At 36.9% G+C, this 265,095-nt stretch overlaps 3 protein-coding genes, 1 long non-coding RNA gene and 1 pseudogene across 10 annotated transcripts in view; 2 read left to right on the top strand and 3 right to left on the bottom strand.

Moving 5' to 3' along the window:
- Positions 1-3,706, bottom strand: part of MYH15 (myosin heavy chain 15) — a 169,846-nt gene extending 166,140 nt beyond the window's left edge. Inside the window, 1 exon segment of the mRNA XM_027118388.1 lies at positions 3,595-3,706. Within this exon segment, the coding sequence (XP_026974189.1) occupies positions 3,595-3,706 (112 nt within the window).
- Positions 3,707-24,313: 20,607 nt separating this feature from the next.
- LOC113619433 (uncharacterized) lies at positions 24,314-38,087 on the bottom strand. Its single transcript, XR_003432381.1, has 3 exons — positions 34,305-38,087; positions 30,551-30,649; positions 24,314-24,358 (listed from the first exon to the last, which is right to left on the bottom strand). It is a non-coding gene; the product is annotated as an uncharacterized LOC113619433 (long non-coding RNA).
- An 8,143-nt stretch (positions 38,088-46,230) lies between these two features.
- On the bottom strand, positions 46,231-73,961 carry CIP2A (cellular inhibitor of PP2A). Of its 2 annotated transcripts, XM_027104215.1 has the most exons (21): positions 73,712-73,960; positions 68,779-68,926; positions 67,861-67,973; positions 66,921-67,015; positions 66,299-66,395; positions 64,956-65,078; positions 64,654-64,799; positions 64,196-64,271; positions 61,691-61,909; positions 60,018-60,177; positions 58,575-58,716; positions 57,399-57,498; positions 55,776-55,894; positions 53,184-53,379; positions 52,647-52,721; positions 52,442-52,552; positions 50,913-51,109; positions 48,785-48,898; positions 48,451-48,533; positions 47,571-47,710; positions 46,231-46,510 (listed from the first exon to the last, which is right to left on the bottom strand). In XM_027104215.1, exons 1-21 carry the CDS (start codon positions 73,811-73,813, stop codon positions 46,340-46,342), a joined length of 2,727 nt encoding a protein of 908 aa, XP_026960016.1. In that variant the 5' UTR covers positions 73,814-73,960; the 3' UTR covers positions 46,231-46,339. The 2 variants fall into 2 exon arrangements, with proteins under 2 accessions (XP_026960016.1, XP_026960026.1); XM_027104225.1 differs by lacking the exon at positions 52,647-52,721 and having other exon boundaries at positions 73,712-73,961.
- Positions 73,962-74,068: 107 nt separating this feature from the next.
- Positions 74,069-195,235, top strand: DZIP3 (DAZ interacting zinc finger protein 3). 5 transcript variants are annotated; one of them, XM_027104169.1, is made up of 32 exons: positions 74,069-74,333; positions 87,029-87,130; positions 90,377-90,446; positions 93,833-93,988; positions 99,877-99,993; positions 110,863-110,943; positions 112,172-112,296; positions 114,938-115,052; positions 120,866-120,985; positions 122,361-122,462; positions 124,030-124,122; positions 124,910-124,962; positions 133,210-133,286; positions 134,950-135,567; positions 137,436-137,468; positions 138,544-138,713; positions 139,492-139,536; positions 155,296-155,321; positions 163,121-163,286; positions 164,784-164,879; positions 165,029-165,156; positions 171,256-171,324; positions 173,766-173,862; positions 175,747-175,850; positions 177,304-177,391; positions 178,957-179,058; positions 185,666-185,791; positions 187,838-187,977; positions 190,996-191,116; positions 191,604-191,750; positions 191,835-191,930; positions 193,494-195,235. In XM_027104169.1, exons 2-32 carry the CDS (start codon positions 87,099-87,101, stop codon positions 193,602-193,604), a joined length of 3,624 nt encoding a protein of 1,207 aa, XP_026959970.1. In that variant the 5' UTR covers positions 74,069-74,333; positions 87,029-87,098; the 3' UTR covers positions 193,605-195,235. The 5 variants fall into 5 exon arrangements, 4 of the variants coding, with proteins under 4 accessions (XP_026959970.1, XP_026960003.1, XP_026959979.1 ...); XM_027104202.1 differs by having other exon boundaries at positions 74,071-74,333; positions 135,406-135,567; XM_027104178.1 differs by lacking the exon at positions 74,069-74,333 and adding an exon at positions 74,351-74,595.
- A 60,925-nt stretch (positions 195,236-256,160) lies between these two features.
- On the top strand, positions 256,161-258,085 carry LOC113619464 (KIF1-binding protein pseudogene; annotated as a pseudogene). The gene has a single exon (XR_003432386.1). The product of XR_003432386.1 is annotated as a KIF1-binding protein pseudogene (transcript).
- The last annotated feature ends 7,010 nt before the right edge of the window (positions 258,086-265,095 follow it).

Genomic DNA, 265,095 nt, shown 5'->3' on the forward strand with positions numbered 1-265,095 from the left:
AAAACTTCCCTCAGAAAGGTCTGGTTACAACTAAGTGAAAATTTAGGTTAGTGGCCATGTCTGTCCGTCAGGGTTTCTTTAGACCTTATTTTTAATTTTGGAATGAAAGTCTGCTAAGAGAATTATACGGTAGACTTGGAGGGGGGAGAATTGAGGAGAGAGAATATGGATGATTGCTGTCATACAGCATAACTGATTCATATTATTTTTCCCCATATATTGTTTTTCTCTCCCCCTGCCTCCTCAACCCCATGTCTCACGCCTTAGCAAAGCAGCCCTCTACAAAGCAATGAACCAATAAGAGGCTTTGGGTGACACGAGCCAGAATTCTTATGAACGTCTGAGGCAGCTTCTCTTGGCCTCGCTGGGATGCTTCTCAACTCCTCTCCCACCTGAGGCAGATCTCTAGGGAAGATGAATAAGAAAGAGTCTCTTAAAGGAAAGTGAGTCTTACCAGAAGCTCACAGAAATCCCCGTTCACAGCTCCTCAGGTAGATAGCGGGGAGGGGGAAGGAGAGCATTTGGCTGGAAGAGGGAAAATCTGTGCCTAGGGCTGTGGGATGCACAGGGGAGACCCTACTGCAGCCACAGCACTGGTGGGTAGTGCCAACTCCATCCCACCTCCCCAACACATGAATCACAAAAGCTAGCAAGCCTCACTGCTGCAGGATGGGCAGCCTCGCCAGACGCTCTCCCCAGAGGTGGACGATAGGACTTGAGGACTGAGTGTGGAAGAAGGAGGTGAAGCTGGGCAGCACGCACCCCTCTTCCATCACACTTGTCTCTGAAAAGAATTTCACTGCTCACTACTTTCCTGCCATCACCACCTACACTGTGCTCTCTTTCCCTTTCCCTGGTTGCAACCAATTCACCACTCAAACTGCTGGGCAAGAGGATTTTTGTATTCCTATCTGATTGATTTTGCATTTGCTTCTACTTGTTGTTTGCATTTTAAATACTGGTTTTAATTGTATTGATCATTTTGGGGTTTTTTTGCAAAAGCTAATTTGGCTTTGTGTTATGTCTATGAAAATAAGCTTGTTTTTGAAAAGCGCCCATTTGCATACATTGTGTGTGCTTAAGGTACTGCATTTTAAACCAAGCGTTATTACTTGAAAGAAACATGGGTACCACCTGGCACAGATTTCCCTTTTGTCATTTTTATTTTTTTTAGAAAAAGAACCTGGGAAGAGAGATTAACAGACTTGTCCACAGTCACATAGCTAATTAGTGACAGTCATTAGAATAATGACACTAGAAATTAGATCATTTACCTCCTAAATCAGAGCTTTTCCACTAAAGCATTCTTCCTCTATATTATATGCTGAGCTTTTTTCCCTCCAGTTTTTCTCTCAGAAATTATGTTCATCACCTGCCTCATGATTAGCTCTTTCTTTTATCACCTCTGGAAGCAGTGGGAGAGAAGAATTTTTGGAAGCACTTACCTACTTGAGACCGAGTCCCAGAGAAGGATCGTTCTGAAGATGAAGTAAATAAACTCAGTCAACTTTTAATTCCTTGAATTCTCATGAATAATTGCAAGGATGGAAACATAGACAGCAATGGCTTTGATTCAGGCCACCTGGATTTTAGGCCTGGCTTTGCTAGTAACAAGATACAAGGCAATGCCTCAACTCTTTGGGCCTTAGTTTTCTCATCTGCAAGCTCAGGAGGTTCATCTCTATGATTTCATAGTTTTAGATGACTAAATATATTTTCCAAAATAAAGGTAACATGTGTTTATTGCAAAAAAGCTTTACAAGTAGAGAAATGTGTGAAGAAAAACATTTTAAAATAATCTCCCATAATGGAACAACTCAGAGATAACCACTGTTATCTATCTGAAGCATTTTTTTCAAGTCTTTTTTTCTATGATATTAATCAAAATTGAAGGAATATTGTATCCAGTTTTGTAGTTATTTTAACTAGATGGTTTACTTGTTCTATAAAAATCACTTACATTTGCCTTGAAATGGTGTTTTGTTTCTATTTCTGAAAGCACACTTCCTCCCTGACACCCAGCAATTCTAGTTTTCTAGGTAGCATAGTAATGCATTGTGTTTATTTTTCACATTTATTGTCTTCTTTGATCCTCATGAAGGAAGGTAGGCAGAGAAAGCATATGTTCCCATTTGAAAGATAAGGAAACTGAGGCTCAGTAAGGTAAAGTGATGTGCTCTAATTAGCCAGAAAGCATCAAGAACAGGGAATTTGAACCCAAAACTACTTGCCAAATACTCTTATCACACAGCTTCCATTTGGCCTGAGTTCCAAAAAGCAGACTCCATTGTCTACTAGCCCAGGGGGATGAAAAACTTCTGCTGACTCTCCTCTTTGTGCTGTCAGTGCATTTCTATGAGGAAGGATTGTTTGACCAAAAAAAAAAAAAAAAAAAAAAAAATTAGAAATTATGTGGATTGTTATAGTTTAAGGAATTGTTTACAGTGCTGACTCTACTAAATGTATCATCCAATTATCTCGAATGCTTTGGCATTTTGATTTTCTCTCTGGTACCACTAGGATCTTGTCCCTCATTATCTAACTATTTGCGATAAGCTTCTGCATGACCAGTTCTGACCTCAGGGATAGTTCTGTTATTGTATTTGATTTGACGGATTATAATTAGCTACTCTAAAATCCAATCACAGTAATGACATCCAATGACTGGAAACTGGGAACTGATCCAGGACTGGTCTATGATGGAAATAGAATGTACTACCTAACTGGCTTGAATTATAATTGGTCATATTAAAGTCTAATGTTGACTAATTCGGAGTACTGGAACAACTCTCAGTCGGGGTTTATGCTGTGCTGTTGAATACTTTTTGGAATTGAGATATATAGGTGGCTTGATGCTGGATCACACTGTGAAACTGACTGTAAGTCTCCAATTAACCAAAATTCAGAAGATGGCCATGCAGCCCAGACAAGTAAAGAAAGAGGGGGGAAATGTAACATTTATTTAGAGATTTTAATGTAGTACTCAGCCTTTATCTTACAGGTAAATCCTCATTAACCTTTGTCCTTGCCTATAACTGCTAAGAAATTACTCAGCAGGGTGAGAAAATCCCCCAATTATCTTCTGTTTAGTGTTGGCTGAGTGACCCTCCTGACCTAGGAGACAGCCAGGGGGCAAAGTTCCAGCATCAGCAAATCCTGAAGAGGGCCCAGGACAACTTCTGTTTCTCCCACCTTCCTGGAGCCTTTTCCTTCATTCTTCCTACCAGTGCACCAACCCCCCTGCAGTCTCAGCCCCCTCGCTCTCCTCTGCTATTTACCCACATGAAGAGGCTTCTGAGAAAGACTTTATCTGGGGCCATACCGGGGTGCTCCTTGAAAAGAAAACCTCTTGTAGGGCCCAGTAAGCAGGGCTTGGGCCTGGGTTGCCTCCCAGGCCTCCTGATCTTCCTTGCAAACTTCCATCTTTACCCTCCACACCCTGAGCTCCTCAACTGCTCAGTGGTTCATGGAGACAGATTGCACCCCAAGCAAATAAGTTAGTCTCCAGAACTGATGGCTTCTCTCCACTGTTCAGACAGTTGCCGCCTGGAAGCAGTAAAATAAAGTGAAGCCAGCAGGCGCCACAAGTCTGGCCATCGAAGGCCGTGGCCTGGAGCAGAAGCAGCTCAGCCTCACTTCTTCTGAGATAGGCCGCGGCCTCGCCAAGCTCTGACAGGTCCATCCTCCTTAAAGGGATCCACCACATCAGGCTGAGGCCTAAACGTGAGCCGAAAGGATTCACTCTGCAGAAGACGTGTAGGAAGGAACCAGGGGAAAGGAGACCTCAGGCACTGAAGTGAGAAACTAGTCACCACAGATGGACCAACGAGGGTTAAGTCTTCTTTTTCACTACCTCTCTGCTGTGTCTCAAGTATATGACAAAACTGTACACAAGGAATCTTACTCTAGCAGGATCAACTTATCCACTAGTCACAGAAGGCCCAGTGCCTAGAGTCCATGATGCTTTTAAGGGCCCACAAAACTATTTTAATTTCTTTTAAAAGCAGAAGAAAAATGTGAATATAATCTTAATGATATACAATAATGAAACCAGCCTGGATTCTGTTAATTGGTCTTTATACCAACACAGTTGTAAAATGCAATTTTTAATACTTTTTGTGAAGGAAGGGGCCCAGAAAGACAAAAGTGCCTACAGCCCATGAAAGTCATAATGCAACCTTAAAGAACAGAGCTCTGACCTGGGTGGGTGGTGGAATGGGGCAGACTGAGAAATGTCGAGCTGTGGACACCAGGGCCCTTGTAGGAGTGGAGGAAGGGCTTGCAGGTATCTAGGTGCATCCAGGTGGATGGAACATCGTAGGCAGATCATGGTGGCAAAGAGGGGAATGTTCAGCATTAGAAAGTAAAGGAATAAAAAGGTGAGTACTGCAGCAGAGATGAGTGTCTAGAGCAGATGGTATATGAAACTGCTGGCAGACAGATCTTTAGGAAGCTGTCCTGGGGCAGCACATGCTGAAGGAGGGAAGCAGGCTGTGTGGTGAACGGAGTGAGTGGGTGTAAGGAGTTCATCAGCTCAAGCAAGGCAAGTTCCAGTCTTGGAGGGACTGAGTTCCTGGGCAAATTATCAGGGCTAAATTCATTGAGCATTCAGTCTGTACCAAACACTTTACTTATTTTATCTTTAATCTGCACACTTTACATTTGAAAATGAGAAGAAGAAATGAAATCTGGGCTATCACGATCCCAAATGAGAGGTCATTCTCTCCAATTGGACAGAAAAGGTCTTAGGCTTTTTCCTCTCCACTCAAGCTTGCACAGCAAGTCTTCTTAGCCCCATTTTATAGATGAGAAGGTAGAGAAGGACTTTCCAAGGTGGCTTAGCTCTGGGACCTCATGACCGAACAGCCCATTGTCTACCCTGTCCGGAATGAACTGCAATCGCTTTGTATTTCATACGTGGGTGGAAATTAACAAGGCTAATCATGTATTTTACTGCACTTAATCTATTCTTTGCTTCGTGGTGACTTGGGTGCATCCATGACAGCACCTCTGAGATCTAAGGAGTACGGTTTAAAGCAAAGACTGATGGTCCACGACAAGAGCTAATTTTATCTCTGCCAGAAAATAAGCACGTGACTTGTAGGAAATCACTTAATCTCTCTAGGTTCAGTTTCCCTCCCTACACAATGCAAGTCCCTGTAATCTATAGGGACATTTTTCAAGATCGAGAGAAGAAAAGTACTCATGAGAAGCACGTGAGCCAAAGCCCAGAGATGGGAAACGGAGTGACATTGCCCAGGAGAAAAAGATAAAATTGACCTATCTGCAGGTGAGCAGTCAGATTTAGGATTTGTAATAATAATACTTCATAAGTATTTGAATAGTTAACATGGAGCTCGATGAAGAAAAGCTCTGAAAGTTAGGCAGAGAAACTTTGGAACAGACTATAGGAAACATCATAGACTCTGGGCAAGGACACGAGGGGAAGCAGTATTTTAGGAAAATGGCTCTGGCAGCATATTCAGGGTGAATTGGAACGGGGAGAAACCATAGTCAGGGAGACAAGTTGTGAGTCTGTATTTGTGAGAGAATTAAACCTTCTCCTCCTCTCACTACGTGTGACTTCCTGGTGACTTGTTCAATAGACAGTAGAGCTCAGGAAGTGTACTTTGATATGGAAGATATCCATAAGTTTGTGTGTGGGTGTGTGTGTGCGTGTGTACACATTTCCTGGAAAGATACCTAAGAAACGGGTATGTCTCTGGGGAACAGGATATGGGTGGGAGAAGGAGACAGTTATCCTACACTCTGTACAATTCTGGTCTGTTTCAATTTGTGGCATGTGCATGTACTTTCATATATAACAGATTTTTTAAAGTAGTTCTTATTATAACATCCAAGGATAAAGAGCTCACATCAAAATACAGAGCACACAGCTGTGTAAATCTCTTTCCTAGTCTGCACCAATTAGCATAATTAAAGGTGTAGAAAGCAGCCCTGGATAGGAGGAAACTGCATTGCCAGGAGTATAACTGTTTGGAGGTAGGTAACTGAGGCCAAGAGGATGACCTACATTAGTACCTTTGAAGTAACTACAAAGTGCAGATTACATGTATCCATTATTCACAGGGTACTTAGGCAACATTGCTCTCAGAAAGTTAGCCTCAGACAGAGGCCTTAGTTACTTATGCATGTTCGTGGTACAGCCAAACAACTATTACAGTTCTGTTCTAGCACTCACTTTTTCACTTTCTCAGGGACTGAGTAAATAAGTATATAAACCACCATGCTTCCATTTACATTGACATGATAACAATTTCCAGAGTTAAATGTGTCTTGGTTACCTAGTAAAGACAAGGAGTGGGAAAGCCTTATGTGAAAGGGAGAATTGACATGTGAACTTTTCACCTTGGCCTGGAAAGGCTCATACTGGTCAGAACTTAGCTGCCCTTGATAGGCGATAAGTTAACTGTCATGTGAGAAGTGACGCCAGTGTGGGCGACTGGCCATTCCAGGTGTCTGGGGACTGAAGCATTTCCCAGGACTTGGGACTTTCAGTGCTCAAATCAGGAAAGTCCCACACAAGCTGGAACAATTTGGTTACCCTCCTTTTAAGTCTAGAGCATTTAGTTATTTTTAAGAATAAAATCTCTAGTTTGGAAATTAGCTATTTTTATGCTGGTTGTATTTTCTGTGGTTCTCTCTCTCTCTCTCCAGGTATTTCGTCAATAGCTTTTTGAAAATGTCCATTTATTCTCTCATCCAACATGTACAAATTGCCCACCTACAACTGCCCACACTAGGCTTGGGGGCTACAGTAATGGGCAGGATAAATATGCTCTTTTCTCTCTTAGAGTAATAGACTGGGACTGGGTTGGACAGGGTCGGGAGAGGGAGTTCCTTCTGTCATGAATTACAGCTACACTTTAGGCAAATTTGAAGAGAAAAATCTTCATGCCCCCCCCCCACCCGGGGAGGAATGGTGCTGGTCATGCAGCAGAGGTCAGAATGAGGGAGCCCAGGGGACGGTGGAAGCCAGGGGAAGAGGTGAGTTTGTACAGCTGTGACGCCCAGCTCACCACTCAGCTGAAACCTTAGGAGGGGTGATGATTTTCTTGACACGAGAGGCCTTTTCCTCACACTGTTCTTTCACAGGCTCCTTCTCTCCCCCAGCATCCTCTGCCTGCCTCTTCAATGGAAGGGTTCCCATCTTTGGAAATGAACGCTGCGAGTCATTTCCAATTTCTCCTTTTCTCTCATGCCCACATTCAATTGATCACCAAGTTCTCTTGATTCTATAATTCTCAGGTTCTTAGCCACCTTTAGCAGACACGGTTTGGAGTGTCCACTGAGCCCACACACTTCTCTGAGAAGTGCCTGCCTTCATACACAGAAAAGGAACCACAAACTGTCATGTCTGTAAGGTGACACTGGTCACTGGCCCAGCTGATTACACCAAGTCTGAGTACCCAATCCAATCAGGGACAATCACGGTGTCTTTTCCTGGAAGACAGATTTGAGACTTAGATGCCACTCTCATTCTGGGTCTTTTGCTTGAACTGAGTGGTGCAGGCTTGGGGGTTGAGGTGGGCATTGTGGTGTGGTCACGTGGTGCCACGTGCATGGTAATCAGCAGAAGCATCAACAGAGAGGGAATCATAAGAATGAGGAGAAGCAGCCATAAAGAGATGAGGAAAGAGAGAGAAAAAGAGATTGCTTGCCTGTGTTCCAAATAGCTTTCCCGGTTACAGACCTCTTGAGACCTAGATTCAATTCCTGCCTTTGGCTTTCAAAAAATCTTTCAATAACCTTCCAATAAATCCCTATTCCTTTCCCCTAAACTCAGCTTTAAATGGTCTTAAGTGAGTTTCTGGTTTTGCCATCAACATATCCTTAACGAAGACGTTATGTCCCAGTCTCTGTACTAATACAGGTTCTTATTTGATCTCCTAAGATGTTGTGAAGATTATATATAAATAAAAGTCAGCACAGTGTCTGGTGCATTGTAAAACTTCAATCAATGTTAACTACTCTTATTACTATTCACAAGCATTTGTTCAGGCTTTGAATGCTAACTTGATTAGTGAATCTGAAATGTGTAAAACTGTAATAGAGGACAATACCTTGGGGAAGTAGGGAGGGGAGATGGAAATTCACAAAGTGGCAGTTGTAGTTGGGTGGATGCAGGTGAAACAACGGGATCATTTACTTGGGCAGTGCTCTATCCTGGGAGGTCACGTTGACTCTAGTCCTCTCACTGATGACCACACTGAATCCATCACAGGGCAATCTTACCTTTTTCAATCAGGGCCAGACAATACATTTCTGGAGGGAGGAGACACAGAGAGTGTCTCCTTTGAAATCCTCACCACCTTGGCATTTTAGTGCTTTTACTGTAAGCAGAAATTCAATCGAAGCCTATTAAGTAAATTGTTAAAAGAGTTAAAGTCTTTTCACGTTAGCAACCTCAACAGTTTTCAAGTTGGTTTCCTCATAATTGATTAGATTCAATTGAGTTCTTCATCAAGTTAGGTTATTATGCATGTTTACTTTCAAGGGCTTCCACTGCTCGGAAACCGTGATGCAAGTAATAAGAAGAAATAGTAATATTCCTCTGAGTAAACAAACACTAAGAATCTCTTGACAAAGCCTCTTCCATTATTAAAATTGGAGACAAAGTGCCTGAAAACGAGAATGGATTTATCCAGATGTCAACAGAGGAAGGGGAGAATTATCAAGCACTTAAATGATTCCCTAAAAGCTGGAACGTGTGTCTCAAGGCAGAAGTGAAATACTTTTACTTACAAGGCCCAGTGAATGCCACAGACCTGGGGAAATGCTGCAAGATGCTCTTAATTAGTGGCATGACTGGGGAGACAAGCGATGCCGAGATCTAATATTCATGCTGCTGGGATAATCTGTTACGTGCTTCAACTCAGCAAGATTTACTCAGTAGAAAATTGCTAATCGCTTCATCTTTTTGCATAAATCCACCCCCCCTTAACCAGCTATAATACCTACATTTTATTTATTTATATGCTGATTAGCTTTCTAAAAAAATCAGGGACTTTAAGCAAGTTTATCTCCTTAGGAGAGAAATGTTAAAATATCGAGTTGAATTGAATTACAAATCAAGCAGATCGCAGAAATCATTGATTCTTTGGAGCACTCGTTTCAAAGGGTGATGATGATTATGACCCCACGTCTCCAGGCAATCCAGTGCACACTCGCCACTCTGCCCCCCTCCTCCTGGTCTCTCCCCAGCCCACCACCTCCATCACGCCACAGAAACTCTTCTTTCTAATGATCTAAAGACAAATCCTAATGGTGCTTTTTGGTCTCTAATCCTACTCCCTGGTTCAGGGATACCTTCCTCTTTCTGTTCTCTTCCCCTGTGTCCATTGACTAATCAAAGACCCATCCCCAACCAACATAGTGCTTATCAGTGACATTCCCCTTGAGCTCCCTCCTTCCACTGGTGCCCCTCTCCCAGCTTCTGGGGCCCCTTCTATCCTGTCCAACACCACCTTGCCACCTTGTCCTACTCCTTCCTGTCTCCCCACCTTGGATCAAAACTCTGATTCTCTGTACTCAGCTATTTGCTATTTACCCAAAGAAAAAATTCTGATTAAATTCTGTCATGCATTCATTTTTGAGTACGCCCTCTTAGGCTCTGTGGGTTAAAGGAGCAATAAGACCTCAAGAAGTTCCCATCCTATCTGGGGCTGGGCTACAGAGATGTGTATCAGCTCTTAGAAGCTCAAATGAGAACTGCTAGGATAGAGCTGTACACAGGGTGATACAGGTCACGGAGGCATGACTCTCTCACTTATAATTGTATTTTAAAAATAAAAGTTTGCACTCAAAGGAAAGAATCTCATATGCCCCTGAAATGATACCTGTGGATTCAGTAGCAACGCTATTTTATAAGTGCAAATAGTAGTTACCATTTCTGAGGATTTATTGTACACCAGGCACTGGGTTACGTGCTTTACATATATTAACTCTTTTAAATCTCACAGCAGTTCTATGAGGGACATATAAATAACCCACATTTTATAAAGATGCACACTTGGAGAGGTAGCAAGTGATGTCTCTGGTTTGGAAACGGGATACATGAGAATCATCCTTGATTCCTATTTCTCCCTTCACCTTCATATCCAATCATTTGCCAGGCTCTGCTGACTCATTATCTAAATATTGATCAGAACCATCTGTATTTTTCTATTTCCCCTCCAGCACCTTGATCAAGGCCATTATCATTTCTCTCTTGGCTGATGACTTTACTCTCTGAATTGGTCTCTTGACAGTAGCCAATCCAGAGTGAAGCTGCATATACAGAAACACAATCATATTACTATCTTATTTAAAATCTTTCCATGTTTGTTACTAGAGATAAAGTCCAAAATGTTAACAGGTCCTGCAGAGCCCTCCACCCGCTGGCCCGCCCATCGTCCCCATCCTGTCTCCCTTACTCTCATTGCAGACTTGACCTGGCTGGTGCATTCCTGGTGAGCACCAAGAGTGTCTCTGACCTCTGGGCATTCACACATGAGGTGAATTCTGGCTGGAACCTTCAGTCTTGCCCCTCTCCCTCTGGCTAGTTCCTCTTTACACTTTGGGTCTCCATTAAGCAACCTTTCTACAGGAACATGTTCTCTAGGCTGTGTCCCTCTTAGATATGTTCTTAGATCCCTTTACTACGTGTATCATGGTAATCTTCATTCTATATTGTTACTATTATTTAATTGTCTAGCTTCTTAACTAAATGTAAGCTATCTTAGGGCAGGGACTAGGTCTGCTCCATTCAGAGCAGACTCCAGTCATTTGCACGGAGTAGGGCCTTAATAAACGCTTAGGGAATGAACCAACAGGCAAATTAGACCCATCAGTCTGACTCCTCAGTTCACGCTCCTAAGTGTGATGCTGTACAGCATCCTGGCTGAACTCCAGCTTAAGGAGGGATCATGTTAGTGGTTAGAAAAGCATCACTACCCCATTCTCTACTTTGGATGAGAAATGAAAATCTAGGTCTATGGTTAAAAGGAGTATGATGAAGATAAAAGTCAACTGGTTGATTATATCAAGAAAACTGAACTTGCAGGGAAAGGTTTAAATAAGTAGCTTATTTTTTAAAGAAAAGTATTTGTTAAGAAATCTGTATTTTATTATTCCAAAATTTTTGAATCCATGGACTTCTAGAACTAAAAGTTATTTATTATTAGCTATCTTAATGCTCCATAATTTATAGGTGAGCATAAAAGGTACCAGCAAAGGGCTTCCCTGGTGGTGCAGTGGTTGAGAGTCCGCCTGCCGATGCAGGGGACACGGGTTCGTGTCCCGGTCTGGGAAGATCCCACATGCCGCGGAGCGGCTGGGCCCATGAGCCATGGCCACTGAGCCTGCGCGTCCGGAGCCTGTGCTCCGCAACGGGAGAGGCCACAACAGTGAGAGGCCCACGTACCGCAAAAAAAAAAAAAAAAAGAAAAGGTACCAGCAAATAAACAATTGTCCCAAGTTTAACAGGCAATGACAGTGGAGCCAGGCTGAAAGTATGGACAGTTTTGAGCAGAGTTTAGAAAAAACTACTCATGATAGATCTATGAAGAGGAGCTGAAAAAAACTAAGATTAGGGGCTGTATCTTTGTGCTTCAGAGTTGAAGGCAAATATATTCTCCCATAATACACTAGTTATAACCACACTCAGAGAGTAAATATTAGATAGAATAGAACATTGTCACGATCTAGTAAAATATTCCTTATGGTCAGTGACCCATAATCGGCATAACAGCTTAACACCGAGTTTAGAATTGCTGGTGCTATTATTCAGCCCAAATGATATGCATTAAATATTTTAGTAATTCTAAAAGGTGATGTATAATATAAATCAAAGGTATTATTTGTATTATTCTCATTGATTTTGTATTTTTCTAAATGATATGTTCTTAATCCAGGATAATTAGATGAGTTTCGACTAAGTACAGTTATAATCAACATCTTCACATGATTGATATTCAAAGATATACTCCTTTAAAATAAAACTGGAGTATTATGTATTCTAGTTCAATTAAATTAAACAAATACTTTTTGAACACCCAATAAGTGCCAAAAATTGGCAAAATACTAGGGATACCTGAATAATTAATACATGCCTTCTGCGCTCAAGCTTTAAATCTAGTAGGAGATAAGACTTGTCAACAAATTGTTTCCAGCGTAAGTGCAATAAGGGACATACATTTGCTAAGAGATTATAATGAAAATAAAACAAATTGTTAAAATTCTTACCTCAGAAGGATTCCATTCAATAAACACATTGAGTTTTTTGTTTTTTCCTTAAAATATTTCATTTCATGTAATGAATAACCCCCAAGGTAAAAATATCAGTAAAAATAGCAAATTGTCTTTCGTGCCTGTCATTCAATGTACTGGTGGAAAACAGAGAGATAAAAACCTACCTTGAAGAGAGCAAAGGAAATGAGTAGACCAGTGCTGAATCAAGACTTTATACACTTTTGTAAAGGTCAATAGTGACAACTTCAGACAATTTTGCCACTGTTTCCAAATTTGTCTACTGGTTTTTGAGAAGTTGACCCCATGGATCTGGATTTGGCACCCAAAATGTCTCTGAAGCAAGGGTGTAGGATGCCAGAAAACTATTCCATTTCTATAACCAAAATCCGCAGACTAATTTAACTCATTCTTTAAATGCTTGCTGCATAGTAGGATTAGACAATATTAATAAGAGAAGCAGCAACACCCTCTGGTGACATCAATTTTGGAGTCTTGGGGTCTAATGCTACCTCTCCCAGTGATTTTGAACAATCAAGTTAAGGGTCTCAACATTTTCCACGTTGGCAAGTTAACAGTTAACAATAGTTGTCTACTATTTATTTAGACCATTCTACCAATACTAAGAAAGAACACATATTAATGATTTACTATGTTCCAAGCACTGTTCTAAGTACTTTGCATATATGAATGCATATAACAACACTAAAAAGTAGGACTTTTATTATTCCCACTTTACAAATGAGAAAATAGAGGCAGAGGTGATGTTAGTAATTTTTGGAGACAAGATTTGAGCCTAGAATTTGGGGCTTCAAAATCTATTCTTGTAACTATTATGATATACAAATATTCACTCATAATTCTGACAATGTTCTTTAATATCTTCCCCCAAAAATGTAATTCTAGAAAGTGTCCTTTCTATCCAAGGAAATATATTGCTATCTTCTTCCAATTGCCAGAACATTTTCTTTTGCTGCGGTTGCTAGGTAAAGCAAACAGCTGATTGCTATAAAGCTAAAAACAGCTAGACAAAGCCTTGGCTTTGAATCACTTTTCCAGGACTTGAAAGCCTTTTGCGAAACCTGAAAATGTCTCCCCGGAGCAAAGGAGTTTCTGAACTATGTTTAAAATAACTTGGGAAGTGATGTAAAAATGTGGAATTCTCTGAGGTTATAGGAAACAGCTCATGCAATCAGTTCTCAGCACTGTTGGGCCAGTTCTGCATAACTTTTCACCCAAACCAATTAATTCACCACTTTCCGTTGAGGAAAAAAGAAGAGAGTCGAGAGATACCTATGCTGAAGCCTGTGACAGCAGTGTTACGGGCAGAAATGGGCTAGTAATAAATGCTGAAGCAAGTACTGCATAATTATAGCTAATCAGTTATGCTAAAGTGAGCCAATATGGCAGCCTAATTGAGATGATCCTTGTTGCTTCTTACAGGAATGCAATTTAATTAGAATGAGTACACTGACATCAGTAACCTCACAGAATCCCAGGCAATATGAGATAAGCAAGAGAAGTATCACCTTGGCTGGCTTTCAGTCTGTAGGAAATGGACATTGAAGCTGTCTACTTGGCCTATGGGATACTGGAAGTCATTTTTTCTGTGTGTTTAGGGCTTGAGAAAACGGGTGTGTTATTGTGTTTGGACATTTAAAGAAGAATCAATCCAGATAAAGCAGACAAAAGAGTTTAACGTGCATTTCAAGGAGCTCTGAGTTTTCAAAATTCCAAAAGCAGAAGAAACTAACCAGATTGGATTTTCAGAGGGGTCTAATTTGGAATAAATAAGAGGCAGCTATTAAGAGTCATAAACCTGTTTCCATTGTGAATAGTCAGGAGGAGAGACGGGTTCCTGTGGACTCTGAGGGCAGGTGGTGGGGAGGAAGAGGAGGGGTACATGCTGAGCGACAGGGAGTGTTTTGGTTCAGTCTATTGAAAAAAAAAATCTCAAGAAAAGGCAGGATCAAGGAGTAGCTGATGTGGCCTAGCTGGCATTTGGTAGCTGACCAACCTACAGGGTAGATAGGCAAGATAGCTCTGGATATTAAAATGTGGCCTCTGATATCTTCTGATAATTCCAGGAGAGTGAGGCAGGGTTACTCATTCTCTGGCTTAAATAGAGAATGGGGATCAAAACAAAAGCCTTCTTGTAAAGTTGTGTCTTAAAAAAATAAAACAGGTGAGAGCTAAATTTTGTCAACAGTTGCTATATTCAAATAATCAAATCCCGCACATAATTGACTGGACAATAATATTAAAGTCATTATGTATTCCTAACAGAGAAGCACCTTTGAAGATTTGCTGTATATTGATGACCAGAAGTCATTCTAGTTAAAATGTAGTTGATCAAGCACTCTAATACACAGACCCAAAAGTCAAATCTCAAATCTTAGTATAATAATTGTGAAGACAAAATGTTTTGCAACATTGACTGCACAGATGTTACTACCATTTGAGAGCCAAATAATTCACATGATGTTGCTTTGAATCACAATTTATTACAAGTAATTCTTTCTGTTTTTAACTTAGATGGAAGGGTCAATATCATAAAAGATGTTACAGTATGTTAGTGAATGGAGGAAGGGAGAGAGGAGTTTGCTGCAGGTTTAAAAGAAGGAAAAAAACATCAAATCCCCTCCCTTCCAGGGTGCCCATCTTTTTCCCCTCCCAACTCTATCGGTGCGATTTGAGGATGAGCACATTTGTCAAAGGACTTGATGTGTGGATGTAAAGTGATGCTTTCATGTTTGTTAGAAAATAAGATCATAGGTTTATGAGGAGGATAATTGTTAAAGAAGTGTGTGGTATTTAAATGAGAATAAGTTACAAAAGTATCATAGTGTATTTAAAAATTACTTGATGTGGGCTTCTCTGGTGGTGCAGTGGTTGAGAGTCCGCCTGCGGATGCAGGGTACGCCAGTTCGTGCCCCAGTCCGGGAGGATCCCACATGCCGTGGAGCGGCTGGGCCCGTGAGCCATGGCCTCTGAGCCTGAACGTCCGGAGCCTGTGCTCCGCAATGGGAGAGGCCACAACAGTGAGAGGCCCGCGGGAATAGTGGCTATCTCTGTGTAGTCGGATTATGGATTCTTTAAAAAATTATTTTGCAGCTCCATATTTTCTTTTTTTAAAAATTTATTTATTTAATTTATTTATTTTTGGCTGCATTGGGTCTTCATTGTGGTGCGCTGGCTTCTCGTTGCGGTGGCTTCTTTGGTTGCAGAGCCCTGGCTCTAGGTACCCGGGCTTCAGGAGTTGTGGCCTGCGGGCTCTGGAGTGCAGGCTCAGTAGTTGTGGCACATGGGCTTAGTTGCTCCGTGGCATGTGGGATCTTCCCGGACCAGGGCTCAAACCCGTGTCCCCTGCATCGGCAGGTGGATTCTTAACCACTGTGCTACCAGGGAAGCCCTATATTTTCTAATCTATAATAAACATGCACTTTTTTTATATCGTTATTGGAGTATAATTGCTTTACAATGGTGTGTTAGTTTCTGTTGTACAACAAAGTGAATCAGCTATAAGTATATACATATATCCCCATATCCCCTCCCTCTTGAGACTCCCTCCCATCTTCCCTATCCCACCCCTCTAGGTCGTCACAAAGCATCGAGTTGATCTCCCTGTGCTATGTAGCTACTTCCCACTAGCCGTCCATTTTACATTTGGTAGTGTATATATGTCAATGCCACTCTGTCACTTCGTCCCAACTTCCCCTCCCCCACCCGTGTCCTCAAGTCCGTTCTCTACATCTGCATCTTTATTCCTGCCCTGCCACTAGGTTCATCAGTATAAACATGCATTTTTGTGTAATAAAAAATTATCTTAAAATAAGATGCTGGTCAGTATTTCTGGATGTAAATTAGGGTCATAATTGAGTGTATGTCTTTATATATTCACATATATAATATATACTATATGCTTATACATATATAATTAACATATAAATAAGTCAAACGTATTATACACCTATCTCTTTTTTTTGTTTTTTTGGTTTGCCTTTGGCCTCTTGCCATAATCTGTATTAGAGTTTACAGTTTCTTATACTTCCACTCACATCTTTCTTGCTTTCCCCCCTACCCCACACATGACCCAGGTTAACAATTTAGAATTCATCCTTTGATACTGTCCTCCATGCTGAAATGCTCACATAGGTATGCAAACACATCATACATTGCTCTTGGTTGTTTAACAAAATGAGATCAATTATATATAGGTCTCTAGGTCTTACTTTCCTCACTCAATAATGTCATTGAAAACCTGTCAAACCAACCACAGGAACTCTAATTCATTTTAATGGCTGTATGATATTCCATGGTGTAGATGTACCATAATTTATTCAGCAATTCCCCAATTGAAGTTTCTAGATTTTTTTTGCCACCATGAAAAATATTGTGATTGGCATCTTTGTATGTGTGTCATTACTCAAAGTTTTATTACTTTGGGAAAGTGTCTCAGTAGTGGGAATATTAAGTCAGAGAAAATGCATTTAAAATTTTAATAGATATTGTCAGATTGCTTTCCAAAAAGGCAGTAACACTTAACAATTTCACCTGCCATGTATGAAAGTACACTTTTTCCTGCATTACTGACAGTAATTGCATTCTCATTCTTTTTAATTTTTGACAATCCAATAATTGTAAAGTAATATCTTATCTTAACTTTAATTTCATTTCCTAGCCTATTAAAGAAATTGAGCATCTTTTCAAAAGCTTATCAGTCATTTGAATTGATTTTTGTCTGAGTTGTTTATTCTGCCTATTTATTTTGCCTATTTTCCTATGGGGGTGTTTCGTTTTTCTTTTCAATTTGCAGCTGTTCTTTGTACATTTTGTATGCCAGTCCTTTGCCATCTGTATTATCTGTTTAATTTACCAAATAATTTGTCTCCTGAATTTGTTTGTGGTAAGAGTTGTATTATATTTTGATACAGTTAAATATACCTATCTTTTCTTTTTATAACTAAGAATATTTATTTGTCTAGCTTTGGAGGATTATAAATGGTTATATTTAGCCAGTATTTCTTGGTAGTCCCAGTATTAGGTGCCAAGGCGAACGGCAACAATAACAAAATTGCCTTTTACAAATGGACAATTTGGGAACAGAAAACTCCAAAATAACAACTTAAATAAGACAGAAGTTTATTTCTGTCATAAAGTGAAGTTAAGAAGGACTTAATCCAGAGCTTGGATGTATACCCCACTGTAAGGGATCAAGTTTCTTCTTTCTTGATGATCTATTGCGCATGGCTTCTATTCCCCATGTCAGCTCATGACTCAAAATTCTGTTGGCGATCCAGCCATTTCGTCCATTTCCAGTCCAGAAGAAAGAAGAAGGAAAAAAGCGCCAAGCCCTTTAAAGATTTTTCTCAGAAATTGTCCACCATTTCCATTTACACCACATTAACATCACATTAAGAACTTAATGACACTTAATTGCAAAGGATGCTTACATTTCCCTGGTCATTAGTGAAGAGAGACTACGAAACAGTCTTTACTTCAGGTGGCTTCTTGCTCAGCTAAAAACCGGGGGTTTCAATATTTTGGAAGATGACTAAAGCTTACCACAAGAGACCTTCAAAACAATAATTAGTCAAGAGACTTTGAGACTAATGATTTTGGGGAAAATATATCTTTTATGAAGGCTTTATACTACTCTAAATAGATAAATAAATGATGAGTAAATACATTAATGAATAGACTTCTAATATTTTTCCAGAGCTCACTTTCCCTAACCTCTCTCTTCCAACACAATCATTCTCCAGTCATCTTCTTCTCTAGCCAAGTGGCAACAGACATTTTATAGCAGATGATGCCCACTTATTTGGAAAACTGTTATCAACCAAAAGTGACCGGACACCACTGAATAAAAAAGTGACTTTTTTTTTCCCTATCCATTGCTCTGGTTCATCAATTGCCTAATGCTCTCAAGAATCTGGAAACTTCCTTCATGAGTCTGGTAAAAAGGATCGAAGAAAGAATTCACTGGAGAAAAAACATTTTCCAGTTAGAAGGTTAATGCTGCTGGGTGTTTTTTAATGAGTGGCTAGTGGCTAGACTCAAAAGAGTAACTGCTGTTTAGATGCTCTCATGTCTAGCTTATTTTTTAATAAGATTGCACATTGCAAAAGAATGTAATAAATTTTATCTTTAAGAAGTAAAGACAGAGGCAATGCAGATGCCATAGTTTATAATGTGGGTCTGTTATCTGGCTGCCTTTTGAACCCAAGAGATAAATTTCAAATTATATTTCCCTACCGTTTGCCATGTATTGAAAATAATGCAAACTTTTTAAGCAAATCAGGTCTCTAATTTTGAAATAAGATATCTGAATTATTAAAGAAATGGTCAGGAATTACAATTAGGGCCACATGACAGGCAGACATACGTCTTTTTATTTTATTCTTTGATCATGTCTAATAGAAATAAATGAAAAAAAGAAGAAATAAATATCCGGTGCTGAGCTGCTCATTTACAATTCCACTATCTCTGAAAACTCCTGGATCTGTCATTCAGCAGGATGACTTTTTCCCTCATGATTGAAACTGAATTCAAATACATGAAATAGGCCAATAAAGTTAGACTCTTAAGGCAGTGATGCTTCAATAAACAAACTTTCCATGCAGCACTTTATTAATCAATTCATGCCACCAACAAGCATGTTAAAATTATAAATCATGCAAATCAGAGCTACCTGATTTTGCAGCTGTGAGGCATATACTTCTTTAGTCCTCACAGTAAACTGAAGATGGCAAAGTCGTGAAGTCTGAAATTTATTTTCCCTGTTCTGCTTCCTTTTCCTATCTCTGTTCTCTCACTTGTGAGGTTAATGTTCTCTGATTTTTTTACGCACTTCCAGTCAGTTCAGCTCATGATCTGATTATTGGGCAGCTGCGCATGGGGCTGTGTGCCAGTCATGAGGTGAACACTGGTAAATAGGCAGATCCCTGCCCTCCAGGTGCCCAGGCCCTAGAGCAGAACTGCACAGCCCTATGGTGAGACCCATTACAAATTATTTTAAACGGAATAGTACTTGTAATACTTATGTTTTCCAGTGATTTTTTTTTGATCAATTGTATATTTCTTTTTTTTTTTAGAGAATATAATATTTATTTATTCATTTTTGGCTGTGTTGGGTCTTCGTTGCTGCGCGCAGGTTTTCTCTAGTTGCAGTGAGCAAGGGCTACTCTTCTTTGCAGTGTACGGGCTTCTCATTATGATGGCTTCTCTTGTTGCGGAGCACGGGCTCTTGGTGCCCGGGCTTCAGTAGTTGCAGCACGTAGGCTCAGTAGTTGTGGCTTGCGGGCTCTAGAGCGCAGGTTTAGTAGTTGTGGCGCAAGGGCTTAGTTGCTCCGCGGCATGTGGGATCTTCCCGGACCAGGGCTTGAACCCGTGTCCCCTGCATTGGCAGGTGGATTCTTAACCACTGTGCCACCAGGGAAGCCCCTCCAGTGATTTTTATTTAAAAAATTAGAATATGCAGAGAATCAGTGATATATATAATAAATGTTTGATATGACATTAAAAAATATATAAATTAGAACAGATTTGAAAATATCCATACATTAATACATATTACTTGCAATCACTCACACATGTTTTCTCCAATGGACGCATCTAGCTGACACCTGGTCATAAACTCCAGCCCATCTGGTCTACACCACAAACCCTAAGCCTTGATTTTATGAAAACTTGTCATGTATGTGACTGAGGAAAGAGATGAGGACTAGACTTATCTGATGCACTTGTCTCAGAAAAAAAAGAATTTGAAAACAGATCACATGCAGTGGGTTAAAATTCATTTACATTATCTGTAACTAATTCATCTTGAAGAGCTCTCAACTATGTTCTCACACCTTAATACTTAATATTAAGTATTAATATAATACTAGAATATATTACTATGCTATACTATAATAAATTAATATATAAAGTATTAATATAATACTTAATATTTCTAATTGGGGAGTCCAAAAGGTATCCTGCTAGAAGTGGCTCTTAAAATTTAGCGTCTAGGGCTTCCCTGGTGGCGCAGTGGTTGAGAGTCCGCCTGCCGATGCAGGGGACACGGGTTTGTGCGCCGGTCCGGGAAGATCCCGCGTGCCGCGGAGTGGCTGGGCGCGTGAGCCGTGGCCGGTGAGCCTGCGCGTCCGGAGCCTGTGCTCCGCAACGGGAGAGGCCACAGCAGTGAGAGGCCCGCGGACCGCAAAAAAAAAAAAAAAAAAAAAAAAGACCAGGCTCACTTAACCTTGCTCTGGTGACTTAGACACTGGCACACATAGTACGCCTCCAGACTCCAAGAGAGGAATGTCTTCCCCCCAGGGCTCCCCGTCCCAGCACAGATCTACATGGAAATATCCTTTACTACCTCCCACTGCAAAGGACTCTCAGCTGTAGAGGCTATGTTTTATGAGACAATTTACGTTATTCTAGGTAGCTTCTCATTTTTAAAAAAATCATCACCCGTCCCACCCCCAAATAATGTCTAGAATGAACTTCCACCATTCCTATTTTGTGTTGACCATGTCTCAGAACTTCTCAGTATCTACACTAGTCAGGCCAATTTGGGGTTTGACAAATATGTCACCATAGACAAAATCTTGTTTTGGTTTATCAGAAGAGCCTAGAGGTTAAGCAGTAGCCTCCGAAGTCAGGCTGCTTGAGTGTGAATTCCAACTCCACTCGTACCTAACAAGGTGACACTGAGCAAGTTCCTGAGTTTTCTCATCCATATTATGCCTACATCTTAAGGTTTTTATTTTAAATAAAATTATATCTATAAAGTCCTCAGAACAGTACATGGAAGAGAGAAGGTATTCAGTGGGTGGCAATAATTATTATAAAAGAACTGTAACTACATTGGGGCATATAGGAGTAGAATTTATTCAGTTTCTCACTAATTAAGAATGGCCATATCCTGGCAAGACTAATAGGCAGGTATATAATGCATTTCTTTGGATCTTCAACTTCTTGCAATAGTCTTCATGGTGAAACAGGTTGAGCTCACAGACACATTAAAATCAGGGATAATGGCTGTGACTTTCTACACTCAAACAACATAGTTAGGAATTTTGTCCTTAAAGAGCAATGACCCAATTTAGGAGGTTGAGCATACGTCTCAATTCATTTCAAAAGCACTAAACTCACACTGAGTGTGGCAGGAAGATCTAAGCTCCTATAAGACTCTGTGCTCTGGGTACTGTTATCATCTCCTGTTTATAGGGAAGGAATCGAGTCTTGGGGAGGGAGTGACTGCACAAGGTCACAGTGTTAATATCCAGTAGGACCAGTACTCAAAGTCAGGCAGGCTGACACCAGAGGCCACAATCTTCACCCTTTTGGCCCTTTGTCTCTGGGTTGGTCCCAGAGACAACTATTTTCAGTAAATAATTAGATTCATGCAGCTTTGGTATCAGTGGAAAGAGAGAAGGTGACATGACATACTCCGTCCTACCAGGTACAGAGAACAGACCTGGAGTGCTGGAAAATTTCAGCACCACGACCCTTGGTGTCTGAGAAAAGGAAAGTGAGAAGTTGTGTGTTGCTGGATTGGACACAGAGCACACAGAATAAAATCACATGGAATGTTTTACCATCTGTCTGGATTTTTTAAAAGTAGGCTGATTACACTTATAATGTCATCTCATGATTACTCAGAAGTTACATCATAGCCTATTTTTATTCTGTCATATAGTAATTTGTGTGCTGCAAATTAAGACTAGCAAGAATAAAACTCCAGGCTCCTGCTGTCAGGCTATTCAACATTTTCTTAGACAGATTACAAACATATGTTGAATATCCACTCACTGCCCAGTCTTGGTGTTAAGCTTTTGGGAAAAATATAAAAATATCAGACACAGTTCCCATCTTAAAAGAGCACATGATCATATTGGTAAGATGAGGTAAATGCAACTAAAATTATTAGACCAAAATAGAGGATCAGATAAGAGGAAGGTAGCCAGGAAGATGGTGTTGCAGTGACAGCATGGGAAGACCTGTGGATAAAGAGGTGGAGACATACAAGCTGTATTTAGTCATTCTGCCTGCAACTTGACAATACACTTGAAATTCATACTGAGGGCAGATTGTGGAGGGCTTTGGCTATCTGGCTAAGGAGTTTAGATTTTACTCTAGATTTAAAAAATATTCTTTTAAAGGCCAAATACATTTTTCAAACTAACTACAATGTAAGCATCTTGACTGAAACTTCTGTATTTAGCAAGATGGGGAGATGGAGTAGATTTACCCTCTTACCTAAAACAGCTAAAAATATTCACAGGAGATGTGATACAACGGTTTACTAGTCATTATTCAACAAGCAAGGAAGGGCAATGATCCTTTAGAGATGAAACAGACAAGGTGAACCCCATGACAGCCCCAGGTGACTGCTTGGAGAGTTGCCAGGCCAGGGCATAGGGAGTTTTCAGCCATCTTCCTGAGTTAAGGAGATGGACCTGGGAGTCTGAAGTGACCAGGGTGGCTAGGGTTCATAGAACGGAGCATTGGAAAGGAGAGAGCTGCTCAGAGAGAGAGTTCTGGGTACCTTCAGAGGATCTTCCCCAAGTCCTCAGCTGAGTAGTGATCAGTACATTCCTATGAAGAAAGAACCACCCTAAAGGACCAGAGGAGAATTGTCAGAGTCCACCAGAAATAGTTCCTGTTTCCCCAACTCAGAGTGGAAAATCTCATACTTCATGGGAAATCAGGAAGAATATTCAAAAAAGTTTTGCCTCAATAGCGGGGAAAATTTGCCCAAGACTAAGCACTGTGCTAGTACTTCCTATAAAGCTTCAAAATCTGAATTGAAAGGGTCAGTTTCCAAGTAACTCAACTGCATACCAGAAAAAAAGCTCAAAAATATTTAGAGGAATACAGATATGTCCAACACCCAATAAACTAAAATTCTGGCATCCAGTTAAAAAATTACCAGGCATTCAAAGAAGCAGGAAAATACAGCTTAAAATGAGAACAAAAAAATCAATCAAAACTGACCTAGAAATGACATGGATGATAGAATTAGTAGATAAGAACATTGAAACAGTTACCAAACTGTATTCCATATATTCAAGAAACTAGTAGAAATATTGAACATGATATGTAGAGCAAGAAATCATTGCTCTGGTCAAGAAATGTTAATGCTAATGAGCTAAATCATGTGTTTCAGTGAAGCCCAGTTTGAGAATTATTGCTCTGGGCTATCGGAAGCCATTGAAGACTTTTCAGCAAAGTTTGACATGAAAATAATGAAATGAAAATATTTTAGGAAGATTGAATTGACAGTGAGATTCAGGATGGAATTGACGGGGAAACTAGGAGCAAAGAATTTAGGCAGGAGATAACTGTAATAATATAGCAGGGAAATGATATTTTGGCCTAAAAGAATAGAGGTGAAAAAAGAGGTAGGGAATGGTTTGTTATTTTATTTATTTATTTTTAGTTTACATTTTGTTATTAAGGCCACCTAGTGTGCCTGGCAGTTTGTCCATTTGAAGGGAAGGATCAGTGGGGCTGTCTCTTAGGTTGATGACTTCAGAAGTCTGCAGGATAGCATTCAAGCCCATTTTGATACACTTAGAGCTACACTAGGTATCCTGGAACAATGTCAAAAAAAAAAGGCATTATCTTTGAAATTTCATGAAAACTGGGTCTTCTTTTTAGAAATAAGAAACAGAATAATTCATATGGTGTATGAAGGTTAATATTGTAATGGTACTTGGTTTTAAGTATAGGCTGGTTAATTGACTGGGGTCAAACTTTGTGACAAGCCAAGTTATGAAGGAAGAGACATGGATTTGAGCAGAAGTTTTATGCACAAAAGACACTGAGAAGGAAAGAAGCAACTTAGGAAATGGAAGGTGGTGAATTAATGACTAAAAGCAGTGCTGTCTAATAGCAATGGAACTCAAGCCACGTGAATAATTTTAAATTTTCTAGTAGTCACATTAAAAAAGGTGAAGATAGGGCTTGCCTGGTGGCACAGTGGTTGAGAGTCCGCCTGCCGATGCAGGGTACACGGGTTCGTGCCCCAGTCCGGGAGGATCCCACGTGCCGCGGAGCGGCTGGGCCAGTGAGCCATGGCCGCTGAGCCTGTGCGTCCGGAGCCTGTGCTCTGCAACGGGAGAGGCCACAACTGTGAGAGGCCCGTGAACCGCACAACAAAACAAAACAAACAAAAAAACACAAAAAGCAAACAAACAAACACGTGAAGATAAACAGGTGAATTTAATTTTATTAATTAAACAGGTAATGTTTTATTTAAATCCATATATCCAAAATATGTGGACAATCTAAAAATGATTGAGAAATTTTACATTGTTTTAATATGAAGATACACACATTAATCTAGTGTGTATTTCACCCTTATAACACAACTCAGTTTAGACGAGTCACATTTCAAGTGCTTAGTAGCTGCATGTGCCTAGTAGCTCTTATATTCAGCAGCGGAGCCCATGATCATCAGGCAGCCAGCATTTCTCTCTTCTCCAGTTCTTTTTTTCCACCTCTAATTCTTTCAAGCATTTATTAAGTGCAAAAGACTTCCCTTACTCAGGTAGATTTTGGTATCTCAAAGCACTATGCACAGTCAGACACACTGCATAGAATAGAGACCCATAACAAGTATTTTTGTGGAAGTGGTCTCTAGTTACTGCTTGTAGAAATAAAGGAGGGAATGAATAGAGCAAAGCTCCACGTGATTGTAATCCAGGGTCAAGGTAATAATAACCGTGTGTGTAGAGGAAAGTGAGGATAAGAATACAGGCAATTTGGTTCCGCTTTCTGCTCTAATTTTGCACCCTTGGAATAATTACTTAACGTCTCTAAGTTTCAAGTTTATAAGTGTAAAGAAACATGCAAAAACACTTGGAAAATATAAAATGATGTAAAAACAAAGTAGTAATATTAATTTTCTCAATTACAGGGCATTTTATTTACAAAAAAAGTTAAGTGAGTCTCAGTTGGAAGGAATGTAAGGGAAGCAAATATTACCTCCATTTTACTGAGAGGAAGGTGTGGTGGGACACTGCACAGGGCCTGATCTGCCTTAGGCTGATAGCGAGTCTCTCTCCATATGCCAGCACCCTTGGCCATTCCCACCCTGCCCAGAGAAGTTAGGCAATTCACCTAAATCAACAAGCTGGTGTCAGGAATTGCATTTAGATATTCTGCTTCCCAGTCCTCAACCCCCTTCTCCCGACTCTTCTACACTCCTTCCCCAAGAATGTGGACTTGAGATGTGACCAAAGAAATAAAAAGACTGTATCACAGAGAAGGAATTCCTGATGCCATAGAGGCGAAGACATGAAAACTGAAAAATAACTCAGATTTGATAGGGAGCTCCTCCCTCACCTTAGAATAAGCAATTTCAAGGGAGCAATCAAAAGGAAGGGAAACTTATATATGAGACAGAATTTTGTTTTGGCTGATTTGTTCTTCCTAGTCTCTATGTATCTTTTGTGACTGTGCTTTAATTCAACTCAGGTGTAGCAAAACAATAAAACATTTCAGAGTCCTTTTTTTTTTTTTTTTTCCTTCTCATGAGTTTTGAGCAGGACAGGCAAAATGGGCAAGACTGTTTCATCTGGAGAACAGGATACCCTAGAGAAGGTCCCAACGGCAGGCATGAGAAAGAAGTTCAGGCAGAAGTAACGGCCAGAATTTCAGAGAAGTCTGGTACATGAGGAGGGTTAAGAAAAACTGATAGGGACAGAATAAAGGCCAAAGTAGGAGATTAAATAGTTAATCCCACTAGGGGATTGTAAGTATAAAAAAGTTTGGGAAACCCCTGTAAGTTAATGATCACTCAAGAAAGCAGGTTTGCTTAACCACAAAACCTAGCAAGCTTGCTTAGCAACAAAACCGTGCAACAGAAGCATGAGACATGTCTCAAAACAATAAAACAATGGTGAAATGAGATCCACATCCTGCCCAGTGAGGTCAGTAACTTAATGATTCCTAGGACATGCTTCTCTGTGTGCACTAAAAACAAAAATCTAAGGAAAAGGTGACATTATACTGAAACCTGAGATGATTTACCATATTTTAGTATATGTTACAACCTTTTTGCTCATTTCCACTGTGCCATGACAGTCCCAGTTTGACCATGTAGGGACAAGAAAACTCCCCTGCCCGACATGGAGGGGGAGGAGAAGCTGATGAAGGAAGCTTGATGTCTACTCAAGAATGAGGAAGAAGGTGGTCTTCTACCCCCTCCACTTTTCCTTTGATTAGAAAACTGTAGCCCACTAAGTTCTGGGGGTGGCACTCCCTTGCCCTCCCGCTTGTATGTCTCACAAGTGTCTTATACTAATAAATTCTTTCCTACCTGTCACTCTGCCTCTCGCTGAATTCTTTCTGTGCCAAGACAGAAGAACCTACACTCTACCAAGTCCTGAGATGCATTCTGCTGGTTTCAAAACAGTACTGAGTTTATGTTCAGAGAACCCAACTGCATATCATTGTTGATTACTTACTAGCTCAGGAACCCAGGGCAATTTATTTAATCCTTCTGAGCCTTAGATTCTCTGTAATTAAATTAAACTGAAGTACTATCACCAGGCTCACCTGAACATTTCTGATGATCAAAGAAGAGAATGTGTAAAAAATAAGAGTGGTTTGTCAAAGGTAAGGCCCTACACAGGTGTTGGTTATGATGATCTGATCGTCCAGTGGCAGATACACTTGATTCCTTACAGCATAGGGCAGGGAGTCAGATTATGGGAGAGAGTCAGGTTGTACTTCTTGGAAGACCTGGACAGTAGACAAGGCCCCAGTCATGAAGGAGTTAGGGTTCTGTATAGGAAACCAGAACACAGGTGGCAGATTAGGAATCCATTTATTAGAACTTCATTTTAACGTAGGATTTAATTAAAAGATTAAAGACTGCGTAGTGGAATCTAGACACCTGATTAGAGCTAGACCTTCATCCTGCAGGGTTTTTAAAATGGTTCTCGATCAAAGCCAGAACTGACCTCAAATTGCTGGGTGGGGCTGAAACTATAGATGGAGAGAGACCATGCCTTCCTAGATTTGGTGGTAGAGAAATACTAGATAGAGAGCCAAGTAGATCTTTATTATAAGCATTAAAAAAAAAATCACTTACTCTGAAAAAGATAAGCTCATTAATATGAGAAGCTTTTTGAAAGGTTCCTGTTTTTTTTTTTTTTTTTTTTGCAGTACGTGGGCCTCTCACTGTTGTGGCCTCTCCCGTTGCGGAGCACGGGCTCCGGACGCGCAGGCTCAGAGGCCATGGCTCATGGACCCAGCCTCTCCGCGGCATGTGGGATCTTCCCGGACCGGGGTGCGAACCCGTGTCCCCTGCATCGGCAGGCGGACTCTCAACCACTGCGCCACCAGGGAAGCCCCAGGTTCCTGTTTTTTATTCATGGGTTACTACCAGAGCATTTCTTGCCATTAATCCAAGGAGTCCAGTGAAATATATGATCCTTCTCCAGCTGCTGCACAAATGATCACACTGCTCAGTAAGAGAATACTAATGAGATGCCTAGGTTCTTTAAGAAAGCTGAATGATAGTAATCATCAAAGCATACATCAGAAAATTCCAGTTGCATATGAAGATAAAGCAAATGTCAGGTGTATTAATTCATTTAACTTGCAAATAGAAAATTAGACCAGTCTATTTGATAATACATTATCTTCCAATAGGTTTATCCTTAGAAGGATGCTTGATAAAAATGCTATTAAACCAATGACATCCAAAACTAAATTAAAATCATGTGGTCTTCCATTAGTTCCCCCCCACTCAAAAAAAGTAAAGTATTCAATTATTATCAAACCAGAAAGTGGTTTAACTTTCTCACTTAATTTTTGTTAAAAATTCATGTGTTAAGAAATACTGATTATTAATTATTCTTTTTACATATTGTTCCTAAAATTTAAAGAGATTTGTACAAGAAATCATTAAAGAGATGTGAGAAGAAAACTATTTTCTTTTTGAGAAGGCAACTTTTGATAATGTGTTTTTTGCATTTGAGTCACTTCAGCACTTCTACTTTATCAAAATTTAACATAATACGCCTGCTCACAGAATCTGACATCATCTGGGGTCTATTAGCCCAAAATAAGTGTGGAAAAAGACAACACAGCATTGATACTGTAAAAGAGCAAATTTCAAAGCGTGGTCCCCAGATCAGTACCATTACCATCACCTGGGAACATATTAGAAATGCAAATTCTTAGACCCATTCCAGACCTACTGAATCAGAAACTGGGGATGGGTTTCATGGGTCCCAGAACTCTGTATTTTTTTTTTTCTTTGCGGTACGCGGGCCTCTCACTGTTGTGGCCTCTCCTGTTGCGGAGCACAGGCTCCGGACGCGCAGGCTCAGAGGCCATGGCTCACGGGCCCAGCCGCTGCGTGGCATGTGGGATCTTCCCGGACCGGGGCACGAACCCGTATCCCCTGCATCGGCAGGCGGACTCTCAACCACTGCGCCACCAGAGAAGCCCAGAAATCTGTATTTTAACAAACCATCCAGGTGTTCTTGATGTACACTCACATTTGAGAACCGCTAAGGTACTAACAACGTGAGAGCCCAGGAAAAAGGTACTAAATTTTTTTTTTTGTAACTAAGGTAACCATGTTGAGAAAAAAATATTAATGATCAGACTTATTATTTGATAGCCTTATAATTAATGACAGACAGGCAGAAAGCATCCAAATCTGACATAAGTATCCTCTAGCCAAGACCCTCCCCTTCCCAGTTCAGAATAATTGGTGAGGGTTATTTATATGCATAATGACGTTTCCTTTGTTGTTTTTGTTGTCTCAACAAATAGCATTAGAAGATACTTGCATGTGCAAGACAGGAAGAAGGAGAGAGGGTTGGTGATACCTGTGTCTATCACCTTTTATTAGGAAAACAGAAGGTTTTCAAGAACAACACTCCACTTTGCAGATTTCTATGGCTCACTGGCCAGAACAGCGATTCAGGATAATCCCTAGCATCACGGGATAATGGGAAAGCAAGTATAGAATTATGTTTTCCCATATGGTAGAATTTATGGTTCTTTAAGAAAGAACTCATACAGGCAAGAAGGGGTTGACATGAGTAATAAGTCAGTCAGTCTATAGAATTATAAATAGGAAATGTTAGTCCAGGTAGCCATAACTAAAGTAAATATTTACAAGAAGGATCTTCAAGCTGCAGTGACAGAAGGGCAAGTGAAATGTGTCAAGGTGGAACCCCAAGTCTCAGGTCCCCAAGTTTCCAGTGAGGTGCTGTCCCCTACACCCAAAGACTGGACTACATTAGAATCTACACTTGTGGGGTTCCTCAGAGATCATCACTTGCTCTTCCTGGGAGGAGTAACTTATCTGCCTGGTGAAACTTGGGAGAGCATGACATCCATGACTACATCATTCTGGAGAAACACAGACAATGCAGGTCCACCTCTCTTTCTCTTGGGACTTTCTGTCCATAAGTGAAGTGTATTCTCCTCTTCAGTGACTTCTCTGTTGTGGTACACACTGGACAGCCCTCCTCAGAGTGGGGAGAGGGTTACTGCTTTGTCCCTGGTGACTGAATGGGAAAATTTCAATTGGGATAGGAGGGAGGCTGGCTTGCTTAGCTCTGAAACCTACAACCTATGAGGAATACATTAATAATATCGAATAAAATCAAATGTAAATGTTGGAAGGATCAGAGATAGTAATTTCTGAAGGTAGAAAGGAATATGAGTGTGATAGTCAGGGTTCCATCAGGAGAGCAGAACTACTATGGGTATTATGGAATAAAGGGTTATTGTAGGAATAAGAAGAACAATTGTGGAAGAAGATGGCCCTCCTCCAAAGGGAAGCTGGTGGATCAGAGACAATCTCCTAGCCAGCCTCCTGAAGCACTGAAGCAAGTTGGGAGCTTGAAAGAGAATCTAGGCAGCTGCCAGGGGAGACTGTGAAGGAAAGCTGGTGACATCTACAGAAAGCTGCTGCCCCCATGGACGGTGGTCAGCCTGGGGTGCTGTGGCTCAGTAGGACTGGCAGGTGGGAGGAAGAGTCGCATCCAGAGGAGAGAGTGTGAAGGTAACCTGGATCTCTTGCTGTCTCTGCGTCTTTCACTCACCACACCTAACCATGGAAACCTTCAGAAAGTAATGGCAGCTGCTTTGTCTCTGACTTCCAAATCTTATGCAGTTTCTCTGTTGACTCACTCTAATCATAAACCTTAAAAATGGGTTCTGATATATTTACTTCCAGCCATACTTAACTTACAAATAAAGACAGTAGAAAAATTATGCTTCCACTTAAAATGATTCATCTATCCCTGTACAAATCAAAACTTACCCTCTCCCCAGAGGACATAGAGTTCCACATCACCTCAGTCACTGGAGATGTCCATTCCTCATTGGGTTGCATCACACTACCCCTCTGATATCCTGTAACCTAAATACCAGGCCATAAGGTTAACCATTATTAACACATCTTAGGTTAGATAACAGGGGAAGAGAAGGTGGGGAGAGAGCAAAGAAAAAGAACTGAAATGGAAAGAAAAGAATACACACATTCACTTCAAAGTTGGGATGAAATACTCATAACTACTACAGGCCCTGTTTTTATAACTGAACATGTGGTTACTGCTGGTATTTCTATCTTCCTTCTAGCACTATCCATTCCATATCTCTTTGCTCTTAGCAAACACTTCAGGTTTTAGGCTGTTGCCTACTGGGGTGATGCAAACTGTCATTCCTAAAAGTCTGGAATCATTAGCAATTGATGAAGTTTTCTATTAATTTTCTCACAGACATAGGAGTACTAAGAGGCCCCTCAGAGACTCTCCTGTGTTCCAGACCTTGTCCTCCATTGTGTATTGTGCAGGATCATTCATCTCAGCAAGTACAGTAACCCCTTCTTTTCCTGGTGGTTCACTGGCATTAGAAACTCAAAGAGCCAGGTGTTGGTCTCAAAGTCCAGTTTAATAGAACATTTGTTGTTCCCCCTCCCCAAGGTCAGGCATCTTCCCCAATGGGCAGTCAAGAGTTGTGAGATGGATCACTGAACTCCAAAGAATCTATATCATACCGATTCACATTTCAGGTAGGGTCTTAATTTCAACAAAACGACATCAAGTGTCACATCAAATATTGTTCAAGTGAAGCTTATTTGACTTTATTTATATTGAATTTGTTTATATGTTTTGGTTTTATAGCTATATAAGCATAAGGCATTTATACCAAGATTATATTGATATATTTTTACCAAACATTATAATAAAAATAATTTACATAAGCAAAAAAAAAAAAAAAGAACATTTGTTGTACCCCTTGATGAAAGAATTTTACCCTGGGAAACAAAAACTCAAATCTAGCAGAGCCTCAGCTTGATGGAGCAGGAAGCTCCAATTCTGCTGCATCAATGGGAATAGAGGAGCCCATCCTACTTACATCCTTTGCAGAGAAAGCATTTGTTAAAAATTTTAAATTCTTTTAAACTAAAAATAGAAAGCTTTAAAATCCCATAAAGCATTTCTTAAAAAAGAAATCAATCATACTTAATGGTGAAATGTTAACATCATACTGTAGGTGGTTCTCTTGGATTCTTTCAGGTAAATTCAGTAATAGTTTGGGTACAAAATATGAAACTGCTTATAGAAACCAATAGCTTTCATGTATATATGTGTACACATATATATTAAATCAGAAAATATAGTAGATAAAAAGATGGTGAAAAGATTAAATTTAACAACCTATAAAACTATATACATATAAAATATTATTGAAGGTCATAAAAGACTTGAATCCATGGAAAGGCATATCATGTTAAGAAAAGTTGATTTAACATTATAGAGATGTTAATTCTAAATAATCTATGAATCTAACATTATTCAAATACAAATGTCAAACTTTTTTTAACTAGACAAGATGATTCTAAAATAATGCGGAAAAAATAAATGAACAAGTATATTCAGAATTCTTAAATAAAAAATGAGGAGAGATTAGTTCTATAAAATATTAAAACATTATCAAGCTGCAATAGAAAAATTAGACAAGATTAAAAATTTTAAAAAATCTTCATAGAAAAATACACCATAAACAAAGTCAAAAGTCAGCTAACTAACTGGGGAAAATATTTGCAACTTTTATCATAGGTAATTAGAAAATTTACTTACTAAAGACTGTCTGCAATCCAATAAGAAAATAATGGATGACCCAAGAGAAAAAACTGGAAAGGGGTTAAGCAATTTACAGAAAAGGAAACAGAAGAAAAGTAATTTTTACATGTACAAGAGCCATGAAAAGTTTAACACCATAATAAGTGATACTGTTTGCTTACAATAAAATGATGAGGATGTGGGGAAACAAACATTGCTGGTGGGATATTCTGAAATGCACATATATTTAGACTAAGTAATCCTACTTCAAATGACATTCATATAAAGATATTAATTGCAGAGTCTTCATTATAGCAAATTTGTAATGAATACAAATTATGAAAAATAATTTGTATTCATTAATATGAGTTGAATAATGATGGCATATCTATCAGTGGAATATTATGAAATTGTCAAAAATGATCAAGAAGTTCTACGCATGCTGATACCCTGGAACATTTTCCTACATATTGTGTGTTGAGAAAGGGAAGGTATAGAACAATATGTATAGAATGTTTTCATTTCTGTAACCCACCAAAAACATGTATATGCATATACATGTTCATATGTATTATACCTCTATTTAAGACTATATAAAGAAACCAGTAACTAGTGAGTGATTCTGTGGAGAACTACATGGCTAAGAGAGAGGAGTGAAAGGGAATAATTATCATGTATCTTTTCTTAACATTTAAAAATAATACACTTTTATTACTTACCCACTTCTTGGGACCCCTATTATTTACACCTTGCATTAGTCTGATATATTTATTACAACTGATGCACCAATACTGATATATTAACCATTGTTTACAGTTTACATTAAAGTTCACTCTTTGTGTTGCAGAGTTCCATGGATTTTGACAAATGAACGTCATGTACCCACTATTACAGTATCATACAAAATAGTTTCATTTCCCTAAAAAAACCCTAAGCTCCACCTACTTAGCCATGCTTCCTGCTATTCTCACCCCCACCTCTGGCAACCCGTTTTTACTGTTGCTAGGTTTTACTTTTCCAGAATGTCATGTGGTTAGAATTGTTGATCTAAAACAAACTGCTAGTTGTTTCTCCAGCAAAAATTGGTTTATTCGGATCAACAAAGAATTGCAATTTAGGGTTTGCAACATTAGTGAGCCAAGCGCCAATTCCTCACACAGTAAGGGAAGAGCTCTTTTATAGAGGGGAAAAGGGACTTGGGAGGGCTATAGTAAACAAAGAGTCCATGGCTTTTCATTGGTTGAGTCGTTGCCAGGAAACAAGAGGAAGTCTTTCTTTTTCCTGTTGGCTCTGCTATTGTTGTAGGGTGTAGGAGCTCCCCCTTCTGGCCTCCTGACTTTATTTTAATTGAGATTCCTGTTTATTAATTTTTAGAGAATGATACAGTATGTAGCCTTTTCAGACTGACTCCTTTCACTTAGCAATATGCATTTAAGTTTCCTCCATGTCTTTTCATGGCATGATAGCTCCTTTCTTTCTATTGCTGAATAATACTCCATTGTATGGATGTAACAATTTACTTATTAAATCATCTTGGTTGTGGCTTATAATTCTTTTCAAACGTTGGATTCAATTTGCTAATTTTTGTTGAGGATTTTTGTACAGGCATACCTCATTTTCTTGTGTTTCACTTTACTGCGCTTCCCACATGCTGCATGTTTTACAAATTGAAGGTTTGCGGCAACTCTGCGTTGAGCAAGTGTATCAGTGTTATTTTCCAACAGCATTTGTTCACTTTGTGTATCACATCTTGATAATTCTCACAATATTTCAAACTTTTCCATCATTATGTTTGTTTTGGTGATGTTTGATGTTACTATTGTAATTGTTTTCGGTTTGGATTTTTAAATGATGTACATTTTTTAAGACATATGCCATTGCATGCATAATAGACTACAGTATAAACATAACTTTTACATGTACTGGGAAGCCAAAAAATTTGTGACTCACTTTATTGAGATCTTTTCTTTATTAGCAGTGGTCTGGAACTCAATCTGCAATATTTCCAAGGTATGACTATATCTTTGGTTCATGATATTGGTCTTCTTGTAATGTTTGTCTGGTTTTGGTATTAGGGTAATGATGGCCTCACAGAATGATATGCTTCTATTTTCTGGAAGAGATTGTAGAAAAATTGTATCATTTCTCTCAAATATTTGGTAGAATTCACCAGTGAAACCACCTTGGCCTGATGCCGTTTTGGAAGGTTAGTAATTATTGATTTAATAGATACAGTCCTATTCAGAGTATCCATTTCTTCTTGTGTGAATTTTAGCTTGTCTCTCTCACAAAATTGGTCCATTTCATCTAGGTCATTAAATTTGTAGACAGATAGATGCTCATAATATTCCTTTACTATCCTTTTCATATTAATGAGATCAGTAGCGATGACCACTCTCATTGAGTGGTCCTGTGTCCCTGGGCTGTAACCTTTACAAGTGCTTCTCAGCATTTTTTCTCCCTTAGGTGAGACTTGAAGTTCTAAAAGGGACTGGAGTTAGGTAATTACCCTTCCTCCAAGCCTGATAAGGCTTCAGTTTTTTCCTTGTCTGATAGGACTTTGTTATGGAGAATGTTCTGGGCTTATTTCGAAAGGGTTACTTTCCCTCTCCTCCAGGCCAAACATGGGGAAGTTTCCTCTGTGAGAACGTGGTGGGGCTCCCAGAGGTAAAACTCAGGAAAGTGTAAAAGCATGATGGTTCCCAGAAGTTTATAACTCTCAAGCTAGTTCACACAGCCTCTCGCAATTACCAAAGTTATTATTTAAGGGTTCCCATCATGCTTTTGCTGCAGGTAGGTTGATCTATATTCTCTGCATTCATTTATCTCTCCTGTTTTTGAGGTGGTGGTTAGTCCTGTGACCCCAATTCTCCAAAGGATCTAAAAAAGCCATTGATTTTTCAGTTTGTTCAGTTTTTTCTTGTTGTGACGGTAGAAGAGACAGCTTCCAAGCTTTACATGTCGAAGCTGAAACTGAAAAGCTCATGTATCTTTTCTTAAATTTTGAATTTTGCACCATGTGTTTATATAATCTATTCCTATCACCCACCCCTTCCCCAAATAGAGAATATCACAGTTGTTAAAATTAAGGTGCTACTATTGTCCACAGAATGGAAGAGATCCAAAAAGAACATAAATACATTTGATTAATATGTAATCATCGCTGAACTAACCTTACAAAGAAACACAGCCCCTGGAAATATTAGCAGAATGATCAGAAGTTAAGTACCCACGCAGGCGTCATAGCAAATGAGACATTTTACTACTTGGATCCATCCACAACATCAATACCTCAAGTCTCTGAGATCAGCAGCTCAAAGACAGCAGCAATTCAAGTCATGGCTTCAATCAGTCTAACCTCAAGCTCAAGGGTATTTGCATGAAATGCCACTCAGACTAAATGGTTCAGGGTGACCTTGCTTATTCTCTTGGTATTTTTACACAGCCAGTTTCAAACATCTCTGACCACGTTACAGTATCTCTCCTCTTGATTCTATATAGATTTCCAATATTCTTTAACCCTTCCTTGATATTACAACTAAACTTTTATATTTTCATTATCTCTGTAAACACAAATGTATAAACCTTTACTTTGGAATACATGGCCCTAAACATTTTTGGACTTTTTAAAAGAGGATAACATGAAATTGACACTTCTAAATAGAAATATTAACAGAGAATAAGCAAATTCTATATTAAGTGGAAAATCAATTAGGCTGTTACAAATATGTGGCTTAAGTAGCCAAGTATCTTTTTAAAGCTTGTTTGCTTTTAGCGTCCATAAATCTACCAAAAGAGCTAGGAATATAACAGGATCCAAATCCTAGACATATTGTTTTGTTATTAAAGTTTGGCAAACTTTTCTCAACTGTGTCTTTCCCTCGTACTCTCTTCCAGGAAATAAAATAACAATGTGCTTCATAATAAATTTTGTAAATATGTTCATCAGTTGGAGAAGGCTATGACACCCAAGAGAAGGTTGATTTAAAGTATGAAGGATAATTCTTTCTAAGAGAAAAATGTTTACTTAACACTGCTCATAGAAGTAAATTAAGTAGGAAAGCAAGTAGACTAACTTTAGTCAATAAAATGTTACCCCTAGGTGTAGACAAGAATACTTTGAATTGATTTAACTCCTAGTACTAACCTCACCACCCTGCACTACTTTTGAAAATGCAGAATCTCTACCATTAATTTTACTTTCTATAATTGGCTATAGGTTTGCAGAGAAATAAGAAACCATGGACAAAGGAAATAAAGGTTTCTATTCCATTCTTCCAAAAGGGTTTAGATAAACACTTATTGAGAAACTACTAAAAGCCATGCCCTTTATGTTTTTTAAAAAATATAACAATACTATGAAGTATGTATTATCCTAATTTTATTGATGAAACTTTCTTTACGTAGAGCCAAAAGTTAAATTTAGATGTGGTTATAAAACTCGTGTTGAAACGTGGTTTTAAAAAGTTAAATTTATTTTAAAATTTTAGAATGTAAATAAACAATTTCATTACTCAGAGGCAACCACTTCATCATTTATAATATGTATATGTACACATACATATTTATATGCACCTACAAGATATATATATTTATATCCTAAAGATAGGCAGAGAAATGAATCCTTGTTTACAAATAGTCTGGTTTCCTGCTTTTTGCACTTAACACAACAGGAATCTCTTTCCATGTACTTATACATTTCAATATCTTTGTTTTTGAAAGGCAACACATTATTCTATTGAATGAATGTACTTTACTCCTCTAACTGTATACATGGATTGCTTCCAATTTTGTGCCACAATAAACAGTGCTGTAATGAATATTACTGTACCTAAATCTTAGTGCACATCCTTATTTCCTTATGATAAATTCCCAGAAGTGAAACTGCCCATAATACATGTTTTTTTAATCACATATCAGTTTGTTTGAATCATCGGGTCTTTTTTCAGAAAATGCAATATAAAGTTTAAATATCTTTGTGAAACGCATGAGGCCTGGGCTCACTGTTCTTTAAGAATCCAGAGCTCTAACATGCTGATTAACTGTGAGCTTTATAGAAATTAGTTTGTAGTAGTTAATACTAGTCTTTACTTTTGGGTAAAGAAAAACCCTGCTTAACTGAACATGAACAGTGTTGTCTTTTCTAAGGGCTAATCATAAGCCTTTTTATTTGAAGTTTGCAAAAAGAATAAGGCTACTCTAATACGTTGTTATCTTTTGGCTCTTTGAGATAAGTGAGGTGAAATATAACTCTTGGAATAAGTGTGTACATAATGTTAACAGAGAGGCAGAATCATGTTCACTACTAAATCCCTGCCAAATGCTCAGCTACTTAGTGAAAAATTAGTTTCTAATAACATAATGAAACTGTAACTCAACCTACTCTATTGACTTTGAAAATGTCATTCTCTTATTCAGCACTGGCTAGACTTCATATAAAAAACCCTCTGTGGTATCCAAATTAGAAGGGAAGAGATAAAACTGTCATTATATGCAGATGACATGATAGTATATACAGAAAACCCTAAAGACTCCACACAAAAACTAGAACTGATAAACATATTCATCAAGGTAACAGGATACAAGATTAACATACATAAATCTGTTGCGTTTCTTTACACTAAAGAAGTCTGGCCAAGGAGGTGAAAGACTTATATGCTGAGAACTATACATTGATAAAGGAAACTGAAGATGATTTAAAAAATTGGAAAGATATCCCATGCTCTTGGATTGGAAGAATTAGTATCTTTAAAATGGCCATACTACCCAAAGCAATCTACAAATTTAATGCAATCCCTATCAAACTACCTATAACGTTTTTCACAGAACTAGAACAAATAACCCTAAAATTTATATGGAATCACAAAAGACCCAGAATTGCCAACGCAAACCTGAGGAAAAAGAATAAAGCTGAAGGCATAACCCTCCCAGACTTCAAACAATACTACAAAGTTACAATAATCACAAGTGTGGTATTGGCACAAACACAGACATGGATCAATGCAACAGAATAGAAAGTCCAGAAATAAACCCACACAACCTATGGTCAATTAATCTTTTGACAAAGGAGGCAAGAATATACAATGGGGAAAAGACAAAATCTCTTCAGTAAGTGGTGTTGGGAAAATTGGACGGCTGCATGTAAATCAATAAAGTTAGAACACACCCTCACACCATACACAAAAATAAACTCATAATGGCTTAAAGGCTTAAATACAAGATAGGACACCACAAAACTCGTAGAAGAGAACATAGGCAAAACATTCTCTGACATAAACTGTAGCCAATGTTTTCTTAGCTCAGTCTTGTAAGGCAAAAGAAATAAAACCGAAAATAAACAAATGGGACCTAGTCAAACTTACAAGCTTTTGCACAGCAAAGGAAACCATGAACAAAACAAAAAAACAACTCACAGAATGGGAGAAAAATATTTGCAAATGATGTGACCAAACAAGGGCTTAATTTCCAAACTAAACAAACAACTCATACAACTCAATAACAAAAAAACAAACAATCCAATCAAAAAATAGGCAGAAGAGCTAAATGGGCATTTCTCTATAAAGTAGACATAAAGATAGCTAACAGGCACAAGAAAAGATGCTCAACATCACTAATTATCAGAGAAATGCAACTCAAAACTACGAGCCATCACCTCACACTGGTCAGAATGGCCATCATTAAAAAGTCCACAAATAACAAATGCTGGAGAGGGTGTGAAGAAAAAGGAACCCTCCTACACTGTTGGTGGGAATGTAAATTGGTGCAGCCACTATGGAGAACAGTATGGAGGTTCCTTAAAGAACTAAACAGTTATCCTATGATCTAGCAATCTCCCCCTGGACATATATCCAGAGAAAACTCTAATTTGAAAAGATACATGCATCCCAATGTTTTACAATAGCCAAGCAACCTAAATGTCCTTTGACAGATGAATGGATAAAGAAAATGTGGTATACACACACACACACACAATGGAATACTACTCAGCCATAAAAAGTAAATAAATAATGTCATTTGCAGCAACATAGATGGCTTAGAGATTATCATACTAAGTGAAGTCAGTAAGAGAAAGACAAATATCATATGATATCATATGTGGAATCTAAAATATGATACAAATGGACTTATTTACAAAACAGTAACAGACTTACATAGAAAAACTTACGGTTACCAAAGGGGAAGGTGGGAAGGGATAAATTAGGAGTTTGGGATTAACAGGTACAAACCACTATATATAAACTAGATAAACAAGGTCCTACTGTATAACACAGGGAACTATATTCAGTATCTTGTAATAACCTATAATGCAAAAGAATCTGAAAAATATACATAACTAAATCACTTTGCTGTACACCAGAAACTAATACAACATTGTAAATCAACTATACTTCAAGAAAATAAATTTTTTAAAAAACCAAAAAAAAAAAAGCATATGAATGCTGGGTCCTTGGGGAATTAGATAACAAAAAAAGTGCATTTAGTTGGGATGAAAGATACTTCTTTTCACATTTAGTTTCTTTATGAAGGGCTATTTGTGGCTCAATGTGCAAAAAAGCTGGGTTCTGAGAATTAAGGTACTTCTTCATTCATGATGATAATTATGTTTTCTCTAGGGTATTTTTGAAATGCTTAGATAAACACAAGCATAAACAAAATAGGCCTCTTTGTACGACAGGAAGAAAGTCAATTAGCTACAAAATGCTAAGCAGAGTAAGACTGCATAAAACTTCAAAGTAAATTGCAGATTCAAAGGAACCCTTTTTTTTTTTTAGTTAAGAAGTGGATTTATTTAGAAACACACTCCAGAGTGTGGGCCCTCTCAGGTGAGAAAGGCACCAGGGTATGGGGTTGTCAGTTTTTATAGGAGTGGGTAATTTCATAGGCTAATGAGTGGGAGGAGTATTCTATTTTAGGAAGGGGCAGGGATTTCCAGGAATTGGGCCACCGCCTACTTTTTGATCCTTATGGTCAGTCTTGGAACTGTCACGGTGCTTGTGGGTGTGTCATTTAGCTTGCTGATGTGAGTGTATACTGAGGCTCAAGGTCTAGTGGAAGTCTACTTGTCTGCCATCTTGGATCCATTTGGTTCTAATCAGTTTATGTTGTGTCCTTGGGCTGTATCATTCTTTCAAAGGTTCTGCCCTGCCTCCTCCTGTTTCATTCCCCCCTCAGAGATTTTACTCCCATATTCTTATGGGAAGCAGAAGGGTGATGGTCTGTCTTCTGTAACTGCTTCAAGGCTGAGTAGGAGCGTCGACCCTACCTGTCAGGGAGTAAAAATCTCTGGATGCCTGATCTAGGGGCCCCAGGGGCAGGAAACCTTGTTTTAAGTTGGTATAGGCTGGAATCCTCGCATAGCCATCATCTTGGTGTGGAAAAACTGTTTCCATAGCCCTTCTATGAATCTCCTTGATGATGAAGCAATTTTTGTAACAGCTTCAGAGTACAAAAATATCTATAAATGACAAAAGACTTAAAAGGCATGGTAAAACGTCTGATTACAGTGTAATCGATAAAGAAACTTGGTTATAAAAAACAGAATTACGACTGATTACATTTAACTTAACATACCAAATAATCCTAGTTAAATATTTCTCTTTAACATACCTCAGGGGCCCTCTAAAGTACCCCAAAGTTAGCTGGAAATCAAAAGAAACAATTAAAATTTGGTATTTGGGAAGTTTTTCAAACAGTTTTAAAACACTTGGTCAAATAGGATCATAGGTCACTGTGAGACAATACTTATTTCTTAGCCAAAGTTACAAAAGAGCTCAAAAGCAAACACAAGTCACTTAAAGTCAAAGAAACTCACATAAATCTGTTGTCAAAAGAAGCATTTCAAGAATACTTCGGAGGGAGAAACCAAATCCAGTCTTGTTCTAGCCCATTCCTAACAAAATCCATTTACCAACTAAATTCAATCCAACCTTACAAAATCCTAATCATGCATAACTCTTTTCAGTATTTTTCATCCTCACTTCTTTTACTAAAAACACGTATCTTACTTTTCTTAAAAGTTTTTTCACATTGAGTTATCTTTCTTGTTGACAAATTTGTAACAGATAGAATAAGGTCTTATTTGACCTCTAATAAACCAAGGTACAACAGAAGTATTATGTTTAACGTTGATGACTCTAGAAACATGTCTATATTAATCAAACCAACAAGCTTAATACACCTTCAATGCCAGATATCAGTTTCCAGATGACATGAACCTGAAAATTCATTCTGGCTAGATTGTTTTTTATTTGAGTATTTATATAAGCACCTAATTTTTTTTTAATGCCAATTAAGTAGAGCTCTCTTATGAATTCATTTTTGGCAATATCATACACCTACAACACACATATAGATACATATGAACACACAACAAACACAGAGGCCTCATAGTTCCCATTCAAGATTTCAGCCCTCAGTCAGGTACAACATAAAAGCCATCAGTTACAAGGGGTTGGATTCAAATTGGGCTTCTAGCAGATGGAACAAATCAAGGTCACCTACCTGGATGGCTAAACCCTTTTCACTAGTGTTTACAGAAAAGACACTTAAGATTTCTATTTATCCTTGACAAGTCAAGTTCTAAATTACCATCTTTTTAAAATTTGCCTTTAAAAAGATGGCAGAGATAAGGGTTCCTGAGAAGACCAGATAGGACATGTGCATCTCAAAGAACCCATGCTTTTTTAATTTTTCAATGCTTCCTCTCAACTTATGGATTACAGAGGCATGCGATTTCAAGTACTTATCAGGCTCATTATCGGTATTATAAAAATAAAATAAACCATCTACCTTTTAAAGGCATAGGTCATATTTTTTTGTTCATCTTAATTATTTCTTTAAAATTTATTATCTTGAGTGTAAACTCAGTGAATGCTAAAAATATACAATCAGTTTCTTAACTCAAAATATTTATCATTACAGGTAACATGCATTTAATATTTATTGGAGATCACTGAGAGAGCCAAGGCCAAGTGACTGAAACAAACAGAATCTTATAATCCAAATGAGCAATTGTCAAATTAGGGAGCTTGGGAAGGAAGATAATATCAAAAGGGCTCTATGGTTTGAAAAAATATTCAATATGCTTAACATACATATTATTTATTTTCTCAAATTACAGAAAGCAAACCTCAAAATTCTTGGCTTATGGGAATATGCAAACAAAAAAGTACATACTCTATTAATTGTAAAACTGTAAGCACTGTATTTTGTCAATGATGTAACAGATAATGCAATTTAGACTGTTATGCCCAGTATATCATAGTATTAACAAAATGTTCAATAGTCTCCTATTAAAAAAGTAAAAGCAAATAACCACTTGGCAACCATCTGAGTAATAACTGATTCAAGTGAGAATCATCAATGGACACGAAAACTAGTAGGCAAAAGTTGGAAGAAACAGGATATTTGTGGTATCTTCCCACAAGTTATTTATTATTTCCAGAAGGAAAAATAGTAATGCTACACTGAAGGCACTACTTTGTGTGTCTTATTGTGTGAAGATAGGTAAATATATTATGATATTGAAAGCCACGGTATTTCTATATACTTGTTTAAAGCAAAAACCACAACATTGTTTTGGGGGTCAATAATGTACATACTTATACATGTCAACCACAGCATAAAGGATGAGGATAAGAGAATCCACATAGTGGTCAGGTTTCTACATTTTATGTTAAGTAGTACAATATTAACTCCAAGTGGAATGTGAAAGTTAAGGACTTACTTGTCAAAACAGGTAAAAAAGCAAGACCCAACTGTATACTGTCTACAAGTCATGCATTTTATAAGACACAGGTTAAAAGTTGATTAAAAAAAAGGATATACCTGGCCAACAGAAAACATAAAAAGGCTATTAATATCAAATAAAATAGATGTGAAGACAAAGATTACCAAAGATAAAGTGATACATTTCTTAATGATAAAAGGGTCAAATTAATCAGTAAGATATAACATTTAATAGCAAAGTTTCCACTGCTTTTGTAAATAGAATTTTATCAGAACACAACCATGCCCATTTATTTACGTACTGTGGACAGCTACTTTCATGCTACAATTGCAGAGTTAAGTAGTTGTAAGAGAGACTGTATGTCTCACAAAACCTAAAATATTTACTACCTGGCCCTTTACAGAAAATGTGTGCTGATTTCTGCAAAGGAATTAAGTCACACACAGGACATGTGTTTTATCCAACAGTAGGCAAGTCAAAAGCAAAGTAGTAAATACGATTCATAACTATTTGAAAAGAGGAAAAGAAAAATATCAAAGTAAAATAGGGTTATGTATTTCAGTGACTATACCTTGATTAGAGGTATCTATAACATATAAGAATGAGCCTCAAGTAGAAGCTGAAATTCAGTTACATTTTCATTTAACTAACAGTCCTAACTCAAGATAGAACCTCACTATATCCTTAACATAAATAACTAGTTTTTGCAACATATAATAAAGAAAACTAAAAGGGCACTAATCTGACAATTTTCCCCCAAAACACAGCATTAAGTTTTAATGAGCATTTTTTTCCTGCCCTGACATTAAACAGATGACAGTTTAGTATAACTCCAATCAGCCATGGAAACTCTATTTGTTCAAGTAGCAAGTTTAAACAGTATAAGGAAGTGTGTTAATGTACACTTGGATTCAAACTCTTTATAGCAAAATTCTTAGAGAATATGAAAAATTCTAATATAATGATGCATTTACTTAGTTTTGTATTCCCCATTAAGAAATGGGAATACACACATGGAAATCATTTGTAAAACTCTGACAATGGTAGTGACTCAAACTTGCTTAAAATAAAATTTTTTACAAAAGAAGAAAAAATACATTTACACATGCACACTTGTTTTTCTGATCTGAGGTACACAGAACGAAAAAGTAAAAAAAAAAAAAAAAAAAAAAGGTAGCCAACATACTAAGGTTAAGAAAAACAACACAACAGGAACAATATGAAAGATGCTACGAGAGACAGAAAGACTATGAAAAGAAGTGAAGGTGGACGACAATTAGTACTCACCTTTGAAATATGGCTTTTCTTCTTCAGGGAGAAGAGATTAACAGGTTAAAACTACTGTATTAAAGAAAGGCTTAAAAACATATGGAGTCTCTACCTATATAGGTCATTAAGAATAGGCAAACTGAGTGGCTTAAACAAATGCATACTTGCAAGAATGGCTAGATCTGCACTGTCCAGTAGGACGGCAATTAAAGTTAAAATTAAATAAAATTAAAAATTCAATTATTCCACTGCACTAGACACATTTTAAGTGCTCAGCAGCCTCATGTGGCTAAAGGCTATGGTACTGGACAGTGTAGATACAGAACATTTCCATCACCACAAAAAGTTCAACTGGGTAGCCCTTGGCTAGGCTCAGTGTCTTGAGATGTCTAAACTGTAAAGTTAGCTTGATTTTCCCTAGAACTCTTTGTTTCATTTATGTATTTATTTTATAGAATTTTTTTGGTTTTTATCTTACAGGGCCTTTTGTTCTTCAGTCATATCTATCCATTTCAACATTATTTTTCATATTAAATTGAAAATGCATGCAGTTTCAAAAAGGAACAGAATGTACCCCTTATGGAAAGAGTAGCAATTTAAAATGTGTTACACAACACAATGCTTTTTTAAAAAATTTGCAGAACTGTACAAAATGTATACAAATATATAGAACTATCAGTTTGATATTATTTAATGTAATTAGTGAATTATAAAAATATATTCTCTAAATATAAATTCAGATATACTATGGCTGAAAAATAGAAGTAAATCTAAGTTACCTAAGTCAAACAGAGATACAAATAGTGAAGAAAATACCAAGTAAAATCAATGGTTGTAATAGCATAGCAATAAAATCAACCAAAATTTTTAATATAAAAACTCTTCTTAAACACTACTCAGAACATTTGATTCAAATGAAGAGTACTGAAAAATTCCCTTGTATTAAAGAAATACATAAATAAGGACATTTAAGTCATGCTTTAAAATTTAACAGCCTAATTAAAAACTATGTAAATGAAAGACAATATATCAAATGAAATTCACATCAGAATTAACAACAAATAAATTTCTGAATATGTGGCAAAGGTAGAATCCACATTACCTGTATGTAAATTGTAAGAAATTCATAAATATTGATAATTCTGTAAGTTACTACAGTTTTTTATGTGACGAACAATATAGTCACGATGTATCACCTATTTTCTAACTTTTATACATTATTTCTGCAAATATTCACTGCGTGTTTAAAGATTTAGAACTTATACCATATATCTTACTACATTTTCAATGCAGTAATAAAGTTATTTTAGATTCACTGAGTGGGGATGAAGGGGGAATCAGGTGAAAGTGATCAAAAGGTACACATTTCCAGTTATAAGACAAAGTACTAGAGATGTACAACATGATAAAGATAATTAACACTGCTTTCTTTACCTCCTATATGAAAGTTGTTAAGGGAATAAATCCTAAGAGTTCTCATCACAAGGGAAAAAAACTTTTTTTCTATTTCTTTGATGTTGTTTCTATGAGATGATGGATGTTCACTAAACCTACTGTGGTCACCATTCTATAATGTATGTAAGTCAAATTATTATGTTGTATACCTTAAACTCATACAGTAATGTGTGTCAATCATATCTCAATAAAAGTAGAAGGAAAAATAAATTCACTGACAACTGATTTTAAAAATCTAATCACAAATGAGAATAAATTAAACAAGCAGAAGAGAGTGGAAAGCAACTAAGGAAAAAGAAAACACCTTAGAAAAAACAATAATGGAGGCTAAGAAGAATATTCTGAAGTAAAAACCAAAGAAAGCTTTAAGCAATAAAATCCAGAAACAAGAAGTAAAACTTTAAGACCAAATAAAAACATGTATCAGATCAGGTTCTTTACTAAATTAGTAATTAGATAATAATTTGCTCTTGTTTTGGAGTCACAAATTACCTTTCCTACCCCACCTTCCCAGTAGAAAAATACATAATATCTATATACTGAGATTCACAGTTTCTGGATTTGTTTTCCCACCACTTAAACTGTGGATCATTGCTATCATATGAGAGTGTTTGTTCAACTCCTCTTGCTGAAGTTTCACCAGGGACTCTTTCTCTTCCAAACGACCTTCTAACTGAGCCTTCTGAACTTCTAGGGAGGAAGCCTAAAAAAGGGGCATGGGGGAGAGAAATTGAAGAAAACAAACTTAGCATGTTTTCTCTTCACAGAAACATGCTTTAAGATGTCCTTAGTTTTTATTTGTAAGACAACCATATCAAAAGATACATTACGATATGTATTATATTTTAATTAACAATTATATGGTAAGTTTAAGATCAATAGTTGATAAACAATATAATACAAATTGGGGAGACACATTCAATTTGTCTTTTTAAGTCAATGCTAGCAGTTGGACTTTTGCAGAAAATACTACATATTATCATTTAGAATTACTATTAAGATAAACACATTAAGGCACAACCAGGATATCTGTAAATGTGGCATTAAATTTTATGCCTCTTCTGTCACTTATGCTCTGTAGTTGTTCAGTCTTTTTAAAATCTTGGTCTGTTCTCATCTTCCTGGTGGTAGATGGTCCAGAAAGCACTATTCATGGCTACCGCACTCAAGCAATCATGATAATGTAGAAAGAGCAATGACCTTAGAATATATAAGTCTACTGTTTCACTTAGCTATGTGACTAACCCTGAGCAAGTAACTTAACCCAAGATTCCGTTTCATTTGTAGGATGAAAATATTTATTAATACTTATATATTAATATATTTGTTAAAGGGAGGAAGATTAAGAAAAACATTTCAAAAGTCCTTTGTAAACTATAAAGTTCTAAACAAATACGAACTACGATTATTATTATCACCATCCCTATAAGTAGAGAGATGCAGCTATATACATATATACAGGTAGCTACCTGTATGTGACATTAAGAACTGGGAACCCCCTTCTGTATCCTTTGCCCCTTTTAAAGCAGCAAGTGCTGTAACACAGTATACATTTAATTAATGTGTAATAATTTTAGGAAGTACAAGTTTTCACACTGTGAGAGCCCTCATAACAAACCTATTGTCAAATCACTTTGAGATTCTAATATTATCTTCTAAGCAAAATTACTAAAGAAACAGAATATTAACTTATCCAAATTTACCTTTTTCACAAAATAAGACTTTTTCATTTTACTGCAAATGAGAATGCAACAGATTCTTACCTTAATGCTCAATTCTTTTCTTATTTGATCTGTTCTATTTAACTCTTTTCTAAGGACACCAATGGCTTCTTCTTTATCTTCCGTTTCTCTTTGTAAGACTTCAATCTTTTCTTCTTGTACTTTTATTTTTTGTGCCAGGTCTTAAAACAAACAAACAGTCAGCTTTGTACTCTAAGGTCCTATACTGACATTACCCTGAAAAAGTTTAGAAGCTACTATGTTATATAAAAGCAAAAAAGAGACAACTAGAGAGAAGAAGAACATCTTGCTAGAAATAAAAGTTATACAGTACTTGATGAATAAAAAAACACCATGAAACTCTTCTCCTATGCCAGTATTCTACAGAAAATGCCAAATCTCCATGTCTTTCCCTCTTCCTCTGTTCTAAACACAATATACAGTAATGAGAGGAAGGACAATCCTCAGAGTTAAGGGTTAGAAAAGAAAAGGCAAGAGAAAACAATGAAAAATTATATAGGTAGATGTCTGTGCTCTAAGTCAAGTGAGTTAGAACAAAAATGTTTTTGTGGATCATTTCAGAACTACTACCATTAAGAAGCTAGTAACTAAAAGTTACCTAGCACTGCCACCTGCTGTTACATTCTTTAAAAAATCTTTATTTTTAAAAAGGGCAATCATTTCCTATAACTCCTAGATTTCAAAAAAATGTATTGCTTTTTCAATTTGATCAATCTAACTAAACTACTTTGTAAAATGTTATGGCAAGAAAAGGAGAGTTGTTTAAGATGTGATTTAAGGTTTAAAAAAATGAGAGAAGTAGAAAATAATGAAACAGCAAACTAAAAACCACTCATGCTTTGATTTTCTTCCAACACAAGATAGGTTAAAATATAGACAATTTGTTAAATAAGCTACTTACTTGCTAGCTTACATTCTCTGTCTACCAGTTGGTTCTGTACTTCTTTTCTCTGTTCTTCTTTCTCTATTAGATGGGCAATAGTTCTGAATTTATAAAACAATACAGAAGAAAACATCAGTGAATCATATCATTTCTTTTTCTCCCCAACAAGTATTTTAAGAGGAAATTCCGAAGAATGGTAATCACCCTTAACTTCTGCCAAATGTTCACTTTATATCTGCAATAAGTAATAATTCCATTAATTTTATCTATAAAAATCAATGTTCTATATACAGGGAATCATTTTGTTTTTGAAAAATCCAAAATAATTAGAATAAAGAACTAGAGATTTTACTTTTCATTTTGTTGCTTGAGTGACTCATTCAACTTTTTCACACTCTCAATTTGTTTATTTAGAGAATCACACGTGACCTGTAAATCTTTGTTCTTCTTCTCAGCAGTTTCATTCCTGAAAAGACAAGGAGATGAGGTGATATTTTTATGGAGGAACACATATGATGGAGAAAAGAAACTCAGGGTCTTCCTTACCATTTCTTCTGATCAAATTGCATATACTGCAGGGAAGAGGAGGAATGTTGCATGAACAAGTGGGACATAAACAGAGTTAGTTTAACTCTAAAAGATAATAAAGATATGTTTTGGCTGACTGAGGAGGTAAAAATTACTATGAAGTGGAAACGTGGGGCTTTAACTTCATATTTATGGATAAAGAGCTTCATTTACAGATAATGTTGCATTACATAATTTGCTATAAAATACATGCCTCTATCTTTATAGTTAAGTCCAGAAACTGAAACAACTTCTAAAAAGGATGACATCTTCAAAAAAAATTAAACTTGCACCTCTCATCACTGGCCTCTTGGGCATAATATATGTTTAAGTAAAAATGTCAAATTAATGAATTAAGTAGTTGAGGGCTCTAAATTTCTCTTGCCTCTATAGCTCTGCATCTTATAGTCCTGCTTATTTTTACCTGCAAGGTAACCACATAAAAGAATTCCTTTCCAAAGTAATACTTTGACATCTAACTATCTTAAGCATAAAATGTTTTCATGCCTCTAACTACAAAGACAAACTGGTGGCACTGGCCAGTAAAGTGTTTTACTTGTCCCACACAGAGTTTTTAAAATTCTGAATTTGAATGTCTTTAGATATTCCTACCATTACAAATGATCTTCCCCAGCCAGCTTCATTTATTTGTTACTCACCTGGCCTCTCAAAGCTGGAGTTTTACTTCTGGGCCCACCCCTCAATCACCGTCTGGAACATAAGCAGGTCCTAGAAAGCCCATTTTCTCTTGGACCACTGCCTACTTTCTCTTATACCCTGACTTAACACAAATAGTCCACTTTATCGGGCCTGCCTCTAACAATCAGACTTCAGAAAAAGCTGTTGGGGGAAAATATCCTGTTTAAAAATCACCTTGTCCTCACAAATTTTCTAGATGCTGTACATTTTCCACCCTTCATTTTTATTGATGGGCAAATAAAATAAGCACACGGACCTTGCAAAGATAAAAATTTCTACATCTCTACATTAATGCCACAGAAAGAAGAACATTTTTTCAAATCTTAACCAGTCTTAAAGTATAAAGAAAAACAAGAAACAAGTTAACTAGAGTGTTTTTATTTTTATTGTTTGGTAGAAAGTATATAACTGTTCCTGGTCTTCCTTATAATTCTTAAGTTTTAAAACTGGCTTAAAAGATAAAAAGTGTCAAGGGAGGGAAAAACGATCAATCTCATACTTTTTTAGTGGGTGGGCATATAAATTGGCATAGCCTTTTTGGAGGGAAATTTGGCAATCAATCAAAAATTTAAAAGCACTCACCCTTTAAACCAGCAGTTCACCTATAAGAATTTATTCTGCAGATACAGTCATACATATAAGTAAACTACATTCAAGGACATCAAAGAGAAATACTGACTACAAATTAAGAGGTGAATTAAACATGAACACCCAAATTTCTATGCTATTAGGCTGAATTATATGACAACTGTTAATATTCAACCACTTTTGATCTTCAGAAATGGCCAATTCATATGGTTCAACCTGATATGAATTGTGACAACTAAGGTCATTCGACAATTATTTATGGAGTGTCTAACCATGTATCAAGCACTGTTCTAGGCCCTAGGGATTTCTCAGTGAACAAAACGGACAAAACTTATCCTTGAGGTGCTAACATCCCAGATGACTGATGACTCTATGAATAAAGGAAAGAAGTAGCGTCAACTGGAAAGAAATAGAGACACCTGTATTCTGTTTCCTGCCATGACACTGAGTTTGAGTAAGCAATACTTCATTGCACTATGACATAAGTTTCTTGCTAACTACTTACCTTATAGTATCATCAGAATATATGAATCCTCAGAATTGGATTTTAGGGACACAGAAGAGAAATGCCGTGTGTTCATTCTAGATTCTAACCTTACACAGAAACTTTTACTTTATTAATTTACCTTTGAAGAAGTTCCATGTAGGATTTTGTCAGTACTTCGTGTTCTTCAGCCACAGACTCTAACTTCCTATTATGTTGAAAGAGATGCTCAATATCACTCTGGGCTCTTTCTGATTCAACCTCCTGTGACTTCAGCAACACACCAAGCTCTTCATTTTTTCTCTCAACTTCTCTCAACATATTAGCAAGTGTCCGTGCCTAAAAGAAAATGGAATAGAGACTCTTCCACTATCATTTACATAATATGCTCAGTTTCTACAATTTAAAAGATTTGCCAAATAAATCTGTCTTATTGTCAATTTAATCATTAGGCCAGTCTAGAGGGGTAGAGGACAAGTTCTGCTCCCCAACATCAAGGGTGAAAGTGGGGTCATACAATTTTCACATAGTGTAACAAGTACTATAAACAGGGCAGCCAGCACAGGGAGGGAGGACCACCGGAAGTGCGGGAAGGAGAAGACCAGAGAAAGCTTCCTGGGAAAAGAAGGTATTAAAACTAACATCTGAAGGATTATTAAAAGTTAGAGAAAGAGAGGAAAAGGTATTCCAGACACAGAAGAGCAAGTGCAGGGACAGAAAACAGAAGAGTACGTCAAGTTTCAGAAACTGCAAAGCAATCTAATATGTCTGACTGCAGAGAATGCAGTAAGTTCTAAGGAATTTAAACTCTCTTCAGAGCTAAACGGTGAGACACTGAAGGATATTCAGCACAGGGGCAATGGAACCAGAGTACTGCCTCAGGGATGACTGTGGAGGAAGAAGGGAAGGTAGATCTAAATACAGAAGAAAGATGCCTTTGTATGTTGAGGGTGGCTGAGAGGAAGGAAAGGTAGGAAGACCAATCAGAGGCTCTGCTGAGATTCATGTGAAAAATGAAAAGAATCTGACCTGCAGCAAACAGTGGTAAGAATAGAGACAATGCAAAAAAAAGTAGCTATTCAGAAGGTAGAATTCAACTGAACTTGGTGAATGACTAATTGTAGAAGGTAAACTGTGTGATTTCCAGGTTTCCTGTCTGGAAAACTCTTAAGAACAGTACAGGGAATACATAAGAAACAATACATTTTTAAAAAGGGAGGGTGATGAGTTCAGTATTGGTTCTGCTGAGTTTGAAGTATTTGATGTATATTTAAATGGAGCTACACAGGAGACATTTAGTGCCTGAGAAAAAGGATCTGGGCTCAGCATATAAAATTGGGGGCATTAACATTCTGGTAATGACTGGAAACCATGAATCACCTAAATAAGGGAAAAGGGATTAGAACATAATCCTGGAAAACTCAACATTTAAGGGGTGAGTAGAAAAAAAGGATATAGGAAAGAGTATACATTAGGGTAGGAAAAAAAAATCAGAAGATAATTGTGTAACCAAAATTAAAGGGGAGACAGTTTCAAGACAGAGGTATACTAGTTAAATGCTAAGGACAATTTACTTCAATCAGAGTCATGAAAATAAAACTAATATTTTGTACGTTTTATTTACTACATTTATTTTTCTACTCATCAGATGTGTCTTTATATTGTACGCACTTCTGTCTCAGCTTGAGTTCTTTGACAGCGATATTGAGCAATCAGTCTATCAGCTTGTGCAAGGGCCAGAGCTTTTGCTTCCAAGAGATCTTGTAGCCTGCTTTCTTTGGACTGTAAGAAAACATATCATTAATCTTCATCATTTACTGGAAAACATCTCTTAAAGCTTAACTGTTACACATAATTAAAATAAGCTTGTACTCACAGCTAATGTGGATAGTTTCATCTCATATACATCCATTATGTCAGATATTCTCACATCATTAATCTCATCCTTTACCTGGGTTTTAATAGTTAAAAAATCAGAAATTGTTAACGCTCAACAAAATAAAAATACAAATGCCTAATGTGAGACTAAATCACTGAAACTTAATGTCATACCAGGCAGGTCGCAACCATTTCACTAACCTGGCTATTGCAAAAGAATATCTGGGTAAGATCTGATACTTTCATGGAAATTTAAAGTACATTCAAGTCGGGGGTGGTGCGGGGCGGCGGGAGGCTGAGCTGGTTAGGGGGGACTAAGGGAAGATGACAGCCATGTTAAAATGTAGGAATTTTATGACTGATTTTTTCCTCTTTCCAAACTTTCCAGAATACTGCCACTTTTTATAGTAAAAGATAAAGTTTCAATGATCAAATCTGCATCTAAAGTTGTTTAGATAAATGTTATAAGAAGGGCTGATATTTAGTTGGTATGTTCCAGGCAGAATCCTACTTATAATGGCTATTTATCACTCACCACAACTCCAGACTGAAGCTTCTCTATTAATTCCTCAATGTTCAATCCAGGAACTCTATCTTTCAAAAGTGGAGGAGTTAAACATTTTACTGATGTTGGAAAACTGTGATTCAATGATTGCAAAGGCATTCTTCTGGGCATATGTTCTGTTTCCTGTTGTCTATAGGTGTTGTTTGCTGCTATACTTTCTCCAAGCCTGAATGGGAATCAAAAAAAGAGAAATAATTATATGAAAATATAGCAAAAGGCAGAGTTGGTACAGAATTAGGGACTCAATGAGAATGGGTCTTTTGGGGAGTGTAAGTCTTCAAATATTCCTGAAATAATCTTGGAATCTATGATGAAGCAGGATTTGGGTAAATATCCTAAATTTGCCAGAGGAAACTCTTTTCTACTCATAACCCTTTATAATGACAACTCCACCTCTGGTTTGGAGGCGTCAGAACTAGTTTCTGAGTGTGGATTATTTGTAAAACTTAAATACAAAGTTACTGGTATTGGTAAGAACATCCTTCTAACCATGGGCAACATCACCTAGCCTTTACTTTTTCCTTTGCCCTTCCCCTTTCTCAGTCAGTATGTTCTCACCAACCTGACTTCCATTCTGCCCCTGCCATTTATCCCATCTTGTTCTTGCCTCGGGGCCTTTGTACGAGTTGTTCCTTTACCTAGAACACTCTTCCCCCTAGATCTGCATAGCACCGGCTCCTTCTTATCATCAGATCTCAGTTCAGACTCACTTCCTCGGGCCCTCCACCCATAATGACATGCTTATTATGAAACATTTTGTAAACCTCATGACAGAAGGTCCCCTAATTTACTGCAATATTCAAAATGCCTAGAAGAAGGCCTGGCACAAGCTGGCCCTCACCTTATTTAAACATTTGTTAAATGTTTAAATAAAACAAACACACTCCAAAAAACCAACCTACACACCTACCTACCTACCCATCGAGTATATAAATGCACCTTATTAAACTAAGATAATGTAAATATAGGCATAAATGGACATAAATAAAACAGCATAAGTGGACATCTGAGATAGTGTCCAAAGAGAAAATTATACAACACAAGACAGGGAGGGACGGCAAAGACATAGTGAAATGATAGGAAGGCTGCACATACAGAGACACAGGGTGAAACTCCACCTTTCAGTCAAGCTGAAGCTTTCTACCCTGAAGCGTGGGGGATTTTGCTTCATGTCAGATTACTACAGTTGAAGACGCAAGCTACCACAAAATAAAGCAGCCTCATACACGTCTACCTTGTAACTTGAGAAGCTCTCTATTTATCCATTTAGTTGTTAAAAAATATGATAAAATGAAAGGAATTTCAATTATATGGTCTCTAGGTCATGTTTTCCACAGTTTTTCATCTCTTAATTTATGACTACTTAAATTATTAATTCTGAAAAATGAGTTTGCTCAGTCAATTAACAGAAATAGCAGAGGTTGGCAAACTTTTTGTTAAAGCACAAGGTAGTTAAGTATTTTAGGTTTGAGGATCCACAGTCTCTGTTACAACTACCCAACCCTAACGTCGTAGCATAAATGTAGATGTAGACAATACAGACAGTATGAAAATGAATGGGTGTGGCTTTGTTCCAATAAAATTTTATTTATAAAAATAAGCTCCTGCCTGCTGTCTAGAGTTTGCTGACCCCTGGCATACAGGAATGTCTTACCACTTAACAACTGTCTCAGTTCATTCAAACCACTTTTGCAAATTCATTCATATAAACTACCTAAACTTATTAAAATTAAAGTAGAACCCTACTAGACATTTTGTCAACCATTTAGTTTACACACAGCACCGAAAATCTGAATTTTTTTCAAACCTAATTGCAAATATTCTCTTAATGTTTAAAATAGATGAACATAGTAGATAATTCTGCCCGGCCATTATCCCACCTTCTGATAATAACAGATTTTTTTCTTTAGGAATCCCTTCCTTGGTAAACGACCCAGATCTGGTCAATGAAAGCGATGCTTAGACTTATCACTCAAACGGTTGGGAAAGAAAAACTCTTTATATGGAGAAACTAAACTCGTAGGATGTAAGCTTAGTACAGAAGCTACTATGTTAAAAAGAGGTGTTGAGACAGAGAGGCGTAGTATCTGGATAATACATTTAATCACCTGGATGGATCTAGCTATTCCCTAAGTGAGTATACATCTGGCCTTTTTAATTGTGGGAATCAAATTTTTTTTTTTTTTTTTTTTTTTTTTTTTTTTTTGCGTTATGTGGGCCTCTCACTGTCGTGGCCTCTCTCGTTGCGGAGCACAGGCTCCGGACGTGCTGGCCCAGCGGCCATGGCTCACGGGCCCAGCCGCTCCGCGGCATGTGGGATCTTCCCGGACCGGGGCACGAACCCGTGTCCCCTGCATCGGCAGGTGGACTCTCAACCACTGCGCCACCAGGGAAGCCCCAAATTTTTTTTAATTGAAAAACTTTTTTCACTTGAAAAATTACTATTACAATGAAGTCTTCAATTCACGAATTTTCCAATCTATCTATATTCAGGACTACTAAAGAAACATGGCAGGGTATTCCAGCACCACAAGAGACACACTGCAAATGATTATAACTCACACTAATGCAGGAAAATCTGGCAGTGGAGCAGCTTCCAATAATATTCCCAATCCAGACTGTACTTGTTCTCTACGGTCTGATGTTAAAGCAAAAGCCAAGGGAGTAATCAGGCGAGGATCCTAAGTAAATCAGAAACCAGAAAATAAAAGGCAGAAAGAATAAATAATGTCAGGTCTTTAAGAGTAAGGTGAATAAATAGACCTAAATCATAAAATAATTCTAGGCAAATTCGAAAGTGTTTCTACCTGATGTTTGAATGTATTTAATTAGTCTTTACCTTGTTATAACTGTCTATACAATCAATAGTAAGGTTGGCTTAAAAAACTCTGGCAAAGGTTTTGAATGCTTTATTGTGCCTATGAAAATCATGTCTTAAATACTTTGAGTAATTTAAATATCACCTACAATTGAATGATGTTTTGAGTTACTGTTTTATTTTTCTAGCTACTATTTAAAAGAAAAACTGGCTAGAAGAACAAATGGCTAATCATTTCCAAATTAAAGTAAAAAATAAAAGTAAAATTCAAATTAACTCAATAAAAAATTTTAATTTAGTGAATGTAACAATTATACTTTAAAGTGTAAGTCCGTCATGTCAGTAAATTTTACATTAGTACTAAGCCTCAAATCATCTATTCTGAAAAAAATTTTTATTGACATAAAATCAGAGAAAAATATTAAAATATAAATCTTTATAATTATCAACATTTTAGAATGTTAAGTGTTTTATAGGTACTCAAGTATAATCTTATGCCACAGAACTATTAAGAGATGGATTTTATCTCCAAAACCCTCATGGTAACCCTTTATAACTCCTCCCATCAACAGGGATCATTATTTCTACTTTGTAGTCAAGAAAACTGGAGCTCAGAGAGGTGAAGTAACTTGCTCAAGTCTGCACTGACTAAGAAATGGTGGAGTAAGCATCTGAACCCCCATCTCCTAAGCACTGTGCTCTCAAAGTGTATAAGTAGACCCTGCCTAAGGATCCAGTTTTGGCTTCTACCCTGTCTATACAGGCACTGGAGACATCTGTTATTATAGTAACTTAATTCACACGTTTGTTAAATATCTGTTAAAAGCCAAGTTTTGTGGATATCAAGGTAAACACCTAGAGCTCTTATTCAGCTACTATTATTATTGAAATCTGTAAGTTAACTATTTTCTGCACACCTCTCTAATTTTATTATCACTCACAATCAAGTCCGTTTCTTCCAGGAGTCTCCCTCTTGTCTTAAAACCCTACCTCATCAACCCCAAACAAAAACAAACACCCCAGAACAAATACCACTCCCCCCTACCACAATGCCAATAGAAACAAATGAAGAAACCGGAAACATGACACAAAAAAGGAAAAGGCTGTGGAAGCACCACTATCGTGAACATCCCATACATTAGAGTCAGGAGCACTTAATGTTCAATTGCTGTGGAACTACGTAAAATAACTGTGTAGTGAGAATATTATAATTATGTAAGACAATTAACAATTTTTAAACTTCCTTCCAATGGTCAGTTCTAAGAAAAACATTAATCTTCTAAAGACTAAGAATATTACAACAGAAACATATAATAGGAAACATTTATATATAAATCAACTTCAATATTTGAAGAGTTTAAACTCACCTGAAGGATTTTGTAGAAGCTTACTTCCATACCAGGAACCAACTGTTTAAGTTTGTTCATCAAGTCAAGAGTTTTCAAAATTACATCAGCAGCAAGTTTGCTTTAAAAATAAGTCATATTTAACTTAAATAACTCAAAAATTGCTTAGCTTATTTCTGTCCATACATCTAAAGAAAATAAAAACCCAAAACCTTTGTTCTTATACCTCAAGAAGATTAAGCATTGTTTAAGAGAAGAAGAAATATCAGAGACCAACATCCTTATAACCCAAGATCCAAAGAGAACAAACTGGCATTAATAGTTTAAGTTTAGACAGTGTTTCTTTTTCTAATCTCAAATACCAATACGCTTCAACTGTCTGCTTGAAATTACTAGCAGCATTGGCAACATGACTCATTTAATTCTTAGCCTTGTCACTAAAATATTAACAATAGAGGGCAACCTTAGGCAATAAAGAATATCTAATATTTACTGAATAAATTATACTAAGCCGTTTTTCTCAGCCTTGTAACTGAAAAGGAGTACAAAAAAGTAAAAAGAGATAATTCTTGTTCTTGAGGAATGTAATTATTGACAGTTTTGACATTCATGGAAATTGGAACAAATCACTGTTCAGCATTTAGCAGGTCCTCAACAAAGACTTGTTAGATGGACTTAATTTATGGGGGAGAAATGGGATAAAATAATCTCATTACTATCAGTGAAAATCCACATTTAACCATAAGCCTTTACATGCTAAAGAAGAGTTGTCTTTGTTATTAGAAACCTTCAGCAGTGATGGATTTCTTTGAAATAAAAACAATCCCTGTGTTCTCATGCTTTTTCACTTCAAAATATAAAGTTAAATGAATATAAAAATACTCAGGCAATGTCAAAAAGGAACTCTAGAAAAAAAATGTTCAGAAGTATAAAAGACCCTTAGAGAATCACAACAAATTAAAATAAGACAAACCTAAACAATGAAAAATAAATCACAGATATTAATACCTCTGTTCAGAAGCATGTTATCTATGAATTAAACGAATTAAAAAAAATTCATCATGAAAATATTTTTCTTAATTCTCTGTTATACCTTGGCTTAACAGAACATACCCAAGGATGACCCTCCAAAAGGAATGAGAATCATTACATCTTTTGATTTATTACCATTTTGCCATTTGTATTTCATATACTTACCACAATTCAGAATCTGCTACCTTTGTTCCAAACCCCAGATCAATCTTGCCATATGTAAATTGTTGCTCTATCAGAGTGGTACATTTGATAGTTGTCAGAATTTTTGCAATATGCATTTTTAGAGCATCATCTCCACACAGAGGTAAGTTTTGTTAAGGAGCACAAACAAAAAATTCTCAAAAACAAAACCCTTATATTTTTATAGCTGTTTACAGCTTTTAGGATGATTTCATACAAATTATTCTTGTTCCTGCAATTTGGTGTAATTATTGTTACATTAGCTCAATGACAGATTAGGAAACTAGAGCTCAGAGCATTTAAGTGACTGACAAGTGGCAAGAGATGGGACTGACATCAAAAGTTTCTGACTCAAAGGTACAACAGAGGAAGGATCTGCTTTTCTACTGGATGTTAGCTTTTTATTAACAGGTGTCACAACGGTTCAATAAATACTTGTTGAAATAAGGGAAGTTATTTTCTCATTTGTTATTCCTCAATTTCTCTTCCTGTACTGTAGTTAATTTGAATATCTATCATTTAAAAAGGGTTAAGTTTGGTACCACTCAATGAGAGAAAGCCTGAATATTTTACAGATAGTATCTCTAAGGTCAAGCAAAATAATCATGTGTTTTTACAGCAGTGGCTTTCAACTTTGGCTGTATGTTAGAATCACCTGGGTAGTTTAAACAGTCAATCACAAACACTCCTCCATCCCAGGGTTTCACATTACTTTAATTAAATCAGAATCGCTGGAAGTAATGTTCAAGAGTATTTTTAAATGTTCTCCACATTATTCTAATACATAGCCAGAGTTGAGAATCACTGCCATCAAGAAAGAGAAAAATTAAGAAGCAGCAGCTCAGAGAAGAGATTAAAGAGATGCAGAGTTTGCTCTAGGGCAGGAAAAAGTTGAGCAAATTCTTGTTGCTCTGAAATACAAGGTTATCTTTTTTATAACCAAGTGTTAATGTCATCTTTATTGAAACATTTATAGAGGTGTTAATTTTTAAAACACAAGCTAAAAAACTAAGCTAAAATAATAACTACCAATCTTTCTTTCTTCTCTGCTACACTCCATCAAAGAATGGCACCACACATCATCCAGGGGCAACAATTTGCATCAAAAGAGAGTATCAGGGTAGTTATTTTAGAATATATCTCCTAATCACAAATTATGATAAAAACGTACAGATCAAGTTTAAAGAGCATTTCTGGAAATATTCTTTAGCTTAAAAGTTTTACACAGAAAAACAAGGGGAAAAAAGTCTAGATAACTTTTTAAGAGACTCATCCTTGAATATCAGGTCTGTAAGTTTAAACTTGAGTTCAGTAATTCTGAACAGATTCAAGCATGAGAAATGACAAAATTATAAAGACAAAAATGCAGTAAATACAATTCTAAAAAAATAAGTAGTTAGTTTCCATGTTTATACTGAAGGATATTTAACAAAACTTCAATGGCCTTGACCATCCTTTCACATTTTTTCCTTATTAAGGCCTCATCTAGATTTTGTTCTGTGAACTGAAGCTGATCAAGGAATGTAGGCAGCAGAAGGGTCACAAAACGGTCAGCTGAGGAACAGTTAGCAGTATCTATGACATCCTGGAGAATTAACCACCACCAATGATTAAAAATAAAAACAGAGATGGAATACAGAATGCATAAACGGTCATCACTGAACTGCAACACTCTTTAAATTTCTTATACAGGTGATCCTTGAACAACGTAAGGGTTAGGGACGCTGACCCCACCATGCAGTTGAAAGTCTCAGTACAACTTAGTTGGCCCTGGCCTTCTGTATCTGTGGTTCTGCATCCACGGATTCAACCAACCTCCTGAATTGTGTAGTACTGTAGTACTTACTATTGAAAAAAAATCCACATGTAAGTGGACCCAAGGAGTTCAAACCTATGTTGTTCAAAGGTCAACTGTAATTACTTCAAAAATTCTTTGACCTGTGTCTCCGATTTAAAATCTACCCTTTTATCCAGTTTTGAGGGCTATGATGACTTTTTTCTCAAATGGAACAGTAAGGTTTTGGGTTAATCGAATGCAAACAAGACTTATTAAAGTGGACTGTATCTGTGATTTAAAAATTATTCTAAATTAAAAGTATGTACTGAAAACAAATATCCCGAATTTGCTAAATGTAATTACAGTAACAATAACAGACAATGGTCTTAATACTTTACAACCACAAATAATTCCCATCAAGAATCTCAAAGCAGTTTTTAAATGCAAAAACTGTTAACAGTCAAGATCAACATGAAACAATAATTTGTGCATAATCCTTAACAAATATATTTAATCACTCATAAACATTTTGGTTTGTGCACAGGATCCAGTCATGAGAGGGTAAACATTCTACTAAGACACTGGGGTAGACAGAATGAGTATAAAAACAGGGAGAGGGCTTCCCTGGTGGCGCAGTGGTTGAGAGTCCGCCTGCCGATGCAGGGGACGCGGGTTCGTGCCCTGGTCCAGGAAGATCCCACATGCCGCGGAGCGGCTGGGCCCGTGAGCCATGGCCGCTGAGCCTGCGCATCCGGAGCCTGTGCTCCGCAACGGGAGAGGCCACAACGGTGAGAGGCCCGCGTACCACAAAAAAAACAGGGAGAATAGTACAGAATACTAAATGACCTAGAGAGTAGAATCTACCAGAATGTAAAGGCCTCTATGGAAAGGATTTCTGTCTATATCCTAAGTACCTGGCATGCTCCACTCTATTTGACTGACTTAATCCAATGTTCTATATATCCATTCCATAAAGACAGTAGACAGTATCTACTGAGATGGAGAGACAGAATGTGACTACTGAAAGAAGCACAGTCATTCACCAACAACCCATACAAATCTTAGTCAATACCTTTACTTATTATACTGAAAGGAGTATATATGCTATTTAGTGAGAAAACAAACCAACAAAATTCTCGCTAATATTTGTGACCTTGCCAGAAAAAAGGAATTCAGTAGCTGAATGGTAGGGAGTTTAGTAATTGAGAAGTTTTCCTGAAGTGTATGAACAACTGGAAGTATATTATGAACATTTTACAAAACAAACTGTTCACTGAGAATCATAAAAGTGGAAAAGTCAATTTGTTAATCACTCTAGTACCTCAAATATTTCCTTGAACAACTCCAGTGCTAAAATAGAACAGTTTTCTGATCCATCCAAAGGTTGGCTTGACCAACGAAGTAGAGCTACAGGAGGTTCTAAACACTTAGAGCGGCTTCCCAGAATGGTGCTGCCAGATGGAGGTTGTTCAAATATCATCTGCGTAAGCACATGGCGCAGCTGAGTCACTGAACAGAACGCAAGAAGTAATTCTAAAACCTGTGCAATATAAAGCCTTCATTAAATGTCAATTTCATTAGACTTGAATGCACAAAGCAACCGAAAAATGAAGCTGGAAATGAAATACATTTTTAAAGAAAATAAAATAAAAATTGCTTCCAATTTTTCCGAGTATTATTTTTCAAAATGTGTCACTAGGTTCCAGAAGGTTACAAATAAATTTGTTAATGGTAGTTACTTCTAATAACAGGATTGTGAGAGCCAAAGAAGAAAGGGCAACTTCAACTAATCTTATATACCTTCTACAGTACTTAATTTTTTTTCAGCACAAACATGTTGCTTCAAAAATGAAAAAATAAAATTAGTAATTAAGAATACCTGCTATCATGCTAAGATTTAAGAACTGCTATAAAGCATACTTTAGGATAATATTTAAAAGTGGCATCCCATAGCTTTAAAAGCTTAAGGATGGCTACTTCCATATTGTTTACACAGTGTGGCAATCAGCCCCTTAGCCTGCCTCCCTATTCTACTTCATTTCTTCCTTGCTTCATAACTGAACCTTATTCCATTACATAGCATCCCACATCAACTTGTTTACTAGCTGTTAAGTTAAATTCTACTGTATTTCATTTACTACCAACTTATCATTAAAAAAAATTATTGGTACCTCTTTGCCTACTCACTTATTTTCTACCTTTCTTCATCTGTTTCTTATAAATGGCATACAACTGGGATTTGTGTTTTAATCAACCTGATAGTGTCTGCTTTTAACAGAATGCAGCCCATTAGCATTTACTATGTTACATATGATAAACTCTTTGACTTATTCTCTTTTAAATATAAATTGTAGTACTTGTTTTTGAATAAATAATACATTCTTTTGGTTCCAAAGTCAAAGGTACTAGCCTGACCTTTAACTACACTCTCTGGAAGCAACAGACAATATTACCAGTTTCTTATTTATCTTACCAGAGATACGTTCTGCACATACAAGCAAATACTTTCTCATTTACACTTTCTCTGTAAGTATAACATACAGGGAAGTAAACATATCAATTGCTACTGCAAAGCTAGATGTTTTCCTCAAAGTGAATACACCTGTATAACTAGCAACTAGGTCAAGAAAGAGAATTCCACTAAAACTCCAGAGTCCCCTTGTGTCCCCTCCCAGACAATGCTCCAACCACTACTCCACATCAGATTTCTGACACCACAGATTAATTTTACCTTAGCTATTCTTGGATCTTTGCATTTCTGTATAAATTTTTCAAGTGGCTTGCCAGCTTATATTAAAAACTCACATGGAACTTTATATATAAATAGAATCTTATAGTGTATACTCTTACATCTGGCTTCTTTAGCTTAGCATTATCTTAGTGAGATTCATTCATATTTTCGCATGCAGCTGCATTTCACACATTCTCATTGCTTATAGTATTCCAATGTATAAATATACTACAGTTTATTTCCACTGTTGATGGCATTTAGGTTGTTTACAATTCTTGGCTATTGGTAACAGTACTGCTATGTTTTGTACATGTCTTTTGGTGAACACAAGTATTCAATTCTTTGGGGTAAATATTTAAGAGTGGAATTGCTGGGTCATAGTTGCATATGTCCGATGTTAGTAGATAATACGTTTTCATAAATGGCTGTACCAATTTTTGGCCCATGAGTACAGCGACACTCTCTTTATATTTTTTACATTCTCTCTATGCTTGATATTATCCACATTTTTAATTTTAACCATCTGGTGGGTACGTACTGGTATTGTATTACCATTTAAATTTGCATTTCCCTGAAGATTAATAAAGTTGAGCAACCATTTCATATTTATTGATCAATTCAAGAGTTTTTTTTTTGCTCAGGTTATCTTTTGGGTTCAGTGTTTTTTCTCCTTTATAGGTGCAAATTTTTAAATGATACACTTTAGATAAGAGTCCTTTGCTCAATATATGTATTGTAGATATCTTTTCCTGCTCTGTAAATAGTACCAGTTTTAAACTTTCATTTTCTATTTAACATTTTCTACATGTCTTTTGGTGAAATGTCTCTACAGGCTATATAGCTAGGAGTGGAATATCTGTGTCATAGGTTGTACATGTGTTTAACAGGCACCGTGAAAGTTTTCCAAAGGGATTATGCCAGTTTATGAAGATACAAGGAGGGTTCCAAAGTATCGGTAATGTTCTGTTTCTTGCTCTAGATACCGGTTATACGGCTGTGTTCATTTTGTAAAGGTTCAGAGATCTATGCACTTAGGTTTTTCTGCACATTATAGTTTTTAAAAACTTTAAAACGAAAAGCTGTGCTTTTATATACCTTTGAAGAAGAATCAGGATCCTTTCCATTAAGAAGACCTAATACTTGATTAAGACATGAAGAAAAGTGTTCATACCTAAGTTCAAAATAAAAATACACATCAAGTGATAATTATGAAACTGATACATTAAAAATGACTTTTATATAAAATAAATAATACTGTTCAGATGTAAAACTGGTTTTGAAACAGATTAATCAAGATATGTATATTTTGGAGAATGACACAACCTTATATACCTAAGACAAAGACTGAAACATACACACACACCCTTGTTATACTTTTACATTTCAAGTCAGGAGAGCAAAAAGAATGGGAATAAAGCACATGAAAACATTTTGATTTTAGTCCATTGCGAATCAGTAGAGTCCAAGTTTACTAAATCTAAAAAGGCAGTTTTGTTTACTACAAATACATCTTGGTTTAAAAAAAAGTCCTAAAATTTGTCAGAGAACCATACCTGATAAGATGATCGGCAATTTTAGGATTCTTAAGAAGATCCATCAGTAGATCAACTGAATACTTTCTAGTTAGTGTACCATCACCATTTATGAGAATATTAAATATTAGTTGAAAAGTCTGATGAATGTTTCGAGCATGGAACAGCTTAAAAACAAATCAGGAAAAGTATATTATACAAAAAAATTTAAGTTGACCATCCTAAAACTCAACAAAGAGTCTCAATGACTTTTAAAGTATCAGAGAATATAAACTTCAGAATTATTTTCGTAAATTGCAAAAAAGAAAAAAAAAAAAACTTACCTTTTCCCCAACCTCTTCGTTTAATGTCAAACTGGATAATATTGAAAGTGCAAACACAACCACAGTTAAACTACTATGGGCCAGGAAGCTTATAAGAGTTCGATAAAAAGATTTCACATTATTCTGAGGAAGAAAAAAATTTTTAAATAAATTAGACTAAAAAAAATTATAAGTCTTACATTTTGTTTTAGAAAGTATCTTACACAGAGTAGGTAAACTTTTATTAAACATTATCAACTTAAGAGATCATTCAAGGAGTGAGTAAGATGATACTTTTACATATTGCTTACAGTAGTATAGACAGGTACAATCTAAGTGAAGAGCAGTGTGTAGTCATGGGTTTATGAGCAAATGTTTACCTTCCTCAAACAGTTCCATGGCTCAAAATAACCTCCACCAACAAAATAAGACCAGGTCAGAAAAATCCAGCACATGAACAAATGAGATATTATTTAATTTAAAACAAGTAATACTGAATATTGCATAGCAAGGGAACTGTTCACATAGCACCTTAAAGAATCAATGAACTTTCCTGATTTAATATATTTCTAACAGTAGTTCAGTTAACCTCACTTGAGTGCCTTCACTTATCTCGAGTACTGGTAGTGATGTTAGGCATTTACTCATAAATATTTCTGGGAGAGCTGTAATTGATTTTGTGGAAATACAAGAGTGAGGTAAATGCAACTGTCAACGGCATATCTCCCCTTTTTAAAAAATAAATTTATTTATCTATCTATTTATTTATTTATTTATTTTTGGCTGTGCTGGGTCTTCGTTGCCATGCGTGGGCTTTTTCTCTAGTTGCCGTGAGCAGGGGCCACTCTTTGTTGCGGTGCACAGGCTCTACGCATGTGGGCTTCAGTAGTTGTGGCTCACGGGCTCTAGAGTGCAGGCTCAGTAGTTGTGGCGCACAAGCTTAGTTGCTCTGCAGCATGTAGGATCTTCCCAGACCAGGGCTCGAACCCATGTCCCCTGAATTGGCAGGCGGAGTCTCAACACTGTGCCAACAGGGAAGCCCCGTGTCTCCCTTCTATCAGCACAAAATAATTTAGCATTTCTTGTATTATTTAATATGACAAATAATGGGATGCTACGGAGAAGAAAAACTTTTAGTATTTAACATTTTTATTAACTCTTAACTTGTCTTAATTAAACATATATGAAGGTTGGAATACGTCAAGTTATTTATATGTCAATGATTCTTTGTTAACTTTGATGGGTCAGCTGGATAACACAGGAGAATTCTTGTAAAATTTTTTTTAAGAAAAAGGTGAAAAAAATTTTCTTTAAGCATAGAGCCCACCACAAAACTAGAGAGAAACATTTCATAAACTTCTTACCAAAGTCTTTATGTGTGTTTGAACAGAAAGATTGTGCCGACAAAGATTTGCCAATAATCCTAGACAAGGCATTGTCAACTCATCTTCAGAAGACTGACTGTTGTTTTAAGAAAAATAATAAAAGATAAAAACATTAGGTTCCTTCTAAATTAGTCAAAATTATATAGTCATTTACACATTTAAATTCCTTCCTTTTTCTAAGAAAAGAAAAATCTGATTAACATGTGAAGACTGCCAAGCTTTGAATAGTACTGATCATTTATTTCATGTTTTGAAACTAAATGATCCTACTCAATTGCAGCATACAAATATAGAAATAATTGTCAGAGTAACCATGTGCTATCTTATCAGTATATTCTTTGGTCAATAAAATTAAATATAAACATAATTTTCAGTTTCAATAAGTTTTTCTGTCTCAATCAATTCATTTCATAAATTTTTGTTATAAAAATTAAAGCTGCTTTACACCACTTGATCCTTGAAATCATCTAAGAGGAATAAATAAGAATTAGCCTCATTCAGTTTAAAAAGTTGGAAAAACTTATTTAAGAAAAATAGAACTATTACACGGTTTTAGTTAAACCAGTAGATTATCTGCTTACATGTTTGGTTGCATACTCACATATGATCAATCAGGAATGTAATTAATTCATCTATATTGGCACCAGAATGCAAAATTTTGACGTTATATGTTAACCTCTGCAGAAGCTGAATGCACTGAGAATAAGAAAATAGCAGTGAATATAAACATATAAAAACACATTTGTGTGCTCAAAAGAATGAACTCCTGTGCATATTCTGAGCATGTAACCATTTTAGGAGGCATTTAGAGCAAGAACTTTTCCATATCTTAAAAAGGTTCTATCTTCACATACAAGTAATGAGATCTTAAACACACACAAGTAATTAGACCTTAGAGTTCATCTCCTGATTCACACATTTCTATATATTCTATCTCAAACAGCATCTTGTCATTAACCTGGCTCACTTAATCATCTTAAACTTATATGCAAGTTGAAACACATATTCTATCAATTCTAAGATAGATATTTTTCTTATTTTACCATTTTTAAAATTGCATGTCAGTTTAACTTGCAATGTTTTTCTTTCTTACAACTGATGGCATATTAGGTTGAGAAATATTATGGGTATAAGAGCTTTGAGTCTATGCTAAATAATACCAAATCTGTAGCTTCAGTTTTTGTAGAATGTTTCCTCAATAGATTGAGACTAGGTGCCAACTCAAATTACAATTTTAACATGAATAGCTGACATCTGTATTTATAAGCCTGTCAAAATAGTCATAATCTGGATTTTTCTTAAATTATAGTGCTAGATGTGAATAAAATTCTCTTCTTTAGAAACTCTTAAATAGTAGTACATGTGTGACCAACCAGCTTTTAAATTTATTAATGGTGAGAACTGTGCCTAATCATGCGGTATTATACCAGCATATAGTCCACTGTAAGCCAGCAGTTTACGATAGATACTATCAATTTTGATCTGAAAATAAGGAAGGAAGAATGAGCATTAAGTGGAAAGTACTGTGTGGGTGTACATACCTGCAAAAACACTGAATCACTGTGGCAAGTACTGCTCCGACAAACCACTCCTGCCAGCACACTATTCAGGCTGTACGTATTCTGAAGACAGTCTCTGGTTTCATTGTCTACAGCTGTAAGTTAAAATAAAATGACACAAGATAGATCATTTTTATAAACAATAATTTAAAATTTATTTCATATTAAATTTACCATTATATAAAAATATCAAATATGATATGGCTATTTTGTTTACAAACACCTTCCAATTCAGAAATTTAACCAGGGTGGCTATTATATTGGACAACACAAATATAGAACATTTTCATCATCTACTGGACATGCTGCTCTATGTTATCACTTCTGTATCACTGGGTTTTCTTTTTTTTAAATAAGCATGTATTAATTTTATAATCACACAGAGAAATATCTCCCCTCCACCCCCAAACACAAATCAAGAATAAAGTAACCACTGAATGAAAATTTTAAAACTAAAGGTAAGGTAGGGAAAAATAGAAAAAGTAACACTTGCATTTTTAGCCTTAGCTCTAAGTTCAGTGTAGTCTATCAAAAAAGGATGATGTTTTGATCACTAGCTATGACTTTCCAGAGCGCTGTAGCTCACACAGACATTATGTACATGCATATTTTTTTAATTCAAAAATAGGCCTGCATTTCCCAAGGTACATTCTTTTCTGTAGACCACTGAACCCTTGATATGCTTCAGATTCTTTGTTCTAATAATCTTAAGAAAGCCTGCATATAATTTTCCCTTTTCAAGAGATCCACAATACAAAATAGTTCTGAGAGGTCCTGCAATGAAGAAATCTTTTGAATGTGAATCATTCTCCAAAAGATTCTATAACTAAATCTGCCCTTTAAAAAAATACTAAATTCATACATCTTCTAAAAAATAAAAAAGAGAAACTAATACATTACCTAGTTGAGATAGCAAACTGACGATACTTAAGATCAGTGAAGCACTTATGTTTGGGTCTTCAAGTAGCTCTACAAGGCAACTTAAGCATTCACTTGGTAGTATGTGATTTGATGTAAACAATCGGGTGAGCTTCTGTCCAGAAATTACCTAGAAAAGAGTCATTAAAATGTGTTAGTTAGGGCTTCCCTGGTGGTGCAGTGGTTAAGAATCTGCCTGCCAAGGCAGGGGACACGGGTTCGAGCCCTGGTCTGGGAAGACCCCACATGCCGCGGAGCAACTAAGCCCGTGTGCCACAACTACTGAGCCTGCACTCTAGAGCCCGTGAGGCACAACTACTGAGGCCATGTGTCACAACTACTGAAGCCTGTGCGCCTAGAGCCCATGCTCCACAACAAGAGAAGCCACTGCAATGAGAAGCCCACGCACTGCAACCAAGAGTAGCCCCTGCTGACCGCAACTAGAGAAAGCCCGCACGCAGCAACGAAGACCCAACACAGCCAAAAATAAATTAACAAAACAAAACAAAAAAGAGCCCTCTTTAAAAGTCATGAGGGACAAAAAATAATTTTTTAAAAAAAGAAAATATTAAAAAAAGTGTTAGTTAAGAATTGGCAATTTTCACTTCTCCATTTCAAATAAAAATCCAGTTCTTCCAAAGTGCCATTGCCACACTCTTTCCCAATTTAGAAAATTCATACATGTTGTTCCCTCTGCATGGAAGATCACCTATCCCTTCACTCACTAACTAATGTAATCATTCCAGTCTCAATTTTGTTTCTTCCACTAAGCTTTCGCTAATCCTCTCCCACTAACTAGGTTAGGTTTGCCTGTTATACTATCCTATAGTACATTACACTTTTATTTGCTAAGTCAGCAAGCTTTTGCCAACTTAGCAATACTTATTATCCTCCCCACTACATTGATGACTCCATGAAGGCACAGACTACAAATCAGCATTCTACTATCAATATATTTACCGCATAAATGAATTCCATCTTCTTTGAGGGAGGCAAATGGAAAGTGGAAAGCAGCTAAATCCAAAGGATTATTCATGGGATTAACTATGTGAGTATTCCTTCTGCTCCCTACCAGACAGTACCTAAGCCCAGAAGTTAGAGATCACAAAGAAGAAGTTAAAAAAAATTTTTTTGAGTAGGCAGGTCAGGAATTAAAAAATTTTATTATTTGTTATTTCACTATTTACTCCTCTCATAACACTATAAACGTACTACCTACCGCCTACTAGCACCACCTCCCGAAAGGGTAAGCTGGGATGAGGGCTGGGAACAGTTGTCAGACAGCCACTTACTTTCAAAATGCTTTATGAATATTATTCATTATTAAGAAAATCTTTTCTATAAATATAAAAAAACAATCATTTACTTTAAGATTAGATTAAATCTGTTCTAAACGTTTTTATTCTTTTTTTGCGGTACGCGGGCCTCTCACTGTTGTGGCCTCTCCCGTTGCGGAGCACAGGCTCCGGACGCGCAGGCTCTGCGGCCATGGCTCACGGGCCCAGCCGCTCCTCGGCATGTGGTATCCTCCCAGTCCGGGTCACGAACCGGCGTCCCCTGTATCGGCAGGCGGACTCTCAACCACTGCACCACCAGGGAAGCCCTAAACGTTTTTATTCTTAAAAGACTTTTTTTAAAAAAGACTATAATCAGAATTGTTTCTTTCTTTTCTATATCCCTTTTATACCCTCGCCCAGATGTCAGTTTTTCTTGTAAAGCTTTGCCGATAAGAGATCTTCAGAATATCTGTTCCCACAGAGTATGTATTTTAACATTAAAGTAAAAGTCTATCAGACTGAAAAAACAGGTCCAAAGGTGAAATTAGATAATGATAGTAAATATTTTGAGGTAAGGAACCTTCTGAGCATTGCCCTTTTGCCTGCTTATACAGTTAGCCCTCTAAAATATTAAGACATCTTCTGCTTTAAATACAATTTCCCTAAGGATTGGACCTGTATTTCAACAACATAAGTATTCTAAGATATAATAATTATTTATTATAAGGTAAAATAAAAAAAATCACTTTGCATATTTTCCTCTTTACTCATACACACTGAATGTTTTAATGCAAATAGGACTTATTTCAGTAATAACTAATACTCTAGCACTTACTCTGGCCTAGCTATTGTTCTAGGTACATTATGTATGTTAATTCCTTTCAGCTCCATAATAAACCTGTACTAATTGTTTTACAGATGAGTAAACTGAGGCACACATAATAGACAGCGGTACAACTGGGATTCACTGTTCCTGCATCCCTGCTCCATAATCATTACATAAGATTAGTGCTGTGAAACACCATCAAGAATGAGACCAGGGCTTTCCTGGTGGCACAGTGGTTGGGAATCCGCCTGCCAACGCAGGGGACACAGGTTCGAGCCCTGGTCTGGGAAGATCCCACATGCCGCAGAGCAACTAAGCCCGTGAGCCACAACTACTGAACCTGCGCTCTAGAGCCCGCAAGCCACAACTACTGAGTTCACATGCCACAACTACTGAAGCCCGCGCGCCTAGAGCCCGTGCTCCGCAACAAGAGAAGCCACCGCCAATGAGAAGCCCACACACTGCAATGAAGAGTAGCCCAAGCCCGCATGCAGCAACGAAGACCCAACACAGCCATAAATAAATAAATAAATTTATATTAAAAAAAATGATACCAGCTCAGCTCTGCTGATCATAAAAAAAATCCAAAGCTAAGGTTCTGCAAGAAGACAAAAATAGTGCAGCAGAAGCGCAGCAGGATAGCAGAGTGAATAATCGTTCACATGATAACCATCTATCACCCTTTGTATCCTCAGATGTTGCTCTCATGAGGTCTCATGAAAAACATTCACCATTAATACTGTCAACCAAAAGAGTTAAAATTTAAAAATCTGAGACCACCAAGGAGTGGTGTGGATGAATGACAGCAAAATTCACATATTGCTGGTGGGAGGATACATCAGTATAACTTGTGGAAAACTGGTGTTTTAACCAGAACTGAACATAAACTTACCCTAAGACCCAACAATTACACTATGAGGTATATAAGAGAAATGAATACATACATCCACAAAAAAATGTGTAAAAATGTTTATAACAGAGTTACTCATAATTCCACCCAGAACTGGAAACAACCCAGATGCTCATGAACAGGATATATATAAACTGTGGTACCTCTGTACAGTGGAATTCTAAATAGCAATAAAAAAGAATGAAATACTGGCACGTGGGCCACATGAATAAATTTTACAGATTATATTGAGAGGAAGAAGCCAGACACAAACGTACATATTAATCCACCTATCTGAAACTTCAGGGATAGTTGAAAAACTTATAGGTTGTTGGAAATGTTCTGTCTCATACGACAGGTGGTAGCTACTTGAGTGTACACTTACGTTTAAAAAAAACTATCAAGCTCTTCACTTAAGATTAATGCACTTTATGTAATGTATGTATGTTCTCTCTCAATTAAATGGCCGAAGAATTTTTGGTAAACCTCTTGAAAACTTTGGGAACACAGTACCAAGAAGCCAATCTCCAAGCCTCAAATTTCTTTGAAGTCTCTTTCAATTCATGATAACACCCTGTTCAGATTCACAACACAACTGTTTACTCTCAAAGAGAGGTAATGTTTCAGATTAGAATCTAAATTTCTTAACTACAAATTCTTAAATAAAACTGACAGCTCTGATTATTCTGTGGCTTCTGGAGTCCACTACTGCACTGTTCTATCCTCATTGAGAAGCAAAGCCCTAGCATTCATTTAACAGCTAACACCTTCATTGTTAGGTTTGTAGGGATTTGTTGAGGTAATGAATGAAAAAAGAAAAGTGTTAAGAGGTAAGCTCCTGAAGTGGTAAGAAGAGGAGCACCAGTGAAGCTTGAAAAAATTCACACAGTTAGTGCACTACAGTCACAACAAAGCCTGATGTTGCTGTGCCATTCACTGTTGCCTTCTCTGTAGTATTTTGCAAACCTTTGGTAATTTAGCCTTTTATCATAAGGTTAATAAAACAAATAATATATCTAAAAATTATGTTCAATTTTATGTTAACAGAAGCTGCGACAGAGAGAACTTTAATTCTATGTTAACAGAAGCTGAGACAGAGAATTAAAATAAGCTTTGATTGAGCTTAATTACTTTTTATTAAACTGAGGTCATTATTAGTTGGAATTCCCTGAATGCATAACTAATGACAGCAGGAGTTTAAGAGCCTAAAAACAAATAGGATCACAGAAAGCTGTGATTATAACTTTTAGCATAAGTACACTCTAGATGCAAATCACTAGGAACTAACAGAAAAAGTGACAATTCAGCATTTTAGGACTGAAAAACTGAGCAATAAATTTTGGTAAAGAAAAACTGTGATTACTAGTAAGGGAGATTGCTTCCTAATCCAGAGAAAGATTAAATAATAATTTTCAAGCCCGAGTTCAACATGAGTTCAAATAAAAGCAGTAAGCAACAGGTTCAGATTGCAAACTGCCTAGTGACAGGGGTAAATCAAGTTTTAATCGTTACTCCCCATGACCTCCACCTCTGAGAATTGTTGTACATTTTGAGAAGGCTCTGTTACAATGGAAAAACCAACATAAGAAGCAAAGGAAAAGATAACAGCTCTAGCTCTTTCCTCTACCAACTCCAAATACGGCCTAAATCCCCAAACTTTTTGTCTGAACCTCCCTCTTTCTAGGGCTATCAGTAGTTACTCATCCCTTGCTGCAGTCAGCTGAACGCGGAGGGGCTTAGGGCGGGATAGAGGGGGGTGGGAATTCAAAGCTGACAATCTTTAGCCTTCTTTACCAATACAAAAAGGCAGCGGAGGGAGCGAGCTGTCCTTTCTTTTCTAGGCTGAGACCACTACATCCCGGCCACCAAGTGACCGAAGGCTACGAGAAAGCCCGTCTCGTCCGCCACCCCGAAAGCCCTCACCTCCAAGTGCCGCAAAAGCTGGGTGGCGTTCGCTTCCGACTTAACTGCTTTATACTGACTAATGGTCAGAAGCAAGGACTTCAAGCAGGCGGTGTTGTCCATCAGGACCCGCCACAGTCCCGCTTCGGAGTTACCACCACCGTGCCAGCTCGGTTCTCTAGCTTGACCCGCGCTTTTTAAAAAATTTTCCGCCCCCACCCACTCGCTCCCAGAAACTTCCGGTTCCGGTCGGGCTGCGGAAGTCCCTGGGCAACCTGGGGAAGTGACCCTTCTAGGAAGGGAGGGGAGGGGAGGGGCGTGGTGGTGGAGGGAGGGTGAGGTGGGGATCGAGGCCCTTTGTGAGTCCGGGAGGCGGGCTGGGAGTTGTCCTTTTAGACCCCCTGATCCGAAAAGCCGCGAGGTTTCAGTTCGAGATCCCGTGAAGACGAAACATCTCGCGAGAAGTGCAATTGCGGCTCCACCTGTGAAGGGGCGGTGGGCCGGTGGGACGCCCGGGGGGTCCCTGTTAATCAGTGCGGTGTGTTTGCGTTTGGTTCCTCGGCCTTCACGCTGGATGGCCAGTTTTTCCTTTGTTCATCATCCTCTACCTGAGAAATGGTCGCTTCCCCCTAGTCTAGACACGGTGAGGTGCTCTGAGGAGGAGAATCTTGGGCTCTAGATTTTGAGGCGGCCTGGGAGGGGCCTCTTTTTAAAACCGCTCATTTGTCCACCCCTTCTACTCAGGAATGTTTGTTTCTTAGAGTAAACCTATGGCCATTCGGATTCGGTGGCAAGTTAGTCATGCCCTTATGATAGTGGTTGTCAAATTTGTTTGAGAAAACTGGTCCAGGTGACTCCTGAGCCAAGTGTTGCTCCGGAGGGTATTCTGATTAGCGTCAGTTTTTGTAAGTGAAGGTGCTGTTTTTATCTGGCATAGTTGATTGTTTTATAAATCTTGGTGTCTAAGGAAATGGCACTGTTCGCGGTTTTTCATTAGAGAAAATATTATGCATGTATATATAATGAAATGGGTCAGGCTGGTTCTGGAGCTTTTTGCTTAATGTATGCTAATGTTGAATGAAGCTTTAAAAGCCAGTTTGGATAAAATTTTAAGAATATGGTACACGTCCTTTTAATTAAACCATTTGTCAGAAATCATGTTTTGTCAATTCAAAGAAAGTATTCTACGTCACTGTATTTTTAAAGGCAGGAATTATTTTTATATTAAGTTAAAAATTAAGTCTGAAAGCTTAAAATAATAATTGAGGCGTAAATCATTGGGTAATTAATGTATTTATGCATTTATTCATTCTGTAAACAATTGACTGTATAAAGTGCTCTAAACCTGCCAGTCAGGGAACCGGCTGGGAAGGAACTGTCTAATCAAGGAAATGTACTAAGTAGATCGTGCATATGGAATTCACCGCACAAATTAGAGGCACCATGCAGTTGTGGTAAAGAGTGAAGCCAGGCTGTCTGCTTACAAATCCTAGCTCTGCCTTTTACTATGGGATCACAGGCAAATTCTCACTGCTTCAGTCTCTTCATAAAGTAAAATTTGACTAACAGTAGTATCTGTTTCATAAAGTTGTTCCTTCAGTAAATAATTAGAGCCTAGAATGTGCTAGGCAGTGGTCTAGGCACTAGATTCAGTGAATAACGTAAAAATCCTATTGTCATAGAACAAAAATCCTACCATTACCTTCTGATAGGGGAAAGAAAAACAAATAACAAGCACAGTAAAGAAAGCGAGATGGAGAAAAAAGATAGAGAATTATTCTTCTAGAGTTATGGTTAAAAGGAAGGGAAATGGGAGGTCAGGATAGAGAAAACAACATTGGAGGAAATATCAGTACTACAAGGAGTTGAAAAAGAGACCTATGCTCTCTAAGGGGAAAGATTTCTAGATAGAATAGCAAGGGCAAAGGCCTTGAAATGGGAGCCTGAGAATGTGTGTAAGGAACAGCAAGGACACCACTATGGCTGGAGTAGAGAGCAAGTGTGAGAGTAGTAGAGATGAAATCATGTCAAGTTATTATAAAATGAGTTAACCAACGAAGAATTTAGAACAGTTACCTGGCATAGTTATGTTCTCAGCAAGTATTAGTTACATCTTAGTTCCTTGGCAAATACAGTGATAGTAGTTTGGCAGTGTCAGATTTTTCACTAATAATGACAAATGTATCATGATTATCCCCATTTTGACCTGAGGGAAAGGGTCAAAGCTGTTTGCTGTAAGTGCCATCTTTCTTCGAAATCTTGCGTTTTAACTTGAGCAGTCACAAATTTTGCATCTCTTCCGTATTTATTTTAATGTAAAATAAGGTCTTTCTCAAAAAATCTTCACCAAAAATTGATGTAAATTTAGTAGAATATACCACTTGTGGTAGCTGTGAGAAGTATCTTTTGTCGGAGATACTTGTGTATCCTAATATGAGAAACAGAGCCATGTTTTAAGACACAAAAAGATGGGAAAGGAGGAGAAGGAGACGAAGCTGGGTCCAAATGACTGAAGGCTTTATTAACCTTGAGCTTGGACTCCATCCTGAATTCAGTGGTGATCTCTGGTTTTAAACTGGGGCCTAATCTAGTTAGGTTTGTGTTTTAGATTGATTACCCTGGTAGCTAGACAGGCTATGATTCTGAGGAGGATAAGACCAGAAGTAGGGAGAATATTTAATATACTGGAATCTTTCCAAAGGATAGCCGAGATAATTGAAGTGGAGAGCAAAAAGATGACAAATTTGAGAAATATATATGAGGTGGAATAGGCAGGACTTAGTGACTGATTTCAAATGTGAAGAGTGAGGAGAGGGATGAAACTAGAAGGGATTCCAAGTTTCTAGGTTGGGTGATAGAGAAGATATAGAAACTGCTGAGGTAGTCAATATTAAGTATTCAGGTTGTATTTTATGTTCAATGAAATTTAATAGAGCTTATCATATAGTCTTGTACCATTTTCATTAAATTTATTCCTGGGTATTATATAATTTTTGTTACTGTGAGTGGGTTCTCTTTTTCTCCTATAAATTTTTTATTTGTTATTGCTACTGTTAAAAGAGAAACTGATTTTTGGTATATCTTTTATCCAGCCTACTGACTAAAATTCCTCATTGATTCAGTTTTGCTTCCTCTCTTAGATTTTCTAGCTATATATCATCTGCAAATAATAATTTCATCCCTTCCAATATTTGTTCTTATACTTTATTTCATTAGTGTAATCTTTAAAGTATGGAATAATCATAATGATATTGAACATCGTAGTCTTATTACTTAATTGAATGGGAATGACCAGTATTTTAACACTTAGTATAATTTGTGCTATTGGCGTGAGATAAATATTCTTTAAAATGTTTTGGCGATTGCCCTTTATACCAGTTTTATTTAAAGATTTGCTGAAATGTCTGCTAAAAAAATTATTAAATGTTTATATATCTTATTTTTCCCTTTAAAATGATAATGCAGTGGATTATATTGATTTTATTTTTAGGATAATAATAGCTAACACATATTGAGCATTTGCCATGTGCCAAGCACCGTTCTAAGAACTTAACTGTTTAATCTTTATAATGTCATGCTTTAGGTACTATTATGATCTTCATTTTACAGACGGAAAAAAATGAGAGCGAGGTGAAGTAATTTACCCAAGGTCACACAAGAAGTAGTAGCAAACCTTATATTTGCTATGCTGCAGATATTTTATTCAGGATTTTATATTTATGTTTGGGAGAATTTAAAATAAATTTTCTTTTCTCACTCTTTTGGAATTTGGATTGTATGTTACTTTTGAAAAATGAATTGGAAATTTTCCATCTTTTTTTCTATGCTGTAGAATAATGAGAATCAAATAGAATCATTTGATCCTTGTAGATTACATACAACTGGCCTATAAAATCAAGCTTGATAGCTTATTTCGTGGTAGATCTTTAGAAAATATTTGAATTTGTAATATGGTTATTGATCTGATAGTTTTTTCTATCTTCTTGTGTTAGCTTTGGAAATAAAAATTTTTAACATACCAACTATTTCTCTAAATTTGAAAATTTATTGATGTAAAGTTACATCAGTATACAATAATTCTCTTAATCTCTTCTTTGTAGATTTGAATTTCCATTTTCATTATAATGTTATCTGTTTTCTTAGTGGGGCTTTCCAGGGGTTTGTCTATTTTATTCAGCTTTTCAAGAAGCAACTTTGGTTTTATTAAATTTTTTTTTCTTCAGAATCACTAATTTTACTTTTATCTTGAAAAATTTCATCCATATAAATATATTTTTCTTTTATTTGTTCCTTTTATAATTTTTTAAAAGTTGAAGACTTAGTATATTTCCATACTATATTTTTTATTAAAGATTGTTCATGCCAGAAAAATTTAAAAAGACAGTAGCTAAAGTGAGCATCCACATTGTAGTTAAAAAAAGTTTAATTATTTTAATCATTCTGGTAAATATTTTTTAAATGCTAATATTCATTCATTTATCAAATATTCACTGAATGCTAGTTATTTTTCAAAGGTCTTAGAGTCTGTTGGGAAAGTAGCAAACCAGAATAAGTGCTTTTCAAGAGAAATAGAATGCTGTAGGAACACATTTTTTTAAGGCAAAATATTAAGTATCCAATTCCTTCATCAAGGAGTGGCATGAAATCTCTCTTCTTTGTACATTTTTATTCCTGTCTGTTCTTTGTATTTGATGTAGGTATTTTTCCTAATTTATAGTTCAGGAAACACATTTAAGGGAGTTAAGCAAAATTTGCTTAGGAGCTTACAACTCAAGGGCTGGGAAGCTCCTTTATTTCTTCTGGAAAAACTTTAAAAGAGCATATCTTCAATGCTGAATAGTAAAATGGAATTTTTTAATGTCTCATTACCAGGTTTTAAGTCATATTAGATAAATCATACTGTATGATTCATGAACTGTATGTATCATGAACTGTATGTGTTATGAACTGTATTTTTGATGAATGTGCAGAGTTTGTAGAATACTGAATATTGTACTAAGGGAATTGTATCAGAGGTGTGAACACAGAGCTGACTGTTAATTCATTTACCCACCATATATTTAATGCTAGCTTGAGTGGCATGTACCTTTCTAGGTTCTGGGGGTACAGCAGTGAATCAAATAGACAAAAAATGTCTATCCAAGTAGAGCTTTTATTTTAATGGGAGATATAGCAAAAAAAAAAAAGAGAGATATAAGTAAAATATATTAACGTTAGTAATAAGTGCAGTATAGGAAAAAACAGGGAAGGGGGATAGGAAATATCAGAGTCAGGATGGAGAATTGCAATTTTAGTTAGGGTGGAGTATTGATCAGTATTTGCTGCATAACAAATCACCTCAAAACTCAGTGGTTAAAACCATGAACATTTATTTCTTGATCTGTGGGTTGAGTGCAGTTAGTCTGATCAAGGCATGACTTGGCTGGGTAGCTCTGCTTTAGCTGTTTTGTGGGGTAGGGGAGATATCTTGAGCTCAATTTCAGTTATGACAAGGTGTTTACTAGACATCTGGGAGCTATTGATTGGGCTGTTGAATATATTATTTGTAGTTAAGGGAGAGGTCAAGGCCAGAGATAAAAATTTAAAGCCTGGAGACTAAATGATATAGGGTGAGTAGGATAGAAAAGACTGAACCCCAAAGTACTTAAGTATTTAGAGGTTGGAGAGATGTGAAGAACCAATAAAAAATACTGAGAAGTAGTTGCCGGAGGACAGGCGACCTATCTTGACCCCATGGTTGTCTATAGGGATCCATCTTAGCTGCAGTATCTGGGCTGCTTTGACTTCTAAAAAAAAGACTCTAGGTCAACAAAGAGGGAAGTCTTAATCTACATACAGGTTCACTCTTCTGCCTTCAGAGGCCTTGAACTATGCAGAAGGATGGGTGGCTTCATTCTTTAAATTAATATTGCATGCTTAAAGTACGCCAGGTACTAGGCACTGGGGATGTAGCAAGGGATTTAGAAAAAGAAAAAAAATTTTCCTGACTTTGGGAATTCCATGCTAGTGAGAGCATGAGGCCAAATCTAAAACTAAGAGCTTATTCAATAGGCATAAACAGCAGAACGGAAATTCCATTGGCCCAGGTTCCAAAGATTCAAGGCAAAGAAATCAGTGGTAGAAAATTGGCAGAGGTCTAGGCATGGGGTCATTTGGATACTGTGTCCCCACTATGGTTAAAACAATTCAAATATGTACTAATATTAAATTGATTTTACCCTTTATACAGAGCCAGGAAACAGTCTGCACAGTTAATGTCAACTCTGAATTTTCAGAAATGTTAACCTTCATCACAAAGCCAGAAAACCTAAATAAACCAAAATTATTCTCCCTTTGTAATTATTCTTCTTCCTGTTTTCTCTCCCAACTATCAAGTATTATGATTAAGCTAATTTGCCAAACCATGAAATTAACTTTCTTACTTTTCAGACAGTTCATGATTTTTTAATGTACATTTCACAGACTTCAACTCTAGATTAAGAATACAAGGTTTGGATAATTTGGGTAAATGTTTTATCCCGCATTTTCACATCTAATTTCATAGCCCCAAATCAGAAGTTTTCCTTTTAAAAAAAAAAAGGTACTATCCATTGTTTCTGAATCTAATTTTACAGATAAGTAAAGATGAAAATGACATACTTTTGTTTTAAGTTAAGGTATGGTAATCATTTTTAATTATAACTAGTATTTGTTGAAAGCCTCCTTTGTGCAGAGCAGGGCCCTTTGCATATCTCATTTAAAAATTTCTAGTCTTTTAGGAAATAGATATTATCAAGTTCATGAAATGGGTATATATCTGTTTCCTGAATTAAAATGTGAAGTCATTTTCTGACACAGGGCTGTCCAAAGTAGAATATGCACACCTGAGATATGTGAAACTGACTGTTAGGGTGTGGGAACAAATATTAGAACTTTACTTTTTGCTTTTTTTTTTTTTTTTGCAGTACACTGGCCCTTCACTGCTGTGGCCTCTCCCGTTGTGGAGCATAGGCTCCGGACTCGCAGGCTCAGCGGCCATGGTTCACAGGCCCAGCTGCTCCGCGGCATGTGGGATCTTCCCAGACCCGGGCACGAATGCGTGTCCCCTACATCGGCAGGTGGACTCTAAACCACTGTGCCACCAGGGAAGACCCTTTTTGCTTATTTTAATCTCATTTTTTAAATTTTATATTATAGTAGTACCTACAATAGCATGAATAGCATAAATGAATTGCTAGTCATATATTTTCAGTGTATTCATATATCTTCAGAATTTACTGCTTTAGAAGTATGTGATCAAAATAATTGGGGACTTCTCCAAAATCTTTAACCTTAACAGAGAATCATGTTGGATTTGGGTAGGGTCGTTGGTGGTGGGAGAGTCAAGTATATATTGTATTCTCCATTCCATTCTTGATTATCATCTCCACGTGTCATGTCTTTACATTCTGTCTTGTTTCCTTTCTTTCCCATTATTGTCTAACAACTGTTATGACAACATAATATTTTTAAATTGCTGAAAATATTCCACTTTTGGAGAATTTGCTTAGGGGTAACATACGGTCCTTCTAACAGTCCAAGCTACATTTTTGAACAGCATGGTTTTGGCAGTGCTATCTGTAAATAACCTGAAACTGATGGGTAGTTTAATATTTGGAATTTTTTTTCAGGTAAATTCTAACCTGTGCATATTTTTGTAGGTACAATACATTCCATATATTTTTAACAAATTAATGTATATATTCTGTAGGTTTGCTTGTGTAAGTCCAGGAATAGTGACTGAATAGATCTGAAGAGAATCAAATACCTGCTTCAGACAAGATGCTAATTTTGGCAAGGATGTTCCCTATATTGGCAGATTTATAAATATGGGGCATTGGGTATGCATTGCAAGTTTCTTGCTTCGTGGTATAAACTGCCAGATAATGCTAACAATGATCTTTGCTAAATGGCAAGAGCTGAGATGGACAGTGAGTACCCTGATATTTTGGGGCAGAAAATATGTTTGGTTTCTGATAACTTTTGCAAAGATTTTCCAACCATTGTCTCTCAGTCCTGGAGTTTGCTTAAGCAAACTATGTATTTTTTCCTTGCGGGAAAATAGTGTTTTGGCCTCCCTTGCCTAGGTATGTTCATTTTGAGGCCTTGCCAAGAACCTAAACAAATACAAAATGGAAGAAATTAATGGAAAATTAGAAAATGAAATAATCAGTATATTTCGCCTATTCTTCACACAGCTGATAAACTAATGGTACAACCTCAACCTGTTATTCTTTGAGTTTAACCTGATGGCCCTAGCCCTTCTTGTTTACCTGCATCTATCTAACATGTGAGAAATAGACTTTGAGAGTGCTAGAGCCATAGAACACCTGCTTTACTCCTTTCAAAGCCACCGAGAATGGCTGTTGCTGCTTGGCTAGCAGATATAGTCAGATCAGTAATGGTTAAAAGTTTGGTTTTAAGGAACTCCCATCAAAATGTCTTGAGTTATTCCTAGAAAATGTCCTCTTCATATTTTTTTCAGCCTTGAACTGGTTACTGTACTTCTCATATGTAGCTAAAACATCTCACATCTCAACTTTAAGGAGTGTTTTGGAATTCTTTTGGTAAAATCTAGCAGAAGCGATAACTAGCATTATCAGGGTTTTCTTTGTTAACAGACCCATGAACTTCTGGAGTACATTTAATTCAGTGCTGAAATAGTAAATTCAGCTTTTAAAATAGATTTTAAAATTTTACCAAGTTGCATGTGCAAGATTGTTTATTGCAACTTTGTTTATCATAGCAAAAAAAAAGCAAACCCACAAACACACACAAACTGGATACAATGTATTTATCAATAGTGGTCTGGTAAAATGATAAATTTTTAACAACGGCATATTATGCAGTTTAAAGAATGTGGCAGATGAATATGTGCTGATGTGAAAAATGCAAAGTGCTGAACATATGCAAACTAAGCTGCCATTTGTACCATATGGGATATATTTGAAAAAATTTTTTGTCCCAATTCTTAAAGTCTCATTATTACCATTCCTTTTCATACAATAGCTTTTCTCTAAGGTAGAGAATTGTAAGAAAAGTGAACTAATTTCGCCACAAATTTAAACAAAATTAAATCAAGATGATGATAGGAACACTTACATAGTCCTTACTATGTGCCAGGTACTGTTCAATTACATGTTTTAAACATTTACTCTTCACAACAACCCTGTGAAGCATGGATAATCTTTATCCACATTTTTCAGATGAGGAAACTGAGATGTTAATTCCACACAAGGTTGCATGGCAAGTATGTGTCGAAGCTGACTTACATACCCTTGCAGACTGGCTCCAATGTCTCTGTGCTCTTAACTACCAATTCTATATGCATCCTCTCAACTTACTTTTGACATTGATGGAAACTAAATGAGATACTTTGTCATTTTTCTTTCTTGTAGACAAATGATTTGTTGTGTTTATATAATACATGATACCTAATAACAGGATGGTCCTATTTTTATTGCTGAAAACAATCTATTATATGTTCTTTTAATTAACCTTTCATTTTAACTCGTTCATTTAGGTAGGTAGTTCTCAACTGTGGAGAATTTTGTGCCCTAGAGGACATTTGGCAGCGTTTGGAGACATTTTTGCTTGTCACAGTGGGGCTGAGAGATGGGAGATAGTTGCTACTGTCATCTACTGGATAGCTAGGGATGTTGCTAAACATCCTAAAAATGCATAGGATAACTTTGCGTAACCAAGATTTATCCAGCCCAAATGTCAATAGTGCCAAGAAACCCTGATTTAGTTGGCATAAGGAAAGTTCTCTATAATTGGACTCCTGTCCTGAAAAATACCAAGTATATTATTTTGTTTTCAAGCTAGTAGCACTGAGAAGAGCAAACTTTATTTTTACTGTTTTTTACACTGATACTTTTCACTTTTCCCACCTGGCATTGTGTGATATGTAAGTGCCAGAGCTGACAAGGGTAGCAAATTCATGGGACCATGGAACATCACCCACACATTGAAATGTAACCTTGTTGGCCAATTAGAGCCTCTAACTTGGTCAGGTGACTTAAGATGATCATTTGAGTGGATTTAAAGGCAATGTACTTATATAATATACAGTTTAGGGAGGTGACAGGAGTGCTACAAGGTAAATGTTTAAATGAATGATTGAAAAATTATAAACAAGAGCTGTGCCTACTTTGATGTGAATATGCACAGCTTTAAAAGTAGGGAAAGAAAAGCCTTTACAATTTAAAAAAAGCTTGTTATAATTTCATTAGGTAAGAGGAAAAGTGGTAACTGGAAGCTCAGAGGGAGCAGTAAGAAAGGTATTTTACTGTTTCAAGAAATGGATGGCAGTACCTTATTTTTCAACCAGTAAAACAGCCTGCAGATAAAATCATTTTGGTTGGTGGATAAAGGTGTGCTGTAAATTGACACTGAACTTTAACTTGCCCTGTGATCAACCAGCCAGAACCTGAATAGCTCCTGCGGAAGAGCTGTTTCTCAATTCCAGGAAGGCAGAGTAAATGTTAAGTTCCCTGCTGACAGGGAAAGTCTATTGAAATGAATACACCAGGGGAAACTGGATTCACCATTTCTCCCATGTTAACACTGATTTTAAAGGTTTCCTTCAGCCTCTTCTAGAATTGTAAGGGCTTCGGATTATTTCAGAAATACAGTGGTAACGTTTCAGTCTGGCTACTTCCTTCCTGTTGCTAGGCACTTACACCTTCATTCCCAGCAGAGGCTGTAAAGTGCTACTGCTGCCACTGTTGCCGGTAGGGCTTGCCACACATATCAGCTCAGCTTCTGGGAAATGATGGGATTGATGATCCTCCTCTGGAAAACCTTTCATCACAGAGATTCACATCAGGTTATATTTTAAAGCAGGCTGAAAAAGAAAGCCATTAGCCTTTCTTAACTCTTAATTCAGGATCCAAATAGCTTCTGATTTATTGATTAATTTTATATCTTTTTCTTTTTCAAGCTGAACACTGAATAGCTTAGCATAGGCCTTCCATCCTCTCTGCCTTGTTGCCAGAGGATTTTCCTCCTTTCTCTTCAGCCTCACTGTGATCTGTGCAAACAGCTACTAACTGAAGGAGAGCTTATTAGAAGGGGAATTATCCATGTCTGAGCTTTTAAATTCTGAAAATGAGAGGATTGTTTTGTCTGGAAAAGGCACACGTTTGTATGCTCTGGCTATGAAATAATGCCTGTTACTTTTTATTAAAATAACCAGGGAGGTTAAGGAAACCATAAAAGAAAAAGTTTGATCACAGTCCTATAATTCTCAAAGCCATGCCCTTTTCTATACAGCTTTATTAAAGAAATGAAGCAGATCTGATTTAGTGTGAAAGAATAACAAGGTTTGTCCAACCTCTCTCTGCTTCATTATGGGCTCTAGGTTGTATATTTCAACAGTATTTGAATAGAGAATGCAAATTTTAATAGGCATATGACTTTGTATACTGAGTTTTTAAAATAAGACTAAAAGTACAAAATAATGTACAGAACTAGATTCTGAATAGGTGAATTATATTCATACTGACAGCAAGAAGTGTTTTATTAGGGATGGGCAAGAAACTAAGAGGTGTTAGAAAGCTCCATTTTAAATGAGGGAATTTAGTGTGAGTCTGTGTGTGTGAATCTTTGCACTTGTGTTTTGATTAAGAAGTATCAGCTAACATTGAATTGTTGGAGAATTACCCTTGTTTCTCCAGCCTTTCTGTGTAACTGAGAGCTGATGTGAGTCAAATACAGAAAATAGCTAGTATCATGATTAGGAATACTTGTTTTTCAGATGATCCCCTCAGAACTTCTTTTAGCCCTTACACCAGGAACTGAGTTGTCCCCTCCCCATAAGTTTGTTAATGATAGGATACTCAACCCTAAAGGCTTAGGATGGTTCAGGTCCTACAGTTCTTTCTTCCCCTCTATGTGTTTTTGGCTTTTTCTGACTTTTTTGGGAGACTCGGCCTCATTTAAAACAATGTTCCTTTGAGTAAATACAATCTGAATTCTTAACAGGTGACTTACAGATGATCTTGTGGAATATATTTTCTTGATTTAAGAATTACCTCTGCTGCATTGCCTTTTAGTAATGGGCCTCCAAAAGCTCTATCAATCTAATTTATGGGTGTATATTAATATGCTGTTAGAGAAACTGGCTACCCAGTTACTGAAATAAATAAGCAGTCTAGAGGCAACAAATGAGAAACTTTATCCAGTCTTGTGCTTGGCAGCAAGGCACTCTAGGTCTGTTTTATTTATGCTGTTGCTGCCACTTTCTTTTCTTTTTTCTCATCATTTCTTTCTTTGCCCCAGAGCACCAAGCAATAGTTTTACCTGCTTTCACTCTAACACTCCCTGGGCTTATGTACAGTGGGATCAGAAAGGGAAGTCAGTCTATCAGAGGGCAATGGAGTTTGGAGGCTTGAACTCTCAGCAAAAGAGATCAAATGGAACTAATTTTAGAAGAATTGGTCTTGGGGTAGTTAAATAGAGAACAATATAAATAAATAGATATGCTAATAATACACTATTCCTCTTTGTTTTCATTTATTTTGCCTCAGTATTTTTTTTTTTCCTTCAGGAAATATCCACAACATCCATTGATATCTGAACTAGAAAATATGCAAGAGTTCTTTACATCCCACCTCTCTTATTAATGGAGATAGATAGATAATCATACAATTTTTGGGAAAAGTAGCTAAATGTTATTTTTAGACTAAAAGAAAATAAAACAATGAGTGCTATCAAGATTGTGTTAAAGAGAAACTTCTTATACCTCTGGGAAATACATTATTACAAACCATTTGGGAAGCCATTTAGCAATATGCACCTAGAGGCCTAAAATATTTGTGTCTTTTGACCTAGGAATTCTATTTCTGATAATTTACTGTAAGGAATTAATCATAAATATAGAAAAGCCTTCATAGGCAGTGTAGTTTATCACAATACTAATTTATAATGAAAAAAAAGTGAAACAATCTTAATGTCCAACTGTAAGGAAATGGGCAAGGAAACCCCAGTCAACCAATTGTTATGTAGCCATTGAGAATGTTTACTAGGAGTATAAAATAACATGAAAGATGCTTTTGATATAGTGTTCAGTGGTGAAAAATGTAACGTTGAGTATTCCCTATTCAATATGATTACAAATTGGTAAGATATATCTATGCTTGGAAAATATTAAGTATATTAAAATATAGGTAGTGATTTATGTTTAGATGATGAAACTGTGATTTTTGTTTTATAGCAGTTTCAAAATTTTCTTTAATGATTATGTACTATTTAGATAGTGGGAAGAAAGAATGAAATCCTTCTACCTTCCCACTAAAAGTATTACTTTCCTTACAGCTTTAAACAGCAGTTGTAAAAGTCAGTCTGCAAGCTTTGGAATAAAACTTGCAAGAGAATATTGTGCAGCATGGATTCTCTACCAGAAGAATTTTTTGTGAGGTAAGGGATGAGTTGACAAAAAACCAACTGCAGTTGTTGCATTTTGAAGACACGACATTGGTCTTTTTCACATAACTTTGGGAAGCTAGTGTGAATGAGATACCCTTATGTTTCAAGACAATTTAGCAATTTTGATTAGTGGGGGATGTAAACTGGGTAAAATCTAATTTTAGAAAATTTCTCTAAGGACCACACCCTGGTAAATAGCTAAGAATTGAAAGATGTACCATAGCTTGCCACACCTGGGCCATTCTCAACAAAGTAATGTTTTATTTATCATTTAACAAGCACTTACATAGACTTACCAACATTAACTTATATAAACTTCATAACAACTCAGTGAGGTGGATACTATTATTATTCCCATTTTATAGAAGGTAACCTAAGCGTAACATAGAAGACTACTGAGTGGTTCAACTGGGCGTAGGCTAAATGTCAATCTGTCCCCTCAAATTAGGGAAAGTTCAGCTTGCTTGTACCTCTCCCATATAATACTAAAGAGCAGGTTAGTATTGGAGATCTCCTTGCCACCTTTCAGTGTCTCATATAATAAGCAATGTGTTGTTTTACAAGTATTTACTTACCTCCATTGTACTTAGGGAATAAAGACTAAGACAAAATGTATGTACTGAGAGAGAATTATAACATAGTAGGAAGATATATAAAAAGTTATTTTATCTTTAGGCAAAATGCATGCTTAAGTGTTATAGTAGAAATGCTGTGGCTATATATAGAAAGGAACAATAATTATTGAGTGGGGTTCAGTGGGTTTCCACAAGGTGACATTCGAACTGAACTTTAAAGGATAAAGGTGGCTTTTGATGGGTGTAGAAACAGAGCAGATGGGAGGTCATTTGGCTGAGGAAACAGCAAGAAAAAGTATTTAAGATAAATTCTTGGGGAGGATTTTGACTCCTGGTAAGGAGTTTAGCTTTATTTTGTACAGAGCCATTGACATTTGAAGAAGAGAAATGAAATTTTACACCGTATTTTGGGAAGACTACCTCTGTTGATAGTGGGAAGGATGACAAGATATGACAATTGTAATAGCTCAGGAAGTAGTTAATGAAGGCTTGTATGATAGGAATAGTAAATAGTAAGAGAGGAAGGATTTACAGAACTAGAATCAACAGAATTCTTTGACTACTTAAATGTGAGAAAAGGGGCAAAAGAGTAGTAGAGTTGGTTTGAAAGTTTCTAATGACCAGAAGGAAATATGTAACATTAGCTAATATGAGGATCACAAAAGGAGACAGGTTTAATGTGTGTTGACAAAGTAAGAGAGGACAGATAATGAGTTCAGCTTTGGACATGAGCCAGACTGAGGTGTCGCTAAGATATTCTTATGGAGATTGTCGAGTAGGTGGAAGGAAATGTGTAGCTGTAGCATCAAAGAATGATTAAGTCTGCAGAAATAGATTTGTGAATCATTAGAATGGGGTGCTATTTGAGTTCATGGAAGTTTGCTCATTTATTTGTTTTTATATTTATTCATTCAATAACTATTTGAGTGCCTACTTTATGTCAAATATTGGGCTAGGTAAGGTAGTTCAATAAGAAGGACCTGAATTCTATCCAGGAGTGTTTACTCATGGGCATAAGTGAGATTAATTTAAGTAGAAAATGTACTAAGAAAAAAGAGGGCTAAAAATGGAACATTACTGTATACTATATATATTCAGCTGGAGGGGCTAGGAGAAGAACCAATAGCAACGAAGGATACGGAGGTTTTCAAGGAGGGGTGGAGTATATGATGGATAATGTTAAATAATGCAGAAAAGCTAGGTAGATTGAAGAGCTAAGACAAAGCTATTGTAGTAGCAGATACGATTTCATTAGCAACTTTTACTAGAGCAATTTCAGTGTTGGGGAGGCAGTACAGATGAATTAAGTTTTTATATCAAAATTTGTTATGGAACCTATGGAAAATATAGAAGCTCATGTTCTACACATTTGATTAAGAAGCTCTGAAGTAGAGTTTGGACATCTGGATATTTCCAAAGCTTCACAGGTGATTTTAATATGCATCTGGGACTGAGAACTACTGGGTTAAGGAGTGAATTATCATGAAATGGAGTTAGCAAGTAGAGTATCCATTTTGAGTACCTTTTGTACTCTTAAACATGGAGAGGCTTCAGAATACTGCTGCAGTATTTTTCATTCTTTGATAACACAGTTCCTTGTGTTCCTTTTTGTAGTGGGGCTTAGAAGTGTAGGAGAAAACAGTTAACAGGTTTCTCTTTACCATGACATTTTAAAGAGCACTGAGACTCATACTGTGAAATATTCTTTGTTTGAAACTTTCACTGTGTGGACAATACTGCATTGTTTATGTCTCTGTTTCCCCTGACAAAATCAGCACATAGTAAATGATAAATGATTGTCTGTCAAATGAGTACATAAATATGAAGTAAAATAGGATAATATTTACAAAGTACAATTCTGAATAAGTCAATCAATTGACATAAGTTTCTCACATCAGTTTTATCTCTGCTAGTGTATAGGATTAAGAAAATTATATAAATCATATATGACCCTATGTTATGGTTCTTCTATTATGAATCCTGTGTCATGGTGCTGTATATAGGCAAAAGCAATTTTATAAATGAATTTTTCCATATAGTAAATAATACTGCATATGTTCACATTTCAAGCCCATGTCAAAAGCAAAACTTGTTATTCCTTTTTATAAAAATAGTTAATAATTTCTAAATATGATATTCTGCCTCAATTTAAAAAGCCATTTTGAAAAACTGGACAATTGCAATGCCTGGAAACTGAAAAAAAAAAGATGTCTGTAAGATAGATCCTTTCCAGACCTCAATTATTTTCATAAACACACACACACACACACACACACACACACACACACACACACGTATACACACAAATCAAAACATCAACCTTTGCAACCTTTTTTTTCTTTACATTGAGAAACAGTGCTATAAAGTTATTTTTTCCCATTATTTTGGTCTATTGTGTGTTTGTTAAAGATGAAAAATTTTTTACATCAGCTTTGTATTCTCTCTGCCACTATCCAGTAAGGACATGGCATAATTTCTTTTCTTTAACTTGAGTTCCTAAAGAGATATGGCATCTACCACTATTACCAGTCTTTGGTACATATTGTTTACACTTCTGAAACTTTCGGGCAAAAATTCACATGTCAGATTCTTTACTATTACAGTTTAATTGTGTTCTTTGTAAGGAGATGCTCTGAATATAATGCTTTTTCGTTTAAAATAGGGATCTTCCTGTGGAGGAGCAGGCTAAGGAGGAAACCAAGAATAAGGTAGAAAAATCAACGGATCAACTGGTAAGAGACAATGTAGTCAGTTAACTAATGCTTTATGAGAATAGAATGCTAAATCTAATCAATTTAATTATCTGCTAAAAATTTTCCTACCTTAGTGGTCATCACTAAATCTTTCTTTGATAATTGATATTTGTGTCTCAAAGTTATCATTCTAAACACCAATCCTAACTGTCGGTTAAAATTAGTAGATAATTGAATTGACTTGCCCAGAAACATCCCACAATCAATTGTAAGAAATCTCTTATTTGTCTTTTGAAAGCAAAATTCAAACAAAGTGAACACTATACACATAGAAATAAAACATACACAGAGAATTTTATTTATAAAGACATTTCATTGAGTTCTTTCTGAAGTTAATTCTCTTCTTGTTTTTGTCATCTTTACTGTCAGAACCTCCAGTTCTAAATGAATAACTGAATTATACACTAATATAAAGCTTTTATTGCCAGTGACAATATACTTTATGGTAGATTAAAAAATACAGAGGGCTTCCCTGGTGGCGCAGTGGTTGAGAGTCCACCTGCCGTTGCAGGGGACACGGGTTCGTGACCCGGTCTGGGAGGATCTCACATGCCGTGGAGCGGCTGGGCCCATGAGCCATGGCCGCTGAGCCTGCGCGTCCGGACGGGAGAGGCCGCAGCAGTGAGAGGCCCGCGTACCGAAAAAAATACAGACACATGTTTGTGAATATCACATGTATTTATGTTTAGTGAAGGATGGATGGGAGGTATTTGTTAGGTTCTTGTTAGTGTAATTTTTACTTTCCACATAGTTTTATATAATGATTGATGTCCATTTGTTAATAAAGGTTATCCAGTAACTTAGGAGGAGAAAAAATATATAAACGTAAAATAACCATAGTATTCACCTGCATGAGGTTATCACTGTAAAAAATTTTGCAGATGAAATACAATATGTTCAATATGTATACTTGGACCGGGGGATTGGATCCAGAAAAGCCATTTCTAGATACAGATTTCGGAATACAGAGGGAAAGGGGGTGGAAACTTTAACGTTAATTTGGCTTAGATGCTAAATCTATTTTGCAAAAATGGATTGAGCATCAAATATTTTGACAACTAACTTAAAAATTAAAATTGTATTTATAATAAGATTATTTAACAAACATGAAGCTTATAGTAGTTCCTGTTGAAAAAATTTTATTCATGCCATAATCTTACTTGTGTATCAATTTGGTAATTAGTTTTAGATGATTCTGCAATGACTTTTGATTACAGAATTGGCCTTTAGTTTGAAATATATGCACTATTGACAATGGTCATTCTTTTTTTTTTAAACGTCTTTATTGGAGCATAATTACTTTACTATGGTGTGTTAGTTTCTGCTTTATAACAAAGTGAACTAGCTATACATATACATATATCCCCATATCTCTTCCCTCTTGTGTCTCCCTCCCATCCTCCCTATCCCACCCCTCTAGGTGGTCAGAAAGCACCAAGCTGATCTCCCTGTGCTATGCAGCTGCTTCCCACTAGCTATCTATTTTACATTTGGTAGTGTATATGTGTCCATGTCACTCTCTCACTTTGTCACAGCTTACCCTTCCCCCTCCCTGTGTCCTCAAGTCCATTCTCTACGTCTGCATTTTATACCTGTCCTGCCCCTAAGGCCTTCAGAACCTTTTTTTTTTTTCTTTTAGATTCCATGTATATGTGTTAGCATACGGTATTTGTTTTTTTCTTTCTGACTTACTTCACTCTGTATGACAGTCTCTAGGTCCATCCACCTCACTACAAATAACTCAGTTTCATTTATTTTTATGGCTGAGTAATATTCCATTGTATGTATGTGCCACATCTTCTTTATCCATTCATCTGTTGATGGACACTTAGGTTGTTTCCATGTCCTGGCTATTGTAAGTAGAGCTACAATGAACATTTTGGTACATGACTCTTTTTGTATTATGGTTTTCTCAGGGTATATACCCAGTAGTGGGATTGCTGGGTTGTATGGTAGTTCTATTTTTAGTTTTCTAAGGAAACTCCATACTGTTCTCCATAGTGGCTGTATCAATTTACATTCCCACCAACAGTGTGACAATGGTCATTCTTTATAAAGGTTTGTTTGGTTATTTTTTAGAAGCTTTTTTTTTTTTTAACTTTTTGAAAAATTTCAAACCTACAGAAAAGTTGCAAAACTACTACAATGAACACTTATATACTCTTTACTGAGATTTAGCAAACTGTTAACATTTCCTACATTTTTGGATGTAAATATAATGAAGTACCGTAAAATGTAAGATGTGTTTGTTGGGTGTTGTTGGGAATGAAGGAATCTCAATTTAAGACTCAAAACCAGAAGTGGAGAGGAGGAGGAAGAGGAAGAGTAGTAGTCCTGCTGTGGACATTATTGGTTCCTAGTTACTTTCCTGGGTAGTTCCAGGTCTGTTAGAAACCAGGCAGTCACAGTTACCACACACCAGTGACTATTTTGCGTTTTCAGTGACTCTACATGGCCTCTGCGGTAATAACCTGTCTGTTCTCATATACAGAGGTCAGTGGCTACATATTCATATTCCCAAAGTTTCAGCAGGGTGTAAGGACTGTGGTATCTTGTTAAGGTTTGAAGGAAGGCCATCATCCATCTGTTCCAGGATCTTTATTCATTTCTATTGCCCATTCGTTCCTCACAATTAATGTTAATAGAAAATCCAGCAAGACTTGTCTATATAGCTATCAGTTAACCATTAACTACAGCTTTATTAAGTCTGTAGGATCAGTTCCTGAAGTCCCAAGATTATTACTATTTATTTGGCTCTGATTGAATTGAGATTATATGTAGAATCATTATATTATACTAATTTATTTATAATTTAAAGTATTATAACTATTCATTTTCAAATTGCTGTGTTTAGTAGCTGAAACATTAGTCACGTAACGTAAAAAGCACTGTTGGATATAGTTTTCATATTATTTTGTAGAATAATCTATTTAATATTTTAAACTTAGCATTTTTTATGCCTTAAATGGACCAATTCAGTACATGTTGTGTTTTTCTCGAGGGCAACCATTTTTTAAGGCTTCACTCACATTTAAGCCTAAAATCATTCATGTTTCCCATACCACCACCATAAAAAAAAGACATAATTATTCCCATCTTAGAATCTATGCTTTGTTTATAACTTTTAAATTCATGTATGATGGCCTTCCTTAGATTAAAGCTTCTTGAGTTTTAGTCTTAAACTTTCAGCTATGTTGTAAGTTCCTTGAGAACAGAGAGAATGTCTTATTCTTATTGTAGTCTGTCAGAGTGATCTACATATAGCATGTAAAGGAACTTTTTTTAAAAAAATACTTTAGCTGGTTTTAATATTAGAGTAAATTAGAACATGTATAATTGTGTAAATTTTTAATAATGTCTTCTAGGACAAACAGGAAAAGAACATACCTACTGATCTTGTCCCTGTTAACCTGCTATTAGAAGTGAAGAAGTTATTGAATGCAATTAATACTCTACCAAAAGGTGTGGTTCCTCACATCAAGAAGTTCTTACAAGAAGATTTTTCCTTCCAAACTATGCAGGTAAGATCATAATTTGATATTTGGAGCAGAAGTGTAGGTCTGTGTATATGATACACTCTGTTCCTTTACTCTCACACTACTGCCATACTCACAGCACTTCTGACACTAGATGTGTGGGTTTAGTCCCACAACAGTCAATTCTCCAACGTTACCTGGGTGTCCTACAAATCAATTCAATTCTGACACTGTCTACCTGGAGTTAGCAACTGATTCCACAAGTTAAGGGCCCAGTCCAAGACTGCTCCCACTTCAGATGCCAATCAACAGTACTAGGTTGCCCCAGTACTTCTGACTGACTGGCTATACATTGGGGTTCCCATGACCCCTCATGAGTGTAGTAATTTGCCAGAACAGCTCACAGAACTCAGGGAAACACATTGACCAGTTTATTACATGATAAATGATATGATTGATAAAGGATACAGCTGAACAATCACAGGATGATATACATAGGGCAAGGAAGGGTCTCAAGTGCAGGAGCTTCTCTTCTTTTGGAGTTGGGGTACACCACTCTCCTGGCATGTGCATATGCAAACTGGAAGTTTTCCAAAGCCCATACTTTTAGAATTTTTATGGAGATTTCATCATGTAGGCATGATTAATTATTAATTCAGTTTCCAGCCTCTCTTCCCTCTTTGGGGTATGGTGCTGAAATTTCCAAGCTTCTGATCATGGCTTGGTCTTTCTGGTGACCAAGCCTCCATCCAGAAGCCCACTGAGAGTCACCTCATTAGAACAAAAGACACTCCTATCATCCAGGAAATTCCAAGGGTTTTAGGAGCTCTGTGTCTGGAACCAGAGTCAAAGACCAAATATTGGCAGGAACTGGGGACAGATCAATATATGTATTTCTTATTATATATGCATTTCCTATTACTTTACAATGACTCTTTTCTTTTCTTTCCTTTTCTTTTCTTTCTTTCATTCATTCTTTCTTTTTTGCCTCCCTCCCTCCTTTCCTTCCTTCTTTTTCCTTCCTTTTCCTTCCTTCCTTCCTTCTTTTTTTCCTTTCTTTCCTTTCTTTCTTTACCATAACAGTGCCACTAAGGTCTTGACATCTCCATCTTATATCTTGTGAAGGACTTTGGTTTCAGCTTTGACTCTAGACTTTTATTAATTAAATAAAGCTGATGCTAGCCTTTCAAGGATAATGATAGGAATGTGGGTTAGTAGCTTATAAGCTGTTGACTATAAGGTCTAGTGTTTATTCTAATAACTCACAACATGCCACTCTGGGAGAGGAAACTGCTTTCAGTTTTCCTAATTTGTAAAATACTGACAGATTTTTCAAAAATGTAAAATATAAAGAAAAATAATAAGACCTGGATTTTTTAATGAGATAAATATTTTAGAGAATATATTGTTAATTTGCATCTTAGAAATAGTTTTTCTAGATAATAAGTTGTGAAACTTTCAACACAAGATGGGTATCAGTTTGTAAATTAATGGAATTTCCCAAAGTTAAAGAAAATGATCTTCTCTTCTTTGTGACAATTAATTGGGGGGGCGGAGACAGAACACCATAGGTGTCCTGAAAAGGCCACATTTACCTTTTCTGTGAAAGAATATATCATTAATTATTTCCATGGAACAAATTAATACTATTATGATTAAAAATATAAAAAACTCTAAAAATATCCAAAGACTTTATATACAGTTATAATCTTAAGTGAGGTAATTTACCACAAGTATGAATTCTGGTTTGAAATTGATGGAATAATGCCACTATTTCCCTTTTATCTTTTGGAAATCACCCAGAAACCACAATAAGAAACAGAAATCAGTAGGCTTTATATATATAAACAATACCAGTTAGAAGGTAAAAATGAAAGAAAAATATTTTTAATAGTAACAGAAAAGATAAAATACCCAGGAAAACACTTAAGAAATATACAAGATATAAACTAGTGTTTCTCACAGTTTTTCCTAAGCCACTTACGTGAGCCTATCTGACCCCCATACTAGTCCTAAAGAATCAAAATCTCTGGGGGGAGGTCTGGGAATGTGCATTTTAGTAAGTACCCCCACACACTGATTTTTTTACACTAAGTTTAGAAATCAATACTTTATATTAAAACAATAAATAAAAATTTCTAAAACTCTATTAAAGGTAAGATACGAAGACCAGAATGGGAAGCAATACATGTAGGAAGACACAATGTGATAGAGAAGTCAATTTTCCTGAAATTAAAATTTACAAATATCATATAATTCCAATAAAAATAACAAAAGGGTTTTTTTTTTGTTGTTTCTTTTTGTTTGTTTGTTTTTGTTTTTGTTACTAAAAGCTAGTTCTAAAGGGAAATTAAGGGAAGAATAGCCAGGAAAATTACGAAAGAGAAGTGTGGGAGAGAAGGGCTGGGAATTTGCCCACTTTGATATTAAAACTTACTATGGGGACTTCCCTGGTGGAGCAGTGGTTAAGAATCCACCTGCCAATGCAGGGGACACAGGTTTGAGCCCTGGTCTGGGAAGATCCCACGTGCTGCGGAGCAACTAAGCCCGTGCACCACAACTACTGAGCCTGTGCTCTAGAGCCCATGAGCCATGACTACTGAGCCCGCGTGCTGCAACTACTGAAGCCTGCATGCCTAGAGCCCATGCTCCTCAACAAGAGAAGCCACCGCAATGAGAAGCCCATGAACCGCAACGAAGAGTAGCCCCTGCTCACCACAACTAGAGAAAGCCCTTGTGCAGCAACGAAGACCCAACGCAGCCAAAAATAAATAAATTAAATAAATAAATTAAAAAAAAAACTTACTATGATGCTCTAATAATTAAAAGATTGTGTAACTTGCTCTTGGCTCTACAGACAAGTGTAGAAAATACAAGAGAAATTCCAGTAGTAGACCCAAATACATTCAGAAATGTTATGTGTAATAACAAAAGTTGGTAATACTAAAGGGGAAGTGGACCAATCAGCAATCCCAGTGGAAGATTTTAACATAGCTCTCTTAATAAGTAATAGAACATGAACACAAAATTAGTAGAGCTGTAGCAAACTTGATGTAATTGACTTATATATGTGTAACAGTGACAAAATGTATATTCTTTTTAAATGCATATAACATTTACAAAAATTGACCGTATACTAGTTCACAAAGCAAATCTCATCAAATTTAAAAACATCAGAACATGCAGAGCATGTTCTTTAACAACTGTACAATTAATTTAGAAATTAGTTACAGATAGATAAACTAGAAAACCATTGTTCCTAAGTTAAGATATATACGTCTAATCTAGTTAAACCAGAGATCAAAGAAGAAAGCACACTGGACATTAGATAAATTTTGGAACTGAATGAAAAACATATATCAGAATTTGTGTTATTAGATAAAAGTTGTGTTGCAAGGATTATTTATAGCTTGAAATGCATATAATAGAAAAAGAAGCAAGGTTGAATATCAGTCATCTAAACATAAAATTCAAGAGGCTAAGGAAAGAACAGCAAATTAAAAAACAGGCGAAAAAAAGAATAAAGATAGCTAAAACTAATGAAATAGAATAAAACAAACTAGAAAAGGTCAGTTAAACCAAAACTTGATTTTTTGAAAAGACCAATAAAATTGATAAATGCCTGGTAAGAATGTTCAAAAAAAAAGAAGGCAAAAAGAACCAAAATCATGAATGAACGTAAAAACATCAGTACAAATTCCATAGTTATCTATTTTGTCTGAAGGGGATTAAGAGGTGCAGACCTACAGCTATAAGATAAATAAGTCAAGGGGATATAATATATACCTAGGGAACATAGTCAATAATATTATAAAAAGTTCATATAATGATGGATGTTAACTGGTCTTATTGCAACGATCATTTCATGATGATGTCATAAGAAAAATGTCAAATCACTATGTTGTACACCTTGAAATATGTTAATTATAACTCAATAAAATTATTTTTAAATTCCATAGTCATCTAAAGGATAATACAGAATTCTGCTACTTGCAGTGGCTGCCTGGGTTGGTTTAGAGCAACCTTCTTTTGAGAAGAACTAGGAAAACAGGACAGAATCTTGCTTATTTGTGCTTTTCTTGCAGATCACTTAATTCAACTAGGGACTGAGATGACTCCAAGCTTTACTTCTGTTCTGTGAAGAAGAGTCTATTTGTGGTTTACCCTTTGTAGCAGATACTGTCAGTGCCCTGCCCATACCCCTTGGCCCCTTGAACTCTATCATTTCAGTATACTCTGGACAGTTTCCAGTTTTCATATCTACATCTCTATACTTCAGGCCTGCCTTTTTTTTTTTTTTCTGGAACTGCAGAAGGCTGTAATTCTCATGGCAGTTTAGAGATCCCAAGGAATTAATACTCCCCCCTTACCTCAAAAAGCACTCAGTCAATAAACCTTGGGAATCATTATATAAATATCCCAGTTCTCTCTCCCCTTAAGTTGGATAATACTGAGGCTTGAATTTTTCAATGTTTTTCTGTTGTATTAACCCTAGTCATCCACTGTGGGTAACTAGCTTAATAACACACCTGTTAATTTAAAGCTTGCTTTCTCTTCCCTGATGCCCTTCTCCACTCCACTACCATTGCTCTCTGCACCTCTCAAATAAACTACTTGCATACAAATCCTTGTGTTAGGGTCTGCTTCCAACTGGAACCAAAACAGACACTTTGACTCTAAGGGTAAATTTCTTCAGGGTCCCAACCAAAAGAATAAGGTGTTTACCAGAGCCCCTCTTCCTTGATAGGTCATACACTCCAATTTTCCCTCTAGCTCTGCAGCTTTGTGGAAAGCTCTGTCTAGCATTTCAGCCTCTCAGCCATAACTGAATACAGCAATTGCCTTAAGGAGATAAGTGGCTCCAAAAGTCAGTCTGCTGTCTCTGGGCCTTCCTCCTCTATTGCATGTTGGCCCCAGAGATTTTCAGTGCCTTGGTAGCTTTCCAAACAAAAAAAGGTTTTTTTTGTATTTTATCCAGCTTTTTTAGTTCTTGTTGAGAATATTGCTCTGAAACTACCTAAACTGTTTGGCAAAGGTGGAACTTCAGTGTTATGTTTTATATACCTATTCAAATTCAAGAGATATTGTTGAGTATATGGTTGGATACATGAGTCTGGAATTCAGGTGATAGTTCTGAGCTCTAAATATAAATTTGGAAAACTGTTAGTGTGTAGATGCTATTTAAAAAGACGACAGTGGATTACTTTATCTAGGGAATGTGTGTTGATAGAGAAGAGGTTCATTAAATAGAGTGTTACGGAGACTGAAGTAAAGTATCTAGTTAGGCTAGGAGAAAAACAGGGAAGTATTGTATACTGGAAACCAAGTTAAGAAAGTGTAGATTAAATTTCCCACATAGATAATACATCATTAAACAAATAATGTAATTTAAGCCAAGCATTTGTGGGTACAAGGCATTGGGGAATGGACACAAAGATAAGACATAGTTAATTCCTTTCATTTCATCTATGTAAATAAACTATGGTACATAATAAATCATATATTAACTTGGTTCAAATTAGATGACAGCAAAAGATGGTTTGCCTTGGTGTTGGTATTTTTAAAGCCAGCATTCCTATTTACCAGAGATTCAGGGCTGGAATGAAGATTTTTAGCTATGTTAGAGAATAGAAGGTATGAGAATGAAGTGGGATTATGACTTTCTTCTGAAGTAGGAGTGGACATTGCCAACCCTTCAGCAGGCATAGGAGTGCTTTTTAGTATCTTGAGGAAGTAGTTACAAAGATGATTTTTTGAACTACTTAAAAACAAACAAATATGAGAACAATTTTATCTAGGTCATGTGGATTTTTTAAAAAATCATCTTTATTCTCCAAATTTTCTACAATGAGCATGTATTATTTGTATAATAAAAATAAATGTTGATATTTGCTCTAACTTAAGGAAATTTTCAACCAAATTATTTTCCACAGAGAGAAGTTGCAGCCAACAGCCAAAATGGGGAGGAAATTGTTCCTGCTTTGACTTTACGTTTCTTAATAACACAACTGGAAGCAGCACTTAGGAACATTCAAGCTACTAATTATACTGTAAGTGTTTTCTTTTTGAAAGTTTGAAATAATGGACTTGGACAACATTTTTTCAATGAGAGAACTGTCAATGTATGCTTATTTTAAGGTGTAGGCCAATTTGTATTTTCCTCATTTACCTCTAGAGAAAGGTATACATAGATTGATTTCTTTCACATGTCTTGTACTTTCTCATGACTGCTTCTCTTTAATGAGCCGATTCTAGTTTCCTTTCCTACCATAACATTGTTCATCTTAAATAGAGAAACTTGAACTTTCTAGAGTAAACTTGAACTTTCTGAAAGCCCTAAAAATGGGCTTTCCCAATTAGAAATGGAGAATCATGAACTTTAAAAACTACTCCTTCCTTTCCCCCTAATTGATAATCAACTCCTCTTTTTACTGATATTTCTGTTTTTTAAGTTGAAGTATAGTTGATTTACAATTTTGTGTTAATTTCTGCTGTACAGCAAAGTGATTCAGGTATACATATATATATGTTCTTTTTTATATTCTTTTCCATTACGGTTTATCTCAGGATATTGAATATGGTTCTTTGTGCTATACAGTAGGACCTTGTTGTTTATCCATTCTATATGTAATTCTACTGATATTTCTGTATGTGTAAAAACTGGAACTTCTGTCATCTATTATTGAGTAATCATGTGAGATAAAATTGACAAGACATACTTATATGTTCAAGGTCAAATGATACTTCAGAAATAGAGAAAAATCTGAGGAAAAGTAAACATTGCATCAAAAATAAGAACCAATAGTAAGGACATAAAAGGAAAAATCAGTCCTTTGAATAATTTGGATCAGTAAAATACGCTAAGTTTTGCACACATGTAGAAGATGGATTAGAGCTGTCTTCAAGAATGGACTACCCAGGCATCAAACAAAGTAGCCTAAGACACCACATCCCATATTATAATAGTATACAAAGAGATAGAAAAATCATCTTTTTTTAGGATTCTCAGGTCAGGTTCTAAGAGGTCTATATACCACCCTAAAGGAATTCTAGATGGAGTCAAAAGAGGGAACAAAGAAAAGTAGTTTGCATCAACATGTAATCCCAAGAACTTCTGGGATGCTGCAGACCTGCTATTTCTCCCAGTGACCAGGCTGCTAAGCAGTGAAATAAATCACTATAAACTCAGCATTAACAAATGCTGATTGCTTAGCCTTCTCTACTTAGGCATTACTTCAAAGATGAGTCTTACACTAAGAATGGAAAAGTTTCCTCTGTTGTTGGCACTTGTGAGCAGAATCAGAATTGTCACAATCAGAGCAGCCTACTGCTATATCCAGATGTCTCTCTCTGTTCCTCAAGGCCACCGGGAGAGGCGAGGCAACCTTTTAGGAAGTGGCAGTAGGGTGGGGGTGGGGGACAGCTGCCAGTAACATCTCTATATACATTTAGTTCCAGTACCTGGGATACTCTCTGTTAATGGGGGGAAGGTAGGAAGGAAAGGGCAGGGCCTTTAGGTTAGAAATGTACCACTTGCATCTTTAAATTCTTTACATTCTACATCTAATGATAGCATTACCACAATTCTGCATCTTGTTCTCAAATGCTCTTTTTGTTTAGAATTGTATGAGACAAGGACTTTGTTGTAGTTTTAATGAAGCTAGTTTTTTTAAAGTTACAAACTAATAGTTCACACCTATTAGTGCTTGCTATAAAGCAGACACTGTTCTAAGCACTTTGTAAGGATTAGCTTATTTAGTCTTCACAAGCAACCCATCTCATTATTCCCATTTTACAGATTAGAAACTAGGGCACGGAGGTTAACTAATTTGCTTAATTCATCAAGTAGTAAGTAGTGGAGTCAAGATACAAACCCATGTAGTGTTGGCTTCAGAGCCTCTGCAGAGATAGGAAGTTTAAGATGGAAACCAATTAGATGTTACAGGGGAGTTTGTGTTTATAAACTCACTTGGCCCATTGATAATAAACATACATGTGTATTTCCACTGAAATTAGTTTGAAGCTAAACTCCTAACCCCAACCAGTTATAAATACATACTGTTGGCCATTATACTTTTAGTCAGTATAGGGCTTATGAAAAGAATGAACAATATTTTTCTCCATAGAAATTTAACTTTTTTTTTTTAACACCTTTATTGGGGTATAATTGCTTTACAATGCTGTGTTTCTGCTTTATAACAAAGTGAATCAGTTATACATATACATATGTTCCCATATCTCTTCCCTCTTGCATCTTCCTCCCTCCCACCATCCCTATCCCACCCCTCCAGGCAGTCACAAAGCACCGAGCTGATCTCCCTGTGCTATGCGGCTGCTTCCCACTAGCTATCTACCTTACGTTTGGTAGTGTATATATGTCCATGGCTCTCTCTCGCTTTGTCATAGCTCACCCTTCCCCCTCCCCATATCCTCAAGTCCTGCTCCAGTAGGTCTGTGTCTCTATTCCTGTCTTAACCCTAGGTTCTTCATAACATTTTTTTTTCTTAAATTCCATATATATGTGTTAGCATACAGTATTTGTCTTTTTCTTTCTGACTTACTTCACTCTGTATGACAGACTCTAGGTCTATCCACCTCATTACGAATAGCTCAATTTCGTTCCTTTTTATGGCTGAGTAATATTCCATTGTGTATATGAGCCACATCTTCTTTATCCATTCATCCGATGATGGGCACTTAGGTTGTTTCCATCTCCTGGCTATTGTAAATAGAGCTGCAATGAACATTTTGGTATATGACTCTTTTTGAATTATGGTTTTCTCAGGGTATATGCCCAGTAGTGGGATTGCTGGGTCATATGTTAGTTCTCTTTGTAGTTTTTTAAGGAACCTCCATACTGTTCTCCATAGTGGCTGTACCAATTCACATTCCCGTCAGCAGTGCAGGAGTGTTCCCTTTTCTCCACACCCTCTCCAGCATTTATTGTTTCTAGATATTTTGATGATGGCCATTCTGATGGGTGTGAGATGATATCTCATTGTAGTTTTGATTTGCATTTCCCTAATGATTAATGATGTTGAGCATTCTTTCATGTGTTTGTTGGCAGTCTGTATATCTTCTTTGGAGAAATGTCTATTTAGGTCTTCTGCTCATTTTTGGATTGGGTTGTTTGTTTTGTTGTTATTGAGCTGCATGAGCTGCTTGTAAATTTTGGAAATTAATCCTTTGTCAGTTGCTTCATTTGCAAATATTTTCTCCCATTCTGAGGGTTGTCTTTTGGTCTTGTTTATGATTTTCTTTGCTGTGCAAAAGCTTTGCAGTTTCATTAGGTCCCATTTGTTTATTTTTGTTTTTATTTCCATTTCTCTAGGAGGTGGGTCAAAAAGGATCTTGCTGTGATTTATGTCATAGAGTGTATAGCCTATGTTTTCCTCTAAGAGTTTGATAGTTTCTGGCCTTACATTTAGGTCTTTAATCCATTTTGAGCTTGTTTTTGTGTATGGTGTTAGGGAGTGATCTAATCTCATACTTTTACAGGTAGCTCTCCAGTTTTCCCAGCACCACTTATTGAAGAGGCTGTCCTTTCTCCACTGTCCATTCCTGCCTCCTTTATCAAAGATAAGGTGACCATATGTGTGTGGGTTTATCTCTGGGCTTTCTATCCTGTTCCATTGATCTATCTTTCTGTTTTTGTGCCAGTACCATACTGTCTTGATTACTGTAGCTTTATAGTATAGTCTGAAGTCAGGGAGCCTGATTCCTCCAGCTCCGTTTTTCGTTCTCAATATTGCTTTGGATATTCGGGGTCTTTTGTGTTTCCATACAAATTGTGAAATTTTTTGTTCTAGTTCTGTGAAAAATGCCAGTGGTAGTTTGATAGGGATTGCATTGAATCTGTAGATTGCTTCGGGGAGTAGAGTCATTTTTACAATGTTGATTCTTCGAATCCAAGAACATGGTATATCTCTTCATCTATTTGTATCATCTTTAATTTCTTTCATCAGTGTCTTATAATTTTCTGCATACAGGTCTTTTGTCTCCTTAGATAGGTTTATTCCTAGATATTTTATTCTTTTGGTTGCAATGGTAAATGGGAGTGTTTTCTTGATTTCACTTTTAGATTTTTCATCATTAGTGTATAGGAATGCAAGAGATTTCTGTGCATTACTTTTGTATCCTGCAGCTTTACCAAATTCATTGATTAGCTCTAGTAGTTTTCTGGTAGCATCTTTAGAATTCTCTATGTATACTATCATGTCATCTGCAAACAGTGACAGCTTTACTTCTTCTTTTCCGATTTGGATTCCTTTTATTTCCTTTTCTTTTCTGATTGCTGTGGTTAAAACTTCCAAAACTGTATTGAATAAGAGTGGTGAGAGTGGGCAACCTTGTCTTGTTCCTGATCTTAGTGGAAATGCTTTCTGTTTTTCACCATTGAGGATGATGTTGGCTGTGGGTTTGTCATATATGGTGGCCTTTATTATGTTGAGGAAAGTTCCCTCTATACCTACTTTCTGCAGGGTTTTTATCATAAATGGGTGTTGAATTTTGTCAAAAGCTTTCTCTGCATCTATTGAGATGATCATATGGTTTTTCTCCTTCACTTTGTTAATATGGTTTATCACATTGATTGATTTGCGTATATTGAAGAATCCTTGCATTCCTGAAATAAACCCCACTTGATCATGGTGTATGATCCTTTTAATGTGCTGTTGGATTCTGTTTGCTAGTATTTTGTTGAGGATTTTTGCATCTATGTTCATCAGTGATATCGGCCTGTACTTTTCTTTCTTTGTGACATCCTTGTCTGGTTTTGGTATCAAGGTGATGGTGGCCTTGTAGAATGAATTTGGGAGTGTTCCTCCCTCTGCTATATTTTGGAAGAGTTTGAGAAGGATAGGTATTAGCTCTTCTCTAAATGTTTGATAGAATTCGCCTGTGAAGCCATCTGGTCCTGGGCTTTTGTTTGTTGGAAGATTTTTAATCACAGTTTCAATTTCAGTGCTTGTGAATGGTCTGTTCATATTTTGTATTTCTTCCTGATTCAGTCTTGGCAGGTTGTGCATTTCTAAGAATTTGTCCATTTCTTCCAGGTTGTCCATTTTATTGGCATAGAGTTCCTTGTAGTAATCTCTCATGATCTTTTGTATTTCTGCACTGTCAGTTGTTACTTCTTTTTCATTTCTAATTCTATTGATTTGAGTCTTCTCCCTTTTTTTCTTGATGAGTCTGGCTAATGGCTTATCTATTTTGTTTATCTTCTCAAAGAACCAGCTTTTGGTTTTATTGATCTTTGCTATCATTTCCTTCATTTCTTTTTCATTTATTTCTGATCTGATTTTTATTTCTTTGCTTCTGCTAACTTTGGGTTTTTTTTGTTCTTCTTTCTCTAATTGCTTTAGGTGCAAGGTTAGGTTGTTTATTCGAGATGTTTCCTGTTTCTTAAGGTGGGCTTGTATTGCTATAAACTTCCCTCTTAGAACTGCTTTTGCTGCATCCCACAGGTTTTGGGTCATCGTGTCTCCATTGTCATTTGTTTGTAGGTATTGTCTGATTTCCTCTTTGATTTCTTCAGTGATCACTTCGTTAGTAAGTAGTGTATTGTTTAACCTCCATGTGTTTGTATTTTTTACAAATCTTTTCCTGTAATTGATATCTAGTCTTATGGCGTTGTGGTCGGAAAAGATACTTGATACAATTTCAGTTTTCTTAAATTTGCCAGGGCTTGATTTGTGACCCAAGATATGATCTATCCTAGAGAATGTTCCATGAGCACTTGAGAAAAATGTGTATTCTGTTGTTTTTAGATGGAGTGTCCTATAAATATTAATTAAGTCCATCTTGTTTAATGTATCATTTAAAGCTTGTGTTTCCTTATTTATTTTCATTTTGGATGATCTGTCCATGGGTGAAAGTGGGGTGTTTAAGTCCCCTACTATGACTGTGTTACTGTCAATTTCCCCTTTTATGACTGTTAGTATTTGCCTTGTGTATTGAGGTGCTTCTATGTTGGGTGCATAAATATTTACTGTTGTTATATCTTCTTCTTGGATCGATCCCTTGATCATTATGTCCTTCTTTGTCTCTTGTAATAGTCTTTATGTTAAAGTCTATTTTGTCTGATATGAGCATTGCGACTCCAGCTTTCTTTTGGTTTCCATTTGCATAGAATATCTTTTTCCATCCACTTACTTTCAGTCTGTATGTGTCTCTAGGTCTGAAGCGGATCTGTGGTAGGCTGCATATATATGGGTATTGTTTTTGTATCCATTCAGCCAGTCTGTGTCTTTTGGTGGGAGCATTAGTCCATTTACATTTAAGGTAATTATCGATATGTATGTTTCTATTCCCATTTTCTAAATTGTTTTGAGTTCGTTATTGTAGGTCTTTTCTTTCTCTTGTGTTTCTTGCCTAGAGAAGTTCCTTTAGCATTTGTTGTAAAGCTGGTTTGGTGGTGCTGAAGTCTCTCAGCTTTCGCTTGTCTGTAAAGATTTTAATTTCTCCATCAAATCTGAATGAGATCCTTGCTGGGTAGAGTAATCTTGGTTGCAGGTTTTTCTCCTTCATCACTTTCAGTATGTCCTGCCACTCCCTTCTGGCTTGCAGAGTTTCTGCTGAGAGATCAGCTGTTAACCTTATGGGGATTCCCTTGTGTGTTATTTGTTGTTTTTCCCTTGCTGCTTTTAATATGCTTTCTTTGTGTTTAATTTTTGACAGTTTGATTAGTATGTGTCTTGGCGTATTTCTCCTTGGATTTATCCTGTATGGGACTCTCTGTGCTTCCTGGACTTGATTAACTATTTCCTTTCCCATAATAGGGAAGTTTTCAACTACAATCTCCTCAAATATTTTCTCTGTCCTTTTTTTTTCTCTTCTTCTTCTGGAACCCCTATAATTCGAATGTTGGTGCGTTTAATGTTGTCCCAGCTGTCTCTGAGACTGTCCTCATTTCTTTTCATTCTTTTTTCTTTATTCTGCTCTGCAGTAGTTATTTCCACTATTTTATCTTCCAGGTCACTTCTCTGTTCTTCTGCCTCAGTTATTCTGCTATTGATCCCATCTAGAATATTTTTCATTGCATTTATTGTGTTGTTCATCATTGTTTGTTTCATCTTTAGTTCTTCTAGATCCTTGTTAAATGTTTCTTGCATTTTGTCTATTCTTTTTCCAAGATTTTGGATCATCTTTACTATCATTATTCTGAATTCTTTTTCAGGTAGACTGTCTATTTCCTCTTCATTTGTTAGGTCTGGTGCGTTTTTATCTTGCTCCTTCATCTGCTGTGTGTTTTTCTGTCTTCTCATTTTGCTTATCTTACTGTGTTTGGGGTCTCCTTTTTGCAGGCTGCAGGTTCGTAGTTCCCATTGTTTTTGATGTCTGTCCCCAGTGGCTAAGGTTGATTCAGTGGGTTGTGTAGGCTTCCTGGTGGAGGGGAGTAGTGCCTGTGTTCTGGTGGATGAGGCTGGATCTTGTCTTTCTGGTGGGCAGGTCCACGTCTGGTTGTGTGTTTTGGGGTGTCTGTGGACGTATTATGATTTTCGGCAGCCTCTCTGCTAATGGATGGGGTTGCGCTTCCTGTTTTGCTAGTTGTTTGGCATAGGGTGTCCAGTACTGTAGCTTGCTGGTTGTTGAGTGAAGCTGGGTGCTGGTGTTGAGATGGAGATCTCTGGGAGATTTTTGCAATTTGGTATTATGTGCAGCTGGGAGGTGTCTTGTGGACCAGTGTCCTGAAGTTGGCTTTCCCACCTCAGAGGCACAGCACTGACTCCTGGCTGCAGCACCAAGAGCCTTTCATCCACACGGCTCAGAATAAAAGAGAGAAAAAGTAGAGAGAAAGAATTAGTAGAAGTAGGAAGAAAGAAAGAAAGAAAGAGAGAGAGAGGGAGGGAGGGAGGGAGGAAGGAAGGAAGGAAGGAAGGAAGGAAGGAAGGAAGAAGAAAAGAAGGAAAGAAAGAAAGGAGGGAGGGAGGGATGGTGGGGGGAAGGAAGGAAGAAAGGAGGGAAGGAAGGAAAAAAGAAAGAAAGAAAGAAAGAAGATAAAGTAAAATAAAATAGAAGATAATAAAGTTATTAAATTAAAAAATAATTATTAAGAGAAAAAAATTTTTTTAAAAAACTGGACTGATAGAACCTTAGGACAAATGGTGGAAGGAAAGCTATGCCGACAAAATCTCACACAGAAGCATACACATACACACTCACAAAAAGAGGAAAAGGGAAAAAATCATAAATCTTGCTCTCAAAGTCCACCTCCTCAATTTGGGATGACTCGTTGTCTATTCATGTATTCCACAGATGCAGGGTACATCAAGTTGATTGTGGAGCTTTAATCCGCTGCTTCTGAGGCTCCTGGGAGAGATTTCCCTTTCTCTTCTTTGTTCTCACAGCTCCCAGGGGCTCAGCTTTGGATTTGGCCCCGCCTCTGCATGTAGGTCGCTGGAGGGCATTTGTTTTTTGCTCAGACAGAACGGGGTTAAAGGAGCCGCTGATTCGGGGGCTCTGGCTCACTCAGGCCGGGGGGGAGGGAGGGGCGCGGAGTGCAGGGAGAGCCTGCGGCGGCAGAGGCCGGCGTGACGTTGCACCAGCCTGAGGCCCGCCGTGCGTTCTCCCGGGAAGTTGTCCCTGGATCCCGGGAACCTGGCAGTGGCGGGCTGCACAGCCTCCCCAGAAGAGGGGTGTGGATAGTGACCTATGCTCGCACACAGGCCCCTTGGTGGCAGCAGCAGCAGCCTTAGCGTCTCATGTCCGTCTCTGGGGTCCGCGCTTTTAGCCGCGGCTCGTGCCCGTCTCTGGGGTCCGTGCTTTTAGCTGCGGCTCGCGCCTGTCTCTGGCGTTCCTTTAAGCAGCGCTCTTAATCCCCTCTCCTTGCGCACCAGGAAACAAAGAGGGAAGAAAAAGTCTCTTGCCTCTTCACCAGCTCCAGACCTTTTCCCGGACTCCCTCCCGTCTAGCCGTGGTGCACTAACCCCTTCAGGCTGTGTTCACGCAGCCAACCCCAGTCCTCTCCCTGCGCTCCGACCAAAGCCTGAGCCTCAGCTCGCAGCCCCGCCCGCCCCGGCGGGTGAGCAGACAAGCCTCTCAGGTTGGTGAGTGCCGGTCGGCACCGATCCTCTGGGCGGGAATCTCCCCGCTTTGCCCTCTGCACCCCTGTTGCTGTGCTCTCCTCTGCGGCCCCGAAGCTCCCCCCTCCGGCTCCCGCAGTCTCCGCCCGCGAAGGGGCTTCCTACTGTGTGGAAACCTTTCCTCCTTCACAGCTCCCTCCCACTGGTGCATGTCCCGTCCCTATTCTTTTGTCTCTGTTTTTTTCTTTTGCCCTACCCAGGTACGTGGGGAGTTTCTTGCCTTTTGGGAGGTCTGAGATCACCTGCCAGCATTCAGTAGGTGTTCTGTAGGAGTTGTTCCACGTGTAGATGTATTTCTGGTGTATCTGTGGGGAGAAAGGTGATCTCCGTGTCTTACTCTTCTGCCATCTTCCCATTTAACTTTTTATTTTGAGATAATTTTAGATGCAGAGAAGTTGCAAAAATACAACTTTGTACAGTAGAAAAGTACAGAGAGGTCCTGGTGTACCCTGCAGGCAGTTTCCCTCAATAGTTACATCTTCATAACAATATATTATCAAAACCAGGAAGTTGACATTGGTACAGTGGGTGTTTTGTCAGGGGTCTCCAACCCCCGTGTTCAGAAGGACTCGTGGGACTCAGTATATAGTTGTACTCATGCTGAGATTTATTGCAATTATATAGTAAAGATACACACCCAGACTATAATGGTCAAAACATAACGTAGGCAGAGTCTAGAGGAATCCATCTTCAGGCTTCCTATGTTTTCTCCCTTCCATGAGGGGTTACACAGAGTACATTCCTTCTTTCCCTCCTTCGCAACAAAAATGCAGCAGTGTGTGTCTGTGGTTGTGTGTGTGTGTGTCTGTGTGTCTGTGTGTGTGTGTGTGTGTGTGTGTGTGTGTGTGTGAGAGATATTTCTGCCCAGGGATGTCCATTAGAGAATCAGTGCTCTAGATTTTTATTGGGTGTTGGTCATGTAGGCACCCTCTGCCTAACATGTATCAAAATTTCAGATTCCCAGAAGAAACTTCCTGGTGCTCAACATAAATCACATAGTTGGCACAAACAGTCTAGGAACAGTGAGACACCCCTGTCAGAGAACAGTGGGAACACTCTTGAAATCCAGATTTACAGATACCAGCCGAGGGTCAGCCTTGCAAGCAGACCTTTCTAAGGATAGCATTCTCAGGTCAGCTGTGATAAGTTTTTTATGCACAGGTGTGTGTAGTTCTGTCCCATTTTATCACAAGTGTATATGTTTGTAACCACTACTGGAATCAGGATAAAAGAACTATTTCATCACCATGAAAATCTCTTATGCTACCCCTTTATAGTCATATGCACCCTTTACCCTCCTCACTCTCCCTAACCCCTAACCTATTCTCCATCTCTAATTTGGCATAGACCATTTTCAAATGAAGGAAATATTTGTGTTTTAATTTTTCATTAAATAAGTGATAAGCTTTATGTTCATACTGTTATAACAAAACCCACATGTGGACAATAAAAGACTTTGATTTAAGAGATCATTGTATTTTCTAAGCTGGATGGTAGTATTTGTTATTATCTAAAGTGTTCCTATACAAAAATATCATGAGAGAAAGAGAATTTTTTGGCAAGTTTTAGTATAACAAATCTTGATGGCATTTGCTTTCATTTTCTTTGATCAAACTCTAATGTTTTATTTTGAGATTATTGACTCTCTTCTGGGTCAAACTATTAAATACATCTAAAATGAATTCTCTGTAGTGATTATTAGATGACTGACAATATAATGATAATTTTAACTATTTTTAATAGTTATTAAATAGGCCTAGGATATTTAATTAAGCTTTCTACAGTAAAAAGTACCATAGTCTAAATAATCAACTAAAGTATATTTTATCTTTTTAGGCACATCAGATTAATATTGGTTATTATTTGACATTACTATTTTTGTATGGAGTAGCAGTCACTGAAAGAGGAAAGAAAGAGGTATGTAGCATGTGTTATTTGCACATTATAAATCTCTTCACATACACTGACTTCATTTTAACAAATTAAAATGTTGATTTTTGACCTTCTCTAAAAGTTGAAACCACTCTGTGACTTTTCTGTCATATATTGAAAATGTAGAGTAATTATGCTAGAGACTATATTGTGCAACTAAAAATATTGGTAGGGGAAACTTAATGTTAGCTTATAACTTTATTTATCTTTGAAATACTTATCACATATAAAACAGAAAATTGTTTAGCTTCTTTCACTTATATAATAAATTTTAATCCATTTTTTAGTGTAGTTTAATCTCTCTGGTCTTTATCTTATCCTCTTTGTAAAATGTGAGTTTTACCTCAAATTCTTTATCAAATAAAGTGAAGTGCAAAAGTAAAAATCTAGGAGGTAAGTAGGTGATTTCTAAGGGTCCTTACAAATTTAAATTCTCTTTTTCTTATTTTTAATGATTTCTCAATTGCAGCGTTGATATCTCTTTTACTTTTTGTATTCCTAAATTTGTACTCTCTACTTGGTTTCATAAATAAATAAATCTGACTTGTTAATTAGGTGAGTAGAATTTATAAGCACCAAACTGAAAACATTTCCACTTTAAATAATTTCACATAATGCTAATTATTTAGTGTGATGTGCTAGAGAATATTTTAAAATGAGGCCATGCAGCATGTTTTTTTCCCAGGGAGACCGGGGCTACTGTGCCTGTTTTAATAATGATAACTAAAACATTTATTAGAACTGATTCTGTAGTTTACTTCTAAACCTATATTGCTTATGATCAAGGTTGTCATTCCTCAAAAGAGACTATATGTGTGGGCAAAAAGTCATTTATTTCCTATTTGAAAAACTAGGAAGATTTGTGCTCTAATTAGAATGAAAAATTAGGAAGAATTATAAAGAACTATGTTCCCATAGTCATCAGAAGAGCCCTTATTTTGACTAGTAATATTTGTCAGTTTTAGATATAAAGATTGTTGTTTTAATATTCACTTTGAAACACTGGTTAAAGATCTTTAGTTCTTTTGTAAATAACTAAAGCACTGAGTACATTATTTATGGGATTATATACAGAGATGTATTAGAGATATGAATAAATGACCGGATCAATATTAAAGCTGCCCTAACTTCTCCAGTTTGGGAAATAACTGTTTATTGTAAAAGGAAAAAAATGACTTTTACATCAGCCAAACCTAGCTTTATGTTGCTACAGGATTGTATAGAAGCTGAGAATAAATTTCTGGTGATGAAGATGGTGATCCAAGAAAATGAAATTTGTGAAAACTTTATGTCTTTAGTTTATTTTGGACGTGGTTTACTTCGATGTGCTCAGAAGAGGTAAGGATTTTAATTAATGGGTAGATCTTGCCTATCAACTTTTAGCATTATGTAATGGGAATAAAGTTTGTACATACCAGGGATCATGACGTTTGTGCTCTACTGATTCTTTTCTCCATCACTGATTCTATAGATAATTTCTTTAATGTACTTGAGAATATTAAGTATCAAACTTAACAGGCCATGGCAATAAAAGGTGGTATAGCATAGGCATTAGGAACATGGGCTTTGGAGTCTGATAGGCCTGGGTGCAAATACATTTTCTACCACTTATCTAATATATGACTCTAGGAAATTTAATGTTGCTAAGCCTTATCTTTGGAACTAATAATAGTGCCCACCTCATAAAGTGATTAACAGTGCCCAGGACACAAAAATGCTATTCTTAATAGATAATTAATGGTTGTAGTTATTAATGTTATCACCACTTGGAATAGGTATTTAAGTTATGAATGAGCTTATAACTCATTGAAAGGGTCCAAATTCTGAGTCTGGAAGTATTGGGTATTACACACTTAGTGAAATTGTACAGGAGAATGTTTATGGACCATCGGTTCACTTCCCATATGTAGATCCTTAGCCATTTATAGCATCATTAATTCATTTTATTTGCTAAACATTTATCCTATTTTAGAGACTGCTTTAGGTGTTGGGGATAAAATGGTTTACAAAATAGATAGTTCCTGTCCTCATGTAACTGACAGTATAGTGAATGTTATAGACCTTAATCAAATAATCAGTTATATAAATAATCAATTATGAAATGTGATAAAGTGCTATGAAGGAAAACAATGAAAAATTAGTCTTTATTGGAACCCCAGTGTCTTTCTGGGAATCAAAAGTCTCCTTGAGGAAATAATGTTTGGCTGGGATCTGAAGGGTGAATTAGGCAAAATTTACTTATGCAAATCCTTATGAAGGATTACTGCTGGGTCCAACCATTGAATCCCTAAAAGCATCATTTATATGGTAGTTCCTTGATTCTTTGTAAGGTTGATCTTCTATCCTCTGGCATGCCTGGTTTTTACTGTCCAGAAGATGTCCCACTTCCTGTTCGTTAGCATGATGTCATCAATGTAGTTGGCCAGTGTGATGTTTTGCAGAATGTCAGGATGATCAGAATCCCCTTAGTCTGTATTGTGGAGAGAATTAACATAGCTCTAAGACAAGACAGAGAATCTGTACTGCTGTCCTTTCCTCAGATATGTGAACTACTGTTTATTTTCCTTATTGATGGGCATTGGAAAAAAATCAATTTCCCAAATCATTGACACTAGAAAGCCCAGTCGTCTGGCAGCGTCATTTACTTTCATCCCTGGCCTATAGAGAATAGCCACCACTGAGCTGCTCAAAGACACTGATGTCCTTCTCACTCTGTATTTCTTATTACATTAATGGATGGAATGTCTTCTGGGCCTTTCTAGGGAACATTGTCTAGTGATGGATTCTGTGGTCTTATGCAGTAAGTCCATTCTAACATCTTTACCTCTCTGAGCTTTCTTTAAAACTCTGCCAAGAAATTTTCAACATTTCCACCTCAATTACTAGAGGCCATTGTGGTTTCCGAGCTTCAAGTAGCCTTCTCAGCAGCATATTAGGACTCGCTTTGGGTGTCCTTGCTAGGAAAGTAAATGCTGAATTATGGAAGAGTTGCCCCATATCAATATATATTTCCCTGTCAAGCTATATATTTGACCATGGGTTCAGCACTCTTAAGATCCACTCCTAGACATGTTCCTGCCAGTACATAGTAGTCAAGTTCTACAATGCTTATGGTGAATAAGCTTTTTCTTCCTCTGTTTTCCCACTTAGGCTTTGCTTATACTTTATCCTAGATTTTTTTTTTTTGTCTGTAGGCAATGAGCAGATATAAGAGAGGATTTTGAGAAGGAAGAGTATCATCTTTTGAGGCGTGTACCTCAGATCATATTTTTGCATGGTCTACTTGTTCCCTATCAGAGTCCTGATAGTACAATAGTTCTTTTGAGGCTATGCTTTTGGTTTTTGCTGTTGTTCTACTCTTGTGATTAAATACTGGGCCTCATTTTCAGCATGGTCTGCCTTATGTTTAGAGTTGGTCAAGGTTTTTGAAACATTACCAAAGTGGCCTTGTAACTTTCACGGAGTATCCTTAGTTGATAGTAGTAGTCCTGTTGAGGCTGTGTATTTGTTTTCTTTTGCAGTTTGTTCCACTTTGTGATTAAATCTGGGCCTGATTTTCAGCACAGATTATCTTTATGTCTGTAGGAGATGAGGGTCTCTTTAAATGATACCCTCAGAGGCCTCTGTCTTTCATTGTGTCCAGAGTCAATAGTTGGATGACCTGTGCCATTTTCTTTCTTCAAGGCTTCCAAGACAGTAAAAAAAAAAAGCCAGCCAACTCTACAGTCCCTTTAATTACCATGGCCCCCATAATGTTCAAACTTGTGCTACTATATAATCTATTGCCTCCCCTTCCACATGTATTTCATCCCAATCTACCACAGGTGAGAGTCCTAGTGTTTGTATTTCTATAGCATGCCAGAGGTTACCACCATCCTACTTACCACAAAAAAAAAAAAGAGTTGCTTGTTGTCTAATTGGTAAACTGTCTACTTACAGAGTCCTGTTCAAACTAACTCTATTTTAAAATGCCTTGCAGATATAATGCAGGACTGCTAGAATTTCATAAAAGCTTACAAGAAACAGGAGATACAGATGATCATTGGTTTGACATAGATCCTATGGAAAATGAAGATTTACCTACAACTTTTAAAGTAAGAAATTATTTAAGAATAACATTTCATCTGTGGCTAATCAGAATCATCTTTGATAAACTGCAGTTTATGTTAACTATGTCATTCTGTAGCAAACACATTCTTTTGTTGGGCATTAGCTTTTTGTATGAGAAACAACCTTGATTCCATTATCTAGTGCAGAATGTCAGTATGATTCAACAAGTAGAGAGAAATGAGGTGGATGTGTTAGCATTTCCAAATAACAAGATTAAAAGCTGTACTATTTCAGTACTTCACATGGCTACAGCTAAGTGTAATAGTTAACTTCTTTTGTCTAACTATATTTACCATTATTTTGCTGTTGATTTAAATTTTAAAAGTACTAAATGCTTACATTAAAAAACTTGAAAAATGTAAAAATGCCAAAGATAAAAGTAAAATTCATCCATATATTTCTTCAAATGGAGAAACCATTGTTAGTATTTTCATTTATATCTTTCCATACACACATGTATAAACACTCTTTACCTTTTATTTTTAGTATATTGGTGTGATGTTATACACATTGATTTATAGTATGAAAATATATATTATTGTGAATTTCCCAGCAAGTAGATTATTATATAGTATAATTTTTTCATAGTCCATCTTAAACTGTGCTTTTAATTTGCAACCAATTCCCTGCTATTGAAGATTTAGTTTATCCTAAACATTCTAGTTTTTCACTGTTATGGAAAGTGATCTTTTTGTATTTCTCACATCATTCCCTTAGTATAAATTTCTAAAGGTGGAATTATGAAGTGTTTATACACTTGTACAGTTATTTGTGTATGTTTCCACATTTCCTCCCAGAAAGTGTGTAACCAGTTTATATTCTTAAGACAGACTATGAGAGTTTCCATTTCCCCACACCCTCTGGATATTTTTTACCTTTTGGGTAATTTTTCCTCATCTGATAAGCCATGTTGGTCACTTTTTATTTGTTTAATATGAAAATAGCTACACTCGGCTTCTTTTGGTTAGCGTTTGAATGACATATCTTCTTCCAAACTTTTACTTTAAACCTTTCTGGATCCTTATATTTTTGCTGACTTTAAGGCCAAATGCATTCCTCAAAATAAAGAGGGATGTTTTATAAAAATACAAAATTCAGTTTTCTAGGAAGCTATAACAACTCAAAGTTTGTATATACCTAATAATACAGGCTCAAAATACCTGGGACAAAAACTGGTAGAACTAAAAGGAGAAATAGAAGACTTCCCAGTCACAGTGGAATATTTTAATGTACCTCTCTCAGTAATCAATAGAATAAGTAGGTAGTCTTTGGTGTTGGCCAGGATAATCATATGACTTTTAACTTTGACCTAATAAAGTAGTAATTTTATAGATTTTGGAAAAATATTGAATTTCTGTGTTTACCTGGAGCAGCCCCTACCTGGTCTTGGTTGTTTTTCTTTTTTCCTTCTCCTTTTAAAATATTTTTATTTCTTATCCAAACTTTCTTATTTTTATTTTATGCAAAGTAATACATGTATGCAGTTTTTCAAGTAATATTAAAAGGCTTAAAAATTAATGGTCTGGGGCTTCCCTGGTGGCGCAGTGGTTGAGAGTCCGCCTGCCGATGCAGGGGACGCGGGTTCGTGCCCCAGTCCGGGAAGATCCCACATGCCGCGGAGCGGCTGGGCCCGTGAGCCATGGCCGCTGAGCCTGCGCGTCCGGAGCCTGTGCTCCGCAACGGGAGAGGCCACAACAGTGAGAGGCCCGTGTACCGCAAAAAAAAAAAAAAAAAAAATTAATGGTCTGCGGTTTATCCTCTCTAATTGTAGTTCCTGACTATGGGTAACTTCTTCCAACCCTCTAGGCATTTTCCTTTGATATTTACCTGTATTTTTAAAAAGCTATACTGCTATTTAAAAAATTTCTCCATCTTAGATGTTATCTTTTGACTTCCCACTGTGGAAGAGGAGGGTTTAGTAGCTTCCTTATGCATCTCCTTCACACAACACACTTCACTTCCCCATCCTACTAATAGTTATAAGTTTTTATTAAATTGGCGTTAGGGTTTCCCTTTACTCTATTCCTGGGAATACCCTCACCCGTTTCCTTTGTAGATCCTCTATTTCTTGGATCTCAAGTTTTCCTCTTTCTAGGTATAATCCCTTGATTTGGTGGTGCAACTCATCCAGCAGCTTCCTGGAAAAGGGTACTTGCTTGGGAGATAAATTTTTTGGGATCTTTCAAGTCTCAAAATAATTTATTCTTTGTACACTTTATTTATATATTGCCTGGGCATAAAATTGTAGGTTGAAAATCATTTTCCTTAAATTTTTAGAATTGTGTTTCTGTTATCTTCTAACTTCCAACAGTAATATTTTTGAGAAATTTGATGTTCTGATTATCAATCTTTTGTTATAACCTATTTTTTTTTCTGGGAATTTTTAGGATATTCTGTATATTCCTGGTGTTCTGAACTTATGTTTTTTGGTTCTGGGACATTTTCTTTTTTTATTTATTTGATGATTTATTCTTCATTTTCTCTTTTCTTTTTGAAATGCCTTTTATTCAGATACTTGACATCCTGGACTGAATTTCTGGTTTTCTTATTTCTTTGCTAATTTTTATTTTTTGTCTTTTCTTTTTAAAATATTTATTTATTTATTTGGCTGTGCCTGGTCTTCCGTGGCATGTGGGATCTTTAGTTGTGGCATGTGGGATCTAGTTCCCAGACCAGGGATCGAACCAGGGGCCTCTGCATTGGGAGCATGGAGTCTTAACCACTGGACCACCAGGGAAGTCCCTAATTTTTTGTCTTTTTGTTCTACTTTCTAGGATATTTTCTTAACTTCATCTTTTTTGCATAGAACTAATATTCAGCCAGTATGCACTAGTGCTATCATATTATTTCTTTTTTTTTTTTTTGCGGTACACGGGCCTCTCACCTCTGTGGCCTCTCCCGTTGTGGAGCACAGGCTCCGGACGCGCAGGCTCAGCGGCCATGGCTCACGGGCCTAGCCGCTCCGCGGCATGTGGGATCTTCCCGGACTGGGGCACGAACCCGTGTCCCCTGCATCGGCAGGCGGACTCTCAACCACTGCGCCACCAGGGAAGCCCCATATTAGTTCTTATAATGTTAAAATATTTCCATACTGCTTGGAAAATAGTGGCTGCTTCAAAAATAGTTGGGTAACCAGCCACCATTCCAGATGCCCTGGACTCTCCTCCATCCCTCTCTCTCCATACTTCTTAAGTTAAAATCCAATAGCTAAAGGTTTAATGTCCAAGAGAGCAGAGTGCTTCCATGATCGTACTCTGGCTCTAGGCCAGCATGTTCTTAATCTGTTATAAGCGGTGCCTATGCCTGTCAGCCCACCAAAAGTCCTACTTCCCAAACACTGTGATTAGTTTTTCTTTAAGAAAACTTAGAGGGCTGGCCTTTACCCCTTTATCTGGCACTGAGGAGTTTCAGGTGAGTACCACCAGAGGCCTGCCCTGCCCCAGTTGCTCCTATCCTCATGTGTCTCCTTAGATGAACTCACCTGTTGGGGGGAAGATTGTACTCCTAGATTTGCTGGCACCCTAGCAGGGGAGTGTCCCTTCATATTATTATTTTCAGCATTACCCTTGTTTCTATCCTTCTATTGAATTTTTTAATTCAATGATTATTTCAGCTATCATCTACCAAGAGTTTTCTTGTTGTTATGAATGTTATTTTTTTTTAAAAAAATAATATCCTGTCCTTTTTTCCTGAATTTTAGAGGTAAATGTTAAAGGTAATGTTAGCTAGATCATGTAAGGCTTTATAAACCAAGTAAGGAGCTCAGACTGTATCTTGAAGGTCATGTGAAACCCCTCAAAACTTTTAAACAGTGGGGTGTTATAATCAAATTATAGTAAAATATGACTTATAGAATTTAGGACTTTGAAGAGTTTCTGTATTTATGGTAAGGGAGGAGTTCAGAAAGTAAAAAAATATTAATAAAATAGTTACAAATTGTAGTTAGTGTTCTAAAGAAAAACAAGGGACTGGGACAGAGAAAATAGAGAACACACAGACATACACTTGTATACCTGCATATATCCATATTTGTCTATATGTATATATGCATAAATGTGTATGTGTATCTATGTGTAGTGGTTAGGAAAGGCCTATCTGGGAGGTGATATTTAAGTTGGAAGCAGAAGGTTGAGAATGGAACTAGCTCTGTAAAGAGTTGGGTAAGAGCATTCTAGGTAAACAGAATTGAATGTGGAAAGGCCCTCAGGCCTTGAAGGGCAAATTTGAATATAAAATCGTGAATTTTATAGTGAGTGAGGCTAAAGATGAATGTGAAGAGATGGACCAGAGATGGCTAGGTGTACAGGGTTCAGATTCTGCAGGTTCTGCAGGACCTTGCAGTCAGTCTTGGTAAGGGTTCTGGATTTTGTTTTAGGTAGTGGGAAGCCATTGAAGAGTTTTAAGCAAGGAACTGACAATGATCTTTTGTTATTTTGCAGAGAGTGTTTTGAACACAGTAGGCAAGGAAGAGGCAGACCAGTTAGGCAGTTGTCATAGTCAGTAATGTAGGTGAGACATAGAGTGGTAGCAATGGAGAGAGAATTAGAAAAATTTGCAGTATATTCTGGGAGAAGACTCAACAGTACTTGCTAATATATTGCATGTACAGGGTGATGGAATAATTATACAATGGATGACTTCAAGACTACTCACTTGAACCTAAATAGATTGTGGTAGATGAAATTGATGTAAGTCCCATGAAGACTAAGTATTAACCTGCTAAGTTCACTGCTGTATCCTTAACATCCCTTAACATTCATAACAACCTGGCTCATAACAGGCACCCAGTAAATATTTATTGAATGAGTGAATATCAGTGACTGAGGCAGAAGATGAGGAGTAAGGAACAAGGAACAGATTTTGGTAGGAGACTCAACAGATCAATATTGAACTATTAAGTGTCAGATTTGTGAAACCACAGTAGTTATATACCTACTATGAGTCCTATCCCTTTGTTTTCAGCATCTCCACTTGACTTTTGGTTATCCTCACAGGATATACTACTTTCATATTGATAGGTCCTTGAATGCTGCTTCTTTATTTCTCTCTTGATACTTAAAATTTTCTAGTCAACTTGGTCAAAACATTTTTATTCCTCATAAAATTCTGAATACCATTAAACAAATGTTATGAATGATGACTTGATTTGTAAAATAGTCTGTAGAGGTTTATTTTATCATGTCTTATACCGTCAATATATATGGGTATGTCTCTCTGAGGGACAGTATTAAGGACCTGTTTAACTTAGACTTGATAATGTGTTTCACAAACCTTTAACTAGCATTTTAAAATATGGAAATTGCATTCCAAGTTGTAACTCTGAACACTGGAAACATACTTGTGTACCCTGCCTCTGCCCCTTCTGGCTGAGCAGCCTGTTGCACCACTACAGTAGTTCCACTACCAACATGGTGTCTTGGGGGCCAGTTCTAGCAAGGACTCTCTTGGGTTTCCAATGATTTGTTGTCTCTCTGTATTTATATCAGAGCAAGTAATTCTTGTTAGGAACATGCTAGGTGTTATGAGTTAGAATGAAGAGTAGACATATAGCTTTGAACATAGACTTTTGTCCTTTCTCCATGTTTGTATTCAATAAGAAGTGTAGTATTTCTTATTTAGGGCCTTTCTATGTATTGTTTACTTTGAATGAGGGAAATAGGTTCTATAACTATTTAAAAAAAATATATACAACACCTTCAAAAAAGGATATGAAATGGACATATAACTTAAGGTATGATAAGTGTTGTAGTCTTTTTATTACTGATTCATGAGATTTATTTTTATTTTAAAAATTTAGGACCTTCTTAACAATTTCATCAAGACAACTGAGGGTAATATAATGAAGCAGACCATTTGCAGTTATCTAGATTGTGAGCGATCTTGTGAAGCTGACATTTTAAAGAACACCAATTATAAGGTACTATAATTACCAATTAACTGAGTATTTTAAAAATGTGATTGTAAAGTTAAACTTAGATAAAAATTATTATATTATCATGCATCAAAATCTTGTTTAAAAAGTACTTAGTTTAATTACAGTGATAATGCAGTTCAGAAGTTGTTTGAATGTCTCAGAGGTTAGATTCACTGTGATCAGGAAATATTTAAATCCTTTGAGCCAGTAAAAGAATGAATTGGCTTTGCTAGGGTTTTTGTATATTCACAAGTTTCTGAAGTTATAATAAATATTCTTGTAATCATATAATGGAAATTATCTAAAATATTCTTTGTAGTTAGAAATGTTACAGGTTGAGAATATTAGCATTTTACTAAGGAGAAAGGTTGTCACTCCTCAAGAATTATGTTACTAAGTAAGGATCATTATTTCTTCTATGGGCCTTGGGTGGGACACACACACACACATAACCAGCCTTGATTTGAAGAAATTCAACAATCAAAGTACTTCAAGTCTAGTTCTCCCTGGATCTATCAGAATAAGACTGTGGAAAATCACAAGATAGGCTGAGATGTGATCATCAGTGTAAATCTGACTACTTCTACAAGACTGGAAATCTGAGTTGAAAAGCATGATGTATAGAGCAAATGGCGTAGATGGGAAGGAGGAGAAAGCCAAGATCTATTCATTAGGGTAAGATGGGTATTGGGAAGTGTAGGCCTGGTGAAGTGCAGTGCTCAGGGCAGGTCAGGGTCAGTCCTGGTTTTGGTGACATGGTGATATGGTCCTGTGGTTTCCCACGGAGGAATCAGGGTTCCAGTCAAATGGGTAGCATGTAGCAGCCGGAAGTCTTGGTCACAAAATTTAGATTTTTGTCATCTAAGCAGTGTACCTATTTAAAGGAAGCAGGACTGTGGTTCCCAGGGAGGGCACACTAGGAAATACAAGAAATCTATACCTTGGGATAATGCAGTAGCTCAGGAGCCATTTCTCACTAAGAGAGCAATCTAAGGTCTGGTGATTGGTGACAAAGAAGTTTTGGGGAATAAAGGTATGGAATTGGGGCTGAAAGAAAAGAGAAATGTAAAAGTTGAGGTGAAGTGGGGCAGACAGCATGTTCATCTACAAAGATCACTCACCAAGCTTCTGATATTTTGTTGTATACAGCATGTGGAAAATACTACATTAACTTATTCAAATTATTGCCTATTTTTTTGTCTTTAGTGATATAAAAATGACTTGTATAGTTCTTTGATTACCAGTGATCTGTTGATAAATTTTCAATGCCATCTAAAGCTCATCTAGTTATAGAATAATTTAAAAAATGACTTAAGGTGGTATTTTCTATATCTACATGGATTATTATTTCTTAACAGCAGCTTTTATTCTTTTCCAGGGATTTTTTCAGTTAATGTGCAGTAAAAGCTGTTGTGTTTACTTCCATAAAATTTGTTGGAAAAAGTTCAAGAATTTAAAATATCCAGGTGAAAATGATCAGGTATTATATTTGTTCTTCCTTAAAAACTTTACTACAGCATATCCTCCTCTACTCTTTCCTCTATTTTCCCTCTTTCCTCTTCATTTCTTCCTGATCACATCCTTCCTCCTCTTTTTTTCTCCCTTCATTTTTTTTTTCCTATTCTCTCGGATGCTCTTCTCCTCACTATTTGTTCATATCACCATTTATTAAACAGGTCTTTGTAGGAAATACTCTGCTAGTTGCTTTGCTTATTGATTTCTATTAATTTGTTCTCTTCCCTTTAGAGGTTTATACTCTTAAGAATAGAAATATTGTTACGTATATTCACATAAAGGACATAAATAGAATCACTTAATAAAAAGAAAGGACAACTATATAATTTTAAGGATAGTTTCTATTTTAAGGGTAGAGAACAGTGATAAATTTATAGTCTTCAGAACTATCCTTGTAGTATTGGGAATTCCCTGGCAGTCCAGTGGTTAGGGCTTGGCGCTTTCACTGCCGGGGCTGGCATTAGATCCCTGGTCAGGGAACTAAGATCCCTCAAGCCATGCAGCACAGCCAAAAAAACAAACAAAACAGCAAAAAACAAGACAAAACAAAACAACCCAAAATATATTTGTATTATTTATATTTGCCTAAAGTCATATAACTAAATTGAATTCTTTGCCGCTAAAATTAAAGTAGAAATCGAAAGCCCAATTCTATATTAATTAGTCTTTAATGAGGTAATGGCCATAAGTTGGGTCTATAATGTTTGGTTCTAGAGTGTTTACATTGTGCAAAAAGCAGAAAACACTTATAAAGGAATTGTGGTGGAATAGAAAGAGCACTGTATATGAAGTTGAGAGTTCCGAGTTCAAGTCCAGATTGAGCCACTTACTAGTTTTCTTTGCACTAGGCTGAAACTCATTTTTCTAAGCCATATAGTGAGGATAGTAATACCTACTTTATAAGTTTGTTATGAGGATTAACAGGTAAAACAGATAAACTTGCATTGTACGTTGTAAAAATCATTATATAAAGCATTATTATTCACTTTTTAAGCAGTGTGTAAATACTTTTCACTTTCTTTGATTATTAGGGCAATCCATTTTGCTCAACTTTAGAAAGAGATGTAAAAGAAAACTAAGTAAGTTAACCAGAGGAAATAACAAGGTCAGAATCAGAAAAAGGACTCAAATTCGTTTTCCCTGGAATCCTTATATATCTAACAGAAATTCAGTATTCCTTTTTGCACTTACTTAATTAGTATATTTTACTTGAAGTTGCTTTTATTGGAGGCAGCAAATACATTTTAGTTTGTAATATAACTATTTGAAGATTTTGAAGTAGAAATGGTGAAAGAGAAAAGTGTAGTCATAAATTTTAAATAGGAAATCCATTGGTATAAGAAATGGACTATCTTTGAAAAGCTGACTCTCAAATGTTTATTCACATCTTTTTTACTGTCTAGCAACATCTGCTTCTAACTTTATTTAAATATAATCAGTCTTGCACATCAGCAGGTTTTTTCTATTTTTATTGTTTGTATTATTTTTTTCTATTGATAACTTATTGGCTGTTTTTCTATTGATAACTTTAGAGTTTTAGTGGGAAAAAATGTTTGAAGGAAGGATGTACAGGTGACATGGTAAGGATGCTGCAATGTGAGGTACCTGGAATTGTCAAAATTTTGGTGAGTATCTTTCTCTTACTTTTTTGCTTTCCTTCACTGGAATGATGTTTTTGACTTCAAACAGATTTGGGAATTGTAGTAATAGTATTCTAGCCATATTCTCTTTGATGGGACTAAGCTCTCTAATCTTTTTATTGCATTGATTTCTCCAGAGTAGTATTTAAGTGGTACTTAAGAATAAGAAAATTTAAAAAATAAAGACACACACACATACACACACAGAAACAGGAACAGACAAAGCAGGCCATGGCTGTAGCAATGAGGAAACTTGTTATCATGAATAAAGGATGATAATCTAATTCTGTTCCACCTATGGTTAAAAATAATTTTAGATTTTCTGAACCCTTTTTTAGTCTCTAAGCATCTTCCTATAAAAATATCTATAGAACATCTCATAGAGTTGCTGCTACATAAAATGCACTTAAATGGTATCCATTTTATTTTTTTAATTAATGAAATATCTTGTTGAATTTTCAGTTAATTAGTAAACAGACCAAAATTATAAATAGGAATATATATATTTTTTAATGTTTAGTATGGTCTTCTTGTATTTTAGATTTGACATTTAAATCCTATAGTGATATAAAGTAGAACTAGTTTTTAAGACCAACTCTAGTTTGTTATTTGATTAAGATTGTTTATAGCTTTTTTCTTCTGTTTTATTTGTTTTATATTCACTATAACTTCGTTCTCATTGTTTTCTTTCAAATATTAAGCCTAAGAAGTAATATTAAAAGATTTTGAAAATTGAACTACTTTAGGGCTATTTTTTTGTCATCACTTGCAGTTTGAAGTTGTGAGAAAGGATGAATATATAACCATTGAAAATTTAGGAGCAAGGTAAGCTTGAAATTAAATATTCTTTTTTTTGAGCATGTATGTATTTTTCATTTGCTTCTTTCTTCTGTGTTTTCTGTTACTTTCTGGAGCTCCATTAAACTTAAAGACAGTATCAGTTGTGTGAAAAAATTGTATTTAATTGACATTTGTCTACCCCTTTGCCCCCCACTTTGTAGACTTTTAAATTCTAAAGCAGGAAAGTAGAAATGTGAATACTTTTCCCTTAAGTATGAAAAGAATCCTTTCCTGAAAACCAAACGTATTTTTCTTAAAGTTATTTAAATTAGACTGTTATGATATAAAAACTTTCTCCTAGCTTTCAAAACTCATTCAAGCCTCCAGGCTTGTCTGACAATTAGAATCATCCTGTTTCTTAGATGAGAAAGCTTTATTGCAGAGGAATATATAATATAAGTTGGGAATTCATAGAGGTGTAGACTGTTGCTATTGAAATTAGAAATTTCAATATAAAACTTATCCTAATCCATTGGTTCTCTTTTCTTCTGTTTAAAATGTCTACCATTTTTTAATCTACCAGTGTTATTACATTGATATCTAAGTTTTCCCTATGAGCTAATGAAACCCAAATCTTTATCTCTGCTGTAGATCTCACTCTTAAAAATCTAGGTCTGTCTACCTGCATGCTAAAAATTTCCGTTTTTATTTTTCAAAAAGGTCTATAGTTCAGTATGCCCACAACTAGACTCACAATATTTCTTCCCAGTTACAGTTGCTCTATAACTTTTTTTAGGTCCAATAAATTCAACTCCTTAAATATATTGTACATGCCTCCTTGCTTCTGTCCCTGTGCTAAAGTTATTTATTTAATTTTTTTTAACATCTTTATCAGAGCATAACTGCTTTACAGTGTTGTTAGTTGCTGCTGTATAACAAAGTGAATCAGCTATATGTATGCTTATATCCCCATATCTCCTCCCTCTTTTATTTGGAATTCGGAAACAGCTTCTAAACCCGTCTTTTTGTCTCCAGTCTTACCTTTCTTCAGTCTGACTGTTCAAGTCTATTGAACAGTCTGTTCAGCCATCAAAATCACTTTTCTAAAAAAAAATGGAAATATTTCACTTCTCTGCTTGAAAATCTTTCAGAGGCTTCTCATTGCTCTCAATTAAGTTCAGGCTCGTTAGCTTGGCTCTTTAGCCACCTTGGTCCCTGCTGTACTCACTAGTGTCATCTCTCGTCATTCTTTATTTTACTATATATACACCAATTATGCTGAGCTTCTTTTAGTTCTTAAGTGTGCCATCTGTTTTACCTCTAGGACTTGCCTAGAATATGCCACTCCTTTGGCTTTGCCTGGTTAAAACTTCCAGAAAGTCATTTTTACTTTGCATTAGGTGTTTCAATCACATATTCCCTTCACTTCTCCTATTAAAACATTTACTAAGTTCTGTTACACTTTCTAGGCTCTCTTCTCCATTTGACTATAGCCTCCTTGAGGGCAAGAACTTTAACTTGCTTACTGCTATATTGCCTGGCATATAGATGGTACCCAATAAATACATGACAGATGTAGAGATTCTAACTTCCATTATTCTACAATGAGTATGTTACTTTTGTTTGACAGGCAATTAACTTATTTGGAGATGAAATGCGAACCTGTTTTCCTTGGATGGTGGTTCCAGTCTCAATTCAGAACTTCAGCCTTTAGCTGAGCTACTTTGAGTCTGTTCCACACATATGGTTCAGCAGTCAGTCAGAGATGTGGCCGGAAAAAATTGGGGAATCTCTTCTCTGACCCTCCTTTCTGGGATTTCCCCACACTCTTCAGCAGCCACGGTTCCATGGCTTCAATTGTCTGGTTCCTTCAGCCAAGGAGACCTTTGTTTTCTACCACGGTATACTTAGCCTCAGGCTCAAAGCTCTAAAATTGGTGAACTTAATTTCATACATTCTTCTTCTCTTCTCCCCAAGCATATACCCCCTACAGCAGAGTTGGTTTGTTTCTCTGCTCTCTGTGCCTTCAAGGAGTTGCTTTTTGTAATTTGCCTAAGTTTTATAGTTATTTTCTGTGGGAAAACCCTCTGATAATTGGACCTTATTACCAAAAGTGGAAGAGCTACCTCGTGAGGTTTTGTGAATGAATGACAAAAAAGTTTGGTTGTTTTTTAACATTAAAATGCTTTATTGTTATTAAAATATGCATAAATAAAAGCTCACAAAATATAAATGCAGAGTTTAAAACGATTTATGAAGCAGACAGTCTTGTGGCTCCACCCATATAGAATTTTTTCAGCACCCCAGAAGCACTCACTGTTCCCCTCTCCCCCAGCTCATCTGCTTCCTAGGTAACTGTCATCCTGACCTTCACAGTAATCATCTCCTTGCTTTCTTGATAAATGTACTAATTATAAATGCATTTCTAAACACTGAATTTTTTATAGGTCAGTTTTTCAGGCTATAGCTCATATACAGTAAAGTTCACTTTTTAAAAATATACGTTTTAAATGATTTTATTTTTATACAGCTGAGTAACCACTACCATGATCAAGAGTATTTCCATCATCCCAAGTTTCTCTAAAATCTCTTACATAGTCATTCCCCCCTCCAACTTCCAAACCGTGGTAACCACTGATATGATTTCTGTTCTGATTAATATTGCTTTTTTCTGACTATCCTCTAGTAGGAAAGCCTTTTGCATCTGGATTTTTTATAACTTAGCATAATGCTTTTGAAATTCATCCTTGTTATTGCATGTATCAGTAGTTCATTTTTGTTTGTTGTTGAGTAGTCTTCCTTTGTATAGATGTACCATAACTTATTTATTCATTTAACAGTTGATGACATTTGAGTTGTTTCTGGTTTTAGGCTGTTATAAATAAAGCTGCTGTGTTACTCTTTGTATAGATATATGCTTTCATTTCTCTTGGATAAATTCCTAGGAGCAGGATTGCTGAGTCATATGGTATGTGTTTAATGTTATAAGAAACTGCCAAACTGTTTTCAAAGTAGCTGTACATTTTGTCATTCTCACCAGCATAAGAGAATTCTAGTTTCTCTGCATTCTCTCCAGCACTTGGTATTATCAATTTTAAACATTTCAGCCATGTTAAAAGATGTGTAATGGTATCTTATTGTGGTTTTAATTTGCATTTGCTTAAATTTTCAAAACTATTTTTTAATTTTATATCCTTTGCTATTACATGATAAATCTTAGAAAAACACCTTATAAATTTCTCCAAACTTCTTGCTGAGATTTTGATTGCATTGAATTTGTAGATCAATTTGGGGATGATTTACATCTTAACAATATTGAGACTTCCCATCCATGAAGATGGTGTATAATTAATTTCACTTAATTGAGTCTTCTTTGATGCCTCTCAGGAATGTTTTGTAGTCTTCTGTGTATATAGTCTTATATGTACAATCTTATAAATATTTTGTTAGATTATCCATGTATATTTGACTTTTTATGTTATTGCAAATGATAATTTTAAAATTTCAATTTCTAGTTATTTGTGTTATACAGAATTGATTTGTGTCGATCTTGTATCCTGTGACTTGATAATTAATAATTTTAATATCGTTTATAGATTCTTTGAGGTTTTCTACTAAAGATCATGTCATCTATACATAAAGACAACTTTATTTCTTTTTTTGCAATCTATATGCTTTTTGTTTATTTTCCCTTACTTATTGCGTGGTCTAGGTCCTCTAGTACAATGTTGAATACACTTGTGAGAGCAGACATCTTTGCCTTTTCTAGATCTTAGGAAGAAGTCTTCAGTTTTTCACCATTTAGTATGCTCTTAGCTGTAGAATTTTTACAGATACCCTTTTTTAGGTTGAAGAGATTCTTTTTTCATCCTACTTCTCTGAAAATTTTTATCATGAATGGATAGTGAACTAATGCTTTTCTGCATGCATTGAGATGATCATATGGTTTTCTTCTTCTTTAATCTGTTAATATGTTGAATTACATCAATTTATTTTCAAATGTTGAATCAACTTTGCTTTCCAAGAATAAATAGCAATTGGTCATAATCTATTTATTTTTTCATATTGCTGCTGATCTTTTAATTTCTAGCTTTATTGAGCTATAACTAGCATATAACATTGTGTAGGTTTAAGGTGTACAACATGATGATTTTATATATATGTATATATGAAACAGTTACCACCATAAGTTTAGTTAACACATCCATCACCTCACATAGATTTTTTGTGTGATGGGAACTTTTTTTTTTGCGGTATGTGGGCCTCTCACTGTTGTGGCCTCTCCCGTTGTGGAGCACAGGCTCCAGACGCGCAGGCTCAGCGGCCATGGCTCACAGGCCCAGCCGCTCCACGGCATGTGGGATCTTCCCGGACTGGGGCACGAACCCGTGTCCCCTGAATCAGCAGGTGGACTCTGTACCACTGCACCACCAGGGAAGCCCCAATGGGAACTTTTAAGATCTACTTTCTTAACAACTTACAAGTATACAATGTAGCATTATTAACTGTAGTCACATGCTGTACTGTGGACCCCTGGTTTGTACCTTTTGACCCCTTTACCCATTTCCCACACCCCACCCCCACCCCTGGCAACCACCAGTCTACTCTGTTTCTGAGTTCAGGGTTTTTTAGCTCCCACATATAAATGAGATCATACAGTATTTGTCTTTCTCTGTTTGGCTTATTTCACTTAGCATAATGCCTTCCAAGTTCATCCATGTTATCACATATGGCAGGATTTCCTTTTTATGGCTGAATAGTATTCCATGGTATATATATATGCCACATTTTCTTTATCAATTCATCCATTAACAGACACTTAAGTCGTTTTCCATGTTTTGGCTATTGTAAATAATGCTTCAGTGAACATGGGGGTGTACGTATCTCTTTGAGACAGAGATCGTATTTCCTTTGGACATATAATATATACCCAGAAGTGGGATTGCTGGATCAATTCTATTTTTAATTTTTTGAGGAACTTCTATACTGTTTCCCCTAGTGGCTCTATCAACAGGTGTGAGGTAATATCTCATTGTAGTTTTGATTTGCACTTTTCTGATGATTGGTGATGTTGAGCATCTTTTCCTGTACATGTTGGCCATTTTATATCTTCTTTGGAAAAATGTTTATTTAGGTTCTTTGCCTTTTTTAATTGGATTATTTATTTTTTTGCTGTTGAATTATATGGCTTACTTATATATTTTAGATATTAACCCCTAATCAGATGTATGATTTGCAGATATTTTCTCCTGTTCTGTAGGTTGCCTTTTCATTTTGTTGACTGTTTCTTTCACTGTGCAGAAGCTTTTTAGTTTGATGTAGTCCCACTTATTTATTTTTGCATGTGCTTTTGATATCAAATTTAAAAAAATCATTGCCAAGACTGATTTCAAGGCAATGTTGCTTTTCTCTCTACTTTCAAACGTCTCTCTTTGTCTTTTACTTTTGTCAGTTTAATTATAATGCATTTCAATGTAGTCTTTTTCAGGCTCAACCCATTTGTGGTCCTTTGAGCCTTGTGAATCTGGATGTCCATTTCTCACCTTAAGTTTGGGAAAGGGACATTATTTCTTTAAATACTCTTTCCATCCCTTTCTCTTTCTCTTCTCCTTCTGGGATTACCATACTAGTATATTGTTTCTCTTATTGTTGTCCCATACATCCCGTAATCTTTCTTTACTCGTTTCATTCTTTGTTCTTTTTCCACCTCTGATTGGGTAATTTCAAATTATCTGTCTTTGAGTTCACTGATTCTTTCTTTTGCTTGATCAAGTCTGTTGTTGAAGCTCTCTATTGTATTTTTCAGTTCAGTCAGTGTATTCTTCAACTTTAGGACTTCTGAGTTTTTTTTTTTCTTTATGGTTTCTATTTCTTTGTTGACCTTTTAATTTTGTTCATGCATTGTCTTCCTAATTTCAGTTAGTTGTTTGTGTGTTCTTGTAGTTCACTGAACTTCTTTAATAGGATTGTTCTGAATTCTTTGCACTGTCTATAGATCTCCATTTCTTTAGGGTCACTTATAGGAAGTTTATTAGTTTCTTGTGGTGGCATCATATTACCTGATTCTTCATGATCTTTGTATACTTGCATTGGTATCTGCACACTGGAGTACATGGTCTCCACTTGCAGAGTTTACAGGTTTGTTTTGGCAGGGAAGGACCTTCACCAATCAGCTGGTAGCATCTACAGGTAAATAGAACTTCCCATAGGGTTTTCTACTTCTGTGAAGCCACAGTCTGTGCTCTGAGGTTGGGGGTGGGGTGCTGTTGGGTGGGGCTGGTGGCTGGGTTCCATGTTCAAGTGGGGTTGCTAGGTGGGCTCCCAGGTCAAGTTGGGCTGATGGCTATGTTGTGGTCAGGTGGCATTACTAGCTGTGTTCTGTAATCACCTCTGGTTGGGCACATTCACAGTCTTTGCCCTAACTGGGTGTTGTCACCGGATGGATTCTGTGATTGGGCAGGGTTGCAGGCCATGCTCTGCAATTGTTCCTGGTCAGGTGGGGCTTCAAGGTGTGCTTCCTGAGCAGATGGAAACAGTGGCTGGATTCTACATTCAGGTGGGGCCACAGGCCAGGCTTCATGGTCAGATGAGATGTTAAGCTGTACTTTGCAATCAGGCAGGGCCACAGGCTGTGCCCCAAAGTTGGGCAGGACCACAGGCTGGACTTTACAATCAGACAGGTTGTTCATTGTGCTCTGCTCTTGGGTGAGGTATGGCCTTCAGCTGTATCCCATATTTTGGTGGGGCATAAAATGTCAGGGTTGCTGTCTGGATTCCTTGGCGTAATGGGACCAGAGGCTGTCCTCTGATGTTGGGCAGGTTACTGGCTGGGCTCCCTGCTTGAGTGATTACATAGGTAGCATTCAGCAGACCTGTACCTGGGCTCTGCTGCTGCATTAGGTGTTAGGCTGGGTTCTGCAATTGGAAAGTACCTTAGGTTGGGCTCTGAGGCTACTCAAGGTCACTGTTCTGGCTTCCTGATTATCCAGGGTCAGAGGCTATGCTCAATAGTTAGGTATGGCAACTGGCTTGACTCCCTGCCCAGGCGGGCTGTAGGATGTGCTTCGTGGTTGCTAGGTATATGTGGGCATGCTTCCCAGAGGGGTGAGAGCTCAAATTTGCTCCCTTGTCTGAGTGGGCCATAGTATGTGCTCTGTACCGACTGGCCGTCTATAGCCATATTTCCCAGAGAAGTGGGACTGGAGACTGTGCTTAAGAGTTAGAGGGCTTCCCTGGTGGCACAGTGGTTGAGAGTCTGCCTGACGATGCAGGGGACATGGGTTCGTGCCCCAGTCCGGGAAGATCCCACATGCCGCGGAGCAGCTGGGCCCGTGAGCCATGGCCGCTTAGCCTGCGCGTCCAGAGCCTGTGCTCCGCAATGGGGGAGAGGCCACAACAGTGAGAGGCCCGCATACCACAAAAAAAAAAAAAAAAGAGTTAGGCAGAAGTGCGAAATTTTCTCCTTTGCCAGGCAAGCTGTAGGATGTGCTCCATGATTGGTATGGCTGAACTGTTTCCCACAGTGCTTTTATCAATTTATCAACTCCCACTTTCAGTGTAGGAGAATTCCTTTTACTCAGTATCTTTGCCAGTACTTTATATTGTTAGAGTTTAAAGTGTTTTCAATGTAGTAGCTGATTAGCAGTGTTATGCTGGTGCTGGACATAAAATCAGTTAACAACAACCACCACCAAACCAACATCTCTGTCCCTTTTTTTTTTTTTTTTGTATTGTTTTCTGTGGGAGAGTTCATTTCAAAGCCAAGCCACAAGTTTTTTCATCTGTTTCATAGCAGCATTTACTTAGTATTTAGTCTATTTAATGAATTTTGCTACTTTTTCCCTCAATTTTTTTCTAATTATTTGTATTGATGCTATGCCAGTTTCTTTCTTTCTCTTTTAATTACTAGTCATTAAATGAGTTGAGTTTTCTTGGAATAGTTATTGGTAAGAAGATACTGTGGTGGAGGAGGGTCTGGGAGGAGTTCCAGATTTGCTGCCTTTTTACAGTGCAAAGATTTCTTTTTTCCTACTACCAAATAGTCTTCTTGCAAATAAGCTAGTCATGTGATTCTTTTTGTATGAAATCTAGCAATTCTACTTGCCTCCGAATTCTAATGAAAGTGGCAATGTAGGGTTGTTACTGTTGGTGTTTTTTATTTGTTCATTTATTTTTCTCCTTTGCTTTTAAGTTATTTCCAGAAGGAAGAGAAGAAAATGCTCACTGACTTAGCCACGCTGATACTAGAAATCTTGACTGACTTTTTTAACCTAATTTTTTTTCCATTTGCAGTTATAAAAAGTTGATGTCTCTGAAAATAGATGATAGCGATATAAGACCGAAGATCAGTTTAAAATTTGGTACAAAAGGTATATTTTACTTTCATATGTCTCCTGTTGAAAACTGTTAAAACTTTTGAGTTGCTCTGTAAAGTATCATGCCATTAACAACTGTGTGTTTCTTTGAGTTTGTCATTCGTTGGGCTTGGGTTTACGCTAACAAACATCACTTGGTGTAGGCTGGAATTCATGGACAGAAAGATTAGCAGGTGTATGGGTATCACATTACCTTGCATCTACAGAGAGGTTTGCTGGGTTTGGTGCATAGCTGTGACTACACAGATTGAGCTTCAGCTGATGTTCCCTACCAACTCCTCACTTGTTGCATTCCCTGTTAAAAGGGTGAAATGGAAAGAATGAACATTTGGGGCTCAAGGCCAAGTAGTCTAAACTTAGGTGCCAGCTCTTTAGGAGTGTGCTAGGAAATGCCAGCTGCTCAGCACTTGGAGAGCTTAAGGGCTCCTGGACCCATGGAAGAGTAGTCTGGTGGCATTCCTTCTTGCTAAGGAGAATGGATGTCCCTGATCCTAGCCAGCTTCTTATTTGGCAGCCCAGAGAAAGCTCCTTGAGTCATTTGCTTTGTAACCTTGTTTGCCTCCACAGTTTATGTCAAGTATATCAAACAAGAATATTACTTTAAAAATCTTTTGAAACACAGAATCATGAAGGATAAAATAATAAAGTTGTGCTTTATAATAAACACATATTTTATTAGTTTTAAAAATACACCATCATATACCAAATTCTTATTACTTTCTAATTCACCTCAGTCTACTTTCCTCTTTGGGAAGTGCTACTAAACCAGAAAAATATCAAATAGTTCCGTCTCATGCTTTATTCCATTTCATTGATGAAATACCTACTTAATCATTAATTTATTTTTTGAAAGGATAAGAAAAAGAGGTTCATAAGATCAGTGTGTCTCAAACTTTAATATATATTTGAATCATCTGTGATTTTGTTAAAATGTCGGTGCCAATTCAGTATCTCTGGGGTGAGACCTGAGATTCTGTATTTCTAGCAGGCTCCCATGTGGCTGCTGCTGCTGCTGGCCAGTGGACTGTACTTTGAGAAGCAAGGCATTAAATCACTTTATGTTTCTTGCTATAGTTCTGTATTGTCTAATACAGTAGTCACTAGCCATATGTGGCTGTTTAAATTTAAACTCATTAAAATTAGATAAAGTTTCAAACTCAGTTCCTTTGTCAGACAAGCAGCATTTCCACTGTTCAGTGGCTAGTGGACAGTGAAAATCTAAAATATTTTCATCACAAAAAGTTTTACTGGACAATGCTGACTAAGATAAAATATAATTGCCTAAGTAAAGTATAACTAAACACTGGCAGTTACCATTCTTGACAGTCTTCAGAATTTTCAAAGGCTTAATACTTTTATGCCATTTGGTGGCCAAAGCTCATTTATTTGAACAAAACCCTGGATGGTTGAAAGCCTTCTATAGTGATTAGTTTTTGTGATTACTTTTGCTTGGAACATACTGTTTTTGTTTTGACTTTTTGACAGCTAGACAGATAGCAGCATGCCTATTGAGCACTGGCTGTGACAAAGCACTGTACTGTACTTCATTCTTTTGAAATAGTGCCTGTCCTACAGGAGCTTAGGATGTAATGCAAGAAATCACATAGAAAAAGAGCATTAATGTGGAATCTTTTGACTTCTCAAAATTCATTTTCAGATGAAATGCCTATCTTCAAACTTGATTATAATTATTTCTATCATCTGCTTCATATAATTATTGTTTCTGGTACTGACATTGTTCGGCAAATATTTGATGAGGCTATGCCACCCCCTCTTTTGAAAAAAGAGCTTCTTATACACAAGAATGTATTGGAACCCTACTACAACCATCTTTGGACCAATCACCCTTTGGGTGGAGCATGGCATCTGCTTTATCCCCCAAACAAGGAGCTGCCACAGTCCAAACAGTTTGACTTATACCTCCTATTAGCTCTCATAAAACATTTGAATGTGTTCCCTGCACCCAAAAAAGGCTGGAATATGGAACCACCATCTTCTGATCTCTCTAAGTCTGCAGACATCCTGAGGCTGTGCAAATACAGGGATATCCTCCTTAGTGAGATTTTGATGAATGGTCTCACTGAGTCACAATTCAATTCAATTTGGAAAAAAGTTTCAGATATTCTTCTGCGCCTCGGGATGAAGCAAGAAGATATTGACAAAGTGAAGGAGAATCCCATTGAGAATATCTCCCTTGATTACCATCAGCTGTCCATCTACCTAGGCATACCAGTACCAGAAATCATTCAGAGGATGTTATCCTGCTATCAACAAGGTACAAAATAATTATTTACTTAAGCCAGTAAACCTTCACTGAGTGTCTGCTATGTGCCACGTACAGTGATAAGGGTAGGAGATTCAGTGTGCTCACATTCTTGAGAGAATATCCTCATCAAGAAGCCAATAGAAATTACAGTGCTAGAGATGTTTCCAGAATACCATGGGAAATTCTAGCCTAAGAGAATCCAAAAAGGTTTTCTGGAGATAGAATATCTAAGGAGTTGTTAAATGACATGTAAAAGTTAGCCAAGTGAAGAAGATGGAGAAGGATGTTTCAGAAGGAAACAAGAGCAAAGGTATAGAAACATAAAAATATATTATAGTACAAGGAACTAAAAAGTTTGGCAATACTGAGATTAAAGTAGGGGAGAGTTCATAGAATACATTCAAGAGGATTTCTCTTGCCATGTTGAGGAATTTGTGTTTTCAAAAAGGAATTGTTGAATATTTTTAAGTAGAGGAGTTTTATCACTTCTACAAAATTAAGGATGACTAAAACCATGAAATACAGGTACTGAGTATTTCAGGAATGCCCTTTTAGACACCATGAGTGTATGTTTCTCCTTTCTATCGAACCTTGACTTTTGTTTAAAAGTTTGGTCATAGGTAACTTTAAAAATCAGATAACATTTATGCAAGGTCTAAGGTTGTCTAAGGTTGGCGGTGTCCATTCCCAAACATTATTTGTTGTTATGGGGAAGACTTCAGACCTCCTCCCCACATTCCAGGATAGCTTCTCAGCTGTCATGGTGGAAAGTGGAGTTGAAGCCATGTCAGCATCACTGAAACCCTTGCTGTGTTATTCTAGGTGAATTTTCCTGGTCCCAAATTATTAGTCATACTACCTGGTGAGCAACTGATGATCACAGTGATGCTATTTAAATGTATAACTTTCCAAGCTTCTAGTAATTGTTGACCTGGTCCAGATTTTCTTCAGCTATAATTGCTAGGCCCCAATCCCACTCCTTTTGCTAAGGCTCTGGGATTCCATTGTGTTTTCCTACTTAACCTTTAAGAAAGCTTTCTTTGAACATAAAAGAAGAGAATGCTGAGTTTGATGCTATAAGAAAGTCAGGCAAGCACCCTTGACTTGTAAATTGGCTTATAAATTAGAGACTTTTCTTTTTTACATTTACTCTATTAAGATTTTGAATGACAGAAACTTATGAGAATAAAAATATTTGGGAAAGTGAGTTGAGCAATAAATTCAAGGTATTTCAAACAGTTTTCACTCTGAAAGTCTGACGAGCTTATTGCTCAAGTCCCTTTAATAGAGGCTTTCCTAGTATCTTATATGTCTTCCCTAGTAGTTATTACAGTTTGGTTTTCATTTGTGTATCTGATTATTTGATTAATATCCATTGTCCCCACTAAATCTCTATGATGGTTATCTTTTTTCTCACCATTCAAACTCTAGAGCCTAACACAGCCTGATATATCATAGGTGCTTAATAAATATTAATGGGCAAGGAGAAAGAATGCTCATCAGGATTTTGCTAAAAAAAAGGCTCAAACTTTCAATGGAGGTTTGCTTCATAATTGACAATTACTTCATGAACTTAGACTGTAAACTGTAAAAATTTGCTTCTTGATTTAAAGTGCTTGTGTTCTAGGCATTATCTATTATGAACTATCTTTTTTTTTAAACCTTTCTTTCTCTAAACATGGGTTTATAACCTTTATATTATAATCTAATTAAGCCTTGTTTAAACTGGATTCATGAGTGAAGCTGGTTATTTTTAGTTATAATATTTATTGGTGCAATGTAAAAAATCTTCTGATTTTTCTTAGTCTCAGTCTGATATTTGTTAGTTACATTACATTTGCAATTATATATCTAATTTTTTTCTTTATGTATCATAGGAATTGCTCTACAGTCAATAACGGGCAGTCAACGTAAGTATGTTTAAAAACCAAATGCCTAAGTGACCTTTCAACCCAGGATAGCTAAGAGGCACCTATAGATTTTTACTTGGTCAGATAAACTGTATGATAAACTGTAATTGTTTGTTATAAGATCGGAAAATTTTATGGTCAGATTACTACTGGTCAGCTGAATCTAGTATGAGCCTTTATTCTGCCTTTGTCTTAGTGCACATGCCCTAGGGTTTACCCTAACAGAGTATTTTAACTTTTGACACACAGGGCACTTCAACAGGCAAAAATGCCTACCTGCTTGCTCTACCTGCTCATATATGCTACTGTTTAGCTTATGTAACTTTTATCTGGTTAACTATCCATTGTTAAGCTATATACTTTTCTGCCAGGTGGTAAGTTGCTAATTTTTTTATTTCCATTTATGTACTGTTGGGTTTTTTAAAATGGAATTCAAATTTTGCAATTAAAATTATACTTAAGAAAGTAACACCATGGGTTTTGTTTGGAGTAAAATTATACTTAAGAAAGTAACACAATGGGTTTTGTTTGGACCATCTGTGACCAGTCACATGAAGTCCACAAGTTTAGGTATTGAATCTCTAGAGCAGTGTCAAGGATCATGGTATCAAGGAAGTCACATAATTGGGGACTGATACCCTTTAATAACCTTTGATTATAAAAAAGAAGAAAAAAGGGAAAAAAAAACATCTAGCTTTTCCTTCTCTTTATGTTTCAGACTTATGCCCTAAAATAATACTAGTTGCAATATTTAATAAGGTCAATGTCAGGATACTCAAAAACTTAGTATTTAGAATTGACTTAAGTTCTACATTATCTGTATCTATAGTCTGCTTAAGATAACAGTCAAGTATCTTAGCATTTGAGTTTATATTGATTGGTTTCAGGCTAGTATATGTACCTGTTATTTGGTCATTGATAAATGGGCATTTTATTTTCATTTAGTATTTGAACAGAGTAAGATGTCTTCTATTTCTGGGGCGGTGTTATGGGGGTAGTAAATATATTCAAAATAGTGATAAGAGGCTAAAATTATATGCATCCAGACTTTGAGTGTTTTGGTTTTAATATTTAGGTATTGAAATAGAAGAGTTACAAAATGAAGAAGAAGAACTAAGTCCACCTCTTATGGAGTACAATATAAATGTGAAATCAATCCCTGAAATACAGTTAGCAGAAATGAATAAAGATGGGGCATCGATACCCAGTGAATCTTCAACAGAATCTATTAAAGATCTCCAGGAAGTATAACTGCTCATTAATATTTGAATTAGAAGAACTTAAGGCTTTTAGCTTGTTGCATGTGCTATTCTTAAAGCCTCCCAGACAATCTTAATTTATATTTATCAAAGTGTTTACACAGAGCTTGAATTGGAATGGTTCTTTTCCCAATACTTTCTTCCATAATCTTTCCTGCCTTAGCCATATATTTTGGCAGCATTTATTGAACACTTATTATGTGCCTGGCACATGTTTCTTCATCCTGAGTGGTAGAATGGATGTGGGAGGTTAACAGAAAGTAGAAGAAAGCATAGTGGGGAATAGAAGGAGAGAGAAAGAAAGAGAAAACAGGGATATTTCAATGCTATTTACACAGAGGTGGAATTAAAACCATCCAGGATATATTTCTTTACAGATAAGTGGTAACAGATATTATGTAGTCACTAAATTCTTCCTAGGCTTAATTTTTCATCTAATGGACCTGAATATGTTGATTTTTTTTAAGGTGCCTTCCTCCTCTGTTACTCATGCATGCACGTGTGCAAGTGAGGACCTCTGAGCTCTTTTCAGTAGCCTACTTATTGACATTATATGTTGTTCCTTTATACATCAGTGATTTCTCAAGCAGAAAACTGAGATTAAAATTAAGATGAAAATAATTTTCCATAGAATCTAGAAGGAAAGTATGGTCTATATTAGAAGATAAAAGATCCCAGTGGTTAGAGGAAATACATTTTGTAAAGTAATCCATTGTGCAGTTTGAATTGCATATTAAATAAATGATTTATTTCTTATCTATCAGGTTAAGAGTAAACCAAAGAAAAAGAAAAAGACCAAGAATAAAAAGGTAAGAGGCTATATTAGTGTTATAATAGAGGAATGTCTGATTATGAACACTTAGGTTTAATACATTGTTTTACTATTAGTTAGAACTTAAAATTAGTCCAAGTAGACATGTAGCACAAATGACTTATAAATGTTCATAGCTTATTGAATATATGATTATAGAGAAGTCTATATATGTTAGATTCTGAAAATGATTTAAACTTACAGTATGCCCTACTTTACTTCCTTAAATCATAATATATACATTTAAATATATAAGTAAAGAAACTGAATTAGTCACTTGGAAATTTCACTAATTTCTGTGTACGACTCTCATTTTAAAAAAATGCCTACTCTTTTTTTTTTTTTTTACATCTTTATTGTTGCTTTACAATGGTGTGTTAGTTTCTGCTTTATAACAAAGTGAATCAGTTATACATATATTCCCATATCTCTTCCCTTGCGTCTCCCTCCCTCCCACCCTTCCTATTCCACCCCTCTAGGTGGTCACAAAGCACCGAGCTGATCTCCCTGTGCTATGCGGCTGCTTCCCACTAGCTATCTATTTTACGTTTGGTAGTGTATATATGTCCATGCCACTCTCTCACTTTGTCACAGCTTACCCTTCCCCGTCCCCATATCCTCAAGTCCATTCTCTAGTAGGTCTGTGTCTTTATGTAGGTTCTTTATGTAGGTTCTTCATGACATTTTTATTCTTAAATTCCATATATATGTGTTAGCATACGGTATTTGTCTTTGTTTTTCTGACTTACTTCACTCTGTATGACAGACTGTAGGTCCATCCACCTCATTACAACTAGCTCAATTTCGTTTCTTTTTATGGCTGAGTAATATTCCATTGTATATATGTGCCACATCTTCTTTATCCATTCATCTGATGATGAACACTTAGGTTGCCTACTCTGTTTTAAACACAGCTTCTTTTCATATTTTTACAGATAAGTTCAGAAGCATTTTTCAAAACCTAAGAAATCTTGATTTTCTCCTTTGTGTCTAAGACTCTTCCAACAATGCAGTAATGTACAAAAATGATACAAATCCAAGAAGCTTCTTTATGCCTCTTCCTGTTATTTGAGAGTTGTAAAATGAACAAGTTATGATCTGTAGCGCAGTTTTAGCAAGAAGTCTCTTAATAGCTTGAAAAATTACAAGAGAAAGTCAAGAGTATTTTTTTATTGGCTTAATTCTTTTAAGTTAAGACTTTATTATTTTAGAGCAGTTTTTTTGGTTTAGAGCAAAATTATGGGGAAGATACAGAGATTTCCCATATACCTCCTGCCCCCACACATGCACAGCCTCTTCAACCAACATTCCCCAGCAGAGTGGCACATTTGTTACAATTGAGGGACCTAAATTGATATATCATAATTATCCAAAGTCCATATTTTACATTTTGGTTCACTCTTGTACATTCCTATGGATTTGGACTCAAGATAATTTTTTTATTAAGCATATAGCTAACCGCCATGCTATGTAAACTTTACTGTGAAAAATGTTATTTTCTGGCTTGAAACATATATTTAAAGTCTAGATTATATTATAAACTGAGAATATTTGCCCAACTACAATCTGATAAGTTCATGTTATTAGTCATTTAGAAGTATACACAAACTTTAGTCATAAATGAAATTTTACACAAATGAAAGTAAATTTACAAAATACTTACTGAGGTACAGAACAAAATAAAGATTATTTTATACTCTGATCAGTAAAATATCAATATAATTTTCAAATTTATCAAAAGTTATTTTGAAAATTAATTTTTTAAAATAAATTTTGTTTTTAAAAGACATGAGTACAAATGTTTTTTCTTACTTTTAGACCATTCATATATAATAAAATGCAACCTGATTCATTAGTTTAGCTGCTATTTTTTATTTTTGCCAAAGCATTGGTAAGTCCCAGGTCTAATACTGCATAAGGCTGACCAAGTAAATCTACAGCTATTAGACCACAAATCTAAGCTCCAAGTGTTACAGTGTGTCTCTTCCTTACTTCCAAAAGATTAAAATATGTTAATACTTGGATTCTCAATTTTAGCTAAATGGAAAGCCCCACTTCTATGTCAAATTGAAATTAAATAGGGAATAAACATAAGCAGAAATAATGTAAATGCTACTTAAAATTTATACACTAGTAATATTAAAAATTTCTTATTAAAGTCAGCAACTATCTAGGAATTTTTTTGTTTTCTTTAAACATCCTAAGTTTACTTCCAATTTATTTTATTAAAAAAATTGAGATACTTTGAAAACAAACTAATTTTATCAAGATAAAATTTCAGCATCAGAAGAGAGATCTTGTATCTTATATCTTTTATCGACATTTGAAGTATAAACCTAAAAAATGCTTAAAATTTTTCATATGACTATTTCATATACAATAGTCCTCCTAGTCATATACTCAATTACTGTTATAGAAGCAAATAATTGTCTAGTATAATGTAAGCAACCAATTATAAAAAGCTGAGTCAATCAAATTCTCTTATCAAGAGTTCTCCTCACGAAAACTTCTAGCATATAGAAGTTTGTGTTATACAGAGTGACTATAAAGTCCTTATGTGTGAAATTATGTCCTCTCTTAATTATTTGATTTTCAGCATGTCTACCTAATAATAGTTGAGGTCCTAAAAACACCTATCAGGGATTCTCTGGATGAAGATGACGAAAAAGTAAAATTTGTGTAGCAAATAGAGGGGACAATAAGATAATTTCTGCCTCTTCTAATTAGTATGTATAGAGGTGTAAATAACTCTTTTGAGAGTTCATTAGTTCTTTCTTCCCAATTCCATTCCCTACTCAGAGGGACTGAGGGTTAGGAATAGAAAAGGAAGGTAAAGCAGATAGCAGAAGTATAGAATGCTTTGAGATTGAAGCCTTGGGGAAAAAAGAAATATGGCAGGAAATAAATCAGGCTTTTCAAAGTGGATGTCACCTCTAAAGGGAAGTTGCTAGATGCATGTAAGACAGGCATGAAGTTGTCCTGGAAAGAGCTTAAAAGGAGTTTTAGAAATACAGCTATCTCACGCTTTTCGAAATTCACTTTACGCCACTTCGTTTTTTATGAAAGACCTGCATTAGTATCTGTTTGTGCTAACCAAAAGAAATCTGAAGAGGATTTTTGCTTATACAAAAAAAAGGTACAGACTAACCTCATTTTATTGCACTTTGCTTTATTGCACTTTGCAGATACTGTATTTTTTACAAATTGAAGGTTTGTGGCAACCCTGCATCAAGCAAGTCTATTGGCACCGTTTTCCCAACAGCATTGACTCACTTTGTGTTTCTGTGTCGCATTTTGGTAATTCTCACATTTCAAACTTTTTCATTATTATTATTTTATTATGGTGATCTGTGATCAGTGATCTTTTTTTTTAGGTATAGTTGATTTACAATATTATATTAGTTTTGAGTATACAACAGTGATTCAAAATTTTTATTGATTATACTCCATTCAAAGTTATTATAAAATATTGGCTATATTCCCTGTGCTGTACAATATATCCTTTTAGTTTATTTATTTTATACATAGTAGTTTGTACATCTTAATCCTCTACCCCTATAATGTCCCTCCCCACTTCCCTCTCCCCATTGGTAACCACTAGTTTGTCTTCTATATCTTTGAGTCTGTTTCTGTTTTGTTATATTTATTTGTTTTATTTTTTAGATTCCAAATATAAATGATACCATATAGCATTTGTCTTTCTCTGTCTGACTTATTTCACTAATCATAATACTCTCTAGGTCCATCCATGTTGTTGCAAATGGTAAAATTTCATTCTTTTTTATGGCTGAGTAGTATTCCATTGTGTATATATACCATATTTTCTTTACCCATTCATCTATTGATGGACGCTTAGGTTGCTTCCATATCTTGGCTAGCATAAATAATGCTTATGAACATTGTGGTGCATGTATCTTTTCAAATTAGTGTTTTTATTTTCTTTGGCTGCACACTCAGGAGTGGAATTGCTGGATCATGTGGTAGTTGTATTTTTGGTTTCTTGAGGAACCTCTGTACTGTTTTCCATAGTGGCTGCACCAATTTCCATTCCTACCAAAGGTGTACAGTGTTCCTTTTCTCCACATCCTTGCTGACATTTGTTAATTGTGGTCTTTTTGATTATAGCCATTTTGACACATGTGAGGTGATATCTCATTGTGGGTTTTTTTTTAGCGGTACGCGGGCCTCTCACTGTTGTGGCCTCTCCCGTTGCAGAGTACAGGCTCCGGACGCACAGGCTCAGCGGCCATGGCTCACGGGCCCAGCCACTCCACGGCATGTGGGATCTTCCCAGACTGGGGCACAAACCCGTGTCCCCTGCATCAGCAGGCAGACTCTCAACCACTGCGCCACCAGGGAAGCCCCTCATTGTGGTTTTGATTTGCATTTCTCTGATGATTTGCAATGTTGAGCATCTTTTCATGTGCCTGTTGGCCATCTGTATGTCTTCTGAAGAAAAGTGTCTATTCAGGTCTTCTGTTCATTATTTAATCAGGTTGTTTTTGTTTTTTTTTTTTAATATTGAGTTGTATGAACTGTCTGTTTTGGATATTAAACCGGTTTTGGTCATATCATTTGCAAATATTTTCTCCCATTCAGTAGGTTTCTTTTCATTTTGTTGATGGTTTCCTTTGCTGTGCAAAAGCTTTTAAATTTAATTAGGTCCCATTTGTTAATTTTTGCTTTTCTTCCCTTTGCCTTAGGAGACAGATCCAGAAAATATATTGCTACAATTTTTGTCAAAGAGTGCTCTGCCTATGTGTTTTTCTAGGGGTTTTATAGTTTCTGGTCCTAAATTTAAGTCTTTAATCCATTTTGAGTTTATTTTTGTATATGGCATGAGAAAATGTTCTAATTTCAATCTTTTACATGTAGCTGTTCAGCTGTTCCAGCACTACTTATTGAAGAGAATGTCTTTTCCCCATTGCATATTCTTGCCTCCTTTGTCATAGATTACTTGACCATAAGTGTGTGGGTTTATTCCTGGGTGGCTCTCTATTCTATTCCTTTGATCCATGTGTCTGTTTCTTTGCCAGTACGATACTGTTTTGATTACTGTAGCTTTGTAGTACAGTCTGAAGTCAGGGAGCATGATACCTCCAGCAATGTTTTTCTTTCTCAGGATTGCTTTGGCTATTCAGGGTCTTTGAATTTTTCATACAAATTTTAGAATTATTTGTTTTAGTTCTGTGAAAAATGCCATTGGTATTTTGATAGGAATTGCATTGAATCTGTGAATTGCTTTGGGTAGTATAGTCATTTTAACAATATTAATTCTTCCAATCTGTGAACATGGTATATCTACCCATCACTTTGTGTTATCTTCAATTTCTTTCATCAGTATCTTTAGTTTTCCAAGTACAGGCCTTTTACCTCCATGTATTTATTCCTAGGTATTTCATTCTTTTTGATGCAATGGTAAATGGGATTGTTTTCTCAATTTCTCTCTCTGATATTTCTTTGTTAGTGTAGAGAAATGCAACAGATTTCTGTATATTAATTCTGTATCCTGTGACTTTACTGAATTCATTGATGAGCTCTAGTAGTTTTCTAGTGGTGTTTTTAGGGTTTTCTATGTATAATATCATGTCATCTGCAAACAGGAACAGTTTTACTACCTCCCTTCCAATTTGGATTATTTTTCTTTCTTTTTCTTGTCTGTGGCTAGGACTTCCAAAATTGTGTTGAATAGAACTAGCAAGAGTGGGCATCATTGTCTTGTTCCTGATGCTTTCAGCTTTTCACCATTGAGTATGATGTTAGCTGTGGACTTATCATATATGGCCTTTATTTTGTTGAGGTATATTCCCTCTGTACCCACTTTGTGGAGAAATTTTATCATAAACGGATGTTGAGTTTTGTCAAAAGCTTTCTTTACATCTATTGGGATGATCATATGATTTTTATTCTTCAGTTTATTAATGTGGTATATCACATTGATTGATTTGTGGATAGTGAACCACCTTTGCATTCCTGGGATAAATCCCACTTGAAGTGATCAGTGATCTTTGGTATTACTATTGTAATTTTTATATTTTGGGTTGCCACAAACCATGCCCATTACAAGACGGCCACCTTAAAAGATAAATGTGTGTATTCTGACTGCTCCACTGACCAGCTATTCCCTCATCTCTCTCCCTTTCCTTGGTTTTCTTATTCCCTGAGATACAACAATATTGAAAAAGACCAATTAATAACCCTACAAAGGCCTCTAAGTGTTCAAATGAAGGGAAGAGTTGCAGGTCTCTCACTTTGAATCAAGAGCTAGAAATGATTAACCTTAGAGAGGAAGTTATGTTGAAAGCTGGGATAGGCCAAAAGCTAGGCCTGTTGTGCCAAACAGTTAGCCAAGTTGTGAATGCAAAGGAAAAGTTCTTGAAGTAAATTAAAGAGCTACTCCAGTGAACACAGGAATGGTGAGGAAGTGAAACAGCCTTATTGCTGATAAGGAGAAAATTTCAGTATTCTGGATAGAAGATTAAACCAGCCACAACATTGCCTTCAACCAAAGCCTAATCTAGAACAAGGCCGTAACTCTTTTCAATTCTGTAAAGGCTGAGAGAGGTGAGGAAGCTGCAGAAGAAACGTTTGAAGCCAGCAGAGGTTGGTTCATGAGGTTTAAGGAAAGAAGCTATCTCCATAACTTCAGAGTACAAGGTGAAGCAACAAGCACTGATGCAGAAGCTGCAGCAAGTTATCCAGAAGATCTAGCTAAGACAATTAATGAAGGTGACTATACTAAACAATAGATTTTTCAGTGTAGACAAAACAGCCTTCTATTGGAAGAAGATGCCATCTAGGGCTTTCATAGATGAAGAGAAGTAATACCTGGCTTCAAAACTCCAACACACAGGCTGACTCTCTTGTTAGGGAATAATGCAGCTAGTGATTTTAAGTTGAAGCCAGTACTCATTTGCCATTCTGAAAATCCTAGGGTCCTTAAGAATTATGCTAAATCAACTCTGTCTGTACTCCCGAAATGGAACAACAATGCCTGGATGACAACACATCTCTTTACAACATGATTTACTAAATATATTAAGCCTACTGTTGAGAGCTACTGCTCAGAAAGAAAGATTTCTGGATGTCGGTTCAAGATGGTGGACCACAAGCACGTGTGCTCACTCCCTCTTTCGAGAACACCAGAATTACAACTAACTGCTGAACAATCATTGACAGGAAGAACTAGAACTCACCAAAAAAGATACCCCACATCCAAAGACAAAGGAGAAGCTGCAATGAGACAGTAGGAAGGGTGCAATCACAATAAAATCAAATCACATAACCGCTGGGTAGGTGACTCACAAACTGGAGAACAATTATACCACAGAAGTCCACCCACTGGAATGAAGGTTCCGAGCGCCACGTCAGGCTTCCCAACCTGGGGGTCCGGCAATGGGAGGAGGAATTTGCAGGGAATCAGACTTTGAAGGCTAGTGGGATTTGACTGCAGGATTTTGACAGGACTAGGGGAAACAGAGACTCCACTCTTGGAGGGCACACACAAAGTAGTGTATGCATAAGGACCCAGGGGGCAGGAGCAGTAACCCCATAGAAGGCTGAACCAGACCTACCTGCTACTGTTGGAGGGACTCCTGCAGAGGCAGGGGATGGCTGTGGCTCACCACGGAGACAAGAACACTGGCAGAAGAAGTTCTGGAAAGTACTCCTTGGCGTGAGCCCTCCTGGAGTCCACCATTAGCCCCACCAAAGAGCCTATAGCCTCCAGTGCTGCGTTGCCTCAGGCCAAACAACCAACAGGGAGGGAATTCAGCCCCACCCAGCAGCACACAGGCAGATTAAAGTTTTACTGAGCTCAGCCCACCACAGCAACACCCAGCTCTACCCACCACCAATCCCTCCCATCAGGAAGCTTGCACAAGCCTCTTAGCCGCATCCACCAGAGGGCAGACAGCAGAAGCAAGAAGAACTACAATCCTGCATCCTGTGGAACAAAAACCACATTGACAGAAAGACAGGCAAAATGAAAAGGCAGAGGGCTATGTACCAGATGAAGGAACAAGATAAAACCCCAGAAAAACATTTAAATGAAATGGAGATAGGCAACCTTCCAGAAAAAGAATTCACAATAATGATAGTGAAGATGATCGAGGAACTCGGAAAAAGAATGGAGGCAAAAATTGAGAAGATGCAAGAAATGTTTAACAAAGACCTACAAGAATTAACAAAAATATACCTAGAAGAATTAAAGAACAAACAGACCTGAACAATATAATAACTGAAATCAAAAAATACACTAGAACGAATCAGTAGCAGAATAACGGAGGCAGAAGAACAGATAAGTGACCTACAAGACAGAATGGAGGAATTCACTGCCATAGAAGAGAATAAAGAAAAATGAATGAAAAGAAATGAAGGCAGCCTAAGAGACCTCTGGGACAACATTAAACCCATCAACATTTGCATTATAGGGGTCCCAGAAGGAGAAGAGAGATAGAAAGGACCTGAGAAAATATTTGAAGAGATTATAGTCAAAAACTTCCCTAACATGGGAAACAAAATAGCCACCCAAGTCCAGGAAACGCAGAGAGTCCCAGGCAGGGTAAACCCAAGGAGAAACATGCTGAGACACATAGTAATCAGATTGACAAAAATTAAAGACAAAGAAAAATTATTAAAGGCAACAAGGGAAAAATGACAAATAACATACAAGGGAACTCCCATAAGGTTAACAGCTGATTTCTCAGCAGAAACTACAAGCCAGAAGGGAGTGGCACGATATATTTAAAGTGATGAAAGGGAAGAAGCTGCAACCAAGATTACTCTGTTCAGCAGGGATCTCATTTAGATTTGACAGAGAAATCAACAGCTTCACAGACAAGCAAAAGCTAAGAGAATTCAGCACCACCAAACCAGCTCTACAACAAATGCTAAAGGAACTTCTCTAAGTGGGAGACACAAGAGAAGAAAAAGACCTACAAAAACAAACCCAAAACAATTAGGAAAGTGGTAATAGGAACATACATATAGATAATTACCTTAAGCGTGAATGGATTAAATGCTCCAACCAAAAGACACAGGCTCACTGAATGGATACAAAAACAAGACCCATATATGTGCTGTCTACAGGAGACCCACTTCAGACCTAGGACACATACAGACTGAAGGTGAGGGGATGGAAAAAGATATTCCATGCAAATGGAAATCAAAAGAAAGCTGGAGTAGCAATACTCGAATCAGATAAAATAGACTTTAAAATAAAGAATGTTATAAGAGACAAGGAAGGACACTACATAATGATCAAGGGATCAATCCAAGAAGAATATATAACAGTTATAAATATATATGCACCCAACATTGGAGCACCTTAATACATAAGGCAAATACTAACAGCTATAAAAGGGGAAATCAACAGTAACACAATAATAGTGGGGGACTTTAACACCTCACACCAATGGACAGATCATCCAGACAGAAAAATAACAAGGAAACACAAGCTTTAAATGATACAATAGACCAGATAGATTTAATTGATATTTATAGGACATTCCATCCAAAAATAGCAGATTACGCTTTCTTCACAAGTGCACATGAACATACTCCAGGATAGATCACATTTTGGGTAACAAATCAAGCCTTGGTAAATTTAAGAAAATTGAAATCATATCAAAGCATCTTTTCTGACCACAACACTATGAGATTAGAAATAAATTACAGGGAGAAAAACGTAGAAAAGCACAAGCACATGGAGGCTAAACAATCCGTTAATAAATAACCAAGAGATCACTGAAGAAATCAAGGAGGAAATTAAAAAATACCTAGAAACAAATGACAATGAAAACACGATGGCCCAAAACCTCTGGGATAAAGCAAAAGCACTTCTAAGAGGGAAGTTTATAGCAATACAGTCCTACCTCAAGAAACAAGAAAAATCTCAAGTAAACAACCTAACCTTACACCTAAAGCAATTAGAGAAAGAAGAACCAAAAAAATCCCAAATTTAGCAGAAGGAAGGAAATCGTAAAGATCATATCAGAAATAAATGAAAAAGAAATGATGGAAATGATAGCAACGATCAATAAAACTAAAAGCTGCTTCTTTGAGAGGATAAACACAATTGATAAACCATTAGCTAGACTCATCAAGAAAAAAAGGAAGACTTAAACAAACAGAATTAGAAATGAAAAAGGAGAAGTAACAATGGACACTGCAGAAATACAAAGCATCATGAGAGAATACTACAAGCAACTATATGCCACCAAAATGGACAACCTGGAAGAAATGCACAAATTCTGAGAAAAGCACAACCTTCCGAGACTGAACCAGGAAGAAATACAAAATATAAACAGACCAATCACAAGCACTGAAATTGAAACTGTGATTAAAAATCTTCCAACAAACAAAAGCCCAGGACCAGATGGCTTCACAGGCGAATTCTATCAAACATTTAGAGAAGAGCTAACACCTATCCTTCTCAAACTCTTCCAAAATATAGCAGAGGGAGGAACACTCCCAAACTCATTCTATGAGGCCACCATCACCCTGATACCAAACCAGATAAAGATGTCACAAAGAAAGAAAACTACAGGCCAATATCATTGATGAACATAGACACAAAAATCCTCAACAAAATACTAGCAAACAGAGTCCAGCAGCTCATTAAAAGTTTCATACACCATAATCAAGTGGGGTTTATCCCAGGAAAGCAAGAATTCTCAATATTCGCAAATCAATCAATGTGATACACCATATTAACAAATTGAAGGATAAAAACCATATGATCATCTCAAGAGATGTAGAAAAAGCTTTTGACAAAATTTAACATCCATTTATGATAAAAACCCTGCAGAAAGTAGGCATAGAGGGAACTTACCTCAACATAATAAAGGCCATATATGACAAACCCACAGCCAACATCACAGCCAACCCATAGCCACAGTTCTCAATGGTGAAAAACTGAAACCATTTCCACTAAAATCCGGAACAAGACAAGGTTGCCACTCTCACCAGTATTATTCAACATAGTTTTGGAAATTTTATTTTTTTTTTATTTTATTTTTTTTTTACGGTACGCGGGCCTCTCATTGCTGTCGCCTCTCCCGTTGCGGAGCACAGGCTCCGGACGCGCAGGCTCAGCGGCCATGCCTCACGGGCCCAGCCGCTCCGCGGCATGTGGGATCCTCCCAGACCGGGGCACGAACCCGTGTCCCCTGCATCGGCAGGTGGACTCTCAACCACTGCGCCGCCAGGGAAGCCCAGTTTTGGAAATTTTAGCCACAGCAATCGGAGATAAAAAATAAAAGGAAGCCAAATCGGAAAAGAAGAAGTAAAGCTGTCACTATTTGCAGATGACATGATACTATACATACAGAATCCTAAAGCTGTCACCAGAAAACTGTTAATCAATAAATTTGGTAAAGTAGCAGGATACAAAATTAATGCACAGAAATCTCTTGTACTCCTATACGCTAATGATGAAAAATCTGAAAGATAAATTAAGGAAACACTCCCGTTTACCATTGCAACAAAAAGAATGAAATACCTAGGAATAAACCTACCTAAGTAGACAAAAGAACTGTATGCAGAAAACTATAAGACACTGATGAAAGAAATTAAAGATGATACTAACAGATGGAGAGATACACCATGTTATTGGATTAGAAGAATCAACATTGTGAAAATGACTATACTACCCAAAGCAATCTACAGATTCAATGCACTCCCTATCAATCTCCCAGTGGCATTTTTCACAGAACTAGAACAAAAAATCTTAAAAGTTGTATGGAAACACAAAACACCCCAAATAGCCAAAGCAATTTTAAGAAAGAAAAATGGAGCTGGAGGAATCAGGCTCCCTGACTTCAGACTATACTACAAAGCTACAGTAATCAAGACAGTATGGTACTGACACAAAAACAGAAATATAGATCAATGGAACAGGATAGAAATCCCAGAGATAAACCCACACACATATGGTCACCTTATCTTTGATAAAGGAGGCAGGAATGGACAGTGGAGAAAGGACAGTCTCTTCAATAAGTGGTGCTGGGAAAACTGGACAGCTACATGTAAAAGAATGAAATTAGAACACTTCCTAACACTATACACAAAAATAAACTCAAAATGGATTAAAGACCTAAATGTAAGGCCAGACACTATAAAACTCTTAGAGGAAAACGTAGGCAGAACACTGTATGACATAAATCACAGCAAGATCCTTTTTGACCCACCTCCTAGAGAAATGGAAATAAAAATAAACAAATGGGACCTAATAAAACTTAGCCTTTGCACAGCAATGGAAACCATAAACAGGATAACCCTCAGAATGGGAGAAAATATTTGCCAATGAATCAAAAGACAAAGGATTAATCTCTTAAATATATAAACAGCTCACGTCGCTCAATATTAAAAAAAAAAAATCCAAAAATGGTCAGAGGACCTAAATAGACATTTCTCCAAAGAAGACCTACAGATGGTCAAGAGGCACATGAAAAGCTGCTCAACATCAATAGTTACTAGAGAAATGCAAATCAAAACTACAATGAGGTATCACCTCACACCAGTTAGAATGGGCATCATCAGAAAATCTACAAACAACAAATGCTGGAGAGGGTGTGGAGAAAAGGGAACCCTCTTGCACTGTTGGTGGGAATGTAAATTGATGCAGCCACTATGGAGAACAGTATGGAGTTCCTTAAAAAACTAAAAATGGAATTACCATATAACCCAGCAATCCCACTACTGGGCATATACCCTGAGAAAACCATAATTCAGAAAGACACATGCACCCCAGTGTTCATTGCAGCACTATTTACAATAGCCAGGACATGGAAGCAACCTGAATGCCCATCGACAGATGAATGGATAAAGAAGATGTGGTACATATATACAATGGAATATTACTCAGCCATAAAAAGGAACAAAGTTGGGTCATTTGTAGAGATGTGGATGGACCTAGAGAGTGTCATACAGAGTGAAGTAAGTCAGAAAGAGAAAAACAAATATTGTATATTAGGGCATATATGTGGAATCTAGAAAGGTGGTGCAGATGAACCGGTTTGCAAGGCAGAAATAGAGACAGAAATGTAGAGAACAAACGTATGGACACCTGAAGGGGGAAAGTGGGCAGTGGGTAGTGGTGAGATGAATTGGGAGATTGGGATTGACATATATACACTAATACATATAAAATAGATAACTAATAAGAACCTACTGTATAAAAAATAAAATAAATTCAAAAAAATAAAGTAAAACAAAATAAAAGACAAAGATTTCTTTCAAAATGTTACTGCTCATTGACAATGTACCTGGTCACTGAGGAACTCTGATGGAAATGTACAGTGAGATTAATGTTGTTTTCATGCCTGCTAACACAGCATCTGTTCTGCCGCCTGTGGATGAAGGAGTCACTTGGACTTTCTAGTCTTATTATTTAAGAAATACATTTTGTGAGGCTGCAGTTACCATAGGTAGTGAGTCCACTGATGGATTTGGGCAAAGTCAATTGAAAACATTCTGGAAAGGATTCACCTTTCTAGATGCCATTAAAAATATTCATAATTCATGGGAAGAAGTCAAAATATCAACATTAACAGGAGTTTGGAAGAAGTTGATTCCAGCCCTAATGGATGAAACTGAAGGATTTAAGATTTCAGTAGAGGAAGTAATTGCACATGTGAAAATAGCAAGAGAACTGGAAATAGAAGTGGAGCCTGAAGATGTGACTGAATTGCTGCAATCTCATGATAAAACTTTAATGGATAAGGAGCTGCTTCTTACAGATGAGCAAAGAAAGTAGTTTCTTGAGATGGAATCTACTCCTGGTGACAGTGCTGTAACAACTGTTGAAATGACAACAAAGGATTAAAATATGACAGAAACTTAGTTGGTAAAGCAAGGGCAGGGTTTGAGAGAATTGACTCCAATTTTGAAAGAAGTTCTACTGTGGGTAAAATGCTGTCAAACAGAGAAATCATTCATAAAAGGAAGAGGCAATTAATGCAACAAACTTCACTGTTGTCGTATTTTAAGAAATTGCCACAGCCATTGCAACATTCAGCAACCATCACCCTGATTAGTCAGCAGCCATCAACATCAAGGCAAGACCATCTACCAAAGCAAAGACTACAGTTTGCTGAAGGCTTAGATGATGGTTAGCATTTTTTAGCAATAAAGTATTTTTAAATTAAGGTGTACACATCTTTTAAGACATAAGGCTATATTGCACACTTAATAGCCTGCAGTATAGTATAAACATATATGAACTGGGAAACCAAAACATTCATGTGACTTGCTTTATTGCAATATTCACCTTATTGGGGTTGTCTGGAACCGAACCTTCATTACCTCTGAGGTATGCCTGTAATTGCTTCTTCACTTTATGCCATTTCAGTTTATGAAAGGTTCCAAAGGAATGCTCTACTTTGGGATAGCGGGGGAACCTATACTTAATTATACTAGATATGTTCATTATGAACAATCAAAGGTCTTTTCAACTTAGTTATTCAAGTACACTAGAACCAAGGCAGGAGTTGATAATTCTAAATTGTAAAATCAAATTGGCACTGGACATTGAACAGACAATGAAATGCAAAAATCTTCTTAGTATACAGACAATAAAACAAAACAAATTAGTAAGTATATCATGGAATCTGTGGGGAAAGAGGCCTGAAGTTTCTTGTAAACAAGGTGGTAGTAGAAATTAATACTGTAATTTATATGACAGTAATTGATACTCAATAGAAAGGTGATATATAAGAGTAATTAATACTCTTTAGTATGTTAACTGTCATTGATATTATAATAGGTTGCTGTTATAGTTTTATTTTTAATGAAAATAAAATATAGGGCTGTTTAATATTTCCTCCCAATTCTGATCTCCCTAACACTTTTTCCCTATAAGATTCTTAATATATCAATCTGCTTTCTCTTTACATGTAGACTTTCAAGAACTCTTGTAATTAGTATTGGATTCTGTAAATGAAAATTACATACACAATTGCAATATCTGTCCCAAGATATTGCAATAGACACAAACTCTGCCACAACACTTACTTCCAATATCTGAATCAGTGATTTTCAAGTTGTGTTTCATGACTCAGTGGTAGATTATAAAATCAATTTGGTGCGTCACAACTATCATTTTAAAAAAAGAAATAGAATTAGTATGAATAAAAAAAATTTCAGAGTTCATCACTCATTGTCTTAGTTCGGGCTGCTATAGCAAACTACCATAAAATGGGTGGCAAGAACAACATTTCTCACGGTTCTGGAGGCTGGAAAATTCAAGATCAAGGTGCCAGCAGATTCAGTGTCTGGTGAAGGCTGTCTTCTTAATTTGCAGACAGCTACCTTTTCATTGTATCATCACACGTTAGAGAAAGTGATCAAGCATGCACAAGCAAGCAAGCTAGCTCTCTGGTCTCTTCTCATAAGGGTGCTAATCCCATCATGAGGACTCCACATCCTCTAAACCTAATTACCTCCCAATGGCCATACCTCCAGTTACCATCACACTGGGGGTTAGGGTTTCAACCTAAGAATTTTGGAGGCACACAAACATGCAGTCCATAACACACATAATATGAGTAAGGTTTATTTCATGGGACTTATATTTCAGTTTTATGCTTATGTATAAAAATATATATGTAAGTACATTTGAGTTAGAATGTAAATTATATTTCTTATTTTGGTTGTGGTCAAAAAGCTTGAGAAATGCTGACCTAAATGCAGTTAGATCACTGTGCTGTATCAACATAGTTGATACATAATACTAATTCTTGATGTTATTTTTCAGAATAAGGAATCTAAAGAAGAGCAAGTGTAAGTATTAGTTTATTTAATTTTTAAATCTGTCTTAGTACTGTCAAAGTGTGCTTTGCCAGAATGACACAGCCTTGCTTTAGAACGTGTTCTCACTAAGAGAAGAATAGACAGTTTTTTTTGTCTTAATAAGTTGTCAGGTTTTTTTAACTGAAAGTGACAAAAAGTTAAATTATCGTTTATTTTGGGAGAATAGAATCTCTTGGCATTTTCCTATCAATGTATGGTTACTCAAGAGTCATCCAATGCTAACTGCTTTCTTCAAGGGCTAAATTTGGTTCCAGTATAAAATCCTTTAAAATATAGTCTAGATTGTAGTTAGCCAAATATAGACTAAGTTAAACTTAACCTTAAAGGCAGATTATTGTTTGTCCCAGTGACCCCTTTTATAAAAGAGTTTGGTTTGGTTTGGTTTGTTTAATTAACCTGAGATGTTTGTTTGGTTTTTTTTAACCCCAGTTGTTAATGGTGAATTTTGAACCTTTACTGGAAACCTTTTAATGTCTAAAGAACATTGAGAGCTATATTCTACAACCATATGATTAATGACAGTGTAGTAGAGGAAGGAAGTGGGGGAGACATTCAATAAAGAGATCATTATACCCACCAAAGAGTTGTTAACTGAAAATTAGTTACTTTAGAGAACTCTCTGTGAGGACATAATTAAGATAACTTCAAAATGGTAACAAGAACATATTTTGGTAACTTTAAAGCCATCGATTTTGATATTTTCTCATTGATTAATGGACATGATCCACTCGGTAAGTTAACAGTTCATCATCCAAGATGGGTTTTCACTTTCTTTGTCAACAAGTTGAGCCACTAATGCAATAGGTTTTTTTCTTTGTTTGTTTGATTTTGCGGTACGCGGGCCTATCACTGTTGTGGCCTATCCCGTTGCGGAGCACAGGCTCTGGACGCACAGGCTCAGTGGGCATGGCTCACAGGCCAGCTGCTCCATGGCATGTGGGATCTTCCCAGACCAGGGCACGAACCCGTGTCCCCTGAATCGGCAGGCGGACTCTCAACCACTGCGCCACCAGAGAAGCCTTTCTTTTTTTTCTATAGAGCGGCTTATTAGTTATCCATTTTATACATATTAGTGTATCTATGTCAATCCCAATCTCCCAATTCATCCCACCACCCCTCCCGCCACTTTTCCCCCTTGGTGTCCATACATTTGTTCTCTGCATCTGTGTCTCAATTTCTGCCCTGCAAACCAGTTCATCTGTACCATTTTTCTATGTTCCACATATATGTGTTTATACATGATATTTGTTTTTCTAACTTACTTCACTCTGTATGACAGTCTCTAGGTCCATCCACGTCTCTACAAATGATCCAATTTCGTTCCTTTTTATGGCCAAGTAATATTCTATTGTATATATGTACCACATCTTCTTTATCCATTCATCTGTCGATGGGCATTCAGGTTGCTTCCATATTCTGGCTATTGTAAATAGTGCTGCAATGAACACTGGGGTGCATGTGTCTTTTTGAATTATGGTTTTATCTGGGTGTATGCCTAGTAGTGGGATTGCTGGGTCATATGGTAATTCTATTTCTGGTTTTTTAAGGAACCTCCATATTGTTCTCCATAGTGGCTGTATCAATTTACATTCCCACCGACAGTGCAAGAGGGCTCCCTTTTCTCCACAACCTCTCCAGCATTTGTTGTTTGTAGATTTTCTGATGATGCCCATTCTAACTGGTGTGAGGTGATTACCTCATTGTAGTTTTGATTTGCACTTCTCTAATAATTAGTGATGTTGAGCAGCTTTTCATGTGCTTCCTGGCCATCTGTATGTCTTCTTTGGAGAAATGTCTATTTAGGTCTTCTTCCCATTTTTGGATTGGGTTGTTTGTTTTTTTAATATTGAGCTGCATGAGCTGTTTATATATTTTGGAGATTAACCCTTTGTCTGTTGATTTGTTTGCAACTATTTTCTCCCATTCTGAGGGTTGTCTTTTCATCTTGTTTGTAGTTTCCTTTGCTGTGCAAAATCTTTTAAGTTTCATTAGGTCCCATTGGTTTATTTTTGGTTTTATTTCCATTACTCTAGGAGGTGGATCAAAAAAGATCTTGCTGTGATTTATGTCAAAGAGTGTTCTTCCTACCTTTTCCACTAAGAGTTTTATAGTGTTCTGTCTTACATTTAAGTCTGTAATCCATTTTGAGTTTATTTTTGTGTATGGTGTTAGGGAGTGTTCTAATTTCATTCTTTTACATGTAGCTGTCCAGTTTTCCCAGCACCACTTATTGAGGAGACTGTCTTTTCTCCATTGTATATCCTTGCCTCCTTTGTCATAGATTAGTTGACCATAGGTGCATGGGTTTGTCTCTGGGCTTTCATTCCTTTTCCATTGATCTATATTTCTGTTTTTGTGCCAGTACCGTATTGTCTTGATTATTGTAGCTTTGTAGTACAGTCTGAAATTCGGGAGCCTGATTCCTCCAGCTCCGTTTTTTTTCCCTCAAGACTGCTTTGGCTATTCGGGGTCTTTTGTGTCTCCATACAACTTTTAAGATTTTTTGTTCTAGTTCTGTGAAAAATGCCATTGGTAATTTGATAGGGATTGCGTTGAATCTGTAGATTGCTTTGGGTAGTAGAGTCATTTTCACAATGTTTATTCTTCTAATCCAAGAACATGGTATATCTCTCCATCTCTTGGTATCTTTAATTTCTTTCATCAGTGTCTTATAGTTTTCTGCATACAGTTCTTTTGTCTTCCTAGGTAGGTTTATTCCTAGGTATTTTATTCTTTTTGTTGCAATGGTAAATGGGAGTGTTTCCTTAATTTCTCTTTCAGGTTTTTCATCATTAGTTTATAGGAATGTAAGAGATTTCTGTGCATAAATTTTGTATCCTGCAACTTTACCAAATTCATTGATTAGCTCTAGTAGTTTTCTGGTGACATCTTTAGGATTCTTTATGTATAGTATCATGTCATCTGCAAATGGTGACAGTTTTACTTCTTTTCAAATTTGTATTCCTTTTATTTCTTTTTCTTCTCTGATTGACGTGCCTAGGACTTCCAAAACTGTGTTGAATAATAGTGGTGAGAGTGGACATCCTTGTCTTTTTCCTGATCTTAGAGGAAATACTTTCCGTTTTTCACCATTGAGAATGATGTTTGCTCTGGGTTTGTTGTATATGGCCTTTATTATGTTGAGGTAGGTTCCCTCTATGCCGACTTTCTGGAGAGTTTTTTTCACAAATGGGTGTTGAATTTTGTCAAAATCTTTTTCTGCATCTGTTGAGATGATCATATGGTTTGTCTTCTTCAATTTGTTAATATGGTGTATCATATTAATTGATTTGCTTATATTGAAGAATCCTTGCATCCCTGCGATAAATCCCATTTGATCATGGTGTATGATCCTTTTAATGTGTTGTTGGATTCTGTTTGCTAGTATTTTGTTGAGGAATTTTGCATCTATATTCATCAGTGATATTGGTCTGTGATTTTCTTTTTCTGTAGTATCTTTGTCTGGTTTTGGTATCAGGGTGATGGTGGCCTCATAGAATGAGTTTGGGAGTGTTCCTTCCTGTGCAATTTTTTGGAAGAGTTTGAGAAGGATGGGTGTTAGCTCTTCTCTAAATGTTTGATAGAATTCACATGTGAAGCCATCTGGTCCTGGACTTTTGTTTTTTAGAAGATTTTTTTTTTCTTTTTTTTTTTTTTGCGGTACATGGGCCTCTCACAGTTGTGGCCTCTCCTGTTGCGGAGCACGGGCTCCGGACGTGCAGGCTCAATGGCCATGGCTCACGGGCCCAGCCACTCTGTGGCATGTGGGATCTTCCCGGACCGGGGCATGAACCCACCACTACGCCACTAGGGAAGCCCCTTTTGGAAGATTTTTAATCACAGTTTCAATTTCATTCCTTGTGATTGGTCTGTTCATATTTTCTATTTCTTCCTGGTTTAGTCTTGGAAGGTTATACCTTTCTAAGAATTTGTCCATTTCTTCCAGGTTGTCCATTTTGTTGGCATAGAGTTGCTTGTAGTAGTCTCTTAGAATGCTTTGTATTTCTGCCGTGTCTGTTGTAACTTCTCCTTTTTCATTTCTAATTTTATTGAATTGAGTCCTCTCCCTCTTTTTCTTGATCAGTCTGGCTAATGGTTTATCAATTTTGTTTATCATCTCAAAGAACCAGCTTTTAGTTTTATAGATCTTTGCTATTGTTTTCTTTGTTTCTGTTTCATTTATTTCTTCTCTGATCTTTATGATTTCTTTCTTTCTGCTAACTTTGGGTTTTGTTTGTTCTTCTTTCTCTCTTTCCTTTAGGTGTAAGGTTAGGTTGTTTATTTGAGATATTTCTTGTGTCTTGAGGTAGGCTTGTATAGCTATAAACTTCCCTCTTAGAACTGCTTTTGCTGCATCCTATAGGTTTTGGATCATCCTGTTTTCATTGTCATTTTCTCTAGGTATTTTTTGATTTCCTCTTTGATTTCTTCAGTGATCTCTTGGTTATTTAGTAACGTATTGTTTAGCCTCCATGTGTTTGTGTTTTTTACGTTTTTTTCCTGTAATTGATTTCTAATCTCATAGCATTGTGGTCATAAGAGATACTTCATATGATTTCAATTTTCTTAAATTTACTGAGGCTTGATTTGGGACCCAGGATGTGATCAATCCTGGAGTATGTTCCGTGCGCACTTGAGAACAAAGTAATCTGCTGTTTTTGGGTGGAATGTCCTATAAGTATCAGTTAAATCTATCCGGTCTGTTGTGTCATTTAAAGCTTGTGTTTCCCTGTTAATTTTCTCTTTGGATGATCTGTCCATTGGTGTAAGTGACGTGTTAAAATCACCCACTATTATTGTGTTACTGTCGATTTCTTCTTTTATACCTGTTAGCAGTTGCTTTATATATTGAGGTGCTCCAATGTTGGGTGCATATATATTTATAATTGTTATATCTTCTTCTTGGATTGATGCCTTGATCATATGTAGTGTCCTTCCTTGTCTCTTGTAACATTCCTTATTTTAAAATCTATTTTATCTGATATGAGTATTGCTACTCCACCTTTTTTTTGATTTCCATTTGCATGGAATATCTTTTTCCAACCCCTCACTTTCAGTCTGTATGCGTCCCTAGGTATGAAGTGGGTCTCTTGTAGACATCATATATATGGGTCTTGTTTTTGTATCCATTCAGTGAGCCTGTGTCTTTTGGTTGGAGCATTTTATCCATTTACATTTAAGTTAATTATCGATATGTATGTTCCTATTACCATTTTCTTAATTGTTTTGGGTTTTTTTGTATAGGTCCTTTTCTTCTCTCGTGTTTCCCACTTAGAGAAGTTCCTTTAGCATTTGTTGTACAGTTGGTTTGGTGGTGCTGAATTGTCTTAGCTTTTGCTTGTCTGTGAAGCTTTTGATTTCTCTGTCAAATCTGAGTGAGATCCTTGCTGGCTAGAGTAATCTTCGTTGTAGGTTCTTCCCTTTCATCACTTTAAGTATATCATTCCACTCCCTTCTGGCTTGTAGAGTTTCTGCTGAGAAATCAGTTGTTAACCTTATGGGAGTTCCCTTGTATGTTATTTGTCATTTTTCCCTTGCTGCTTTCAATAATTTTTCTTTGTCTTTAATTTTTGCCAATTTGAGTACTATGTGTCTCAGCATGTTTCTCCTTGGGTTTATCCTGTATGGGACTCTATGTGCTTCCTGTACTTGTGGCTATTTCCTTTTCCATGTTAGGGAAGTTTTTGACTATAATCTCTTCAAATATTTTCTTGGGTCCTTTCTCTCTCTCTGCTCCGTCTGGGACCTCTATAATGCGAATGTTGTTGTGTTTAACGTTGTCCCAGAGGTCTCTCAAGCTGTCTTCATTTCTTTTCATTCATTTTTCTTTACTCTTTTCCACAGCAGTGAATTCAGCCATTCTGTCTTCCAGGTCACTTATCCGTTCTTCTTCCCCAGTTATTCTGCTATTGATTCCTTCTAGTGTATTTTTCATTTCAGTTATCGTATTGTTCATCTGTGTTTGTTTGTTCTTTGATTCTTCTATGTCTTTGTTAAACATTTCTTGCATCTTCTTGATGTTTGCCTCCATTCTTTTTCCGAGGTCCTGGATCATCTTCACTATCATTATTCTGAATTCTTTTTCTGGAAGGTTACCTATCTCCACTTCATTTAGCTGTTTTTCTGGTGTTTTATCTTGTTCCTTCATCTGGTACATAGTAGCCCTCTGCCTTTTCACCTTGTCTGTCTTTCTGTGAATGTGGTTTTTGTTCCATAGGCTGCAGGATTGTAGTTCTTCTTGCTTCTGCTGTCTGCCCTCTCTGATAGTTTTTTGTGTGTGTGTGTTTTCATGCTATGTCTAGATACCGTAAAAATAACTTACTAAAGAATGAAACAATATTATCAGTCATTTTGCTCATTTTGACTTACAGCATAGAGCCAAACCTGGATGATCATCAAATCATGCAGCGAGCTTTGTTTTTAAATGAGAATTTTCAAAGACACACAAAAGTAAAGAGAATGATATATGTACATTTGTATGTATACCTATCATCCTGATTCGACAGTTATCAGTGTTTTTCCATATTTGCTTCATTTTTTCCTTAACATTTTGTTCTTTTTTGAATGTTTTCAGTCCCAAACATCATATAATTTTACCTCTACATGATTCAGTTTGTATCTCTTTAATAAGAGATGAATATTTTTCTATATTATCATAATGCTATTATCATACTTTAAAAATTTAGGAATAATCTTTTGGAGCTTTTCAAAACTACAGATTCATATTTTTACAGTGTTGGGGTGTCAGAAAAATGTAATTTTTTAACAGCTTTTTAAGTAATATGGAAAACTGATTGGGTTTTCGAACTGTGGTCTACACAAGCAGTTTATTTCATTGAACTTTCCAAAATATTTGAGTCAGTCTAGAATACTTCAGTGATACCTAATGACTGTTTTATAGTGTTTTACAAGTTATTCTACAAGCGTTAGATATCATTTTTTTTCTAGGTCTCAGTGGCCTAAAATAAGTACTGATGCATCCTGGAGTTATCTATTTTCTTTCTAATAATAAAATAAAAATAATTTTCTTTCACTTATAAAATTAAGTAATACAGATCATGCTATAAGTAAAAGTTCTATTTCTTGTCATTGTTCAATGAGATTAGGAAGGAAATTCATAGCTACTAAATAGTGGGCCAACTTGAAAGGATAGTAGCATGCATTTAAATTTTAGACATAGGTATAAAAATGAGTTAATTGTCATTGTACATGTAATATTTTCATTGTTTTCTCAGTGGTTCCTAGTTACTTCAATTCATTATCACTACAGTTTTTTTTTAAAGTCCTGTTACAAAAGAAACCTCCATTTTAATCTACTTTATATTGCTGTTTGCAGCCCTTTATTTAAATGTACATGGGACCTAAGCACTGAAGTTGATTAAACCAACCTACTTGTCAAGAATGATGTGATGATTAAATAATATAGCAGATGTAGACATGCTTGTCAATATTTCCCAAAGTATTGTTTCTCAAAGTAACTGATGTTAATAGTTATAATTTGAAAAGTGAACTCCATATTCTGATAGTTCTTAAAAACACTACTAGGAACAGAATAGGTACCTCAGTTGAGTGCTAGCTGAAGTATGCTAAAATTCATTGTGAATCTTCAAAAGAAATACACAGTATGACTACTCTCCAAACTTTGACTATGAGCCCTTCTGATCTGAGCATCTCATGAGACCAGTACAATATTAATTTGGGAAATAATGGCTTAGATGAAAAGCACTATACAATTATAAAAGATCACATTGATTATGTCACCACTATAGTCCAAATATGATAGGTAAGGAAGAGCAATCGAAGAAAGAACAAGCAAATCTATACTCAATCAGTGGATTTATGAAAGATGATGCAAGTGATGTTCAAGAAGATTCTGCAACTGAAGACAAGTTCTATAGCCTGGATGAACTGCATATTCTGGACATGATAGAGCAGGTAAGCCTGATTTGAGAGGATACAGCCCTGCTTTCCTTCTTCCAGAACAATTGTTAACCATTTTTTCCCCATGACTCTTTGAACAGCATGTTAACCTAGTGATTTATGTTGTATTTCTGAGGAAAAAGAAAAAACAGGAAAGGAGGGACAGAGGGATGGCTGACATAAAAAAGAACCTTAGGAACTGGAAACTTTTCACTTTAGTCCTCAGACCATTTCCTGGTTTTAAGTATTGGGCAGAGCTGATTACAAATGCATTCCTTATAAAGAGTTTTCAAATACCACAAGGAAGAAAAAAATACCCTGGCATAATCCCATTGGATTAAATTTCATGAGAAAAATAGTTTTATAAAACAAATCTACTTTCATTTTTCAAAAAGTTAAACCTTTTTGTTACCATGAAATATCTACAAAAAATATTAACAAACAACAATTTTTTGGTTCCTTTCCTGGTGGTAGTCAGTGCTGGGAATGACATACTTATATATGAAGGTGCATATGAACATGATTTTAGTGCTCAGCAGAGCACTTAATGAGATAAAACATATAGAAAGCTTTTTTTAAAAAAAAAAATCACTTGCTTAACCTACCCATGAGAATTCTGTACTGAGGTAATATATGATATCCTGTTCCATGGTTTAAGTATAATAATATATAATATATAGTAATGTTGATATCTAAGGATACAGTTAGTACAAACAATTTCCTGGCTGATAGTACACTAGTATAATTGTCATGCCTTTTTGTCTCCTTTCTAATTAAAATATATACATATATTTTAACTGAAATGACATATTCTAAGCTTTGGATGTCACACTAAAGTTTAAATGTGGGGCCTTTGGTTTTCATCCAACAGCTATAAGAACTCAAAAAATAGAATGAAAATGTCACACAGCTTTTGAAAAATGTTTATTCATTCATTTATTCAAAAAACACTTAGCACTTACTTTGTGTCAAGAGCTATGCTAAGACATGGTCCCTGTGATCACAGTGTTTATAATCCAGTGGAGAAGTTGAACATTAACCTAAGGTGATAATTACTAAGGTAATAATTAAGTAGTTTAGCAGTTAAGATTGCCTGAGTTTAGAATTCTGGCTCCTTCACTTACTGTGTGACCTTGGGCAAGTTACTCAGTTTTATCATCTCTAAAGTAGTAGTGAGTGCCTACCTCATATGGTTCTTATGACAATAAAAGCATTACAAAAAATGCTTTAAAAATGGTAAGCATACAGATAACATTATTCAGTAGTAGCAGCAGTAGACAAGTAACTATGGTATTGTTTAGTGAATGCTGCAATTGGAGAGAGGTAGGTTTATTTAAATTAATCAGAGAAGTGGTATTTGCATTGAAACCTATAATGCATGAGTATGAGTTAGACAGCAACTTAAATCCCCTTTAAATAACAATAATAGTAGTGTTTTTCATTTAAATTTCTATAATATTAGTGCTTTTTTAAAGAGGAAAATAAAGCATGAATATTCCATTTGCTCAATAGGGCTCAACCAACAAGGTAACTACAGAATATGGAGAAACTGAGAAGCAAAAGCTTGCTCGGCAACGGCAGTTTTGTAAATTGCACTATCAGTGTGAAGTAAGTATTTTTGCCATTATATCTGAGACAAGTTAGAGGTACTTCAAATGTTCGATTTAATGGTATATATTTTTAAAGAGCCCAGTTTTTTCTTTAAATTTCTGGTGGCTTGAACAGAATTAACTGAAATAATATTTTTCATTGATCAGGATTTCAAAAGACAATTGAAAACAGTGACTTTTCGGTGGCAAGAAAACCAAATGCAGATTAAAAAGAAAGATAAAATCATCTCATCTCTTAACCAACAAGTGGCTTTTGGAATCAATAAGGTGTCCAAGTAAGTGCAAATCTGTTGATAGAAGAAAATTCTGGGTTTGCTCCATAATGAATAGTATCCTTTAAAAGATAATCCCTATGTAGCCACTAGGTGGCATTGTGACTGCACATTAGGAACTGCCAACCACAGGGCTGCAATTGCTTAAAAACCCACTATATTTTGCCTTGCCAGCTGGATTGAGAAATAAGCAACTGCTCACTCTAAATATCAAGCTTTTCATGTATTGGCTGAATAAGTGTGAAGATAATAGAATTACATGAGAATGATAATTAGCTTTCAGGTCATGACTCTAATTTGTAAAAATGTGACTAATGATTGGCTGTTTCTTTATAGCATATGGTAAGTACATTCCTCAAAGACATCACTGACTCACTTTCATACCTTTTAATGTTGGTTTCTGAGAGTATTTGTGTTCTAAGCGCAAGAGATTGGAAACAAATCAAATTCCCGGAGAATCTTTTCACCCCATCAATCTCATTTCTCTTATAACCTCAAGTATTAAAAATGCCTGAGACTAAAAATTCTGATTTAATAAGGAAAAATGAGTATCCTGCTCCATTCTGTTTATACTAACGACTGCCTTGAACCATTTTGAAGTGAAATAGTAATATAATTTGTGACACATTATTTTAATAAACAGTAATACCACAAAATACTAGTCATCCATGATTCTAATTTGAAATCCACTGCAGTTCCTAGACTGCTAATAGGGAAAATAGACAGATTCTAGGGAATATCTTAGTTTAAGGAGTCCAAGATGTCAATAGTTAAATTGGAGAAATATTAGGCAGAGATTTTGGTCTTAAATTTTCTCCCACATAACATTTCATCCAACCTGAACAGGTTTTTAGGAAGAACAGGATGCCATAGCTCTGGCAACATGGTATCAGTTGCAAACACTTTCAGTTTTGTGGACCTAAAATAGCTTGGACAAATTAAACTGACTGAAATCACTTAAGAACCCACACTTCAGGATTCAAAATTTTGTCTTTTAGCCTGAAAGACAATGACCAATCCATAAATATGTTATATAGTATCAGAGATCAGAAAAGTAATGCCATCCATGCAGATGACCTGTCTCTCTCCTTTGCTATCTGAGATATCTCTCTTCAACTCTAATACCTTACCCAGACTCCCTTGTATGCTTGAGACTACAAACAGACCACTTTAGGGAATGCATATGTCTTCACACAAGGAACATTCAGTGCTGAACATTCACCAAACTTTTATCAAGTTCCCACAGTATGCGAAGAATTATGTAAGGCACATGTAAAGGATACCAAGACATATCATAAGTTAACTGTGAGCTAGTGGAAAGTATAGATTAATATGAGAGGATTAAAATTACATATAACAGAGGGACCTCCAGTTCCACCAAAATGTTACTTGCAAGTCTACTCTGTTACTTGCAAGTCTTCCTTCTTACAACTTAAACACCCTGGATAGAACACAACAAACATGAGAAGACTCTGAAAGGTAGAAGGAAGCAGACTGTCTAGAAACCTTGGAACTTGAAAGAATGATGTGACAGTGATTTTTTAAAAATTGCCTCCCATTTATCCTAGACAGAGCACTGCAGAAACCTCCAACATGCAACTGTCAGTAAGCACAGGGTAGGGGGCCACTAAAGTGCCAAGAAGAGTCTGTTCCCTTTAGCCAGAGGATCAGGGAAAGGAAGATATAATAACATGAAACCTTTTTGGCACTACCCACCTACTCCAGCCAAACACCACTAGACCCACACCACCCCTTGGACACAGGTACCGCACTCTGACAAAAGATGGCAGAAATCAGATTCCCTTGCTGGGGTAGCAGTACTGAGCAGGTAGCTAATCTTCCATTCCTCACCAAGTGGAAGCAAGGGGTGCTCCAGTTTCTCTGCCAGGATAGCATCAATATGGTCCAGCTGCGAGCTAAGCCTCTACCTCTACCTAGCATCAACAAGACTTAACAAAGTGATCCAAGGTGGGACTAATCAATACTAGGTTTTATTCCTACTCTCATGGGAGCTGAAGCTCCACCCTGGCGCCAGGTGGTACTCCATTTCCCCTGCTTTCCCCAGCTGGTGCCAGAGGCACCCAACAGGGAGCTCCTGCCTCTCTCTACTGTACAGCAGCAAAGCAGTGTGAGTCAGCCCTTCTATACTTCACCTGAAGTAAGAAAAGATCAATACCATAGACTATGTATGCATATTGTAATACCTAGTGCAACCACTAAGAAAGCTGCATAAAGAGATATACTCAAAAACACTATAAATAAACTAAGATGGAATCCTAAAACATGTTCAGGTAACCCACAAGAAAGTAAGAAAAGAGAAACAGAGGAAACAAACAGAAAACAAATAATAAAATGGCAGACTTAAGCCCTAACATATCAATAATTACCTTAAGTATAAATGGTCTAAATATATCAATTAAAAGACAGAAACTGGAAGAATAGATTTTAAAAACAAAACAAAAAGAAGTGTGATCCAACAATATGCTGTTTATAGGAAATACATTTCAGTTTCAACAACATAAGTAGGTTGAAAATAAAAGGATGGTAAAATATATACCATGTAAATATTAATCAAAAAATAAGGAGTGGCTATATTAATATCAGATAAAATGGACTTCAGAGCAAAGAAAGCTGGAGACAAAGAGGGACATTACATAATGATAAAAGGATCAGTCCACTGGGAAGACATAAGAACCTAAAGGTGTACATACCAAACAACAGAGCCTCAAAATATATGAAGCAAAACAGACAGAACGGAAAGAAGAAATAGAAGACCTCTACAACACCATCAAGCAACAGGATCTGATTGATATTTATAGAACACTTCACCAGACAATAACAGAATACATATGCTTTCAAGTACCCACAGGAAATATACCAAGATAAACCATATTCTGGGCCATAAAACAAACCTCAGCAAATTTAAAAGAATTGAAATCATGAAAAGCATGTCTCAGATCACAGTGGAAACAAACTAGAAATCACTAACAGAAATATAACAGGAAAATCTGCAAACACGTGGAGACTACACAATATACTTCTAATTAATTCATGAGTCAAAGAAGAGGTCTCAAGGGAAATAAAAATATGTTGAATTAACATGAAAATACAATATGTCAAAGTTTGTGGGACACAGCTAAAGCAGTTCTGAGATTTATAGCACTAAATGTGCGCATTAGAAAAGGGGAGAAGTCTCAAATGTATAATACAATACAAGCTCCCACCTCAAGAACCCAGAAGAAGAAAAGCAGAATGACCCAAAACAAGCAGAAGGATGGAAATAATAAAGATTGGAAATATTGAAATTGGAAACAAAAAGCAGTAGAGAAAATCCATGAAACAAAGAGCTGGTTTCTTTGAAAATATCCATGCAACTGACAAACCTCTAGCAAACCTGACAAAAAAAGAGAAGACACAAGTTACCACCCTCAGGAATGATATGGTGATATCACTACAGACCGTGCCGACATCAGAGAATCGTGCTGAGTGAAAAAACCCAATCCCCAAAGCTTATATACTATATTATTCCATTTCTGTAACATTGTCATTTGAAATGACAAAATTTCAAATAGTTCAAAAATGACAGAGTGATAAAAATGAAAAATAGATTAGATTAGTGGTCCCAAGGTTTTAAGGAGGAGATGGAAGAGGGAGGGAAGTGGCTATGGCTATAAAAGGGCAAAATAAGGCGTCCTTGTGGTGATAAAATTGTTCGCTATCTTTAACTGTATCACTGACAACATCCTGGGTTATTATACTGTCGTTTTGCAAGATGTTGCATTGGGGGAATGTGGATAAAGTGTACATAGGATCTGTCTGTATCATTTCTTACATCTGCATGTGAATCTATGTTTATCTGAAAAGCTTAACTTTTTGAAAAAGTACATATAAATGTCAAATGAAGCTGCATTTAATAGGGATATTGTGGGGTAAAAAGAGTACTTTTGATGTTGAGATAAGGAAGAACTTCATTGAAGACATAGTGTTTTACCTAAGCTAGGTAATACATAGGGTGAGATGGGAGAAAAGACAGAGGGCATTCAGACCAGATAGGAAAGCATGAATGTTGTGTGTATTCTCATATAAGCTTTTGAGCCTTTCTTTGTTTAATTCACCTGGTCATGTCCCAAGAGCATGTGATAAAAATATAAATATTCTTTCATTGTAAAATGTTGATTTCTTTCATCTTAGAACATATTGTTTATTTGGAAGCAAAAACACCTTTTTTCTTTGGCCTAATTCAATGCCAATACTACAGTAAATGGTCAATATGTTGATGATAATTGCAGTGTTAATAAAGAAGACATACAAAAATGACATATTTTGCACAAATTATAATACTTAATAAATGTTAAGAAACTGCTGTCCATAAAATTTATATAGTAAACTTCATAGCCAGCCAGAGTAAGCTTGAGAACTTTAGATATTTTAGAGAACAAAATCTAATCCCACCCTGTCATGGTTTTCATGAGAAAAATAGGACTAACTAGTTATGACTACCTGAACATATATAGCTGGTTCATGTATGAGCAGGATGATAGGAACTATGCCTACCTTATCCTCTGTTACTTAAGAATCCAGGTCTTCTGAAGTCCCGATCAGCTTTGTCAGTTCTTATCGCCCACTCTAAACTAGAGCTGGGTAAAATAATGAAGTAATGGCAGTATACATGGGAAAGAAAGATGTCAGTCTTAGAAATCTTACAACTTACTTTTCAATTCTCTCTACATACTCCTGTAGAGTATACAGAAACAAAGCTTGTATTTCTTATTCTTTACTCAAGAACATGATCTCTTTTGTATCTAAAGAGACCTGTTTTCTTTTCATTGCATTTATCAGTCCAATACAACATTCATTGTAAGTCTCTACAGCTTCCAAGAAGCTTAAACGTAAGTAGGTGGTCTCTGAAATCTAGTGGTGAGCAATCCAGCCAACATGTAACGTCACTGTTTTAAGGCTTTATCATTCCATAGTTTATATAAACCAAAACTCGTATGTATCCCAAGTGTCTGAACATATCAGAGACTTAAAGAGAAATGTGCTTTTGCTATAAATCTCTTCATATTGAAGCAGATTAACAGGTGGTAAAGAAAAATGCAGCACAAGGGAGGAACATCAAAAATGGTATGTGAATATATGTCAACCCCAAAAGTATTACTTTGCATTGCTTTTAATAGTTTTTGGCATGTCGGTTATTAAGTTAATCATGGGTTATGTTTTCTGATGTATACAAAATTTTTACCCAATCTTCTGTTGATTAGGTCATGTGAGTGACTCCCCTGGTATAATTTATAGTTTTGGGTTTTTTTTAAAATAAATAAATTTATTTATTTATTTATTTATTTATTTTTGGGTGTGTTGTGTCTTCGTTTCTGTGCGAGGGCTTTCTTTAGTTGTGGCGAATGGGGGCCACTCACTGTCACGGCCTCTCTTGTTGCAGAGCACAGGCTCCAGACGCGCAGGCTCAGTAGTTGTGGCTCATGGGCCTAGTTGCTCCGCGGCATCTGGGATCTTCCCAGACCAGGGCTTGAACCTGTGTCCCCTGCATTGACAGGCAGATTCTCAACCACTACACCACCAGGGAAGCCCCATAATGTATAGTTTTAATTAAAATTCTTATTTGTACACAGCCTCATTGCTTCTGTATTTAAGATCTGATTTCTTTCAGAACTTAAGTCTTTAATAGTTTGCATGACTTGATATACTATCTCTTTAAGGAATTTGAAGTTCTCAATCCCACCATAGGCCTAGAACATCACAAGATGCCATCTCTATTTTCTAGTGAGTAAACTAAAGAACAAAGAGCTGAAGTCATTTTTCTGAGTCATTGAGCTGGGGATACGATATAACTCTTCAGTTTGGCTTTCTAATTTTCAGGGTTAGAACTTAGTTCTTTCTTTGTAAAGTCAGTAAATCGGACATCAGATGTAAGAAAGATAAATCTTAGAAGAATAAGGTAGAGGAGTCCAGTTATTTTCAGGCTCAAGATTTATGGCCCAAAATGGACATACTTACTCCCTCCTCAGCTACAAGTAGGGTTGTTCTGACTGTTAATGATAAATAATTTCTAACATTTTATGGCGTTCTTTCTTCTTTTCTTAGATTGCAGCGTCAGAGCCATGCTAAAGATAATGAAATCAAGAACCTTAAAGAGCAACTTTCTATGAAAAGGTAACAAACAGCTGTTGCTTTGGTTGAGTGCACCCTCTCTGAAACTGTGGATTCCACTCAGAATATTCTGGCTAAGGTAGCCATATAACATAAACATCCAAACTAGGGCACTTCTGAGCATGATACTGAGCAGTATTAATAATTACACTGGGACAACAGATAAAAGCTGGAAATGTCCTAGGCAAATAGGGAGGAATGTTCACCTTGCCTCTGGCCCTGGGAAACTGCTGAGAGTGATTAAATCAGCAAAGTTGTGGTGCCACAACAAACTACTGTCAGGAACTAGGGCTTATGAATTCTTTTTTCTTTACTGTAATCAATACTACTAGGTGTGACTGATTCATGAAACTGGGTAAGTCTTGTTCTGATTTACATATTTTTTATAATAGCTGTTTTGAGATCTAATTCACATAGAATAAAATTCACCCTGTTAAAGCATACTATTCCTTGGTTTGTAGTATATGTACAGAGGTGTACAACCATCATCACTATCTAATTCCAGAACATTTTTCTCACCCTAAAAAGAAACCCTGGGTCCATTAGAAGTCACTCCCCATTCTCTTGTCCCCCAGCTTCTGGGAACCACTAGTCTATTTTTTTGTCTCTGTGGATTTACTTATTCTGGACATGTCATATAAAAGGAATCATATAATAATATGTGGCCTCTTTTGACTAACTTCTTTCACTTAACATAATGTTTTCAAGGTTCATCGTGTTTTAGCATGTATCATTACTCATTCCTTTTTATGGACAAATAATATTCCATTGTATGGATATACCACACTTTGCTTACCTTTTCATCAGTTGATGGACATTTGGTTTGTGTCCAATTTTTGGCTGTTATGAATAAAGCTGGTATGAATATTTGTCTACAAATTTTTGTGTGGACATATGTTTTAATTCTCTTGGGTATATACCTAAGAGTAGAATTGCTAAGACATGCAGTAAACTCTGTTTAACTTTTGGAGGAACTGCCAAACTGTTTTCCAAGTGACTGCACCATTTTATAATCCCAGCAGGAATGGATGAGTGTTCCAGTTATCCACATTCTCACCAAGACTTATTATTTTATCTGTCTTTAGTTCACCCATTGTAGTGTTTGTAAAGTGGTATGTCTTTTTGGTTTTGATTTGCATTTTCCTAATAATTATGTTGAGTATCTTTTCATGTGCTTATTGGCTATTTGTGTATCTACTTGGAGAAATGTCCATTTACTTCCTTTGACTATTTTTAATATTGGGTTGTTTCTCTTTTAACTATTGAGCTTTAAGAGTTTTTTGTATATTCTGGATACAAGTTCCTTGTCAGATACATGATTTTCGAATATATTCTTCCATTCTGTGGGTTGTCTTTTCACTTCCTTGATCATGTCCTTAGAAGCACAGTTGATTTTGATGAAGTCCAATTTATCTATTTTTTCTCTCGTAGGCAAGTTTTTCACAGTATTCATTGGCATCGTAATTCCTTTTTGTTGACTCCTTGAATATTTTATAACTTTTTCCCTCAAAATAATCTGGCCTTATTGATATTAACAACATATTGTCTTATCAGGCTTCTCATCAATGTTTGTCAGGTACTCAAGCATCCAGCTGTTTCTAATAATAAAACATTGAGGAAAGCCTTTGTGAAAGTCCTTATTACAAAAATGTTATACATCCAATTAATTGCTTTCATTAGAAACATAATTTGGTTTGTATGCTCTAGCATTCTGGGGCTCAAGTGTAGGAAGCTGAAATGGAATAGGAAAAAGAGAAACCTCATAGGTAGCCATTTTCCATAATGTCCTTCATAAATAATATCCTTATCATCATCTCCTTCTCTCCTTCTCAAGCTATGGGAATTGTTTTCATTCTAAGGTACTGAATGTGAGCACTGAGATAAACAGTAAAATATTTTAATACGGTGACTTAGCTTTATGACAGGGATAATAAAAACTTTTGTGGTTGCTATTGTTAGGACACAAAAAGGCTTGTAGAAACTTTATTTTATGTAAAATTTATTAATAATAATAGCTAACATTTATTTAGTAATTAGTATGTGCCAAACACAAAGTGCTTTATGTATATTATCTGAATGAATTTTCACAACAACTCTTTGAGGTAAGTAATATAATTTTTCCATTTTTATATGTGAGGAAACTGAGGTATAGAGAAGTAACTTGCCCATGGTTTCACATTTAATAAGTTGTGGAGGTCAGATTCATCTTCAGACAACTTGATTTCAGAACCAAGGTTTAAATGACAACTTTAAACCCTCCACATTCATGATAGTAAAGGGTAACAGTAAGAGTTAAGTAATGTCTTCTGTTGCTTTTATATGCTGTATACTTTCCAGGAAATCATTTCCTATTCATTGAATAGCTTGTATCTGTCTGCCTCCTGAATAAGGCTGAAAAGTCTGTCCTTGCTGCAGTGTTACTGACTCTTTATCATATATTTCAGATCTCAGTGGGAAACGGAGAAGCATAATCTGGAAAGCACAATTAAAACATACTTAAACAAACTGAATGCAGAAACTAGCAGAGCTTTAACAGCTGAGGTAAAAGAAAAGAAAGAGGGAGAGAGAGATGGGGTTGAGGAGTGAAGTTTTACTTGTGTACTGGTATACTAAAGAATTTTTAAAATATTGTTTTTTGAATAAACAGAATTAAGACATCTGAGGACCAGCCAGAAAAACACAGCTCAAACTCTTGTGCTTTTTTGACTTGTTGGCATTTTGTATATTTTTACTTGAAATTGATGATCTTATGTTGTTTTCCCCCAAATGACTCCAAGAAATTGTTTTGCTTCAGTATGTATAGCAAATATAGACATCTTAGAAAATTCTCATTAATCCAGGTGACTAAGCCAAACTTCTAAGAATAACATTTCACTGCTGCCGTAATATCTCCTTTCTTTGCTATTTAACTACATAGATCTTCCAAAAACACATACACACCATACATTCCAGTGTCGGAAACCAACTTACCTCTTCCCCCAGAAAGGCATTCAATTTCTTCTAAGTTATTTTAGAACACCACAGCTAGGATCTCTCAAAAGAAATGTGATTGTATGTATGTATGTAATTTTTATTTATAGATAACCAAACTTGATATACAATAAAATTCAAATTTTGGAGCACTCGTTGACATTAAAAGCATTACAAACCTTCTCACCTTTGTCATGGTAAGGTCTATTTTTTAGCAGAGCACTCTGGAATCCAGAGCTCAACAATCAAGGGGTGATATCTGCACCAAAAATCCCTGGACAGTAAAGTATTGGAGTATTAAATTTAACCAGAAAAAAAAGAAAGCTCAGATTACCTTAAGAGTTCAACTTTGTAGACTTTGTTTTTCACTGCTTTTAATCAGAAAGTTCCTTTCTACTTCCATTATTAATTTTAGAAACACTTAATGCTGTCTAAGAGTATAATGAGCTATTTTAAGCAAATATTAAGTGATCAATAGGAAAAAACAGAGGCCAAATGACCATGCATCAATAATAGTTGGAAGGGATTCCCACTGCTGGAGAGACATCAGCCTAGATGACCTCCAAGCCCCATTTGGACAGGATAGTCCTGTAGGGTCTGATTGTTTTCTTACTCCTTCATCAATTAAAAAAAAAATCAAATAGCAGGACTTCTTTTGAGTGTTCTCAAACACACTTGCTGCATAATAGAGTTATCTGAGAGCTTTTAAAAACGCCTTTTCGGGGCTTCCCTGGTGGTGCAGTGGTTAAGAATCCACCTGCCAATGCAGGAGATATGGGTTCGAGCCCTGGTCCAGGAAGATCCTGCATGCCCCAGAGCAACTAAGCCCATGTGTCACAACTACTGAGCCTGCACTCTAGATCCCGTGAGCCATAACTACTGAGCTCATGTGCCACAACTACTGAAGCCCATACTCCTAGAACCCGTGCTCCACAAGAAAAGCCACCGCAGTGAGAAGCCCGCGCACCGCAACGAAGAGTAGCCCCCACTCGCAGCAACTAGAGAAAGCCTGCGCATAGCAACGAAGACCCAACGCAGCCAAAAGTAAATAAATAAATGTTTATTTTAAAAAATCAATGACATAAAAAGAAAAAGATATTCAGAAATTAAAAAAAAAAAACGTTTCCCAGGTTACACCTACTATCAATTAAATTAGAATCTCTGAAACCAAGACATCATTTTTCTAAGTTTCTGAGATGATTCCAGTGCATATGCAAGTTTAAAAACTAGTGTTCTAAAATGTTTCCCAACCCAGTAACTTTTGAATAAAAATATGAGAATTTCAGAATTGATCAAAGAGCTTTAAAATGTGTTATGGGCAGGCAAGAAGCTCAGGTGTTGTTGGAAGAGACTGAAAAAAAATAACTTTAAATTTACTTGAAATGTTTGAGGAAAGAATGTGTTCATTTACAAGGACATCTTTAACTTCTTTCTCTTTCTCTCAAAAATCTGTAGGTATATTTCTTACAGTGTCGTAGAGATTTTGGTTTGCTTCACCTAGAGCAGACTGAAAAGGAATGCCTCAGTCAGCTTGCCAGGGCGACTCACATGGCAGCAAGGTAACCGCTCCCTCTTCCTTAATGTGTCTTGGTCTCTGAGGTACTCATAGGTGGCTCCAAGGTTGAACATAATCTGTGATGTGTTTTACGTATATGACATCAGAGTCTTTGGAGTGAAGAAGCCATTGTTTTTTTAAACCTCAAATGTCATTTAGTCACTTTGAGCTTTTACTTTGTTGCTCCTGCTGTGGCACTGAGTAGTCTACTAAGTGCAGTAGTAGCTGATGGCAGATTTTTCCCTTCCTCTACAGTGAAACAGATCAAAAGTCTCATGCATGAAGACCAGATATTTACAAAACAAGGTGGATTCTAATTGGAAAACTTTTTTCTAATTCTTTTCTCTCTTAACGCTTTATTTTAAATACCTTTGGAAAAATACATTGAGGGAAAAATCAGTATTAACACCTAAAACCGTGTTAAAGGCAGTTTTCTGCTGTGCTACAAATGAGTGGTTTTCAAATTTTAGGCAGGTTGCATGGGATTCTTCAGTTTATAATTTTATGGGGTACACCTTTGAACTTAAGGAATTAATTAGATTAAAATCTCTGGGACCAAAGCATCACTACTTTTAATGATTATTATTTTAATATAATCATCATTATTCTTCAATTCTAAAGAATCAGAATCTCTGATGTTTAACAAGATTCCCAGGAGACACTGATGTGCATTCATGTCAGGGAAGCACTGTTGTAAGTGATCAGTCTATCTTTGCTTGCTAGAGGGAGAAAGGATGCTCTATAAATTAGAATATTATCAAGCTTCTTTGTATGAGATGATCTCAGTGATAACTTGTTATGCTCTTTTGTGCCAGGTGATACTGGGGTGGGGATGTTATAACAGATAGAGCCTTTTGAAAGGCCACGTGAAATCTCTCTTCTTGAGATGCCAGACCGTAAACACCTCAAAGCTGTTTTACTTAAGTCGTTTGATGGGCATGGTGGGCAGAGCTGCTGTGTTTGTGCAATTTAGCATATCATAGAGACAACAATCTAATTCATCCTCACAGAAGAGGTATTTCTTTCTAACTTTCCTTTCTGTAGGGAATATCTTTTTCTAATTTGCAAAAGAGCCTGATAGGCCAACCGTGGCCCTGTGATGTCAGGGTTAATGTGAAGATAGTCCAAAACCTGCTTTCAGGATGTCAACATCTTTGAGAATGCTCCTGCATTGGATGGCTAGGGCAGTTTCCCTGTGTGGCCTCCTTTGCCTCCCTTCTTCAATGGAGGATTCCTATACAAAGGAATGTCTTTGTTTACTAAGCTTTTTTAAAATTTTTGATAACAAGCCCTTCCATACAACTTTCTGCCCATTTGAGGTAATTGGTGATAGAAGTAATTTTGTTGTTGTTTTACTTTATCTGTATACATGCTAGAGAACATAATAGAAATTTTTGGAAATCTAAGTGGCATATAAAAAGAAAGAACTTTCTCTTGTGTCTCCATTTCTATACCAGCAACCTAAAATCACTTCAATTAAAGGCTGCAGTAGACAGTTGGAATGCCATTGTGACAGATGTTAGAAACAAGATTGCATTCCTCAGGGTAAGTCATGAAGTATTTAGAGTAAATTGACTGAATGGTGTAGGTGGTATATACTTAAAGGAAACATCTAACATTAAAAACAATTACTAGAGAAATTTAAGGAAGAACATGTTTTTTCATTGCAGTTATTAAAATTTATGCCTTTTTGAGGTTTGAGACTGATTACTTCCATTGTAGTTGGCTGTAGATAACATCCTAGGCTCTTACTTGTGGTCTTCTAGGTCCTTAGTCTAGTAAATGGTAAACTCAAAAATTGTGCCTCACACAATTTTCTAGAATTCCAAAGCTAACTCTGCTCCAGTCAGAAATAAATGTCTTAACTTGATCTGAGTAATTATGTGTTTACAGAATTAAAAGGAAGATCAAGCAGATCTGTATTAGTTTTCAATCTTAACTTTTTATGTAATTACTCCCTAATGCAAAATAATAAATTCTTAATTATTCATGTAATAGAATTAGGACTGTGCTAACAGTAATCTAAAGAGGTAACACACTGAATACTTGTCTAGCTTTGTCCTTGGTGGTCTTCTCTGTTTCTTTCCCAGACTCGTTCATACTCAGTCTTTAGTGATGCTTAGCATATTTATTGGATTTATTCAAAGTTCTGGCCTCAAAAGAGATGCCCCTTGTTCTCTGTCATTGTTTTCTTCTAAGAACGTGTCCTATATATGGAAGTTTCTAAATGTTTGAAGACTTTCTCTTCCAGCTCTTGTGGTTTGTTTACAAAATAACATATAAAGCAAAATGGGGACAATGCCAAAAATGTTCAAAGTATGTTTTTAAGCTTCAAGGATAGGAGTCTTACCTGTGGCAAAATCTAAGAAGAAAAAACAAAGGTATATGTGGAACTGGAGACAGCTACAGGTATAACTTTTAAGATTAAAAAAAATGTGGACATTCAAAAGTTTTCCCTAAAACTTCCCCTCCAGTTTTTTGTTTTTTTTTTTTGCGGTACGCGGGCCTCTCACTGCTGTGGCCTCTCCCGTTGCAGAGCACAGGCTCCGGACGCGCAGGCTCAGCGGCCATGGCTCACGGGCCCAGCCGCTCCACGGCATGTGGGATCCTCCCGGACCGGGGCATGAACCCATGTCCCCTGCATCGGCAGGCGGACTCTCAACCACTGCGCCACCAGGGAAGCCCCCAGTTTTTAAAATGAACATTTGCAAGTAGTTCAACTCTTTGTTACAAATACTTTTTTCCCCATATTTTTCAGCAAGTAGATTATTTACATCTTCTTGATCTTTAGACTCTGTTTACTTTATATAAGTGGTTCCCATTTGGGGGCTAAAAATTATTGAAGCACTGAGGAGTTATCACAGAGATCTGTGAATTATATGTCTCTGTATCTTGTCAATCAATAGATACTTCTAAAAATACAGCTATTTACATCTATGGATAGTGGTGTATAGGGTTGTTTTTATGTCAGAAATTCTTTTTATATTATTTCTGGGATAATAGATTGGAAATCACTCATCTATGTTGTACTATTCAAAACTACATCAAGTACTTCCATATGCTATTTCTTTGAAGTTGATTTTGCTGTAAAATATTGTTTCTCTTACTAGACACAGTACAATGAACAAATTAACAAGGTGAAGCAAGGGTTTGCCTTGAGTACCTTGCCTCCAATCCAGCTTCCTCCACCACCACCCAGCCCTGAGATACTGGTAAGAAATACAGTTGACTCTTGAACAACGCAGGGCTTGGGAGTGCCAACCCCCCACCCCCACCCCATGCAGTCAGAAATCTGGGTACTGCTCTCTCTGCTTCACAAACGGAATTGATAAATGATTACCCAAGAGCAGGAAGCTGAAACAGTTTGGATAGAATCAGGACTCAAACCCTAGTTTTTTGATTCCACATATTGTGATTTCTAATCAAATGCAAACTTTCTCCACATTTAGTTAATTTAAAGATCTGTAAAATGAAAATACAGGGATTATATTTATTGAAAAAAATCGGTGTGTAAGTGGACCCACACAACTCAGACCTGTGTTGTTCAAGGGTCAACTGTATAACATTTTGAAAAATCACCATCTTCATCTTGATAAAATGGTAACAGCTTTAAAACACTGAATATGCATTATGTCTGTGTGTTCAAAGTGGAAAGGGTACATGTAGTGCGTATCATTTGTAATTGTGTCCATTCCTGCTGTATCATCTACAGATGATATGACTAGTTGGCTGACTCAGCTGAGGCAAGAGGTAGGTTGTATCACTGGATTTTAGTAATGCGTTTGATATCTAAAGAGGTAATATATGCTCATTCATCCTGTCGATCACACATTATGAGAGAAAACCGATGAATGCCTAGAATTCCCAATGCCCTCACGTTACTGCTAGATGACTAAAACATCTCAGCATAATACCCTAGCATGCTGGACTTCACCCCCCCCCACTTCCACTTTAGACTCTGTTTTCCTTAACTTTTATCTTCTATTCTACCTTTAACAGTAAGGACAGCTTTCATTTATTACCCTTCCCTGCTTACTGTGAGGGATAAATGCGTCTACATCAGACAAACTAATCTCTATGCTATACTGTTTATGTTAGCCTTCTGGGAAACATAGCACCTTACCCCAATAAACTCATACAGCTTCCCAAAAGACCTTTTAGAACAGAACCACTAGATAATAACCTTTATTATGATAACGGATCTGAGGGTAAGAAAGGTGTGATATATTTAGGGGTAGATCACTTTTGACATTAGCATTTCTGCTTATAGTAGAACTTTGAAAATGTTTTTTCTACAAATACTAGTTGAGTATATCAAAGAACTTAAAAATTATGTGAATTGTGTGGAGTTACACTGTTTCAAAAGCAGAATTCAGAGCTGAAAGCATTATGATATTCACCATGGGCTTTAGTTTAGAATGACAGTATTGGCTTTTATATTTTTGGTTAATTCAGGTTTTATAGAAGTATTATATTATGCATATTATTATTATAGGCTTTGAACACACCATCATACCCAACTCTCCTGATAAGAAATGTGTTGCGTAGATGACAGAAATCCCAGATTCCCTGTAGTTCTATGGGAAGTAACACATATTCTTGGTAGGATTTCTAGAAATCTGTTGCCTCTGCCTGTATTCAAACTACTGCCTATAGGTTGTAGTTAAACTCTCCCATGACTCTAAATATAAAATGGCTCTAGAGACTCGGACGCTAGAAACAGAGATGTTCTTTGGAGTTTTCTGGAACCAGACTGGAATAATCTATGTGATACTAGTGACACTATAAGTGACAAACATAATCAAACCTTGACCTCTACATCCTCATCCCTTCAGAGACTTGCTTATGGCTGATGTGGCTACCCAGGTTTAGTCAAGGGAAAGAACCCACTGGCAGTTAGGCTCAATGGAATTTATAAGCATCCCTTGCTAACACTTAAGAGGTACATGTGTATCTTTTGTGCTTCCTAACCAGAGTCACTGCTGTGCTTGATCAAAGCTAACAGTTGTGTTAAAGTACAAGCATCAGTGACCACTGAGAATTAGTAGAACAGTTTGAGAGCACAGATGCTAGAAATGTAACCATTTCTTTTTGCAATAAATTGAGGTGGTATTATACAATGGAAATACATTAGAGGTCTGGGTTCAGGTCCTAACTCTGTGAAGAACTGTGTTGGTTTTGGGAAACTCAGCTGTCCCAGACTTGGTTTTCCTATCTACAAATCAGGAAATTGTACTAGATGATCTGATCACTAAAGTATTTCTTTCTGAGATTCTAGTATTGTAAAGAATGGTTACCAGGTTTTAAATATATATAGTAGTCTAACCTGAGAAGTCTGGAATAATGGGTATTTTTCCCAGTTTAACCCAGTATTTTTATGTGTTTCATTATGTTTTGATTTTTGTAGCCTGGCTGTCTAATCCTAAAAGTAGTGTTAGGTAATTGTTGTCCTCAAAAAGAGCAGGACTACTAACTCAGTACCCATCATTCATTATTTAAGGACTTTATATTATGAAAATTTTGAAACATACATAAAAACAGAATGATGAACCTCTGTGAACCCAAGAGCCAACTTCAACATCATTATCAACATTTTGTCAGTCTTGTGCCATGTCATCCCCTTCTTCCTCCCCACTGGAACATTTTAAAGTAAACCCTACATCTCATCCATTTATACTTTAGTATGCATTCCAAAAAGATGAGGACTCTTACTCTTGAGATTTTTCTTGTTTCTTGAGATAGGATTGTATTGCTATAAACTTCCCTCTTAGAACTGCTCTTGCTTCATCCCATAGGTTTTGGGTCATCATGTTTTCATTGTCATTTGTTTCTAGGTATTTTTGATTTCCTTTTTGATTTATTCAGTGATCTCTTGGTTATTCAGTAGTGTATTGCTTAGTCTCCATGAGTTTGTATTTTTTACAGTTTATTTTTCCTGTAATTGATATCTAGTTTCATAGTGTTGTGGTCAGAAAAGATACTTGATATGATTTCAATTTTCTAAAATTTACCAAGGCTTGATTTGTGACCCAAGATATGATCTATCCTGGAGAATGTTCCATGAGCACTTGAGAAGAAAATGTATTCTGTTGTTTTTGGATGGAATGTCTTATAAATATCAATTAAGTCCTTCTTGTCTATTGTGTCATTTAAACCTTGTGTTTCCTTATTTATTTTCATTTTGGATGATCTGTCCATTGGTGGAAGTGGGGTGTTAAAAGTCCCCTACTATGATTGTGTTACTGTCGATTTCCCCTTTTATGGCTGTTAGCATTTGCCTTATGTATTGAGGTGCTCCTGTGTTGGGTGCATAAATATTTACAACGTTATATCTTCTTGGATTGATCCCTTGATCATTATGTAGTGTCCTTCTTTGTCTCTTGTAATAGTCTTTATTTTAAAGTCTATTTTGTCTGATATGAGAATTGCTACTCCAGCTTTCTTTTGATTTCCATTTGCATGGAATATCTTTTTCCATCCCCTCACTTTCAGTCTGTATGTGTCCCTAGGTCTGAAATGGGTCTTTTGTAGACAGCCTATATATGGGTCTTGTTTTTGTATCCATTCAGCCAGTCTATGTCTTTTGGTTGGAGCATTTAATCCATTTACATTTAAGGTAATTATCAATGTGTATGTTCCTATTACCATTTTCTTAATTGTTTTGGGTTTGTATTTGTAGGTCTTTTCCTTCTCTTGTGTTTCCTGCCTAGAGAAGTTCCTTTAGCATTTGTTGTAAAGCTGGTTTGGTGGTGCTGAATTCTCTTAACTTTTTGTTTTGTTTTGTTTTGTTTTGTTTTGAATTCTCTTAACTTTTGCTTGTCTGTAAAGGTTTTAATTTCTCCATCAAATCTGAATCAGATCCTCTCTGGGTAGAGTAATCTTTTTTTTTTTTTTCGGTACGCGGGCCTCTCACTGTTGTGGCCTCTCCCGTTGTGGAGCACAGGCTCCGGACACACAGGCTCAGTGGCCATGGCTCATGGACCCAGCCGCTCTGCGGCATGTGGGATCTTCCCGGACCGGGGCACGAACCCGTGTCCCCTGCATCGGCAGGCGGACTCTCAACCACTGTGCCACCAGGGAAGCCTTGGGTAGAGTAATCTTGGTTGTAGGTTTTTCCGTTTCATCACTTAAATATGTCCCGCCACTCCCTTCTGGCTTGCAGATTTTCTGCTGAAATATCAGCTGTTAACCTTATGGGGATTCCCTTGTATGTTATTTGTTGCTTTTCCCTTGCTGCTTTTAATATTTTTTCTTTGTATTTAATTTTTGATAGATTGATTAATATGTGCCTTGGTGAGTTTCTCCTTGGATTTATCCTGTATGGGACTCTCTGCGCTTCCTGGACTTGATTGACTATTTCCTTTCCCATGTTAGGGAAGTTTTCAACTATAATCTCTTCACATATTCTCTCAGACCTTTCTTTTTCTCTTCTTCTGGGACCCCTATAATTCGAAAGTTGTGCATTTAATGTTGTCCCTGAAGTCTCTGAGACTGTCCTCAATTCTTTTCATTCTTTTTTCTTTATTCTGCTCTGCGGTAGTTATTTCCACTATTTTATCTTCCAGGTCACTTATCCATTCTTCTGCCTCAGTTATTCTGCTACAGATTCCTTCTAGAGAGTTTTTAATTTCATTTATTGTACTGTTCATCATTGTTTGTTTGCTCTTTAGTTCTTCTAGGTCCTTGTTAAACATTTCTTGTATTTTCTCCATTCTATTTCCAAGATTTGGATCATCTTTATTATCACTACTTAGAATTCGTTTTCAGGTAGACTGCCTATTTCCTTTTCATTTAGTTTGGTCGAGTGGGTTTTTACCTTGCTTCTTCTGCTGCATATTTCTCTGTCTTCTCATTTTGTTTAACTTACTGCATTTGGGGTCTCCTTTTTGCAGGCTGCAGGTTCATAGTTCCTCTTGTTTTTGGTGTCTGCCCCCAGTGGGTGAGGTTGATTCAGTGGCTTTTGTAGGCTTCCTGGTGGAGGGGGCTGGTGCCTGTGTTCTGGTGGGTGGGGCTGGATCTTGTCTTTCTGGTGGGCAGGGCCGCCTCCAGTGGTGTGTTTTGGGGTGTCTGTGAACTTAGTATGATTTTAGGCAGCGTCTCTACTAATGGGTGGGGTTGCGTTCCTGTCTTGCTAGTTGTTTGGCATGGGACGTCCAGCACTGGAGCTTGCTGGCGGTTGGGTGGAGCTGGGTCTTAGCGTTGATATGGAGATCTCTGGGAGAGCTCTCGTCAATTGACATTACATGGGGCTGGGAGGTCTCTGGTGGTCCAATGTCCTGACCTCGGCTCTCCCACCTCAGAGGCTCAGGCCTGACACAGGCCGGAGCACCAAGACCCTGTCAGCCACACAGTGAACTCAGTGACTTCCTTAGTATAAAGCTGCTGCTGACCTTTGTGATCATAAAACTCAGTCCTTAGTCTTGTTCCCTACCCTCAGATTTATGCCTCAGGACTCTTACTCTTATTGGCTATATAATCACACCACCATTTTGTACCGAAGAAAATTATAATTTTTAATGTCTAATATTGAAATTTATATTTCCCCAATTGTCTCAGAAATGTCTTTTTCTTAACTAGATTGACAGTACTTCCAATGTGGTTATAATTACCATTACTTTAAAAACCCTTATTTTTAAAAAAACAATCCAAACAAGGTTTATACGTTTCATTTGGCTGGTTATTTTTCTTTAAAATATAACAGCTATCTAACTCCCTCCCTTTTATTCATATCATTTATCTGTTAAAAAACTAAATTCCTACATTATTGATGTAACTGATTACATCCTTGTGATGCCATTATACATATTCTTCTATTTCCTATAACCTGATCATTAGATCTAGAGGGTTAGTTAGAATCAGGTTCAGTATTTTTGGCAAGAGTACTTTATAGGTGATGATGTATACACACATTAGAAGACACACAGTGTCTCTCATTTAGCGATGTTAAGAATCACATGTCATCCTTATCTCTCCATTATAAAGTTCCCCATTAACTTTCACCCTGCTGGTTTCAGTATTGTTACTTAAGAGCTATCTCGATGCTCATTTTTTAAATTCAACAAATAGGTGAATTTCTGCTTTATGCCAGTGCTAGACCTGGCACATAGTAGATGCTCCATAAACCTGTCCTCTTTTGTCATCCAGCCAATAAGGTATCCATCCCATTGGTAGATGCTAAGAAGGGCTAGCTTTCTACAACCCCCTGGGAAGTTCAGTAACATTCACAGGCATATCTGCAAGTTACTGTAGGAGGGTTTATTCCCTTGGCCCACCCCACTTCAGCTTTCCACTGCCCTTGGAACTAAACATAAGGTCAGAACTCCACCAGGTGGTACAAGGTCGCTTCAATACATAATAGCAAAAGTAATATTTTCTATAGACAACTTTGGTTCTTTAGCAGAATTTCTGACTGTCAGTATTGTTTATCAGCATGGACAGTACTCATTGAGGAGCTCCTTTCCATAGTCCTATATTATTCCATTTGTCAGAGAACTTTAAAGATCACCTAACCCAACCCTCTTACTTTAGAGATTAATGACTTGGTATCCAAGATTACCCAGCTAGGTGGAGAGAAAGTAGGACTAGAACCCAGTTGTCTTCTGTGTCCGTGCTCTTTAGTATATTTTACTGCCCTTTGCTTTTTCAAATATTCATATACTTAACTAACATTATGACAACATTGTTTCTAATATGCTTTGTATCTAGATTTCAAATCAGCTACCCCCCCAAAAAAATTGCTCTATGAGTTTAGATTATTGACTATGTAAATATATAAATATGTGGGGGTTTTGTTTTTATTTTCTATCTTTTCTGTTTTAGATACAGCAGTTCTTGGGAAGACCTGTTGTGAAAGAATCTTTCTTTAGACCTGTACTCACTGTTCCTCAAATGCCTGCCGTTTGTTCTGGAGTCATCTCTGCAACTGGTCAACCTAGACCCCCACTGGTACAGATCCCTTCTTGGTGGAATATACATTACCTAGCTTGTTGTCACTTACAGTGGACTTCCAGAATGAATGTCTTCTCTTTGTTCGTATACTTGATAAGTAATGATGAAGGTGATGGTGATAGTGATGATCATGATGATCATGATGATGATTGAATGAATAGTTCCATGTGAGGCACTGCATTAAATGCATTATATATATTATTTAACTATTTCATTAAGTGATTATAACAGTTTTTAGATACAAAGATAAATATTATAGTAGAGAATTCTTATAGTTTTGCTTCTATAACAGGCACTAATGCAGGGTAGATTGATATTTTTAATAGATAATTTAGCATGATTGTTAGCTTCTTTGCTTTTCAACCTACCAAAGTCACAACATTATACCACAAAGCTAAAGAAAAATTTTATATACACACACACATATATGTGTGTATAGTAGGACATTGTTTATCTATAAACAGGTAATATAAATATCACCTTGCAACGTATTATACTATAAAGTTATAAATCTTTCTAGCCACAAAGAGCCATATAAGCTTTATCCAAACCTGAAGAAGCAACAGAGAAATTTAAAATGATTAGGATTATTAGTTGTAATCTTGGTCAAGGTAAACTTTTTATTACAAGAAAAATCTTCTCCCAGATGATTGATGTTTAATATAATTAATGAAAAAATTCTCTAATCTTGACTTTCCCATAACTACATTCTAGTCAGTTGGGGTTTATTTTGTACCTATGTATTGCTGACAGCCTCCCTTTGAAACATATAGTCAAATGGACTTACTCATTTGTGTAGAGGCTGCCTCTCTATGAATAAATATGTATCTAGGCCTTAACATATTTACTAAGTACCACATCTTTTTTATCACCATGATATTACAGTGTTGCTCAGGTGGTTTGCTCCTGCACCATTCTATAAGGAACTATAAATAAAATTTTATTGAAAACATTAAAGTACCTCAACCTTCTAATAAGATTACTTCCTGATTCCTCTGAAAAAGCTTGACACTGAGGCAAACCCAGATTTCTGGTGATATTCTGCTCTTTCTCTGACTTACTAGGCTTTGTGTGAGTAATTTCAGTGGCTGTTAGTAATTTTTCATAAGTAATAACCTTATATTTGAAAATAATCTGTAGTCTTAGGTAAAGGATGCATGTTTATAATTATCCTAGTAATCAGATAAGCACTTCAAAAATATTCAATTACTGATATTAATTAGAAACTTGATGGTTCTAAGAAGGAACCATCATAAAATATGAGGAAAACTTTGTTTGATGGTTTCATGGCTCAAAGTTGTCACTACTACTTCCATACGACCTTTGTAACATTCATGACACTGAGCAGATATTCTAGTAGTATTCTCATGTTTATTTAGTTGTTTGAAAATTAAACTTCATTATTTTTCTAATTATAAAAGTAGTATATGTTAATTATAAAAAGGCAAATAATGTAGAAATACATAAAGCATATACAAAGTATATAATAATTATATAAAGTAGAAAGCAAAATTACCCTGCTGTTGAATCCTAGAAAATAATCACTGTTTACAGATTATTCTGTATCTTACAGACCTTTTTCTGTGCATACACATTTAAAAAATGTTTTACTATAAAATGAGTTCTACCATAAATGCTGTGCCGTAGACTTTTTTTAGAAAATGAGACATACATTGTGGACATCTCATATGCTCAGACATACAAATCTATTTTTAAGGACTTGATTAGATATGCTACAATTTATTGACTTATTCCTCTGTTAACAAACTTTAGGTTGCTTTCAGAAATGCACACTCTGTATGTATTTCTGTATATGTTTGCAATTACTGAGACTAGCATGTGCCATTTTTAAAATAAAGGTAAACATATACAAACAGTTAGAAATATGGTGCTGTAAAGAAAAAAAATTCTAAAAAGGGAACATGTATGGCAGTATTCCTCTTCATTCTACCCATTTTCTGAGGTATGGAAATGTAATGTTGGCATGGAACCTTGCTTCCTAATAATTGAAGCTGATGGGTTGTAACTCTGTGCTCCTTACAGATGACTAGCATAGCCTGGACGGTGCCAGTGCCTGTGGGAGAAGCTGTGCCTCCCAGTGCAGGTCTGGGAAGTGATCCCCCCATGATGAATTGGGAGAAGATTACAGACAGGCTGAAAACTGCCTTTCCACAACAGACCAGGTACCTCAGTCTCTTTTAGTGTTGAGTACAGATCATACTCTATAGTTTCCACAGCCATAATTATGCCAATGAAATGTTTCAGAGAAATATAACACCCCCCCACACACACACAAAGTACAAGTATTTCCTAACCATGGCCTTGGTAGGGAAAATGAAATTTATTAAGAAGAGACAGTTTTCAGTATAAATGCTAAACCTCTTCCCTAAAATTATTAGTTTAAAGTCATGAGAGAGTAAACTTTTAAATTTAGGTTTGCTCATTTACTGAAAGTACAACCAGTTGTAAACCTACCCAATTTTATGTCACTAGCTGCAATAATTACCTTAATAACCTATTTCCAAAGTGAATTTTAAGTTAATTGTATGGCATATAAGCCCAAACATAATCAGGTTTTACTTTCCTATTTCCTTAATTTTACTGAGGGTTCTTGTAGTTTCTTTGTTAGGGGACAAAGAAAGGGGACATAGTTAAATGCAAGAAATCATTATTTTAGTGTGCTTTTCACAGTTCTGACTTCAGCAGAAAGCTATTTAATTCTACTCCTCCAGAAATGAAGTGTCTTTTATCTTTAATCTTGTATCAAATGAAATAATTCTAGTTTTCACCAGCATTTTCATTTGAAGACCAATGCTTTTATTTAACATATGTACCATTATGTTTCAGGATTAGATTATGGTTTTATAAATATAATAGTGAATAGAAAATGAAAATAGAACTGTAATATAGTTGTTATAAATATATCTAGAAAATAAATAGTAAATCAAAGGTAGTTTTATAAGGCTGGTGACATGACATTTCATTTGAGAAAGAAAAATACTTTTATCATCCTACCTATCCTACCAAAAATGTATATGCAGGCTTTGGGTCAATGGCTATGGGAATGGAAAAAGAACATATCAGTTAAAATATTCCTAGGTTTCTTTATCACATAATTAATGTGTCTTTCAGTCTTTGCTTTCATTTTCTGTTAAATCTTTGTTTTCTGTTTCTGAATTTTACAAAAGTAGAACTATTAATAATGACAGAAAGAGACTGATAGTAACATAGTTAAAAAGGAATATTTTAGTCTTTTTTTTTACATCTTTATTAGAGTATAATTGCTTTACAATGTTGTGTTAGTTGCTGCTGTACAACAAAGTGAATCAGCTATATATATATACACACACACACACACATATCTCCATATCCCTTCCCTCTTGAGCCTCCCTCCCACCCTCCCTATCCCACCCCTCTAGGTCATCACAGAGCATTGAGCTGATCTCCCTGTGCTATGCAGCTGCTTCCCACTAACTATTTTACATTTGGTAGTGTATATATGTTAATGCCACTCTCTCACTACGCTCCAGCTTCCCCTTCCCCCGCTGTGTCCTCAAGTCCGTTCTCTACATCTGTGTCTTTGTTCCTGCCCTGCCACTAGGTTCATCAGTACCGTTTTTATAAATTCCATATATATGCCTTAGCATATGGTATCTGTTTTTCTCTTTCTAACTTACTTCACTCCGTATGACAACTCCAGGTCCATCCACCTCATTACAAATAACTCAATTTTGTTCCTTTTTATGACTGAGTAATATTCCATTGTATATATGTGCCACATCTTCTTTATCCATTCATCTGTCGATGGACATTTAGGTTACTTCCATGTCTTGGCTATTGTAAATAGTGCTGCAGTGAACATTGTGCTACATGTATCTTTTTGAATTATGGTTTTCTCGGGTATATACCCAGTAGTGGGGTTGCTGGGTCATATGGTAGCTCTATTTTTAGTTTTTTAAGGAACCTCCATGCTGTTTTCCATAGTGGCTGTATCAATTTACATTTCCACCAGCAGTGCAGGAGGGTTCCCTTTTCTCCACACCCTCTCCAGCATTTGTTGTTTCTAGATTTTTTGATGATAGCCATTCTGACTGGAGTGAGGTGATACCTCATTGTGTTTTGTTTTGTTTTTTTTAATTTATTTTTGGCTGCATTGGGTCTTCATTGCTGTGCGTGGGCTTTCTCTAGTTGCAGTGAGTGGGGGCTACTCTTAATTGTGGCGCGGGCTTCTCATTGCAGTGACTTCTCTTAGTGCAAAGCACGGGCTCTAGGCGTGTGGGCTTCAGTAGTTGTGGCTCGTGGGCTCTAGAGCACAGGTTCAGTAGTTGTGGTGTACGGGCTTAGTTGCTCTGTGCATGTGGGATTTTTCCGGACCAGGGCTCGAACCTGTGTCCCCTGCATTGGCAGGTGGATTCTTAACCACTGCGCCACCAGGGAAGCCCCCCTCATTGTGGTTTTGATTTGCATTTCTCTAATGATTAGTGATGTTGAGCATCTTTTCATGTGTTTGTTGGCAATCTGTATGTCTTCTTTGCAGAAATGCCTGTTTAGGTCTTCCACTCATTTTTGGATTGGGTTGTTTGTTTTTTTGATATTGAGCTGCATGAGCTGCTTGTATATTTTGGAGATTAATCCTTTGCCAGTTGCTTCATTTGCAAATATTTTCTCCCATTCTGAGGGTTATCTTTTTGTCTTATTTATGGTTTCCTTTGCTGTGTAAAAGCTTTTAAGTTTTATTAGGTCCCATTTGTTTATTTTTGGTTTTATTTCCATTATTCTAGGAGATGGGTCAAGAAGGATCTTGCTGTGATTTATGTCATAGAGAATATTTTAGTCTTGAGTGAGAGAGCATTGAGAGCTATGATATAATGAGCTCAGTACATAAATAAGTAGATAACAAACTTAATTTTCACACAGTGAGCTTTTAAAAACAGTTAAAATTTCTTTTTGGAAAGAAAATAAATACTAAACTTTATTACTCACAAACACATTAAGTATCATTAATCAATACATTAGGAGTTTTCATTTTGGTTTAAAATAAATGCAGATGGACCTGTGATCACTTTTTTAGATCAGAAATCTAAAGGGTCACATCTGTATGCTACATATCAATCCTGTGATAGGATTTCATAGCTCCTTTGGAGGGCGCATCCTCAAGGCAGTAGGAAAATCACCAGTGCTCTTTCCTTGATCTCTTCCAGAAAGGAGCTTACAGATTTCTTACGGAAATTGAAGGATACTCATGGGAAGTCCTTATCTAGACTGACATTTGATGAAATTGTTCACAAGATTTCCCAATTTATTGACCCCAAGAGATCTCAGGTAAAAAAAAAAGAAAAAAAGAAAAGACAACTTTATCTCCTGGCCCTTATCTTTAGTAGTTAGCCATATTAATTATCTCCATTACATGATCAGGAAACAGTCTATAATCATATTAAATCATCTATTAACAACAAACAGTTCAGCTTGACAAATGGCATGGGAAACACCACCTGATCATTCTAGAATAAAACTGACCCTCTTGAAATTTACTCTAGGTTATTTTGAATGGCTCTAAAAGGAGACATTTTTTCTAATTTTCTGCAAAGACTTGTTTTAATTGAAAGAGCACCTAGAGTTATCTTTGGTTTTACCTGGTTCTTAGTATATAAGTAATATTGCCAACATTTATTTCAAGATTTCTCATGAACCTGATTAACCTTTACCCTTTTGCTAATTCTCATGGTAGCCTATTCTATGGTATTTATCAGTTCTTCCTGTTTTAGTTCAATTCTAAAAAAAATAATAAGTATAATATTCTAATTTTCAGAGTCAAGGAAAATCCGTGCCAAATGGTAATAGTGCTTCACCCAGCCATACTCCTCCACCTCAGGCTAATGCTGCCCAGCCCTCAAAACCAGCCCAGAGGCCCCTCGGTTCACAAGGTCCTGCCATGTGGGAAGGAGCCAATAATTTGGTGAGACTGAGACTTGATTCTGAATACATTTAAAGTTAGAGGAGAGAAATGAGCTGAATTTAACCTTATGTGTATTTTCCCTAGGATGATGAGGAAGAGGAACCTTGTGTGATCTGTCATGAGAATCTCTCTCCAGAAAACCTCTCAGTTTTGCCCTGTGCGCACAAATTCCACTCTCAGGTGAACTTATCTTTTTAATATTTTGCCATTAATCAATTAAGTGAAATTCATACTGCATTCCTTGAAATTGTATACATGTATCATCCACTACTGTGTCATGAATTTCACTGGATATAACTCTGGGCTTTTGGGTACCGCACAGAAGCATTTATATGTTTTCCCATACCTAGCCATGGATTGCATTGTGTTTTCTCAGATCTCGATACACCTAGCAGGAGAAGGGGACAATGATGAGATTTAATGGGACAGAGTGGCAGTTCCTTTGAACAGAACTGGAAGGAATGTTGATTGACTTGGCGGTTGGCAGTTTAGCAGCAGTGCCACTTCACCTTGGCTTGTTATAAATAGTGTCCTTTGTCCACACCTAATAATAGCCAACTGCTGTTATAACACATAAGACTTAACAGTCTGTCCAGGCTCCTGTATTTGCTTTTGAAGATGCTGAGGCCTGAGTGTTGATGTTATAAAAATGGGAGGCTGGCATATCTTTTGTTAATTGGCATTTATATAGATTATTGGCATTTATATAGATTAACTTCTGGTGTTGTTGCTGTGCAAGTGCTATTGACATACAATTTATGATCCGAGTCTTCTGATGCAGAGGTGTAATTTGACACAGGAAAAGATAATCTTACACAAGAAAGGCTTCTCAGGGAAGTGAACAATAAGCCAGCTCATTCAAGCCGTATCTGTAAAACATCATTTCAAAGATATGTGATACCTGGTACAGAATTATGTTTTGTATCTGCTTGGATAAGAAGAGATATACACAGAATGGCTAATCCCAAAAGACCTCCAGGATAGATACTTAGCCATCTGTTTTTCCCATTTGAAGTTTTAAAAGTCCTAAAGATCCATTTAGAAAATAAATGTTTCACAAAACTTATTTTATTCTTTGCCATTGCTCATTGAATAGAAAGCAGGTAATTCATTCAGGTTGCTCTCTAAAGTTAATGGGCCTCATATCTATTGCCTATTCTTAATCCTCTCTCATCTGACTTGGGTCTCCATTATTCATTCATGTAAAAATGATTTGTTTTTGGAGAGTCAGTATTCAAGCAAATAACTTAATATATAGTTCATAGCCAAAGAGTACTACCATTATGACCAAAGAAAGAGCAATCTGAAAAGTATATCCATTATCTAGCGATTTTAACTTCAGAATACCATAAGCACTTGATACAAGGTATTTGTGACATTTGTATGTTTAGGTATGACTTTTTCTAGATTATAAATTAGAATAATATATAATAAACTAGAGAAAAAATGTAATAGGTTTCCTCAGTCTACTTATTAGGAAGAACTAGTCTTCCTGAAGACTGGGGTTGGGGGAAGGATCTTAATAGAATAAACTGGCTGAAAGGTGTTCTCCTGTTACCAACTATATTGCTCAGCAAATCACAGACAAAGTTCCATGATTGCAGAAGTTTTCATGGCAATCCACCAAATAAGGCTCTGAGATCCACTGGAAGATATGTTGGTTGGCAACGCTGATGTATGGAGTAACAGCTGCCTCTGCTAGGCTAAATCTGAGAGACTGACATGAATCTTTTTGCTCCTTAGTGCATTAAACCTTGGTTGATGCAACAGGGGACATGCCCAACCTGCAGACTCCATGTTTTGCTACCAGAAGAATTTCCTGATCACCCCAGCCAGCACTTGCCCAAGATCTGATACAACGGGGTGACTATGCAAGGGAAGTTCCATTTTCAGACTGCAGCATTTAGTTTTGCCTTTTATTTGGGCTGATGATAGTGTGAGTGATGTGAAGCAGTACGCTCTTCAGTATTATGCAAAATAAGCTAGCTAAACTCATCAAAGCTGCAGCCAAAGAGGAGAGGACAGATCTTCAGGACTGTGAACTGAATTGAACAGGTTTAAAGAAAATAGAATTTTAAAAGTTACATTATATTTGCCCTTACCTTAGCAGGTATTTTCTTCCAACATAAAGATGATTACTGTCAGCATGTATACTAGGATGTCTTTTTTTGTCCTTATTCCACTCATCCTTTACTTTCTCCCAAATATACTAAACTTTAATTTCCTGAAATAAATGACAAGAGTAGGAAAATTCCAGAGATTTTAGTGTTCCTTTTAACTTTTAAAATTGATTATAAAAATATGTATTATTTATTTGCATTTTATCTCTATCTTCCCTATTCTTTTCTATTCTCTAAAATACGTACCAATGAATAGATTATGAGCTACTTGAGGGTGGGGTCCAAACAGTGGTGTTTTCGAGCTGGCTTATACTGGTTTATGAGAAACAACTGTTAGTTTCAGGAATTTTGTGAGCCAGTTATTCAAATTGTTGGTAGCTTGAAATCTGCCATAGTGGGAGTATTTTACACCATAGAAATTGGTAAACGCTGTAAGTAAGGGCTTATTTTCCCCTCAAGAGCTGGTTATTAAACATTTACCAGTATACGTCTGGGACCATGTCTGATGATTCTTACTGTTCTCAATGTCTTTCACAGTAGGTACAGCATAAATAGTCCCCAGAATGAGAAATCAGGAAGCAGTAAGTAAAGTTACTGTGCAAATTAAGTCATTTGCTCAGTTGAATAACTGGTCATTTGTAAACATGCTCTTTGGACCCTAATCGTTTATACTTTGGAGAGATTTTTTTTCTGCCTTAAAAGTTTCTAATTTCACTTTCTCATGCTGGGGGGTTACTGTTTGTGTATAGTTGCTTCTTATGACAGAGTTGACACCCACTGAGCTAAAGCTGCACATCTAAAGCTTGTCACTGAGAACTTTCATTCTTAGAGGTCAAAAACCTATTTTGAAATTAGTACTGTGTAAATTCTATAAGTGTTGTACATGTCTCTAGCTACAAAATTAAAAGAATTCAGTGACCCTGTAAGAAAAATGTTACACGGTTCATATTATTTTCCGTAAATTAATGAAATTCGTACTGTGAATAAGTGTTTCCTGACTCAGCAACTATTTTACCTGTATATTTCAGTGTAAATATATCTTGAATTTACTTTAAATCTCTATTTAAAATTATTATTTCTATAATTGTATGCTAAATGTTTTCTTCTCTAATGAGAATAGACTGGAAAATGTGGAGGAAAATACCCCAAATGAAGGCAGTCATCTAGACATGTAAAGTGCCAAGAATGTCTTAGAATTGCACAATTCAGAACTTAAAGGGCCTTTAATAATTATCTTGTCTAACACCTCAAGGTCATGGTCATATAGCAAATTACCTTGTAAAACAAATATTTTTTAGTGTATGTTTACAACTGTAATTTCACTTTCATGTGGGAAAGAATAAATGTTTCTTAATTGAATAACTATTTTATCTGTGTATATTACTTTAACTGTGTCCTAAAGCTACTTGAAATCTCTATTTCAAACATCTATTTCTGTTTCATTGTGCTTTAACTTTTTCTTCTGTTGTGAGAAAGGATGGGAAAATATCCAAAAGGAAGGCAGTCATCTAGACTTGTAAAATACCAAGTATGCCTTAGAATCATAGTCAGAGCTTATAGGGTCCTTAATGATCCTCTGATCTATTCCCTCATTTTACAGGAACATCTTGCCCTAGGTCATGTGGCTAAATAGTGGCTGAGCCAGTCCTAATACTTGAGAGTCCTGATACTCGGTAAGTCACATGCTTCCTCCACAAATTCAGGCTGCTAGGCTGTATTGGTGCTGAACTGCTGTTCTTGGCTCCAAGGAAGGGGCCAGAAGACTTAACAGGATAGCTGATATAGAGTGAGAGTACAGTAGGACCATGCTCTTGAAAGTCATATCCAATTCTGCAGATGCTGAAGGTAATGGGATTTTTTTTCTTTTTGAAGTATAATTTAACAATAAAGACAACTGTAGTGGCCATTCTTCTATAAACAGTGATCACTGTCATGCCTGTGGCTGCTGAAGGATCCAGAACACCATACTGCACAGAAATTCAGTGAGGGAAGTAGCAATATTTAATCAAAAACAATCTGTAAGCATCCTGTATTATCACTGCAGCTGCCGTCAGATAATACATCTTGTAATGTTTTCCTTCATATTTATTGTCCATGTGTATAATAATATTTTCCAACTTTTATGGGACACTTTCCTTGATCAAATATTACTTTATTTGATCCACTAATAACTTTACCGTGGATACTCTCCTTTTTATTTTACAGATGATGAAACTGAGGCTCAAATAAGAGGGAAATAATTTGTCTGCGGTCATAGCTATGAATGGCATTCTGGGATTTGAATGCAGATCTTCTGTGCCTTAGCTGGTTTTCTCTTTCAGTACTTTATTGCTGCATCCCAATTTCAGATTGAATGTACACAAAATATTATTTTAAATAATATTCTTCAAGATAAGAAAATGAAATGAATGGTAAACCTACTGATTGTTTTGGACTACGAACATGGTATTGAGTATATAATAAAATATATAACAATGATACAACATGGTAAGAAAAGTTTGACTTTTCCCTCAGATGTCTTGGTTTGCTTGGGATGGTTCCAGTTAATGCCCATTGTCTTGACATATTATATTATTAATAGTGCTCCCTTTTACTCTCAACAGTGTCCTAATATGGATGATGAATTATATTTCATGGTTAATTTTTTTTACGAGATTCAAAATTTAGCAAAACTCCTCTGCATTTATAAAATGCTCCTGGAATACCTTATCATGTAGCCTGTCAGGTAAGAATCATCCACACACATAGCCTCTCAGGTAGGAAATCATCCACACACAGATATGATATCAAAACCAGCAATTGTGAGAAAAGGAGAGTACAAATGCAGGATATTGGAAATGCATTTGAAATTAAGAGAACAGCAACTTAGAACAATTATACACACACACACACACACACACACACACACACACACACATACACACACACACACACACTGCTATATCAAAACCTCATTGTAGCTGCAAACCAAAAATCTACAATAGATACACACACACACACAAAAAGCAATCCAAACACAACACTAAAGATAGTCATCAAATCATAAGAGAAGAGAACAAAAGAGGAAGGAAATTTAAAAAACCTACAAAAACAAATCCAAAACAAGATGGCAATAAGAACATACATATTGGTAATTACCTTAAATGTAAATGGATTAAATGTTCCAACCAAAAGACACAGACTGGCTGAATAGATACAAAAACAAGAACCATATATATGCTTACTACAAGAGACCTACTTCAGACCTAGGGACACATACAGACTGAAAGTGAAGGGATAGTAAAAGCTATTCCATGCAAATGGAAATCCAAAGAAAGCTGGACTAACAATACTCATATCAGACAAAATCGATTTTAAAATAAAGACTGTTACAAGAGACAAAGAAGGACACTACATAATGATCAAGGGTTCAATCCAAGAGGAAGATATAACAATTGTAAATATATATGCACCCAACATAGGAACACCTCAATATATAAGGCAAATGCTAACGGTCATAAAAGGAGAAATCAACACAAAATAATAGTGAGGGGCTTTTAACACCCTACTTTCATCAATGAACAGATCATCCAGACATAAAATCAATAAGGAAACACAGGCCTTAAATGACAATTAGACCAGATGGACTTAACTGATATTTATAGAACATTCCATCCAAAAGCAACAGAATACAAATTCTTCTCAAGTGCACATGGAACATTCTCCAGGATTGATCACAAAGTGAGCCTCAGTAAATTTAAGAAAATTGTAATCATATCAAGCATCTTTTCCAACCACAACACTGAGAGATTAGAAATCAACTACAAGAAAAAACTGTAAAAAACACAAATGTGGGGGCTAAACAATGTTATTAAACAACCAATGGATCACTGAAGAAATCAAAGAGGAAATCGAAAAATACCTAGAGACAAAGGACAACAAAAACACAGTGATCCAAAACCTATGGAATGCAGCAAAAGCAGTTCTAAGAGAGAAGTTTATAGCAATACAATCTTACCTCAGGAAACAAGAAAAATCTCAAACAACCTAACCTTACACCTAAAGCAACTAGAGAAAGAAGAACAAACAAAACACAAAGTTAGTAGAAGGAAAGAAATCATAATGATCTGAGCAGAAATAAATGAAATAGAAATAAAGAAAACAATAGCAAAGATCAATAAAACTAAAAGCTGGTTCTTTGAAAAGATAAACAAAATTGATAAACCTTTAGCCAGACTCATCAAGAAAATAAGGGAGAGGGCTCAAATCAATAACATTAGAAACAAAAAAGGAGAATTTACAACTGACACCACAGAATTACAAAGGATCATAAGAGACTACTACAAGCCTCTATATGCCAATAAAAGGGACAAACTAGAAGAAATGGACAAATTCTTAGAAAGGTACAACCTCCCAAGACTGAACCAGGAAGAAATAGAAAATATAAACAGACCAAACGTAAGTACTGAAATTGAAACTGTGATTTAAAAACTTACAACAAACAAAAGTCCAGGATCAGATGGCTTCACAGGCGAATTCTGTCAAATATTTAGAGAAGAGTTAACACCTAGCCTTCTAAAACTATTCCAAAAAATTGCAGTGGAAGGAACACTCCCAAATTAATTCTATGAGGCCACCATCACACTGATACCAAAACCAGACAAAGATAGCACAAAAAAGAAAATTACAGGCCAATATCAGTGATGAACATAGATACAAAAATCCTCAACAAAATACTAGCAAACAGAATCCAACAACACATTAAAAGGATCATACACCATGATCAAGTGGGATTTATCCCAGGAATGCAAGGATTCTTCAGTATATGCAAATCAAATGGTGTGATACACCACATTAACAAACTGAAGAATAAAAACCATATGATCATTTCAATAGATGCAGAAAAACTTTTGACAAAGTTCAACACCCATTTATGATAAAAACTCTCCAGAAAGTGGGCATAGAGGGAACTTACCTCAACATAATAAAGGCCATATATGACAAACCCACAGCTAACATCATTCTCAATGGTGAAAGCTGAAAATATTTCCTCTAAGATTGTAAATAAAACAAAGATGTCCACTCTCACCTGTTTTTTGTTTGTTTGTTTTTATTCAGCATAGTTTTGGGAGTCCTAGCCACAGCAATCAGAGAAGAAAAAGAAATAAAAGGAATCCAGATTGGAAAAGAAGTAAAATTATCACTGTTTGCAGATGGCATGATACTATACACAGAAAATCCTGAAGATGCTACCAGAAAACTACCAGAGCTCATCAATGAATCTGGTAAAGTTGCAGGATACAAAATTAATATACAGAAATCTCTTGCATTTCTATACACTAGCAATGAAAAATCAGAAAGAAATTAAGGAAACAATCCCATTTACCATCACGTCAAAAAGAATAAAATACCAAGGAATAAACCTACCTAAGGAGGCAAAAGACGTGTTCTCTGAAAACTATGAGATGATTAATGAAAGAAATTGAAGATGACACAAACGGATGGAAAGATATACCATGTTCTTGGATTGGATAATTGATATTGTCAAAATGATTATACTACCCAAGGCAATCTACAGATTCAGTGCAATCCCTATTAAGTTACCAATGGCATTTTTCAAACTAGAGCAAAAAAATTTTTAATTTGTATGGAAACACAAAAGCCCTCTAATAGCCAAAGCAATCCTGAGAAAGAAAAATGGAGCTGGAGGAATCAGGCTACCTGACTTCAGACTATATCAGAAAGCTACAGTAATCAAAACAATATGGTACTGGCACAAAAAAAGAAATATAGATCAATGGAACGGGATAGAAATCCCAGAAATAATCCCACACACCTATGGTGAATTAACTTAGGACAAAAGATGGCAAGAATATACAATGAAGAAAAGACAGTCTCTTCAATAAGTGGTGCTGGGAAAATTGGACAGCTACATGTAAAAGAATGAAACTACAACATTCTCTAACACCATACACAAAAATAAACTCAAAATGGATTAAAGACCTACATGTAAGACCAGATATTATAAAACTCTTAGAGGAAAACATAGGCAAAACACTCTGACATAAATTGCAGCAGGATCTTTTTGGATCCACCACCTAGAATAATGAAAATAAAGACAAAACTAAATGGGACCTAATTAAACTCAAAAGCTTTTGCACAGCAGAGGAAACCATAAACAAAACAAAAAGACAACCCACAGAATGGGAGAAAATATTTGCAAATGAAGTGACTGACAAGGGATTAATCTCCAAAATATACAAAAAGCTCATGCAGCTCAATATCGAAAAACAAACAACCCAATCAAATAATGCGCAGAAGATCTAAATAGACATTTCTCTGAAGAAGACATACAGATGGCCAAAAAGCACATGAAGAAATGCTCAACATCGCTAATAAAGAAATCAAAACTGCAATGAGGTATCACCTCACACCAGTCAGAATAGCCATAATTAAGTGTCTACAAACAATAAATGCTGGAGGGGGTGTGGAGAAAAGGGAACCTTCCTACACTGTTGCTGGGAATGTAAATTGGTACAACCATTTATAGAGAACAGTGTGGAGCTTTCTTAAAAAACTAAAAATAGAACTACCATGTGATCCAGCAATCCCACTCTTGGGCATATATCCAGAGAAAACCATAATTCAAAAAGAGACATGCACTCCAATATTCATTTACTTAGCCATTAAAAAAGAATGAAATAATGCCATTTGCAGCAACATGGTTGGACCTAGAGATTATCATACTAGGTAAAGTAAGTCAGACAGAGAAAGACAAATATCATATGATATCACTTAGATGTGGAATCTAAAAAAGTGATACAAATGAATTTATTTATAAAACAGAAACAGACTGAGAGACTTCAAAAACAAACTTATGATTACCAAAGAGGAAAGGGGAGGAGGGATAAACTAGGAGTTTGGGATTAACATATACACACTACTATATATAAAATAAATAATCAACAAGGATTTACTGTATAACACAGGGAACTCTACTCAGTAATCTGTAATTACGTATATGGGAAAAGAATCTGAAAAAGAATGGATATACATATATGTATAATTGAATCACTTTGCTGTATACCTGAAACTAATACAACATTTTAAGTCAAATATAATATAAAATAAAAATTAAATTAAGAAAAAAAGAATGATCAGGAACTAACAAAAAAATAAAACAACAAAATTTAAAAAATCTCTGCATTTATAAAATGCTTCTGGAATACTTCATCACATAGCCTCTCATGGAAGAATTCTAGGACTGCAGTAGCTGAGGAATATCTGGTTTATAGCCAGATAAAAATAACAAAGGAATATTAATTTATTATAAAACTATATGGTTTCTGATTTTCTTGAGTAGGCAGTTTTTAGAGCTAATGGACTATTGATCTTAAATATGAATCCTGGCCATGTCACATTTACACAGTGTGTTCATAAAACTGCATATTCCAAGAGGCCACCTGGGAATCTATTTGGAATGAGTACCCAGTTGTTCTGAATCACACAAAATATTAAAAACCATTGATGTAGAAAAAAAGTGGCTTTTTCAGGCAGATCTAGATTTGAACTTCTGAATTCCATCTGGCATGTTGTGTGATCATAAACAAATTAAAAAAATTTTTTTCAACCAAATCCTCTGTAAAATGGGGGAAAGACTACTTGTCTGACAGAGTTATTGTTGGTAAATATCTGTATTAGTCTTTATTCTCAAAGTAATAAGCCTTCCATTAGTCACTCAACCTGTTTGAATTTACTCCTTGATAAAAAATTCTTAAAAGTTTTTTTTAAATCTTCAACTATCCTTATTAAAATGAAGGGAGGAAAGAATAGAACCATTAGTCCCACTTCCAGTTTTACATAGCCCCATAATGTTGAGTAGTAAATCTACTGCATAAAATACCACATCTCCCTAACATTTGATTGATCCACTTGAACTACATAAACTTTAATAATCCTTAATACTGCCTAGCAAGATTGGTAACTGACAATGATCTAGAAGACTGAAACTTTTGAAGGTATGTAGGGAAGATTTCATCTCCATTTGGGAGATGAGAATACTAAGTGTGTAATAAACATTATAACAGTATTTTTAAAATTGTAAATATCACTCTCAATTCCCTGCTGTAATAAATCTACTGTTATTGAACTTTAATTCTTTCTATTCCTGATACACATGCAAATGGCTACTGAGGTACAACTGTAGCATCAGTACAGTTTCTTAATATTTTTGTCATTTGTCATAGTAAGAAAAATCCTTTCTGGGGTAACTGCCTGAAATTATAAAAAGAAAACGTATTACTATCAAGCCAATTGAAGGGAAAATGTTATAGTAAAAAAAAATAGTTGATTAAGCCAGAAGGCAAGAAAGAAACAAAAGAGAATCAAAGCACAAAAGACAAATATGAAAACATAGAAATATAATAGATTTAAATGGCAAATATATTAGTAGTTATATTACATAACAGTGACTGAAATTTTCTACATGAAAGACAAGGATTGCAAGCTCAGATATAAAAAATAAATGAAAGGAATAAAAACAACAATGATTTTTTATATTGAAGGGAAACACTTACTTAAAGGTAAGAATACAAAAATGTTGAAATTAAAAGTATGTAAAAAGTAATATGCAAACACAGCCAAATAAACTTGGTAGAGCTACATTAATATCAGATCAAACAGACATGAAGGCAAAAATTATTACTAGGGTTACTGAGAGAGATAATGATAAAGGGCTCATTTCAAGGGAGATATTTACAAAAATCCTCAATTTGGGGATATTTTATAACAAAGCCTTTGTAAAACTGAAATAAGTAAAAGGAGAAAGAGATGAATCCATAATCATTGTGGGATATTTCATATACCTGTCTCAATAAGTGATGGAACAAGCAGATCTTGACATTAATAGAACACTGCTTTCAGCAACTGCAGATTACATGTTCTTTTCAGCTACATTTGGAAGGCTGACCAAAGCAGACCATATGCTGTGCCACAAAGCAATTGTCAACAACTTTCAAAGGGTTGGAATAACACGTGGTATATCCTCTGACCATAGAATTAAACTAGAAATCAATATCAAAAGTAAACATAAGGACTTCCAGTTTCTAGTCCAACATGTGAAGACCTTGGAATTCATCACTCCCAACCGGATAATAAGAAAAAAGCTAAACAAACTGAAAATCAACAACTCTTCTTGAATCTGTCAAAGAATTGAAGACAAAGGGCAAATAGCTGCTCTGAAAATGGGGGGAGGAGAATACAGAGAATCACAGCTTACTGGGAATAGAAGACTCTGCTGGGGCCAGTAACTAGTAAAAACACTTAAAAGGCGACTGACTAATTGTTGGAAACTGAGTGTGGACTAGCTTCAGAATAAGCTCCCTGCACTCAGCCTAAAGGAAGGCCTCACTCCAGTTTTGTGAGTTTTACCTCTAAGAGCCCCACCAGGTTGTCAGTGTGAAGATAAGAGAAAAATCCCCGTGTGCCTCTTAATTAAGACACAAAAAGGTCTAACCATGAAAGAGTGGATTAATAATCTATATTTCATGACAATTAAGATTTTACCTCTACCTCTATCTTGCCCCTCTCATCTTTCCTCTCCCCACTGGTAACCACGAGTTTGTTTTCTTTATATGTGAGTCTGTTTCTGTTTTGTTATATTCATTTGTTATTTTTTAGATTCCACATAAGTGATAACATATAGTATTTGTCTTTCTCTGACTTATTTCACTAAACATAATACCCTCCAGGTCCATCCATGTTGTTGCAAAAGGCAAAATTTCATTCTTTTTTTATTGTTGTGTAGTATTTCATTGTATGTATATATACCACATCTTCTTTATCCATTCCTCTGTTGATGGACATTTAAGTTGCATCCACATCTTGGCTATTGTAAATAGTGCTGCAATGAACATTGGGGTGCATGTATATTTTAGAATTATAGTTTTCTCTGGATATATGCCCAGGAGTGGGATTGCTGAATCATATGGTAGTTGTATTTTTAAGTTCCATGAGGAACCTTCATACTGTTTTCAATGGTGGTTGCAAAAATTTACATTCCCACCAACAGTGTACTAGGGTTCCCTTTTCATCATATCTTCTCCAACATTCGTGGTCTTTTTGATGATAGCCATTCCAGCAGGTGTAAAGTGATTATTGTGGTGTTGATTTGCATTTCTCTGATGACTAGCGATGTCGAGCATCTTTTCATGTGCCTCTTGGTCATCTGTATGTCTTCTTTGTAAAATGTCTATTCAGGTCTTCTGTCCATTTTTTTTTTTCTGTCCATTGTTTAATTGGGCTGTTTGTTGTTGTTTTTGTTGTTGTTTGACATTGAGTTGTATGAGCTGTTTATTTTGGATGTTAATCCTGTATCGGTCATATCATTTGCAAATATTTTCTCCCATTCAGTAGATTGTCTTCATTTTGTTGATGGTTTCCTTTGCTGTGCAAAAGCTTTTAAATTTAATTAGGTCCCATGTGTTTATTTGTGCTTTTGTTTCCTTTGCCTTAGGAGATACATCCAAAAAAATATTGCTATGATTTATGTCAAAGAGTGTTCTGCCTATATTTTCTTCTAGGAGTTTATGGTTTCCAGTCTTACATTTATGTCTTTAATCCATTTTGAGTTTATTTTTGTATATGATGTGAGAAAATATTCTAATTGCATTCTTTTATATGTAGCTGTCCAGTTTTCCCAGCACCACTTATTGAAGAGAATATATTTTCTCCATTGTATATTCTTGCCTCCTTTGCCACATATTAATTGACCATAAAGGCATAGGTTTATTTCACATAGCTCTTATTCTGTTCCACTGAGCTATGTGTCTATTTTTGTGCTGTTTTGCTTACTAGCACACGTCTGAAGTCAGGGAGCGTGATACCTCCAGCTGTGTTCTTTTTTCTCAAGTTTGCTTTGGCTATTAGGGGTCTTTTGTGGTTTAGGGTTGTTTGTTGTAGTTCTGTGAAAAATGTCATGAGTATTTTCATAGGGATTGCATTAAATCTGTAGAGTGCTTTTGGTAGTATGGACATTTTAAAAATATTAATTCTTCCAATCTATGAACATGGGATATCTTTCCATTTAAATGAATAATCTTCAGTTTCCTTCGTCAGTGTTTTATAGTTTTCAGAGTATAGGTCTTTCACCTCCTTGGTTAAATATATTTCTAGGTGTTTTATTCTTTGATGCTATTTTCTTTCTTTCTTTTTCTTTTTTTCTTTCTTTTTTTTTTTGCGGTACATGGGCCTCTCACTGTTGTGGCCTCTCCCGTTGCGGAGCACAGGCTCTGGACGCGCAGGCTCAGCGGCCATGGCTCACAGGCCCAGCTGCTCCACGGCATGTGGGATCTTCCCGGACCGGGGCACGAACCCGTGTCCCCTGCATCAGCAGGCGGACTCTCAACCACTGTGCCACCAGGAAAGCCCGATGCTATTTTAAATGGGATTGTTTTCTTGCTTTCTCCTTCCAATAGTTCATTATTAGTGTATAGAAAAGCAACAGATTTCTGTATATTAATCTTGTGTCCTGCAACTTTATTGAGTTCATTTATTAGTTCTAATAGTTTTTTTGGTGAGGACTTTAGGGCTATCTATATAGAGTATCACGTCATCTGAAAAGAGTGACAGTTTCACCTCTTCCTTCCCAATTTGGATGGATAAAAGTTTCTTTTTCTTGTCTGATTACTGTGGCTAGGATTTCCAATACTATGTTAAATAAAAGTGGCAAGAGTGGGCATCTTGTCTTGTTCCTGATTTTAGAGGAAAAGTTTTCAACTTTTCACCATTGAGTATGATGTTAGCTCTGGGTTTGTGATATATAGCCTCTATTATGTTGAGATATGTTCCCTCTATATCCACTTTGATGAGAGTTTTTATCATGAATGGATGTTGAATTTTGTCAAATGCTTTTTCTGCATGTATTGAGATGATCATATTATTTTTATATTTACTTTTGTTAATGTGGTACATCACATTAGTTGATTTGTGGATACTGAACCACCCTTACATCCCTGGAATAAATCCCACTTGATTGTGCTGTATGATCCTTTTTATGTGTTGTTGAATTTGGTTTGTTAATATTTTGTTGAGGATTTTTGCAGCTATATTCATCAAAGATATTGGTCTATAATTTTCTCCTTTTTTGTAGTGTCTTTTTCTAGTTCATTATCAGGGTAGTGGGGGCCTCACAGAATGAATTGGGAAGTGTTCCTTCTTCAATTTTTTGGAATAGCTTGAGAAGAATGGGTATTAGCTCATCTTTATATACTTGGTAGAATTTCCCTGTGAAGCTGTCCAGTGCTGGGCTTTTGTTTACTGGCATTCCTAATTCAGTTTCAGTACTAGTGATCAGTCTGTTCAGACTGTCTATTTCTTCCTGATTCAGTCTTGGAGGATTATATGTTTCCAGAAATTTATCCATTTCTTCTAGGTTGTCCAATTTGTTGGCATATAACTGTTTGTAGTATTCTCATGATTTTTTTTTATATCTGTCAAATTGGTTATAATTTCTCCTCATTTCTTATTTTGTTTATTTGTGTCCTTTTTTTTCTTAATGAGCCTAACTAAACACTTATGAATTTTGCTTATCTTTTCAAAAAATTAGCTCTTGCTTTCAGTTATCTTTTCTATATTTTTCTCTTTTTTTTTTTTTTTTTTTTTTTTTGGTTTCTTATTTTTTCCGCTCTGATTTTTATTATTTCTTTCCTTCTGCTGACTTTGGGCTTTGTTTTTCATTTTCCAATAATGTTAGATGTTAGGTTAGGCTGCTTATTTGAGATTTTTCTTGTTTCTTGAAGTAAGCCTGTATTGCCATTAAACTCCCTCTTAGAACTGCTTTTGCTGCATCCCATAGAACAGAAAGTTCTGGTTTTCATTTCATTTGTCTTGAGGTATTTTCTGATTTCCTCTTTATTTCTTCATTGACCTATGACCCATTGCTTTTTTTAATAGCTTGTTGTTTAGTCTCCACAAGTTTGTGTTTTTCTCATTTTTCTTCCTGTAATTGATTTGTAGTTTCATACCACTGTGGTCAGAAAAAATGCGTGATATAATTTCTATCCTCTTAAATTTGTTGAGACTTGTTTTGTGGCCTAGTATATGATCTATCCTGGAGAATGGTCCATGCACACTTGAAAAGAATGTATATTCTGCTGTTTTGGGATGGAATGTCCTGTAGCTACTTATTAAGTCCAACTGTTCTAAGGTTTCATTTAAGACTACTGTTTCCTTATTGATTTTCTGTCTGGATGCTCTGTCCATTGATGTAAGTGGGGTGTTAAAGTCTCCTACTGTAATTGTATTATGGTCAATTTATCTCTTTATCTGTTAATATTTGCTTTATATATTTAGGTGCTCCTATATTAGGTACATATATTAATGAATGTTATATCTTCTTCTTGTATTGATCCCTTCATCATTATATAATTCCATTCTTGTTTTTTGTTATAAACGTTGTTTTAAAGATTATTTTCTCTGATAAGAGTATTGCTACCACAGCTTTCTTGTTGATTCCATTTGCATGAAATATCTTTTTTCATCCCCTTTACTTTGAGTCTGTATGTCTTTAGCACTGACATGAGTCTCTTATAAACAGCTTATAAGTGGGTCTTATTTTTTATCCAAATCATTCTTGTGTCTTCTTTTTGCAGCATTTGGTCCATTGACATTTAAAGTGATTATTGATAGGAAGGTAGTTATTACCATTTTGTTACCTTTTTGTAATCCTTCTAGGTTTTCTTCTTTTAGTTTCTTCCCTTATGGTTTGATGATTTTCTTTAGTGCTATCCTTATGTTCCTTTCTTTCTAGTTTTTGTGTATCTATTGTAGGTTTTTGATTTGTGATTACCATGAGGTACACATATGTTGACCCCTGACTGTATCTACCCATTTTAGACTGAAAGTTATTTAAGTTCAAACACATTCTAAAAGATCTTTTATTTTACTCCCCTCCCCCACATTTTGTATTTTTGATGTCATATTTTACATCTTCATATATATTTCTTTACTGTTCATTTTAGTTATATTTGATTTTATAATTTTTGTCTTTTAAATCTTCATACTAGCCTTTATTATGTATTTACCTTTAGTAGTGGGATTTTTCCTTTCCTATAAATTCTTCTTCTTGTGGTCTTTTCTTTTCCACCTAGAGAAGACATTTTAACATTTCCTTTTAGGGTTGGTTTAGTATTGATGAACTCTTAGATTTTGCTTGTCTGAGAAGTTCTTTATCTCTCCTTCAATTCTGAATGATAATCTTACTATCTGAGGTTGTAGGTTTTCCCTTTCAACATTTTAAATATATCATGCCACTCCCTCTGGCCTGCAAAGTTTCTACAGAAAAATCAGCTGATAGCCTTATGGGGGTTCTCTTGTATGTAACTCTTTGTTTTTCTCTTGCTTTAGAATTCTCTCTTTAACTTTTAACATTTTAATTATGATACATCTTGGTGTTGATCTCTATGGGTTCATCTTGTTTGGGACTCTCTGTGATTCCAGTACCTGGATATCTGTTTCCTTCTTCAGGTTCAGGAAATTTTCAGCCATAATTTCATCATATACGTTTTTGACCCCTCTCTCTCTTCTCCTTCTGGGACCCCTATAATGAGAATGTTAGTATGCTTGATGTTTTCCCAGAACTCCCTTAAACTGTCTCATTTTTTGTTTGTTTTTCTTTTTGCTGTTCTGCATGAGTGATATCCATTATTCTATCTTCCAGATCACTTATGCATTCTTCTTCCAGATCACTTATGCTTTCTTCTGTATCACTTCATCTGCTGTTAATTCCTTCTAGTGTGTTTTTTAAAATTTCTGTTATTGTATTCTTCAGCTCTGACTTCCATTCTTTTTAATATTTTCTAGTTCCTTGTTAAAATTCTGTGTTCATCTATTCTTTTCTCTAGTTCAGTTAGCATTATTATTACTAATGCTTTGACCTCTTTATCTATTAAATTGTTTATCTCTGTTTCAAGGGGTCTTTTCTTGTTCTTTCATTTGGAACAAATTCCTCTGTCTTCTCATTTTGCTTAACTTTCTCTGTCTCTATGAAATTGAGTGAAATAGTTACCTATCCCAATCATAAAGGCATGACCTTGTGTGGGAGCATCCCTGTGGAGTCTGTGTGTGTCCAGTGACTTTGGTGGGAAAGCTTGATCTGAAATGTGCAGGGGCCATTTCTTCTCCCAGGTAGCTGCTATTACCTTGGTGGGAAGTGAGGCTGGAGATGGAGGAGCCAGAGCCAGAGCCAGGTATGAGCCAGGTCTTCTTCCATGCTCAGTGGCTGTCACCACCCTACTGGGGCCAGGAGTAGGTGCCAAGGTGCTAGAGCAGAAGCCCTGATGATTGGTTCCAAGCTCTTTCCATTCCCTCTAAGTGTGTGGTCTCTCCACTCCTAGCAATGATACCTTCACCCCAGAGGGGAGCAGTACTGGAGCAAGAGGGGCCAGGGCGGGTTCCCAGTGAGGGCTGGGATGTGCACTGGTGTGGTCCCAGAAAACAATTCGGAGCTCAGAACAGTTCCAAATCCGCCGCCTCTGCCAGCACTGGTAATGCCTGCCCTTGCTCCATTCAGTTGCAGTGTCCCCCACAGTTGCACACTCTCCTTGGCAATGACAGCCTTCACCCTAGGAGGGAGTGGTGCTGGAGCCAGAGGGGCCAGAGTGGGCACTTGGCTCATGTCAGGGTACACACTGGGACAGTCCTGGCATACCAGTGAGAGCTCCAGCCTGATCCCCATCTGCTGCCTCTATGGAAGCCAGTAATGGCTGCCCTCTCCCTCTTCAGATGCAGTGCTTGGTCCTAGTTGGCTCCCCCTCTCAATCATGCACCCTCTTCAGCAATCGTAGTCTTTGCCTCAGTGTGGAGCTGCACCAGAGCTAGAGGTGCCAGAGCAGGTGCTTGGCATGGGCCCAGGCATTCACTGGAGTGGTCATTGGAAGCTGGCCAGAGTCCTGGGCAATTTCAATCTTCTTTCTCTGCCTTGTTCCCAGGAGTAGTAAGCAAGTGTGTGCCTGCTCAGTACAAGCAGAGTCTAGGTTTCTCACAGCCTTCTGGTTAGTCCCACTGGTTTTTAAACCAGCTGAGGGGACTCATCTTCCAGTGTCACACTTCAGGGCTGGGGTGTCCAATATGTGGTTTGTGTAATCCCCCTCCTCTTATATGTCCCCTCCTAGGGGCACAGATCTCAACCTGATCACTTCTCTTCCCTTACTCCATGTGGATCTTTCTTTACAGACTTGGTTGTATAAGACTCTGCCAGTCTCCTGTTTGTTTTCAGTGAGAGTTGCTCTACATGTAGATGTATTTTTGATGTGTTTGTGTAGGGACGTGAGCTCAGCATCGTCCTACTCTGCCATCTTGATATCCCGACATAACCACTTTGTAAAACTGATTTGCAAGATCTATCAAAGCTAAGAAATGACCTACTCTATAATAGATAGACACAATATAAATATGTACAAATGTACATCAAAATACATGTGTAGGTATGTCCATAACAATATTATTCATAATAGCTATAAACTGGACATAACCCATCAACAACAGGATGGATAAATCATAGATTCTTACAGTGGAGTACTATAAATCAATTAAAAAGAACTACTTCCTCCCACAACAATAGGGATAAACCATGTAGACATAATTTTGAATAAATTAAATACAGATAAAAATGAACACATACTGTATGACTACCTTTAAACAAAGTCCAAAGAGAAGATAACGTATATCTGATAGAAAGGGCATGTCTGGGGATGGGCATTAGGAAAGGGTCTGAAATTTATGTAGTGACCTATGTATCTTGAACTGTATGTCTAAGTTGTATGTACTTTGCAATACTTATGTCATATTTCAATAAAAACTAAGGCAAAAAATGCAGAATGAGAATGGCAAAAGCTACAACACAGAATAACAGAAGGAAAAAAATTCATAATTCACCCAGTCATGACTGTTAACATTTTTATTTATAGTAGTTTGTGCTTAAAAATTATTTTAAACTAAGGAATATGATTTATCTGGCATAGTCTTTGAATGAGATATGCCTCTTCCAGGGTGTTTTCTATCCCAGCTCATGCACGTACTGCTCACAAGCCCACACAGTTTACCTTCCAATTTCCAGATATCAATATACAACAGAATTCTTGCATTAAAGACTCTGATACTGCTGACACAGGTTATCTAGCCTCTACTCAGGCACTTCTAGTAAAAGGGGACTTTCTACTTCAAAGGACAGCATTCTCTATTGTTGTATAATCCTAATAGTTGAAAAGTCTTTCTTTATCTCAAGCCCAAGACAGCCATGTAACTTTCACAGATTGTTGGTACTATCCTATTTCTTATTTATGCGAGTATATAAAAGAGAACTTCAACTCCTTCCACAGGACAGTTTTTTGTTATCAACTGTGATAAGATAGCTATTATGAACCCTTTTCTACATCCTCTCTTCTACATAATAAGGATCTTCAGTTCTATTACTCATCCATATATGACATGATTTCAAGGTTCCTAACAATCCTGGTTCTCCAGTTGGTACCAATAAAATGTGATACTTCATCACCTGCTCCCTACTCCCATTCATAACCAAATCAGAGACATCCACTCTTAGTCACCACACCAATAACTTCTTCCATTGAGTTCTTTAGAACCCTTATTATTTTGGATTTCTGAGGTTATTTAATCCTGATACTCCAATTCCTAGGGCATGTTTTAAATGTGTTTTAATTCAGTCATTGCCTCCAGGATCTTGCTCCATCAATTTTCTACTCACACCAAAAGAGGTATATTAAACTGCTGGGGTCATAAGAGAAGAATAGATAATCTCCAAGACCACTGTATCATTCACATATAAAATACTCTGTATATTTGGACATAGCATGCAATAATTGAGATGGGCTAATTCTCAAAGCTTTCTGAGTTTGTGACAAAATGGACAAATTAAGAAGATGAAAAAAGATAGGATTGGGCAGGACTAGAACTGGAGATATTGACCTTACTATGAAGCTGGATCCAGGCTTACAGGACTTTTAACTCTTTATCCAGTAATGCTAAGATTTAAGCATGAGAAAATAGAAGTTTACACAAGAAATTTATACAGAATAAGTAGTCTCATTAGTAGGTGTAATGGTTAATTTTATGTGTCAACTTGGCTAGGATGCAGTACCCAGATATTTGGTCAAACACTAGCCTAGATGTTGGTGTGAAGGTACCGTGGTGAGATTAATATTTAAGTCAATAAACTTTGACTAAAGCAGATTAACCCACATGAGTGAGCATAATCTAATCAAGTGAAGCCCTTAGAAAAAAGACTGACTCTCTTGAGGAAGAGGGAATTCTGCTTGCAGTCTTCCTTTGGACTTAAACTGAAACATCAACTTTTCCCTGGGTCTCCAGCCTGTCAGCCTACTGTGCAGATTTTGGACCTCCCAGACTTTACAGTCATGAGAGACATGAGCCAATTTCTTATAATCTCTCTCTGTCTCAAACCCACACACACATGTGTGCACACACACTCAGACACTCACTCACTCACCCTATTGGGTCTATTTCTCTGGAGAACACTGACTAATACAGTAGGAAAGAGAAAACTTTCTCAAATACTGTGCAAAGTGAACATCTGCTTCCAGCCAAGATGGAAGACTGGATTTATCCTCTTGTCCAATAAAACTAAATATATATTTAACAACAGTACTTAAGACATCAAAAAATGAAAGACGGTGATTGCTGAAGTATGGCCAACAAACAATGTAAAGTCTATAATTTCCCTATCTTACTGCCTAGAAAGCATTTCAATTCCATGCTCTGGGGAAGGGAAGCCTAGATACAGCCTGGCAAACTCCCTGCTTGAGGGGATAGAGCTGGGAGTCCACTGCAGCATAGGCAGCTGGATCCTGCAGATTAGAATGCTGGAGAGGTAAGAGATACACAGGGAGAGGATTCCAGAGGTCTACAGAGGGTTCTTATTGAGAATTCAGTTGAATAACAGTTTATGCATCTGAGGAAATAATCCAAAACTAGAGGGAAAAAAAATGAAAAAATTAAGTGGAATAATCATCAAGGCCAATACAGGGCTTGGAATAGTGCCTTTTCACACCATCTTGAGTAGAGGAATACACAATTCAGAGGGCATGGGTAAAACTACTCAGAATGGTTTCACCTCAGGAGTGTATTAAATTACAAAACCAGACCATATTCTTGGCCATAAAACAAGTTCTCAAAGAGAATTCAAGTTATACAAAGTATGCTTTATGATCACAATGAAATTAAATTGGAAATCCATAACAGAAAGATATCAGGAAAACCTCAAATATTTAGAAACTAAATGGGTTTAGTCACCCATAGGTCAACAAAAAAGGGAGACAAAAAATAGATAGTAGTTTGTACTGAATAAAAATAAAAATACAGCATATAAAAATTAGTGAAATGTTGAAATACTGATGCTAAGTACTAATTCAGTGCTCAGAGGGAAATTTAGAGCACTAAAGGCTTATAATAGAAGAATGGTATCCAATCAATGACCTCAGCCTCTACCTTAAAAAATTAGAAAGAGAAGAGCAAACAAATCTAAAATAATAGGGAAAAAGGAAATAATAATTACAATGGAGAGGGGGATCAAGATGGCAGTAAGAGGAGGTGGAGGTCTCCTCCCTCCCACAAACACAGAAAAAATACATCTAAATGTGGAACAATTGTCATGGAAAACTAACTGGAAACTGGCAGAAGAACTATACAACCAAGGTTGCAAGGAAGATTTCCACATAATTGAGTAGGATGGAAAGAAAAGCATCAGGTCAGGCCCTGCACTCCTGGGAGGAGATTAAGAAGAAAAGGGAGATCACATGGGAGGACATTCACACTGGGCATTGAACAAGTTGAGCCACAGACTGGACATCCCAGTCCTGGGTTCCTGTGAGGAGGAGATAAGCCCCCTTCGCTGCTTGGAGAACTGCTGGGACAGATAGAAAGGCTGGAGAAGCCTAGATTCCACTCGTGAGGGATACACAGGTGCTGGCTTGACACCAGACAGGGCAGAGAGAGGTCTGCCCAAGAGGTCACTGCTTTGCCATGTTCCCCAATCTGAGCTGAGTGAAAATCCTGGCCCCACTCATTCCATGTCATAGCTTGGCACTGGATCTAGGGCAACCAGGTCCTGGGAAAAGACTCAATCTAGGGAAAAGAGGTGACCCAGGGGCCTGGAGTATGGTTCAACTAGGACAGAGGCAGCCATTTTTGGTGCTTACTCAAACAACACCCCAGAAATAGCCCAGACTTCTGATGGCAGCCCAGCTGCTTCAATTCCTGCAAGCACAATGCCAAGATCCCCAGTGTCAGCCAAGCAAATACTCCAACCAGCCCTGCTCACTCCACACCATGACCTTGCACTTGATCTGGGATAACCACAATAGGGAAAGAGATGCAACCCTGGGCTTCATCTGAGCAGAGCCACAGATGCCTATACAGGCAGCACATCAGACCTCTGTAGACACATAAGCCACACTTACTAAGCACTCTTCTCCTTTGGGGCAAAGGCCCCAGTGTGGAGAGAAGTAAAAACACACACTTAAAGGGAACATAGCCAGCTCGAGCCCAACCCTCAGGGCATCTGTTCCAACAACTTAGGAGAAGATCCCACCCATAAAAGGGCGGCAAGTGCCACTGCATAGAGGAGAAGTCTCACCTCACACCCCTCAAATTCTCTACATCCTCCAACACCAGCCACACCTGCTATTGATTGAGGTGATAGTGGCCAGCACACTGTAAGAAAATATGGGGCTGGCATTCACATCAAATCCAGCACCAAATACACTGGGCATACACAGTCTACATAGGAATGCTCCCACAGAAAAACATTCTTTCAAGATCACAATAGATCACTGTTTTACCTAAATTCATAGAGACAGAAAAAGTTAAGTAAAATGAAAAGGCAGAGGAACTACTCCCAGCTGAAAGAGCAAAAGAAAAGCCCTAAAAAAATAAATAATGAAACAGAGATAATCTATCAGACAATGATTTCAAGAAGTTGGTATAAAAACACTAACCTAATTAAGAAGGAAAATCAGTCTGAGAACAGATCATTTTAACGCAGAACTAGAAACTATAAAGAGGACCCAATCAAAATAGATAATCCAATTTCTGAGATAAAAAGCACTCTAGAAGCAATGAAAGCAGACTAAATGACACAGAAGAACACATAAGTGATCTGGAAGATAGAATAATGGAAATCATCCAATCAGAACAGCAGACAGAATGACATGAAAAAAAATGAAAGCAACATACAAGACCTATGTGATAATATAAAACATGGCAACATCATCTTAATAGGGGTTCTAGAAGGAGAAGAGAGAAGGAGATCAAAATATATTTGAAGAAATTATGGCTGGAAACTTCCCAAACCTAAAGAAGGAAATAGATATTCAGGCACAGGAAGCACAAAAGTTCCCAAACAAGATGAATCCAAACAGACCAACACCAAGAAATATCAAAATTAAAATGGTAAATTTAACAATAAAGGGAGAATTATAAAGGCAGCAAGAGAAAAATAAAGAGTCATATACAATGGAACCCCCATAATGCTATCAGCTGATTTCTCTGAAGAACCTTTGCAGGCCAGATGGGAGTGGCATGATATATTCAAAGTACTGAAAGGGAAAAACCTGCAACCTAGGATGATCTACCCAGCAAGGTTATCATTTAGAATAGGTGAGATAAAGAATTTCTCAACAAAAACTAGAAGAATTCAACAACACTAAAACTACCCTAAAAGAAATGTTGAAGGCTCTACTCTAAATTGAAAAGAAGTAAGAATCTATAGTAAAAGGAAAATCCTAATAGGAAAAAAAAAAAATCCCAATAGGAAAGGCAAATATATAGTAAGAATTAAAGATGACTTATATAAGCCAGTATGTAGATTAAAAACAAACAAAAAAATGTAAAAGCAACTATAACTACAGTAAATAGTAAAGCGATAAGCATGAAAATGTAATATATGACATTGAAAACACAAAATGTGGGAGAGAGGAGTAAAAATGTAGATCTTTTAGAATGGCTTTGAACTTAACGCTTATCAGTTTAAAGCAAGTAGATATAATTATGGGTCAACATATGTGAATCCCATGGAAACCACAAATCAAAAGCCTATGAAAGATACACAGAAGTAAAAAGATAGGAACTCAGAATACTACAAAAGAAAATCATCAAGCCACATGGGAAAAGAAAAAAAGAAGAAATGAGCAAAGAAGAACTACAAAAACAACTGGAAAACAAGGAATAAAATGGCAGTAAGTATATACCTGTTGATAATTGCTCTAAATATCAATGGACTAAATGCTCCAATCAAAAGACATAGGGTGGCTAATTGGATAAAAAAAACCAAGAACCTTCAATAGACTATGAGAGACTCACTTCAGGGTGAAAAGTGCACAGACTGAAAGTGAGGGGATGAAAAATGATATCATAATAATGGTATTGACAAAGCTGGAGTAGCAATAGTATATCAGAAAAAGTAATCTTTAAAACAAGGTCTATAATGAAAGACAAAGAAGGGCATTATATAATGATAAAGGGATCAATACAAGAAAAGGATTTTATACTTGTTAGCATATCACACCCAATACAGGAGCACCTAAAATGTAAAGCAACTACTAACAGACATGAAGGGAGAACTTGACAATAATACAATAAGGGTAGGGGCCTTAAACACCCCACTTATATCAATGGACAGATCATCCAGACAGAAAATCAATAAGGCAACAGAGGTCCTAAATGACACAGTGGACCAGTTGGACTTAATTGATATCTACAGGACACTACATCCAAAAGAAGCAGAATACACATTCTTTTCAAGTGTGCATAGAACATTCTCTAGAATAGAAATTATTTCAAGCAACTTTTCTGACCACAATAATATGAAACTAGAAATCACCTACATACAGAAAAATGAGAAAAGTACAAACAAATGGAGACTAAACAACATGCTACTAAAATAACCAGTAGTCAACAATGAAATCAGAAAGGAAGTCAGAAAATACCTCAAGACAAATGAAAATGGAAGCACAACTCTCCAAAGTCTATGGGATGCAGCAAAAGAAGTTCTTAGAGCAAAGTTCATAGGGATACAGGCCTTCCTCAAGAACAAAGAAAAATCTCAAATAAACAAACTAACCTACCACCTAAAAGAATTATAAAATAAGAACAAAGCCCAAAGTCAGAAGAAGGAAAGAAATAATAAAGATCAGAGGAAATAAATAAAATACAGATCAATAAAACAACAGAAAAGATCAATAAAACCAAGAGCTGGTTTTTTGAAAAAGTAAACAAAATTGATAGACCTTTAGCCAGGCTCACCAGAAGAAAAGAGAGTGAACCTAAATAAACAAAATAAGAAATGAAAGAAGAGAAATAACAATCAATACCATAGAGACACAAAAAAGTCATAAGAGAGTACTATAAACATTTATATGCCAACAAATTGGACAACCTAGAAGAAAGAGACAAATTTCTAGAAACACAGCCTACCAGGACTGAGTCAAGAAGATACAACTTGAACATACTGATCACTAGAAGAGAAACTGAATCTGTAATTTAAAAACTTCCTGCAAACAAAAGTCCAGGACTGGATAGTTTCACAGAGGAATTGTACCAAACATATAAAGGAGAACTTATACCTATCTTTCTAAACTATTCCCAAAAATCGAAGAGGATGGAACACTCTCAGATTCATTCTATGAGACCACCATTACCCTGATTCCAAAATCAGACAAAGACACTACAAAAAAAAAAATTACAGGCCAATATCTTTGATGAATACAGATGCAAAAACAAGCAACAAAATATTAGCAAGCCAAATCCAACAACATATAAAAAGAATCATACACCACGATCAAGTTAGATTTATTCCAAGATCACAAGGATGGTTCAACATACACAAATCAATGTGATACACCACATTAACAAAAAGAAAGACAAAAATCACATGATTATATCAGTAGATGCCGAAAAAACCTGACAAAGTTCACCATTCACTCATGATAAAAACTCTCATCAAAGTGGATATAGAGGAAACATATCTCAACATAGTAAAGGTCATTTATGAGAAGCCCACAGCCAACATAATACTCAATGGTGAAAAGCTGAAAGCCTTTTCACCAAACTCAGGAACAAGACAAGGATGCCTACTCTCACTGCTTCTATTTAACACAGTATTGGAAGTGCTAGCCACAACAATCAGAAAATAAAAAGAAATAAAGCTATCCAGATTGGAAGGGAAGAAGTAAAACTGTAACTATTTTCAGATGACATGATACTCTATTAAATAACCTAAAGTTTCCACCCCAAAATTATTGGAACTAATAAATGAATTCAGCAATATTGAAGGATATAAGATTAATATACAGAAATCTGTTGCATTTCTATATACTAATAATGAAATATCAGAAAAATAAAGTAAAAAATCTGGTTTAAAATCATATTAAAAAATACCCAGGAATAAACTTAACCAAGGAGTTGAAAGACCTACACTCTGAAAACTCTGAAACATTGATGAAGGAAATTGAAGATGAGTCAAAGCAATGGAAAGATATCCTGTGCTGTTGGATTGGAAGAATTAATATTATTAAAATGGCCATATTACCCAAAGCAACTACAGATTTAATGCAAGCTCTATCAAAATAACCAGGACATTTTTCACAGAACTAGAAAAAATAATTCTAAAATTTATATGGAACCACAGAAGTGTCTGATTTTCCAAGGCAATCCTGAGGGGGGGGAAAAAAAAAAAAAAGCTGGAGGCATAACCCTCCCAGACTTCGGATTATACTACAAAACTTCAGTAATCAAAACAGTATGGTACTGGCACAAAACAGACACATAGATCAATGGAACAGAATAGAGAGCCCAGAAATAAACCCATGCACCTACAGTCAATTCAACTATGACACAGGAGGAGAAAAAACACTCTTTTAACAAGTGGTGCTGGGAAAACTGGACCACCACATGTAGAACAATGAGATTAGAACAATCCCTAACACCATATAGAAAAATAAAGTCAAAATAGTTTAAAGTCCTAAATGTAAGACCTGAAACCATAAAACTCCTAGAAGAGAACATAGGCAGAACACTCTTTGACATAAATTGCACCAATATTTTCTTGGATCACCAAGGCAAAAGAACCAAAAGCAAAAATAAACACAACGGACCTAATTAAACTTAAGAGCTTTTGCACAGCAAAGGAAACCATCAACAAAACAAAAAGACAACCTAGAGAATGGGAGAAAATATTTACAAATGATACAACTGACAAGGGGTTAATATCCAAAATATAAATAGCTCGTGCAACTCCATATCAAAAAGAAAAAAAAGTCCACTTAAAAAGTGGGCAGAAGATATGAGTAGACACTTTTACAAAGAAGACATATAGATGGCTAACAGGCACATGAAAAGATGCTCAGCATCACTAAAGCTGGAGAAATGCAAATCAAAACCACAATGAGGTATCACCTCACCCTTGCCAGAACGGCTATCATCAAAGAGTCTACAAATAACAAATGTTGTAGAGGATGTGGAGAAATGGGAACCCTCATACACTGTTGATGGGAATGTAAATTGGTGTAGCCATTATAGAAAACAGTATGGAGATTCCTTAAAAATTAAAAATAGATCTACCATATAATCGAGCAATTCCACTGCTATGTATATATTTGGAAAAAATGAAAACACTAATTTGAAAAGATACATGCACCCCAGTGTTCATAGCAGCACTGTTTACAGTGGCCAAGACATGGAAGCAAGCCAGTGCCCATCAATAGATGATTGAATTAATATGATGTGGTATATGTGTGTATACATGCATGCACGCCCACACACACACAATGGAATATTATTCAGCCATAAAACAGAATAAAATACTGCCATTTGCAGCAATGTTGATGGAACTAGAGAATATTATGCTTAGTCAACTAAGTCAGAGAAAGGCAAATACTATATAACTTACATGTGGAATCTTAAAAATAATACAAATGAATTATCTGCAAAACAGAAACAGACTCACAGATACAAAAAACAAACTTGTGGTTACCAAAGGTGAGAGGAAATGTGGGAGGGACAAATTAAGGGTATGGGATTAACAGATACAAATTACCATATATAAAATAAGTAGGCAGTGGAGCTTTAAGATGGCAGAAGAGTAAGATGCGGAGATCACCTTCCTCCCCACAAATACATCAGAAATCCATCTACACATAGAACTGCTCCTATAGAGCACCTACTGAACGCTGGCAGAAGACTTCAGACCTCCCAAAAGGCAAGAAACTCCCCACATACCTGGGTAGGGCAAAAGAAAAAACAGAGACAAAGAATAGGGACAGGACCTGAACCAGTGGGAGGGAGCTGTGAAGGAGGAAAGGTTTCCACACACTTGGAAGCCACTTCACGGGCGGAGACTGCGGGTGGCGACTGCGGGTGGCGGAGGGGGGAAGCTTCGGAGCCACGAAAGAGAGCGCAGCAACAGGGGTGCGGAGAGCAAAGCGGAGAGATTCCCGCACAGAAGATCGGTGCCGACCAGCACTCACAAGCCTGAGAGGCTTGTCTGCTCACCCGGAAGGACGGACGGGGGCTGGGAGCTGAGTCTTGGGCTTCGGAGTTCGGATCCCAGGGAGAGGACTGGGGTTGGTTGCGTGAACACAGACTAAAGGGGGCTAGTGCGCCACAGCTAGCTGGGAGGGAGTCCGGGAAAAAGTCTGGAGCTGCCGAAGAGGCAACAGACTTTTTCTTACCTCTTTGTTTCCTGGTGCGGGTGGAGAGGGGAATAGAGCGCCACTTAAAAGAGCTCCAGAGATGGGCACGAGCTACAGCTATGAGCAGAGACACCAGAGACGGGCATGAGACGCTAAGGCTGCTGCAGCCGCCACCAAGAAGCCTGTGTGCAAGCACAGGTCATTATCTACACTGCCCCTCCCGGGAGCCTGTGCAGCCCACCACTGCCAGGGTCCCACGATCCAGGGACAACTTCCCCCGGAGAATGCACGCCGTGCATCAGGCTGGTGCAACATCATGCTGGCCTCTGCTGCCGCAGGCTTGCCCCACATCCGTACCCCTCCCGCCCTGTGGCCTGAGTGAGTGAGAGCCGCCGAAGCAGCTGCCCCTTTAACCCCGTCCTATCTGAGCGAAGAACAGAGGCCTTCAGGCGACCTACACGCAGAGGCAGGGCCAAATCCAAAGCTGAACCCTGGGAGCTGTGCGAACAAAGAAGAGAAAGGGAAATTTCTCCCAGCAGCCTCAGGAGCAGCGGATTAAAGCTCCACAATCAACTTGATGTACCCTGCATCTGTGGAATACATGAATAGACAACGAATCATCCCAAACTGAGGAGGTGGACTTTGGGAGCAAAGATATATTATTATTTCCCATTTTCCTCTTTTTGTGAGTGTGTATGGGTATGCTTCTGTGTGTGATTCTGTCTGTATAGCTTTGCTTTCACCATTTGTGCTCGGGTTCTGTCAGTCGATTTTTTTTCTTTTAAAATTTTTTTCTTAATAATTATTTTTTATTTTAATAAATTTATTTTATTTTACTTTATTTTTTCTTTCTTCCTTCCTTCCTTCCCCTCTCTCTCTCCCTCTCTCTCTCTCCCTTCCTCCCTCCCTCCCTCCCTGTCTCTCTCTCTCTTTCTTTCTTTCTTGTCTTTTCTGCCTTTTATTCTGAGCCGTGTGGATGACAGGCTCTCGGTGCTCCGGCCAGGAGTCAGAGCTGTGCCTCTGAGGTGGGAGAGCCAAATTCAGGACACTGGTCCACAAGAGACCTCCCAGCTCCACGTAATATCAAACGACGAAAATATTTCAGAGATGTCCATCTCAACGCCAAGACCCAGCTTCACTCAACGACCAGCAAGCTACAGTGCTGGACACCCTATGCCAAACAACTAGCAAGACAGAAACACAGCCCCATCCATTAGCAGAGAAGCTGCTTAAAATCCTAATAAGTCCACACACACTCCAAAACACACCACCAGACGTGGACCTGCCCACCAGAAAGACAAGATCCAGCCTTATCCACCAGAACACAGGCACTAGTCCCCTCCACCAAGAAGCCAACACAACCCACTGAACCAACCTTAGCCACTGGGGACAGACACCAAAAACAATGGGAACTATGAACCTGCAGCCTGCGAAAAGGAGACCCCAAACACAGTAACTTAAGCAAAATGAGAAGACAGAAAAACACACAGCAGATGAAGGAGCAAGGTAAAAACCCACCAAACCTAATAAATGAAGAGGAAATAGGCAGTCTACCTGAAAATAATGATAGTAAAGATGATCCAAAATCTTGGAAATAGAATAGACAAAATGCAAGAAATGTTTAACAAGGACCTAGAAGAACTAAAGAGCAAATAAACAATGAAGAACAGCACAATAAATGAAATTAAAAATTCTCTAGAAGGGATCAATAGCAGAATAACTGAGGCAGAAGAACGGATAAGTGACTTGGAAGATAAAATAGTGGAAATAACTATTGCAGAGCAGAATAAAGAAAAAAGAATGAAAAGAACTGAGGACAGTCTAAGAGGCCTCTGGGACAACATTAAATGCACCAACATTTGAATTATAGGGGTCCCAGAAGAAGAAGAGAAAAATAAAGGACTGAGAAAATATTTGAAGAGATTATAGTTGAAAACTTCCCTAATATGGGAAAGGAAATAGTTAATTAAGTCCAGGAAGCACAGAGAATCCCATACAGGATAAATCCAAGGAGAAACACGCCAAGACACATATTAATCAAACTATCAAAAATTAAATACAAAGAAAACATACTAAAAGCAGCAAGGGGAAAACAACAAATAACACACAAGGGAATCCCCATAAGGTTAACAGCTGATCGTTCAGCAGAAAATCTGCAAGCCAGAAGGGAGTAGCAGAACATATTTAAAGTGATGAAGAAGAAAAAACTACAACTAAGATTACTCTAACCAGCAAGGATCTCATTCAGATTTGACAGAGAAATTAAAAACTTTACAGACAAGCAAAAGTTAAGAGAATTCAGCACCACCAAACCAGCTTTACAACAAATGCTAAAGGAACTTCTCTAGGCAGGAAACACAAGAGAAGGAAAAGACCTACAAAAACAAACCCAAAACAGAAAATGGTAATAGGCACATACATATCAATAATTACCTTAAATGTAAATGGATTAAATGCTCCAACCAAAAGACATAGACTGGCTGAATGGATACAAAAACAAGACCTCTATATAGGCGGTCTACAAGAGACCCACTTCAGACCTAGGGACACATACAGACTGAAAATGAGGGGATGGAAAAAGGTATTCCATGCAAATGGAAATCAAAAGAAAGCTGGAGTAGCAATTCTCATATCAGACAAAATAGACTTTAAAATAAAGACTATTACAAGAGACAAAGAAGGACACTACATAATGATCAAGGGATCGATCCAAGAAGAAGATATAACAGTTGTAAATATTTATGCACCCAACATAGGAGCACCTCAATACATAAGGCAAACGCTAACAGCTATAAAAGGGGAAATCGACAGTAACACAATCATAGTAGGGGACTTTAACACCCCACTTTCACCAATGGACAGATCATCCAAAATGAAAATAAATAAGGAAACACAAGCTGTAAATGATACATTAAACAAGATGGACTTAACTGATATTTATAGGACATTCCATCCAAAAACAACAGAATACACATTATTCTCAAGTGCTTATGGGACATTCTCCAGGACAGATCATATCTTGGGTCACAAATCAAGCCTTGGTAAATTTAAGAAAATTGAAATCGTATCAAGTATCTTTTCTGACCACAACTCTATGAGACTATATATATCAATTACAGGAAAAGATCTGTAAAAAATACAAACACATGGAGGCTAAACAATACACTACTTAATAATGAAGTGATCACTGAAGAAATAGAAGAGGAAATCAAAAAATACCTAGAAACAAATGACAGTAGGGACACGACTACCCTAAACCTATGGGATGTAGCAAAAGCAGTTCTAAGAGGGAAGTTTATAGCTATACAAGCCTACCTTAAGAAACAGGAAACATCTCAAATAAACAACCTAACCTTGCACCTAAAGCAATTAGAGGAACAAGAACAAAAACACCCCGAAGTTAGCAGAAGGAAAGAAATAATAAAGATCAGATCAGAAATAAATGCAAAAGAAATGAAGGAAATGATAGCAAAGATCAATAAAACTAAAAGCTGTTTCTTTGAGAAGATAAATAAAATTGATAAACCATTAGCCAGACTCATCAACAAAAAAGGGAGAAGACCGAAATCAATAGAATTAGAAATGAAAAAGGAGAAGTAACAACTGACACTGCAGAAATACAAAGGATCATGAGAAATTACTAGAAGCAACTCGATGCCAATAAAATGGACAACCTGGAAGAAATGGACAAATTCTTAGAAATGCACAACCTGCCAAGCCTGAATCAGGAAGAAATAGAAAATATGAACAGACCAATCACAAGCATTGAAATTGAAACTGTGATTAAATATCTTCCAACAAACAAAGGCTCACAACCAGATGGCTTCACAGGCGAATTCTATCAAACATTTAGTGAAGAGCTAACACCTATCCTTCTCAAACTCTTCCAAAATATAGCAGAGGGAGGAACACTCCCAAACTCATTCTACAAGGCCAATATCACCCTGATACCAAAACCAGACAAAGATGTCACAAAGAAAGAAAACTACAGGCCAATATCACTGATGAACATACATGCAAAAATTCTCAACAGAATACTAGCAAACAGAATCCAACAGCGCATTAAAAGGATCATACACCATGATCAAGTGGAGCTTATTACAGGAATGCAAGGATTCTTCAATATATGCAAATCAATCAATGTGATACAGCATATTATCAAATTGAAGAAGAAAAACCATATGATCATCTCAATAGATGCAGAGAAAGCTTTCGACAAAATTCAACACCCATTTATGACAAGAACGCTGCAGAAAGTAGGCATAGAGGGGACTTTCGTCAACATAATAAAGGCCATATATGACAAACCCACAGCAAACATCATCCTCAATGGTGAAAAACTGAAACCATTTGCACTAAGATCAGGAACAAGACAAGGTTGCCCACTCTCACCACTATTATTCAACATAGTTTTGGAAGTTTTAGCCACAGCAATCAGAGAAGAAAAAGAAATAAAAGGAATCCAAACTGGAAAAGAAGAAGTAAAGCTGTCACTGTTTGCAGACGAAATACTACTATACATAGAGAATCCTAAAGATGCTACCAGAAAACTACTAGAGCTAATCAATGAATCTGGGAAAGTAGTGGGATACAAAATTAATGCACAGAAATCTGTCATTCCTATACACTGATGATGAAAAATCTGAAAGTGAAATTAAGAAAACACTACCATTTCCACTGCAACAAAAAGAATAAAATATCTAGGAATAAACCTACCTAAGGAGACAAAAGATCTGTAAGCAGAAAATTATAAGACAGTGATGAAAGTAATTAAAGCTGATACAAATAGGTGGAGAGATATACCATGTTCTTGGATGGGAAGAATCAACATTGTGAAAATGACTCTACTACCCAAAGCAATCTACAGATTTAATGCAATCCCTGTCAAACTACCACTGGTATTTTTCACAGAACTAGAACAAAAAACTTCACAATTTGTATGGAAACACAAAAGACCCCGAATAGCCAAAGCAATCTTGAGAACGAAAAATGGAGTGGGAGGAATCAGGCTTCCTGACTTCAGACTATACAACAAAGCTACAGTAATCAAGACAGTATGGTACTGGCACAAAAACAGAAATAGAGATCAATGGAACAGGATAGAAAGCCCAGAGATAAAGCCATGCACATATGGTCACCTTATCTTTGATAAAGGAGGCAAGACTATACAGTGGAGAAAAGACAGCCTCTTCAATAAGTGTTGCTGGGAAAATTGGACAGGTACATTTAAAAGTATGAAATTAGAACACTCCCTAACACCATACACAAAAATAAACTCAAAATGGATTAAAGGGGCTTCCCTGGTTGCGCAGTGGTTGAGAGTCTGTCTGCTGATGCAGGGGACATGGTTTCATGCCCTGGTCCGGGAGGATCCCACATGCCGCGGAGCGGCTGGGCCCGTGAGCCATGGCCGCTGAGGCTGTGCATCCGGAGCCTGTGCTCCACAATAGAAGAGTCCACAACAGTGAGAGGCCCGCGTACGGCAAAAAAAAAAAAAAAAAAAGGATTAAAGACCTAAGTGTAAGACCAGATACTATCAAACTCTTAGAGGAAAACATAGGCCGGACACTCTATGATATAAATCACAGCAAGATCCTTTTTGACCCACCTCCTAGAGAAATGGAAATTAAAACAAAAATAAACAAATGGGACCTAATGAAACTTCAAAGCTTTTGCACAGCAAAGGAAACCATAAATAAGACCAAAAGACAACCCTCAGAATGGGAGAAAATATTTGCAAATGAAGCAACTGACAAAGGGTTAATCTCCAAAATTTACAAGCAGCTCATGCAGCTCAATATCAAAAAAACAAACAGCCCAATCCAAAAATGGGAAGAAGACCTAAATAGACATTTCTCCAAAGAAGATATACAGATTGCCAACAAACACATGAAAGAATGCTCAACATCATTAATCATTAGAGAAATGCAAATCAAAACTACAATGAGGGCTTCCCTGGTGGCGCAGTGGTTGGGGGTCCACCTGCCGATGCAGGGGACACGGGTTCGTGCCCCAGTCTGGGAGGATCCTGCATGCCGCACAGCGGCTGGACCCGTGAGCCATGGCCACTTGGCCTGCGCGTCCGGAGCCTGTGCTCCACGGCGGTAGGGGCCACAGCAGTGAGAGGCCCGCGTACCGCAAAAAAAAAAAAAAAAAAAAAATCTACAATGAGATATCATCTCACACCGGTCAGAATGGCCATCATCAAAAAAATTTACAAACAATAAATGCTGGAGAGGGTGTGGAGAAAAGGGAACACTCTTGCACTGTTGGTGGGAATGTAAATTGATACAGCCACTATGGAGAACAGTATGGAGGTTCCTTAAAAAACTAGAAATGGAACTACCATATGACCCAGCAATCCCACTACTGGGCATATACCCTGAGAAAACCATAATTCAAAAAGAGTCATGTACCACAATGTTCATTGCAGCTCTAGTTACAATAGCCTGGACATGGAAGGAACCTAAGTGTCCATGAATGGATAAAGAAGATGTGGCACATATATACAACGGAATATTACTCAGAGATAAAAAGAAATGAAATTGAGTTATTTGTTGTGAGGTGGATGGACCTAGAGTTTGTCATACAGAGTGAAGTAAGTCAGAAAGAGAAAAACAAATACCGTATGCTAACACATATAAATGGAATCTAAGAAAAAAAAAAAGTCATGAAGAACCTAGGGGCAAGATGGGCATAAAGACACAGACTTACTAGATAATGGACTTGAGCATATGCGGAGGGGGAAGTGTAAGCTGTGACAAAGTGAGAGAGTGGCATGGACATATATACACTACCAAACAAAATAGATAGCTAGTGGGAAGCAGCCTCATAGCACAGGGAGATCAGCTCGGTGCTTTGTGACCACCTAGTGGGGTGGGATGGGGAGGGTGGGAGGGAGGGAGATGCAAGAGGGAAGAGATATGGGACCATATGTATATGTATAACTGATTCACTTTGTTATAAAGCAGAAACTAACATACCATTGTAAAGCAATTATACTCCAATAAAGATGTTAAAAAAAAAAAAGTAGGCAACAATGTATACTGTATAGCACAGGAAATTATACCCATTATCTTTTAATAATCTATAATGGACTATAATCTGCAAAAATACTGAATCAGTATGCTGCATACCTTAAATTAACACAATATTGTAAATCAACTATACTTCAATTTTAAAAAGATTACAGTGGAAATTAATGATAAGGAAAACACAAACAATAGAGTAAAATCAATAAAACTAGAATTTAATTCTTTGAGAGACCAATAAAATTGATAAACCTCTAGCAGAGTGATCAGAAAAATAAAGAGAGAAGACATAGATTGACAATATCAGGAATGAAAGAGCTAATATCACTATAGTTTCTACAGATATTAACCAATAATAAGAGAATACTAGGAACAAGTTTATACTAATAAATTCAACAACTTAGATGAAATGGACACATTGTTTGAATGACACAAACAACCAAAACTTAAGAAAAGAAATATATAACCTAAATAGCCCTATATTTATTTTTAAAAATTAAATTTATAGTTATAATTTTTTCTACCAAGAGAACTTCAGGCCCATCTGACTTCACTTGGGAATTCTATCAAATATTTAAGGAAGAATAATATCACCTATACACAAACTCTTCCAGAAAATTAAAGAATGAATCCTTCTGAATCTATCCTATGAGACCAGAATTATTCTGTTACCAAACCCAATAAATACACTTCAAGAAAAGAAAATTATAGACCAATGTCCCTCATGAACATGGATACAAAAGTTAACAGCATTTAAAAAAATGTAATGTAACAGTATATAAAAAAAATAATGCATCATTACCAAATGGGGTTTACCCCAGGAATGCAATGATGAGTTTGCATTTTTAAATCAGTGTAATCATCATATTAATAGATAAGAAGAAAAGCCATATGATCATCTTAATGCAGAAAAAGCATTTGACATAAGCCAACATTCATTCTTGATAAAAATATTCAACAATTAGGAGTAGAAGAAAATTTACCGAATCGGATGAAGACCATCAATTTAAAAGCCCTACAGTTAACACCAAGTAGTGAAAGACTAAATGCTTTTCCATTTTCTGGAAAAGGCAAGGATGTCTGCTGTCACAACTTCTACTCAAAATTGTATTGAATATTCTAGCCAGTGAAATAAAGCAAAAAAAAAAAAAAAAAAAAAAAAAAAGTGAAAGGCATTCAGCTTGGAAAGGTAGAAGTAAAACCCTTTTTGTACACAGATGACAAGTATATGAAGAGAACTACCATCTTCATGGATTGGAACACTCAATATTGTTAAGGTCTCAATTCTCCCCAAGTTGATCTATAAATTCAACAGAATCTCAACAAAAATCCAAACTGACTTTTTTTTGGTAGAAATTTACAAGCTGATTGTAAATTTGATTTGGAAATTCAAAGGACCTAGCATAGGCAAAACAACACTGAAGAAGAACAAAGGTGAAGAACTTTCACTACCTGAATTCTACATTAATTTTAAAGCTATAGTAATCAAGACAGTGAGGTAGTATGTCAAGGTAGAAAAATATATCAATGGGAACAGAATAGAGTCTAGCCTTACATACATGGACAACTGGTTTTTACCAAAAGTTAAAGGCAATTCAGTGGAAAACACTAGTGCTTTCGACAAATGGTACTGGAATAATTAAATACCCAAATAAAAAAATAAGCTTTGAACCATACCTTGCACCTTGCATTGGATCATAGATCTCAGTGTAATATTTTAGACTGTAAAAATTCTAGAAAAAAATATAGAAGAGATTTTTTGTGTGTCCTTGGGTTAGGCAAAGAGTTCTTAAATAAACACCAAAATGGCAATCCACAAAAGGAGAAACTGATAAATTAGGCTTCATCTGAAAGTAAGAGCTACTCTTCAAAAGATGTTGTTAAGAGAATAGAAAGGCAAGCCATAGACTGGCAAAAATATTTTCAAATCTCATAAGTTACATTCATCCAGTACATATAGAGAACTTTCAAAGTGCAATAATAGAAACACAAACAAGTCCATAAAAAATGGGCAAAAAAATAGAACAGATACACACACACTTCAAATGAATATACAAAAAGATGCTCAATATCATTTGTCATTAGGAAAATGCAAATTAAAACCACAATGACATGCCACTATACATGTATGAGAATATCTAAAATTAAAAAGATTGAATATACCAAGTGTTGGTAAGTATGTGGAACATATGGAATTCTCATATGATGCTTTCAGGAATATAAAATGTCACTTTGGAAAACAGTTTGAAATTTTCATACAAAGTTTAACAAACACCTCTACACGACCCAGACATTTCACTCCTAGGTATTTATCCAGAGAAATGAAAGCATATGTCCATACAAAGTTTTGTACATTAATGTTCACAGAAGCTCTATTTGTGAATAGAGCTTAAACTGAAAATAACCCAAACGCCCCTCTGAGCTAGTTTTACTCACAACACTTCTGACACCAAATGTGTGGGGTTTTTCCACACCAACAATCAGTGTTCCAGTGCTCTGGACACCAACTGGGTGTCCTACCAATTCAGTTTGGTTCTGACACTAACTACGTAGAGTCAGCACAGACCTCACAGATTAAGGGCTCAGACCCACAAGACTGCACCAACTTCAGATGCCAATCACAAGTCCCTGGACTCCCATATTTCTGACTGACTGGCTGTAAATTGGGGGTTTCCATGACCCCTTCCTCAGGGTCAATAATTTGCTAGAATGGCTCACAGGACTCTGGAAAGCTCTTTCCTTACAATTATTACCTGTTTATAATAAGAAATACAACTCAGGAACACCTAGATGGAAGAGATGAATACCACAAGGTATGGGGGAGGAGCACGGAGCTTCTATGCCCCTCTCTAGGTGTGGTACCCTCCTAGCACCTTGGTGTGTTCACTAACTGGGCAGCTCTAGGAACCTGTCACTTAAGGGGTTTAATGTAGGTATAATTGATTAAATCACTGGTTATTGTTGAGTACTTCAATCTCCAGTCCCTCTCCCATCCCTGAAGGAATGGGGTTGGGACACTGATAGTTCCCACATGTCTCAGTCTTTCTGGTGACCAGCCCCCATCCTAAAGCTATCAAGGGACCCCTCGGCCAAGAGTCATCTCATTAGCATGCTGAGCAACTTATCACTCAGACAATTCCAAGGGTTTTAGGAGCCCTGCGTCAGGACCTAGAGACAAAGACCAAATATATATTTCTTATTATATCACAACCCCTTATCACCTAAATGGATAAACAATAAAAAGAACAAATCTTTGATGCATACAACAATTCGGATAATCTCAAAATAATTCTGCTTATTGAAAGAAGCCAGACAAAAATGTAATATATATGATTCCATTTGTGTAAAATTCTAGAAAGATTGGGATTGACATATATACACTAATATGTATAAAATGGATAATAAGAACCTGCTGTATAAAAAAATAAATAAAATAAAATTCAAAAATTCAAAAAAAAAAAAAGAAAATGAAAACATCTATTTTTTTTTGGCCTCGTTAGGCGGCATGTGGGATATTAGTTCCCCAACCAGGGATCGAACCCATGCTCCCTGCAATGGAAGCGTGGGGTCTTAACCACTGGACCGCCAGGGAATTCCCCATAAAACTTATATATATTGACAGAGAGCAGATCATTAGCTACCTGGGAGCATGGAGGAACAGGAAGGAGGTATTACAAAGTAGCACAAAGAAAAATTTAGGGGATGGCAGATATGATCATTATTGTGGTGACAGTTTCATGGGTGCATGTATATACCAATACTTATCAAACTGTATGCTTTAAATATGTGCAGTTTATTGTATGTCAATCATATCTCAATTAAGCTGTTTTTTTTTTTTTAAGTGAGTACTGAATTTCACATAGTAGTATGGTCATTACTTCCTGAGGAGGTTGCCTTAGTCAACTGGAGAAAAGACAATAAGACAAAGTCTCAATCCAGACCACCCAGCTGGGCAGATCTGAGCTCCTCTAGTTTTCCATTGATTTTATCCCCAGGAAGCTTCAAGTTTGGATCTTTCCTCACATTCCATTCTGATAACCCTGGAATTGGCAATCACCCTATTTCTACCTATCAATCCTGAAAATGCTCCCACTTAAAAAATCTAATCTACTCTGGGAGGCACAGCAGGAGAGGCGCAATGGTACCTGGGATGGGGAAGGTAATATAACAGAACATGAGCTTCACAGTGCGATGAACACTGTTCTCTAACTACATAACCTTTGGCAAATCACTTTACCTCTCTGAACCGCAATTTTCTCATTTCAAAAATATTTTAACAATTCCTACCTGACAGGGTTGTCTTGAAGTCATATATGAAAGGATGAGACGATTCCTGGCCAAAGGAGGAGTGCATAAGGAATACCTCTCCTTTCTGCTGTTGTTTGAAACCCCCTCCTAAGCCGGTGATTCTGCGCATTCCTGTTATCACGTGCTTTCGTGACTCCAGCTGAAGTCTCACGTGTAAACTGTAAATGAGGTTCTACGCTAGTGAGTCTCAAGTGTGCTACATATTAGAATCTCCTGGGGAGGTTAAAAAAAAAAAAACAAACAACAGCAAAATAAATGATGCCTGGGTTCTGCCTAGGGGTTCTGATTTGAGCCTGTCATGCAGCTGGGCATTGGGATATTTAAAAGCTTCCCAAGCAATGTTAATATGGGGCTATGCTTGTGAAACACTGTTCTAATGCTACTCAAATTCTAATGTCCGCTGAATCGCTGGAGATCTTGTTAAAATTCAGATTCTTATACTGTAGGTTTGAAATTCTGCATTTCTAATAAGCTCCCAGCAGATGCTGATGCTGTTATTCCTCGAATGACACAGAAAAAAGGTTTAACTCTGGCTGAGCATCAGAATCACCTAGAGATCTTTTAAAGCTGTGCTTCTCTTACTGCAAACCATGGATCTAGTCAACCTTTTACACTTGAGGACACTGTATCCCCAAGAGGCAGTGTGACCTCTATCCTGATGTAAATTTCTGCCAGGAAAGTTCATTACTGAATGAAATGTATTTTCAATGGGAACATTTTCTGGTGTGTAGGTTTCCAGTGCTGATTGGGAAGTGCAATCTGTAGCATGAGTCGAGTGTGACCATTTCATTAGCACACAGCTCAGAACCTAGCCGAGGAGCAGCCTGTGTGATGAATGGGGTCCCGGGTTCTACCTGAAGCATTATCACATAATATATCAGCTTTATGTCAAATGAACTGATTGTTTTATGGCCTTTCCATTCAAGTTGATAGTAGGCTCCTTGTCATGGGCTCTTTTTAATATAGCTAGAGGGCATTTTTTGGCGGTGATAACATAGTGATTCATAAAACCCACTTCATGTATCAGCCACACATATGTAAATCAGAAACATTTCTTTCTGGGAAAAATTGTCACTGCCATCATGTGATAAACAGGTGCATGTTCAATGAGCAGGCATTCATCAAGACACAGATTTGAATTCATTTTTCTACATACCATACGACAAAGCAATTAGCACCGTACTAGGAAATCGTCTTGTAATTCAGGGTCCTTCCTAGGAGGGGACATGCAGCAAACTGAGCTTGGTGCCAATTTGACCCTCACTGTGCTGCAGCAAGGTGGCCGGGGACTCAGCTGGAGACACCAGAGCATCAGCCAGAGGTGGAGGAGGAAGAAGAAAGGAAGCATTCTTTTATTTTTTTTATCGCTAAGTTCCAGGATTCTTACAGAACTTAATATTCTTCACCTTATTTAGTCCTCAAACATGCTGCAAGGTAGGAATTATTATCTACATCTTAAAGATAAGGAAACTAAATTTGAAAGACTCATAGGAACCATAACTCTAACTCAAAAGCCCACATTCCTCCAGCTCCACTACAATGTTGTCACAAAGCAGAAGCAGCACCTGCAGGTCAGCGGAAGTGAATCGTCACCGTGATACCAGCTTTGCTTAGACCAGACTTCAGCTCTCTGCAGTTGTACCTGCCATGTGCCTCCTGTGCCCAGCCTTGAATCTGTAGGGAACTGACATCAGAAGTGCTAATGCTAAAATGGGAAAGGTCAAAAAAAACCTCTCTTTAACTGATGGGTGAAGTCAAATATCTGCAATATTCTTAGCTACTTGTGTGAAATAAACTTGTAACTAAATAAACTTCCTAGAAATAATTGGCAACAGAAATACATGAAATGAATTTGAAAGGAATACATTTTCTTTCCTAAATATTTGTGAAATTTGTTGGAGGGAGGCTTACATAGGGGAGCAAAATTTGCCATCTCAAAATATGTCTCTTTGGCATGAAGATTATTTTAGGCTGATTATTTTTTAAGAAACAGAAGACTCGAGAACTTCTTTCTTTATCCCCCCCCCCCCTTTTAACTACCTAAAAGAATTTAGACAAAGAGCCTGGCCCAGGAGGAGCACTATCCCCAGAGATACCTACAAAGAATATGGGCTACGTGTGGTACAGGGAGTTCAGCAGAGCCTAGAACCCAAAGTCCTCCCTGTGTCCCATTGTCTCTGCAGTGCCCAGCAAACATTTGTTACCAAACATTTGTTTTTCCATCCCCATGTGAATTTCCTTCCTCGCCTTTGAAGTCCCAATACCCTACTCCCTTCTTCTCTCAGATGGCATATTAAGCCTCAATTGCCTAACTTGTCCCAGGGTCTCATTTTTCTTATAAGGCCCCTGTACATACATAACTAAATTTGATATTTTCCTGTTAATCTGTCTCATGTCGATTTAATTCTTAGACCAGCCAGAAGAACCCAGAAAGGGTAGAGGAAAACGTTTTCCCTCCCCAACACTTATCTCCTCCATGGACTTCTTAAGATGTTATACCTAAGAAAGAGGCAGCTCATTTAAAAAATAATAATAATAATTAACTTTTGCAAAACTTTCAACCTTTGTAAGTGACTTACAAATATTATGAGCCTCACGACGTTTCTATGATACTGGCAGGTATTATTTGATGCATTTTGAGATCATTTTTGATGATCAAGTCTCCAAGACCCAGAAATCGGGATCCTAGCCTCAAAAATGGTCACACAACCAGTAATCAGGAGACCGTTCTCCACACTCTAAGTTCCATATGCTGTCCACTGCTCAAGAAAAGACTTTCTTTATAAACTACTCTTCTGCTTTCCCAAGTCTCCATATCGAAGCAGAAAAACATTTACTCCAATGATTACAGTTAGAAATATATTCTTTCCCTTTTAAAGAGGTAAGAGATTTGTCAACTCAAATATTTGATTGGGGACTTCCTATATAATTTCATATCCAGAATGTTATCCTGAATTGGATATTCCAAATCACTCTTTCCCTCATTCCATCCTTTCTCTAAATATAAAAACAAAGGCGGATATTTAGTAGACAGAAAAGAGCAGGGGCATTAGACTTCTAAACTTTGTCAGAGAAAATATATGATGTAAACAGGATGCCCACCCCCCCCAACACAGCAGAAATGGAAAAAAGAGATCGTGGGTCTGGATTCTTTTGGAAGAAGAGGGAGGGGACAAATAGGATATATAGTGAAAGAATTGGTTTGGGAAAGGATTCTGGGGCTTCCTTAATGTCAAGGATATTTGGTGCTTTTATCCTGAGTGTTCCTTGTCAGATGGAAAAACTTCAGGTAGTGAAATGGTCTGGATTCTGGCAGGAGAGTGGCCCCATGGCTGTCAGGTGGTGGTGTCGGTGGTACCATGATCTAGCAATGATAGGAGCAATCTGGAGTCACTTAGGAATTTGTAGAATTTATGAGTTACCAGCCTTCCATTCCTCTCTCTTCCTGCCATTTCAGCTAAATGAATGAATAATTAATAATAATAATAACAATAATGCTAAATTTAAGCCAGACATCACATGAATTTTCTAACTTGATGCCCATGACATATTTATGAAGTGCAATAATTACCCCCATTTTACTGGTAAGGAAAGAAGCCTAGAGAGGGAAAGAAACTTTCCCCAGTGCCTCTTGTAGAGCTGGAGTTTGAACCTAGGCAGTGTGCCTGCAGTGCATTCAGCAGGCAGTTCTGAAGTTAAGGCCAGACTGAAGAAATCCTCAGTTACTTTTTTTTCTGTGTTATTCCTTTTTTAATCATAGGCCGGTGGCCTAGAAGACACCTGTTAGATAAGCATATACCCTCTTGATTGACAGAGGCAAAGAAGCAAGACTATCTACACACAGATGGCTAACAGGACTTATGAAGCATAATTTTAAAATAGATATGAATACCTGGTAGACCTAGCCAGGTGAAGAGGCCTCAAATATGAGTGGATAGTCTATAGGTCCATCTATACACTGGAACACCTGCATTCAGATTATGAGGTACAGGCACTTTTTCAGAAACCCTTCCCCAGCCTCTGGTCAAACTTTAATCTCCTGGCATTTATTACTATAACACCCTGTCCACCCGCTCCCTACACTCACCTGGTTTGTGCTTATTTTGTGTTTGCAAGCAAAGCTGTCTTTGTCTGATTCGCCTCTGGTCCCTATCAGGTAACACAGGGTTGTATATGGTTTAAAAGAAACGTTTGTTAAATTGAAATGGAAAAAGGTGTCCTAGAATTTTGGATGACATGGAGAGATTTGTATAATGATTAAGGGAAAAGGCAATCGGGTTAGAAAACTGTATAAACTATGATCCAATTTTTGTAAAAAAATTCTTTTGGACGCATAGCAAAACACTGGAAAGATATGTTCTGAACTATAACAGTGGTTTTCTGGGTGAGTAGATTACAGATACTTTTCATTTTCACTTTTTTTGCTTGACTGTAGTTCTTTTTTTTAATGATCAAAGTTTTACTTATGTAGAAAGAAAATATCAATAGTAGACTATTTTTAGACTCCAGAGAGAAGGCCTGAGACTGCTGCACGTGAGAAGAACGACCGATGGTTAACTCCCACTGCAGTCCTTACCTGAAGCCTGTGCATGTGAATCGCAGAGAAAGAAGCAGGCTCAAGTGCAAGACAGGTTAGCAGGAGGCTAGAAGATGCTGGGAGAAAGGAAGGGAGGTAACAGAATCAAAGAAGGAAAGAGTCAGCAACGTAGGGAGGAATCCAATTCTTTGAAAACTTAAGTAATCAAGAGACAGTCAACCCTTCGTAATGATTCTCAATGAGTACAAAGATAATACTCCTGTTTAATTTGCCTTCACATTATTGAATAAGCTCAGCTCAGGAAATTGGTGTCCTGTGACCTATCGGCCTTGTTAAATATCACTAGAATCCATTTTTATCGAAAGATTACACGTTTCTAGAATGTGATTCACACATCACATAGAAACTTGTGGTTTCTTAACTTTCTTAATAAACATTCTAAGATGAAGGGAAATAAGTTTCAAATACCATACTTTTTCCTAACATTTAGATGTTTGCTTTGTAATCCTCACATTGGCTATAGAGGACTTTTTGATAGTGATTCTGAGCAGAGAAACATAAGAAAAAACACAAAGGAAAATAGTTAGTTCTAGGTCACTAAACTACCATTTGGTAGTTTCCTCTTATTTGCCTGTCTATAACCCCATTGTAGAAAAGAAAAGTTCAAGAAGAGGCAGAAGCTCTCATTTCCTTTGAAACAAGAGTCACATTTAAGGTCATTTAAGTTTTCATCAATAAATGGAATATCTTCTACAAATATTTTGAAAAATGTTTTAAAAGAGAAATAGAGGCACTGAAAGTGGAAGCATAATTTCCATCTTCAGTCATCTCTTGAGACCTGGGCCTGTGTGCCCACAAGTCCACCTAATTGATGAGAAGGTAATAATAGCTCCTGCTAATTGAGAGCCTACCATGAGGGAGGCTTTATACCAGTCACCTGACTTAAATTGTTTCTCATCCTCACAACGACTCTTTCAGGGGTTAGATCAATGATTGATCACAGCTGATTGCTAGAAAATTTCAAAAATTGATAAAGAAAACGAATCTATAATCACCCCAAATTTCATCACCCAGAGACACCCAGGTTGGTTTTTAAACAATTTAATGTTGATCTTTATTTTTAGTTTCTGTGTGGTATTCCATTTTTGTATGGTTTTAATTCATTTAACTAATCTATTAATGGCTATTTAGGTTTATATTTTCCACTATTTTAGATAGTGTTACAGAACGATGTCATATTTTGGGGGGCTCTTGTCCAATTGTTTCCTCAGGAGAAATTTCTAGAAATGAGACTGCTGGTTTAAAGAACATTTCCCTTTTAAAGAACTTTTTAAAATTGCCAAATTGTTATTCTGGAAACAGCAAAATCAGCTCCACTCCTAATAGCAGTATGTGAGAGTTCCTATTTCCTTACACATCCACATTAGCACCAGATAATCTTATTCTTTTCATTTGGTCAATCTGATAAATGAAAATGTTATTTTTAATTTGCTCTTAATTACTAGAGGCCAGAAGCCTACCGTCAAGGCATGTATTTTTCCATTCTGTAGTCACTCCTGCTAATCACAATTGCTTTTCCTGAGGGGAGAAAAAGAAATACCGCCCCCCACCCCCTTAAAACCACCCAAAGCCAGCAAAACAAACTATGACCAGAGAATTACCCATCGATGGCACTCTCACTGCCTGTTTGAATTATAAGACAGAGATTGTCACCAGATAAAACACCTGGAATTGATTTAGAGTGGTCAGTGCTTCTTCAGCAGTCTTGATTATCAATGTTAATTCTGGGATCTCTGCCATCCACAGAGCCCTAGCAGATAAACACCATTATTCTTCAGCTCTCAAACTCAGGTATAAGTATCACTTAAGAGGAGCTTAGATTTATAGATGATGTAATTTAGAATTCTAGGCTCATAAGTTAATGCTTCAGAAATGTCTTCTTTATCTTTTCCAGAATGATAAATGGACAGATCCCTGGTACAGTTCCTCATCTCCTTGTTTGGTCTCCTTGCTTTTGATGAAGGCCTTATTCTGCCAGATTCACTACTGTTTGTAGTAGAAAAAGTGATGATTTGGTGCAGACAAGAAAGAAAAGATTAATGTCAATAGCAGAGAAGAAATGATACCTTTTGCAAGATAAATAATACTCTAGAGCATTTAATATATACGAGGTCCTAAATTAGTACTTTGGAAAATTACATTTTAAATGTATTTGATTACATAGACAATGAAAGCTAATATTTATGTAATGTTTTATATATAGTATCTATTTAACTCTTTCAATATCCTTATGAGGTGTGTATTATTATTATGCCCATTTTACAGATGAGGAGACAGGCATAGATTATGCAACTATCTCATGTTCATGCTTTTTCTTACCATTTAGGTGTTCACTTTTTAATCCTCACATTGGCTATAGAGCAGTTTTGGGTAGTGATTCTGAGCAGAGAAACATAAGAAAAAACACAAAGGAAAATGGTTAGTTCTAGGTCACTAAGGCAAATGGTGGTTTCTTCTCATCTGCCTGTCTATAATCTCATGGCAAGAAAAAAAAAAAACCAAAATGTCCAAGAAGAGGCAAAGGCTCTCATTTTTTTGAAACAAGAGGCACAGTCTACGTTTTCATCAATAAATGGAAAATCTTTTACAAATATTTTGAAAAACATTTTAAAAGAGTAATAGAGGCACTGAAAGTGGAAGCATAAGTTCCATCTTCAATCATCATCTGAGACCTGGGCCCATGTCCCCCCAAGTCCACACAATTGATGAGAAAATAGTGTTCCTGCTAATTGAGAGCCTACCTACTATGTGAGAGGCTTTATACCAGTCACTTTACTTAAATTGTTTCTCATCTTCACAACATCTTTCAGGTGGTTAAATCAAGCTGAGTTAGATGTTGCTAATGGGGCCGCCATTGTACCTGGGGCACCCCTTCCACCCAGCATTTACTGCATTATTTTGAAATCATATTGATGTCTCCCTGACTTTTATTTATTTATTTTTTTTGGTACGCGGCCCTCTCAGTGCTGTGGCCTCTCCCGTTGCGGAGCACAGGCTCCGGACGCGCAGGCTCAGCGGCCATGGCTCACGGGCCCAGCCGCTCCACGGCATGTGGGATCCTCCCAGACCGGGGCATGAACCTGTATCTCCTGCATCAGCAGGCAGACTCTCAACCACTGCGCCACCTGGGAAGCCCGAAAACCCGTATCTTAAACGTTATTTTCTCCCTAGGGATTCAAAGAAGTCAGCTTTCAGACTCAAATCTAAGAGATGACTCCATTAATTCAATGGCTGGGGAAACTATGGGAAAACTAAGAACTAGCTATTATTACTGAGAGCAAAAATGTATTGATTAAACAACTCAAAAAATGTTATATGAGTAAATCCTTTTAATGTCTTCATAAATTATATGTGTGTGTTTTATACAATTAAAATAGCTATTATTATGAATATTAGGACTTAAGGGCTCTACTCTTAGGGATAGTGATTCTATTTAGAGAGGCCACACCCAATGTAGTTTACCAAGGTGTGTGAAATTTTACACAATCAATAACAATTAGCGGGTTACTCAGAACTAGATGCCGGGAGTGACCCACACAACCCATGCTTATCTTATTTACCATAAATCTCTTGCGTTAGGTGCTTATATAAGATAAGCGTATAATTAAATGGTACACTGAGCCTCTCCCTTGTGAACCCTGTGGCTTGTCTGTCCTAATCCTGCCAACCATATGCCAGTGAGGGCTTCACAAATTTTTTCTCTCAGCGTTTTCCATAATTAATGAAACAGCCTCACTCTAATGGTTTTTCTTGCAAACCAACCCTCAGACTGTAGTGGAAGGAAACCTACCATTTTTCATCTAATCACATCCATTTCAGGCAGTCTTCAGCTTCTCATCCTTCCCTTCTCAGCCCTTCTCTCCTGACACCCCCACAAACACATCCTCACACCCTTACCATTTCTACCACTTACCCCTGCGCTCTGGTGTCCTTTCCCAGGTAGATCTGACTAGCAGAGGAAACTCTTTGTTTTCTCCCTTCTCCTTCCCCCTCCAAGGCTGAGCTCTAGGACTGACTCCAAAGTAAATGGTGTAAACTTTGCCTTGGTAATTTTCCTACCTTAGTTTCTACTGTTCCTCCCATTATACAAATGACACTGGTTGGTAAGGCTCAAAGTGGGACCAATGCTGTGGGTGTGTGTTTTTAACTAGAAAGCTCAAAGATTTCTCATTACCTTCACTCCTCAAATCAATCACGTGATAGTGTTTGAAGCAGAAAGGACATTTGAAGAAAAGGAGCTTTCTTAGAATCTCTCAAATTACATCACAAACTATCCAAATAGTGATTACTGCTCAGACAAGTACTGTCACTGTGGAGTCAAAGAACTGTTTCCTTGTTGTCTTTTCAGTCTATTTAGGGCCTTAAAGGAGTTTCTATTCATAATCAGTGCTCTTCTCTTCTATCTTCACTCCATTCACTAAGGGCTTAGGTCCAAGTCTTAATACTAACATAATTTTTTCCCTTATAGATCATGTGGTTTGACATTCCATCTATATGGGATTTGACAAAAAGAAAAATAATGATCCCTCTCACTTAAGTAAGAGAAAATTTATCTAACTAAAATAACACTTAATACCTCAAAATTAGTGTATGAGATGCTAAAGACAAGTGACTGATGATGGCTTACTAGATTACCAATGTCTTCCAAAATGGTCCACATTATGTTTCTACTGCACAAATGTGCAGAAGCTCTGGCTTTTGAAACTCAGAGAGCACACAAGTAAATGGAAGCAGATGGCATGTGGATCTCAAACACATGATACACTGGTAGCTGAAATCTTTTTGTCTCTTAAGGTCATTTTTATGGTTTCTGTAGAACTAGAAACCTGTCATTTAAAATATCTTCCAGATACTTATCATTGGTCGGTTTGAGCCTGTGTGAGAAATGTGGTTTTAATTGCTAGTATGAGAGGAAGAAGTGTTAAGATCAGCTATTGAGAAAGCTGAGATCCTCTATTACTATTATGCATTGATCTAGGTTACAAGCAGCCCTCTTGGGAATTAGGGAGTGGACATACATATATTTTAGCTTAAAGTAGAGGTATCTAGAAGACTAGTATTTTTCACTTTTGCTAAGACCCATCTTCAGTGTTCCCTTTGAGTGAGAAATAGGTCCATGTACCTGATAATAGAAGCACACGTTCTAGCACAGGGTTTCTTATTCTTGGCACTGCTGACATTTTGTGTGGGATAATTGTTGTGGGGCCTCTCCTGTGCATTGCAGGGTGTTTCCCAGCATCTGTGGCCTATACTCACTAGATGCCAATATCATCCTTTCTCCACAAGTTGTGACAACCAAAAAGGTCTCCAGATATTTCCAAATTCCAAGTTGAGAACCACTGTTCTAGTGTAAAAAGAGGGTGGGGCAAAAATCCTCAACAAAATATTAGCAAATCAAATCTAACAATGTATAAAAACAATTACATACTACGGCCAACTGGGATTTATTTCAGGTATGCAAAGTAGTTCAAGACTCAAAAATCAACTAAAATCAACAAGCTAAAGAAGAAAAATCACATGATCAGATCATTAGCTTCAGAAAAAATATTTGACAAAATCTAACACCTTCTCATGACAAAAACTCTCAGCAAAACTAGGATATAGGGGAGCTTCCTCAACTTAATAAAGAACATCTACAAAAAAAATCTACAGATAACATCATACTTAATGGTGAGAAATGCAAAACTTTCCTGCAAAAATCAGGAACAAGGTAAGGATGTCCTCTCTCATCACTGGTTTTTCAACATTGTGCTGAAAGTCATAGCATATGAAATAAGACAAGAAGAGGGAATAAAATGTATACCTACTGGGAAAGAAGAAATAAAATTGTTTTTGTCTGTAGATGACATGATCATTTACATAGAATAGCTGAAAGAGCCCACAAAATATTCCTGGAACTTATAAATGATTATAGCAAGGTTGCAGGATACAAAATTAACATACAAAAGTCAGTCACTTTCCCATATACCAGCACTGAAATTAAAAACCCAATGCTATTTACATTAGCATACAAAAATTTTAAATTCTTAGGTATAAACAAAATATGCACAAGAATTGTCATAGTTTGTTTGGGCTGCTATAACAAACTACCATAGACTGGGCAGTTTCTAAATAACAGACATTAAGTACTTATAGTTTTAGAGGCTGGAAGTCCAACATCGGGGTGCCAGAATGTTTGGGTTCTGATGAAAGCCATCTTCTAGGTTATAGACTGCCAACTGCTCCTTGTATCCTCACATGGTGGAAAGCAGACATAGGAAGCAAATTTTTCTTTTTATGACTCTTATAAGGGTCCTAATCCCATTCATGAGAGTTTCACCTTCATGACCTCATCTAATTACCTCATCAAAGCCCTACCTCCTAATACCATCATTTTGAGGGGTAGGGTTTCAACATATGAATTTGGGGGGACATAAACGTTCAGTCCATAACAAAGATCTATATAAGGAAAACTGCAAAACTGATGAAAGATATTAAAGAAAAACTAAATAAATTGAGAGATACTCCATGTTCATGAATAGGAAGACTCAATATTGTTAAGATGAGAGTTATCAACTTGATCTATAGATTTAACACAGTCCCAATCAAAATATCAGCAAGTAGTTTTGTGAATATCAATGAACTGATTTTAAAGTTTATATGGAGATGCAAAAGGCCCAGAATAGCCAAATTAATATTGAAGGAGAACAAAGCCAGAGGACTGACACCACTCAGTTCAACACTTACCATAAAACTATAGTAATCAAGACAGTGTGGTATTTGCAAAAGAATAGGAAAATAGGTCAATAGAACAGAATAGAGACCCTCCAAATAGACCCACATAAATATAGTTAACTGATTTTTGACAAAGGAGTAAAGACAATACATTGGAGAAAAAATAGTATTTTCAACAAACTGTGGGATAACTGGACATCCACATGCAAAATAATGAATCTAGACACAGTCTTTACACTTTTCACAAAATTTAACTCAAAATGGATCACAGACCTAAATGTAAGATGCAACCCTATAAAATTCCTAAAAGACAACATGGGAGAAAACCTGAATGACCTTGGGTATGGTGATGACTTTTTAGATACAACACTGAAGACTCAGTCCATGAAATAAATAATTATTAAGCTGGATTTTATTAAAATTAAAAACTTCTGCTCTGTGAAAGATGATGTCAAGAGAATGAGAAGACAAACCACAGGCTGGGAGAAAATATTTGCAAAATATATATTTGATAAATGATTATTATCCAAAATATACCAAAAAACCCTTAAAACTAAACAATAAGAAAGTGAACAATCCAATTAAAAAGGGAGCCAAAGACACAAACAGACATCTCACCAAAGAAGATATACAGATGGCAAGGAAGCATATGAAAAGATGTTCCACATCACATGTCATTAAGGCATTGACAATTAAAACAACACAATTAAAACAATCACTGCACATCTATTAGATAGGCCAAAATCCATAACACTGACAACACTAAATGCCGGTGAGGATGTGGAGCAACAGGAGCTCTCATTCGTTGCCGATGGGAATGCAAAGTAGTACAGCTACTTTGGAAGACAGTTTGGTGGTTTCTTACAAAATTAAATATACTTTACCTTACTACCCAGCAATTATGCTACTTGGTACTTAGCCAGAGGAGCTGAAAATATATGTACATATAAAAACCCACACATGGACGTTTATAGTAGCTTTATTTATAATTTCCAAAACTTGGAAGCAGCCAAGATGTTCCAAGATGCTGGATAAATAAACTGTGGTACATCCAGACAATGGAATATTAATTAGTGCTGAAAAGCAGTGAGTTATGAAGCCATGAAAAGACATGGAGAAACCTTAAGTGCCTATTACTAAGCGAAAGAAGCCAATATAGAAAGGCAACATACTGTATGATTCCAACTATATGACACTCTGTAATAGGCAAAACTATAGAGACAGTAAAAAGATCAGTGGTTCCCAAGGGTTGGGGGAGGGAGGGATAAATAGGCAGAGCACAGGGGATTTTTAGAGCAGTGAAACTATTCTGTATACTACGATCCTGGATACATGTCATTTTACATTTTTCAAAACTCATCGACTACAACATCAATAATGTAGACTATGAACTCTGAGTGATAATGCGTCAATGCAGGTTCATTGATTGTAACAAATGTACCAGTGTGGTGAAGGGATGTCAATAGAAGAGGATTTAATGTGTGTGAGGACAGGGGGTATATGGGAACTCTGTAATTTCTTCCTAATTTTGCTATGAACATAAAAGTGCTCTAAAAAATAAAATTTATTGATTAAAAAAAAGTGTGAATTATGTTATTCTAGGTATCCAAAGAGCAACATGTGAGGCTTATATGGGGTGTATTCAGCATTTAAATAAAAATTATAGAGAACTAAATGTACACACGCGTGCACACACATTTTTGACTTTAATTTTCTTTTTCTATAATTTTCTTTTTCTGTTTCCTGTCTTCAATGTTCTACCTCCCCAATCTCATCTCATGAATAATAAATTATCAACGATCACTGAATAATGTATAGATTTATGAAAAATTTCCTATTCTCTTTGTGATCATGATAGTTTAAAAATTTGGGTAGTAAAATTAAAGCTGTTATCATCCTTGTTTGCAGAGTTTTTTCCTTGTAGAATATTGCTACCATTTTTCTCTTCCAAAGGCAAAAGTTCAGGAAAAAATTAGTATGTTCTGGCTTACACAGTATCATGAATAAAGAGAATTTTGTGTTGGGCTACTTGATAAGGCCAGTAGTATAGAGTATTTAAGATATTTGTCTTAAATGTATATTTTTCAAAGACATCTTCAACATACGTAAGCCAACTCTTGTCTAAAAGAGTAACAAACTTCAAAGGAAAAAAGTGTGAGGATCAAGAGCTTTGCTGTAATGGTTATAGTGGGGCTACAGGTAAGGAGGAGAGAAGGGAGCAGCACATAAAATCTGACTTTGATCCCACATCACGTCTGCTCCAGTGCTTACTTCACCCTACCGTTAGAATGAATATCTGAACACCAATCATACTTCCTGGTTCTTCTGAGGAAGGGAAAGATGGTACCTAGTCAATGAACTATGATCTGAATCGTTACACATTAAATGGTGTTAAGCCATTCCCGATTGGAGAAAAAGCAAACCCAGAACTGTGAGAGTATTCCGTTCTGGACCCATGTGGAAGAGAATAGGAACACTGGATATTGGTCCCGATTTTATCTTTGTCTTTTTGCCCATACATCCAGGAACTAGCAGTCGTGTATTAAGTGCCTAGTGTAGAATTGATGAGGACTGTGCTGGGCTATATGATTCTATAACACTGGATGATTTATCTTGCTTACCAGAGACGTTGAGAACCAGTCAGCCAGGGACAAATCCTTGCAGATTTCAAGGGGGTGGGGGCTGGGTGGTCACCACATGTTAAGAGTCAGAGACAGGCTCATTTCTGCTGGATCCCAGAGCAGTAGAGTGAAGATTTCTCCCTATGGTTTGGGGAAGCTGTGAACATTGTCAGTTGATGTCCCACTCTTGCCTCATGATTCTCTAGAGAGGCCCTGCTTCGGGGACTGGCCCTGGAGACCCCAGAAAGCTATGGGAAGAATCAGCAGCTGCCTTTGGCACTTGCCACTTTCTCTCTGATTTGGCTTCTCCAAAGACAAAAGACTTTTCCTGCTCTTTTCCTGAGTGTTTCACAGCACTGATCCATAGACTAATATAACTCAGGGGTTCTCTTCTGATACCAGCCCAACTCCACATCCATAACTAACGGACAAATTGCTCAAATCCCATGGAAGGGGAATTGCACAGTGAGTGCGCTCAGACAGTCTGAACCTGAGAGTGAGTGAGAGTTAAGCGCTGAACTCTGCTCAGAGGATCTGGGATTCAGCTGGTACCTACATTTTGCCCAGCTGCCCACTGCTTGTACTGCAAAAATTGCTCACAATATGACGAATGTCTCCCTGAGCTTGTGACATAGAAATTCTAGCACATTAGGAAGGATCTGAGGCATTATATAGGAATTCTCAGGCTGGAGCATTGCAGTAGTCTAAAAAGGAGTTACATGTCAGGACCCTTTCCTAGAGGGAATGGCAGGAAAACAGACCACCTGTAAAAAGTGTGTGTATTAACCATGCCTTTTATTTCCTGATGCTTTGACCTCTTGGGGACTTGCTGACCCAGGAGGGACTGCCCTTCCCCAGGTTAGCTAAATTCTAGAGATAGCAAACAACTCTCCTGTGAGTTCATATTCAAAGCAAACAATTGAGCCCATAACCTCATTTACCTCCTTTATTGGGGTCCCACACTCAGGAGACCCCACTATCCACCTGCCATAATCATCACAAGGTCAGGTAGCAGATATTTAGGATGGCCCCTGTACCTCTGAGCCTGCTGAAACTACTCAGACTAGTTAGTCCCACACCTGTTTACTCTGCCTCACCTGTTCCTCCCCATGGAAACCACAATAAAGGCTCTTGCCCATCCCCCTCCCACTCCCTGTGCCTCCTGAATGACCCAAGTGCTTCCCTGTGTGACCTCCCATGGCATGGCATGGCATGCCTCTTTATTTTGAGATCTATGATTATAACAAACTATCTTCAGTGGCAGCCAACTCCTGGGATACTGGCCTTGACATACTAAGTATTAATAAAATCCATATTTTAAAACAGTGTGTGGTGATTGGGGGAGAGATAGCTAGACTACCCAGGAGCAGAGGCAAAGCCTACTTGTTGTGAAGTCTAAGGAATGTTCTAAACGGTGTGCACCTTTAGGGAATGTGTGTGGTTTACTTCTCTATATCTCTAGTGCCGGGAACAGAGCCTGGAACAGGGTTGCTCAATGTTTGTTGAAGAATGAGATGACGGTGGTGAGGGTGGGATGTTAATTTCAGTTCTTCTGATACTCTTCATAGGCTCCCCCATCCCAGAACACATTGGAGAAGTTGGGGTAGGGGAGACATCCTATAGATAGAGAAGACCCAGGTGAGGGGCTAGTAACATCAAAGACACAAGCACAGAGAGACACATAGGCTACCTTTACTATCTGAGAAACAGAGGGTCACAGGCAGAGGGGACTTGAGTTGAGAAGTCATGATTTGAATAAGAGGGGTGGAGGCTTTCTGGTTGGGGCCATGTTTTTATTGCTTACATGATCCCCAGACTGAGATCTCTACCTCCTTTACTTAGATTAGGTGGCAAAGGCTGGTCCACCCTACAGAATTGCAGTGACAGTGCCGATGGCATGTGGCTTTCCCCTTGGCCATCCCAGGAGCCACAAGCATAGCCACATGAGCATCTGGTGACAATGTACCCTGCGTGGCATCGGGTGGGGGAGAGAAAACCAGAGGCTTTAGATTTTTTCTTTTTTAATTTTTACTGGAGTATAGCTGCTTTACAATGTTGTGTTAGTTTCTACTGTACAGCAAAGTGAATCAGCTATACGTGTGTGTGTGTGTATATATATATATATATATATATATATATATATATCCCCTCTTTTTTGGATTTCCTTCCCATTTAGGTCACCACAGAGCACTGAGTAGAGTTCCCTGTGCTATACAGTAGGTTCTCATTTGTTATCTATTTTATACAAAGTATCAATAGTGTATGTATGTTAATCCCAATCTCCCAGTTCATCCCACCCTCCCATTTCCCACTTGGTATCCATACTTTTGTTCTTCACGTCTGTGTCTCTATTTCTGCTTTGTAAATAAGATCGTCTATACCAATTTTTTCATTTTCCACATATATGCATTAATATACAATATTTGTTTTTCTCTTTCTGACTTACTTCACTCTGTATTTGTAGAGATGTGGATGGACCTAGAGATTGTCATAGAGAGGCCTTAGATTTTGAGTGAAGTCCTCTTCTCAATTATTCTTATCTCCTTCCTTCTGGAAGGGGGAAGTAGTTAGGGACAACCTGCTTTACTGTGATGAATTGACAGCCTGAACCCAGGTGCATGAGAACGCGTATGGGGTGAGCAAGCACCTTCATACTCATATGACTATTTACGTGAGGTACAAGAGGACAGATTACTTTCATTAGTGATGCTCGTTGGGAGATCTGGTATAACCTGAGGGCTGACACTCTGTGGGAGGGATGAAGAGCTAAGACAGGGGCCAAAGTGGCCAGCCCTCTTCCCCAAATCCCATATCGCCTTTCTGTTCAGACAAAGGAGCCACTCTGTCCAGGATCAGGTCACTAAATAACTGTGTGCTGTTGGGCAAATTATATAACTTTTCTAAGCCCCAGCTTCCGCTTCTGTAAAATGGAAAAGACAGTGCTTACTTCACAGACTTGTACTGAGGAGTTAATAAAATAATAATAGAACACCTAACAGGGCTTAGCACACAGTAAATGCTCAACAGTATCAGTTATATTGTTCATCACTGTATCAGCAGCAGCTCTAAGAACCCGTGAGCATAGAGAGGGCAGGGACTTTGGGATGAATCTTCCAGTTAGAGGTTGCCATCTGGAGATGGTTGGGAAATGGGGTGGGGTCTAGTAGCAGGATTGAGCATGAAGGATATAAGTGCCCCCCCCCCATCAACCTCTCCAATATCAGCTATCCAGGGCGCTGAGAGATGCCTTATTCTTCCATCCATAGCAAAATCTAAGGAGCACTGAGCAGCCCCTAAGGGCATCAGCTGGAGAAGGGGGAAGAGAAAAAGGAAGTGAGAAATGGGTTCATCCTATAGGAAGGCAGCGTCCTGTGGTCAAGGGAGAAATGGAGAGAAGATGAAAAATAATTCATGGGTCCAGAGGGGAGGCGAAGAAGAGAAAGAAGGAATAGGTGCTCATGGGAGCAGAGAAAGGGAAGCAGCAGTGCTGGGGAGGCTGGATCCTTTTGCAGCCCTCCTGAGAGGCGGGGATATCAAGGAAGACAGCTATGCCTCAGACTCCCCCAGCCAGGTCCGGGAAAGGGCTGTCTAGGCAGAGGTTGGAGGGGCAGGGATGTTTCATACCCTAGTGGCTTGTTGTGAGGGCTTTTCCTCCCCTCCAACAACAAACACGGCAGAACTTGGGACCTAAGGTAGTTGGGAGGTTCACGCTTTGAGAAAAAGCTTGAAACAATCTCCAGTGTGTCTGGAGTGGTAGCAGCTGCCTTTGCTCTGTTTCTCTGCCTAGGGAGATCTCCCCACCTTTCTCCCTCTCCCCTCTCCTTTCTTTTTGACAGCTCTACAAGGCTGACAGCTACCTTGCCAAGAATTGCCAAGTTTCTTAACATCTTTCGTTATAGCTCTTTTGTTCACTCCTTCAACAGGGAGAGGTAGGAAAGGTGTGGTCTCGGGGTCCTGGTTGCCATCTGCTCAGATATCAGTACATTGCCCTTGGCTAATTCTGTCTGCAGGAGAGTAATAAAGTCCCAGCTGGAAGAGGCTTAGATTTAGAATGAAGGCTCCATGAAGGCAGAAATCTTTGTCTATTTTCGCCACCAATGTATGCCAGTACCTGTCGCACAGCAGAACTCAGCAAGTTTCTGTTAAATGAATACATAAGAACATTGGGTATTTAGTTATGAAGAAATGAGGTTTTGATGATTCTAGAGTTTTTTCAGTGGCTGAATAACACGATTACAGCCTCAGATTCTTTCCCTCCTTCCGCTTCACAATCCTTGCAATTTTCCCTCAAAGGTCACATGACTGACTAGCTCCAGGGTCACAGCGCCAGACCTCACATCCTCACACCACGACCAAAGCAACAAGGATCATGGATAATTTTGAATCTCTGGTTGTTTTAATTCAGGAAGGAAACTCTTTTCCAGAAGGCCCAAGCAGAGTTCTTTGTTTTCTCAGCCTGATTTGGGTCACAGGCCACAACTCCACCCATGTAAGGGTGTGTAAGAAAGAGAATATTTGGCTAAGAGGAGCAGGAACTCCACTATTGGCTTAAGTAATAATTTATTTTGGGGGACTGGGCACATGACTACCCGGAATGAAATCAAGATGCTTTGAACACTGAGAAAGGGGAAACTGGCCACTAAGTGTGCAAAGAACTATGTCAGCCAGAGCTACAAAATCCAACTTCTGCTTCTGCTGTTGCCAACCTCTCTGGCCTCCATCTTCACTCTTTGGCCCTTTTCTTTCAAAGAGGTGTCTTCTGATGTATAGCTACATCTCCTACAGGCAACTTGAAAATGGGATCCATGGACTAGTTAAAACAACATCTGTCCCTCAGTGACCAAGGTTGAGGTGAAGGAAGAGGAATGGAAACTAAGAGAAGGAGGTGACTCAGACTTGGACTTGGTAGTGGACGAATCCATTTGTTCATTATAGCACTTCCATGGACCAGGCACTATTCTAAGCACTCGATATGCAAATTAAATGAGCTCTCTTCTTTCCTGGATCACATGTTCCACGAGGGGAGATAACTAATATATTAAGAGATAAATACATACTATGATGTCAGAACTGAGAAGCATTATGGGAAAACAAAACAAAATAAAACAGGACAAGAGGCAGAGCCCGCTGGGAAGACATCTCTGAAAAATATTAAGGATTGACCTTGTGTCTCTCTGGGGGACACAGAGTAGGAAGGCCATGAGGTGGGAGGGTGGCTAGAACTCACAGGAACACCAAGAATGCAGATGTGGCCTGGGCAAAGTGAGCAAGGATCAGAAATGAGGTCGGAGCTATAACCAGTGAGTAGATGCAGGGTTTTCTTGGCCATGATAAATACTTCGGATTTTATTTTACATGTAATCAGAAGTCATTAGAATATGTACTTTGAACAGGAAAGTGACATGATTTATTTCATATTTTTAAAGACTCACTATAGTTATCACAAATAAGAGTATTAAGTTATTACAATGATTAATAGTACCCCACTGAACAAAGCACTTATAACAAATTTTGATAAGTAATTAATAAACAGAAATGGTACCTTTTGGAAAAGTATTTCTTAAATGAGAGAGATGGAGCTGCTCTTGTTCCCAAGTAGTTTAAATACCCATGAATGAATAATCCTAGAAAGAGATAAATTTAGAACCAATTATTTTCCTAGTTTTCCTTTTCATAGTTATAAGCTTTGAGATACCTACCTCTCATAGTTAAGCAGACAGGAAGGGAAAACTTTTATTGTAGTAATGTTATTCAATTTGTTTTACTTCCTTTTGAGTTATTTGTTAAAAATCACACTGTAATTTATTATTAAAATTATTTTTGATGGTCTACCAGTTGATAACTGGGTTTTGCCCTCCTTCAACATTACATCATGAACTGGAAGTTTCTCAACTTATAAAGGACTTGTTACCCAGTCATTGGATCACTCAACATTGGTACCAATATTTTGAATCCTCCCCTTGGCATTCTGCAAATGTTTATACCCCAGGGCAATGAACCAAGGTAAGGCTCAATGACAGGGAAGGGCTGGGTTTCTCTTTTGTTCCAGGGGAGAAAACGAGGGCAAATTGGGACCTTGATCAAAAAGATCTCTGGCACATAAGTCTAGGAAAGAGTACACATGCAAGCCAAAAATCTAGAACTTTATTCTTTTATTCTATATTTATTCTAATTATTTATATATATATATATATATTCTTTTTCAGATTCTTTTCCCATACACATAATTACAGATTATTGAGTAGAGTTCCCTGTGCTATACAGTGAGTCCTTGTTGATTATCTATTTTATATATAATAGTGTGTATATGTTAATCCCAAACTCCTAATTTATCCTCCCCCAGCCCCTGCTTTCTGTTTGGTAAGCATAAGTTTGTTTCCTATGTCTGTGTGTCTGTTTCTGTTTTGGAAATATGTTCATTTGTATCATTTTTTTAGATTCCACATACAAGCGATCTCATAAGATATTTGTCTTTCTCTGTCTGCCTTACTTCACTTAGTATGATAATCTCTAGGTCCATATATGTTGTTGCAAATGGCATTATTTCATTCTTTTTTATGGCTGAGTAATATTCCATTGTATATATGTAGAAGTTGATTCTTTCAAAGCTGCTCTTGCCTGCTTACTTGTTGGAAAGTCTGTCTGGCCACCATTCTAGTTGGTGGGCTTCATAAGGACATGTGTGTTACTTCGTCTCTCTGTACCTCCAGTCCAAGCAAAGTGTTTGGCATAGAGTCATTATCCTTTTGTTAAATACTGAGGGACCTAGGGGCTGGAGTGCCTATCTCAGTTTGTCCCATTCTGCACATATTTTTCCTAATCTTTCCTGAGATGGCATAACTGGGATGTGGGAAACATTTTCTGGCTAGAGGAGTCCCAGGCCATGGATGATAATATCAAAAATATAAACACAGAAAAATGCGAAAATTGTTTTTGTTACCCAAGAAGCAGAGTTGTGAACAAATGAAAGGGACAGTTTGAGTCAGGTTTCCTATTTGGGATCATGGTTTCATTACAGTCACAAGTAGGTTTTCATTCTCCTCCCTCTCAGGTCAGGCGGCGGCAGCAGGCAGTGGTCCAATCTACTGGGTTGCACTGATAGTGGCATGTGGTTTCCCCCCCGACATCCCAGGAGCCACAGCCGTAGCCACAAGCACAGCCAGTGACAACCGACCCTGCATGAGCACATGAGACATAGACATCAGATCCCTTTGATTTTGAGATGGAGGAGGTCCACTCATAATCACTTTTCATCCATATGCACCCCAGAGGTAGATCTAGGTTTTATGGGGTCTAAAATGAATTCAATTTTGAAGGTCTTCTTTAGGAAAAAATATACAAAAACTACTAAAACAAATTTAGACATAGGGCCATGGAAGAGACCAGTGAAAGTGAGGGACCTGGGCATTTCCATTTTCTTAGGGGCATGATAAATTTAACTCTGTGCTGTCCCTTAACAACCAACACAGGAGAACAGGGAAAGGGAGATGAAGGACAGGGGGAGTGATAGTGGCCTGACTGTAACAGGACTACTGAAGAGAGGAAGGGCTGGTATATACAGCCATGAAAGGAAGGTGGGAAGGGAAGAGGCAGAAGCCCAGAATCGCTCAGTAGAATCCTTAAAGGAAATGAGAATGGGAAGGGATCTCTGGGAACCAAGAATTATGACTCAGCCCCAGGATAATACAAATGTGAGATGGGGGGAGGTGTAGGTGCTAGGAGGTAGACAGGGGAGGGCATGGAGCATCATACCTGCCATTCTTCCCCATAGTTACTCACCTGCAGGGCAGAAAGACAGTTTGCCTGAGTTCGTGACACTGAAACATGAGGTCCTCTTTGCTGGGGCAGAGGGATTGAGCTATGAGTAGGAGAGAAGAAGGGATATTGCCCATAATCTCTGTCTCCCATAATCCCCTTTGAAATCCGCTTCTACCTCAGAGGTGTAACTGTGTCTATAATCAAGCTACTCGCTAACTTTTATTTTTGCATCTATATTCATGAGGAAAATCAAAACCCCTGCAATATGTTTTTAGATATAAACAAGTATATTCTAAAATATTTTTTTTTGCGGTACGCGGGCCTCTCACTGTTGTGGCCTCTCCCATTGCGGAGCACAGGCTCCGGACGCACAGGCTCAGTGGCCATGGCTCATGGGCCCAGCTGCTCCGCGGCATGTGGGATCTTCCCGGACCGGGGCACGAACCCGTGTACCCCACATCGGCAGGCGGACTCTCAACCACTGCGCCACCAGGGAAGCCCATGCACAATATTTTGAAAAAAATTAAACTAGTTCACATTTAACCCCAGGGTATTTCACATTCAAATCCAGATTTCCATCTCCTCTTGAAGCACCTTGTGGGTCTGGAGTCCAAATAAGGGAAGACAATCCCATCCAGAGCTTTCTTTCCCACCACTTAACTTATCCCAAAGGAAAATGCTCGCTTCAGGTTTGCATTTCTTGGTTCTTGTTTTCCATTTTCTTCACAAAGCATTGGGTGGAGTACATGGGACACATATTATCCTTTCCTCTGAGTTTTCTCCTGAGGAACAGTTCATTATTTAAACAAAAGACTAGTACTTGAGAAACAGAATTCTATCTGACATTTCTGATGCTGCTTCTGTTTCATGCTATAGTTTTGCTCCCCAAATCCTTCCTCCAAATCACACACTTGAGCCTGCTCTTGGTGGAGAAATAATGTATAAAAACCCATGCTGACCTTAGTGTCACCATTGTAGGGAACCAGAAGAGGGTTTTGAAACAATTTTTTTTAAAGGACCCCTTTTAAACATCCCTTACACTTCCATGATAGTTGTCATACTCTCCAGTATCCAGTAAGAAAATTTTTTCATATTCATTTATCAAAACAAATATTTTATTGAGAGGCTATTAAGGATGCAGGATTTGGGCTGCCAAAAAAATAAACACAGTCTCTGCCTTCATAGATATTATAGTCTAGTGAGGGATAAAAACATTAACTATTGGGGCTTCCCTGGTGGCGCAGTGGTTGAGGGTCCGCCTGCCGATGCAGGGGACACGGGTTCGTGCCCCGGTCCGGGAGGATCCCACATGCCGTGGAGCGGCTGGACCCATGAGCCATGGCCGCTGAGCCTGCGCGTCTGGAGCCTGTGCTCCGCAACGGGAGAGGCCACAACAGTGAGAGGCCCGCGTACCACAAAAAAACAAACAAAAAACCCCCCAAAAAACCACATTAACTATTACACAGTGATTCACAGAAATAACTGTATATTCACAACTTGTTAAGGGTTAGGATGAAAAAGAAGAGAGGAATCTCCCCTGTGGAAATGACATTTATGTGACTTGAAGATGAGCAGAACTTAGCCTGGGGTGGAAAACTAAATGCAAAGAAGCAGCCCCTGCCACAAAGAAGTTTCCAAACTGGTACAGGCCAAACTGGGGTAGGAGGGAAAACTCACTCAGATGTAACTCAACTGGTTAGAAAACCATTTGATGGAACTGGATTTTACATGCCAGAGCAAAGGGCCTATTTGATTCTTTCTAGAGTACTCACAAAAGGTACAGGATCTGCTTGAGATTTCATCCTGACATGGAGAAAGTCGGCACAGAAATGCAGGTCTGAAAGTCCATGGGAGAAAGACTAGAATTGCATGATGATTTTAGCCTGTCAGGTCCTGCTCATTCACGAAAAGAATTAGGCAAGATTCTGTTTGCTAAATATCCGCATTTAGGAAGCATTCCCTGGGTACCACGTGGAGAACGGCTTAGAGGGGAACAAGGGCACTTTCAGGCAGACCCTTAGGAGGATGAGTAACCTTGGGGAAAGATGGTGAAGTCTTGAGGAGGGTGACAGCAGGAGGGTTGAAAGAAGTGCAGACATGTGAGATGTAAAGAGTAATACATAATAACAAAAACTGCTTAGGAATTTAGTGATACCTTTAAGAGTCTGTGTTTATTCTATCGTTATCCTTACATATTTGAAAAACAGTAAAACACTTTGTGGTATTTTGAGTCCTCTGAGCTGCAGATGCCAACATGGGATTAAACTCACCAGGATTTTAGTAGGGGAAAGGCCCCAGGAAAGTAAATAGGGAGGCAGCAAGAAACGGGGTTGGGGGGTGGGGGCTGTGACTTGCAATGCATCTCTGACCCAGGGTGAAGGAGGGGGAGAGAGAGAAGGGGAGAGAGAAATTGGAGATTCCTTTATTGGACATAGGAAGGGTCTGACACTGCAGAAATACAAAATACAAAAGATCATGAGAGAGAGGCAGAAGGAAAGTTCAGGGTGATGTGGTGTGAGAAGGTGCGGTTTGCCTTTGCTGGCTTTGAAGATGGACTAAAGGGCCACAAGCCGAGGAATGCAGAAGCCGGAAAAGATTGGGAGTCCTCCTCTTGATCCTACGGAGCATTTTCTTCCTGAAGAAGAGAAACTTGCTGAACAAGAAAGATCAAAAAGATTTGAGAAGGTTTATACTCATAACCTATATTACCTGGCTCAAGTCTACCAGCACATGGAAATGTTTGAGAAGGCTGCCCATTATTGCCATAGTACCCTAAAACGCCAGCTTGAGCACAATGCCTACCATCCTATGGAGTGGGCTATTAATGCTGCTACCTTGTCACAATTTTACATCAATAAGCAATGCTTTATGGAGGCCAGGCACTGTTTATCAGCTGCTAATGTCATTTTTGGTCAAACTGGAAAGATCCGAACCACAGAAGACACTACTGAAGCTGAAGGAGATGTGCCAGAGCTTTATCACCAAAGAAAAGGGGAAATAGCAAGATGCTGGATCAAATACTGTTTGACTCTCATGCAGAATGCCCAACTTTCCATGCAGGACAACATAGGGGAGCTTGATCTTGATAAACAATCTGAACTTAGAGCTTTAAGGAAGAAAGAACTAGATGAGGAAGAAAATGTTAGGAAAAAAGCTGTACAGTTTGGAACCGGCGAACTGTGTGATGCCATCTCTGCAGTGGAAGAGAAAGTGAGCTATTTGAGACCTTCAGATTTTGAAGAAGCCAGAGAGCTTTTCTTAATGGGTCAGCACTATGTTTTTGAGGCAAAAGAGTTCTTTCAGATTGATGGTTATGTCACTGACCATATTGAAGTTGTCCAGGACCACAGTGCTCTGTTTAAGGTGCTTGCATTCTTTGAAACTGACATGGAGAGAAGGTGCAAGATGCATAAACGCAGAATAGCTATGCTAGAGCCCCTAATTGTGGACCTGAATCCACAGTATTATTTGTTGGTCAACAGACAGATTCAGTTTGAAGTTGCACATGCTTATTATGATATGATGGATTTGAAGATTGCCATAGCTGACAAGCTGAGGGATCCTGATTCACACATCGTGAAAAAAATAAATAGTCTTAATAAGTCAGCATTGAAGTACTACCAGCTCTTCTTAGACTCCCTGAGAGACCCAAATAAAGTATTTCCTGAGTATATAGGGGAAGATGTTCTTCGCCCTGCCATGTTAGCTAAGTTTCGAGTTGCCCGTCTCTATGGCAAAATCATCACTGCAGATCCCAAGAAAGAGCTAGAAAATTTGGCAACATCACTGGAACATTACAAATTTATTGTTGATTACTGTGAGAAGCACCCTGAAGCTGCCCAGGAAATAGAAGTTGAACTAGAACTTAGCAAAGAGATGGTCAGTCTTCTTCCAACAAAAATGGAGAGGTTCAGAAACAAGATGTCCCTGACTTAATAATCCTTGTTTTTAATAACAAAAAATGTGCACTAATGGATTTTTTTCCCCTTATTCAAACAGGCCCAATTCCATTATGATGTCTACCTTCATAGCCAGATCAGTGCTGTTTGAACTTGAAATAGACCAATTGAGTTTTTGCTAGGACCTTAATCAACAATAATTTATACCTAACTATGTAAATAAATTGCCTTGTTAAAGTGACATGTGATTGGTATTTAGATTGCTCGTTTCCTATTTAAATATAAACCTTTTCTGCCTCATTTTCTAAAAGTAGGTTCTTTGTTGGCTAATACTTGATGGATTCATTAAAAGGAAAAGTGCTGGGTAATATACCTGGTGGGCAAGCTGTTACTGTATTAAAGTTGAAAAAATAACTTCTTGTAGTTATTCTTCCCAAAATATTTGCTTTCCTAAATTCCCAAAGAAATCTTTCCCTTCTGGAATATTAAAAAAACTAAGTTATGTTGTAAAATATTGTAGTTTGTTTCATTATAGAGGAAGAAGGCCATGTTGGAAATATAATAAATTGACTTGCTTCACTAATAAAAGCTTCCATTTATTCTTTAAAAAAAAAAAAAAAAGATCATGAGAGATTACTACAAGCAACTCTATGCCAATAAAATGGACAAATTCTTAGAAATGCACAACCTGCCAAGACTGAATCAGGAAGAAATAGAAAATATGAACAGACCATTCACAAGCACTGAAATTGAAACTGTGATTTAAAATCTTCCAACAAACAAAAGCCCAGGACCAGATGGCTTCACAGGCGAAGTTTATCAAACATTTAGAGAAGAGCTAACACCTATCCTTCTCAAACTCTTCCAAAATATAGCAGAAGGAGGAACACTCCCAAACTCATTCTATGAGGGCACCATCACCTTGATACCAAAACCAGACAAGGATGTCACAAAGAAAGAAAACTACAGGCCAATATCACTGATGAACATAGAAGCAAAAATCCTCAACAAAATATTAGCAAACAGAATCCAACAGCACACTAAAAGGATCATACACCATGATCAAGTGGGGTTTATTCCAGGAATGCAAGGATTCTTCAATATACACAAATCAATCAACGTGATACACCATATTAACAACTGAAGGAGAAAAACCATATGATCATCTCAACAGATGCAGAGAAAGCTTTTGACAAAATTCAACACCCATTTATGATAAAAACCCTGCAGAAAGTAGGCATAGAGGGAACGTTCCTCAACATAATAAAGGCCATATATGACAAACCCACAGCCAACATCGTCCTCAACGGTGAAAAACTGAAAGCATTTCCACTAAGATCAGGAACAAGACAAGGCTGCCCACTCCCAACACTCTTATTCAACATAGTTTTGGAAGTTTTAGCCACAGCAAACAGAGAAGAAAAGGAAATAAAAGGAATCCAAATCAGAAAAGAAGAAGTAAAGCTGTCACTGTTTGCAGGTGACATGATACTATACATAGAGAATCCTAAAGATGCTACCAGAAAACTACTAGAGCTAATCAATGAATTTGGTAAAGTTGCAGGATACACAATTAATGCACAGAAATCTCTGGCATTCCTATACATTAATGATGAAAAATCTGAAAGTGAAATCGAGAAAACACTCTCATTTACCATTGCAACAAAAAGAATAAAATATCTAGGAATAAACCTACCTAAGGAGATAAAAGACCTATATGCAGACAATTATAAGACACTGATGAAAGAAATTAAAGATGACACAGATAGATGGAGAGATATACCATATTCTTGAATTGGAAGAATCAACATTGTGAAATGATTCTACTACCCAAAGCAATCTACAGATTCAATGCAATGCCTATCAAACTACCACTGGCATTTTTCACAGAACTAGAACAAAAAATTTCACAATTTGTATGGAAACACAAAAGACCCCGAATAGCCAAAGCAATCTTGAGAATGAAAAACGGAGCTGGAGGAATCAGGCTCCCTGACTTCAGACTATACTACAAAGCTACAGTAATCAAGACAGTATGGTACTGGCACAAAATCAGAAAAATAGATCAATGGAACAGGATAGAAAGCCCAGAGATAAACCCATGCACATATGGTCACCTTATCTTTGATAAAGGAGGCAGGAATGTACAGTGGAGAAAGGACAGCCTCTTCAATAAGTGGTGCTGGGAAAACTGGACAGGTACATGTAAAAGTATGAGATTAGATCACTCCCTAACACCATACACAAAAATAAACTCAAAATGGATTAAAGACTTAAATGTAAGGTCAGAAACTATCAAACTCTTAGAGGAAAACGTAGGCAGAACACTCTATGACATAAATCACAGCAAGATCCTTTTTGACCCACCTCCTAGAGAAATGGAAATAAAACCAAAAATAAACAAATGGGAACTAATAAAACTTAAAAGCTTTTGCACAGCAAAGGAAACCATAAACAAGACCAAAAGACAACCCTCAGAATGGTAGAAAATATTTGCAAATGAAGCAACTGACAAAGGATTAATCTCCAAAATTTACAAGCAGCTCACACAGCTCAATATTAAAAAAACAAACAACCCAGTCCAAAAATGGGCAGAAGACCTAAATAGACATTTCTCCAAAGAAGATATACAGATTGCCAACAAACACAGGAAAGAATGCTCAACATCACTAATCATTAGAGAAATGCAAATCAAAACTACAATGAGGTATCACCTCACACCAGTCAGAATGGCCATCATCAAAAAATCTACAAACAATAAATGCTGGAGAGGGTGTGGAGAAAAGGGAACACTCTTGCACTGCTGGTGGGAATGTGAATTGGTACAGCCACTATGGAGAACAGTATGGAGGTTCCTTAAAAAACTACAAATAGAACTACTATATAACCCAGCAATCCCACTACTGGGCATATACCCTGAGAAAACCATAATTCAAAAAAAGTCATGTACCAAAATGTTCATTGCAGCTCTAATAGCCTGGACATGGAAACAACCTAAGTGTCCATCATCGGATGAATGGATAAAGAAGATGTGGCACATATATACAATGGAATATTACTCAGCCATAAAAAGAAACAAAATTGAGCTATTTGTAATGAGGTGGATAGACCTAGAGTCTGTCATACAGAGTGAAGTAAGTCAGAAAGAGGAAGACAAATACTGTATGCTAACACATATACATGGAATTTAAGAAAAAAAATGTCATGAAGAACCTAGGGGTAAGACAGGAAAAAAGACACAGACCTACTAGAGAATGGACTTGAGGATATGGGGAGGGGGAAGGGTAAGCTGTGAAAAAGCGAGAGAGAGGCATGGACATATATACACTACCAAATGTAAGGTAGATAGCTAGTGGGAAGCAGCCGCATAGCACAGAGAGATCAGCTCAGTGCTTTGTGACCGCCTGGAGGGGTGGGATAGGGAGGGTGGGAGGGAGGGAGACGCAAGAGGGAAGAGATATGGGAACATATGTATATGTATAACTGATTCACTTTGTTATAAAGCAGAAACTAACACCACTGTAAAGCAATTATACTCCAATAAAGATGTAAAACAAACAAACCAAAAAACAAACAAAAAAGGAACTCTAAGACAATTATTTTACAGTGTAACATATATGTAATTGAAATACCTGAAGGAGAGGAAAGAGAGAAAAGAATAATAGAAATATTTGAAATAATGTCACTGAGAACTTTCAAAAAGTATGACAATACCAAGCCACAAATCCAGGAAACCCAGAGAATACAAAGCATAATATGTATCAAAAAAGTACACCTGGATAGATCACTGTCAAACTGCATAGAACCATAGACAACGGGAAAATCTTGAAAGAATCCAAGAGGAAAAAAACAAGCAAAAAAACCCTACCTATAGAAAAACAAGGCTGAGAATTACAGCAGACTTGTTGTCAGAAAAGAGGCAAGCCAGAAGAAAGTGTAATGAAATATTTAAAATGTAGAAAGCAAAAAAATCATCAACCTGGAATTCTGTATGTAGTGAAATTATCCTTCAAAAGTGAAGGAGGAATGAAGCCTTTCTCAGACAAATTAAAATGGGGTGAATTCATCACCAGCAGACCTACTGTGCAAGGAATATTAAGACTTTTTTTAGTTGAAAGGAAAATGATATAGGTCAGAAACTTGGATCTACATAAAGAAAGAACATATTTTAGAGAAGGACTAAATGTAAGTAAAATAAAATTTTTTTAAAAATTTAATTGATCTAAAAAATAACTATTGAGAGTCATAATAGTAATGATGTATTGGGTGATTATAACATTATAGATAAATGAATGAATGACAGCAATGTCACAAGGGATGAAGAGGAGTATTCTGTTAGAAATTTCCTGCACTACACATGAAGTGGAATAGTCTTATTGAAGGTAGACTTAGTTAAAAATAAATATTGCAAACTCTAGGACAAACAGTAAATATGTTTTTATAAAGTATAATTGACATGCCAGGAGAGGAGAGAAACTAGAATCTTATAAAAGATCAAAGCAGAGAAGACAGAAATAGAAGCCTCTGGCAATTAATAGAAAACAGTTCCAAAGCTGGTTATTAATCCAAATATATCAATAATCGTTCTACATTTGAATGGTTTAAATTCATTAATTAAAAGACAGAGACTGTCAGGGTAGATTAAAAATACCCAATTATTTGTGGTTTACAAGAAATCATTTTAAATATAAAGACACTGATAGGTTAAAAGTCAAAGGATAGAGAAAAATACACCATCATTAATTGTGATAAATGTACCCAGTGTAATGTGTGCTGTTAATAGGGGAAACTGAGTGTGGGGCATATGGGAACTCTCTGTGCTATCTTTATTATAAATCTGTAAATCTAAAAGTGTTCTAAAATTAAAAATTTATTTAAAAGGTGGATAATAAATTATTTGAATGAAAAACAAAGCAAAACAGTTAAATATAAAATATCTTTGGATTAAAAAAAGAAGCTGCTCTGAAAAGTGCATCTTAAAGATCACAGCATCTCTTTAGCTTACTCTAAATGATAAACGGGAACCATGCGTTAGGCTAATAGAATAAATAATTCAAAAACTAGTCTTCGGGACTTCCCTGGTGGTTCAGTGGTTAAGAATCCACCTGCCAATGCAGGGGACACAGGTTCGAGCCCTGGTCCAGGAAGATCCCACATGCCGTGGAGCAACTAAGCCCGTGTGCCACAACTACTGAGCCTGCACTCCAGAGCCCATGTGTCACAACTACTGAAGCCCATGCACCTAGAGCCTGTGCTCCGTGACAAAGAGAAGCCACAGCAATGAGAAGCCCGTGCACCATAATAAAGAGTAGCCCCAGCTCGCCACAACTACAGAAAGCCCACACACAGCAATGAAGATGCAACACAGCCAAAAATAAATAAATAAATAAATAAATTTATAAAAATAAAAGCTAGTCTTCTATAAAATCTGCTTATTGTTCATTAAGAACTGCTACTAATTTATCCATTTATATGCATTTGAATTTCAGAAGAGAGAAAAAATGTTTAAGTACATGACAAAATGAAGTTTTTCACAATATTTAAGTACAGTATGGTTAAGTCATTCTATAGTTTAGGCCTGTCTAGGTTTACCAGTTTGATTTAGCACTAATTCCATTCTGTTGGTAAATAAACACTGAGCACCTCCTACGTTTGTGTAACTGGTTTAGGCATCATGGAGAATCACAAAAATGCATAAGAAATAGTCTCTGCCTTAAGAAGTTGCATAATATAGCTTGTAGTCCTTTAAAAACAACTTCTATATTTACCCTTTCCTACAAATCCAGATTTTTAAAATACCAGGAGACTCAGTAAATAAATTGGATCTCTGCCTCATCGGGTTTTGCTGGACAATGAGTTTGTGTGTTTCACCTGTAGGGGGAAACAGTGTTGATTTCTTCTCCACCACAGGATAGTTCCTTTTACATTGAGCTAATAGTACTATTCTTTTATTATAAAACATTAAATGTATTTCCTTACCTGACTAAAATTATTTTTTCATTTTTCTTTCGGTCATAATTAATTCAGTGTTGTTCAAATACATGGAAGTTCCTGAAAGAGCTGTGAAATTCCAATATTTATCCTTGGCCACAATTCTCAAAATGATTGATTAGCCTTTTATTTTGTCTGGATGGTTTTAAGGACTTTAATCTGGCAGCTTTTCGGTATCACATGAAGACCTGGATTTCTGAGCAAAGTGATATCCCTGTGCTGTGATCTCTTCCACCCAAACAGTTTTGCTTTTATTAACAACAGGGCAATATTGAGCTTTTTGTATAAACATGGATTGCTAGCAATTTGTTTTGATATTTCTAATACAAAGTCTCACTGATATAAGAAGGATAGTGGCACACAGGAAAAATATATATGAATATTTACTGGAATAATTTAGCAAGGGAAGACTCTCAAGTATGAAAATGAAAATAGGCAAAAGAGCCTTTTTGAAAAACTTAATTCTCTCCATAGTGAGAACAGGCTAAAATTGAAAGGGTTTGTACCAATGTATGCAAAGTACTTCAATAAGAGTAAACAAATAGCAACTGTATATATAACACTTATATGCTCTTTCTTCTCCCCTTTTAGTCTAGAAATGTAGATGCTTAAAAATAATCACTTTATTATTATTATTTAGTAACTCTGCAGAGATTCCTTGAAAATGATAAAATGATGCCAGTTAAGACTTAGTGGTGGGAAGGGGAGGGTTAGGAGCAGAGTGGGGGTTTCCCACAGGAAATCAATCCATCTTGCAGCTCATAGTTAAACTGACTTCAAGGGAAGGTTAATGAGATCACAGCTTGCTAATCATTCTGAAACGCATCATTTGCCATTTCCAAACAAGATGACAATTGCCAGGCAGCTTTATCTTATAACACCAGAAAGCCCTAATATCTTTTAACACTGCCATTGCACATTTATCTGTATGTACAGTTGACAGAAAGATTCAGAAACTGATTATATTAGCCAACTGTGGGTTTAGTAGCATAGAACACCAACCTTACTGAAGTAAAAAAAAAAAAAAAAAACCTTGCAAGTGCTTTTGGTGCATTCATTGCAGATGAAATCATAGGGAAAATCCCTTCTCTCAAAGTGTGCTTGCTATTTAATTTAGCAAATATTTAAGAGAATTCTATGTGAAAGTCTCTGAGTTGGACACTTTGAGAGTTGCAAAGATAAATAAGGTAAGACCCTGCAAGATGTGGCCATGGCCGAAGAGAAGCGATTAAATGATTTGCAGTAGTAGATGGAACAACTGTCATAGGTGCAAGGTAGGAAAATTATACTTTTCTCCACCCTACTCTTAGCTGTCAGCTAGGATAACTCCACAAATACCCAGTGACAGCATTGTCCAAAGCCCTCCTACACAGAGCCAGATCTAAGCCCAATATCACTGAGCTCCAAAAGAGTCCTCCATCCCAACCTGCTCCCCCCTCTCCATAGCTCACCAGACTCACAACCACTGGAAGAAACACCAGTAACTTTACACCCACTTACAGAATGCTTTAGCCTCATCTAACCGTGCTGAGTTCTACAGAGCAGTTTCTGCTGGGGCTTTTAAGATCAGTGCTGACTGTTCTTGTCCTGGGGTTAACAGAAAAATT

Source organism: Aethalodelphis obliquidens, unplaced genomic scaffold (assembly GCF_003676395.1).
Source record: "Aethalodelphis obliquidens isolate GAN/ISIS:26980383/991018 unplaced genomic scaffold, ASM367639v1 scaffold1, whole genome shotgun sequence".
Lineage (NCBI taxonomy): Eukaryota > Metazoa > Chordata > Mammalia > Artiodactyla > Delphinidae > Aethalodelphis > Aethalodelphis obliquidens.

Excerpts from the sequence above, each read along its gene's own strand:
- CIP2A (XM_027104215.1), bottom strand. The coding sequence starts at position 73,813 with ATGGACAACACCGCCTGCTTGAAGTCCTTGCTTCTGACCATTAGTCAG. Across the intron at positions 51,110-52,441 it reads GAACTCAAGCTGAGACAGAA|GCACGGACACTTGCTAATAT; the intron begins GTGCGTACAATA and ends ATTTTCTTTTAG. Across the intron at positions 48,534-48,784 it reads CTCAAGCAACAAAATGAAAA|AACTATTGCCCATCTAATAG; the intron begins GTAAAATCTCTA and ends TTATAAATTCAG.
- DZIP3 (XM_027104169.1), top strand. The coding sequence starts at position 87,099 with ATGGATTCTCTACCAGAAGAATTTTTTGTGAG. Across the intron at positions 124,123-124,909 it reads CTGGAATTGTCAAAATTTTG|TTTGAAGTTGTGAGAAAGGA; the intron begins GTGAGTATCTTT and ends CATCACTTGCAG. Across the intron at positions 191,751-191,834 it reads GGGAAGGAGCCAATAATTTG|GATGATGAGGAAGAGGAACC; the intron begins GTGAGACTGAGA and ends TATTTTCCCTAG.